Source organism: Sus scrofa, chromosome 10 (assembly GCF_000003025.6).
Source record: "Sus scrofa isolate TJ Tabasco breed Duroc chromosome 10, Sscrofa11.1, whole genome shotgun sequence".
In the NCBI taxonomy this organism is placed as follows: domain Eukaryota; kingdom Metazoa; phylum Chordata; class Mammalia; order Artiodactyla; family Suidae; genus Sus; species Sus scrofa.
In genome coordinates, this window is record NC_010452.4 from 15,041,011 (window position 1) to 15,288,844 (window position 247,834).

General features: G+C 41.0%; 4 protein-coding genes across 10 annotated transcripts in view; 2 read left to right on the forward strand and 2 right to left on the reverse strand.

Annotated features, from left to right (window-relative positions):
• AHCTF1 (AT-hook containing transcription factor 1) lies at window positions 1,158-80,875 on the forward strand. Of its 3 annotated transcripts, none has more exons than XM_021064442.1 (37): window positions 1,158-1,559; window positions 2,841-2,861; window positions 10,096-10,223; window positions 12,024-12,277; window positions 15,756-15,936; window positions 20,259-20,466; window positions 22,238-22,354; window positions 24,095-24,179; window positions 25,499-25,652; window positions 27,977-28,109; window positions 28,201-28,382; window positions 28,715-28,776; window positions 29,594-29,722; window positions 35,098-35,188; window positions 36,353-36,442; window positions 38,649-38,789; window positions 39,447-39,551; window positions 40,433-40,526; window positions 42,375-42,498; window positions 42,656-42,712; window positions 43,602-43,748; window positions 44,274-44,461; window positions 52,177-52,321; window positions 52,400-52,531; window positions 53,223-53,373; window positions 54,058-54,208; window positions 54,536-54,643; window positions 58,173-58,365; window positions 61,570-61,773; window positions 62,437-62,851; window positions 64,599-64,710; window positions 66,989-67,074; window positions 70,071-70,279; window positions 71,782-73,603; window positions 76,269-76,402; window positions 77,876-77,958; window positions 79,146-80,875. In XM_021064442.1, exons 3-37 carry the CDS (start codon window positions 10,103-10,105, stop codon window positions 79,333-79,335), a joined length of 6,798 nt encoding a protein of 2,265 aa, XP_020920101.1. In that variant the 5' UTR covers window positions 1,158-1,559; window positions 2,841-2,861; window positions 10,096-10,102; the 3' UTR covers window positions 79,336-80,875. The 3 variants fall into 3 exon arrangements, with proteins under 3 accessions (XP_020920101.1, XP_020920102.1, XP_020920100.1); XM_021064441.1 differs by lacking the exon at window positions 1,158-1,559 and adding an exon at window positions 1,739-2,071; XM_021064443.1 differs by lacking the exon at window positions 2,841-2,861 and having other exon boundaries at window positions 1,171-1,559.
• LOC100739202 (kinesin-like protein KIF28P) lies at window positions 90,183-162,473 on the forward strand. The gene is given in 24 exon segments (XM_005667953.2): window positions 90,183-90,311; window positions 91,062-91,256; window positions 96,806-97,009; window positions 98,753-98,788; window positions 102,482-102,706; window positions 104,899-105,053; window positions 105,957-106,068; window positions 108,223-108,290; window positions 110,118-110,227; window positions 111,131-111,237; window positions 113,215-113,305; window positions 115,066-115,120; window positions 116,875-116,998; window positions 118,395-118,539; window positions 124,996-125,114; window positions 125,690-125,797; window positions 134,020-134,294; window positions 135,746-135,880; window positions 136,613-136,779; window positions 137,013-137,119; window positions 137,517-137,607; window positions 137,610-137,663; window positions 137,915-138,099; window positions 162,041-162,473. Coding segments are annotated over 24 exon segments (3,150 nt in total). The 3' UTR covers window positions 162,194-162,473.
• On the reverse strand, window positions 164,634-223,406 carry SCCPDH (saccharopine dehydrogenase (putative)). The gene is given in 12 exon segments (NM_001244389.1): window positions 164,634-165,254; window positions 166,299-166,380; window positions 169,016-169,127; window positions 195,716-195,772; window positions 195,872-195,991; window positions 197,070-197,187; window positions 198,173-198,303; window positions 213,746-213,795; window positions 217,402-217,531; window positions 218,447-218,527; window positions 221,378-221,490; window positions 223,136-223,406. Coding segments are annotated over 12 exon segments (1,290 nt in total). The 5' UTR covers window positions 223,326-223,406; the 3' UTR covers window positions 164,634-165,148.
• LOC102166270 (putative surface protein SACOL0050) overlaps window positions 239,497-247,834 on the reverse strand; it is a 36,979-nt gene continuing 28,641 nt past the window's right edge. For all 5 annotated transcript variants that reach the window (XM_021064450.1, XM_021064451.1, XM_021064449.1 and 2 more), the window contains one exon: window positions 239,497-240,208. Coding sequence is in view for 1 of the 5 variants with exons in the window: in XM_021064448.1 (XP_020920107.1) it covers window positions 240,189-240,208 (20 nt within the window). In the remaining 4 variants the exon portion in view is untranslated. The remainder of the gene's footprint in view (window positions 240,209-247,834) is intronic.

Sequence of the window (247,834 nt, forward strand, 5' to 3'; positions counted from 1 at the left end):
GATGGAAAGAAAGATTAAAATTTGAGAGATCATTTCAGAAAGTCATTTAATACGGATAAGTATGATGAGACAGATTTTAAAATTTTACAACTGGCAGGGCCCTTAAAGTTAACATATGTCTAATAAATCTGTTGAACCTCTAATCCAGTCATCCTTACTCTACAGATCTGACAACTGAAGTCCAGAGAGGTTATTTGATTTTCCTTAAGTCACACAGCTCATTAGCAGCACACCTGAGTTGAGAACTCACTGTCTTCAGACTACTAAGTACAGCACCCATGAACTGAGAATAAATTGGGAACAAAGAAAGGAAGTGTAGAATGGGAGGGAGGCAAGGACTTGAATTAGCACATCTGACTGCGGAGTAGTTTCTGTTTGAAGAAGTTTATTTGAAAAGTGTTGGGTGCTGGGACTAACTTCAAAGATACTAATAACAAATAAAAGAAATTCCACAATGAAACCCCAGGGTAACCAAACATGCAAGACTGATTTGGGGTAAAATTTTAGATAAAATTTGGGGTAAAAGATTAGACTAGGCATCGAGAACACCTTTGGCCACAAAAGCACGCTCGGATATTCAAAAATATCTACAGGAGGGGAAAAGAAGTGTTTCCCGATAAGCCAGGTGCCCACTTTCGCAGGGAAAGCCCGAGCGGGAGAACGAAAAACGCCAAATGCAAAGATTATCACTTGGCCGCCAGCAAACAGCGCCAGATGATAACACCACGACTCTCCCGCCACAGAAGACACCCTAGCAATAGGGAGCCCGCCGCTGCTCCAGATAAAGACTACCACTCCGGATAAAGACTACCACTCTCGACTCCGCGCGGCTCCCCGGGTTAGGTGGCCAGAGAAGTTTACGCGCAAGGCATTATGGGATTTGTAGTCTTTTCTTCCCCTCTCGGCTTTGGGAGGCGGAGAGATCCCATTTTATGTAAATGACTTGCCCTTCCCGACCGGCTTCCCTTTCCTCCTCTTCCCTCCCCCAACCTCATTTCATGGAGTTTGAAAATTCCCGCAGAGCTGGCGCCCAAGGTCGAACACTCGCGAGAATTCGGGCTCCGCGCCGCGATCTCCCTTCCTTTTCCCACCTCTCTCCGCCCTCCCCCGCCCCTCTCCGCTCCACCCCTCCCTTCCCCTCCCGTCCCCTCCCCTCCCCTCCCCTCCCCTCCCGGGCGTGTGGAACTCGGTCTGCCTGCCGGGGCTAATGCGCAAAGCCGGGCCGGCGCAGCCGGAGCGGAGGAGGTAGAGTCGCGTGGGTGAAGACCCGGAACCGCAGCGCAGGCAGCTGCTGCGTTTTTGTCGCTGAGCAGTCGGCCGCCCCAGCAGCCCGCGAAGGCGCTCGCGGGGGGTGTGGATCTGAGGTGGCCGGGGAGGTCGCAGGCGGAGGCCCGCGAGCCGAGAGGCAACTTCCGTGGGGCGGAGGTGCGTGCGCCCTGCCGGCGGCGGCCGTGTCTCCCGGGAGATGCTGTGACGGACCCGCGCGGGAGGAGCTCGCGCCTCGCCTCGCGCCCCCTGGACTCGGCAGCAGCGGCGGCTCGGTCACCCGCCGTTCTTAGGTAGGGGGAAGGGAAGGCGGGGGTTGGGCCGGCGCGCGGAGGGCGGGTCGGCGCGGCCTGGGCCGCGAGCAGCGGCCGGGCTTCTCCCGCCGCGCCTGTCCGCGGGCCCTCCCCTCCCCGCGCCGGGCCTAGGCCGGGCTTGTGGCCGCCCAGCGAGCCACAGGGGCTGGGCTGCGGAGCTGCCTGGCTCGTGGAGCGGGCTCGAGGGGGCGAATGCGGTCGTTGGCGGGTGCGGCGCGCTCCAGAGCTCCGAGCGTTGGTTATATAACCTCCTTCTCGGCGGAGCGGCGGCACATGGCGACGGAGAGGCGCCTCGGGGTCTACACCCCGCTCCTAGCGCGCCTACAGCCTTGTCCTCATGTTTCCCAGGCGGTCCTGGACTGCGACCCCTTTTCCCTCCTGCCCTCCGGGGCGGTTGAGACCTTGGCCGGCCTTCCCCTGGCGGAACCGGCTGGTACTCTCAGTCTGTCTTACGTTGGTGTCTGCTCCACATGCTCCCGGGCCTGGCTCGGGTGAGTCTGGGGCGGGGAAGAAGTTATGACTCGTGATTTGAAAAGTGCAGTGAATCGGTCAGATACAGGAGATTTAAATCATTGTACATCTTGGAGTGGGTATTCGTTTGCCGTGCTTGTCCCCACCTGGAAACTTGAGGGCGATTATTTTTTAGTTACCCCTGACTGTTTGGGGGCCGTGGGGAGGTTAATTTGTTCTCAAAGCCAACGTGGTTCAAACTAGCCGTTATTATCTTTTTTCTAAGAGGCAGTTTGAGAAAATATTTGATAAGAACCTGAGTCCTTTAGGATAAATTGTGGGTCTCTTGGAAACTCTCAGCTTCAGTTTATTCTTAGAATATTCTAAAGTGCCAGTAGATGTTAAGAATTTTCTGTTAGGAGCTTTCATCGACTATATGTGTGAGGAGAGAAGAAATTAGGGTAGGTTTACTTATTTTGGAGGATTTGACTAGGGATGACAAGCCCGGTCAAGTTAATGTTTGAGGGATACTCTTAAGTGTGTTAAGTGCTAAGGGAAGGCTACGCTCTCCCTGCACCGTAATTTTTGATCCTAATTTTTCAATAACCTACTACCACAGCAGGCAGTAATTCGCAAGATGGCAATAATTATTTAAAAAACATTTTTAAAAGATTGTTAATACAGCAGTTTTGAGATAGACATATTTTGATATAAGAGGGAACAAAACGTTCTCATCTAACCATGGACATTTTTAGGAAATTTTTTCTTTTGTTCTTCAGAATGAAGTCTGGTTTTTTTTTTTCCCCCTAGGTTGCATCACTGGTCTCTACAGTAAGTCTCTTCTACTGTCCAGCCTCAACTATTCACAGATTTATGCTTCAGCCATTCCAGAATCATCTCCATTCCTGGGCCCTGCCTTTTGTGTGTGCGTGTGTGTGTGTGTGTGTGTGTGTGTGTGTGTGTGTGTGTGTGTGTGCTTTTTAGGGCTGCACCTGCGGCATGTGGAAGTTCCCAGCCTAGGGGTCAAATTGGAGCTGTAGCAGCCTGTGTACACCACAGCCACAACAGCACTGGATCTGAGCCTCATCTATGACCTACACCACAGCTCAAGGCAATTCTGGATCCTTAAACCCACTGAGTGAGGCCAGGGGTCGAACCCGCATGCTCATGGATCCTAGTCGGGTTTGTTACCCCTGAGCCACTAAGAGAACTCCCTGGGCCCCTTTTCTTGAAGATGTAGTCTGATGGGTTTTTTGTTTTTTTTTTTTCTCCTTCATGTCTTTCAGCCAGGAGTACCATCTCTGCCTTTATCAAGTTTCCAGCTTTCAAATACTCCTTAGCTTAAAATGCCACCTCTTCTGTACACTCTTTGATTTCTCTTTATCCCAGTTCTTTCCTGGGATCTCACAGAATATATACCTTTATTGTAGCATTTATTTGTATCAGATATTTTCATAGTTGATTATGTATCTCCTGGAATGTAAACTCTTTGAAGTCAAGAAGTAGGTTATCTTTCTGCACTTGAATTCTTTACCCAACACAGTGTTTTAAAAGAAGTTGGTGATTAATAACTGATTCAGTTGTTTGAAAGAAGAACTGGTAAATGGCTGGAAGTTTCTGGGCCCATTGATAGTTTACATTTATATCATAATTCTTAGTCTTTTTAAGAACCATAAAAAAGTAAAAGTACATACAAAATGTAGAAATGTTTGCTGAATATATGTTGCAGTATATTTGAGTTTTCTTTTCTTTTTTTTTTTTTTTGCCTTTTAGGGCTGCACCTATGGCACATGGAAGTTTCCAGGCTAGGGGCTGAATTGAAGCTACAGCCACCGGCCTACACCACAGCAATGCCAGATCCAAGCCGCGTCTGAAGCCTACACCACAGCTCATGGCGGTGCGGGATCCCTGACACATTGGTGAGGCCAGGGTTCAAACCCGCATCCTCATGGATACTAGTTGGATTCGTTTCAGCTTCTCTACAATGGAAAGTCCTGGGATTCTATTAATTGAGTGATGGGTGGGGCTTTGGCACATGGAAATAGCATAAATAAAAGAATGAATATTCTAGGTAATAATAAACTTATGAAGGAAGGGGTTTGGGGAGACAAACCTGTAAAGATAGTCTGGGACAGCCACATTGTGCAGGGCCTTGATTACGTGTGGCTGAGGACGTCAGCTTTTATATGCAGTAGGGGAGTCATTGAAGGTTTTTGAGAAGGGAGTGACAATCCTTCCTGCTTTATCAAGAACAGTATTTTTATTGACAGCTGGCACAGTGTTCCTGCTCTGCCTATCTAGACAGAGCAGGAGTTGAAACTTTGTAAATTACTTATTAGAGGTTGCCAATTCTGGCTGGTCATAAAGACTGGGACCTAATTTTGTACAGTACTAAACATAGCTGCTTAGTGTTTGTGAATATTTATATGTCTTTGAACATATATATGTTGAAACTTTGTAAATTACATATTAGAGGTTGCCAATTCTGGCAGGTCATAAAGGCTGGGACTCTACTTAATTTTGTGCAGTACTAAACATAGCTGCTTAGTGTTTGATTGTGAACATATGTATGTTTTTAATGTAAGGTTTTCTTTATATAGTATAATTTTTAGAAGTTTTCTTCAGTGCACTTAGAAATTTAAAATTCACACTGTAGATTAGGAATTTGAAAGGTCTTGAAGCCAGAAGCCAATTTTTGCCCTGTAGGTTCAAAAGCTAACTTCTAAATTTGGAAAACTTTTATTTCATTCACTGCATGTTTTTTTGAACACCTTTGTGTTCACAGTGATAAGCTGAGTTGGAGCGATCGGTAGTCTCCTTTTCTATAAGCTTTGGTATGACAGGGAGGAAGACAGAATATGGAAGTGTAACATTACATGTACTAGTAAGTGGTAGAACCTGGACTTAAGGCCATTTCTGTCTAATTCAAAGTTTGCACCTTTTATAAATACTCTGGATGGAACCTGAGATTATTGTTCAAAATGATATTTTTCAAGACATTAATGGAGTTCCTGTTGCGGCTCAGTGGTTAACGAACCCGACTAGCATCCATGAGGGCTCGGATTCCATCCCTGGCCTCAATCAGTGGGTTAAGGATCTGGCGTTGACGTGAGCCGTGGAGTATGTCACAGATGTGGCTCAGATCATGCTGTAGCTCCGATTCGACCCCTAGCCTGGGAACCTCCATATGCCGCCAGTGTAGCCCTAAAAGACAAAAAGACCAAAAAAAAAAAAAAAAAAGACCTTAAGGGCTTTGAGGAGTTCTTTTTCTCTTGAAGTAGACATCAGTATGCTATGGAAGTTTTAGAACACTGCTATAATTCTAGTGGAACTGAAGGGGTAAACTCCAGTGGCTGTGTAGAAGCCAGCTCTAAATTGTAGGACCAAAATGTGAATTTTACAATTGTTATCCTAATCCTAAGAAACAATTTAATAGAAGGTGGAGATAGTGACACAAAGACCAACCCCTGGGAGGGGGCTAATCTATTGAAGATGGAGAGGGAGCTATGGATTTAACCTTTTTTTTTTTTTTTTTCCTTTTTTAGGGCTGCTCTTGTGGCTTACGGAAGTTCCTAGGCCAGGGGTCAAATCGGAGCTACAGCTCCCAGCCTATACCACAGCCAGAGCAACTTGGGGTCCGAGCCGTGTCTGTGACCTACACCACAGCTCACAGCAACATAGGATCCCCAATTCATTGAGTGAGGCCAGGGATCAAACCCACATCTTCACAGATACTAGTCAGAGTAGTTTCTGCTGGGCCAAAGGGAAACTCCAAAATTTTGTTTTTGTAGAAGTAGCATTTTAGCATGTAGCACTTAATATTGGTTGAATTAAGAGACAGACTTAGCATTGATCCACTGATTTATTGAATATAGGATCACTAAAGAAGTTGAACAGCTTCAGGAATTCAGTGTTCCATGGTCCTTACCTTTCTAAGTTTCTAAGGCTAGCACTAATTTGGCATTATTAAAATATTAACCTTTTGTGGAAATATTTGGGTTCCCATTTCTGTTATCATATTGAGTTTTTTCCATCCAGGAGGGATAGCTGAATTGTCTCAGGTCATTATTAAAAGTTTTGAAATTTTCACAATGATTTTTGAAATGTTATCTTTGTCATAAGCGACATTGTTTAGTTTCTGGTCTCTTGCTTCATTGGTTTCTCTATGTTGATGCAGTATATATATTTTTTGATATTGAAGTAGTTTTTGATTTCATTGACTTTTTTAATGTGGTTATTTTGCTTTCTATTTCAGTAAGTTTTCAGCTCTTTTATTCTGCTCACGCTGGGTTTTTTTTTTTTTTTTTTTTTTTTTGTCTTTTTGCCATTTCTTGGGCTGCTCCCACGGCATATGGAGGTTTCCAAGGCTAGGGGTCGAATCTGAGCTGTAGCTGCTGGCCTCCACCGGAGCCACAGCAACGCGGGATCCAAGCTGTGTCTGTGACCTACACCACAGCTTGTGGCAACGCCGGATCCTTAACTCACTGAGCAAGGCCAGGGATCAAACCCAAAACCTCATGGTTCCTAGTCGGATTCCTTAACCACTGAGCCACGATGGGAACGCCTCATGCTGGGTTTAATTTGCTCTTTTTTCTGATTTCTTAAGGTGAAAGGTTTATTTATTTATTTATTTTTTATCTTTCTAGGGCCACACCCACATCTTATGGAAGTTCCTGGGCTAGGGGTCAAATCCAAGCTGTAGCTGGAGAGGGTGTGGAGAAACCTATGCTGTGGTTGGGAATGTAAATTGGTACAACCACTGTGGAAGATAGTATGGAGGTTCCTCCCAAAACTAAATACAAAAAAAAGTACCTTATGATCCAGCAATCCCACTCTTGGGCATGTATCTGGACAAAACTATAATTCAGAAAGATGTATTTTGGGATTTTCCTAGAGTTTTCCAGGGATTATCTATTGACCCTTTTAATGTACTTCTTTCCAAACTGGAAGCTATTAGGATGCTCTGGATTTTTTTGAACTCACCTTTTCTCTATATTGTTTCATGACATACACACACCATATACGTTTATTCATTTTCCAGCTATTAGGGGAAGAATGTGTAGTAGTATGCGTGTAGGTGAGGTATATAACTTTACCAGTGTGTAACTTCTTTATTGGAAGTGAGTAGCAAATTGTACCATTAACATTTAATAGTCCATACTTCTCTGATTTGAAATAATAAAATATGCTTTTTATCATCTACTAAATTTTTGCAGTTCTGTGTCTAGATTCGGTCTATTTTTCCATTACTAGCCTATCATAATTATTGCAGTTTTTTCTTTTCTTTTCTTTTCTTTTTTTTGCTGCAACATTGGCTTATGGAAGTTCCCAGCCCAGAGATCAAACCTGTACCACAGCAGTGACAACACCAGATCCTTTAACTGCTAGGCCACCAAGGAACTTTGCAATTTTAATTATTATAATGTAATAGTATATTTTTTTACTATCTGATAAAACAAATTCTTTATTATTGTTTGGTTATTTTTAATATTTTGCTATTAAGGAAACTACTAATACATGCATTCTTGTATATGCCTCTTCCTATATATATTTTCAATATGGATTTGTAACAAAGTCTAAAATAAGTGAAATGTATCATTCTGTCAGCAAGAGGAGTATAGATACTTTATTTACACTCCATACTTTAACCATTATTATTATTATTATATTGTCTGTATTTTAGATTTTTCCCTTTATTTACCAGTACTTTGAGATACCATTTTTTTGCATCTCAGATGTTGTGTCTGATCATTATTTTACTAGAAGCCACTATAAACCTTTAGAATTCCCTTTAAGGGAAGGGTCTGTTTGTGCAAAACTCAGTTGTCAAAAATGTTTTTCATTCTTGTTTTAGGGGGTAATTTCAGTGATATATGTTGAGAACTATTTTGCTAAGAATTTTAAAGATATTCCAGACTTGTGACTTCCACTGTTGTTGAAAATTCTTTTCTTTCTATTTATTTGATCTAGGATTCACTGGTCTTCCTGATTTAGTTTGTCTCTACAAATCTGGGAAATATCTTTTAGAATATTGCCTCTTCCTTGCTGTTAGTGTTGTCTTTTGTGGAGTTCTGAATAAACATGTTGGATCTTCCTGTATTGTCTATAACTTGGCTACTTATCTCTCTCTCTGCTACATTTTGGAGAAGTTTTGAGGCTAGCTCTCTACTGCTTTCCTTATCTTCTGAGTTTGTTTTTGTTGACTATGAGGTACAAAAGAATTATTTGTAAGTTGTGAAGGATCATGATGCACAGAATACCTGTGTACTCGCTACCTTGTTTTAGAAAAAGAGCATTACTGTTACGTGGAGTTCTTCGTATATTCCTCTTTGTTCCAGTCCCTTTCCTTCCTTTTTCAGAGTTGTCTGCTATTGGGCAGTTTCCTTTGTTTTATTCATAATTTTGCCACATGTGCTTGTATTCTTGGCAATATTTTGTTTAGTCTGCAGTCATTTTAACTCTATATAAATGTAATTCTGAGTGTATGCTCTCTTTTGTTTAATATTATACTCTGTCTATATCATTGCCTTATAGCTGCTATGTTCTCATTGCTCCATTATGGAGATTCCCAGGCTAGGGGTCTAATTGGAGCTACAGTTGCCAGCCTATCCCACAGCCAAAGCCACGCCAGATCCAAGCTGCATCTGCAACCTACACCACACACAGCTCAAGGCAACGCCGGATCCTTAACCTACTAAGTGAGGCCAGGGATTGAACCTGCATCCTCGTGGTCCTAGTTGGGTTCGTTCACCGCTGAGCCACAAAAGGAACTCCTCCCATGGAGTTCTGAATTTTACTTATCACATTTTTAATTCTAGGAGTTCTGCTTTTTCGAATCAACTTGACTGATTTTCATTATTTTTAAAGTTTATTCTTCATTAGCAAGCTAAATCTTTGATTTCTTTAAACATATTAAACATAGCTATTTTCTGTTCTCTGATCATTTCAGAGTCTGAATCAAGTCTTTAGTAGACTGATTTCTGCTGGCTCTTGATCATGATATCCTTGTTAATTCTTTGTTATTTTGATTAAGAGCTTGTTTTCTTTGAGAACTCTGAGATTACAGAGAATATTTGTTGGTTTCTGTGAGAATACTTTATAATATTCCTCACTGAGTGTTTTCTGATACCAGCTTGAATTCTGGCCACTAATTTGTGAGAAGGGAAGATTTTCTTTTTCCTGTGGAGAAAGTTTTAGCATGGTCAAGATGGACAGCTTTATTGCTCTTTGTCTAGCACAGAGAGTGTATCCAGCTCTCACCTTTCTACTGATGGTGTAGCCCTATGGAGTTGGATGGAGTGGGGGAGGCTCTTAGCTTGCACTGACTCTGTTAACTCAAAGCTTTCTCTTTAGCCTCTGTGGACCTCTGGGTACTCAAGACAAGATCAGTCATCAGGACTGTATTTAGTAGCTAACCTTCAAGGCCCAAGCCCCCTTACATGTCTTCCAGAGTTCCTACTGTTTCCACTTTTGCCTTTGTCAACTCTGTAATCATTCAGAAAGATAGTTTTAAACCTTCAGCCATCATTTTTTGTTGTTTGCAATGGGAGAGTCATTCAGGAAATCTAGCCTTCTATATATTGGAAATGAAAGATAATTTTAGTTTTTTTTTTTCTGTCCCATTGATGGCATGTGTCAAGCTTAGTTCCTGAGGTTACTGTTGGTTTGGATATTTTTCATGGACTTTCTCTACTTTTACTGTAGTGGTATTTTTTTCTAAAATCATATCAACTTCTTTTGTGTATGAAGTGTTCCTCATTGAGATTAATTGCATTGAGCCAGTCTTCAAAAAATCTAGAGACTCATGTATGTTTTTCTGCCATCTGGCTTAATAAATCTTTACTCTCTTAGGGCTGTTTGTGTAATACCTTCTTAGGAGAGAATACCCTCAGACCCAGAAGCACATAATATGTATTTAATAATCAGATGTTTTAGCTGATTTACTTCTGTATGGTAGTTTTTTTTGTTTTGTTTGTTTTTTATTAACCCTTCTTCTGGCTAGAGATAGTCAAGAGTCTTATAGTACAAATATATCATAATAATCTTACTATAAAAATATTTGCAGTGAAAGTATGCGAGACCTAACAGCGCAAGTGACTAGTGATCTTCTGCAGTTCCCAGAAGTGACTATTCAAGCCCTTGGAGAAGACGAAATCACATTAGAATCTGTGCTTCGTGGAAAGTTTGCTGCAGGTAAAATAATGTTGAAAATTTACTAGTTTGATTGATTTTTAAGGTTGATAATAGAATAAAACTGTTTCTTTGATGTGGAAGGAAAAAAAGTAGAACCTGGTTAGAGTGGTCTTATATAAAATATATAAAGTCTACAACTACATATTGCATACTCTAGAGCACATTTTTAGTGAATCTCTTGGGGTATTATAGTTCATTTTTTTCTTGTTAAAATACCATACATTTTGTATCTTTTAGTATCGAGTATTTGTGTTTGGAAAGTAGAAATAATACACTACTGATTTTTCTTTATAATTAATAAGTTTTATGAGTTTAGGTTAGAACCTGAACAGTCATATTATGAGTAGAAAAATCTGATTATAGTGCTCTAGATGATGCAGTATGTTCAGAAAGTCTTATTAGTCCCATTAAACTGAACAAGATCTTAATATGTGATTTAGATTATATAATACCACAGAAAACTATACTAAAGAAGCCATGAAATTATGGATTTCAGTCTGTCTTTTCTGAAAGAAATGCAGAAAACATTTCTGAGAATGAATTTCACAGCCATCCTTCCTAGCAGGACAACAGCAAAACATCTAGATCAGTAATATAATCAGCACAGTAATTACAATACTACTCTCTTGAATATCAAAAGTAGAGACAGGACTACCATTATATGCTAGGCCATTGAACAATTTTTTATCAAGTTAAGTACTAGACTTTTCTAATCAGGCATTATTCTGTGTAATGGAGAATCACATAGGTTAAGTAACTTGGTCCCAGTTATAAAGAAAGTGCAGAAATGAGCTTTGAATCCATGCATTCTGGATCCCCACTGTGCTGTACTATTTCCGTAAACTCTGTAGCATCTTTCACCTGTAATCTGGTGTATACAGCCATCTATTTGGATGCACGACAGACACCACAAGTTTAGTAGTAAAAGTTAACACCATTCATCTAGCTGTTCAAGGGAAAATTTAGGGTCTACATCCTGATTCTTCTGTATTACTCACCTCCCCATGTCGTATCAGCAAGCAAGTCCTTTTAGTTCTGCCTCTGAGATAAATCTTCAGTCAATTCAGTTTTCTCTGTTCATGGCCAACCAGGCATAGGGTATCATCTCCCTGCTTTCTGTTCCCACCTATTGTCCATGCTCTGCTTAGCAGCTGGACAAATGTTTAAAAACATAAGTCAGATCGTCAGTATCCTGCTTAAAACCCTCCGGTTGCTTTACACTGCATGCAGAATAAAATTCAGACATGATTAGTAAGGGGCCAAGAAAGACTTCTGCTGTTTCCTGTTACTATGTTAGTTATGTATTCTCTTCTCAGATTTTGATCTTCAGAGGCAGAATCATGTGTTACATTTTTAGACTCCCCATAGCATCTAGTTCAACTCTTTAGGTATGGTGTAGTGAAAATAAGAGTTTGGGAGTTTAAACAGACTTGGGATCCATTCTGGTCTGGTATTTGTAGCTTTGTGGGTTTGGGGCAAGTTATTCATATAGTTGTATGAAAGTTTAGTTGCCTTAGCTCTGTGTTGAGGTATAACAAGTAGTAAATGAGATAATTCATTTAAACATATAGCATGGTGCCTTTACTGAATGGTTACTTTTTATTATTGCAGTAGTAGTTGTTTAATTAATTTGAGGACCACTGTGTTCTGTAAATGCTTAGATTTCAGTTTGGAGATAATATGTAAAGTTTTATATAATGAGCAATGTATTACATATGTAAAACTGCTGTTTAGTTTTGTTGTGTCCATACATACAGTATTAAAATGAGCGACACTTTTTATTTTTTATTTTCCTTCTAGGGAGAAATGGACTTGCTTGCTTGGCATGTGGTCCACAACTTGAGGTAGTAAATTCTCTAACAGGAGAGCGGTTGTCTGCATATAGATTCAGTGGCGTGAATGAACAACCTCCTATAGTCCTAGCTGTGAAAGAATTCTCATGGCAGAAGAGAACTGGATTGTTAATTGGATTGGAAGAATTCGAAGGGAGTGTTCTCTGTCTTTATGACCTTGGTTTATCAAGAGTGGTTAAAGCAGTTGTGCTTCCTGGAAGGGTAGGTACTACCTAAGATATGTGGACTGGAGTTCCCATCATGGCTTAGCAGTTAATGAACCCAACTAGCATCCATGAGGATGTTGGTTCGATCCCTGGCCTCACTCAGTGGGTTAAGGATCTGGTGTTGCCGTGAGCTGTGATGTAGGTCCCAGATACATCTTGGATCCTGTGTTGCTGTGGCTGTGGCGTAGGCCGGCAGCCGCACCTCCAATTCAACCCCTAGCCTGGAAACCTCCATATGCCGTGGGTGTGGCCTTAAAGAGACAAAAAGACCAAAAAAAAAAAAAAAAAAAAAAAAGATATGTGGACATTTTCTACTTTAAAAATTGAACCCCAAAGTTCCCGTTGTGGCTCAGTGGTTAACGAGTCCAACTAGGAACCATGAGGTTGCGGGTTTGATCCCTGGCCTTGCTCATTGGGTTAAGGATCTGACATTGCTGTGAGCTGTGGTTTAGGTCGCAGACAAGGCTCAGATCTGGTGTTGCTGTGGCTGTGATGTAGGTGGGCTGCTGCAGCTCCGATTCGACCCCTAGCCTGGGAACTTCCATATGCCACAGATGTGCCCATAAAAAGCTAAAATAAAACAATAACTTTCTTATTCTTGGTTAGAAAATTACCAAGTAAAGATAATGATGGCATGTAGTGTTCTAATCTTTCATATGAAATATCATCTGAGTCTAGTTTTTACCTCCAGTTTTGTTTTATCAGGATACTGAAAGTTTATAAAAATGTATATTCATTATTGTGGCATTTTTTTTTTTTCCCTCTTATCTCTGTTTTTTTCTTTGAATTTGAGACTATAGCCTTAGAGCAGTATGGAAAATACGTCTTCATTACCATTTAAGATTTGAATAATGTGTTTAAATAGTGGATTCACTTATATTTACCATTTATTAATTCTAATATATGTGTGCTTTCCATATGCCAGACATTCAGTAGTAATTACAGAAGTAGTTTGAATTTGGGTTGTTTCTCCAGCAGATTTATTACAGCTCTTTTTATGTGGTGAGAAAATGTATACACTTAGAGATACAAACAGACAAAAGGGAAGAGTAGAATTCTTTCTTTACATGGTGTGAAAAAAGTATGTACTTAGATATAAAATATGTATATGTTTATATGTGTATATATGTATATGTGTAATGTATATATAGTCGTAGAATAGAATTTTTAAAGTTAAAAGGGAGTTTGATAACAAATAATAATGTTTTTATAGTGAGGAAACCAACCCAGTGGGCTAATGTGGGGTCTGAAGTAGTTTATAGCCTGGTATGTTACACATATTTGGCAATGGTGATGATTTTAAAGATGGAATTGGTTTGGCAATTCATTAAGTGCTCACTCTAAATCAAGCTGTGTGCTAGACTTTGGGGATAAGTAGATAAATTGAATTTGATCCCTGCTGTCTAAAAAGCTTATAGTCTAGTGGGAGAAGACAGATAGTAAGATTATGACCTAAACATAATAAGTGCTTTGATAAATTTTAGCACTTGGAAGGTGGAGAACACCTGGATAATTACCTACTTAAAAAGATTGGACATTTCATTGCAGGTAGAAAGTCACGGTATATGGAACACTTGGGAAACTATGTTTATTTAGAATGCCTGGGGGAGAGGGAATGGTGGAGGAGGGAGCCAGAAATGGTGAGGATAGAGATTATGAATGGCTTTATTTGCAGTTAGGGGCCTCTTCTTAAAGTCTGTGGTGAAATCATTTTAAGTTTAAAGCAGAACTCTAGAGTAAAAGCACTTTAGTTTAGGGTACTTCAGATAAATAAGGATGATGAACTTAACTGAGGAAATGACATTAGAAATGGAGAAGGTGGGACAGATTCAAAGTGTATTCCAGTGGTAGTGTGGACAGGACTTGAACGTTTGGATGAGAGTAACTGAGAAGGGACAAGAGTTAGATAAATTACTGGTTACTTAATTTAGGCGGATGGTTGATATCACATGAAATACAGAAAAGTTTGGGAGAGGAGTGAAGGATACCTTCAGAAAGAGTTCAGTCAACTAGCTCTCTTTTGACTAAGGCACGGTATCTCCTCCTAAATTTGTTTGCTTTTAACTACCTTATTTTAAAATTAATAAAGGTAGTGTTATCGATTACTTCATGTAGTATTTTTGTGAGGAATGTAAGCAGATTCCTTACACTTCACTGAGGGAATTAAAGAGAACATACTTTAGTATTTATAGACATTATTACTGTAATTTAGAAAAAGACAGTCCATGTAATTACAGCTTTCAGAATTAGAAACACTAAGGAATGTTTTGTGTACTAATGAAATACAGAGGAAGCTAGGGTTTTGTATGTAATAATAAATTATAGCCTGAAACAGACATTAACCTTACATTACCACATAAAGCCATTGATAACAAATTTCCTCTTTTCTTTTTTTTCTTTTTCTGCCACACCCAGGGCATATGGTAGTTCCCAGTGATTGAATCTGAGCTGAGGCTTTGACCTACACCACTGCTGCAGCAACACTGGATCCAGGGATCGAACCGGAGCCTCCACAGAGACAGGCTGGATTAATGACCCACTGTGCCACAGTGGGAACTCCTTCCTCTTTTCTTTCTAGGATATTCATCAGTATTTCAGTAGCAGTAACCAAATACTTTAATTATCATATATCATACCTAATTAATTTTTGTGAATTAATAAGAAGCAGAGGGAAAGCTAAGTGTAAACTAAAATATGGACTGTTAGGTGTAGACATTAAAAATTGACTCATGAGATGAAAGGGGCACATTTCTCCATAATGTAACTGCAGTATGATTTTCTTTAAGTAATTTCAGTCCTTGTTAAATGTCAGCGATCCAGTTACTGTCATTTAATAGTAAGTCTGTTATAAATAATGTTGGCCTTTTAAATAAGGTTCGACCTCTTCAAGCTTTATGTCATGAAAAGGACTTTTTAAAATTTTTTTTAAAGAGTAAGTATTAAGTTTTCTAGAATGATTCATTTTTAGTCTTCCTTAGAGAAGAGGCTGTATACTTAGAGTAGCTGGTTAAGAGTTTTATTTATTTATTTGTTTTGTTTTTTGGGGGGGTTAAGAGTTTTAAAGTGAGAAAAATCTAGGTTTGAGTTTTACATTTACTGTGTAACTCGAATACCTTAGCTAAACTTTCTAAGCCTCAGGGTGTTTCATCTTTAAACAAGTATAATTATGTGTAGTCCAATATCAAAGGGATATCAGAACATTAAAATGAGTCAATTAGCATAATTCCTGGAATATAGTGAGCTCTCAATAAACATCAATTGTTATTCCACCTACATGGTGTAATTCTTATATCTGATGATTTCATTATGTTATTCAGATTCACAAGTGTCAGATGCCGATTTGTGATTCTATACTGGAAAATGTTAACAAGGTCTATCTAATTACTAACCTGCCTTAACCTCACAATTTTTGGTTTTATTTTTAATTGTATTTTCTCATTTTGTATAAGAAACTCATATATTCTGCTGTCTAGGTAACAGCTATTGAACCTATAATTAATCATGGAGGAGCCAGTGCAAGCACTCAGCATTTACACCCAAGTCTGCGATGGCTTTTTGGTGTGGCAGCTGTGGTAACTGATGTTGGACAGATCCTTCTTATTGACCTGTGTTTGGATGACTTGTCCGGCAGTCAGAATGAAGTAGAGGCATCAGGTAATTAGTTGTTCTGTGCTTGAAACCAAAAATTGAACCTGTGAGTATTCTGATGCAATGAATTGATAGTGGGTTTTTTAGTCAAAAATTTATATAGAAACTTCATGTATCTTTAAAAAAAAACTGCTCCTATTTTGGTTTTTGGGACTGTGGATATTTTTTGCTTGAGTTATTCTGTCATATTGATGAAATGTTTATCATCATTGAATGAGATAGGGATGTGTTTCCTAACATACACTTGAATAATATGTTATTAAGTAATTGTCAGAAAAGGGCTAAATATTATAAAAATCTTGATTTTTATCAGACAGTATGAAATCAGCTAACTATGTAGGATCTAACGTGTTTTTGGCATATTTGTTTATGTTCCTGGGTAAGCTCAAGATAGAAATAAAGTAATTTAATAGGAAATAACAGTAATTTGAAAGTCATGTCTCAAAAAATCATATCCTAAAATAGAACTGAACTACTTCAAAAAATGGATATAATTCTCCCCCTTTAATACTTATGCTTATATTTATAAATCCACTCTTTTATACAGTGCCTTTAGTTTTTTGTTTTTATAATTTGAGACTCTTACTTGATTGGCTTATGTATGGAGGAGAGCTAACCTGAAAACTTTAAAAATGTGTATATTATTTATAAAGTTTCAGGAAAGGACTATTATAATCAAGGACCTTCTTGATTTTTAAAGGAATCCTGTAATATTAGTTCAGACCTGTTCATTTATGGATCAGCTAAGAAATAGATACAAATAATATTTTGTTCTAATTTATAATGAGTATATTAATAAAAACAGTATGTAAGGAAACTAAAACTGCAAGTGGTAAAAATTATATTTAACCAGAAATTGATTAAAGAACCATATTTTCTGAACAGATTTTTTGCCTGCAAAATATGACCTGAAAAAATTCGATTTGGCAAAAATAATGGCCACATGTGCACTTAAGGAAAAAAGAAACATATGCTGCAGGGTGGCCAGAAAAGAAAAAAAACTTGTATTCATAATTAAAACTCTTCAGATCAAGATAGTATAGTTGAAACAGCTTTTTAGAAGTCAACAGTCACTAATTAAATTCAGCACAAGGATGATTTTATAATGAGATTTTCTGAATTGTGATCACATATCAGAACCATTTCTTAATTATGAGAATTAAGGAGGAAGCCATTGAATTTTATTGCAAACAAAAAAGTTGAGATTTTGAGTTTAATGCAAAGTTGGTTTTTTTGTTTATAGAAGTAGTTTATGATTACAACTATTTAGACTTCACTGAGACAAACATAACATAGAAAATGAAGTTTGTAATATTTATCATACTATAAATATATATTGCAACTTTTCCAGACTTAGCAGTGTTTCTTATATATCTTTTCATGTCAGTACATATAGAATCTACTTTATTCTCTTGCATAAGTTACAGTATTCTATGGTATGAACTACTTTTTTTGGCAGAATTTAATTACTTGCTATTTTCTGGGGGAAAAAATCAGAAGTGTAGTGGATTAGGAGGGTATTCATTCAGATACAGTGTGGTACGATTTCCCCCCTTCATAACTGCATTGAGGGAATCTGCCCTTGTACAAGTTATATTGGTAAATCGGCCTGAAAATTTTTTTTTTTTTTTTTTTTGGTTTTTTAGGGCCGTATCTGTGGCATATGGAGGTTCCCAGGCTTAGGGCTCTAATCGGAGCTACAGCTGCTGGCCTACACCACAGCCGTAGCAGCATCAGATCTGAGCCACGTTTGCGACCTACACCATAGCTCATGGCAACACCGAATCCTTAACCCACTGAGCGAGGCCAGGGATGGAACCCACAACTTCATGATTCCTAGTCAGTTCATTTCTGCTGCACCACGACGAGAACTCCCCTGAATTTTTTTTTAATTTAAACATTTTAGACGCCTTCAAGTAGATAAAATAGGAATTCCCACAAACTTGTTAGCTAAGTTCAAGTTAGTTTTCAAAATTTACCATATGTACATCTGTTTTATTTTTTCTTTTCCCACTTCCCTTTTGTATTCTGTATTAATTTAAAGCAAATAATAGTTATTTCACTACAAAATATGATGCCATTTGTGTTCCTTTTTTTTTTTCCACACCCATGGCATGTGGAAGTTCCCGGGACCAGGAATCAAGCTTGCGCCACAACTGGGGCAACCTGTTGTGGCAGAAGGGAACTTCCACATTTACCACTCTTAACATCATTAATAATTCTTTGCTGTAATTTTTTTTTTTTTTTTTTTAATTGGCCAAGCCCACGGCATGCAGAAGTTCCTGGGCCAGGGATTGAACCTGTGTCATAGCAGTGACAATGCCAGGTCCTTAACTAGGGAACTCTTAGTATAGTCTTAATTATTAGTCCATAATCAAATTGCTCTGATTGTCTCTTTTTGCATTTGGATTGTTTGAATCATGATCCAAGCAATGTCCACACATTGTATTTGAATGTAGAGCAGTCCTTCCTCTATTTTCTCCTATTTATTTATTTTTATTTTAATTTTTTTGTCTTCTCGTCTTTTCTAGGGCCGCACCCATAGCATATGGAGGGTCCCAGGCTAGGGGTCCAATTAGAGCTGTAGCTGCTGGCCTATACCACAGCCACAGCAAGGAGGGATCTGAGCCGAGTCTGCGACCTACACCACAGCTCATGGCAACACCGGATCCTTAACCGGCTGAGTGAGGCCAGGGATCAAACCTGCAACCTCATGTTTCCTTGTTGGATTCGTTAACCACTGCACCACGACGGGAACTCCTCATTTATTTATTTTTAGTGCCACTGACTTGCTGAAGAAGTTAGTTATGTGGTAGAATGCCCCATTTTGGAATTATCTATGTGTCCTCAGGTGGTGTCATTTACATTTTATATTCTCTGCAGATGTAAATTAGCTCTGCTTCGATTCAGATTTAACATTTGGCAGGTGTACTTCAAAAGTGCTAGGTATTTCATAATGTGTCATATTAGGAGGCATGTAGTATCTTGTTTCATATTTAGTAATCCGTGGGTTCAGGTGACAACAACATGATCATTCCTTTTGAAAGTTTCCCATCAACCTTTGTACCTGGTTTTCAGCTGAGGGTGATTTTTGTCCTCTAGATTTTTGGTCATATCTGGAGACATTTTTGGCTGTTACTATCAGAAGGAGACAGTGCTACTGGCGAGTAGTAGATAGAGACCAGGGATGCTGTTAACATCATGTAATGCACAGAATAGTCCCCACAGCAAACAATCATCTGACGAAAATGTCAATAGAGCCAAGGTTGAAAAATCATACTTTAAATTGCTTCATCCCTTGAGATTGTTTCCTAGATGTCTTTATTTCATTGGGGGCTACAAAAATGATGATTTTAAAATTCTGTTAAATCTACAGAAGTGATTTCTCATTAACTAGGGATGTTTATTTACCCTGAAATACAATTTGTAGGCAGGGTAAATACTAAGTATCTCTTGAAGAACTCTCTTCAGAGTAAGAAGTTGGTACTCAGCTACTTTAAATAGTTCAGTGAGGTCTCTTGTAGGCAAGGAGGGCAGGAACTCATGGGGTTTTATATACTAAATATGTTTCATTTATTTTCATTATTGTTTTTGTGCTCAGAATGTTCTATTTTGCTAATGAAGACACCTTCATGTAGTCTGACATATTGCCTTTAGATTTTGATAGTTTCCTAGATTTCTGGAACAGGTTATGCCAGGCTCATATATTTTCTGCCCCTGACTTTTGGCACCAGCCATTCTTTAACGGGAATATTTAGGTTGCTAGTTCTAAATTTGAGTAAAGAAACTATCAACTTTATTTATGATTGTTAAGGAAATTGTTTAATCCTTTTTAAAAAAGTATTTTAGGGAGTTCCCGTCATGGCTCAGCAGTTAACAAACCTGACTAGTATTCATGAAGATGCAGGTTCGATCCCTGGCCTTGCTCAGTGGGTTAAAGATCCAGCATTGCTGTGAGCTGTATTGTAGGTCGCAGATGCGCTTGGATCTGGTGTTGTTATGGCTGTGGTGTAGGCTGGCAGTTGTGGCTCTGATTGACACCTAGCCTGGGAACCTCCATATGCTGCGTGGGCAGCCCTAAAAACAAAAAGGAGTATTTTAGATAATATTTGATGTGTACTGTTAAGATTTTTTTTTAATTACACAATTAAATATATTTTAAAAATTCTAGCCTTTAAAATACGGCTGGCTATTTTTTGCTATGCTTTGTCATCACTAATCTTATTTTAATTGACCCCAGTAGTTTTCAGTTGCTGCTTCAGTAACGGGTGACACAGACTTGCTTTTGTTGTTCATTGTTTGTTAATCTTGTCTTATTTATTTTTTAGACCTTGAAGTTATAACTGGTATCCCAGCTGAAGTACCACACATCAGAGAAAATGTGATGCGAGAAGGCCGCCATCTGTGTTTTCAGTTAGTAAGCCCATCAGGAATAGCCGTTTCAACTCTTAGTTACATAAACAGGACAAATCAGCTTGCTGTAGGTTTTTCTGATGGCTATCTAGCCCTTTGGAATATGAAAAGCATGAAAAGAGAGTAAGTACAACTTCTTTTTATTTGATTATTGTTGCTTTTTGAATATAAGTTGTACTCAATTACCAATGTTCAAAAATAAATATAAAGAGGAATAAGTAGGGTAGATTAATGATTGAATGCATAATTTTTTTTTTTTTTTTTTTTTTTTTTTTTTGTCTTTTTGTCTTTTTGCCATTTCTTGGGCCGCTCCCGCGGCATATGGAGGTTCCCAGGCTAGGGGTCTAATCGGAGCTGCAGCTGCCAGCCTCCGCCAGAGCCACAGCGACGCAGGATCCGAGCCGCATCTGCAACCTACACCACAGCTCACGGCAACGCCGGAACCTTGACCCACTGAGCAAGGGCAGGGATCGAACCCGCAACCTCATGGTTCCTAGTTGGATTCATTAACCACTGCGCCACGATGGGAACTCCCGAATGCATAATTTTCCATTGTGTTAAATTATAACTTGGTGTGATAAAGGAAAGACTTAGGTTGAGTCAGTGTATTTAAAAGGTATTTCAGTCACTCTGGTGTTCAGTTTGCTAATGCATTATGACACTATAAAGAAAACTATGTATTTGCATAGTATGAATTCTTTCAGAATTAGTTTTGTACATAAGCATATGTTTTAAGCAGTTTAACAGTAGTTAGTTCTTAGTTGATAGAAAAACAAAAGGCTTTTAGAATTTATAGAACGCTGTGTTTAAAAGTTTTTATGCTGTCAGAAACTTCCCCCAAATATAATTATATTGATACTCTTTATTCATCTTTATTGTTAAAATTGCTGAGGAATTAACTCTTTATTAAGGAAAGTAGCTAATAGGCATTACAGGTTTTAAATCTAATCTTTATTAAGAGCTAAGTAGGTACCTACTTGCCTCTTAAGTTGTTAATTTCTTTTTTCCTAGTAATAGTGGAATGTTTTCTTGAGTAATTTGTTTTACAAATGAGTCAACAAAATAGTCATATTTCCAAAGTTTCTGCTCAATTCATCTCACCAATAAATTTATACGTATCTACTTGGCTGTGATTGGCAATAAATGTTTGCCAGGTTTGAAATGAAGGGGAAAGACAGAGATGGAAAATAACAAGATTCTCATCTATACCAGGCCCATATTTTGCTGTTGGGTTCTTTGATAAATATTAGAGCCTTACTAGCCCTTTAAGTAAACATTACCTGTCTTGCACTTCCTCAGATTTTTATGCAAGGTGCCAGTGGTGAAGCGGCAATGCTGTTGCCTAGTAGCTCCCTTTGGGAAGTCCACGTCTACTCTCTTTGCTGATATCCTCTTATCAGCTTTTGTCTTTGGATAGCTCCCAAAGGGCTGGCTTCTGCAGTGTTTCCTTTACCATTATCATCTCTTCACTAATTATGCTTTTTCAAAGGATTTATGAGAACTCTCTGGATTCTAGCTTATTCAGTCTTAGTAATGGTGAAATTAACCCTAAGTCCAAGCAGCTGAAATGGAGTGTCATGGCAGTGTTTCATCTCTTTCTGGAGTTAGCTGTTACTGGGAAGCAGTACCTAGTGCATGCATTTATGACTGGTAGGACTAGTTCACACACACACACATGCATGTGCATTAGTCATTTTAACCCTTCCCAGCTTTACCTGGGGGTGGGTGCCATGCCCATTGTCTTGATGTTTTGTACCCTGAGTATTTTTGAAGATAAGATGATTGTATGATTGTAGTTGCTCTAACCCAAATTCTTACATGAGGCCCCTTCTTCCTTTTTCATGAAATTATAACTCGAAAGTATAAAGTGTACTGATTTTTGTGCCTGTTATAGATACTACACACAATTAGAAGGTGGAAGAGTTCCTGTATATGCTGTTACTTTTCAAGAACCTGAGAATGATCCTCGTAATTGCTGTTACTTGTGGGCTGTTCAGTCTACACAAGATAGGTAAGTGTGATGTATGTGGGGAGTAATACATGTCAAAAATGAAGTAGCAGTTAATTTCTTTTCCAAAGCTTTCTACTATTATTGTCTCTCTTTAGTGAAAGCAGCATAATTCAGTGAATTAGTGATAGTTTAAATGACTTTATAAGGTAAATGGTTGTTTACGTGTTTGGGTAATTTTGAGATATGAGAAATTGTGCTTTCTTGACTAGTTTGGATGTTTTTTGTCTTTTTGCTTTTTCTAGGGCCACTTCCTGTGGCATATGGAGGTTCCCAGGCTAGGGGTCTAATTGGCGCTGTGGCCGCCAGCCTACGCCAGAGCCACAGCAACTCAGGATCCGAGCCACGTCTGTGACCTACACCACAGCTGTTACTGGGGAGCAGTACCTAGCGAGGCCAGGGATCGAACCCGCAACCTCATGGTTCCTAGTTTGATTCATTAACCAATGTGCCATTATGGGAACTCCCTGGATGTTATTTCAAAGAGTAAGCCAATTCACATGAGTAGGCAACTTCTTAATCCCTAGGCAATTTTTATGGCCTTCTGTGTTCTCTTAAAGGGAACATTTTTTTCTCTTTTTATAATCTCATTCCTTTTTTCTCTTTGTTGTGTATTCTCTCATTTTTATGTATCCCTGCTGTGTTTTCTAGTCCTTCTGCTTCCTAGGGTTAATATGGTTAAATTTTCTGTGTCTTTCATAAGCTTTAAATTTGTCCCAACTATAGCTTGTGAGATTGTGAGAAATCTTTCCTTTCAATTTAATTCCTAACTGGTTAAGCTTGTTCATTTCAAGTGCTAAAACAGCGTAAGTATTTATTAATTTTCTCTTATTTTTCATTGGTGTTTAGTTCTTTCTCTGATGATCAATGAAACAGTTAATCTGTGGTATAAATGCTGAGATCTTGGTAACTTGTTACTCCCAGTACTTTGTTTTCTCAAGTCCATTCTTTCTTAGAGTCTGGATACCTGAATTGTGGACACTTTGGGTTTTTGTGTTAGATATTCTCACTTAAAGGTTTTGTCTTACACTTTAGTAAGTCAGTGAAGGAAGAATTGATCTGTCACTTTGAAATTTGTCAATCTTGGAGGAAAACTGAATGGAAAGATAGAGACAGCTATTGGGATATTCCTCGTTAGGTCAAATCCACATTTCTGTCCATCTGAGTGTAATGTGGGCCAGCAGCAAATTGAGTAATGTGCCTTGTGAAGGCTCCAGGTAGTGATTGAGAGGGGACATTTGTCTGAACAAGTTTTTATCCCATTTATTTTTTTCCAATACTGCCTAACTAAAGCACACCTATTGAAGACAGGAAGAAGGAAAATTGGGTAAATAATTATAGTCTTCAGTCATATTACGGTGTCATCTAAATAGCCAAGCAAGGTGTTCCCTGGTGGCACAATGGGTTAAGGATTTGGCAGTGTCACTGCTGTAGCTCAGGTCATTGCTGTGGTTCTTCCCTGTGAACTTCTGCATGCTGCAGGTGCAGCCAAAAAATAAAATAAAACATGCAAAGAAGATCAGCTTCAGTTAATTAGAATCAATAGAAGATTGACAGTCATTATTTCTAAGGAATGTATTTTTTGTGAAAATAACCAAGTAAAACTAAATTCTTCACAGAGACCTGTTTTGTCACTTGCACTCAATATTGTATGCAAACTAAATTTATTTGGACACTAAGAGGTATTTAATGTATTAATATGATATTTAGTATTTCTCCTCAGCTAATTTCTGTTTCTTTCAGTGAAGGGGATGTTTTGAGTTTGCATCTACTTCAGCTGGCCTTTGGTGACCGGAAATGTTTAGCATCAGGACAAATCTTATATGAGGTAAATGGTATTGGTAATATGGCTTCATAGTACTGTTTTCATTGTTTGCCTGTTTCAAGTCTTTAAGATACTGAGATGTTGAACTGTTACTTTTCTATTCTAGTTAATACGGTATTCATAATATAATGTAAAAAAGATTAGGCTTCAGGAAACCTGTATTTTACCATGGTAGCAATCTTTAAATATCCAGGTTATCCTTTTCCTCTAAAATGAGGATATTGGATAAGACTCAAGCTTGCCGCCTAATTGGTAACTCCACTTTGTTGCTCCAACATAAAAAGCAGTAAGCCATGGGGTGACTTAATACCTAGTCTTGGCACTTAAAAATCACAGTTGTAAAAGAGGGTAAATGTATCTAGTGTTTTAGATGACTCTTTTTTCTGGTTGAATTCTTGAGGAAATAGTGAGGTGTTGCTAATAGCCATATTTGGTCAGCCGTCACTTCCCTTTCTCTAGAACAGGCTTGCTTAACCTGGTATTTATTTGAGTGTATGTGGTTGGGTTTTAGGGAACCCATGAAGCCCCTGAATTATGTGTGGCATTTTTATGATTACAGTCCCTGTTGTCCCCCCCAATCCTCCAGTTCCACATCCGTGGATTCAACCAATTGCAAATCAGAAATGGGTGGGGGTTCCAGAAGGTTCCAAAAAGCCAAACTTGAATTTGCCGTGCCACAGCAACTACTTAAATAGCATTTATGTTGTATTAGGTATTCTAAGTAATCTAGAAATAAAGTTTGTGGGAGGGTGTATGTAGGTTATATTCATATATGCTATTTTATATGAGAAACTTGAGTATACCCAGATTTTGGTATCCTGAATGGGGTCCTGGAACCAGTCCCGTGGGGATAACAAGGGACAACTGTATGCATTTTGGGGGGAAATTTTCATAGCCTTTGGCAGATACTTACAGGAATTGATGAGCGGGGAAAAAAAAGTAAGTACTGCTGTTTTAGAGCAAGAATTTCAGTGAGAACACAGAAATAGGTTTGCTGGCTTAGAGTATATATATATGTATAATTTTATTGCTTAGTCCAGTTTACACCCCAATCAGTAGTGCATGAAGTCTCCTGTGTTGGATGATAGCTTTCGAAGATTTGTTGGTGATTATTTTTCAGAGACCAAATTTAGCATTTTTATTTGTGTTTTATGCTACATAAAATTTTAGAGCCCTTTTCAATGACTTGTTCTCTTTCAGTCTTTAACTTTTTTGTTTTCTTTGTATGGTATGAAAACTGGGGGGGAGGGGCATATAATATTAGAATGGCTTTTTCTTAGAATCCTAATAAAATATAGATTCGTGTACATTTTATGTTTCAGGGGTTAGAGTACTGTGAAGAAAGATACACACTGGACCTCACAGGTGGTGGCATGTTTCCTGTGAGGGGGCAGACTGGTAATACCAAACTTTTAGGATGCCAGAGTATAGAGAAATTTCGATCTCATGGTGACAGGGAGGAAGGCATGAATGAAGGTTAGTTGCAAGTACTCATTACAAATCATGTGACTGCTTGATTTAAAATATACAACAGGTATTGGTTTCTAGAGTTCCTACTCCTGGCATTTAAGAAGTTAGAGTAGGAGTTCCCGTCGTGGCGCAGTGGTTAACGAATCCAACTAGGAACCATGAGGTTGCGGGTTCGATCCCTGCCCTTGCTCAGTGGGTCAAGGTTCCGGTGTTGCCGTGAGCTGTGGTGTAGGTTGCAGACGCAGCTCGGATCCTGCGTCGCTGTGGCTCTGGTGTAGGCCGGTGGCTACAGCTCCGATTGGACCCCTAGCGTGGGGGCCTCCATATGCCGTGGGAGCGGCCCAAGAAATAGCAAAAAGACAAAAAAAAAAAAAAAAAAGAAGAAGTTAGAGTAGTAATTGTTAGTAGAAATTTTTCAGGTCTGTATGAGATACAAGCTATTTCTTGTTCTCCAGATTGCTCTGTGTAGAACTCAATAATTGAATAGATTATGAAAATGAGGGACCCTTGTGTTTTAATTCAGCTGTCAAAACAGACTCACCAAAAAAGGTCTTTAGTTTTGACTAGTGTATTCAAATAGTCTCTGAATAGTCTATGAATTATGTTTACTTCTGTTTGGGCGGGTGAGGGAGAAAAAGATAGCTTTTTTGTTGTTGTTGTCTTTTTAGGGCCAAGCTCATGTCATATGGAGGTTCCCAAGATAGGGGTCCAGTGGAGCTGTAGCTGCCAGCCTACGCCAACCTACGCCAGAGCCACAGCAGCGGCGGATCCAACCCACCGAGCAATGCAGGGGATCAGACCTGAGTCCTCATGGATACTGGTTGGGCTCGTTAACCACTGAGCCATGATGGGAATTCCAATCATAGTTTTTATTGAGTTGCAGGCAAGGGGGTCACAGCAAGCTAATGCCTTAAAGACTGTGCTCCTGCCTCTTTTTTTTGAGACATATGGGCAAACATGCTTTGGTTGCCTTGAAATTTTCTCTCTCCTTTAGTGTCATTCCTTCTCCCTGGTAAACACCTGGCGTAGTGAAAATTGCATAGATTTTAGAATCCAACCAACATGGATTCAAATCCCAGCTCTGTCCCTGGTTGTGACCTTTCACTAATTATTTAACGTTTGTGACTAAGTCTCTGGATTCTTTTTTTTTTTTTAATTGAAATATAGTTGATTTACAGTGTTGTGTTTTACAGCAAAGTGGTTGAATTATACATATACGTATATATTCTTTTTCCTGTTCTTTTCCATTATGGTTGATTATAGGATGTTGAATATAGTTTCCTATGCTGTACAGTAGGACCTTGTTGTTTATCCTTTCTGTGTATACTCATTTGCATCTGCTAATCCCAAACTCCCAAGCCATCCCTCCCCCGCCCACCTCCCCTTCAGCCATCACTATGTCTGTTCTCTGTGTCTGTGAGTCTGTTTCTGTAGATAAGTTTATTTGTGTGTGACTGAGCCTCTCTTTATCTGTGAGTAGTATAATACAGTTACACCCTCTGCAGAGGGTGTTGTGAGGATTAAATGTGATAATACAATAGGTTTATTCAGTTCTGGGAATGCTCACAGGGTCCTGGTTTTGTTTGTTCTTACTGGGATTCATTCTCACAGTTAGCTCATTCATCCCAGACATGTCCTATCTCCTAGTCCCACATCTGTATTTGTGATCCAGTTTTCACATCCAACTAAATGTCAAAATAGAACTTCCTGAACTCTGTCTCTTCTTATTCCCCACTCAGCAGCTTCTTTTTCATATTTTCCATTAGTTGTGCCTCAGATTTTTACTTTCCTCTTTCCTTCTACTCATCTCTTGACTTTGTTCTTATCTTTCCATTCCAGCCACCATGCATGTACTTGTCTCCGCCCCCCCCCGCCCTTTGCCGTATAAGACTAGGATTCTAGTCTTTCTTAACTACAATTCTTCTAAGAATTAAGCCCTAATGCCTTAAAGTATCCATTTTAGGTATTGATAGTCTTTGGTACTGATGATTCATTCTTGGGAGAATTTGAATTCTTAGGTACATTCAAATTATTTTCTACTTTCTACCTGTAATACCTCAAAGTTGCCAAAGATTTAACGGAAAGCAAGCCAGAGATATAACTTTTCTGATGAGTACTTTTAATAAGGTCTTCTTGAAATGGAAAAGCAGTCAAGATACAAGTGAATGAATCTCTTCTTAGAGAACAAATGATAGAAATGTGTTTTGAAAAATCAAATCCAATATGAATTAAACCTCTTAGTTTATGAGAAAATCTTGGTCTAATTTTATTTGGGGGATTTAGTTTGAGATAATTCTAGTTTTTTAAAAAAATATCTTCTTTTCTTTTAGCTCTGTCTCCTGACACCAGTGTTTCAGTCTTTACCTGGCAGGTGAATATATATGGACAGGGAAAGCCATCTATTTATTTGGGACTTTTTGACATAAATCGTTGGTATCATGCACAAATGCCAGATTCGTTAAGGTATGATTCCCTGTCTTGCTCTCTTATTATTTTTAAGAATTTTTATGTGTAACAATTCATTGATTCAGTAATCTGTAAAATTTTCATTTAGATCTGGAGAATATCTACATAATTGCTCTTATTTTGCATTGTGGTCACTGGATTCTGTTGTAAGTAAGACTTCTCCACATTACGTCTTGGATGTATTAGTACACGAGAGAAGTTTAAGTCGAGGAGTTCCTCCTTCATATCCACCTCCTGAGCAGTTTTTTAACCCAAGTACTTATAATTTTGGTATGTATTTCCTTATTACTACTTTTTGAGAAAAATTACATGCAAGAGTATGTATGTGTGTGTATTTATGCTGTGTGTATAGTTATTGTTCATTTCTCATTGTTAATATATGGTTAAGAAGTTAATTTGATATGTGCACAAGAAATTTAATGTTCGTATATGTTTTATAGAAAGATTATTACTATTCTGAATTTACTGGAAAAGATATTAACTATTTCTTCTTAAGTGCACTTGTGATAAGGTTTGGTATCATGTTAGGGATAGAAATGCATGGACAAATTTTTGCCATCTCAAATATAATATGTAAGCGGATTTTTTTAAATCTTTTTTAGATGCCACTTGTTTGTTAAACTCAGGAGTTGTTCATATAACTTGTACTGGCTTTCAGAAGGAGGTAGGTAACAACCAACAAATTAGACAGTTTCTTCTTGAATGGAAGTCAGGTCATGGATTAAACTTTACTTTGTGCTAATTATATAAACTCTTATTTCATCTTAAATGGTAGCTTCAGCTAGGCTTATGAGATTAGCAGCTAGTAGAACCAGTCACTGAGGTATTGGGATGGTCTTAGCAGCTTTATGTGGATTTTAGCTCTTGAACCCCAAGTAAAAGAGTGCAGTAGGTCAGTGCCATCACATCCCCTATTAATCTGCCCTCTTAATTCTCTTCATTCTCAGAAAGCCTGTGAGGAAATGAAATAATGCAAAGAAAGTACCTAGCACAGTGCCTAGCATAGAGTGGGTTATGTCTCAATATGTTGAAAATACTTTTCCAGGAAAACACGAAGTGGCAGATCCTTTAAGTGATAACCAGCTAGATGTGAATGAATGCCGTATTTATACTTCGTATCTCTTTCCCATTAGACCAAGAGGAATAAACTGCAAGATTTTTCTTTTGTGGGTGGTATGTTTAAGCTCTGTAACCAAGTCTTTGAGCTTTATAGAAGGTAACAGGGTTACCTTGCAGATAAACTACTTACTCTTATCAGTAATGTTATTTGTAACTAGCAAGCATTGGTTACCTCAAGAACCTCTAAGTTTTTTTCCTTGCAAGAACAAAAATGTAGTCTTTTACAGTTCTCATTCGGTGTCTATTCAAAATGTTATTCAAAATGTTAAATATAAAGTAGGGTGATGAGTTTACTAATTATTCTTAAATTTGATTATTTGAATTGAGCATTTATTGATATCTTATTATTCAATCTGTTATAGACTTTGACTTTTTTGAAGAAATCAGGACCATCTCTCAATGAAGTCATTCCGGATGGTTATAATCGATGTCTTGTGGCTGGCCTTCTCTCACCAAGACTTATTGATATTCAGCCTTCCAGTTTAAGTCAGGTGGAGAACTTTTGATAATTTCTTTTGGATCATATGTTATTAGCTTTTTATTACAATAAAAAATATGTTAGATAATTTCTGCAAAAGTAGGTTGAGTAGTATAATGCCAACTCTTCATTTTTGTCAGTAGCTATAGTCTTGGGGTTTGTCTAAAAATCATACCTCTAGGACCCTATAGGCCTAACTTGACACCAGGTCTATAGGATATTGAGCACATCATGGCTGCATCACACATGCCATGAGTAGAAATTGCGACAGTCCAGGGGCCATTTTGCAGTCCCCAGAGAGAACAGCATAGGTACAAGAGATAAGACCCCATGAGGAGAAATCTTGACTTAGGTTGACTCTTGTCGTCTGCAGCAATTAATTGTGGTCCTTGTATCAGCTTCGCTGGGAAATGCAAATTCTTGGTTCCTACCCTAGAGCTATTGAATCAGAAGCTCCAGGAGTAGAGCCTAGCAATTGTGTTTTAATAACCTCTTGATGTGATTTCTGATGCAGTATTTTGAGAATCATTACATTATAGAAACGAGTGTCTTGTGAAAGCCTATTGGTGAAGATTCCAGGTTCCTGCAAAACATAATAGTTATGCAAGTCAGACTGAGTTGTGAAGGCAAAAATCTTAATTTCCCAATGGGTAGTTATAAATTCACTCACAGTTTTCCTCGTCCCAATATATTTTATTAGTTAGGAGACAAATGCGTTGACTAGTGACAATTTATATATAATTCACATTTATTTTAACTTGGTTTTTGCTAATAAAATCTGCTAAAAGAAAGTAAACCAATCCCAGGTCATTTTCCTGTGGAGAAAGAAAATGTTAACTCTTTCTCCTCAAGTAGAGTTTTATTTTATTTTTATTATTATTATTTTTTTTGGCCTTTTCTAGGGCTGTACCTGAGTGAGGCATATGGAGGTTCCCAGGCTAGGGGTCTAATCTGAGCTGTAGCTGCCGGCTTGCACCACAGCCACAGCAATGTGGGATCCTAGCCTTGTCTGCGACCTACGCCACAGCTCACAACAATGCCGGATCCTTAACCCACTGAGCGAGGCCAGGGATTGAACCCGAAATCTCATGTTCCTAGTCGGATTCGTTAACTGCTGAGCCATGACAGGAACTCCACAAGTAGTGTTTTAATTACAGGTGTGTAGCATAATGAATAATTACAGGTATACAGCATAATGAATTGTTGGAAAAATAGCCTTTAGATATCAAATGAAATGTAAATAGTGCTACTAACAACACCTGCCGTTGGAATTTAATTTCATGGAATTAAGAGAAATTCATTATTACTATTGTCAGGAGATTTTTTTTTTTCTGTCCCCTCCCCTTTATATTACTGTTCCAAGTAAATAGTCACTCTGTGGTAATGCACATTCATCCCTCAGTATCCTTGGAAGATCAGTTCTAGGATCCCAAAATCTAAGGATGCTCAAGTATCTTACATAAAATGGCAGAGTATTTGCATATAACTCATGCACGTCTGCCATAGACTTTAAATCATCTCTAGGCTTAAAAGTACATAACACAACAGCTGGCACACAACAAACTCAAGGGTTTTTTTGGTTTGTTTTTTGTTTTCTGTTTTTGAGGCCCACACCCGTGGCATATGGAAGTTCCCGGGCTAGGGGCCAAGTCAGAGCTGCACTTGCTGGCCTACACCACAGCCACAGCAACACAGGATCCGAGCCACGTCTGTAACCTACACCACAGCTCGTGGCAATAGCAGATCCTTTACCCACTAAGCGATTCCAGGAATCGAAGCTGCATCCTCTTGGATCCTAGTTGGGTTCGTTAACTGCTGAGCCATGAAGGGAGCTCCTCCCCAGATGTTTTTTTGTTTGCAGCGTGGATGCTGCTATGGAGGGCTTACAGTGGTTATCTACATTAACATTTTTTAGGCCCACCAATGATATGGGGATAGGAGATAAGTGGCTGTGGTGCGATATTCCATTTTTTATCCACAATTAACAGGAGTTTTTTTTTTTTTTTTTTTTTTTTTTTTTTTTTAAGAGAAGCCTATTTGGAGGTGAGCAACTTTACAAGAAAGTCTCATTCTTCCATCAGCTGGATCATGTCCAAGATATTTTACCTGAATTTCTTGACCCAACTTCTAATCCTAAAGCAGTGGAGTGTTTAATTTTTTTGTTGATTAGGTTGTGTGTTATGAAGTGGTGCTGCGGTCACGTTGGGGTATAGTTTAACCGTTACTCCAGTGTCTCTGCTCCACATTCCGATTCTTGCTCTTGATTATCTTTGCAGATTTCAGTAATGGAGTCTCTTGCTTTGCACATAGCATTGGGTGTTGGTGCAAATATAGACCATATTTCTTCATCTACCTAATAGTTACTTCTGTTTCCGCCTGAAGATTTTTGTAAATGATTGCTGCTTGGTCTAGCAGGTTTTGCTTTTTGTTGGTGGTGGTGGTGGTCTTTTTGCCATTTTTTGGGCTGCTCCCTCGGCATATGGAGGTTCCCAGGCTAGGGGTCAAATCGGAGCTGTAGCCGCCGGCCTACGCCACAGCAATGCGGAATCAGAGCCGCGTCTGCAACCTACACCACAGCTCACAGCAATGCCGGATCCTTAACCCACGAGCAAGGCCAGGGATTGAACCCGCAACCTCATGGTTCCTAGTTGGATTCGTTAACCACTGAGCCATGATGGGAACTCCGGGTGGTTTTTTTTTTTTTTTTTTTTTTGATAATGGAATCTGAACAGTTTTTATAGCAGGTCCACTTTCTTTTCTAGACACTTGAGGTTTTGAAATAGTTTTATTAATAATCTTTTGTTTATTGTGAGTAGTATGGTCTTTTTTTAGCCTATCTACTTGGTGAATTTATTAAGAGAATTGTTGATACATGGTGTAGAAGAAATCTGTTCTTTCTGTTTAATGGCCCTTGAATAATAAAGTTTGATTAACTAGAACAATCTAACTTTGGACGGTGCATTTGCATTTAAGCTAGTAAGCTTCTATTCCTCTCCGCTTTAGGAGAACAGCAAAGTTGAAAAACACCAGATTCAAAATGGCTTTATGCAGCTCTGACTTAGGTTTATTAAAAGACTTTCGGTAAATTTTGACCTGGTGGCTCTGCTTATAGGGCCTTTTGGTCGTTAGGGAAGGAAACTGACTACCCCTCCCTACCACAGCCTCCAAATTAGTGAGGTTCGTCATCCTTAAGGAACTGGGCACTCTTAAGTGCTCTATTTAATTTTTCTGCTTTAGGGAATTAATACTGATTCCCCCCCATTATACATTTTTAAACTTACAGTAGTAATATCTAAGTTTTAAAAAGAAAAATGAAGTGAGGAAAATTACCCATAATGCAACCATGTTAATGAAACAGCATTTATTTTCTGTGATTGTTTTAAATCTGGTAATCCAACCTATGGTTTTTTCTTTACCACTTATATAGACAGTTACTTGAATAATTTGAATTCAGAAAATTGACTATATGGAAGCATGCAAATACTGACATTTTGTTGACCCTTTTTTTATGTATCTTTTAAAAAACTGTATTCCCAGAACAGACCAAATGAAGCTGTCTTTGTTAGTAATGCATATATTAGAGGTAAAACACAAAAAAGCGAGAAAGTGATTCCTCTAAAAGGCTGGAGAGTGATTATCACTCTCCACTGAAAAGGATGGGAGAGGTGGGTAGGATTTGCTTAGACAGTTAGGATGAGACTGAGGCTTCTGAGAAAGAGTCCAGACTGGGGTCGTCATCAGTGGTTTCATCACTGTCCACTTGGTAGTTATTTGTTAGTTGTATGTATGGTATTTGACTTTTTGGATCTCTTTCTCTCTCCATACACATGAAAAGGATGGTATCATATATGCAAAATTCATATATTGTTAGGACTTGTTGTATTAATTACTTTTTTTTTTTTTTTTTTTTTGCCTTTTAGGGCCGCACCCATGGCATATGGAGTTCCCAGGCTAGGGGTCTAATTGAAGCTGTAGCCACTGGCCTACACCACAGCCACAGCAACGCAGTATCCTTAATCCACTGAGCAAGGCCAGGGATTGAACACGCAATCTCAGATTTGTTTCCACAGCGCCACAATGGGAATTCCTATTAATTACATATTTTTAAGTTTCATCAAGTTGTTACTTTTATAGAAATTCTTTGTAAAATATGTAGATATTTACCCTGTCATAAATCATACAGATATCTTCCTCGCTATTTCCTCTTCATTGCTTTATTCTTTTACCTCATTCAATTTAATAATTTTATTGTCAAATGCATTTTAAAGTTCTGGTTTAAATTTTTTTTTCCCTAACACCTAAATGTTTAACATTTAAGGCTATAATTCATCTTTATGTATCAATTCAGGTAAAGGTTCAGTTTTCTTTATCCCAGATGATTCATCCAGCTCTGCTACACCGTTTGTGAAATAGGACTCATAATAACCTTTTCTCAAGCTAACTGAAATACCACCTTTATCTGATAAGTTTGTTTCTACTGGGTTCCATTTCCATGTTTTTGTCTTTTTTTTTTTTTCTTTTTAGGGCCCCACCCGAGGCATGTTGAGGTTCCCAGGCTGAGGGGCCGAATCAAAGCTGTAGCTGCCAACCTACACCACAGCCACAGCAACGCCAGACCTGAGCCGCAGCTGCAACCTACACCACAACTCACAGCAACACCGGATCCTTAATCCACTGAGCAAGGCCAGGGATTGAACCTGCGTCCTCATGGATACTAGTCAGATTAGTTTCTGCTGCGCCATGACAGGAGCTCTGATTTTTTTTGTGCATTTTCATCACCTCTCCTCAAACCCCATAATCACTAGTGGTCAGTTCCTTTCTCCCTCTGTCTTCTAGCCTTTGGAAACCACTAATCTGCTTTCTGTTTTTATGGATTTACTTGTTCTAGAAACTTCATATAAATGGAATCGAATGATACGTAGCCTTTTGTGACTAAATTCCTTGACTTAGCACAGTGTTTTCAAGGTTCATCCATATCATAGATCAGTACTTCATCCTGTTTAATGGCTGAGTAATATTACATTGTACAATCTACCACATTTTATTTATCCATGCTTCAGTTGAAGGGCATTTAGGTTGTTTTCACTTTGGCTATTATGATGCTTCATATACAGTTTTTATGTGGACATGTGCTTGTTTTCATTTCTCTTTTGGGGAACTACCAGACTATTTTTCAAAGTGCCTATCCCATTTTACGTTCCCACCAGCAGTGTATGAGGATTTTCTACATTATCACCAGTGCTTGTTGTTTTTTTGTTTATACTCATCCTAATGAGATGTAATAATTTTAAATACTGTAAAATATTATATTCTGAACTAGAACTTGCTACCTCTGTCTCTAATCACATATCCTTTCTTTTTTCTTTTATTGTTTAATTCATGGTTTAGGAAGAACAGTTAGAAGCTATATTGTCGGCAGCAATCCAGACAAGTTCTCTGGGACTTTTGACTGGATGTATCAGAAGGTGGATAACAGAAGGTAAGATTGTGCTTTTTAACAATTTAGAAATACTTAACTTGATTTTGTGATAATTGTAGGTTTACATGCAATTAAGATAGGTACCGTTCACACACACACACCCACACACACACCCACACCCCCATATGGTAAGATCTGGCAAATCTCTAGTACTTTATGACATCCACGATGGCTCATGTTGCTTTTTTATAGCCATGCCTACTACTTCCTCACCCCTATTCCTATTGCCTGCAACTACCCATTTATTCTGTTTCTATAATTTGTCATTTCAAAAATGTTCATAAATAGAATCCTACAGTATGTAACCATTTATTTTATTTATTAACTTTTGGCTGTGCCTGTGGCATGTAGAAGTTCCCGGGCCAGCAATCTGACCTAAGCCACCGAAATGACGATGCTGGATCCTTAACCTGCTGCCTACAAGGAAACTCCCAGTGTAGTCTTTAAGAATTGGCTCTTTTTACTCAGAAAAATTCTCTGGAGGATTCATTCAAGTTGTGTGCATTTTTCTTTACAAGCACACACTTGATACACGTGCACATTGTTTTTGTTCTGAGCATTTGAGAATAAGTTGAAGGCATCATGCTTCTTTACTCATAAATATTTCAGTGTATTTAAGAATTAGGATATTTACTTAAAAACTACTTTGCATTTATAAAAAAAGAAAACTGATATAATACATGCTATTATCTGGTTTGTAGACATTATTGAAATCTCACTAATTGTCTTAATAATGTCCTTTGTAACATTTTTAGGGAGGGGGGATTTAGAATCCAATCCATAATATATTTTTATTTCGTTTTCATATCTTTTTATTCTCAGTCTTGTATAATTCTTAAGGCTTTGTCTTTTAAGAAATTGAGATTTTTAAAAAATATAAGTCTATTACTTTGTAGACTGCCCATCAGTTTGTGTTTGTTGAACTTTCCTCATGATGAAATTCCGGTTTCACGTTTTTCAGAGCAGCGTTACTTGAATTGTTGTGCTCCCTGACTTGATACCCTGAGGATACATGATGCCAGTTTGTCTCCATTAATGTTGATGTTAATGTTGCTCGGTTGGTTAGAGTGGTTTCTTTCAAGTTTCTCCACTGAGAAGTTCCTAAAGTTTTGTTTATCATTAGTAATCATTCTTTATTTTTTTCCTTTCATATTTGCAAATAAGAACAACCAAATTCTGCTGCTAATTTGCGCTTTGTTCTTGAATGGACATGGAATAAAGTAGTTTTCACAAAAGGGGAATTTGACAGACTATGTAAGTATTACATTAAAAAATTAATTTTTATGTTTAAAGTACATCATCTTTTTTTTTGGCTGCCCTGCAACATAGGGAGTTCCTGGGCTAGGGGTCAGATCTGAGCTTCAGTTGCAACCTGTGCCTCAGCTGTGACAGCACTGGATCCTTTAACCCACAGTGCCAGGCTGGGGACTGAACATGTGTACTGTTGTCACTGCAGAGATGCTTCCCACCCCATTGCATCACGTCAGGAATTCCCGTAATAATGATTTTTAATCATTTTGAACTTAATAAACTCTTTTAAGGACATCCCAAAAGACCGCTATTTCTTTTTACATTAGAGTGACAAAATGATTTTTTTGACCAAGATTTTGCAACAGATTATTTAAATTGGCAGCACGTTAGATATGTCTGAAATAGCAAGTTTCGTATTTATACCTTACTTGACTTTTGGTCTTAGGAGTTTGATTTATAAAATATACTGATGATAAGAGTAAAGAGAAAATGACAGTTAATCTCTGAGTTTTATTCATTTTCTATTTAAAATATTTGCTAGTATAAAGAAGCTGAATAGCAGGGCAAAAACTCATCACCTCTGCCTTCTACTAACACATGTCATTGGTTATTCCAACTCTTGTTTATTGGTCTGTTTTACATTTTGAGTTTTTTGTTATCCTGTGAATATTAAAAATCCATTATGCTCAATTAGTGCAGAAATAACGTTAAAAAAGTAATGTATGATTGCCCTGTACCTGAAAGTAAAATTTAAGTTTATTTAGAAGTGTGTGTGTATACATATATATATATATATATGTTTTTGTTATTAGTGTTATTGTGTTATGATGAAGGAATAGATGGATGTTTTAAAAATGTTATTCTTAGTAAAGGATTTTTAAAGCAACAGGATTTGATAGGAAGACAGTTCTATAGTATTTTTAGGTAGGACGTGCTTACACAAAACGGTACACATGAAGTAAGTAACTTACAATATTTCAGTAATCACAGTGCATTTGAAGTCTGGAACACGTGATAATTCATAATCAGGGTAAAAAAAATTTTTTTGAGAAAATGTTTTCAGCGCTGATTATGTAAGATAAGGTATATAAAAAATAATTAACTCGGTTTATAAATTGTATACCTTTGTTATGCTTTGAGCATATGTTTCAGGGTTGAACTTGGTAGCTCAGATACACTTATTGCTTTGAGCTTCATTGATGGTTAGTGGAGTTGTTTTTTTTTGTTTTGTTTTGTTTTTTTGTCTTTGTTGTTGTTGTTGTTGTTGTTGCCATTTCTTGGGCTGTTCCCGCGGCATATGGAGGTTCCCAGGCTAGGGGGTGAATCGGAGCTGTAGCCACCGGCCTACGCCAGAGCCACAGCAACGCAGGATCCGAGCCGCGTCTGCAACCTACACCACAGCTCACGGCAACGCCGGATCGTTAACCCACTGAGCAAGGGCAGGGATCAAACCTGCAACCTTCTGGTTCCTAGTCAGATTCGTTAACCACTGCGCCACGACGGGAACTCCGGGGTTGTTTTTTTAAACTAAGAATAATTAAAATACAAAGCATAGTACTAGTATTTGAAATGTATTGGAAGTAAAGCAAATGATTTGAGGAAGTACTTAGAATTAAGATATTTGTTTTCTGACCCAGTGACACATTATGTAATTAAATCTTACCTAAAATTTTATCTAAAAAGATGTACCCAATAGCAGCTAAAAGAAATTCCTCCAAAAATGCTTTTGCAAACTCAACCTTGAGTTTGAAATGAAAGGACAGCTGAGTCTGCAATGCATTATAGCAAGCATGTAATTATATTGTAATACATTACTATCTGAGTCTTAGTTTCAGTGTCCCATTTTTGAAGACTGGAGGTGAGAGAAAGATAATCACAGAGTGACATAGTACATAAAAAAATCTGATATAAAAGATTTATTTCAAGGAGAAGCATTTAGTGAATATAACTGATTTCTAGTGAATCTGAAGTTGAATCTGTCACTTTCCTCTGTACTCACATATTGCTTACTTCATTCTACACATTTAAAATTTGTACCTGTTCCTTCTGGATTCCTTGAGGGTATTTATCATTTGAAGCTTGTCTTTGTAAACCTCATAATGTATAGACTAATTCTGTGGTTAGTAGGATTTGAGATATTTTGCATTTGTGATTTTAATTAATGTAGGTTTACTGTGTCAAAACTAATCTTATATTTTATCCTTGAAAGGTGCACCATTATTTGATGGTTCTTGTCGTTTCATCGATCCACAGACTATACAGTCTATCCAGCAGTGCAGTTTACTTCTTAGCAACCTTAATACAGTCTTAAGCTGTTTTGCAACGGAGGCCCAAGAGATCACTGAGAGAGGTGTGCTCCTTATCTTGTATAAATGGATGTTTTCTTGAATTTTACTTCCTTGGAGAAAAATAAATTTCCTGTATATTAGATGGATCATTGGGCAAAAAGGCCATCATTTCTCAAATGGCGGAAATTTTTTTTTTTTTTTTTAATGAGAAGCTACAGAATGTTAATTAGATGTGCCGTGAGCGCACAATTAAGTGTACTTGGGAATTTGGGAGTTAAATGTAAGAATTGTTAAGGTAGTATTACTCATTGTAGAACTTCAAATTTTAAAGTTATATGTAAGATTTTATTCATAGAGTTATGATTTTTCTCATCTGTTTTGCCATGTAAATAAAATAGCCTATTTCATTTAAACGCCTGGTTTGAAGAACCTGTATTAATGATACAGTGCTAGTTTGTTTTAATGTATAAATTTGACTACCAAAATTAACTAAGTGGAAGTGTAGTTAATATGGAAGCATATTTACCTAAAATGTCTGTTTTAATCGGTGCGTTATGTTAGCATTTTGAAGGTTATTTGTTCAAGTTAGGTTTGTTTAAAAATAACATATATTTAAAATCACCAAGTAATTACTTTTTTTGAAAACTAATGAGTACCTGGATTTTTCATTTGTGGTTGATAAATTGAAAGCTAAACAACTGATTTTTAACTCTCTACAGGTGTCATGGACTTAAGCAATAAGTATACGGTCAGCCAGCTCATCTGTCAGTATGCACAAGTGGTTCTTTGGTTCTCTCATTCTGGGCTTTTACCAGAGGGCTTAGGTAAAATATTTAACTTAATCCATAAATATTAATTGGGACATCTTTAAATCTTTGTAATTTTGTGGTTGTGTTCTAGTGTTGTAGTTTTCCTTTCTTCTGCTACCTCATTTGTGTTTGTTTTCTTCTATTCTTACCTTCTTTTCTTATGTACCTTCAGTGCCTCACCCCATGCCTGATACGCAGATCTTCCATACATGTTTGTTGGGTTAGAAGGAAAGAATATTTAACAAAACCTGGCTTCTGAAAATGGGTTCAGTGATATCACCAGGTGTTATTTAGATCTATAGAACTGTGAGCTTTATAATCTCACTTGCTGATCTTTTTCTCTTAAAGGTTCTTTTCTTATGGTTATGAACCAATATTATTTGCCATCAGTTATATACCCCCTTTAATGATTCATGCTAATGCCAAGAATTAGAGAATCTGACTTTTACTTCATTTGTTTAGAACATACTTTTGAAGCTTCCAACTTCTTGCATTTCCAGGAAACATGTTAGATTTATTTAGATGTGCTCATGCCACTGCATAATTACCGTTGAGCTTATTCTTTCATAGTTAGATTTTTTCATTTTAGATTTTTACTTGAACAAAGAGTGAGCTTGTTTTTAAATTATCGTTTGCGTCTAGGAGAATAAAATCATTTTCTGGAATAGCTTTTCTGGGGTGAAAACCAGCATCCTCTTGACTTTCATGAGAGACTCTTATGTGTGCATCTGTTAATAAAAGGACGTGTAGTGCTCTTTTATTACTTTCATTTAGGAAGACCGCAAATCATACAGCATTATAAAATTATAGTAAAATATCTTTTTGTAACCTTAAGTATTTTGGGGCTATTTTGGAAATATTACTAGCTTTTTTTCCAACTCTTAAAAAACATTTAGATGATGCTGTGCAGTTATCAAGGTTATGCTACAACTACCCTGTAATTCAGAACTACTACACCAGTCGTCGACAGAAGTGTGAGCGTTTATCAAGGTATAGTACATCCAGAACCCTTAAAAGAATCTTAGAAATTACTTGTGTAAGAAGTCAAAGCTTTCTCAATTTAAACAGAATTCATGACGTTATAAAACAAATAAATGGCCAGAATTCTCAGTAAGGTATATGAATTTGTCACCAGCATTGCTGTATTTTAGTCGTAGTGTTTGCCTTGACATAATTATTTTAGAACTTATAGAATTAGAATTATTTTAGAACTTTAGAATTATTTTAGAACTTATTTAGAACTTATAAGTATAGCTCTTCCCGTTATTTCCTAAGCATAACTATTTACTATGATTGATTCATTAGAGGAGATTCTATAATAAAAGCGTGTATTTTTCCCAGAAATTTTTATTCAGGAAAAATTTTGAAGCAACTGTTTATTGAAAAAGCATAGGAGTTCCTGTTGCGGCGCAGCAGAAACAAATCCGACTAGGAACCATGAGGTTGCATGTTTGATCCCTGGCCTTGCTCAGTGGGTTAAGGATCCATCGTTGCCATGAGCTGTGGTGTAGACCGAAGACACGGCTCAGATCCCACGTTACTGTGGCTGTGGTGTAGGCCGGCGGCTATAGCTCTGATTAGACCCCTAGCCTGGGAACCTCCATGTGCCTTGGGTGCAGCCCTAGAAAGACAAAAAAAAAAAAAAAAAAAGAAGAAGAAGAAGAAAAAGCATAAAATATATCATGTTATTTTACATTCTTTCCACCAACAGTTGCGTTTTAGCACTTCAACCATTTTTTATTTCTTTTTTTTAATTCATAACCTCCTTCCCCTTTTAAAATACATCTTTAGTTTGTTCCTTTGACATAAAGACATAGAAACAATAGAAGTGAAGGTAGTGTTTAGAGCCTTGGCTATACTTCTGGAATTATAAGTAGCCTTCTTCCTCAAGTTGGAATTACAGAATTGTAGAACAGCACATAACCTTTAGAGCAATGATTTACAAACCTTGAATCACTTGGGAATCTGTACAAGGCTGTGCCAGCTATAATTTTGATACATGACAAGTTTATGCTTTAAAATAACTAGAATAGTGAGCATGAACTTGGGAGATTTATTAGGCATATTAAAAACTTCTTGGAGTTGTGGAGCAGCGGAAACAAATCCGACTAGTAACCATGGGGTTACAGGTTCGATCCCTGGCCTTGCTCAGTGTGCTAAGGCTCTGGTGTTGGCTGTGAGCTCTAGTGTAGGTCACAGACACAGCAAGGATCCTGCCAGCTGCAGCTCTGATTTGATCCCTAGCTGAGGAACTTCCATATGCCGCTGGCCAAGCCCTGGAAAGCAAAAAAACCCCAGACTTCTCAATCTCTTATTTCCTAAGTATATGCCCTTGAGCAGGTTGGCTAAGCTTTCTAATCCTGTCACATAAATTATAAATTCAATATAAAGTGAACTAAAATATTGTATGCAAGGCACTTCTTACCAGTGCTTTACTCATAAGAAAGTTTCAGTAAATAGTAACTGCTCCTGCTATTATTAATATTAGATGAGGAAACAGACAAGGTCAGCGTCTGCTCATTACCTAATAGTCTCTCAATAGTATATACTATAAAGGAATTACCGAGATTAAAAGACTAGTCAAATGATGCAACTGAAAATATAACTCTTTGACTTTAATTTTCAATATTATTTTCTCTATACTGCCATGCTGGTTAGTAATTTGCTCAAGATGGTAAAAAGTGAACAGCCCTCAGGCATTTTGCTGGCTAGAGCACATTCTTTCCCGAAACCCGACCTTCACTGACTTGCTGATGACCATTGAATAAACTTGAGGCTTCTTCAGGGTTTATTTGATTAACACTAATCCTAAATATCCTTAATGTTGCCCTTTTGCAGAGGCAAGTGGAATCCTGATTGCTTGATGATCGATGGAATGGTTTCCCAATTAGGAGATCGAGTAGAGAAGCTGTGGAAACGGGATGAAGGAGGCACAGGAAAATATCCTCCTACTAGTTTACATGTAGGTTTGCAATAACATGAAATCTCCTAGTCTCCAAAGTTGGGAGGGGAGGGGGAGGCATGCTTAACTGTATTTTTTTACACTTAGCACAGGCTTGGGAAAAACAAGGAGCATAAATGAATGGATACATAACATGTGCTGAATTTTTTTTTAATAGGCATTACTTGACATATACCTGTTGGAAGATGTTACTGAAGCAAGCAAGCATTCTATTGTATCCTTTAAAATTTTATCGAATAATTCAAGTAGTAGGAACCTTGCACATCTAATTCAATCTGAATTTCACATTTGATTTTTTTTTTTTTTTTTTTTTTTTTTTTTTTTTTTTTTTTTGAGCCACAGCGTATGGAAGTTCCCAGGCTAGGGGTTGAAGCGCAGCTGTAGCTGCCAGCCAACACCACAGCCACAGCAACTCGGGATCCGAGCCGTGTCTGTGACCTATACCACAGCTCACGGCAACGCCCAATCCTTAACCCGCTGAGCAAGGCCAAGGATGGAACTCATGTCCTCTTGGATACTGAGTCACAACGAGAACTCCATCGCATTTGAGTTTGTTTTAAAGGAAGTATCCTTAACCCAGGACCTGTTGGTTGGGTTCAGATGATCTATGGTTATCAACCTGAAACTATGCAAAACTTTGTTTTATGTTTATTTTTCTAGGAATAGGGTTCATGGCCCTAGCATTGTGTTTGAGACTTGTGGTCCTTTAAATAAGATTCTGTATTAATGTCAGTTTCTTAGTCAAAATGTTTAGTTTTACTCATAATTCATAAGATAAGTGATATGTTTGCTTAAGCTGCCAGATTTTGGGAGATAACGAATTTTGTCTAAAGCTTTGTTTCTTAAATTTACTAAGCTACTAACCTCATGAAGAAAGTGCTTTAAGTCCATCTCCTTTGTGACGGTACTTATTGTTGAGAATGTATGACATTGGTTATGGGATTGGCTGTGCTCACATTTTTAAAAAACAATACTTCTGTAGCTGGATATTCGTAATGTCTTTTTGAGAACTAAAAGTCTCTCAAGCCTTTTTTCTGGTGTCTTCTGTTGCAAATATATATGTAGGTGTTTTTGTTTATTGTCCTTAACCCTCTTTTTAAAAGACTATTTATTTGCTACTTGATATTATGTATTCTTTTCCGAACAAAACGGATACTTCCATTGAATCATTTCCAACTGCCTTTGCCATTTCTTGGGGCCAGGTTAAACTTATTCAAGGGTTTTGGCTGATAGATCATAATGACTATGAGGTAAGTCTGTAGTTCACTTAGAATGTAAGCTTTTGTAAACTATTAGAATTTTAGACAAAATACATAACTGGATTTATATTTGACATTGGCACAATCTACTTACAGAAGTAATTTAAGGATTCACTTTAATTAGTACCTTCACCAAGCACCATTAGGTAGTAAGAATATGCCAAGATAAAATAGTCAAGAACCCCAGGTTCCTTACCATCTGAAGAACAAAACAAGTAAACAATTCCTAGTATTACACATATGTTCAAGATGTGTTTGGTGTGCTGGGTGAACCAGAAAAGCAGGATTTGGCATTGATAAAATCGGTGATGGAAATATTTTTTTATAATAGCTTATATTAAGTGTGGTCCTGAAAGTATGAGCTTTTGATAAGCTTTTTATTTAAAATAAAATGTGCCATAGGTAATATTTAAACTGGTTTTATCTTAATTTATGTAGGTTTAGTATATTGCCTCTTTTTGGTCTAAATGCAAGGCATTATATTTGTATTTACCAATTTTCATGTCATTTTTGCAGAGTGGTTTGGATCTTCTTTTTCATCCAGCTACTGCAAAACCTGTGTCATGGCAACATTCAAAAATTATTCAAGCCTTCATGAGTCAGGGTGAACCCAGACAAGCCCTCAGATATATTCAAACAATGAGGCCAACAGTGTCCACAGATAGTGATGTTACCCTTCACCTCACCGTTTTGCTTTTTAATAGGTAAGTACCTATTTTGAAAGTACAGTCAAACTCTTGGTCATATGTTACTAAAATGGAATTGATGAAATAAATAGTGGAAATATATATTTTTTGATTTGGTTGCATTGCACAGTATTCTTATGTTCTTCATCTTTCATCGTTAAAAATGTAAAGCACCTTTTATCTAGACTAAAATGAATAAAAGAAGTACCCCTAGTAAAAGGAGAAGCCATGCTGAGGTTTATATCTGTTGCCACTTGATAATATTGACATGCCAGTCTCCTCTGTGGACAGTTGAGGCTTGAATATGCTGAAAAGCAGCCAGAAATAATGGAGGAAGAATGAAGTTACAGTGAATTGATAGATTATATTCTTTGAGAGTGTATTCCAATGATGGTACTCTGATATTTTTGTTAGTCTTGGTTGTTTGAGTATTATAATTCATTGATTTTTGTTGTTGGATCATTAAAAAGAAAATCTTGAAGCGTCGGAAGTTTTAGGTTTCGTATCTAAATGAATACTTTAACCAGATTTAAGAAAGTAGTATCTTTATATTGCCTCTTTCTTCCCTTTACAGTATTTTAATGTTCTCTGATTAGTATGATATATTTGCCATTTATGTTATTATAGTAATACACAGCTATCATAATTATATTTGTCAGGAATATAGTAACTGTGACAAAGTAAATGACATGATTGGAAATACAGTGGTCTGGCTGTTGGGTTTTCTTAATGCCTAGTAAGTTGGGAAAATTGCCTGGGGCTGAAATTTCTTACCAGGTTGTAACTGTATTTTACTCAACTTGTATTAATTTTTTCAGTCTTATTGGTTGAGTCAGCACTTCACTGTCAGCACTCTGAAAGAGGTTTTCTTCATTCTCTTTGGTTAAACAGAATGTATTACTGACAGGAGAGGGTTGATTCTTTACATTTCAGACAGATCTGGAGTTTAATAATAGACTGGTTAGGTATAAAATGGCCTCAAAAGTAATGAATTAAAGAAGTAGTTGTGGAAATAATTTGGGTTAGCAAAAGTGTTTGGTTAAGCTGAATAAATAAAGAGTGTATAAGAATGAAAAGAAATTTAATGAAGCTAAAGGAGATAATTTTTTTTTTTTTAAAGAAAGGGCTACACCCACAGCATATAGAAATTCCCTGGCTGGGGGTTGAATCTGAGCTGCAGCTGCTGGCCTACACCACAGCCACAGCAATACCAGATCCTTAACCCACTGAGCCAGGCCAGGGATCGAACCTGCATCCTCATGGATACCAGTTGGGCTTGTTTCCACTGAGCCACAGCGGGAACTCCCTAAATGTTTAATAAATGGGTTGAGTTTTAGTACTGGTAGGCAAGTACCATGTAAATTTTTTTCAGTTGCAGGTAAGCTTCTCATTCTTTAGTGACTTAAGAGGTGGTAATTGAACAGTAATGCTTTTTCATGAGAAAAGCAAATGTTGGAACCTTGGGGAAAAAAGTTTGAAAGATTAGGTGTTTTTCCTTTTTGATTTCACTGTCCTTTGATTCATCTATAGTATGTTTCATTTGCCAGATTCTTATTTCCTCTCCCTTAGCCATAGCAAAACATTATGTAATGTTTATAATACAATCTTTATATAATTTTGAAACCTTATTTCTCAGGTATATTAAAGCCTCAAGTATCTAGTACCTAGAAAACTGGCATCATTAAATGTCCTTTACAGTAAGTGCAAAAATAAAAACAAAGGACCACTCAAAATGCTATTTGTGAGGTAGATTCAATAAATGTTTAAAATAATTACTGGTTCTGTAAATGAAGAATGACTTGAATATTGTTAGAGGCAGAAGTCACTGTTAAGACAATTAAAGGTAATGGAGGTTTTTGGTTTTAAATCGAGGTATAATTGATGTAAGATACTCTGTTGGTTTCAGGTATACAGTGTAATGGTTTGAATTTCTATGTGTTATGAAATGATCATCATAGTAAGTCTAGTTAACAGGTCACCATCCATGGTTAGAGAATTTTTTTGTCTTGTGATGAGAGCTTTAAAGATATTTCCTAGTTACTTTCACATATGCAGTACAGTATTATTAACCATGACTTACTTTATAATTGGAAGTTTGTATCTTTAGACCCTTCACCTGTTTCATGTCCTCCCCGCCCTCATCCTCTGGTAGCCACAAATCTGATGTTTTGTTGAGTTTTTGTTTTTGTTAGATTCCACATTAAGATATTTGCCTTGCCTTTGCCAGAGTTACTTAGCATAATGCCTTCAAGGTCTGTCTGTGTTGTTGCAAATGGCAAGATTTCATCCTTTTTTTTGTTTGTTTGTTTGTTTTTCTTGAATGTAGGAAAACAAGATAGGAAGAGGCTGCTTAAAGTTTTGGAACTGATAGTTTTGCAGAAAGGCAACCATGTTTCATTGCTCAGGAGGTCATGCAGCTACATATTCTGTACTCTACTTTTATCAGGAAGAAGTACATGACAAGGAAGCTGATTTTTAGAGACTTATTCAAGAAAGCAGAGTTCTGGGATATATTTTGTGTTTTAGTACTTAATCACCTAATTTCCCCAGAAACCTACATCTCTAATCCAACAGAATGATTAACCACAGAGTCCTTGAAACAGGGAAAAAGGCTAATAAACTTGGGAAGTTTGAACTAAAAGTCGTGAGATGTCAGGCTACACAGAGATCTTTCTAACAACAGTAGGCCATGATTGCATAGCAATAGTTAAAATAGCTGAAAAAGTTATTTCAACCATCAAAATACTAATCTTCTCTCTAGACTCACTCCATGCTAGATAAATGAGGTGTTGCTTGATTTTCTATTATTTGAATTTGTATTGAAGATGACATTGTTTAGCAGTTAATCTACACCTTAAAAAAAATGATAGTGAATGGCTACTGATGATAGCAGAGATGTTAAGAGCATAGTCTTTGGACTCAATAGATTTGAATTTATACCTAAACTCTACTACATTCTAAAATATGGTTAAAAGCAGTTAAGTGATCCTCTCTGAGGCTAGGTTTCCTCATTGGTAAAATGGGATTAATAATGACCACCTTGCAGGATTATGGGGGTTAAATCACATAAGCACTACTATAATTGCAAGTGGTAAGTCATTAGTAAATGGTGGTAGATTGAATTTTTTAAGTTAACCATCATTGCCATCATTTGTTTAACCTTTCAGCCTGACTCCTGACTCTAGCTTTACTACCTTTTCTTTGGTAGGATCATCTTTCTCTTTCTCTAAAACCTTTATGCTGGTAGCTTTTCAATTGTATGAGCTCTGTTTATGGACAGTTATGGCTTGGCAGATAAGTTCCTTGCAAAGTAATCTTGATGCACAGTACATGATAGACTTGAAGTTAACAGCTTTAGATTTTCAGCTGGTGACATTGAGTATTCAGTCTTAATAACAAAAAGTCCAGTAGAGCTGGAAAACGCTTTTGTATAGGTGTCATCATTGTCTTCATTCTTTTTTTCCCACTTTCTATGGGTTTATTCTGCTGTGCTTTTTTTTTTTTTTAACTCAGGCCGAATGATTTCTTTTTTTCTTTTTTTTGGCTTTTTAGGGCTGCACCCTTGGCATATGGAGGTCTCCAGACTAGGGCTGAATTGGAGCTGCAGGTGCCGGCTATGCCACAGCCACAGCAACACAAGGTCCAAGCCACGTCTTCGACCTGCACCACAGCTCACAGCAATGCCGGATCTTTAACCCACTGAGCAAGGCCAGGGATCCGAACCTATGTCCTCATGGATGCTAGTCAGATTGGATTCCGCTGAGCCATGATGGGAACTCCCGAATGATTTCTTATTTTCAACTTTTAATCTTCACTAATATAAAATATAAATCTGAATGTTCTGTATTTTGGCAGCATACCCCAATTTTAATTATCTAATAAGTATTTTTAAATTTTCACTGTAATTTTTTTTCTCTTCCTATTATTTAGAAGTTTTTAATTTACAAATGGGGATTTAAAAGTTATCTTGTTCTTTTTAAACTTAATTGCATTGTGACTGCATGGTGTGGTGCCTTTCCTTTAAAATTCATTAAGACTTGTATTCACGGTTAAGTAGTCAGTGTGTTCCTCATTTATTAGGTGAGATTCAAGTGTATTTGTCTAAAAATCAATTCATTTATTGTGTGGTTTTAATCTTTCTGTGTTCTTAATGTCTCTGTGTGTGTGTGGTCTGCTTAATAAGTTAAGAAAGGCATGCAAGTTGCCTACTCTAATGAAGGCTGAGTCCATTTTTCATAATACTGCTGTTGGTATTTCAAATACATAAGTACATACGAGTTTAGAACTTTTTTTTTTTTTTTTTTTTTGGTCTTTTTGTCTTTTCTAGGGCCGCACCCAAGGCATATGGAGGTTCCCAGGCTAGGAGTCTAATCGGAGCGGTAGCCACCAGCCTTCGCTAGAGCCACAGCAATGCCAGATCCAAGCTGCAACTGCAGCCTCCATCACAGCCCATGGCAATGCCAGATTCCCAGCCCACTGAGTGAGGCCAGGGATGGAACCTGCAACCTCATGGTTCCTAGTCAGATTTGTTAACCACTGAGCCACAACAGGAACTCCTAAAACTTATTTTTTAATGACTTTAACCTTTTGTTATTATACAGTAGCCACCATGAGTTAATGTAGCAGCACCAACATTCTGTTACTTAGGGTATATCTTTCCCCTAATATTTTAACTTTTACACTAATCACTAGAAATCAGTAGTTGCTTGTTTCACCTAGAATATCTTTTTCAGTGTGATCTCTATGCTGCATTTATATATTTAAATATATTCAATCTAACATTTTTAGAGCTGTCACAGGAATGTTTTTCAGGCTATCTTCTTTGCCGTATTGCCAAGAATCCCCGTACATTCCTTATTGAAATTTACTGTCAACTTTTAGTTTAGCTTTTCATCAGTTGAATTGATTTTCTTACTACTTTTCCTAGCACCATGCCTTTCTCCCATGAAAAGCAGGAGAATAATGAGAATTTGGAGACTGACTTATTTTAAAATTTATGTAAGGTTTAGCCAAAAATGGAGCATCAATTTTTTGAAGTTGGAGGTAACTGTGTCTCCTGCTATGGGAGAAACTGGAAAAACACATTATCATTTGTCTTTTGCTTTCAGGTTTGCTCACTGCTATTAGATTAGCATTTGATAAGCCTTAAGTTAATCTTACTCCTGCTAGTATATCTGCTCAACTGGGACTGGCTATTAAACTTTAAAGTGGAAAACTTCAGCATATATCCATGGGAAGAGGGATAAGAATGTGGCTCTTTCTGTTTTTGAATAGTAAGATATTTACATGCTTCTTTCCAAAGTACGAAAGGATGCACAGTGAATTCCCAGCCAGTACCCAGTCAACATTAGTAATTTCTAGTGTGTCCTTCCCAAAATGTTCACATATACCTAAGCAAATGCATATGTAATATATATAATATAAATGTGCCCATCTCCCCCTGCCGATACAGCAGCATTGTATACACCGTTCTGCAATACACTGCTTTTGTTTTGTTTTTCTGGCTGCACCCTTGGCATGTGGAAGTCACCTGGCCAGGGATCAAACCCAACACCACAGTTTCGGCCTCTGCCACAGCTGCAACAACACCGGATCCTTAACCCACTGTGCCACAAGGGAACTTCTTCTGCAGTATACTTTTTAAACTAATGTAGTTGACAGTTCATGTCACTAATAAGTATATAAGAGCTTATTTTAATCAGTGCATGGGGGTTTGTTGTGTGGCTGTACCAGTATTTATTTAACTGGCTTCCCTTAGTGAGCATTTAGGTACTTTTAATCTTTTGCCATTTTAATCACTGCTGTGTATTGAGTAACCAAACAGTTTACACAAGTGCAGATTTATTTTATAAGGTGAAATCCTGGAAGTGGAGTTACTGGGTGAAAGGATATTTGCAATTATAATTTTGGTAATGGTATGTTGATTTCCTTAAGTGTCATGCCAGCTTTTTTTTGAAAAGAAAAAAAAAATTTTTTTTTTTTGTCTTTTTGTTGTTGTTGTTGTTGCTATTTCTTGGGCCGCTCCCACGGCATATGGAGGTTCCCAGGCTAGGGGTTGAATCGGAGCTGTAGCCACCAGCCTACGCCAGAGCCACAGCAACGCGGGATCCGAGCCGCGTCTGCAGCCTATACCACAGCTCACGGCAACGCCGGATCGTTAACCCACTGAGCAAGGGCAGGGACCGAACCCGCAACCTCATGGTTCCTAGTCGGATTTGTTAACCACTGCGCCACGACGGGAACTCTTTTTTTTTTTTTTTTTTTTTAATGTTGTAGAGCTTTTTTAAGATGGCTATTAAAATCAAAATTACTATTCACTTAAAATTAGGAATGATGATTTTCTAAGAAAATTATTCCTATATATATTTGCCATTTTTTATTCTACCCTTCTACCTTGAAAATGATCAGCCCTTACAAAAATTTTACCTCTCAGATTAATCATTGTCAATCTTAGTGTATAGTTTCCAAGACATTTTGTTATCTAATTAAATGAATACCTATTTATAGGCTTTGTTTATTGGTTAATTTTTAGAAATAGTAATTATTATTCATACTGTTTTAAACTTATTTTTCACTTAACAGTATATCATGAGAAGCTTTATTTAATGACCTTATTTATGGTCCACAGAAGCACATTTCAGCCACCCGACATGGTATCTAAAACTGTCTAATTTGACCCAAGTTCTCAGGTCAGATCTTGCTGTAGGTCAGCCGAATTGTCTTGTTACTAAGCTCTAAGCCCTTTCCCTTCTATACACAGTATGCTATTTTTATCTATAGGCCTTTGCTCATTTTCTTTTCCATTCCTTTCATACTGAGTGTCACTTCCCTTAAGAACCTCTCTTTTCTCTGTCATACCATGCAAATCTTTCATTTCTGTCCAGACCATATTGGTTTTGTCTTATTGAACTCTTGGGTACAGACATTCCCTGACTTAGCATCAAAAGTCGTAAGTCTTAATAATTGGTGGTTTGACTTAATTTTTGAACTTTAAAATGGTGCAAAGCATATATGAAGTAGAAACTGTGCTTTGAATTTTGATCCTTTCCTGAGCTGATAATCGCAGTATGATTGTCTCTAATGATGCTGGGCAGTGTCAGGGAGCTGCAGCTCTCAGTCAGCCTCATGATCTTGAGGGTAACCAACCCATATGCTTGAGACCGTTCTCTCCCCATACAGAGATTCTGTTTTTTACTTTCAGTGTGGATTCAGTAAATAAATGTGATAGTCAACACTTTATTATAAAGTGTTTTTTATACAGGTCTTTAAAAACAAGTCTTTAACAATGCCTTGTCTTCTTGTCAACAGTTTCTTAAAATACTTTAAAATTACATGTACAAGGTATCTTTGAGATTCTTCAGGTGATTTGTTTTCTATATATGTATGTATATATATGTGTTATGTGTGTGTATATAAATACACATATATTTCTTTTTTATTTTTTTGTCACACCTGTGGTATATGGAAATTCCAGGGCTAGGGGTGAATTGGAGCCTCCGCTGCAGGCCTATGCCACAGCAATGGCAATACTGGATCCAATCCACAACTGTGACATACGCTGCAGCTTGCGGCAATGCCAGATCCTTAACCTGCTGGGCAAAGCCAGGGATCAAACCCACATCAGGGACACTATGTTGGGTTCCTGCTGAGCCACAATGGGAACTCCTGTTATGAATATTTGAATATTTTAAATAGCTTTTCTAAAACTAAACTTTGATAAATATTGATTTCAGGTGCATGGTCGAGGCCTGGGATTTAGTGCGACAACATTCTAGTAGGTTGAATATAGAGGAGCTGCTTAAGCACACATATGAAGTCTGTCAGGAGATGGGCTTAATGGAAGATTTACTTAAGCTACCATTTACAGACACTGAGCAGGTAATGACTTATGAATATAAACATACCAAAAAACTCAGGATAAGTTAGTAGCTTACAAATTTATTTTGTTCTTTCTAGGAGTGTTTGGTGAAATTTTTACAGTCCAGCGCCAGCATTCAGAATCATGAATTCCTTTTAGTTCACCATTTGCAACGTGCCAATTATATTCCTGCCCTGAAGCTTAACCAAACTCTGAAAATTAATCTTATGGTACAGTTAAACTTGTTTCATTATGGGGGACAAGAGAAAAGGGAAAACAGGTGCCTTTGTTATATGGGAGCTTATAGTTTGGTAGCCACTGGGCTTTGTATAATTTTGAGCATAGAGAGTCTCTTACCTTCTGTAGCAGAATTGGGAAACAGGGTATTATTACTTAACCTAATTCTTTTATAGCATAATAAGCCATTATAAATATTAAAAATATATGCCATTTCCGTTTAGATATCTATCTGCCCACAGTCTTGCTAGACTAAGTGCTACTACGCTCAGGGAAACGAGGACTTGGTAGAGGACAGGAAATAATAGAGTGAAATGCTAGCATGGACTTGAGTTGGACTAACTCTTAATTTGCTCTCTGTGCTTGGAACACAGCCTCTGAACCTTTGTTTCCTGAATGATAAAATGACATTTTGTGAGGATGCTCAGAGGTGTGTGAAGAAACATGTTGCTTAGTAAATAACATTGCTCTCATTAGTTGTGAATAATCAAAGCTGGGAATTTATTCATGGATAAAGATTTGTAAAGCAGTCTAGGTGTGTGTATGAGGTCTTTGGTGCAGAAGAATATATAGGGAGGAGGAAGATATTCTTGGATGTTCATAAATTATATTTTAAATGATAAATATAGAAACATAGCACCTAACATTTTTGAAGATTAATTTTTTATTACTTACGTTCAACAGAATGATCGTGATCCTCGTTTGCGGGAAAGATCAGTGGCTCGAAATTCTATATTAGACCAGTATGGGAAAATTCTTCCCAGAGTTCAGCGAAAATTGGCCATTGAGCGAGCTAAGCCTTACCGTTTGTCGGCATCATCAGTTCTTCGAGAAGGTAAGAATTCATTGAAAAATGTCATAAAGTATTGGGCTTGAAAAGATACCTTCTGAAACCACTGTTATTTTCTTTTTGTTTTTATTTTTTATTTTTTTTTATCTTTTCCTTTTACAGCTGCACCTTCAGTGTATGGAAGTTCCTGGGCCAGGGGTCCAGTCATAGCTGGTGCTGAGGCCTATGTCACGAAGTCTGTGACATGTGCCACAGCTTACAGCAATGCTGGATCCTTAACCTATTGGGCAAGGCCAGGGATTGAACTTAATTCCTCATAGAGGCAACTTTGGGTTCTTAATCCACTGAGCCGCAGTGGGAACTCCCATTGTTTTCTGTTTAGCTCAGTTTTGCTTTGATTCATCACAATGGTGCTTTTTTTTGCTGGCCACTCTACCCTAAGAAATATAAAGCTTTCTTTAGAACTTTGTAGACTTTATTTAGTACAAAATGACAGAACTCTTTATTTCATTTGAAGACTCCTCTCTTACTTGTAGAAAACATGTAGAATAATCATTTTACCATCTCCTAAAAGCCCACATTGTTAAATTTCAGCATAGATGTTGCTGAACCAAATATGTTTTAACTACTCTTATGTTGTGTTTCATTTTCTCATATCCTTCATATGAATCTGCTATTAAAATCCTGGTGTTAGAGATGAAATTAAATCTTACATTTTTCATTTCGCAGTTTCTAGACCAAAACCATTATCAGCAGTTCCAAAGCAAGCAGTAACAGGGACTGTGTTTACAAGATCTACTTTCATCAATAATGTGTTATCTAAAATTGGAGAAGTTTGGGCAAGCAGTGAACCTAAAAATAGCCTCTCAGTCTACAATAGGTAATGTTTTTCTTACACCTTCTATAGTCATGCTGTTTGTTAATCTTTCCTGGATATCAGCACTCCATATTCATAACAATCCAACCTTAGAGTTGACTAGTATATATACAAAGGAAAACTCTCTGTTGGCTATTTTTCTTGCAAGAAGAATGTTTTTTGTCTTTAAATTTAAAACCAAGTGGCTTCATTATTATTTACGAATAAACAGAAATATACAAAGTAAAAAAATGAAAACTTTCCTCTCCCATCTAATCTCACCTTCTTAGAACATTTGTAATTTAATCCTCATGATACATAATCAAAATTAAATTTTTATTTTCTTTGTAGTCCTAAAATAGAGGCACCATCTCCTGTAGTATATTCTCTCCCGGATCTAGAACTGCCTGAGGCTTTTGTTGGAACACCAATTTCAAAAGCATCACAAAAAATTTCTAGGTAAGAATTTATTAAATTACTTTTAAAAGACAATGTTAGACAATAATTATAATATTGTAATACACAATATTTGTCCTCATTGAGTGGCTTCACTTAGTATGATATTATTGCATACCCTCTCCAGCACTTATTTTCTGTAGACTCATTGATGATGGCCATTCTGACTGGTGTGAGGTGAAACACTGAATTAATGTGATAGATAATAACTGCATTTTAATTTTTCACTCTCTTTAACATTTTTTAAAATATTGCTTAAAATTCTTGAGTGAGTGGGGGTTTTTTTGTTTGTTTTGTTTTGTTTTGTCTTTTTGTCTTTTCTGGGGCTGTACCTGCGGCATGTGGAGGTTCCTAGGGTAGGGGTCTAATCGGAACTGTAGCCGCCGGCCTATGCCAGAGCCACAGCAACGCAGGATCTGAGCCGTGTCTGAGACCTACACCACAGCTCACAGCAACGCCAGATCCTTAACCCACTGTGGGAGGCCAGGGATGAAACCCTCAACCTCATGGTTCCTAATCAGATTCGTTAACCACTGAGCCACAACAGGAACTACATAAAATTTTTGAGTGAGTTTTTACTGTTTGCTTTTTAAAAGATAACTCAGGAAGTTCCCACTATGGTGTAGTGAGTTAAGAATCCTACTGCTAGGGTCACTGCAGAGGTGCAGGTTCAATCCTTGGCCCAGCGCAATGGGTTAAAAGAATCCAGTGTTGCTGCATCTGTACATAGATCGCAGCTGTGGCTTGGATTTGATCCCTGGCCTGGGGTCTTCCATATGCTGTGGGTGCAGCCATCAAATTAAAAAATAATAATAACTTGGGCAATATTATGGTGATTTTAAGAAATTTTACATCAGCTGGTATTCAGTTTAGAATTTTTGCTTAATGATTTCTTTAATCCCCTTGTTAATTGATCCATGAATGAAGGTGGTTTTTATACATCCCAGCTAGTCTTGGTTGGCTCCTTAAAGCTTTCTCCTGTATAACAGAGCTTACTAAAATGTCTTTTAAGTGGCTTCAAATGTAATAATACTTTTATATCTTAATCTGTGGTATCAGAAAAGTATATAGTTAAATTGAAATTTTGTATCCAAGATGAAATTATAGTTGTAAATATTTATTTAAGAACATTGTATACTTGAAACCTGTTCATAATCATCAATAGCAGAGGACAAACTATTGTCTTTCTCTCTTTTTTTTTTTTTTTGTCTTTTTGCCATTTCTTAGGCCACTCCTGCGACATTTGGAGGTTCCCAGGCTAGGGGTCAAATTGGAGTTGTAGCTGCCCTCCACAGCCACAGCAACGCGGGATCCGAGCCGCATCTGCAACCTACACCACAGCTGACAGCAGTGCCGGATCCCTAACCCACTGAGCAGGGCCAGGGATTGAACCTTCAACCTCATGGTTCCTAGTCAGATTAATTAACCACTGTGCCATGACGGGAACTCCACTATTGTCTCTTAATGTCATGATTCCTTGTCTTAATAGTATGACCGTAATTGTTGCAAATTTTTTATTGTTTGCATTCCCACGTTATTTTGTGGGAATAAAGTTATCTGGATTTGTGATACTAAGAATAATATACTCAGACTAAGTTAATAAAAAATGATTGGAGCCAGAGCTGTTTTTAGTGTACATAATGGACATATTTTCAAGTCTTGAAAGAATTTTACATTTTTTGGATTAGATTATATTAGATTGAGGTTCTTTATGCTCAGGAGATGGTGGAAGATTGCTTCAAGTACAAGTCATTATTACTGACATTCTGTTTTCATACCAGTAGTTTTGATATTTTTCCTATAAGTCACCTTTTCTCAGTCTATTTGTACTTGAATACTGAGGTTTAAGAAGGGAGTGGTAATAAAAGTTTTGAGACTGTTGACTAATGGCCTAAACACCTAAAGAAGTATAATGAAAATTCTTTCAAGCTGTATTAACACAAATGGAATAGAGTTGATTGAGGTTTATTTACTTTGTCTACATTTTCTCCAGAAAATGTCATAATCAAAAATTTTTTCTTGATACCTTTTTCACATATAACTTGAGTTGCTTTTACTCAGTAGGTATCATTTGTTGTACAGACCTTTCTTTTGAGGAGCAGTCATTCATAAATAGGTGCCTTAATCATAAATGCTGGCACAGTGCAAGGCATTTAACAAAACATCTATTTGGAATAGCTCAGTGTAAAAGTGAGCAAGCAGGAGTTCCCTTATGACGCAGTGGGTTAAGGATCTGGCCTTGTCACTGCAGCAGTTCAGATTGCTGCTGTGGTGCAGATCCAGTCCCCAGCCTAGGGATTTCTACATGCTGCAGGCGCAGCCAAAAAATAAAAGAATTAAGTAAAGAGTGAGCAAACAGTTTACAAATACAAATTTGAATCCAATGAGGTAAAGAAGGAAGGAAGAAACAGAACAAACAATAGAGAAAGAAATGTCTAGCAATTGAATATTCCTGGTTTGGTAGAAGTCTCAAAGCTACAGTTAGTACAGAATAACAAATGCGAAGACCCTCTATTTACAGGAAAAAAAAATGCTTCCTTATAAATATTTCCCAACAGATAATGGCTGAATCTTAAAGCACTTATGATTTCTGTTGGTCTGCCATCTCTGACTGCAAAAATCTTGTCTGAACTTAAGGGATAGAATGACCAAAAAGACATAACAAGTATAAAACTCTATTTCTGGTCACTAAACATGTACTTTTCTGATTATTCTCACTGAGTCAACATAGACATCTTGGGAAAATAAAAAGGTAGTGTTTTTATTGCTACTAAATGTAGCCGTAAAATAGACCATTAGGAAATTGGGAAAGAAGGAGTGACTTTATGTACATGGTCCACAAGAAGTTGTAACCTAGAGTTCCTGTTGTGACTCAGTGGGTTGAGAACCCAGTTAGTATCCATGAGGATGTGGGTTCAATCCCTGGCCTTGGTCAGTGGGTTAAGGATCTGGCATTGCTGTGGCTGTGGCCATGGCTGGCACCTTCAGCTCTGATTAGACCCGTAGCCTGGGAACTCCATATGCTGCAAGTGCAGCCCTAAAAAGAAAAAAAAGAGAAGTTGTAGCCTGAACATTTCACTTTCAAGTTTGTTATTTATCTGTAGATTAAGTTTTTAAGCTCTTTGGACTTTGCATGCTGAAATACAAGTCATCAATAAGATCATTATTATCATTTGATATGAACTGAATCTCTAGGACATTATAGAAAACCATTTAGTTGAATCCTAGCATTGTGTTTTGCCAGTAGCCTCATTAATTTGAGAAAATTAACAGGTTTTGTTTTTTTTGTTTTTGTGGGGGTTTTTTTGGCGGGGGTGAGTCTACTCTTCATTGTGATCAGCAAAACCATAGAGGTGAATAAACCAGTATTCATTATGTACATCACTTGTAGGTGAAAGAACTTTATGTATTGATGAAAGTGAATTGTAGCAAATGGATTGCATAATAAATGGAATATTAATTCTTTGGTTTCTTCAGTATGACTTAGATATGTTACCAGGATTTTTTATTTCTATGTATACTGTGATTACAGACTGCTGGATTTGGTTGTTCAACCTGTTCCCCAGCCTTCTCAGTGTTTGGGGTTTATTCAGCACATCCCCCCAAGATCTCCTTTGTACCTGGTATCCAGTTCATTGTCTCTCAGTTCACAATTGAAAGAATCGCGTCAGAATGCTTCTAGGGCTTCAGAATTACATTTACTTGAAACTCCTCTTGTAGTTAAGGTGAGTATTACGTATCTAGCATTCATGGTAAAGCTAAGAAGTTCTTTTCAAGTAGCAGAGAGAAATAAGCTATTTATAATTGATGTCTCTAGGTATTGGGGGCTTTAAGCCTTTATTTTCCTTTTTTCTTTTCTGTGGATATCTTTCTAAAATGCTTACCATATTTTTATATTTTCATAAACAAACTTTACATAAACAGTCGTCATGCTCAAGGTTAGCAATGACATTGTTGTGAAAGTAAAGCAAGGTTTTGTGTTATTCTAACATTGTACATTCTTGGGTTTGCTTTTTTGAAACAAACTTCCATTTCTGATTCATTTTGCTGTTATTTCCTTATCTAGTGCCCTTTTTTTTTTTTTTTTTTTTTTTTTTTTTTTTTAAAGAGTCACACCTGAGCCATATGGAGGTTCCCAGGCTAGGGTTTGAATCAGAGCTACAGCTGCCTGCCTACACCACAGCAATGTCAGATCCAAGCCGTGTCTGCCACCTACACCACAGCTCACGGCCACGCCAGATCCTTAAACTGCTGAGTGAGGCCACGGGTCGAACCTGTGTCCTCATGAATGTTAGATTTGTTTCTACTGGGCCACTATGGGAACTCTTTTTTCTTTTCTTCCTTTTTTCTTTTTCTGTCTTTTTGCCTTTTCTAAGAGCTGCTCCCATAGCATATGGAGGTTCCCAGGCTAGGGGTCTAATTGAAGTTGTATCCACTGGCCTATGCCACAGCCACGGCAATGCTGGATCCTTAACCCACTGAGCAAGGCCAGGGATCGAACCTGCAATCTCATGGTTCCTAGTCGGATTCATTAACCACTGAGCCACGATGGGAACTCCCCTTTTTCTTTTTTTAAATGACTCTACTGGCATATAGAAGTTCCTAGGCCAGAGGATTGAATCCAAGCTGCACCTGTGATCTGTGCCCCAGCCATGGCAGCACCGGATCCTCTAACCTCACTGCTTTGGGTCAGGGATCAAACTCAATGCCTCCACAGCGACCTGAGCCACTGCAGTTAGAGAGAGAGAGAGAGAGAGAGAGAGAGAGAGTGTGTGTGTGTGTCTTTGTGTGTCTTTTTAGGGCCGTACCTGCGGTATATGGAAGTTCCCTGGCTAGGTGTTGAATTGGAGCTGCAGCTCCACAGCACACAGCACACCACAGCCATAGCAACACAGGATCCAAGCCATGTCTGCAACCTACATGCCATAGCTCAGGGCAATGCCAGATCCTTAACCCACTGAGCGAGGCCAGGGATTGAACCTGCGTCCTCATGGATACTAGTTGAGTTTTTACCACTGAACCATAACAGGAACTCCTCAGTGTATCTACCTTTAAATTGCCTTTTCTTTCCCCTCTCTCATAAATTATTAGCTGAGAAACCATAAAACTGAACTTCTGATGACTGATAACAGTTGGCTTTTACCTTCCCATTGTCAAAGTGTTTTTACACATGTTATCACCAAGCTCCTTGTCCAGTATTCTGGATTAAGTCCCAGAAACTTTTTTTTTTTCCCGTGTTTCTGGATATCCAGCATTTAAAGGGAAGCCAGGGGAAGTTCCCATGTGGCTCAGCAGGTTAAGAACTCAACATAGTGTCTGTATTCCAATTAGACCCCTAGCCTGAAAACCTCCTTTTGCCACAGATGTGGCCCTAAAAAGCAAAAGAAAAAAAGCGAAGCCAGGGAATTCTTATTTTTCAAATTGTATAAAAGATACTTCAATAAATGCTAGTCCCCAAATAGTTATTAAAAGATGTTGAAAAGAAGGTTGCTAAGATTAAGTTCCTGATGTTTCTGTTGAAAAACACATTTTATGTTTTTTACAGCTAGGTTGTTTTTTTTTTTTTTTTCTTTTTTGGGCCTCACCCTTGGCATATGGAAGTTGTCAGGCTAGGGGTCCAATCAGAGCTACAGCTGCCGGCCTATGCCACAGCCACAGCAATGTGGGATCTGAGCCGTGTCTGGGACCCACCCACACCACAGCTCACAGCAACGGCAACGCCAGATCCTTAACACACTGAGCAAGGCCAGGGATCGAATCCATGTCCTCTTAAATCCTAGTCGGTTTGTTAACCACTAAGCCACAACGGGAACTCCCTACAGCTAGGTTTAAATGAGATTAAATAAGGGAATAAAATATAAAATATAATCTCAGAGTTCCCGTTATGGTGCAATGGAAATGAATCCAACTAGGAACCATGAGGTTGTGGGTTCGATCCCTGGCCTCGTTCAGTGGGTTAAGGATCCAGCGTTGCTGTGAGCTGTGGTGTAGGTCACAGACGAGGCTTGGATCTGGCATGGCTGTGGCTGTGGCCAGCAGCTGTAGTTCCAGTTAGACCCCTAGCCTGGGAACCTCCTTGTGTCATGGGAGCGGCCCTACAAAAAAATAAAATATAATATAATGTAATCTTGTAACAGATCTACTGGAATTTAGTGATCTGATGGAATCCAATAATCTGTTTAATAGTCCTTTAGAAAATCTGTTTCCTAGTCCCTTAGAAGAAAGGCTAAGTAAAGGAATTATTTCCAACTAGTTTCTTGCTAAATATTTCTATTCATTATATTAAACCATCAGAATTCTTATAATTCAGTTACTGTTGGATCCATGTGATGAAATTATATTTTTTCTAAAACATTCTTAAAGTCAGTCTTACTAATTTAGATTAGCTTGCTATAATTAAACTAGTTTCTGTTCATCATACAGTATCATCTCTTTCACCTAACCAAAGTTTTCTAAGCAATAGTTTAATAATTTATCTTAGCACTTTACTTATTTTATTTTGTCTTGTTTTATTTATTTTGTTATTTATTTATAGAGCTACTGGGTGTCAAATCAGAGCATGTGTACTAAGCTCTGAATACGATTCTGTGTTTTCTTTCCAGTAATCTGTATTAAAACTTTTTATTTTAATTAAAAAATTTTTTTGCCACACCCAGTGTAAGGAAGTTCCCAGGTCAGGGATTGAATTTGAGCCACACCTGCATCAACACCAGATCCTTATCCCACTGCGATGGGCAGGGGATTGAACCCAAGCCACTGCAGAGACAACACTGGGTCCTTAACCTGCTACACCACATCAGGAGCTCCTGTTGATCTTTTTATTGGAAATAAGAATATAGCCACCATTGTGACTCACTTGGCTCTTTCTGTCCTTATGTAAGTTCCTTTTACAAACACTGATGGTGAATTGAATTTGCTCTTTGCCCTAGAAAGCTAAGACTTTGGCCATGTCAGTTACTTCCTCTGGATTTGCCGAATTCACTCCTCAATCCATCCTAAGGTCTGGTCTGCGAACAACACCGTTAGCATCTCCTTCTCTATCACCTGGAAGGTCTCTTACTCCTCCTTTACGACTCAAAGAAACTAGAATTTCATTCATGGAAGAAGGCTTGACCACAGAATGGGCTGCTGGAGTAAGTTTGATAATATTGGGCCAAAAAAACAGACTTACTAATTAATAAACTTCTGTAAATAAACAGTTTGACAAATCAATTTAAATAATGTCACTCTTGATTTTTGTATAAAGTCTTGCAGATAGTCATAAAATCAGAAAATGTTAGTTCAGAAAGGCACTTTTAGGGCATTGTTTACCCGCAATTTACAGGTGAAGAAAATAGGGGTAGAAGCACCAAGTAAAATTGTCTATAACCAAATAGCTATTTAGTGTCAGAAATGGGACTAGAATTAAGATCCATGTTTTTTTGTAAATTTATTTTTTCAATCTATATCATATTGCTTCTTTTATTAAGTTCCTAATTGGTTGTCCTTTTAGGGGGATACATCTTCAGAGCTCCACTGTGGGTTAATAGGAACTGGTTGGTGCTGATTGGGCATCTTGCCTATTCTGTGTTTTTAGTCTTTTGGAACTACTGATCCATTACCAATTAGAGAATCATTAATAGTCATTGACTTTCAATCATGAATCTGGAAGGAATGGATTTAGAATAAGTGAATCTTGACTAAGAAAAATCTTTGGAGAAAAACGGAACATGGGAAGGGTGGGTGTGATTGGGGCAGATAGCTTAGACTTGACTTTTACTAGTACACTTTTTTACCTCAAACCTTTTACTTAACAGGCCGCAGATGACAGCAAAACAAAAGTGTTCATTACTGAACCTTTCCATAAATGTGGAGTTCCAGCAGAAACTGGATGGCAGAAGAACAAAGATAAAACAACATCTTTTTCCATGAGTAGTCCTGAAAAAGACCATCAAGAAGTGGATGTGCAGTCACAGGATACAACTTCACAGGGTTTGGAGAAACTGGATATTAGTGTAGAACATAGCAATGCTTCAACCAGATCAGACCAGACTACCTTGGAGTATCAGGATGCTCCATTACCAGAAGACTTGGAGGATATTTTCATGGCCTCTATGCCACCGAGCTCTTCTACTGAATTAATTACTAATTTAACTGGACAAAGTGAGAAGGACAGTGATAAAGATGTGTTTGAATCAGAAGTAACTCCTCCAGACCTGGAGAAACAAATGGGTAAGAACTCATTTCTGGATGTTCAGAATGGCCATTGATAGCCTTCAGCAAAATTCATAGCAGAAGTTTTTCTACCATAAGAAAAGCATAACATATCACAGTACAGTAGGTTCTAGTCATAATATACATATATTGTTCTTTCCACTTAGAAATATGGCTTACTTAGATTGTTCCATTCATTTTAAGTAAATAGGAGATTTGAAGAGAGGAAAACTTTGGTGTGTTCTGTTTTCATTTGGAAATGAAATTTGGAGGAAGGACAGTAATGGTTAAGGAAGAAATGTCAGGTGTCGGTCTGACTTAAGGTAGTCTGACTTAAGGTCTTCCTGTAGCTATGAGAAATAATAATATTGACTTTACAGACTCGATTAATTCATCCATCCAGTAGCCTCAACTTTATAGAAGGCTGCTCAGAAAACAGGAAGTTCATTCTACTCTCCATTCCCATCCCCAAAAGAATCATTGGTACAGCAGAAATTATCACAACATTGTAAATCACCTGTAACTTCAGTAAAACTTAAATAGATGAGGCAAAACAAAACAAAAAACCAACCACTGGAAAGTGAAAATAAATGTCCAAAGGCCCACAAATTCATTGTCTTTATATTCATCTTCTGTCAAAAAATTCTTGAATCCCTAATGTGTATACAGTAGATGGGCTCCTCCTTTGTCTGTGCTTGGTGTTAAGGATTGACAACAAGTAAAGTACACGTGGCATCTGCCCACATGTAACTTAGAGCTTAGTGGACTATATAAAGTAAACGTGTACAGTGCAGTTTGATAAATGCTGCACTGGGGGACATGGAAGGGACCAGTGGGACACCAGGAAGGAGAAAGATTTGGCTTAGAATTGGTGGATCAGAAAACTTAGCCTATTTCTATGTTTCTTAACCTTGCACAGATTTAACAAGCTTATTTAAAGGTAATTCCTAACTTTAAATCTGTAAAACCAAATACTTAAAATAGCTGTGTCACAGTGATTTCTTTGGGCAAGTATTTTTCTGCCTAAGCTGAACTAATGTTTCTTAAAGTACGAATCCAGGGAAATTTGGGGTATGACATCTTATTTAATTTACATATGCATTATTTAATAAACATGCATTATTAATTGCTTTAAGAATTTTGGACTATCTTCATGAATAGCATATGTTTAAAAGTTTATATTACTCTTTTGCTGTGCTGTATTCCACTAAAATATTTGAATGGTAAGCGTTAGATGAGGATGTTCATGGCAGTGTCTTCATTGATCAGTACTAAAATGATTAGGCAGTCTCAAATAGAATTTTTTATTGTTCTTATGATAGATTATATAGCATAAACTCTAGAGTGTAACAAGTTAGATTTGAAGCTTATTAGTTCAGCAGTTTCTGGATTTGTGATCTGAGATAAGCAGTGTAACCGTGTATGCCTTTGTTTTCTCATCTGTAAAACAGGGGTAATAGTACCACCACTTTGAATGCTGAGGATTAAGAGAGTTGTAAAATGTAAAACCCCTTGCCACAGTGCCTGTTAAGCAAAAATTAAGAGTGGTAGATTAAAAAGGGTGTTTGACGGGGCCTCTTGGCCTAGCTTAAGAGAATTAGAAGAAGGAACTGTTGGAGTCTAATGCCAAGGGAGTAAACCTCAGAGTACAAAAAAGTAGACCCAACAGCTTATTAAAAAGCTAGGACAAGACCGTAAGTAATCGTAAACATTTAGCATAAATAATTTAAAATGTTCTTAACTGTATGATTTATGTGCACTTTAGAAGATGCAGAAACAAGGGATCTCTTAGTTGCAGAGGGCGCACTTTCGGAATTAAATCACTTAAGCCCCAGTCAAGGAGTTGAAGCTTCTTGTGTATCATCAATTCATGAAGGGTAAGTTTATAGAGAAAATTTCTAATATTAATAAAGGTTAATGAAACTGTGAAGTGGTAGTAAGTATTCTATGCAAAGATTAGCTCTTAATTAGATCTTTGACATTTCCATTTTGAAATGTTTTCTGTTATGAAAGAAATTCATTTGTACAACTGTGTGTTCAGTAGTTATCATGGTATCTTAGAATAGTAGCAGACATTTCCTGAATATTTAGAGACATGATGAATTGAGGGAAAACTCTCTAATATCTTTTGATGATTTTATTTTTGTTGAAAACTAAAAGTTTAACTCTCAGCCATGCATTTCTCTAAGATCTCCCACTTTCAGTGGTTCGGGGTGATAAATGGGGGATGATTCAGAGGGAGTATTGTTCCCTGCCCTTTGGTTGATATCAGACTTTAACAGATTTTGTTTTTCAGTGGCTGCTTGAACTTTTTTTTTTTTTTTTTTACGGCCACACCTGCAGCATATGGAAGTTCCCAGGCTAGAGGTTGAATTGGAGCTGTAGCTGCTAGCCTATGCCACAGCCACAGCAACAACAGATCCAAGCCACATCTGCACCTTATGCCTCAGCTTGTGGTAACACTGGATCCTTAACCTACTGAGCGAGGCCAGGAATCAAACCCACATCCTCATGGACACTATGTCAGGTTCTTAATTCACTGAGCCACGACAGGAACTCCTGCTTGAACCAGTATGCTCCTAATTAATCAGTTTCGTTTAGCACTTACACATTTAGGCAGTGTACTGGCTGATGTAGGGCACTGCTGATTGAAATGTGGTCTAAGAGGGTTGATGCCAGTTCCCAAATAACTTATAGTCTGCAACAAGATAGCAGCTTATATTAGGATATAAATCGGTATACTGCTGCCTTTATTGAAAGTCAGCTAGCTAGTCAGTAATTGATTGACCTTCTGACATAAATTCCTTATCTCATTGCAAGACTAGACATATCAGCACTTTGAGAAACATTGCTGCAGAGGATACAAAAAAAAGTTGCAGCTTCAGTTATCAAGGAGTAGTAAGGGTAATTTACTAATATTAACCCACATAAAACATAATTTAAGACCTTGTAAATGGTTCATTCTAAGTCCTGAGAATGACTTCACAAACCCACCCACAAAAGTCAGCATATAATAGTCACCCTCTTACACATTGAACTCAACCATGCGCTTTATTTCTGAGAAAGAGAATTCCTGATTAACTGCAGTCTTTGTCAGGCCTTCATGGGAAAAGTGAGAGAAAACATTTTGAAAGGATTATCAGGATTGTTTCATTGTTTAATTCTAAGGTTTTTAAAATTTTTATGAAAACTAGTATTTATCGCAGTGGATCTGATGGATACTTACAATAGTGACAGAGCAAAGAACAGTCACTTTGTGGTCATCAGTGGCAACCTAGGCAAATATTCACCATCTTGGCAAGCTTGTTCCTTTTTAAATGTAAACTTACTTAGTTATTGATTTTTAGTTATCCTTCTTTATAGTTAACATTTTGATTGAGATGTCTTAAAAATATATCTATACATAAATGTGTATATTCCAAATACCTACTTATTCTTCAGTTTACTTTATAATTTATTTATCCCATTTAAAAAAAATCAGCATGCTTTGGAGTTCCCTGGTGACCTAGCGGTTAAGGTCAGCATTGTCACTGCTTTGACCCAGGCTCAGTCCCTGGCCTGGGAAGTTCTGCATGCCACGGGTTTGGCAAAAAAAAAAAAAAAAAAATCAGCATGTTTTAGTTGGGTTTAGGGAAAGGCCAGCTCAGAATAAGAAGGGACCACTGTCAGCATATTTCCAGAACTTTTTCAAGCAGGTTAATACAGGTCTCACTGGTCTCCCATTCTGAGTCATTTATCATACTCTTTGCAGTTAGTATTAAAATATTGAATCTGATTCTACTGAGTATGTAGGGAAAGCATCCATAATATTAGATAGATTTATTCGAAGAATGTGGCCACCGCTAATTAAAAATTGGCATAAATGTATATACTGAGTAGCATTTTAAATCATTTTATTTGTAGCTTTAACAGGCCATGCTATTTTTTTCAACCAAATAAAATGTTAGAAAGTGGGAAAAACAAATACAGCATTACTTGTTTCTAAATTCACTTGTAATTTATAGGTATTACTCAAAATGAACTTGCATGGTATTAATTTCTCTGCACTTTGGTTTTCATCAACAAAATGGAAGGTAGGAGTTGGGGTAGGATTAAAGCAAGTTAAAGCAGATGGGATCTTCTTACACACTAAAGTATGTATTTCTTTTTCTAAAGGAGTATCCTCACCCCAGAGTCCATGGTACCAGTCTTAGACAAAGGCCTAGTGTCAATTGAAACCTGTACCTCTACGATTAGAACAGGTAACAATAAATGTATTATTTTGACTTTAGAATTATTTCATTTTAGTGTTTTTGACAGGGAGTGGTCTATTCTTAGGTCAAAAGAGTCTATTGTCCAGAGTTTCTTATCTCATTTATTCCTCTCCAGTCACTTCCCAGGCTAAAAATAGAATTCAGAGGACATGTGTCAGCTGTCAAAACAGTGGGTTGCCTCTAAGCAGTGTATGGTTCTAATAGTGGAAGCCTTAGAATGGTTTTTATAGGCATAGTTAAAGAAGAGCAAAGTAGATAACCAGGCCCCTGCTTTTTGATCTTCTGGGATATGGATATCTATACAGGGCAACTTCCATATTTATTCTGGGTTTGTGGTAACTTATGGCCAAGATTGGCTTGTTAGGAGTTCCCGCTGTGGTGCAACAGGATGAATGGCATCTCTGCAGCACCAGGATGCAGTTCGATCCCCAACCCAGTACAGTGGGTTAAAGGATCTGGCGTTGCCACAGCTGCAGCTTAGGTTACAACTGTGATCTGATCCTCCATATGCTGTGGGTGGCCAAGAAAAAAAAAAAAAAATGTTGGCTTATTATTATTAGAAAATAATCACAAATGACTGAATTTGCTCCAGAGAAATTAACAGATACATGGAATTTTTTTAAAATCCAATGAATTTTTTTTTTTCTCTTTTCTCCTTCTCCCTCTCCTTTCTTCTTCTTCCTCCTTCTTGTGCATCCTCTCAGACACGGGCGACACAGAGAAGAGGAAGATAGGTCTTCCTCATTGAACTCAGTTCAGTTTAGGGAAAGCAGACACCTTGAATGTATATGCCTAGAATTTGTCTAGGCATTTCACTTGAGGACAAAACAATGCTGTTATGGCGTCGACGCTGTCTGACTCTAGAGCTCCTGCTCTTAACCATTACACCCTTCTGCCTGTCACATGAATAGGGCTTAGGACAAGCTTGAGTAGAACTGCCCCAAGCCCCCGCCTCCCCCACCCCAGCTCTCATTAAGAATGTAATTATGTTTATTGTAGAATAATCAGGAAATCATAATCTAACATATAAACTAAAAACCCCTATAACCTGGTTACCCATTTTAAGAATCAATTATTAAGAAAGTGTCTTTTCCTTGAGTTTTTTTCCCCTGTGTATATTTTTCCCCATATGTTGAAAGAGGAGATAAGTATGGTGGGTAGAGAGTGCCAGGGATTTAACCAGACCACTTGGGTTTATAACCCAGTTCTGTACTTACTTATGTGTAAGACTGTGAGCTCTACCTCTTGTTGTCTATAAAATATAATTGCTTTAAATGTTAACAAAAGCTCAATAAATGTTAGCTATTTATTGTCAAAAAACAACTTTCCACTTAATGTATTTGAACACATTTTCCCATGTTATTAATACAGATTAATCCTTTGCTTTTTAATGGCTATAATAGCATTTCTTTTTTTCTTTTTCTTTAATTTTTGTTGTTGTTGTTGTTGTTGCTATTTCTTGGGCCGCTCCCGTGGCATATGGAGGTTCCCAGGCTAGGGGTTGAATCGGAGCTGTAGCCACCAGCCTACGCCAGAGCCACAGCAAGGCGGGATCCGAGCCGCGTCTGCAACCTACACCACAGCTCACGGCAACGCCGGATCCTTAACCCACTGAGCAAGGGCAGGGACCGAACCCGCAACCTCATGGTTCCTAGTCGGATTCGTTAACCACTGCGCCACGACAGGAACTCCCTTTTTCTTTAATTTTTAGGGCTACACTGTTGGCATGTGGAAGTTCCCAGGCTAGGGATCAAATTGGAGGTGTAGCTGCTGGCCTACACCACAGCTTGTGGAAAGGCTGGATCCTTAACCCACTGAACAAGGGAACAAACCGCATCCTCGTAGATACTGGTTGGGTTCATTGCCACTGACCCACAATGGGAACGCCTATAATAGTATTTCATAGTATGGATATTCTATGGTATCTCTGTAATTACTAATTGGTGAACACTTTGGGCTGATCACCTATTTTGTTTATTTTACTATTTCATTTCTACAATGGATATTACTGTGTATATACATCTTTGTACATTCTATGTCATTATTTCTTTTGAGTAGCTTCCTAAACATGGACCTGCTGGATCAAGGAGTGTGGAGATTTTTAACATTTTGTTTTCTCCAATATGAGTTGTTTTCTCCTTTCATACATTAATGATTGGAAAATAAATGCATATTTTCCCATTCCTCTTTGCCAAATTGACAGGTAGAAAAACTTTCATTTGTTTTATAAGCAGTCTTTGTATATTAGGGATATTTGCCTCATTGTTAAAAGTATGAAAATATTTTTTCTTAGTTGGTCTTTTTATAAAACCTTTAAGTAGGTTTTTGTTAAACACTAAATGGTTTTTAATTGAATTGCTCAGATCCAGCACCCCCCACCCCCAGTGATTGGGGTTTTGTGTCATTTACAAACTCTCAATCCAAATAGGGCCTCTGAGTGCTAATGATACAAAACTTTGGCAAAGAGGAAGATGAAAGATAAGGAGGAATTATTTTTATGATTCCCCCACCCCCTAATTTATTTAAGTGGTATTTTGGGGTTCTTGAGATTCTTTCTGCCAAATGGGAGATATCTAGTCCTTTTCACAGCCAGGTCAAAGCCCAGGTTGCTTGTCCCTCATGTAATTCTATAATATCTCAACAAGGATAGCTGGTTATCTAATCATCACCCTTAAGCATAATTTTCATGTTAATGAGGAACAAACAACTGAGCTTTAATCTTGTGTTTTATCTTTGTGGAAAGCAAACATGTATTATTGTTTAACCTGAGTAATTGATTGGATACTGATGAGTCAGGAATAATATATCAATCATAGGCTTTTCCTCTTTAAGGTGTTAGAAACTTTTTGGCATTATGGCAATTTTTCAAGGAAATGCAAAGTGCAGTGCAGCCCTCCCCCTCTGTATGCTTCCCAAATTGTGCACGTTATCTTTTTTTGTTTTTAGTTTAAAATATGGAAGATTAACTCTCATTTTTCTTTCAGCTGTGGCCGATGTCCTTGGTGATAATGGAAGCTCTGGGCTTCTTATCTCTGAAAGCCCTGCAATCTCTGAACATAGGCTTGACCAGGAAGTAGCATTGAACGTAAAAGAAGATCATGAAATAGAAGTTGATGTACTAAAAGCACGTGTTGACTTACCAGAAGAAAAGCCTCCAATTTCTGATGATCCTCCTGATACTCAAGAAATTCATGTAAAAAAATTAATTTTTTTATTTCTTTGTTTTTTAGTTTTGGTTTAGTTAGGTTTCAAACCGTAGTTCAAATCTAATGTATTTGTTTATTTGACTGCTATCTGAAAACCTCTTTATAAAATCTCTGCTTAAAAAGTATAAATATATTGTAGAGTTATATAGAGCACATCTTTTAAGTATGAAATTATTTTTCATGAAAAGAAAATGGTTGTTAAGTCACAATTTAAAGAATTTAATTTTTGCTTAGTATCCAGTTCAAATGAAAAGTTACTTTAGCTTTGAGAAAATAGATATTGGCTACTCTAGAGGCAGGTATTACATCAAAACTATCTAGAGCATGTGTGAAAATAATTGAGTTAAATAGGATTTTTTTCCCCCATTCACACTTGTGGGAAAATGATATTCTGCTGGCTGCGGCTTCCTATACATTCCAGAAGGACTTTTTTGTATTTAATATGATTCATGGCTCCTAAAAATTCCACCAAATTGCTTTTATTATCCAGTCAACGTTTATTTGATAAATGAATTCGAGATAAAGAAAAATCACCTCTTCTAATTATTTATAGAAATATGATTATATAATATTTGGGAAGTTGAACTCATAAAAATGTCATAGTTATCCATATTAAATTTCAAAAGTATTCTCACTGTGAAGTAGATGGATAAAGTCCTGATTATTTCATCTGGGAAGCTAATAAGATTTGTGGGCACAGTATACGTGGGAATCCTCATTTCTGGGTGTTTCCAGTCTTTCATTTCACTGAATGTTTGGGGAGTGGGAAAATGTCATTGTCTAGGTGGGTGGTGATGTTCTACCTTCTTGGTCAGGAGATCTCTCTGTTACTTTCTGCCTCCTCCTTTTTCTCCCCTTCCCTTACCAAAAGGTAAATGCAAGGACCATTCCTTCTTCCACCAAACCCTTGCAAGAGAGGTACTGAACTTGAAAGCCTTAGGAATTTCATGGTTTATGCAGCCCCAGCAAAGGGAAGAGGATTGAGTCTAGCCCAAGGGAGCTTATGTAGGTGAATTCTTCTTCAACCTTATGGGGATCATGCTGTTTAGAAAAAGTGTGGTTAGTTAGGTAATTTGGGGATTATTCATTAATAAACACAGTTTGGGGGTTGTTTCTTTTTCTCCGGTTAATTTTTTCTTTGGGTGGGGGGTAAGAATAGAATAAGTCCTTAAATTCTCACAACTGTTAGCATCATAATAATAATTCTTAAGGTTTTGTTAAAGACTGTCTTTTTAGCCAGGGAAATGTAGAATTTCTACTTTAATTCCGTTCAAAATCTCAATCTTTTTCTATCTACTTATTTTGACTGAATGAGAAAGTCTAATCGCTTAAATAGATATTTTATAAAGTAAACCCATAAATATATGCCATATCAAATGTAGTTTTTGTTTAACAGTTCATACACCATGAGTAAGATGGTCATTAAAAAATTATGCTTTAGCTTAAAATAAATATATACATTAATAGTGTCATCTTTAATTCATTTTAGGTGGTTGAACATGAAAAGGTTGAAGTTCAAGATTCAGGACAAGAGGCTAGGAATCTCTCATTTAATGAGTTGTATCCCTCAGGAACTCTTAAGCTTCAATACAATTTTGATACCATTGAGAAACAATTTTGTGACTTGCCTGATAGTAAAGACTCTGCTGAGTGCGACATTGCTGAAGTAGATAGGGAACTTTTTGTGGCACAGAGCAACTTTACCTTGATTTTGGAAGGTGAAGAAGGAGAAATAGAGACAGGTGATTCTGCAGCATCGAATGTGTTAGCTAAAGCAGCTAATGCAGCAACTGAGGAAAAACATACCTGCAGTAGGGAAAATGATAGTCACAGACATGTTGCAAATTTGCCATCTGTCCTAACTAGTGATCAAGAGTCCCAGAAGGTAGAGACGTTACCATATGTGCCTGAACCAATTAAAGTAGCAATTGCAGAAAATTTATTGGATGTAATTAAAGACACAAGAAGTAAAGAAATTACTTCAGATACAATGGAACAGTCCATTCATGACAATATACCTTTAATAAGCCAAAAGGTAATGTGTTCCACCAAGTTAGCCAAAACTCCATTTAAGACTGTTCAGGAAACAAGTGCAGTGACTATAAATGTCAGCCAGATTAATGACATGATTTCCTCCAGAACTCGCAAGAAAAGACGTGTCCAAGACATGAGTGTCAAATCAGCACATCAAGAAGAGTCAGCAGATGTTGCTACTCCTGAGATGCTGGGGCTTTCCATTATGAAGAAAACTAGAAAAACAAAAGAAATTTCAGGAGCTTTTGAAAGTGCCTCTTCTGATGACAAAGGAATATCTCAGAACCAGCAAACACCTCAAAATTCTGTTACTCCTAGGAGGGGAAGGAGGAAGAAAGAAATTAATCAAGACACATCAGAAGATATTAATTCTGTGGAACAAGAGTTAGAAGCTACTCCAGGTAGGGAATTAAGAAGAGTAAAATCATCTCAGTTGTTGGAATCAGTGACTGAAGAAAGTTCTTTTAGAAAAGATGTTAAGCTTTCATCTGTTACAAAAAGGACTCCGAAGAGAATCAAAAAATCTGTAGAAAATCAGGAAAGTGTTGAAGTTATCAATGATTTGAAAGTTAGTAAAATAGCAAGTCCTAGCAGAAGCACCAGAAAATTGAGGAGTGCTTGTTTGGAAACTTCTGAAAGTACAGCTGGGGAGTCCACTGAACAGCAGCTGCCTCTTCAGCGTAACAGAAGGGTTAGAAAGAGAGAAGGTAGTGCATCGGATGTTGTAGAAGATTCCAAATTTGATTCATCGCAGCGGAAGCCTCCAGCAGAATTTGATACCCCTGCTACACCTAGAAAACGTGGTAGACCAAGAAAAACCAATCCATCTGAAGATGTAGAATCTAAGGCTGTTAAGGGAGCAAGAAGTCCTGAGACGAGAGAAGGTCTCAACATCCAAAGGAGATCCACAAGAAATACCCCAGCGAAAAGTGGAAATACTGAGGTTGGAAAACTAGCTTTAGAAACATCAGTTTTTGTGCCAAGTGAAGAACTTGCTACACCAGTGAGCTCTAAGAAAAAGCCTACAAAAAGGACTGAAAACCAAAGCCAGAAACGTCCATTACGCTCAATATCAGAAAAATGCATAGACGAGGAAATGACACACAAAGAAGTAGATGACCAAGAGGAAAAATTGCTTGCCACAGTTGCTTTGACTAAATCTTCCCGTGGCACAAGGACTAGATCTAGCAAGGCCGTCTTGTTGCCAGACCTTTCTGAACCAAAAAATGAGTCTTTATTTTCTCCTCCTGTGTCAAAGATTCCAAGGAAAGAGAAAGGTACTTTTATTTCAATTCAAAGCACAATTTTCATCTCATTCAGAGTCTTCAGCTTAACATTCTGTCATTTCAAACATGATTAGGTTGTGTTTAAGTCACTAATGGACTTTTTCTCCTAACAATGACTTGTAGTTATAGGGAATCCCCCCTCCCCCCAAAAAACCCTTCCATTTTGGATCTTTTAATAGTAAAATTAAAAGATTTTATATTTCACAGTTTATTTTTAGATTCAGGAATTTTCTGTTTCAGCATGACTTTTTAAATCCTATCATTCACTTGACATTGGTTTAATTTTTACAATAGTATCATGTCCCTTTATTCTACCCCAAGACTGTAGTTTCTATACTCTTACAATATCTTATGTTCCTTGTTGCCTATTTAACTTGTGTTTTATTTAAAAAGCTCCTTCAGGGTAGGGGTAGGGGGCATAGAGAAGAGTGGATACAAAATTACATAATTAGAAAGCTGGAGCCCATCCTCTGTTTAATTGAAACATGGCAAAAAATACAGATATCTTAGAACCACTAGTTAAAAAGAATATAGAGCTTGACACTTCACTGGGTTTTCTCTAATTCCATTACTCAGCAGCCAGTATTTGAGAAGAGTTTGCTGTATGCCCGAGGCTATACTGGGGGATGCCTTCTCAGTTCATTTGATTCTCACTATAACTTGGTATAGCTTAGGTAGCTATTACCTCCCTCTTTCTACAGTGAGGAAATTGAAGTTCAGTAAAACTGAGCACCTGCATCACTCAGGTAATAAGTAACTGGTGGTGTCTTGGAGCTGACTCCTGCTGGCCAGGGAGAGCCAGTTGTTAAATATTCAGGAATTTTCTGAGGAAGTATTGTCTGGCTAATGGAAGTGTATGGAAGGAGTGGTATGGCTGAACATTTTTGCATGTGATAATGTTTTTGTATTTCTTTCTTTGTTCCTTTGGTTCAGGGGAAAACTATAGGGGAAGAATATGAGCTAGTCTTTGAAAAGCCAAAGAAGCTGTTGCTCCAGGTAGCCTGGAAAGAGAAAAGCAGAACATATCATTTTCATAGAAAGGATTTGCTTGTGTGTTTAACTCCAAAGGATGGAAGTTACCACCAGTGCCATTTATGCTACTTATCAGCTGGGGGCAGAGATGATTTTTATTTCTGATCTCACCTCTCTTTTTTGTTAAGAATCACATGCTTTAAAAGCAGAATTGGGCATCTTAATAGAACTCTTGATTGTCCCAGTAGGTGAAATGACATTGAGAATTTTATTTTAAAGATTTGTAAATTATACTTTTGAAGTAGTAACATCATAACTTGCAAACATCTATAAAGCGCTTTCTATATAGTACCAATATTCTAATCCTTTATAATCTTCACAGTAACTTTATAGGTATTAATCCCATTTTATAGAAACTGAGGTACAGAGAAGTTTAGGTAATTTACCTTTGGTCCCCAGCTTATAAATCCGGAAGCTGGGATTTAATTTCATGGTTCAACTGCACCATGCCACTTCCATTAATACATTGCTAATGGCCATTAATAGAGACCCTTTAATAAAAACAGGAAAATATTTGAGATTGAGTCTGGGATAAATGTTTTTAATTACATATTTTCAACTATTTCTTTTTTCTTTTCTTTTTTGTCTTTTTAGGGCCACACCTGAGGCATATGGAGGTTCCCAGGCTAGGGGTCCAATCAGAACTGTAGCTGCTGGCCTACACCACAGCAATGTCAGATCCTCAACCCACTGAGTGAGACCAGGGATTGAACCTGCAGCCCCATGGTTCTTAGTCGAATTTGTTTCCACTGTGCCACAACGGGAACTCCTCATGTAATTCTTGATTAAACCATTTATATTTGTCTATAGAATATCTTCCTATCAAACTGTTTCTTGATTATTACTTCCTCTGCTTACTTTTTTTTCTTTTATGATGTGCATTTTTCTATTGTTCTTCTTGCTTGGAAGAATTAGCTCAGAATGATCTAGGAGGAAAGGGGGTTTGAGTCTCTTTGTAAATAAAGTTGCTTTTTAAACTAAAAACCTTGCCTTTGAAAAAGTAGGAATTATGAAGCAGAGTAGCTCAGATTACACAGGCAAGTGTACTTGAAAGATACTTGTGGGTTCAGTTCCATACCATTAATTACTAAAGCGAGTATCTGAATAAAGTCAGTCACACACCCAACTTGGTTTCCTAGTACATAGAAAAGTTATGTTTATACCGTAGTCTTTTAAGTGTACATTAGTATTATATCTTAAAAAATGTGCACACCTTAATTATAAAATACTTTATTGCTAAAAAATGCTAACCATCATCTGAGCTTTAAGCAAGTAATGTTTTTGCAGTAGTGACATCAAAGATTACTGATCCCCATGACAAATTTAATAATGAAAAAGTTTAAAATATTGCAAGAATTACCAAGATGTGGCATGGAGACATGAAGTGAGCAAACGCTGTTGGAAGAATGGTGTTAATAGACTTGCCGAAAACCTTTGGTTTGCCACATACCATATTTCAAACCTTCACATATGCTGTACCTTTTTTATTGTGCGTCATTTTTCTTGCCCTTCATTCCACTTCACAGATACGGCTTTTTTTGTTTTGTTTTGTTTTGTTTTGATTGAATTTTTATATGAATTTGAATTAAATTTATACAGTTTTTTTCTTTTTATCTTTTTTTAGCTAAAAAAATAGAGGCTCCTGCACAGCTGAAAGAATTAGTTTCAGATTTATCTTCTCAATTTGTCTTCTCACCTCCTGCTTTAAGGACCAGGCAAAAAAACTTAACTAATACATCGAAACTTATAGACAAACTGGTAAGAAACGCATGATTTTATTTGTATGTGTATTTATACATGCTTTTTATTTCTTAAAGCAATGCTTCCTGGATAAACTTCTTTTAAAAAGAGCAGATGTTTATACTCTTGAGTCCTACTTTTGCAGACCCTACCTTTAAGATGGATTGGTATGTTACTCATGGTATATTATTAGCAGCCTATTACCTATTAGAGAAAGGTTTTTAAATTTTAGTGTTTCATCAGAATTATCTGGATGTATTTATTTAAAATACAGATTGCTGACCTAGAGTGTCACTTAGAGACCACACTTTGAGAGATGGTGTTTTGGAGTTGACTGTATTACCTAGTTGCATGTAACTCTAAAATAAAATAATTTAGGGATTGAGTGTGAGCATAAGACCCTTATACTTACCAATCTTTTGTTTTATTTTGCTTTTTTTTTTTTAGGGCCGCACCCGCGGCATATGGAGGTTCCTAGGCCAGGGGCCTAATCGGAGCTACAGCTGCCAGCCTACACCACAGCCACAGCAACGCCAGATCCTGCACCCACTGAGCAAGGCCAGGGATCGAACCCGAAACCTCATGGTTCCTAGTCAGATTCATTTCCACTGCACCGTGACAGGAGCTCCAATACTTATTAATTTTAATTCACGATCATTTCCTTTTTCTTTCTTTTTATGGTTGCACCCACAGCATGTGGAAGTTCCCCGGCCAGGTATCAAATCCGAGCCACAACTGTGACCTATGCCATAGCTACAGCAATGCTGGATCTTTAACCCACTGTGCCATGTTGGGAACTCCCCATAGGCATTTCTTAAACTGGCCATGAGCCATTTACTATGCAAGGACAAAGACTGACAGAGAAATAGGCAGAATCCTTGTCTCTCAGGAGCTCAGTTTAATTGAAGAGGCAAAAGTGCACATGGTTATTTCAGTGTGATAAGAATCATTATACCCAGATCTATATACCCTTATAGACAGAAGGCAAAGGAGACAGGCATTTCTGGAAGAGAAAACAGCAGATGCAAAGGCACAGAAGCCTGGTAGTGCATGAGGAAGTTCACAAACTAGCAAATAGCTATGTGTGTATTTTTAAGTAGTTTTGATGGAAAAATGAATTCTAGGGAGGAAAAAATAGTCATTGGTAGTTTAATTCTCATGCAGCACCAAGAGCCTGGATTTAGACAGAGGCAGTGAAACAAAAGGGCAGTGGTCCATGGAAACATTCCAGAATCAAACTGATAAGGCTTGGAGATCAGTTGAATGTGTGGGGAAGAGGGATAACCAGCCATCCTCGATGACCAGGGTTTCTACCAGAAAATATAGGGAGTCTCTTTGATATTTGTTGAGTTTGAATTCACTCTGCACTGTTTAGTTCATTTAACACTGTTCATTTAGCACTGAATTCCATGACTCAGGATAGAACTTTTTCAATTTAGATTTTAAGTATTTAATTACTTATGGTTGATCTTTTAAATTTTTAACCTGTAGGAAGATGATGCTCCATCAGTAGAAACTGTGGAAAAGCAACAAGTGAAAAGAGCCCGGACCACAAAAACAAGACAAGCAAGCAAGTAAGGCTTTTTCTATGCTGTGATTTTTTTCTGTCTAGTTTTTTAAAATTAGATTTGAGAAGAGTCTTCAAAGAGAAATTAACCTCATCAGAAAAGGGTAATTCTTAGGGGCGTTCCCTGGCTCCATGTAATTGTTAGATTTCACTGCCGAAGGTGGCTTTCACTGTGTAGCATGAACACCCATTCATTTGAAGGGTAGTGGGATGGGGGTGGTTGAGTACCCAATGAATTTTGTTTTTGCAATGGGTTAGGGGTGGGAGTGGCAAAAATTTTGCCTTTTCCTTAGTAAAGATAGATGATACCTATCAGTAAAAGTAGTTAAAAACTGAAAAATCCTGTGATTGTTTCACTAATATCAATTAAAACTTCATCCATGGGGGAGTTCCCGTTGTGGCTCAGCAGAAAGGAATCTGACTAGCATCCATGAGGACACAGGTTCGATCCCTGGCCTCGCTCAGTGGGTTAAGGATCAGGCGTTGCCATGAGCTGTGGTGTAAGTCGCGGATTCGGCTCAGATCTTTGTTGTGGCTGTGGTGTGGGCCGGCAGCTACAGCTCAGATTCAACCCCTAACCTGGGAACCTCCGTATGCCACAGGTGCAGCCCTTAAAAAATTCATCAGTGGGGATATTAGTCCATTTCAGATTTATTTGTGCTTGAAGTTTCATAAAAGTGAATTTCATAAAAGTACAAAGTAATCCATTTTATCTTACTTTAAGTATTTAATGAGAGATTTTGACTATAATTAATAACACTTTACATATAAGTTGGTTTGTGTGTATGTTGGAAACTACTTCATATATGAAAATATATACCCAGTTGCTAATTGCTGGCGTTTGAGAATTGCCATTTCTCTTACACCTTATTATGGGCCTGCTGGGCTCTCATTCCATGGACTGACAACTCCTTGTAACCGACCAGTATTTATTAATACATATGAAAGGTTTAAACAAAAATTCAGCAGTAATTGTTTTGAGTATCCCGATTATCAAGAAAAATTTCTATCATGTGAAACCGTAACTCTTTCTAATTAGCTTATATGACTAAAGTTTTATTTCACTTCTCCTTTATAAAATAAAAGCACCAGGAAGGGGCAATACCTAACATTTCTTTCCTATATTGGGAAGTCAATTACATTTTATATTATTATAACATATTTGTTCTTATGTGAATTATCTTTTTATCTCAGAAACACAGAAAAGGAAAGTTGGTCACCTCCCCCAGTGGAAGTTAAGCTGATCTCGCCCCTGGCCAGCCCAGTCGATGGAGTAAAGAGCAGACCAAGAAGGGCCGCAGAAGTGACAGGAAAAACTCTTGGAAGGAGCAGGAAGAAAGTGTCTTCCTTCCCAAAGCAAGTTCTGCGCAGAAAAATGCTGTAATTTTTTTCAAGTTTTTAATGTACACCTATTTGTAAAGTCATCAGAATTGTGTGGATTATTAAAAGTTGTCTAATTTGGAAGAAAGTAATTTATATAAATTATTGTAAATTTTTGTAAACAGAGGTCTTCACTAGGTAAAGTAACTCCATATGGAGTACGACTCTTTTAGTCCAGGCATTTTTTTCTATTTTATATTAAGACTTCATACATTTATATAATATGTAAATATGGCTTATTACTGGAATGTTAAATAAAGCGTATACTTCAGTAGTCTGTGTCTGTTAGATTTTTGAGAGGGGATTTCTGTTTTAATAATGATTTTATATGCTAGTAGGTATTGATTCCATTTTCTTTATAGTTAAAAGTATTAGACCAATTTTAAAATGAGGCCAATTGAACTGTTGTTGTTTTTTTTTAAGTTGCTATTTTATTATTTATGCACTTTGCTTCTGTGATTAAGATTTCTAATGATAAGTTTTGGGGGTACTGTTAGTATGTTGAAATTGAATTATGGGCATGTAATTTTGCCACTTTTTTGTAGTTTAACAGATTTTATGTATTCTACCTCAAATTAGTAATTTTCTAAGTAATGCATTGGTTAAATATGTTGGCATTTCTTATTCAGCAAGCTTAAAGGCTATTATCTTTGAAGTCTCTTAATTATTCAGAGACTAATTATCCAGGTTAGACTGACCGGTTCACTGCTGACTAGCAACTTCTTAGAAGGGTTTGAGTAGTCTATTGAGTGCACCTTATAAGGGTTTGTTTCATGGCTATTCAGTGCACTTTGTATGTGCCTAATATTGATAGAATGAGAAGTGTGAACAAATTTTTATAATAGTCTTACTGTCAAGGAGCTTGCTAATGAATCACAGAAATCCCTTAAAATATTCAGGTTTTAAAACTGACAGATTCTTATAGGACCTCAGGCAGAGTATTGAAGATGGGGAAAGAGTGAGTAGATGTGGAAAAAGCTAAAGAAAACCACTCTGTTCTCTGCAATGTGACTGTGTGCAGTTAAGTGGTGGTACTTGGTGTAGGCTATAAAACTCATCAATAAGTAAGGGTTGTAAAATAATTTATGACAGGTAACTGAGAGCATGTAGTGAATGGACCATTAATAATTGATCACCTAGAAACAAACTGCTTTTGTTGGCAAAGCTTTTTTAATGTCCTGGTGTGAGGCATAAGCAGTATAGTCTCTACATTTTTTTACCAAATAATAATACAAATAATGGGAAAATGATGAAAATGCCTATGCCAAGTATTGACAGAGTGAAGGTGGCAGTACGAGTGCGGCCTTTTAGTCAGGTTAGTGATCAATGTTACATTGCCTTGTTGAAAATCTGACTATGACTTTCATTTTATTAATTTTTTAATATTAGTTATCAAACTTGTATTTAAGCTGCTTGTCATTTACCGAATATTAAATTTATTTAAATGAACTTGTTAAATGAGTAATTTAAAGATCTAAACATAATACAGTAAACAATTTCATTTCTTTGTGCACGTAGCACAATAAAAAAATTGACAAGAAAAATGTATTGTCAAGTTAATAATTTCTTAATACAGTTTGGTGAATATAGACATGTGCTATGTATTTTTAATAATGTACTTTTTCTCCTTCAGAAACAATAGATCATAAGCAAATTGCCAATTCTGATCTATGTATTTAAAATGCATTTATGTATAAATGTATTTATATAACTTTTTACAAAGATACCAGTCATTGAATTGTTGCTACAGCATTTTAGGATAAAATATGGATTGTACTCATTCTAGGACCTTTAGCAGTTGCCTTTGATTATCAATGGAGTGTATTGAATTTTAAGCTAATTGTGAACAACTGACCCATTCAGCAGACTTTGATTTGTCTGCTGTAGAACAAAGGCTGAACTAGAGACTGAAGATACAAAGAAAATCTTTGTTCTCCAGCAGCTTACAGTCTTACGTTAAATGATTTGTAGCAGTGCATACTGTGGTAAGGTAAATCATCTTTGGCTCCCAGAGCAAGATCAGGTAAGAGTTCATTCTGCCTGTACAGAACTTGAAGGCTTCTGGAGCTAGAAGCATTTGGGGTGACTGCAAAGGACAGATGGGATTTGGATAAGTGCATGCTGGAACAACACGCAAAAGCTTATTTAATGGTAATTAATCTTGAATTGGATACAAGGTAATGATGACCTCATATGAGGTCCTCTTTCTACCTTTGCTGCTTTCTCTCGTACATTTATATAAATTATTGCTTTGCACATTTTCAGTTGGCATCAGTTCTGTCTAGTCCCTAAACATTCGTCTGTATTGCAGAAAATAATTAGCAAATAGGGATGTGTAGAATTAGATAACTTTATGTGTATAACTAGATAACTTTAGCAGCTTTTTTTTTTTTTTTTTTTTTTTTTGCTTTTTAGGGCTGCATGCGTGGCACATGGAGGGTCCCAGGCTAGGGGTCGAATCAGAGCTGCAGCTGCCAGCCTACACCACAGCCTCAGTGATCCCGAATCTAAGCCGAGTCTACGACATATACCGCAGCTTGTGGCAACAATGGATACGCCACCCACTGAGCAAGGCCAGGGATCGAACCTGCATCCTCATGGATACTAGTCAGGTTTGTTACTGCTGAGCCACAACAGGACTCACAAGTGTAACAACTTTGTAAGGCTTCTAAAGTCGCATGGTTTCTTAGGAATCGATCGCCAAAAAACCAATTAACTTGTAATCAATAAGTAAAATGTTTGGGGCAAAAAAAAAAAGAAATAAAACCTAACCCATCATCACATTGAAAGCTATTCCAGGGGTATTCCCCCACCCCACTGGCCTTTAATATCATTAAACTAACTGTTAACTACTATTTTAAGTAGTTAACAAGGATATAGATGTGGGCACTAAAATAGTTAACATAATTACACAGCCTTTAGGTCCCCTTAAAAGAGATTGCCTCTGATTCAAATCCACCATAAAAGTTGATTATCTTAGACTAGAATAGTAGCAAGGAGGAAAAAGAATGAATAAAAGAGGTGGTTTGAGTATAAATAGTTATGGATCACACCTAGACAACTACTTAGTGATCTAGACCTAACTTCATATCCAGTCTTTACTGTGGGATCAGAGAACCAACTTTATGCAACCTCCTTAGTTTTAAGACAAACTGTCAGGAGCCGAACTTGGGTTCAAAACCTGACTTTTATCACTTAACTGTTACGCAGCCTTGAGCAAGGTTTTACAAGCTCTCTGAGGCTTGGTTTCCTTATGTGCCAGATGGAGCTGTTGGTACCTCACAGTTAGTGTTGTAGACACTAGCCCAGATGTGTAATCACTGAGCGCTGTGCTTGGCAGGTATTTTAATACTAGCTGCTACAGTTACTTTTTAAGTAGTTTCACCGAGATTATAATTTACATACTACACATTTAACTCATTTGGAGTGTATAAATCAATGACATTTAGTATATTCACAGATAAAATGCAACCATAACCACAGTCAGATTTAGAACATTTTTATCACCTCAAAAAAGGATCTCTGTACCCTTTAGCTGTCATCATTATTCCTCCAGTTGTAAACAGCCATAAAACTAGTCTGTTTATGTGTATCCCCTGTTCTGTACAACTCATATAAATGGAATTATATAGTTTTTTGTGACTGATTTCTTTTACTCAGCATAAGGTTTTCAAGGCTTATCCATGTTGTAACATATATAAGAAATCCATTTCTTTTATTTAATTATGTATTGTCTTTTTTGGGGTGCATGTGCTACGGCATATGGAAGTTTCCAGGCTAAGGGGTGAAACAGAGCTGTAGCTGCCATCTTACACCACGGCTCACAGCAATGCCAGATCCTTAACCCCCTGAGAAAGGGCAGGGATCGAACCTGTGTCCTCATGGATACAAGTCAGGTTCATTACCACTGAGCCACAACAGGAACTCCCAAAAATTCTTTTCTCTGTGGCTGGATCATAATCCATTGTATGGATATACCACATTTTATTCATCCATTAGTACATGTTTGGGTTGTTTCCACCTGTTAGCTATTATGAATCATGCTGTTATAAACATTTGTTTATAAGTTTTTGTGTGGACACATGATATTGTTTCTTGTGATTATATATCCATGCATGGAATTGCTGAGTCATACAGTAACTATGTTACTGAATTGCCAGACTTTTCCAAAGCAGCTGTACCGTTTTGTGTTCCTACTAGCAGTGTATGAAAGTTCCAGTTTCTCCAATCCAGGCTAACACTGGTTATCTGACTTCCTTATAGCCATTCTTGTTAATGTGAAGTGGTATCTTGTGGTCTTTAATTGCATTTTCCTGATGATTGATGAAGGTGTGCATCTTTTGATGTGCTGTTGCCAATTAGTATATCTTGTCTATTCAGATCCTTTGCTGATTTTAAAATTGGATTCTTTTTTATATTGGGCTGTTTTTTATATATCCTAGATACATGACTAGCAAAATTTCTCCCATTCTATGGGTTGTCTTTTCATCCTTTGAAGCACAGAAGTATTTAATGAAGTCACTTTTTTAAAAATTGTGCTTTTGGTGTCATCTAAGAATTCTTTGTCAATCCATTGTCATGAAGATTTACTCATATGTTTTATTTTTTCTTTTTTGCTTTTTAGGGCCTCACCTGTCACATATGGAGGTTCCCAGCCTAGGGCTTGAATTGGAGCTATAGCTGCCGGCCTATATCACAGACACAGCAACACCAGATCTGAGCCATGTCTGACCTAAACCATAGCTCAGGGCAACGCTGGATCCAGGGGTCAAAAGCACATCCTCATAGGTACTAGCCAGATTTGTTTCCACTGTACCACAACATGAACTCATATGTTTTCTTTTATAGTTTTAGCTCTTACATTTAGGTCTTTGGTCCATTTTGAGTTAATTTTGATACATGATGTGAGGTAAGAATCCAAGTTCATTCTTTTTCGTGTGTCTGTCAAGTTTTCCCAGCACCATTCCTTGTAAAGGCTGTTCTTACCTGTTTTGGTAGCCTTGTTGAAAAATCAGTTGATCATAAGATGTTTGGGTTTATTTTTGGACTCTCCGTCTCATTACATTAATCTGTATGTCTCTCCCTGTGCCAGTACCACACTGTTTTGATCACTGTTGGTTGTACTAAGTTGTGCAATTGGTGTGAATCCCACTTTATTTATTTATGTCTTTTTAGGTCCACACTCGCGGCATATGGAGCTTCCCAGGATAGGGGTTGAATTGGAGCTACAGCTGCCGGCCTACACTACAGCCACAGCAACGGAGGATCTAAGCCGTGTCTGTGACCTACATTGCAGCTCACAGCAACGCCAGATCCTTAACCCACTGAGCGAGGCTGGGGATTGAACCCGAGTCCTCATGGATACTCGTCAGGTTTGTTAACTTCTGAGCCACAATGTGAACTCTCCACTTTTTTCTTCTTTTTAAAGATTGTTTTGTTTTATTCTGGAAGACTGGCAGTTCCATATGAATTTTACAATCAGCTTGTCAATTTCCACAAAGAAGTCAGGTGGGATTCTGACAGACATTGCATTGAATGTACATTAATTTGGGGGTTATTATTCTAAAAATAACAAATCTTTTGATCTGTGAAGTGGGATGTTTTTATAATTTTTAGACCTTTACTTTCTTCCAACATTTTATAGTAATCAAGAGTGTATGTTTTGTACTTCTTTTGTTAACCTCATTCTTAAATATTTTAGTCTTATTTGGTAATGCTAGAAATGATTAGTCTATATTGACTTTTACATCCTACAACCTTACAGAACTCATTTATTCTAATAGCATTTTAGTGGCTTCCTCGGCATTTTCTAAGATCATGTCATCTGCAAATAGTCCTTTCCTATCTTGTTGCCTTTTATTTCTTTTTCTTGCCTAATTGCCCTGGTGAAAACTCCAATACAATGTTGAATGAAAATATCAAGAGTAGAAATACTTCTTCCTGATCTTAGGGAGTAACTTTCAGCCTTGACAATTAAGTATGGTTTTAGTCATGGGTTTTTCATAAATGCCCCTTGTGAGATTGAAGAGGTTCCAGTCTACTTTTTTTTTTTTTTTTTTTGCTTTTCAGGACTGCACCCGAGGCATATGGAGGTTCCTAGGCTAGGAGTCCAAGCAGAACTACAGCTGCTGGCCTACACCACAGCCACAGCCATGCAGGATCCGAGCCATATCTGCAACCTACACCACAGCTCATGACAATGCCATATCCTTAACCCACTGAACGAGGCCAGGAATCAAACCTGCAACCTCATGGTTCCTAGTTGGATTGGTTTCAACTGTGCCACAATGGGAACTCCCAGTTCCAGTCTACTTCTGATTCATTGAGTGTTTTTAATCATGAAAGGTGTTGGGTTTTGTTAAATTCATTTTTTTGCATCTTGTGATGATGTGATTTTTGTGTTTTATTCTGTTGATACATTGTACGATAATCATTAAATTAAGCCCAAGGTTTGTTTTACTTGGGTATAGTAAGGTGGCAGATTCAGTGGCAATTGCTTTATAAATTCCCAAGAGAAAGGAGCATTCCACACAGGCACATGGTCAGAAGGCAGGAGAACAGGATGCATGACCCACAACCTTACTGTGGTTTCCATAGGAACGAATGGGCAAGGCCTTTGGGCAAGTTTGAACAGTCTTCATTTTGGATTGTTCTAGTACTTTCAATGGGCTCTGGACTTCATAGTTGGTCAGGTGCAGTCCCTTTGTCAGATACCTGGCCCCAGGGTGATGTAGGACCGGGGAAATAATGGGTTGGTATGTGAGTTAGATGAAGGAGGTGTTTGGGATATGGACTTGTGGAAGGTAAGTTCTTTTCTATCTCTAGGAATTCATTAGCCCTGGGAGGGACGTTCCAGGCCCCAGGCTGTAAAAGCATCATAGAATATTAACAATTAAAAACATGATCAATAGAATCATTTTTAGGAGTTTCCTCCGTGGCTCTGCAGTTAACAAACCCTTATAGGATCCATGAGGTTACAGGTTCAATCCCTGGCCTCCTTCAGTGGCTTAAGGATCCAGCGTTGCCATGAGCAGTGGCGTAGGTCACAGATGTGACTCGGATCCCACGTGGCTGTGGCGTAGGCTGGTGGCTATAGCTCCAATTTGATCCCTAGCCTGGGAACCTCCATATGCCATGGGGCAGCCCTAAAATAGCTCCCCCTCCAAAAAAAAGAATCATTTTTAGATGTTAAACGATCTTATGTCTCTAGGATAAATCTCAGTTTGGTTATGGTATATAATTCTTTTTATGTGGTCCTGGGTTCACATTGCTAATAATTTGTTGAGGATTCCTGCATCTATATTTATAAGAGGCATTGATCTGTAGTTTTACTTTCTTGTGATGTCTTGTCTGGATTTGATATCAGGCTAATACTGGCTTCATAAAAATAAGTTGGGGCGTGTTCCCTCTTCAGAGAGAAGGTTTATGAAGAATTGGTTTTATCCTGTAAATGTTTGATAAAGTTAAGCAGGCAAGCCATTTCTTTTTTCTTTTTTTTCTTTTTTTTTTGTCTTTTTGCCTTTTCTAGGGCCACTCCCACGGCATGTGGAGGTTCCCAGGCTAGGGGTCAAATCGGAGCTGTAGCTGCTGGCCTACACCAGAGCCACAGCAACGCGGGACCTGAGCCGCGTCTGCAACCTACACCACAGCTCACGGCAATGCTGGATCCTTAACCCACTGAGCAAGGCCAGGGATCAAACCCGAAACCTCATGGTTCCTAGTGGGATTCGTTAACCACTGCGCCACGACGGAAACTCCAAGCCATTTCTTCATGAGTATTGTTTTTGCTACAATCTCTTCACTTGTTATAGATCTGTTCAGATTGTCTATTTCTCCCCCAGTCTGTTTCAGTAGTTTGTGTCTAAGAACTTGTCCATTTCATTTAAATTGTCTAATATGATCAATTGTTTATATTATTCCTCTATAATCCTCCCTTTAGTTCTGTGAATAAGTTTATAATGGTTATGTTACAGTTTTTTTGTGAACACCAGCATGTGGTCACTCTCATGTGGTTTCTGTTGCCTGCTTTCTTTCTAGTGTGCGGGTTTTAGTTTCCTATTTTTTTTGCATGCCTCAGTTTTTCATTGGAAACTGACATTTTGGATAATATGTTGTAGCAAATCTGGGTATTGGTCCTCCCACCCCTCTATAGCTTTTTGTTGTTATTTGCTTATTTGTTTAGTGATTGGCTGGATTATTTTAGTGACATCTCTCTCCTAGCAGGTTCTAGGTACTTTGGCCGTAACATTTGCCACAGACTTTCACCACATAACTAATTGGCCATAGGGCAATTTTGCAATAAAAATAAAATAATGAAAAATAAAAGAGGAGTTCCTGTCTTGGCACAGCAGAAACAAATCTGACTAGGAATCACGATGTTGCAGGTTCGATCTCTGGCCTCACTCAGTGGGTTAAGGATCCAGCGTTGCCGTGAGCTGTGGTGTAGGTTGCAGACACGGCTCAGATCTGGCATTGCTGTGGCTGTGGTGTAGGCCAGCGGCTACAGCTCCGATTGGACCCCTAGTCTGGGAACCTCCATATGCCGCAGGTGCGGCCCTAAAAGGCCAAAAGGCAAACAAAAACCTGAGGACCACTTAGCTTTTCTTACCAAAAAAAAAAAAAAAAAAAAAAAAGAGGAATAGTGAAAGATTTCATTTCAAAATACAAAATGTTTGAATGCACTTAAAGTATATGTAGATTCATAGCAATACTGCAGGAATAACTGATTTTATTTTGTGGATTTTACCTAAGCATGTATCTTCAAAGTCCTTCCTTTATAGTTATTATGCAATTCTTTCTGGCTTGTTGATTCGTCTTCTCATATGGCATCACACTTTTTCTTTTTGCTAAAATTTCTTTCTTCATTAAGAGAGATATCAGGGGAGATCCCGTTGTGGCTTAGCGGGTTAAGAACCCGACTAGTATCCAGGAGGACGTGGGTTTGATCACTGGCCTTGCTCAGTGGGTTAAGGATCTGGCATTGACACAAGCTGCAGCATCGTTTGCAGATCAGCTTGGATCTGGCATGGCTGTGGCCGTAGTGTAGGCCGGCAACTACAGCTCCAATTCAACCCCTGGCCCAGGAACTTCCATGTGCAAACTGTCAACCAGTTTTTCATGGTAAAATTGCCTTATGGTCAGTCATGTTTGCAGTGAAAACGCCTGCAGCAAAGACCTCTATGGAAAAGAAGCCTAATGGCAAAAATACCAAACATGTCTCCCCACCCCTACTTTTGTTGTTGCTGCACAAGAAGACACAGCTTTGGGCATGCCCTGGTCACCCTGGCATAGTAAGGGGTTTCGTAGGGCTTCTCTTCTCTGTGGACCATACCAGCCTGTTAAACCCCACTGACTGCTGACTGATTGCTCTGTTTTTTTCAGCAATGACCTGGGGCATAAATTGCAACAAACGCTGATTCTTTTAAAAGGATTCGTTTCTGAGATTAGTGTTTGAAATTTTTTTCTGAGTCCAGGTGGACTCCCCTGCACACTCGATGGTGTGTAACTTAACCTGTGTCTTGACTCTCCCAATTGCCTTTCATCACAGCCTCCTCTGTTCTTGAGAGTGCCGTTAGGATTGAACTTCTCTAAAGGGGCAAATGACGTCAGTTCCTTTGGGAAGAGATTAGAGGCTCTCTGCTCAGGCAAGATCTCTAAACCGGGGCTCTGGATTTGAGGGTGAGGGTAACAGCAAGCTACTCTGTGTGACACCCCCACTCTAGAAGCCCAGCACTTGGGGAATGTGGACCAGCAACCTGTGATCCTCACAGCTTGTCACTCCCGGCAGGAGCCAGGGCAAGGGGGATCAGCACCCCAGTATTCTCAACATGCTGCGAGCAAAGTAGGGCCTCTGTTCCAGTGGAGACTGAGTAGAAGAAAGAACTCCCACCTCTCATCCACACTTGCCCCAGAATTAGCTTAGATGAGATACAGGTAGATGAGGGCTGGTGAGAAATGCTGATTTTCTCCTCCGAGGAAGAAATCCCTCCTACTGGGAACTGGGGAGAAAGAGAGCCCTGTGTTCTTAGCTGCAGCAATCTGGGGTAGTCTCTACTTTGCTGAGCTTGCAGGGGAGAGGGGGGCGCGGAACGGTCTGGCTTAAACACCACAGACTCTCATCATCATCATCATTATTGTTATTATTATTATTTGATTTTTAGGGCCACACTTGAAGCATATGGAAGTTCCCAGACTAGGGGTCCAATCAGAGTTGCAGCTGCCAGCCTACACTAGAGCCACAGCAATGCGAGATCCTTAACCCACTGAGCGAGGCCAAGGATCAAACCCAGATCCTTGTGGTTACTAGTCGGGTTTGTGACTGCTGAACCACAATGGGAACTCCAACTCTCATATCTTATCAAATATATATATATATATATTTTTTTTTTTTTCCTGGTATTTTTAGGGCCACACTCATGGCATATGGAAGTTTCCAGGCTGGGGTCAAATCGGAGCTGCAGCTGCCGGCCTACAGTACAGCCACAGCAAGGCCAGATCTGAGCTGAATTTGCGACCTCAACCATAGGGTCGTGATTGAGATAAACCTTGTGGAGGAAAGGGAGCAAGGCCGTGTGAGAGGACCCAACCCCGGTAAGAGGGGGGGAAGGCGTCCCTGAGGAGGTGGAATTGTGTACTAGTGTAAAGAGAGCCAAGCCGAGCATCGCACACCCAAGGATCCTAACGATCCTAAGGCAGGAGGGGCTGTGGGACAAGAACAGGGGCCCTGAGACTGGAGCAGAGAAACCAAAGGCTGGCAGTGCTGAAGCTGCAGGGCCAGAGGGGCGTGGAGGGGCCCGAGGGGCTGACTGCTTTTGGAGGGAACCTGGTCTTCATCCTAAAATACAAGAGGCGATGAAGAGTATCCCGCTGGTGGGAGAGGTGTGGTTGGAAAGATTTCTCTTGCTGCGATGTAGAGAAAGGGCAGGAAGAGGGCACCTGGGCAAGCTGGCCAGGGGCTTCTGTGAGTCCGAGAAACCAGGGGTAGAGCAGGCAGCGTGCAGGGCTGGCAGTGGCGAGGGCTGTGAAGATTTGGGAGTTTTTTGGGTTTTTTTAATGGCCGCACCCGCCACATATGGAGGTTCCCAGACTAGGGCTTGAATAAGAGCTGCAGCTGCCAGGCTACACCACAGCCACAGCAACGCTGGATCGGAGCTGAATCTGCAGCCTACATCACAGCTCAGGCCAATGCTGGATCCTTAACCTGCTGAGCAAGGCTAGGGATCAAACCTTTATCCTTATGGATACTAGTCCAGTTTGTTACTGCTGAGCCACAACGGGAACTCTTCTCAAATTTTGATAGATTTTCTGGAATAAATCTTTCTTCATTGACTGTTTGCTCTTAGAACTATTTCCAGAGGCTTTAAATATCTGTTTTTTCATTTTCATTTTTTTTGCATTAATAATTTTCATCAGTTTTGCTGGAGACTGGTCTAGTGGAGCTTCTTACATTGTCAGGTTGGAAATGGATCTCTGGTGCCATAGTTGTTGCTCTTAGCACAGCTGAGTGTCAGATATGCTATTCTCAGAGACTAAATAAGACTAGAGACAAGCCTTCCAAAAATTCAAGGTAGTGGAAGAGCACATGTCTGCTAAGAATAACATAATTAGAAAACAAAATGAATAAATGGTAAGTTATTGGCTTGATTCTTACTAGATGTAAAGATGTGCAAAACAATTGGATAACAAAGAAAAACTGTAATGCTTGACTCTGAATCTGTAATTTGACTCTAGAGAGAGAAGAATTCGGGAAGCAAATGTGTGATTTCCATGCATTCCAGGACCACCACCATTATACAAGACCCTAAGAATCCCGAACATACAAAGACATTTATTTTTGACCTGGCGTATTGGTCTCACAATGGATTTCAAAAGGATAAAGATGGTGTGTTTATTTCTGTTGATCCTAGCAGTAAATTTGCTGGCCAGGTAAGTTGCTTTAAAACCACTTTGATGGACGTGGGATTTTGTTGCTGTTTTTTTAAATGAAGTGTTAATGGTATAGCAGTATAGTATTTTTTTTTTTTTTTTTTGTCTTTTTGCTATTTCTTGGGCCGCTCCCGCAGCATATGGAGGTTCCCAGGCTAGGGGTCGAATCAGAGCTGTAGCCACCAGCCTACGCCAGAGCCACAGCAACGCAGGATCCGAGCTGCGTCTGCAACCTACACCACAGCTCAAGGCAACGCCGGAACCTTGACCCACTGAGCAAGGGCAGGGATCGAACCCGCAACCTCATGGTTCCTAGTCGGATTCGTTAACCACTGCGCCACGACGGGAACTCCAGTATAGTATTTTTTAATGCAAGCATGCTACAACATATGCTCCCATATGAGAGTCTGGTTTGAAATGTTTTCCTTTTCATGCCAATGCCAAACATGAGGTCCGAAAGTTCACGTATTGCCTAAATAATTTTTTTTTTTGGCTTTTTTTTGGGCCACACCCTTGGCATATGGAAGTTCCCAGGCAAGGGGTTGAATCGGAGCTGCAGCTGCTGGCCTAGGCCACAACCACAGCAACACGGGATCCGAGCCGTGTCTGTGACCTCCACCACAGCTCATGGCATCGTCGGATCCTTAACCTTCTTAGCGAGCCCAGGGATCGAACCTGGATTCTCATGGAGACTAGTTGGATGTGTTCCTGCTGAGCCATGGCAGAAACTCCCCTAAATAATTTTTTAAATGTTCAAATCAGTTACTTCCCAATGTATCAACATAATTTGAAAAAGGAATGTCAGTCAAGTCAATTATACTTTCCTCTCTAAGAAGCAAAACGTGTGAGACACTCAGCATTTGGGAAGTTTATGTTTATTGAATATTGATCACGTGCCATGCACTCACTGTTCTGCCTTGAAGTTGCTCACAATTCAGTGTAGAGAGACAGGCAAAAAAGTACATTCAAATGTTACAGGTTCTGTGATAAGAGGGTGTATAGTGTACAATGGGGTACGAAAGAGAAGCAGTCATTTTCATCTGGACCAAGCTCATTAAGCTTCTTGTATCTTTGGGTTTATGATTTCCATCAAATTCGAAAAAAATTTCAACCATAATTTCCTCAAGTATTTTGTCTCCTCTTATTCCTTCTGTGACTCCAATTGCATGTATGCCTCAGATTGTCCCAAAGGTCACAGAGGCTCTGCTTACTTTCTCCCAACCTTTCTCTCTGTCCTTCTCATCTGCCTACTCATCTTTAAAATCTCAGCCCCAGGATTATAGCTTTTATTAAACCACCACTAAACTTTCTGTCACGTAATTCTGACTTCACAAACTCACTGATAAGATCTCATGGGAATGCACTTTGAGAACCACTGCCCTGGAGCAATCAATAAAAAAATCAATCAGGGAGTTCCCGTTGTGGCGCAGTGGTTAACGAATCTGACTAGGAACCATGAGGTTGCGGGTTCGGTCCCTGCCCTTGCTCAGTGGGTTGGCGATCCGGCGTTGCCATGAGCTGTGGTGTAGGTTGCAGACGCATCTCGGATCCTGCGTTGCTGTGGCTCTGGCGTAGGCCGGTGGCTACAGCTCCGATTCGACCCCTAGCCTGGGAACCTCCATATGCCGAGGGAGCGGCCCAAGAAATAGCAACAACAACAACAACAACAACAAAAATCAATCAGGAGCTCCTGTCAGAGGCTCAGCAGGTTACGAACCTGACTAGTATCCAGGAGGATGCAGGTCCAATCCCTGACCCAACTCAGTGGGTTAAGGATCCAGCATTGTGTGAGCTGTGGTGTAGGTTACAGATGTGGCTTGGATCTCACCTTGCTGTGGCTGTGGTATAGGCCGGCAGCTGTAGCTCTGATTTGACCCCTAGCCTGGGAACCTCCATATGCTGCAGGTATGGCCCCCCACGAAAAGAAATTCAGTCAAGAAGAGCATAACTAATGAGTCAATTTTGGGGAAATGGAATTATGAAACAAACTCAAAGCATAGCAGGAAAGAGAAAACTAAAGAGATGAGTAGAATACAAATGACAATAAGGTAGATTTAATGCCAATCAATTGATTATTATATCAGATGTAAATAAAGATGCCAATTAAATGACACACATGATCAGATTTGATAGAAAAGGCTGGATCCAACTGTATCTATCTACATAAGCTCAATTTAAATATAAATAGACACCCACATAAACACCAAGAGAAAGAAACTCTAGAGGCTATCTTTATTTTTTTTTTAATATTTTATTATGGATTTTATTCTATTACATCTTTTGTTTTGTTTTGTTTGTTTTTTGTCTTTTTGCTATTTCTTGGGCCGCTCCCGCGGCACATGGAGGTTCCCAGGCTAGGGGTCGAATTGGAGCTGTAGCTGCCGGCCCACGCCAGAGCCACAGCAACACGGGATCCGAGCCGCGTCCGCAACCCACACCACAGCTCACAACGCCGGATCGTCAACCCACCGAGCAAGGGCAGGGACCGAATCCGCAACCTCATGGTTCCCAGTCAGACCCGTTAACCACTGCGCCACCACGGGAACGCCAAGAGGTTATCTTTATATCTCACAAAGTAGACTTCAGAACAAGGAATATTTCATAATGATAAAGTAATCAATTCCTTAAGAAGATATACCATCCTAAGTGGGTATGTACCTAATGAGAGAACGTCAAAGTACTTAAAGCAGAAACTGCTAGAAATTAAAGGACAAACAGACAAATCTACAATTGTGATTGATGACTTAATCACTCCCCTCTGAGTAACAGAACAAATAACCAAAAATCAACATTATAGACCAGAACTATATTATCAATCTAATTGATAATATATCACAATTATATCATAGAACAATTCTGCTAACCTCTTCCCCCACATTCAACTACAGCACTACACACTTTTTTTCTTTTATTTTTTTCGTCTTTTGTCTTTTTAAGGCTGCATGTGTGGCATAGGGAAGTTCCCAGGCTAGGGGTTGAATTGGAGCTGTAGTGGCTGGTCTACACCACAGCCACAGCAATGCAGGATCCAAGCTGAGTCTGCAATCTACGACGCCACAGCTCGAAGCAATGCCGGATCCTTAACCCACCAAGTGAGGCCAGGGATCAAACCTGCATCCTCAGATTTGTTTCCATGGAGCCACGATGGGAACTCCAACACCCTTTTTTTCAAATGAACATGAACTTCCTTTTTTTTTTTAGGGCCACAACCATGGCATATGGAAGTTTCCAGGCTGTGGCCGCTGCCCACCTACAACCATAGCCACAGCAACACAGAATCTGAGCCGCATCTGCGACCTACATCGCAGCTCACGGCAACACTGGATTTTTAACGCACTGAGCGATGCCAGGGATCGTACCCACATTCTCATGGATACTAGTCAAGTTCATATTCTGCTGAGGCACAATGGGAACTTCCCTGAACTGTACATTTAAAAATGATTAACATGGTGAAGTAGAACTTCTCTAAAATAGACAGTTAACATCACATTTGATGGTGAAACACTGAACACGTTGCCCCTAAGACTGGAAACAAAGGCGAGAGGTCCAGTCTTATCATTTTTTTTTTTTTTGGTCTTTTTTGCCATTTCTTGGGCTGCTCCCTCGGCATATGGAGGTTCCCAGGCGAGGGGTCCAATCGGAGCTGTAGCCACCAGCCTACGCCTCAGCCACAGCAACGCAGGATCTGAGCAGCATCTGCAGTCTACACCACAGCTCGCGGCAACGCCGGATCCTTAACCCACTGAGCGAGGCCAAGGATGGAACCTGCAATCTCATGGTTCCTAGTCGGATTCTTTTCCCCTTGGCCACGACGGGAACTCCCTCCCCAAATTTACGTCTGCCTGAAGCCTCAGAATGTAACCTTGTTTGGAAATAAGATATTTGCTTATGTGAAAAGATAAGGCCACCCTGAATTAAAGTAGGAACCAAGTCCAATTCTTTTTAGAAGAGGGAAATTTTGACACAGATACACACAGAGAATGCTGGGTGATAATGGAGGCAGAGATTGGCATTTTGCAGCAAAAAGCCAGGGAATGCCACAACCTGCTGGGAGCAACCAGAAGCCAGGAAGAGACAAGGAGCATTCTTACCTAGAGTCTTCAGAAAGAGTGTAACCTCACCAATATCTTGTTTTTGGACTTGTAGCCTCCAGAATTATAAGAGAGTAAATTTCTGTCATTGTAAGTCACCAGTTTGTGGTAATTTGTTATGGAAGCCCTAGCAAATTAATGTAGGTGACAGGGTTCTTCAGAATTTGTTTTTCAACAAGCGGTGCTGGAGCTGTTGGATATCCATATGGGAAAAGAGGCACTGCGATCCTTTCCTCACACCACATACAGAATCAACTCAAATTAGAGCACCGACCTACCTGTGAGAGTTAAGATGAAGAAACCTCTAAAAGAAAAGAGAGAAAAATTGTCATGCTCTCCATTTGGCAAAGATGTCTTAGGAAATATTTGAAAGGAAATATTTGATAAGTGAGATTCATTTAAAAAAAAAATTGGCTCTTTGAGAGACACCAGTAAGAACATGAAAAGGCAAGCCACAGTGAAAGGAAAACCTATATCTGATAGAGTATCCAACATATCTAATGAATTCTTACAACTTAAGAAAAAAGTTCAATTTTTAAATTTTATCTAATTTATTTATTTATTTATTTTTGTCTTTTGTCTTTTGTCTTTTTAGGGCTGCACCTGTGGCATATGGACGTTCCCAAGCTAGGGGTCAAATCGGAGCTACAGCTGCCAGCCTACACCATAGTCACAGCAACACCAGAGCTGAGCCAAGTCTGTGACCTACACCACAGGTCATAGCAACACTGGATCCTTAACCCACTGAATGAGGCCAGGGATTGAATATGCAACCTCGTGGGTCCCAGTGGGATTCCTTTCCACTGTGCCATGATGGGAACTTCTTAACTAATTTATTTGTTTTTAGGGCCCCACCTTTGGCCTATGGAAGTTCCCAGGCTAAGGGTTGAACCTGCAACTCATGGATACTAGCTGGGTTTGTTACTTCTGAGCCACAATGGGAACTTTTTTTTTTTTTTTTGACGGTGCACCTGTGTGTTGGTTTCAGATCCACTAGGACTTTTTGTTTATTTGTTTTTAGGAGTTCAGCAGTAGAAGACTAAAATTAGTGTAGAGATTTTGTGATGTTATTTTTTGGATTAAAGAATACAGAGAAAGTAGAAAACACTTTGGTCTGTGTTTGAAATTTATGGTGCCTTGAAATTTTTGTCTAATTGTTGGGTCTCAAAGAAAGACCTAGCCTACATTTTGTCAAGACTGTAAAACACACAAATCCATTAGTGATAGATACAAGCTGACTGAAGATCCGTTGTGATCCTTGGTGATCAGTGATTTCCAAATGGACTAATCTCTTCTTGGTTTCCAGCTTTATTCCACTGGTTCTAAAACAGCATCTGAGTTATACTTCAAGTAAGTCATATGGTACTAATTAAGGTGGAATTCATCAAAGCAGAATATTAGATTTTAAGAGCACTGTGGAAAGTCTGCTGAACGTGATGCCTGTGGTCTTCTTTTCAGAGGGATGTTTTCCACGATCTTGGCAGGGGAATTCTGGACAGTGCCTGGCACGGCTATAATGCCACTCTCCTGGCCTATGGGCAAACTGGTTCTGGAAAAAGCTATTCCATGATTGGGTTTGGTGCAAACAAAGGTATCATTCCGAATGTGTGTGAAGAGCTGTTTCGTGCAATTGAGAGCCAGGACAAAAATCGAGAATACCAGGTATGTATTATTCTAGAATCCCTTCTTTAAGATTTTTTTTCTCATTTTGGAAATTCCCTGCCCTCAGTGGAAGTTATCAGCATCTCTATTAGGATAATGTTCATTCTTCATACCAAAATCTTCACCTGATTACCAAATCAAATAGCAGCTAAATAAAATGTTGAAATCTGGTCCTATGGAGACAAACCCAAGGAAATAGTTTTAAAATGCACTTGGAGTATCATGGGAGCAGGCATCTTAAATGCTGAAAATAACAAGGGATCACTGGTGAGACTTATAACAAAACCTTAGCAAAATCCAGTCTGAAATTTCCTTTGCTCCCCTCTTCCACCAAAGTTCTGGATGTGTTCTCATCTTAATCTATTTATTTTTATTTCTAAGTAAATCATGTTATTTTGTTCCTTAATTATTCTAGGATATTTTCATACTTGCCTTAGCAGAGAAGGTCTAAGAAGGTGAAAGTCCTGTGCTCTGAAAACTATAAACACTGATGAAAGACATTGATGAAGACACAAACAAATGAATGCGTATCCTGTGTTCAAGGATTGGAAGAATTGATACTGTTAAAATGTCCATACTACCTAAATCAATCTACTGATTCAATACAATCCCTATCAAAATTCCAATGGCATAAGTCACAGAAGTAGCATAATTCTAAAATTTGTGTAGAACCACAAAAGATCCCAAATAGCCAAAACCATCTTGAAAAAGAAGAATGAAGCGGGAAGCATCACATTCCCAGGTTTCAAACTATACAGCAAAGCTACAGTGATCAAACAGTATGATATTGGTACAAAAATAGATCAATAGAATAGCCCTGAGAGTCCAGAAATAAACCCATGCATATATGGATGACTGTGTAAGATTCTTTCTACCAGTTTCTGATCAGTTTTCAGTGAGAGATGTGCTACATGGTAGATGTATTTTTGATGTGTCAATGGAGGAAGGTGAGCTTTGCAACCTCTTATGCTGCCACCTTGATCTCCCCTCCCATTTGATCATTTTAATTTTTTTTTTCTTTTTACAGCTGCACCTGCAGCATATGGAAGTTTCCAGGCCAGGGGTCAAATGGGATCTATAGATGCTGACCTACACCATAGCCATGGCAACATAGGATCTGAGTTGCATTTGCGATCAATGCCATAGCTCTTTGCAACAGCCAGATCTGTAACCCCCTGAGGGAGGCCAGGAAATGAACCCACATTCTCACGGAGACAATGTTGGGTTCTTAATCCACTGAGCCACAACTAGAACTCATTTGTTCATTTTAAAATGTAAGTCTCTCAAGTGCCCACTGTGGCTCAGCTTAGCAAGTCCGACTAGCATCCATGCAGATGCAGGTTCAATCCATGCAGATGCAGGTTCAATCCCTTAATCCTCAATGGATTAAGGATCCAGCATTGCCATGAGCTGTGGTGTAGGTCACAGATGTGGCTCAGATTCTGTGTTGCTGTGGCTGTGGTGTAGGTGGGCAGCTGCAGCTCCAATTCGACCCCTGGACTGGGAACTTCCATATGGTGCAGGTGTGGCCTTAAAAACAAAAACAAAAACAAAAACAAAAACCTTCCTGCATGTCCTTAAAATTAGTTGAGAATCTCCTATTGCATGTGAAAGAGAGCTTTACTATGTTTAATATTAGCTTTTTCCTACGTTGTACATTTACGTTGTTTCCACATTACTTCTCCCCCCTCCAAGATGACTATTTGGAGAGAATCTTAATTTGTTTTATGCTCTTTTCTATAGGTCACATTCAGCATGCTGGAAATTTACAATGAACAGGTAACTGTAATTGTATTTCTGACACACAAATCTGAGTGAGTCTCTGCAGCTTAATAACCATCAGGGGCTTCCCCTCATCTGTCCTACAAATAAAGTCAAAACTCTTTAGTCTGACCCTGACTATCCAGCCCTAACCCACCTCCTTTTAGGTAGGTCTCACTTGATTTTAGCTCCACGCACTCTAAGCTTTAGCCACATAGAACTATTCTTCCTTCCAGAATATGTCATTTTTTCCTACCTCTATCCTTCCTCTGCCTGGAATACCCTTCCTGCTTTCTCTGGCTGTAAGGAGAACACTAAACTCCAAAATCCAGCTCAAATGTCAGCTCCTCTGTATATCTTAAGGCAGTTGGTTTCAGTCAGCCTGGCTTCAGCATAGGCGCTGGCAAACTTTATCTTCAAAGTCAGGATTTTATTTTATTTTATTTATTTTATTATTATTATTATTATTTTGTCTTTTTGCCTTTTCTAGGGCCGCTCCCGCGGCATGTGGAGGTTCCCAGGCTAGGGGTCCAATCGGAGCTATAGCCGCTGGCCTATGCCAGAGCCACAGCAACGTGGGATCCAAGCCACATCTGCAACCTACACCACAGCTCACGGCAACGCTGGATCCTTAACTCACTGAGTGAGGCCAGGGATCGAACCTGCAACTCATGGTTCCTAGTCGGATTCGTTAACCACTGCGCCATGGCAGGAACTCCTATTTTATTTTATTTTATTTTATTTTATTTTTGTCTTTTCAGGGCTGCACCCTCGGCGTATGGAGGTTCCCTGGCTAGGGGTCTAATCGGAGCTGGTGCTACCAGTCTATGCCAGGGCCACAGCAATGCCAGATCCAAGCCACGTCTGTGACCTACACCACAGCTCATGGCAATGCTGGATCCTTAACCCACTGAGTGAGGCCAGGGATCAAACCCACAACCTCGTGGTTCCTAGTCAGATTTGTTTCCTCTGCACCATGACAGGAACTCCAAAGTAAAAATTTTAAAATAAGACACTACACATTGAGAAGCACTGAATTTAATTTAATTTTATTTATTTTAGTTGAGTTTTTAAAATTAAAGTATAGTTGGTTTACAATGATATCTATATCTATATCTATAATCTCCCCTTTCTCATATTTTCTTCCATCATGGTCTATCCCAAGAGACTGGATATAGTTCCTGTGCTGTGCAGTAGGACCTCATTGCTTATCCATTCTAAATTGTCTCCATTTACTAACCCGAAACTCCCTGTCCTCCTTACTCTCTCCTCATCCCCTTTAACAACCACAGGTCTGTCCTCTATGTCTGAGTCTGTTTCTGTTCTGTAAATAGGTTCATTTGTGCCACATTTTAGATGCCACATATAAGTAATACCGTAGGGTGTTTGTCTTTGTTTTATGACTTACTTCACTTAGTGTGAGACTCTCCAGTTGCATCCACGTGACTGCAAATGGCATTATTGTGCTCTTTTTTATGGCTGAGTAGCATTCTGTGTAACTATGTACCACATCTTCCCAACCCATTCATCTGTCGATGGACATTTAGGTTGCTTCCACGTCTTGGCTATTGAGATGCACTGATTTTAAAAATCTAGCATTGTGCCTAGCAACTATTAGATGCTCAGCAAGTGCTTTTTCATTCTACCCGTTCCTTTTGGAATTAGACTGTAAAATTTTACTTACAGATTTATACCTCCAGAACAGATCATTCATTGCACCTTTCCATGGGCAATATTTAGTATAATATCTGGTTTAGAATGGATGCCCCTAAGTTTTGCTGAAAGGATAAATTGACAACGGTCTTTATCACTGTAGGTTTCTCATGGGTAGTTTCATATCCTAAGATTTCTTGTATAACCCCAAGCACCATCCAAAGCCTCACGCTGAATCATTCCTAAAAAAATATTATTGAAGTGTTTTTATGTCAGTGTATTTCTCTTTATAAGAGAAAATATCTGTTTTGTTTCTTGTGTGCTTCCATGAGCCGTTTATTACTGCTGAAGGCGGATAGCGAATTCAAATGGGTTATTAGGTTACAGTCACTGAGGAAGGTGCTCTTTCCTTCAAGTCGATGGGCTTGGAAGACAGTGCGACTCCTTTATTTCCCTCCGAGACCTTCAGGAGGACGACTTTACCTCCTTTATTACCCTGGTCCCGTGGAAAGAATGGGGCATAGAATCAACTGTGGGCGCCTTACTGACAGCTTGTAATAGAGGATAATCTCTCTGGAATTCTGTTTTGTCATCTCGAAAATAAAGGACATTGGACATCCTTTTTAGGATGTTTTTGCGTCCCCATGTTTCACCTTCTATGAGTCTTTAGTATTTTTCCATTAGGTACTTCAGCTGTCAAAGTGAAGTGTATTAGGTACTTTTTTTTTTTTTTTTTTGGCTTTTTGGCTTTTTAGGGCCACACTCTTGGCCTATGGAAGTTCTCAGGCTAGGGGTCAGGCCTACGCCAGAGCCACAGCAACACGGGATCCGAGCAGTGTCTGCAGTCTACACCACAACTCACAGCAATGCCGGATCCTTAACCCACTGAGTGAGGCCAGGGATCGAACCTGCATCCTCAGGGGTACTAGTCAGATTCGTTACCACTGAGCCACAGCGGGAACTCCTAAAATGTTTTTTCATGCTACAAAAGCAGTTCCCCTGATACCCTCTATGCAGTGCTTCAAACAGTACTTGTCAGTTTAGCTCCAGGTATACCGTTCTCTCCACAAGCCTTCGCTGAATGCCTGGTATGTGTCGGGGACTATGTCAGGGTTCACTAGGAGAGAAACATGGCCCCCCCTCAGGGAGGTGGTAGTCTGGCTGAAGGGCTCTAGGTACTTGAAAATTATAAAACTGAATTTCTTTTTTTTTTCTTTCTTTCTTTTTTTTTTTTTTTTTTTTTTTTTTTTTTTTTTTTTTTTTTTTTTGCTTTTTAGGGCCACACCTGTGGCACATGGAGGTTCCCAGGCTAGGGGTTCAATCAGAGCTACAGCTGCTGGCCTACACCACAGCCACAGCAACACGGGATCCGAGCCTACACCATAGCTCATGGATACTTTGTATCCTTAACCCACTGAGCGAGGCCAGGGATCGAACCCACAACCTCATGGTTCCTAGTCGGATTTGTTTCCGCTGTGCCACAATGGGAACTCCTAAAACTGAATTTCTAAAAATAAAACTATACTTCTGATTTCACTAACTACAAAAGTTTCCATACTTTCTCGATTGCCATTTCTCTGTTCCTTACTTAGCTAAATTACGATGTGGTCTCATACCTACAGAACTTTAATACCTACCTACGTTCCTTCCTTTTTCCTTTCTTTCTTTCATTCTTTCTTTTTCTTTCTCTCTCTCCCTCTCTCTCCTTCCTTCCTTCCTTCCCCCCTTCTTTCTTTCTTTCTCTCTCTTTCTTTCTCTCTTTCTTTCCTGCACCCATGGCATATGGAAATTCCTGGACCAGGGATCAAAGCCAAGCCATTGCTGTAGCAACACTGGATCCTTACCCCACTGTGCCAGGCCAGGGATCGAACCTGGGCTGCTGTAGAGACAATGCTGGATCCTTAACCCACTGAGCCACAAGGGAACACCAACATTTATTCTTTCATCCAATACATATTTACTGAGCATCTAATATATTCTAGAAGGAGCTATAACAGTGAAGTAAGCTAAAATCCTTGCCTTACTGAAGTTTATATTATTTGTTGATTTTTTCCACAGGTAAGAGATTTGCTGTCCAGAACCAAGAAACCTGGAGGGTTAAAAGTTAGGGAAGACCAACAGCTGGGCTTTTACGTGGATGGCCTGAGGTCAGTCCCTTGTGACAACTATGCACAGATTGAAAGACTGATGGAACAAGGGACAAAAATAAGGACCACAGCTTCGACCACCATGAATGCCAGCAGCAGCCGGTCCCACATGGTCATCACCATTCAGTTCAAGCAGGTGAGATTCAAGCGGATGCCATTGTCCCAACCTCCCCGCCTGGTGGTCCCCAGCATGTGGGGAAGGTTCCCACCAGCGTTTGGATTGGTGAGTATTACAGAGCCTTCTTAGATATGACCCATGGATTAAGGTGGCCACGTCTGAGTAGACTGTAGGGTCAAAAGCAGGAGAAAATGAGGCGATGTCTTTTCTTGCCTCCTCTGACATCCATGTCCCATCCTAGCTAAGAGAGCCTGTTCCTGATGGAGGCAGGTAGGCAGGTCTGCTAGCTCCCAGAGATGCTCCTGGGACCAAAAGGGGGAATGAATGAGGTCCCCACACAGAGCAGATTGTGGAGGTATGAGAGTGACTGTGGTTTGTCATGGAGAAGTCTCTTTTATTTATTTATTTATTTTTGCTTTTTTTTTTTTACGGCCATACTCACAGCCTATGGAGGTTCCCAGGATAGGGATCCAACTGGAGCTGCAGCTGCTGGCCTATGCCAGAGCCACAGCAATGCCAGATCCCAGCTGCATCTTCGACCTACACCACAGCTCATGACAACGCTGGATCCTTAAGTCACTGAGCGAGGTCAGGGATCGAACCCAAGTCCTCATAGTCGGGTTCGTTAACCTCTAAGCCACAACGGGAACTCCATGGAGAATTCTCTTAAGCCCTCTGTGTATCAACATAATGATGACCAGCCTTCAGATCCATGAGCCGAGGGAACCACTGGATAGTGTAGGGTCTTTCTGATATTTGAAAGTACCAAGATAATGTCCTTGAAACCAGGTAATCCAGGTAACTCGCCACTAACTCGAATCTTTGGTAAACTCGAGCACACTTTTCGCCTGCATTCTCCTTGGTGAACATTAGTGAGCGATCTTGACAATTATGGCCAATATGACTCGGAAAATGGTTATTCACAAAGCCTGGGTAAACATTGTAGTTAGCTACCATTTTACTCCCTGCATCCCCTAAGCCACTGGTAATAGATAAAATAGTAATAAGTGAATCTTGTCCTGCTCTAACCAGGAACAGTGGAAAAATACTAGACCTCATATGAAACCATTTACCAGCTCTGAAATTTTGGGAAATCACTTACCTTTCCTGAGTCTTAGTTTCCCGTTCTGTAAGATGAGAGGAATGGTTATCCTCATAAGAATGTTGGGAAGCTTAGGGAGTTCCCGTCGTGGCACAGCGGAAACGAACCTGACCAGTATCCATGAGGATGCGGGTTCCCTCCCTGGCCTTGCTCAGGGGGTTGGGGATCCCAAAAGAATGTTGAGAAGCTTAAATAAGATACTGCATTTTAAAAAACTTTGTAAACTTTTAGGTATTATTCACTTCACATTACAATGTTAGCAAATTCATAAACTTTATATATGGTTTGCCCCTCTTTTTTTTTTTTGCTTTTTGGGGCTGCACTTGTGGCTTTTGGAAGTTGCCCAGGTAAGGGGTTAAATTAGAGCTGCAGCTGCTGGCCTACACCACAGCTCACAGCAATGCCAGATCCTTAACCCACTGAGTGAGGCCAGGGATCGAACCCGGATCCTTGTGGATACTAGTTGGGCTCTTTCCCCTGAGCCACAACAGGAACTCCGTGCCCTGCTATTTTTTTAACTTGATATTTTAGAGGCAAGAGATAAAATTAACTGGAAAATAAAATGAGCATACACTGTTTACTGGGGTCCGTAACACTATTACACCTATTAGGTGTATGCCAGGCATGGGTAGAATCATTACATGTATTACCTTTCACCCTCTTAATGGCCCAGTAATATGCTGTCATCCCTATTTACCAACTGAGAAAGTTGAAATTCTTTTTGCTCTCAGTTATGTGACTTCGAGGGAATCTGCAGCATTCTAAAATACATGTTCTCTCCACTACCTGACTGCATCATTCTGAGCAGTTACTAATTTTGCAGATTTTACAGCATATTTAAAGTGCTTGCTGATCATAGAAATACTAGAGCAATAATTTAGTATCTAATGCATCATTGGCAATAGCTTTGCAGAATTGGGAAGCGGCAACTGAGCCATTTGGGTCTAGTCATGTTATTGTCATTGTAGAGAGGATGGCATTTTAACTCATAAATTTTATTGTTATCTTTTTAAAGTGTGAAATACAATTAGGAAAAACATTTTAGAATGTAAAATAGATTGACTTCTTATGTAGCTCTAATAGCCCGACCTGTGGTGCTTTCCTATAGGTCTTCCTAGACAGAGCCCTCACCAAACAATCCAGTATTAATTTGGTGGATTTAGCTGGAAGTGAAAGGCAGAAATCTTCAGGATCTGAAGGAGACAGACTAAGGGAAGGATCACGCGTTAACTTAAGTTTAACCAATTTAGGAAACGTTATCAGGTAAATAATCAGTGGATAAATTATTTATTTGTGTCATAAAAATGACCTCAAACATCAAAATTTAGATTAATCATAACCTTTGGTTCATGACTCACTGTCATCATTGGTTCTCATTCCTGGCCCTTCTATAGATTTTATTTTAAAACTAATTCATTCCTTACTTTCTTTCTTTTTTTGCTTTTTAGGGCCACAGCCGAGGCATATTGAAGTTCCCAGGTTAGGGGTTCCATCGGAGCTACAGCCCCAACCTACATCACAGCCACAGCAACGCCGGATCCTTACGCCACTGAGCGAGGCTGGGGATTGAACCCGTGTCCTCATGGATACTAATCAGGTTCATTAACCTCTGAGACACGACAGGAACTCCCTGTTTGTCGTGTTTTCATTTTCAATTATGGTATCTATCTATTTCTGGATGATAATTCTGGGTTTGTGTCTAAATCCAGTAGATGAATTTTTATTGTTTTATTTTTATTTTGAGGCTTTGTAGGGCCGCAGCCTAACAGGGAAAGGCAAGAAAAGAACTTACACCCATTCCCCACAACCATCTTCACGCTGCTCGCCTCTCCCCCTCTCCCTCAGGTGGCAGCCCTTCTCCTCACACAAATTTCCAAGGCTCTGGGCTTTCTCGCAGGATTTAATGTGTTAGGGACTCAGACCTGGCTTCTCTCTGTTGGGGTTTCCCCATGACCTTGGAGGGGACCAGCCGCCTGCGCTGCTCTCTTGCTTCGGCGCCTTTATACAGAGGCGGTCTCAGCTCTAGGATGTGCCTCTGACTCATGTCTTTGGTACATGGGGTTGGCGAGGGGATTGGAGGGGTGTTGCTGACTTAGCCACAGGGAGGCAGTTTTGTTCTTGATATATTAAAAACGCTCCATGCTTTCCTGTTTCCTTTGGATTCAGTGCTCTGGCCGATGCTGCCTTGGGGAAGAAAGTCTTGCACATCCCCTACCGAGCCTCTGTCCTGACCAAACTGCTCCAGTCAGCTCTGGGTGGCAACAGCAGAACCACTTTGGTAAAATGACTTTCTTACCACATTTTAGACTGTTTAGACTGACAGAGCTGTCATTATTGCTGTTGTTAGTGTTTTTGTTTGTTTCTTTGGTTTAGGGCCGCACCCACGCCATATGGAAGTTCCCAGGCTAGGGGTCGAATTGGAGCTGCAGCTGCTGGTCTATACCACAGCCACAGCAAGGCCAGATCCAAGCTGCGTCTGTGACCTACAGAATCTCAATGCACCAATCAGGGCCTGAGATCGAATCCACGTCCGGGTCCGTTACTGCTGAGCCACAATGGGAATGCCTGGTGTTATTATTATTAAAGTTATTTTTCGTGGGCTACTGACACAGCGCTTGGCATCTATGTAGCATGTTCTTAGCTATTTTACCTCATGGCTCCTGGAGCCCTTTCTATGATAATGTTCAAATAAGGTTTCTATGTTGCTGATTTTGACTTTTTTTTTTTTTTTTTTTTTTGCTTTTTAGGGCCACACCCACAGCATATGGAGGTTTCCAGGCTAGGAGTCAAATTGGTTCCTAGTTGGATTCGTTTCTGCTGTGCCACAATGGGAACTCCGAATTTTTTTAATTTATTCTTTTCTGTAGTTTCCAGGCTCTCTACAAAGGACATGTCTTATTTTCACGATCAGGAAAAACCTCATACAGTTAGAAAAAATAAGCCTTGCGATGTCACATTATTCTAAATCAACCCTCCTTCCATGACAAGACTGTAGCTTAGTGTGACTGTTTTAGACACTAGGTGGGTATGTGAGCTGGAGAGTAGCTGAATCATGTCATCTCAGCAAAGACTCCAGAGTAGCTGAATCATGTCATCTCAGCAAAGACTCCAGACTCATTGAAAGTTGTCCAAGTGGGGACAGCGTGCCGTGTGTTAGCTCAGGGCGCTCTGCTCTCCAGCTTTGGGTGTGGGAAGAAACAGAATCAGGCAAACTCTGCCTCCAGCCTCCCATCTGCGGGCCTGGGGAGGAGAGAAATGCTTACTGCTGGACCTGTCTTTTATCATTGATTCTTGCCTAGCGATTTTAAAATTCTTTCATTTTAAAGTTTTTATGGGAGTTCCCGTTGTGGCTCAGCAGTTAACAAACCCGACGAGTACCCATGAAGACACAGGTTCAATCCTTGGCCTTGCTCAATGGGTTAAGGATCTGGCATTGCTATGGCTGTGGTGTAGGCCAGCAGCTGTAGCTCCAATTCGACCCCTGGCCTGGGAACCTCCATATGCTGCAGGTGCAGCCCTAAAAAGCAAAAACAAACAAAATATCCCCTTGAAAATATGGCTGTGATGACTAAAAGAGATGATATAGTGAACAAGCTGATGGTGAAATGAAAGCTACAGCGCTAGATAAAGGATTACTCATCCTGCCCTTAGGCGCCAAACCTTGGCCTCCAGGTCCACAGATTAGGCACTGGCCCATCGGCAGTCATATTTCATCCTGTTCACACTCGCAGGGAAGTGACCCTGCCCGGCTCTGGTTCATCCAAAGGCTTATTTTCTCATTTGAATTCTAGAACAATTAAGCCAAAGTCAATCACTGGACTGGAAAGCATGTGAGTGACTGATGAGGTGTGTCATGCATTAGATGTCATACATCATGAGTGATAAGGTGTCTATTGGTCTTTGCGGTGCCAGCATTCAGCTCTTATTTAAATCCGAGAGGAAGTTTGCTGGGGACTCAGTGCTGCAGGCAGTGTGGTACAGAGATCAACTCAGGACTGGTTCGGGTACCAGCTCTGGCACTTGTCATCTGAGTGACCTTAGCATGTTATTCTTCTCTGCAGATTTCTTTTCTTTGCTTTTTTTTTTTTTTTTTTTTTTTTTGCTTTTTGGCCACCCTGTGGCATAAAGTTCCCAGGCCAGGAATCAGATCCAAGCCACAGTTGCAACCTAAGCCACAGCTGCAGCAACATTGGATCCTTAACCCACCGAGCCGGTCTAGGGATTGAACTTGTGCCCTGGAGCTCCCAAAACACCACCATCCTGTTGTGCCACAGCGGGAACTCATCAGCTGCAGCCTTCTGTCTGAGCTGTAAAGTTTAAATGATATCACAAACGACAAGATAATCCATGAATGTTAGCTCTGTAATAGCAACCACGAGAGCTCTAAACACTTACATAAACAACAAAATCTGAAACGGATATTTTTTCACAGATAGCAGCCATAAGTCCTGCTGACATCTGCTATGAGGAAACTTTATCAACATTGAGATATGCTGAAAGGTATGTTTATGACTAATTTTTAATTTCTTTTTAGGGCTGTACCCACAGCATATGGAAGTTCCCAGGCTAGGGGTCAAATCAGAGCTGCAGTTGCCAGCCTACACCACAGCCACAGCAACACCAGATCCTTGACCCACTGAGTGAGGCCAGGGATCGAACCCCACATCCTTAGTAGGGTTCATTACCACTGAGCCACACAGGAACTCCATGTTTATAAATACTTATTATCCCTAGTGGTTCCAAGTTGTAAATCTGGCAAATTCTTGCAGCACCCTTGTCCATGTTGGGTTGGTGTTTTGGAAAGGGGTCCAGGAGAAGGCAGAACAGAATTCCTTGTGCGAGAACATAAAACAGCTAAGAGGAGGGAGAGAGGCTCAGGGCCCTCCTGAGCCTGTCGTTTTGTTGCTCCAGCCCTGGATGGGGGAGAAGCCGGGCTCAAATCCACAGGAGAAAGCCCTGATCTCAATCCTGAGGTGCTTGGTACCTGTCCCCTTGCATTTTCCTGCCTGATAGCACAGCCATTCCCAGCTTCTCCTTTTGTCACATGGAACACGGGTAGAGAAGAGTGGCAGGCAGGGCGTTTGTGTGCTAATGATAAAGCTGAGGAGGTAAGAGGCACCCCTGAAGCTGTCACCAGCCCCCGCTCTGCAGCTCGCCCTGTGCTGGTTCTTGTTTCTCCAGGCCCCGCACAACAGGTTCTGCTCTTGGGAGGAGGCCTGCAGGGCTCAGCATCTCCTTCCAGGGAGGGGCTGTCACCACAGGTTCCTTCCCTTCTAACTGGCCTGGGAAACAAGGCCACCTCCTTGCCCCGGAGGTGCCAGGCCGTTGCCTAGCCGAGTTCCTGCTTTTCAAGGCAGGAGGGAGCCTGCTTCTCCTGACCCTTCTAGGAAGCTGAGGGTCTGGGGAGAGGGAACCTCTGACCAGGGGTGGAAACCAGGTGCCACCATGTGGTTTCCTCTATCCCAGGCATGTGGCAGAGAGTCTCCACCAGCTGATGAGAATCCCTTCTGCTCCATGCTGGAGCCAGGCACTCTCAGTCTGCGTTCCAGGCAGCTGGAGCTGGTGCGTGAACTGAACTTCATTTCTATTCTAACACGTCGCTGGCCATAGAATCTGACGCCATGCAAGGTGGGACCTGGACCTCCCTGCCCTGGTTGGCTCACACGCTGCGTTGGGGTGATGACCACCATCGGTCCTGGCACAGCTCTGCCCAGCATGAGGCTGAAGCTCAAAAACCATAGGTGTTGGAGTTCCTCTTGTGGCTCAGTCTTAATGAATCCAGCTAGTATCCATGAGGATGCGAGTTCGATCTCTGGCCTCGTTCAGTGGGTTAAGGATCCGGCGTTGCCATGAACTGTGGTGTAGCTTGCAGACATGGCTTGGATCTGGTGTCGCTCCATGCAGCAGTAGACAGGAGTGAGTTAGGCACCCTCCAAGCGCACCCCAGGCCGGGTGCACACGGCAGAGCAGTCACTGGCAGCCTCCAGGGTTTGTGTGCTTACCACAACATCAGTGACCGAACAGATTTCTCATCACCAACCGAGTCAGCCCAACTGAGGGACTGTGTTCAGGGCCTGGGACATAGGGACAGGGCTCCAGGCCTCCAAGGAGCTGCTCATGTTGATTTGAACTGCTGGGTGTGACTAAGTGCCTTCTAGTCTTAATGGTTTACTGGAACCTGACATGGTGGAATCTTGACTCACTTGAGGGCGAAAAGTTCCCACTTGGACAATTTGAGACCGGAGCCCAGCGTCCATCCAGTGCTTTGGTGGTGCTGCTCCAGCTGCACAAGATCCAAGGCCTGAGTGTGTGTCCACCTTTGCCCAGGGCTAAGAAGATCCGGAACAAGGCCGTGGTCAACACCTCAACCCTGGTGAAAGAGTCAAGGGCAGAGAACAGCAAACTGCTGCTCGGATGTGGAAACTCCAGAATAGCAGGTAAACTGGCTCAGGAGTCAGTGCAGGTGCCAGCCAGCAGCCAGGAGGCAGGGGACAGGAGGAGGGGCCGAGGGGGAGGTTGGGGCATCCCTGGGACTTTGTCTAGGATGATTTTGGCCTGAATGTAGATTCATATGCATTTGTTAAGAAATCATGGCCCTATCCTTTTTATTTTTTATTTTATTTTGTTTATTTTTTACATGTACATAATCCATTCTTTTTCAGGTTCTTGTCCTGCATAAGGCCATGCCCTTCATTTTTATTTTTTATTTTATTTACTTGTTGTTGTCTTTTTGGAGCTGCATCCATGGCATATGGAAGTTCCCAGGCTAGGGGTGGAATTGGGGCTGTAGCTGCCAGTCTATACCACAGCCATAGCAACACCAGATCCAAGCCACATCCACAACCTACACCACAGCTCATGGCAACCCTGGATCCTTAACCCACTGAGTGAGGCAGGGATTGCACCTGCATCCTCATGGACACTATGTTGGGTTCTTAACCAGCTGAGCCACAGGGGAACTCCAAGAGTCCCATATTTTGACTGAGAACGGAATTGAGACTTACTCTGTGCTTCACCTTTGACATTGCAGGATTTAATTTAATTAAATTAATTTATTTATTTATCTTTTAGGCCTGCACCAGTAGCATATGGAGATCCAGGCTAGGGGTCCAATTGGAACTGTAGCCACTGGCCTATGCCAGAGCCACAACATGGGATCTGAGCCGTGTCTGCGACCTACACCATAGCTCAGGGCAATTCCAGATCCTTAACCCAATGAGCGAGGCCAGAGATCGAGCCCAGGTCCTCATGGATGCTAGTCAGGTTCGTTAACCACTGAGCCACGATGGGCGCTCCTTTAATTTGATCTTAAGTTGCTTAAAATAGCTCCTTTCTTCCAGAGCTGCCAGCCTGTTTGCTGGTGGAGCCCACTGCTCAGCTGTCCTGGGCACACCAGCTGGAGCAGGCTCGGCAGGAGTGGCAGCAGCACTACGCGGCCATTGCCCAGGTGAGGTCCCAGCCCACCCCCACCCCCACCTGCTGAGGCCAACAGCCTGGGGGAGGGGCTTGCACCTTATCCAGAGATGCACTGATGCCTGAGCTGCTGCCAGGTGGAGAATCGGGGTGAGGCATAATCCGTGTACTATGTGAATGTGACATGCGATATGGGACATCTGAGTGAAATTAGTGGCAGAGTTGGGGAGAGAATGAGGGGACATGGAAGGGAAGTAGGCAGAGAGTCTTTGGTACATCTTGATGAATGAGGCTGAGGGTAGAATTCAAGGCTTGTTCATAAGTAGGGTTTGGGTAGAATTTGAGGAATACCATCATCTTCTTGGGACCACATGTTGTGAGCCTGAACCATGTGTCTATCCTGACATTCACTGCCAATTTCAGATCATAAATGGGCCGTGATGCGAACCTTGTACCTGGGCCAGGGGGATGCCTTCTCTACCTCCTGTCTACACCGCTCCGTCCACGGCCTTACTCCCCAAAGCCATGAGGCTCTGGCCAGACTCCAGTCATGGGTGGGCCAGCCCTGGAGGAGTTTAAGAGTGGCAGGAGGGATCCAGTCTAGATTACCAAAGGCTCATGAAACCAGAACCAATGTAAGCCTCAGGTGGTGGGACCTGGCAGCGGCAGGTCAGGTTAAGTTAGGATCCAAGGATTTTAGAGGTGTAGACATAATATGGCAGCACACAGCAAGCAGAAGCAACAAGAAATTACCATCCTGAGCAAGGGGTACCTGGGTTGGTGACTCGGCTTCGAGGGTCAAGTAGGATCCAGAGTGAAGAAATAGGACTCTTGTGTATGGACAGTGACAGGTGACAACCAGAAGGACTTTCATTCTCTTTACTCTTTATCAGAGCTTCAAGATTTTTTATTTATTTATTTATTTATTGCTTTTTATGGCCACACCCATAGCATATGGAAGTTCCCAGGCTAGGGATCCAATCAGACCTACAGCTACTCACCACAGCCAAGGCCACAGCCACAGCCACAGCAATGTGGGATCTGAGCAGTGTCTGCGACCTATACCTCAGCTCAGGGGCAACTCGGGATACTTAACCCGCTGAAGAAGGCAACTTGGGATACTTAACCCGCTGAAGGAGGCCAGGGATGGAACCTGCATCCTCATGGGTACTAGTCGTGTTTGTGCCACAGGAGCAACTCTAGAACTTGAAGGTTTAAAAGCTTGCACCTGCATAGTTTATTCCAGTTCTGTTTGTCTATCCTCTATAGCCGCAATATCAATCCATACCTGTATTAAAGAATGTCATGCACTAGCGTCCATGAGGACGCAGGTTCCATCCCTGGCCTTGCTCTGTGAGTTAAGGATCCGATGTTGCGGTGAGCTGTGGTGTAGGTCCCAGACGCAGCTTGGATCCCGCCTTGCTGTGGCTGTGGTGTAGGCCGGCACCTGGAGCTCCAGTTCGACCCCTCGCCTGGGAACCTCTGTATGTCGCGGGTGCAGCCCTAAAAAGACCCAAAAAAAAAAAAAAAAAAAAAAAAAAAGACTGTCATGCATTTCGGACCCAAGAGAGGGCGCTGCACAGGCCACACTTTGCCATCAACTTCTGATGGGCAAGGAGGTGGCCAGAGGTCTGGGGGAATGAGATGTCTCACTCAGTTGGCGGCCCAGTATGGGACATCGTGACAGCTGGGGACCCCGGGAGCCTGAGGAAACAGCAGAGGCGGAAAGCAAAGTGGAGGGGACCTTGCGGGAGCAGCCGGGAAGGGCGGACAGGTCGGAAGCCCGCTGTGCTTTGCAACAGTCCTGAGGGGGTGAATGCTGGCGGGCCCGCACCCCCTTCATCAGCCAAGGGTCCGGTCACACTTTCCTCCTCTGCGTCACTTTACCCAGCGAGGCGACGGGATGCCCAGACAGCCGGCTGAGGAGCGGCGGCTCGGGCGCTGAGAGAGCACCACTGCGCGTGCGCCGTGCTGCCCTCGGGTGAGGAAACCCTCTCGGTTTCTCCCACAGGAGCGGCGCTTGGTGAGGACCGTCCCTCACCTTCTCAACGTCAATGAAGACCCGCAGCTCACGGGGGTTCTCAAGCATTTCATCCAGGCTGGTACTTGCTCTTCCCCGGCCCCCCCCCCCACCCCGGGGCATGGTTCTTTTTCTCTTCAGTTTTTTTTTTTTTTTTTTTTTTATGGTAAAATACACATAACAGAAAATTCACCATGTTAATCATTTTTAAGTGCACAGTTCAGGGAGTTCCCGTTGTGGCTCACTGGGTTACAAACCCGACTAGGATCCATGAGGATGCAAGCTGGATCCCTGGCCTCGCTCAGTGGGTTGAGGATCCCGCGTGGCCGTGAGCTGCGGTGTAGGTCACAGACCCGGCTTGGATCCCGCTATGCTGTGGCTGTGGTGTAGCTCCGATGCGACCCCTAGCCTGGGAGCTTCCGGATGCCGCAGGGCGGCCCTAAAAAGGCAAAAAAAAAAAAAAGTGTATTCAGTTCAGTGGATTAAGTGCCTTCACACTTGTGCAACCATCGCCCCATCCATCCCAGACCTGTTTTTATTTTCTCAAGTTGCAACTCTGTCCGGATTGTGTGATAACGCCCCACTGGCCCGTCCCCCAGCCCCTTCGGCCACCCTCTACTTCTGTCCACCCAATACTTCTGTGAATTTGGCTCTTCCGGGTACTCCGAATAAGTGGAACCCTACAGGATTTGTTCTTTTGTGTGTAGCTTACTTCACTCAGCATAATGTCCTCCAGGCTCATCCCTGTTGAAGACTGTATCAGCTTTCTTCCCTTTCTTTTTTGAAATTTTTTGTCATTTTAGGACCACACCCGCAGCATATGGAGGTTCCCAGGTTAGGGATCGCATTGGAGCTGCAGCTGCTGGTCTACACCACAGCCACAGCAACACCAGATCCGAACCGCATCTGTGACCTACACCACAGTGCATGGCAACACCAGATCCTTAATCCATTGAACGAGGCCAGAGATCAAACTTATATCTTCATGGATACTAGTCAGGTTCTGTTCCACTGTGCCACAGCGGGAACTCTCGAGCTTTTCCTCCCTCTCTAAGGCTGAAGAATATTCCATTGTATATGTCTACCACATTCTGTTTATCCACTCATCCACTGGAAAATGGCACCCAACATCTGGCTTTCCCAAACTAGCCCTGTGCACACTCAAAACTAGCTCTGGGCACACTCAAAACAGGAGCGCCTCAAGAAGGACGCAGTGGGAGCAGCTTCTAGGAGACGGGGGAGGGGGGTGCTACTCCCAGTGCTGTCCTGGGGATCAGTCACTGGACAGAACCAGAGCGTCATAGACCAGGATCTTCCCTGTGGCCAGGCCCAGCACATCTCCTAAGGCCCCGCCTCAACACATTCTTCCTCCCATGAAGAAGGTAGAACTTTTTTCTTTTTTTGCTTTTTAGAGCTGCACCCGCAGCATGTGGAGGTTCCCAGGCTAGGGGTCGAATGAGAGCTGCAGCTGCCGGCCTATGCCAGAGCCACAACAACGTGGGATCCGAGCCACGTCTGTGGCCTACACCACAGCTCACGGCAACACCAGATCCTTAACCCACTGAGCGAGGCCAGGGATCAAACCTGCATCCTCATGGATACTAGTGGGTCTCGTTACTGCTGAGCCACAACAGGAACTTCCATAACTTTTTAAAAAGTTAGGAATATCACAGAAAAAGCAGACAGTAAGATAGTGATCCCTATGGCAAGGCAAAGTCCAAGTATCACCAGGACAGAAAACCGCAGTGGGAAAAATGGCACTTATCCCAACACCGGGCATGTTGGCTTATTAAGGTCAAATCCTGAAAAAATTGTAACATAAGTTTTCCTAATTCTCTTCAGGTTCCTGTGATGCTGGTCAGGCTGCTTCAAATGCCATCATTCTTCAAGGTTTGGGGTAAGTTTACAGGACCCTGCACCTTGTCCAGCATTAGAGATTCCAGAGGAGACTCAAAGGTCACCCAGGTATCAGCAGGCCAGGCCTCAAAGCCCTCAGGACAACAGGGAACAGGAAGTCACCAGACCTCCCTCGCCACCCACTCTAGCCTGTGTGGAAGGTCACCTCAGGAAGGGCTTTCTCCCCTCACTGAAACCCTCCTGCTGTGCTCCCTCTGTCTCCTTGGCTCTCATCTTGAGAGGCAGTAATTCTGCACAAACGGACATGAGTCAATTGAGCAGGAAATGAAGAGAGTTCAGGAAAGGCCACTACAGTGGCCCAAGGCTTTTGTGGTTCCACCACCAAGAGCAAGAGCATCCTTGGTTTGCTGTGCTCAGAGCCCCTACCAACCGGAATCATGCAAAGCCCAGACTTTGAGCGGGTCCCCACCCCAGGGGCCCCTCAGGAGCCCCTGTGGAACCCCAAGGTGGGGTCATAAATTCAGAGCCAGGTTCCACCTCTGTGGCCCCTCTCCTGGGGAGCCCACTGCTCTAGGGTCCCCCGCCACCTTCCAGGAACACTGTTTCCTGACTGCCCAGATTTCCAGCCAATAGGCTCGGTCAGCGACTGTAGAGGCAGGCCTTCCTGACCAGTTCCTCCCACATACCTCAGCCCTCCTTAGCCCACCTGGGCTCCTCGTGTGTGTGTGTGTGTGTGTGTGTGTGTGTGTGTGTGTGTGTGTGTGTGTGTGTGGCGGGGGGGGGGGGGGACTGCTGACACTAACTCCCTCTGACCACCGCCCCCAGGCGCCTTCTCCTGATTTGTCCTGGGGATGGATCATTTCCCTGGTAGACCACCCTAGTCCAACACGCAGGTCTAGAAATGGCTCAACTCCAGATGAGCTGAGGTTAAAACCTTCCCCGTAGGCTCCCTGGGCCCCAAGCAAACAAGGCTATGAATAGACACGTATCTCAACTTCCCGAACATTCCACCACAGCCAAGGAGTCCGGGAACATTCTCAAACAGTTAGGAAACTGGTTATTCAGGGCACACAGATGATATCTACTGGGCAGCCAATGTGACACCTCCGATACCCACCCCAAATCTTGTAACATCTCAAGTCTGGATATGTGTGGATAAAGACCCATAAACATTTCCATTGTGTCTCGGTGGTAATGAACCTGAGTAGTATCCATGAGGACGCAGGTTCGATCCCTGGCCTTGCTCAGTGGGTTAAGGATCCAGCGTTGCCATGGGCTGCAGTGTAGGTTGCAGATGTGGCTCAGATCTAGTGTTGCTGTGGCTGTGGTGTAGGCTGGCAGTGGCATCTCTGATTCAGCCCCTAGCCTGGAAACTTTCATATGCTGCAGGTGTGGTCCTAAAAAGATAAAACAAACAGAAAAAAATGCAGGCTCATTATTAAGTCACCTTCGCAGGTCGCTCCTGAAACAACACCCCTCTTTTCATTTCCCCTCCACTCAATCCCACCAGCCTGTGGGGTCTCTGAGGGCTCTCACTTGACCCTATGTCTCCTGGCTCCTTGCAGCCAGGGGTACTCGGTGGTGTTGGTTCTGCCAATAAACGTTTGCTTTGTTGTCTCCACACTTGAGTGTGGGGTCCCTTCCGCACCCACTGACCACAGCACACTGGAGCCCCGCGGGCCTTCCGAGGCAGCTGTAGGCTGTACCCAGTTGTGCAAATAAGAAAGCATGACAGAAACTGTTCACGAAAATCATAATTTATTTGGTCACTTAGACATGTTCTTGTTTTTTTAGAATTTCAGATAAACACGCTTCCTTCACGAATTCGGATGGCAAAGTGATGGTGACCCCACACGGCAAATGCAAGGTCATCGTTAACGGGGTCCCCATCACAACCAAGACAAAGCTGCGGCATCTGGTAAACTCTCCCGTGGAGCCAGAGGCTTCCCTAAGCCTGACCGACCCAGAGGGACCCAGAATGAGGGTGGCACGGCTGGGTGCTATGCCCCATTGTCCCCCTGCTATGGGACACTGTAATGACAAGGTCACAGCTGTGGAGTCGAGAGACCAGATACTAACTCGCTGTGCTTTCTGGAGAAGTCATTTCACCTTCCTGGACCTTAACGATAAAGCAGAGAGGGGGAAACTAGGTGAACGCTGAGATCCTTCCAGCTATAACCATGTATGGCATTGCAGGGTTTTTGTTTGGTTTTGTTTTGGTTTTTAGAGCTGCACCTCCTTCATATGGACGTTCCTAGGCTAGAAGTTGAATCAGAGCTGCAGCTGCTGGCCTACACCACAGCCACAGCAGTGCAGGATCCAAGCCATGTCTGCGACCTACACCTCAGTTCATGGCAACACTGGATCCTTAACCCACTGATTGAGGCCAGGGATTGAACCTGCATCCTCATGGATACTAGTTGGGTTCATTTCCACTGCGCCAGGACAGGAGCTCCTGACATTGTAGATTTTTAAAACCTGTCATTGAGAGGGACTGCCAGCATCTTGCCAACACCAGGCTCTCCCTGTCTCCTCCCACCCCCCTGGCCTGAGCCTCAGCACCACACCGGCTCCAGACCCCTCCCCATGCCTTTCGGATCAGCTCGTTGAATCAGACTGCTCCCATCTTGGAAATCCTTGAGTGTCTCCCTTTTAGGACATGTGAGCAAGCCGGCCCATCTCTGCCTCCCTGGACTCATGCTCTGCCGGGGCTTCCCCTGGTCACACAACCCTTGGAACACTCAACCGTCCCAGGCTCTGGTCCTCAGCAGCCTTCTCTGCCTCACGGCAGCTTAGCACACTTGAAGGGTCGCCTAGTTAGTGCACGTGGGCAGAGGTCTTCTCTGAGCCCCAGTGTAAACCTGGGCGTACACTCTGCGGAAGCCCCGCCCCTTCCTTCCCAGCATCCTTTGCAGGATGCTGTGACTGCATGTTAGGGTATCAAGTCCTGGGCGGGAATGGGGGTCTCCCTGGTCCCCACTGACTCCCGGTGCCTGTGGGATAAAGGAAGACATCAAGGAGAGCCCGTACAAAGAAGCAAGAGGCTTGTAAATCAACTATAATTTTAAAAATTTTAAATAAATTATTTACAAGCCTCTTGCTTCTTTGTGTGGGCTCTCCTTGACGCCTCTTGCTTCTTCTTTTTTTTTTTTAATAATTTAGAAGCAAGAGGGGTCCTTTCCCCCTCCCTCCCTCTTGTGTGTGGGTCTCCCCCTTGCGTACAGGAGTCACAGGTCTGCTGATTGAACCCAGAGGAGCAGGCTGACCTCGACCCCTGCCCCCTCCTAACTCTGAGTCGTGGGTTTCCTCTCTAGGACCGAATTATTTTGGGATCCAACAGCGCCTACCTCTACATCGGCTTTCCTTCTGAGCGAGGCAGTGAGGACTTGAGCAGATTCGATTATGACTTTTTCCAGTTGGAGAGAGCAGCCGCGGAGGGCGTGAGCGTGGACAAGCTTGGTGAGTGGCCCCAGGCCGACCTCTGGCATTTTCCGTGGGCAGGTGTGAAAGCAACCACTTGCCCTGTGGGTAGCTGTCCTTAAGAAAATCATCTTTCATTGTGTCAAAGTATAATGTTGAGAAAGTTAAAATACGATTTCCCTGCACATGTAGAATGAGCACATGTTAAAGATGTATTTAATTTATAAAACCCTTCCCCTGTGAATCAGGGTCAAGACGGTTCCCAGGAGGAGAGAGGAGGGCGCTGAAATGGGATTGCTGGCTTGGGCAGCACTAAGCAATGCCTTCAGGGCCATTAATCTCCTGGACAAAAATTCATTTCACTGCACCGGCTTGCTATAAATTTGCATTGGTCAGCTTAGAGTGGTCCCAATCCTTGGTCAGGAATGAGTGTACACACACCTGCGCAGTTCCCCGAGGGGACCAGAGGCTCCTGACACAGGATCTGCCAGGACATTAAAGGGCAGTCATCCTTCCACCTTATTTCCAGGTTTTGGATGACTTTTCTTGACAGCTCTTTGCCCCTGAAACCTTTTCTTTTGTGGTCACTGTGTGGCTCTCTCATGGGCACAGTTAGCTGGCCGTGCTCAGCCAGCCTGTCCTCTCAGCTCAGACGCCATCTGTCTCCGTTTCCTGGAGCTCCTTGCCGTGGCTGGAAGCATTTTGTGGGTAATTCTTAACCCTGACATTTCTTGAAAGGGACAGAAAAGTTTCTACAGGAGTGTGTGGAACTCTCAAACACACTCCACTCAAATTTCCTGTTTTAATATTTGATATTTGCTTTATTATGTATGTGTTTATATATATATACATTTATATTTATAATTTTTTCTGAACCTTTTTCTTTTTGGGGCTGCACCTATAGCATATGGCAGTTCCCAGGCTAGAAGTCGAATCTGAGCTGCAGCTACTGGCCTACACCACAGCCACAGCAACACCGGATCCAATCCTCATCTGTAACCTGCACCACAGCTTGCAGCAATTTGGGATCCTTAATCCCTGAGCAAGGCCAGGGATCGAATCTGCATTGTCACCAATACTATAAGAGGTCTTTAACCTGATGAGCCACAGTGGAAACTCCCCTGAACCATTTGAATGTAAGATGCAAACATGATGCTTCTTTATCCTTTTTTTTTTTTAGAATTTTTAAGTTTCTGAAGTTCTTTTTTTTAAATGTTTTTATTACTGTTGATTTACAATTTTATCATCCTTTGATCATTGGATGATTGGCATGATTTCTGTCAATTTCTGCTGTACAGCAAAGTAACCCAGTTATACATATATGTACACACCCTTTTTTCACATTTCCCTCCATCATGTTCCATCCCAAGTGATCAGATATAGTTCCTTGAGCTATAGAGCAGAATCTCATCACTTATCCACTCCAAATGCTATTGTTTACATCTCCTAACCCCGAACTCGTAGCCCCTCCACTCCCTCTCCCATCCTTAAATATATCCCTGTATACTTCCTAAGGCAAAGGACATTCTTTCACATAACTAGAGTACAATGATCAAAATCAGAGAATTAATACTGATATGATACTATTACTTCATCTATGAGTTTTGCTCATATTTAACTGTTTCAGTAATTTCCATTATAAAAAAATTGGGGTCCAGGGTCTACTTCAGGACCACACTTAGTTGTCACATCTCTTTGATCTCCTTAAATCTGGAACAGTTCATCAGGTTTGTTTTTGTCTTTCACGACCTTGAAATTTTTGAAGAGTAAAGATTAATTTTATACAGTGTTCTTGCGTTTGGGTTTTTATGATGTTTCCTCATGACAGGGTTGAGGTGGTAGGTTTTGGGCAGGACTGCCAGCAAAGTGATACTGTGTCCTCTGAGCCTCATGTGGCAAGGCAGCGTGGTGTCAGAGTGTCCCTTTTTGGTGATATTAATTGTGATCCCTTGGTTAAGGTGGTGTCTGCCAGTTTTCCCCACTGTAAAATTACTAATCTTATTATTTTTCTTTTTTTTTAGGGCCACAACTGCAGCATATGGAAGTTCCCAGACTAGGGGTCAAATCAGAGTTGCAGCTGCCAGCTTACACCACAGCTCATGGCAACCCTGGATCCTTAACCCACTGAGCAAGGCCAGGGATGGAATCTGCATCCTCATGGATACTAGTCAGGTTTGTTCCTGCTGAGCCACACTGGAAACTCCCTATGTTTTAAATTAATAACTATTTTATGGGGAGAGACTTTGAAATGTGGAAATCCTATACCCCATCCCGCTTTCATCCACTAATTTTATCACCCTTTGATCATTGGATTATTAGTATGATTTTTGTCAATTGGTAAATTTCTAGCTCCACCATTTCTTCTACATTTATTTGAAAAAATGTTACTGTAAGAAATAAGCTTGCTTTCATATTTATTCATTGATTTATGTCAATGTGAGCCTGGTTTTACTCAATAAGTTATAATCTGTTGCTTTTATAATTTATTTTGATAAGCAAATTCTCCTAGATTTGGCTGATGGGAGTTCCTTTCTTTTTTTCTTTTCCTCTTTTTTTAAAAACCATACCCGCAGCATATGGAAGTTCCCAGGCTAGGGGTCCAATTGGAGCTGCAGCTGCCAGTCTGTACCACAGACCTGAGCCACATCTGTGACCTACACTTCAGCTTGTGGCAATACAACACCAGATCCGTAACCCATGGAGTGAGGCAAGGGATTGAATCCGTATCCTCATGGATACTAGTTGGGTTCTTAACTCACTGAGCCACATCGGGAACCCTGGGAGCTTCTTTCAAACTATATTTTGTGTCTTCCCAACATTGCTTATCATTCTTTAAGCACTAGCTTACTTTCTGGCATCAAAACATTTTCAGGTTCATCTTATGGGCTCTCAGTCGCAGCTCTGGTGTCAATCATTTCTCCAAGGGTCCTGAATCCTTTTGTTGGAGAATGACTTTTATAAATCAAGATCTCGTGCTGAGTGTGCAAACTGCTATATGGATACATGGCCTCCACTCACAGATTATAGCTTCATCTGTATTTATAAAACTGTAAATTCATATTAATACCGCCAATCCCAGTGTTTATTTCATCTTTCCCTTGGTGAGGAAATTTAGAATCTATATGTCCATTTTTCTCCATCTGCCCTGTGGATTCCACACCTCACTTCTTCTCTAGCATTCGTCTCTGAAGAGTCTGCCCACCCCGCCCCACCCCGTCGTGCATCCCTAAATGCTCTCCGTAGGCCATTCCATTACATGCTCTTCTATCTTCCACCATAAAAACAAACAAACAGGGAGTTCCTGTTGTGGCTCAGCGGTAATGAACCTGATATTATCCGTGAAGATACAGACTCAATCTCTGGCCTTGCTTAGTGGGGTAAGGATCCACAGTTGCTATGAGCTGTGGTGCAGGCCAGCAACTGGAGCTCTGATTCCACCCCTAGCCTAGGAATTTCCACATGCTGCAAAAAAGCAAAACAAACAAACAAAGCCCTACCTGGACCCACATCTCCCTCTGGCTTCTGCCATATTGCTTTTTGTTCCCTTTTATGGAAAATGGGTCAGTTGTTTCCACTTTCTCATCCCCAGTCTGTCTTCGGTCCCCACCATGCCTTGGCCTCTGCCCTCCGTGTCCCAAGTCTAGCAGGCACGTGCCTTCTCGCATCTTACTGAGGTCTCGGTGGCATCATACCCAGTGGAGTCCTCTCTCCTTTTTGAAATGTCTTACTCTTGGCACGTGTTGTCCTGGTTTTCTTCTAGGCCACTTCTTCCACATCTCCTTTCCTGGCTCCTCCTCCTCTAACCCATTTGAGATTTCAAGTGCCCCAGAGCTGGGGCCTTGGGACTCTTGGACCTTGGGCTTCTCTGAGCTTCGGACTCTTCTCTAGACAGCGGCTTTCCCCTCTGTGCTCTCATCGCTCTCCGTGGCTCTGAGCGCCACCCATGCTATCAGCCCTCAGCTCCCCTGCTCCTCGCCCTCCTCTGGGTATCTCTTGATACCTTGATCTAGATGCTGCTTCTTTTTTTTTTTTTTTTTTGTCTTTTTGTCTTTTGGCCTTTTCTTGAGCCACTCCCAAGGCATATGGAGGTTCCCAGGCTAGGAGTCAAATCTGAGCTGTAGCCACCAGCCTACACCAGAGCCACAGCAACTCGGGATCCGAGCTGCGTCTGCAACCTACACCACAGCTCAGGGCAACACCGGATCCTTAACCCACTGAGGGACGCCAGGGGTCAGACCTGAGTCCTCGTGGTTACTAGTCGGGTTTGTTCCTGCTGAGCCATGATGGGACCTCCTGCAGCTACTTTGTTATCTCTGCTTGCATGACTCTCAGGCATGTCAACACGGAAGTGTCCAGAACAGAGCCTTGACTCCTCTCTCACCCCAAGCCTCTTCTCAGAGTCAGGACTTACCATTTGGGCAAACTGCTCAAGCCAAAAATCTAGCCTCCCTCGCTTCTTCACTTCTTCGCCCAGTTTGCCTTTTCTCCATCCTCCTGGGGCCACCATTTCAGGGAAAGCCATCATCTTCTCTTCCCTGAACAGTGTAGCCCCACTGAACTCATCAGATCATGGTATTCTCGGGCTAAAAAAATATTCATAAGATCTTCTTAAGATCCCGAGTTCCCATTGTGGCTCAGAAGAGACAAATCTGTATCCATGAGGATGCAGGTTTGATCCCTGGCCTTGCTCAGTGGGTTAAGGATCCAGCATTGCTGTGAGCTGTGGTGTAGGTTGCAGACGTGGCTCGGATCTGGTGTTGCTGTGACTGTGGTGTAGGCCGGCAGCTGGAGTTCCAATTTGACCCCTAGCCTGGGAACTTCCACATGCCACAAGTGTGGCTCTAAAAAGCAAAAACAAAAACAAAAAACCAGCAAAACTTCTCAAAATCCATAGAATAAAATGCACACTCTTTAGCATGGTCTTGAAGGCCCTGTATCACAGGCTTCCTCTTCAACCTCATCTCACACCACTTTTTCTTTACCCTACTTTGAACCTTGCTGGTCTCTGTGTTGCTCCTCAAACACACTGAGCCCTTTCTGCCTCAGGACCTTTGCACTTGCTGCTTGTTTTCCTTTGCGTCTTCTTTCTCATCTTTCCTCTCTCAGCTCAGACATCACTTGCTCAGGTAGATCTTCCCTTTGCTTGGCTTCATTTGTTTACTCTTTCTTACTTAACTGTATTTCTTTCATAGCATTTGTCACATTTTGAAATTATTTTATCCTTAGTTCATTTGATTATTATTCCTTTGTCCACATGAGAATATAAGCTCTAACTGGGATTTTTTCCCCTCTTCTTTGTCCATTCATTTATACTCACTCCACAAGTATTTACTGAGCTCTGACTAGGTGCCAGATATGGCTCTAAGCCCTGGGGACCCAGCAGTGAGCAAAGGAGTGCCCTGGATTTCTGGGTCAAAGCTTCCCCTCATCCTCTCCGCCCACCTGCCACCCCCAACAACAACCTGGGCTTCCTGGTCAGAAGGAGCTCTGGTGTCTGCCTCATTCATGTCTCCCCTCGGCTCAGATGGAGCCTCCTGACCACCTTCCCTCCCCTCTCTCCCCTCCCCAGGCATCTGCTCACACCCCTCATTGGAGGCCCAGCTACCAGGGCCCTGGGCGGCACCAGGGTCTCTGCTTCCCAAGGAAGGAGAGTCTCAGGTCACCTGTGCCTTTGCTCCCCTCCAGTGCACACTCTGCCTGAACTTGCCACGGAAACTCATGCCTGGAGGAGTTCCCATTGTGGCTCAGTGGCTTAGGAACCTGACTGGTACCCATGAGGATGCAAGTTGGATCCTTGGCCTCGCTCAGTGGGTTAAGGATCCGGTGTTGCTGTGGCTGTGGTGTAGGCTGCCAGCTGCAGCTCCAATTCGACCTCTAGCCTGGGAACCTCCATATGTTACACCTGCACCCCTAAAAAGCAAAAAACAAAAAAACACACCCAAAAACTCCTGCGTCGAGAGCCGTGGGTGCACCTACATATGTGCGAATGGTTCCTCCCTTTTTCCTTTACCAAAGATCTTCCTGCAGAATTTCAACAAAACAAATGGATTTGAAATTCACCTCCTTGTTCATTTTCTGCAAGTTCCTGACCAAAGCTGAGCGAACAGGACCTGTGCCACCAAAAAAGCCTGGGTACCCAGCTCTTCATTCACTTACTCACAGGGCCGCCAGCACACTTGCGTCTTGGCCCAGGGCTGGCAGCACAATGAGGCTGAACAAGCCCCAGAGAGCCTGGGTTGAAGGCGCTCGGCGCCAGTGAGGACTATCGGGGTGGGGGTGGGTGGGAATTCCGGGGCGCAGGCTTCAGGGCGGGGAGCCCCTGAATTGTTGAGAGATCCTGACACACACGAGGCACCGCCAAGCGGGATTCGGTCAAATATTCGAGGAACTGAATGAACCACGGGAAGAGGGACCAGCGACCCCGTGCGTTTATTCGCGGCTGAGAAGCATCCCAGCAGCAGTGGGTGACGTCCCTTCCTCTCCGCTCGTCCCCAGGAGCGCTGCACGGTGGGGACGTGAAGGCGGACCCCAGCGTCCTGGCCGTGTTCCAGGACTATGTCAAACTGATGCCACTCGTTGCAGAAGCCAATCAGATGAGCGAAGAGCTGGGGAAGGTAAGGCTAGGAAACTCCAGAAACGGCCTCGGATACCAGGTTCCACACACCCTCCCTCCGACTGCCCTTCGAGAACCGGCGTCATGGTGGAGACACCAGACGCGCGGGCCTAGGGCAGGAGGTGCTTTGCGCCAGAGCCCGCAGTACGCGAGCGACAGCCCCGCGGCCTCCCTGGTCCCGGCCTCCCGGTCCGGCCTCGAGCCATGCCTTCCACCTCTGGCCCCGCTGGCTCCGGGGCCACCAGGACCCCAGACCACTGCTTGCTCTCCATGGCCACCCGGCCCAGGCTGTCCTCCAAGGTGGCCTCTCTGGGTGCAGGCACCTCGATGGCTTCTCTGCCACAGAGAAGGCCTGGGTTGGGGGATGGCTCCCTGGTGACACGGGACCCGCCTCATAGGAACTGTGTGGGTACTGTTGAGAAATTCTGGTGCTTTGTCGTTTCTCTAGGAGGCAGTTAAGGAGAGGAGGGACCCTCTTTCAGGAAGCCTGCGTGTGGAGAGCAGGAAAAATACATTGCAGAGGCGGGGTAGGCTGATAAAGGCAGAATGATTTAGTGGAGGTGGTTTTCTTACCAGGGACTTAAAATGGAGCTCAAAGTGAAGAATTTAGCATCATCAGACTCCAGGGGCTATGACCTTCAAAAAGAGGTCACGGTGAAGGTGACTAACCGTCAGACTCACCAGGTGAGGCTGCCCCTGGGGTGGGCGACAGTCTTCATAGGGGTTTCTGGGGAGTTTCCTGGGGACCCTGGTTTGCTTTACCTGCTGCAGCCTGTGCAGACCCGGCAAAGGGGCCAGGTTCTCCCAGGTTTGAGCAGGATTCTGGGGACAGACCCTGGGGACCTTCCTCTGTGCCTCCCCTCCCCCCACAGATCCAAGGCCTGGGATCTCTCCCACCTATAGGCAGTTAATGCTTTCTTCTTTTTTCTTTTATTTCTTTTGTTGTTGTTTTTAGGGCTGCACCCAAGGTATATGGAGGTTCCTAGGCTAAGGGTCCAATGGAGCTTCAGTTGCCGGCCTATACCACAGCCACAGCAGCGTGGGATCTGAGCCGCATTAATAATCTACACTACAGCTCATGGCAACGCTGGATCCTTAACACACTGAGTGAGGCCAGGGATCAAACCCATGTCCCTCATGGATACTAGTCGGGTTTGTTACTGCTCAGCCACAACGGGAACTCCCACCATCTGTTTATTTTTATTTATTTATGTATTTATTTATTTTTGTCTTTTTTTTTTTTTTTTTGCCATTTCTTGGGCTGCTGCCACGGCATATGGAGATTCCCAGGCTAGGGGTCAAATCAGAGCTGTAGCCGCCGGCCTACACCAGAGACACAGCAACGCGGGATCCGAGCAACCTACATCACAGCTCATGGCAACACCGGATCCTTAACCCACTGACCAAGGCCAGGGACTAAACCCGCAACTTCATGGTTCCTAGTTGGATTCATTAACCACTGGGCCACGACAGGAACCCCCGTCTGTTTATTTTTATCATGACTCCAAGACTTCGGTACAGAAGGGAGCCTGAAAGTGTGTCCAGCTGCTACTGGTGTCTGTGAAGACCGCTGTTCTGAACCAGTTTCTGTGAGACTCTGGGGGAGGCCGTTTCATGGGCTCCACTGGTGGGCCCAGCCCCATGTTTGACTTTGCTCCCCATCAGGAAGGTCCTTCTTAGGCACCGAGGACCCGTTTCCCCTCCGTCTGCCTGTCAAAAGAGAGCAGTGTCCCCATGCCTTTGGAGCAGCCCTCCAGCCAGCTGCTCATGGCTTAGAGTATCTTCAGAGGATGTGCCCCCAGCTCTCAGGCTGGGGTGGGCTGCTCTCTCCCAGTGCTGGTGCTCATGTGCCTCCTTCACCGTCAGGCCTCTTGGCAAACATGCCCCTAGAGGAGGGGCTGGCTGTGGCTGGGACTTTTTGGCCATTGGATGATCTGCTCTTACTGAGCAACTAACTGATGCTTCTTTGGGTTTAACTTTCCTGCTTGTTGCCCTAATGTTGCCAGAATTTTTTAGGTCAAGACCCATCTTTTAAAACTTTTTAAAATTGTGAAATAGGGCAGAGAAAAAGTTACGAATGTATGCGTTCATGTGGTAAACGCTTGGGTCCCTAGGACCCGGTTCAATGGGCTCTATGTCTGCCAGGTGCTGGGGACACTGAGACCACCACTTGAGTTTCACTGGCCCCGGGCTGTGGGCATCCAGGGAGCAACCCCGAGCAAGGCCATTCCTGAGCCACAAACTCCCAAGATGTGTTCCTGTTTTTTTCCTTCTTTCCCTCTGACCAGCACCACGGTGGCTTCCTCTTAATCCCCTAAGGTTGGAGGAAAGGGAGACACGTGTGTCAGTCCACCCGGGAGCTCTCTGGGGGGGGGTTCTCTTTTACAAGGACACTAATGCCATCATGTGGCCTCCATCCTTATGACCTAATCACCCCCAAAGGCCACACCTCCTAATACCCCCACACTGGGGGTATGGAAGCAATCTATGAATTTGGGAGGCACACAAACCTTCAAACCATAGCAGCACGTTGGCTGCTGGTTCCCCGTGTTGCTCACATTCCCTGTGTTGCTCTCAGGGTCTCCATGTGACGTGGGAGGGTCTCCTGTAAGACCTCACATCCTGGAAAGTCAGCCTTGCTGTCTACGCCAGGTCCCATGAGGCCTGGTTTAACTCTTTTGCTCCTTGCCCTAAAGTTGCCAGAATTTTCTAGGTCAACACCCATCTTTTAAAACTTTTTAAAATTGTGAAATAGGACAAACAGAGAAAAGGTTATGAATGTGTGTGTTCTCGTGGTAAATGCCTGGGTCCATACAACCAGGTACCACGGGTTCCATGTCTTCCAGGTGCTGGGGACAGAGCTGAACGTTCAGTGTGCACGTGATTTTGTTTTTGTTTATTCTGTCACTTACCACCTGGGCAAAGAAGCTCTGGTGAGCCAGTATCCCACATGCCTCTCTGGGGCCAGGTGCTTCCTTGAATTTGTTCAGCAGTTTACTGTCTTGTCAGGTCTTGCTTGAAGGAGATTTTTAGTTTTCTAAAACATTTTTTCCATTTGATTCATTTTTTCTTTTTAGGCCATGTCAACATTGTGCAGAAGTTCCTAGACCAGAGATCAAACCTGTGCCACAGGAGCTATAGCAGTGACAACACCGGATCCTTAACCTGCTGTGGCACCAAAGAACTCCCATTATTAATTTTTTTTTTTTTACTGTTTATTATTACAGCTTAAAGATGGTTTCAAAAATATTTTATTCAGCCTTTTTATTGTTAGCAGAAGGATCACTGGAATGACAGCCTGCCGTTACCAGAAATAGAATGCAAGGCAGTGTTTTCACATTTTATTCCCTGTGCTGTAAGGGAGAGCTGAGCGCCTGGGTGCCTCCTGAGATCGCTCTTTTGCGTCAACCTGGCATCCTTGTCGCAGGCGGATAACCAATGAGAAAGCTTCTGCATAAATGTTTGGTTTTCTCTTTTAAGGGATTATGCACTAGTTAATTTCATTTTTTTTCCTGGTTTTCCTTTTTTTCTCATGCAGAGATAAATCTTACTAATCTGTCATCTTCAAGTACCAGTAACATTTTTTTTTTTTTTTTTTGTCTTTGCTATTTCTTGGGCCGCTCCCACGACATATGGAGGTTCCCAGGCTAGGGGTCGAATCTGAGCTGTAGCCGCCAGCCTACACCAGAGCCACAGCAACTCAGGATCCGAGCTGCATCTGCAACCTACACCACAGCTCACGGCAACGCTGGATCATTAACCCACTGAGCAAGGCCAGGGATCGAACCTGCAACCTCATGGTTCCTAGTCGGATTCGTTAACCACTGCGCCACGACGGGAACTCCTAGTAACATTTCTTCAAATGAAGCACCACCTTCCTCAAAAGCCCTGTGAAAAGCTAGTAGTGGTAGAGCATTAGTAACTTCTGATGGTTTGTTGGATTGTTTATGTATGTGTTTTTGTTGTTGTTGGTGTTTTTGCTTTTTAGGGCTGTACCCGCAGCATATGGGATTTGCCAGGATAGGGGTCTAATCAGAGCTACAGCTGCCAGCCCACATCACAGCCACAGCAATGCCAGATCTGAACTGGTCTGTGACTTATACCACAGCTCACAGCAACGCTGGATCCCCAACCCACTGAGTGAGGCCAGGGATCAAACCCGCATCCTCATGGATACTAGTCAGATTCCTTTCTGTTGCTCTGTGATGGGAACTCCTCATTGGTTTATTTTTGATTCTGTTCCTTTTGCTTAGGAAACAGAGCCAAAAAAATAATGCTAAGATTTATGTCAAAGAATGATCTACCTATGTTTTCCTCTAGGAGATTTATGGTTTTAGGACTTACATTTAGGTCTTTAATTCATTTTGAGTTTATTTTTGTATATGGTATAAGAAAATGTTATAATTTCATTTTTATGTGTAGCTATCCAGTTTTTCCAGCACTACTTATTGAAGAAACTGTCTTTTTTTCTATTGTATATTCCTGCCTCCATAGATTAATTGAAGATCGATGAGAGGGTTTGCTTCTGGCTTCTCTGTTATGGTCTATTGATCTATATGTCTGTTTTTGTGCCAGTACCCTGCTGTTTTGATTACTGTAGCTTTGTGGTATGGTCTGAAGTCAGGAAGCATACCTTCATCTTTATTCTTTCTTCTCAAGATAGCTTGGCAATTTAGGGCCTTTTGTGGTTTCATATAAATTTTAGAATGGTTTATTCTAGTTCTGAAAAATGTCTTGGGTATTTTGATAGAGCTGGGCTTGCACTAAATCTGTAGATTGCTTTGGGATAATATTAATTAACAGTATTAATTTTTCTGATCCATGAACACAAGATATTTTTCTATTTCTTTAAATCATCTTCAGTTTCCTTCATTAATATTTTGTAATTTTCAGAGTGTAGATTTTTCACCTCCTTGGTTAAATTTATTCCTAGGTATTTTATTCTCTCTTATACAATTGTAAATGGGATTGTTTTCTTGAATTCTTTCTGATAGTTCAGTATCAGGGTATAGGAAAGCAACAGATTTCTGTATCCTGCAACATTACTGAATTCATTTTATATATATATAATAGTTTTTTTTGGTATAGACTTTATGGTTTTCTATGTATCAAATTATATAATCTGCAAATTGTGACAGTTTTACATCTTCCCTTCCAGTTTGGATGACTTTTATTGCTTTTTCTTGTCTGATAGCTGTGGCAAGGGCTTGTAATACTGTGATAATTAGAGGTGGTAACAGAGGCATCCTTTTCTTATTCCTGATTTTAGAGGAAAGGCTTTCAGCTTTTCACCATTACGTAGGATGTTAGCTGTGGATTTTTCATAAATGGCATTTTATTGTGTTATGTTCCTTCTATACCACTTTGATGAGAATTTTTATCATGAATGCAAACTGGTTTAGTGGTGCTGAATTCTTTAAGCTCTTGACCATCTATAAAACTCTTTATCTCTCCTTTAAATCTGAATTATAGCATTGCTGGGTAGATTATTCTTGGTCTCAGAGCTTTTTTCCTTTCATTATTTGAAATATATCATGCCACTCCCTTCTGGCCAGCAAAGGTTCTGCTAAAAAGTTAGTTAATAGCCTAATGGGAGTTATCTAGTATGTAACTTGTTGCTTTTGTCTTTCTGCTTTTGAGAATCTCTATCTTTAATTTTTGCCATTTTAATTACAATGTACCTTGGTGTAGATATTTGAGATCATCTTGTTTGGGACTCTCTGGGCTTCCTGGACTTGAATGTCTGTTTCCATTCCAAGGTTAGGGAAGTTTTCAGCTATGATGTCTTTAAATAAATTCTCTGCCCTTTTCTCTCCTCTTCTCCTCCTTCTGGGCCCCTATATAATGCAAATGTTAGTATTGTTGATGTTGTCCCAGACGTCTCTTAAACTGCCTTTTTTTTTTTTTTTTTTTTTTTTTTTTTTTTTAGGGCCATACCTACAGCATATGGAGGTTCCCAGGCTAGGGCTCTAATTGGAGCTATAGCTGTTGGCCTATGCCACAGCAACGTGGGATCCAAGCTGCATCTGTGACCTACACTACAGCTCACAGTAATGCCAGATTCTTAACCCACTGAGCGAGGCCAGGGATTGAACACACAACCTCATGGTTCCTAGTCAGTTCATTTCCATGGCTTCATGACAAGAACTCCAAACTGTCCTCATTTTTAAACATTTTTTCTTTTATATTTTCAGCTTGAGTGATTTCCACTATTCTCTCTTCCAGTTTGCTGATCTGTTCCTCTGTATCATTGAATCTACTGTTGGTTCCTTCTATTTTTTTTTTTTGTTTTTATTTTTTTAAATTTCAGTTACTGCACTCTTTAGCTGGTTCTTTTTTATATTTTCTCTTTGTTAAACTTTTCATTGTGTTCCTCCATTATCCTCCTGAGCTCTTTGAACATCTTTATGATCATTACCTTGAATTTGAACTCTTTAATAGGTTGGTTGCTTATCTCCATTTCATTTTGTTTTTTTTTTTTATGTGGTTCCTTCATTTGGGACATATTTATTTGTTGTTCATCTTGACTAAATTGCTGTTTTATTTCTGTGTATTTGGTAGGTTGGTTACATTTCTCAATCTTGGAGAAGGAGCTTTCTGTAGGAGATATCCTATGTGTCTCAGCAGCACACTCCCCTGTGATTACCAGAGCTATATGCTATAGGGGTGCTTCCTATGTGGGCTGTGTGGAATGGGCTGACTACTGTGGGTGGTTTGGTAGGCATAGTTGGCCCCTGGTCTAGTTGGTTGCCAGACATGTGTGGTTGGGGCCAGGTTATGAGGCAGTTAACTGTGGAGCCCCAGAGATAGTCCTGGCTCACCAGTGGGTGGACTTGGGTCCTGGGGTGGCTCTTTGCAAAGCTAGGGGTCTCAGATCTACTGTTGCCTGCTGGTGGGTTGGGCAAGTTCCTGATATAGCTGACTGTGGGGCCCAGGGTGTCCCAACTCTGGTGTCAGTCCACTTATGAGTGGGGCTAGATCCTGAGGCAGCTCTTGAGATGCCTAAATTTCTCAGAGCTGCTTTGCTGGTGGATGGGATTTGGGGTCATGGAGCAAGGGAGGGGGTGTCCTAGGGCTACTGCTGGCCTACTAGTGAAGCTAGGTCCTGGTCTCTGGCTGCAGAGTCCTGTAGGTCCCAGAGATGGTGTTGGCCTCCTGGTGCTGGTGGGTGAGGCTGTGTCCTAGGGTCTCTGGTTGGAAGGTCCTAGGGGGTCCTTAAGCTGGTTTTGGCCTACTGATGGGCAGGGTGGGGGCCTGGAGGTACCTAGAGTTGGTATCAACCTCCTAGAGGTGGGGCTGGGTCCTGGACCCTCTGGTGCACAGGACTGTGTCCTTTGGCAGCCAGAGGCTCAGGGTGGGGGATTCTTGGGCAGCAGCCTGCTGGTGGTTGGGGATGTTCCCCTTCTACTACCTGCTTGACCTGAGGTGACCTAGGACTAGGGCCAATGGGCTAGCGGCAGGGCCAGGTCCCAGTGCTAATAAACCAGAGGGAGGATTCCCTCTGGTTCTTGTCAGCACCAGAGTCTTCTTGATAGAATACCCCCCCCCCACGGCTGCCACAAGCATCTATGTCCCCAGGGTGAGTTGCAGTCGCCTCCTGCCTGAGAGGATTTCCATGATCATAGGTGGGTCTGATCCAGGCTCCTTTCAAATTAGTGTTTCTGCCCTGGGTCTTGAAATGTGTGGGATTGTGTGTGCACCCTTTAGGAGTGAAGTCTTCATTTCCCACAGCCCTCTGGCTCTCCTGAAAGTAAGCCCCACTGGCTTTCAAAGCTAAACATTCCAGGAGTTTGTCTTCCCACTGTAGGATGCCTGATGTGGGGCTTAGACCCCTCACTCCTTGGTTAGAACTGAAATTATCTTCTTTTGGGTAGCCCACTGAGGGTATGGGTCTTGATTATACAGTATCTCTGCCACTCCTAGCCATCTCTTTCTGTGCATCTTTAGGTTTTTCTCATCAATAGTTTCTCAATAAGAAGTTCTAATTTGGGGTGCTCATGCGAGAAGGTGAGCTCAGGGATTTCCTACTCCTCCATGTTGGCCACTCCTCTAATAATGACTTCTGGTCTGACATTCATTATTGTTAATAAATTATCTGACTGGAATTCCTCATATTCTGGCTTATGCTTTTGTTCACTCTCAGTAATCAGTAGCAATACAGAGGCCTTGGCCCTCACCTACTGAAGCAACAGACAGTGCCAGGTTCTTGTCCTGAATTTTCTGCTCACTGGGTATGACCACAAAAATTTATTATAGTTCAGAGGGCTGAAAGTCCAGCACAGATCTTGCTGGGCTAAAAGCAAGGTGTCAGGAAACCAGTTTTGCTTTCTGGAAACTTGAGGGGAGAATATGTTTTCTTGCCTTTTTAAGGTTCTAGAGCCACTACCATTCCTTGGCTCATGGCCATCTTCAAAGTCATCTACATAGCATCTCTCTGACCCTACTTCCATCACCATCTCTCTTACTCTGATCCTCTTTTCTGCCTCCTCTTCCACATTTAAGGTCTATGTGATTACACTGGATAATGCAAGCTAATCTCCTTGTTTTGAGGTCACATATTCACAAGTTCCAGAGACTAAGACATGGATATCTTTGAAGATAATTCTTATGTGAACCACAAGCCCAAACCTTTATTTCTCCTGGGAGGATCTGTTTTCTAACTCCTTCATTTCCTCTAAGTCATTTTCTGGGATCTAGCAACTGAAGCAATGCTGAAGAAAACAGGTCAGGAATGAACAGAGTTCTCTTGTAGGACCTCACCAAAGCTAAGTTTGATGACAGTGTCATTGGTCTTGGGTACCCAAAACCCAGCCTATCAGAGAGAGCATGATGGGAATAATCACAGAAATGAACTGTTAGAGCAGCAGATGGAATCAAATACTGATGATGTATCATTGTATTTCCAGGTGTGGATTTGGTCAAAAGCCAAGTTTATCAATAGGAAATTCCTAATGGAGGAACTTTACCAGCGTTTCCTAGATGGTGAAGACAGCCACGTTGTTCAGGAAGATGACCCTTTCTGGGATCCTGTTGAGGTCATCCACTTGGGCTCGGCTCACATCTGGCTCCAGTCACTTGCCTACTGCATGAAGTTCGAGGACCAAGTGGAGTTTCTGAACTGTGATGGGCTAGAAGAGGCAGTGTTACATATCCACATGGTCCCCTGCTCCCCGACAGGACAGTGGGTATCTCCTTCCCAACCTTGTCTAGTTCTGGGTCTGTCAAACTAAGAGCAAGCCTGAGTTCTCCTGGGGGGGGGATGGTCAACTTGGTATCCAGAAGAGGTCATTCATGAGACAAATGAATGAGCCCATTCATTCATGATTCAACCCTATCAAATCTGATTTTTGCTGTGGCAGCTAAGTAGGCTGACATGGGATATTTAAAATCCCATGTCCAAGAGCCTTCAAGCAGCTCAGTAACATGGGGTTGGAGACAAACGCATGAAGAGGACATCCTGCCAAAAGGCAAGTGTAGGACACATGGACACAAACCAAAATACCTGGGTTGGTAGAGAAGCCAAGGGGCCATAGGCCTTTCCACTCACAGCCCTCCTCTGGCACCTGGGAAGCCTGGCACCCACCACATGCACCTGCTCTTTCCCATGCCAGAGGTCTATCCCTGCTGAGGGGGCCCAGAAGCAGGAAGCAGAAAGCTGATTTTCCAGCTCACCCTGTCTCCTTGTATAGGTTCTGGTCATTTTTTTGTGCCCTTTATCCAGGCAGGGACCGTGGTTTCCTCATTTGGCCTCCTTCTGAACTGCATCTCATCTCTGCTCTAACCCCACTCCTTTGCCTATACCACCCATCCCTCAGGGTGTCTCGCCTGTTTTCTTGGGGAACAGGGAAGTTAGGCAGTTTTTACAAAAGCTCAAGTCTCTTAGCAATTCTAAGCAAATAGGCTGGTAGGAGGTCTGGCCTGGGGGCTGTGTCCTCATGGGTACCCAATGCAGTCTTTTTGCCTTTCCAAAGAGGAAATAGGCTCAAGAAGAAGAGACTGAGAGACCAAGATGACCACTGACTCACTGTCTTTACCAGGACTCTAGGCAGCTTCCTGGTCATTTTGCTCCCTCGGGCTTCTGGGCTGCCTGATGGTTCTATTTCCCGCCATGAATTAACAAAGTGGCATTCTAGTTTACGGATTTCAATCTTTGTGAGCTTGGTTGATGTGAGAGAATTCCCCTGTTGGAAAGTTATCCAAGTTGGTTTCTGAGCTTGTGCGCCTGGGGTTGACTCTGGTTATGAAGAGTTCACCAAGGAAGATGATGCCTGAAGAGGCTGCATCTGGGCACCAGCTGGCTTTCTCTGGTGGCAGCTTCTCTGTCCCACTGGGACCCTATCTAAATCTCCAATGCCTGTTTGGAACTCACATCTGGGTGCATTTATTGCAAGAGGCAATATTCCTGTCTCCTCCTTGAGAAGGTCTATATCTTACCGTGAAGTACCAGAGCACAGAGTAGGCTTTTATTGTATATCTCTTTAATGAATTATGCAGCTGGTAATATCACCCATCCTTCCTTCAGAGAAGTTGGTCATCTCTTAAGGAGTCTATATGATTCCCACTGACATTACAGTCCCAACTTGCCTGGACCCAGGCTAACCTGTAGTCAATGTTTACCTCTTCTCTTTGTAGAGCATGTGGTGAGGAAGATGTGGTTATTGACCCTTTGGAGCTGCTGGGCAAGAGGATGGATTTCCAGATCCACATTGTGCAGTGCCTTGGCACCAAGTGGCTAAAGGAAGATGCAGAGCGGGGTATTCAGATGGGGTAACAGCTAGCCCCACAGAGTTGCTGTGCATGAACTGCCCACCTTGTGGGCCCTGGTGGGAGGGAGTCTTTCCTTAAGTTTTACAAATGAGTTGATCATGACATTGTCTTAAGTGTATCTGCTTGTTCAACCCCCAGATGACTGTTTCCTCCATTTGTTTAACAGAGTTAAGCCACATGTCTCTAGAGGGTACTGGACTGTAGGCAACTGTAGGCAACTGATCCTCCCAAGTAACTGAAGTGAAAACCATTTTAATTATCAGAAAGAATATCCAGTAAAATTGTGTTATCTCAGTAGGATGATTTTTTCTAAGTTGGAAACAAAAGGACTGTATTAAAATATGGCAGAGGCACCAGATATGCTTAAATGAATTAGGCTAAAAGGATATTAAAAGATAGAGCAATTGAAAAAAGGAGACTTTGAAGGACAAAACTAAACCACTATCTCATGTGGAAAAGTAACAATTTTAGATTATCTAAGTAAAAAGTATTTATCAAAATCCTTTTCTTTTTTCTTAGACGTAATATTTTCCATGTACTGATGATACGCATATTGAATAGCTGAGATGTTGGAGGTGGCTATCACAAGAATCAATTAGAGGTCATCTTTTATCAGCTAAACAAAGCAGGCTATAATTTTTTGGCCCCTCTGCACTTGATGGTGTGTGTGTGTGTGTTTAAACAAATGTATCCCTTCTGGTTTTAAATGATGTTTTCGATTTTTTCCCTCAGGTACAGAATTTATGATCTCACGAACACTTTATATACCAAGCCTGTATGGAAAATTGTGAATCCCCAAATTGAAGAGACTGTTCAATTTACAGCCTTAAATGCATCTCAGGAGTTTCTGAATTATTTACAGACAAATGCTCTCATTGTTGATTTATGGGGTCTTCAAGGTACCATGTTTACTTCCTCTTCTGCATGGTGTACTCCTCAATCAGGCATTGTGTCAGTGTATCTAGGGCTGCGGAGGTGGTCAGGGTATTGGCAGCAATGGCCAAGAGCTATCTTTCCCATGGCCTTGGGTTTTAGCCCACAGGTGATTATATGGTTTAAAACTCCTCACACAACACTAGGGCTGGACATTGAGACTTTTTTTTTTCCTAATGGTGTCTCTCCCACACTGCAGAAGGCTGTGCTGAATTGAGCTGCTCTCAGCCAGACATCATTGTCACAGGTGAAGGCCACATCATGGTGGACTCCAAGAAAATTTCTACTGTGACAGATACAGGCCAGGTGTGTATATTTATGTGACATTAAAAGAGATGTCAGAGATGACTAAAAAAATCTCAGATGACAGTTGCATGGGTATCATCAAATGTTCTTTCCCATCAAAAAACGTTTTTTCTTACGGTTTCCAAAGAGATAAGTTGGGGGGTAGGGGATGGGCTGGGGGTTTGGGATGGAAATGCTATAAAATTGGGTTGTGATGATCAGTGTACAACTATCAATGTAATAAAATTCATTGAGAAACATTTTTCTTGATTTACTCCTGTGTACCCTGAGGATCTTAAATCCTGGTCACCACACCTCCCACCACACCTACCTAGTTTTCACGTGGTAGGAACAACTGCCAGGCTCAAAGGACATACAAATAATCCAGCAACAGGCTAAACTGACCTGTTTTTTATAGACTACATCAAACCAGACATCAGAACTTCATCTAAAGCTGGTCAAGTTAGAAGAGGAGAGAGAACTGCTCAGAAACATCAACAGAGTCCTCAGAAGGAAAATGCGTTTCTTAAAGAATCTATTGAGAAAACTGGTTCTAGTCAACAAGGTGAGAGGCCGCTCAAGTCTTGGTGTTTAGCTATTCTCTAAACTCCTACAGAAGTGAATGTTTAAGTGAGTTAATCTATAACTTTAGGTAAAAAAAAAAATTTTTTTTCCTTTTTTCTTTGTAAAATTTCTTAAAATGGGTCCAAATTGGTGACAAATAAATGCTGATGTAGTAAAATGCATTAAGATAATTACATATATAAATACTTGGATAAATAGATGAATAAGTGTTATTTTATCTTTCAATCTCAGCACATAAGGCTTCCAATACCCTGAAGATAAATGGGATGACAGAACAATTACCAGCAGCCCGAAATCAGATGTGCACCCAGGAAGCCAGCTATGACAGAGAGTTTGCTAAAGCGCTTAAGGTGTTCTACCAAAGCATGAATGTGGCAAGAGGGCAGTTTCTCAAATTAAGACATTATAAACCTCCTGTAAGTAACCAGAATCCTGGATCGAAAGGAATTTCTTTCCACTAAATGTAGATATTTGATAGAACTGCATTTCACGAACTTGGGGAGGAGCATATGTTTAAGTAGAAGAGCAGGTCAAGGCCTGGAACAGTGTGAGTCTACACATCTCAGGCCTCCATCCGTTGCTCCCATTTTTCACTTTAGTATTCCTCTGGCTGGTTCAGGCAGCCATGCCATTGCAGGATTGATATTCATTAACTTTGAGGTTTTTTTTTGTTTGTTAACTTTTAAAAAATTATAGCTGATTTACAATGTTCTCAATTTCTGATGCACAGCAAAGTGACCCAGTTATACAAATATATACATTCTTTTTCTCATATTATCTTCTATCATGTTCCATCACAAGTGATTAGATATAGTTCTCTGTGCTATACAGCAGGAACTCATTGCTTATCTACTCCAAATGCAATACTTTGCACCTATTAACCCCAAACTCCCAGTCCATCCCATTTGCTCCCCGTAGGCAACCCAATTCCATTCTCTATGTCCATTAATTTCTACTCTGTAGATAGCTTCATTTATGCAATATTTTAGAATCTATATAAGTGATATCATATGGTGTTTATCTTTCTCTTTCCAACTTTGCTTGGTATGAGAATCTCTAGTTCCGTCCATGTTGCTGCAAATATCATTATTTTATTTTTTATGACTGAGTAGTATTCCATTGTGTACTTGTATCACTTCTTCTCAATCCATTCATCTGTCAATGGACACTGAGGTTGTTTCCATGTCTTGGCTATTGTGAACAGTGCTGCAATGAACATAAGGGAGCATGTATATTTTTCAATGAAAGTTTTGTCCAGATATATGTCCAGGAGTGGGATTGCTGGATTATACGGTAGTTCTAGATTTAATTTTCTGAGGTACCTCTATACTGTTCCCCATAGTGGTTGTACCAATTAACATTCCCACCAACAGTGTAGGAGGGTTCCCTTTTCTTCACACCCTCTCAGAACTGACTTATTAGTGACAGTCATTCTGACTGGTGTGAGATGGTACCTCATTGTAGTTCTGATTTGCATTTCTCTAATAATTAGTGATGTTGAGCACTTCTTTATATGCCTGTTGTCCATCTGTACGTCTTTGGTGAAATACCTATTTAGGTGTTCTGCCCATTTTTCATTGGGGTTTATTTTTTTGTTGTTGTTGTTGAGTTGTGTGTATTGTTTGTATATTTTGGAGATTAAGCCCTTGTTGATTAATAGTTTGCAGCTATTTTCTCCCATTCTGTAGGTTGTCTTTTTATTTTAATGGCTTCCTTTGCTGTGCAAAAGCTTGTAATATGATTAGGTGCCATTGGTTTGTTTTTATTTCTATTGCTTTGGGAGGCTGACCTAAGAGAACAGTTGTATAGTAGATATCAGAAAATGTTTTGCCTATGTTCTCTTCCAGGGGTTTTATGGTGTCTTGTCTTATGTTTAAGTCTTTAAGCTAATTTGAGTTTATTTTTGTGCATGGTGTGAGGGTGTGTTCTAGTTTCATTGCTTTACATGTAGCTATCCAGTTTTCCCAGCACCACCTGCTAAAGAGACTATCTTTTCCCCATTTTATATTCTTGCCTCCTTTTGTCAAAGATTAATTGACCATAGATGTCTGGGTTTCTTTCTTTCTTCTTTATTGTTCCATTGGTCTGTCTGTATGTTTTTGTACCAGTACCACACTGTCTTAATTACTATAGCTTTGTAACACTGTCTGAACTCTGGGAGAGTGCCGCCTGCTTGGTTTTTACCCCTCAGGATTGCTTTGGCAATTTGGGGTCTTTTATGGTTCCATATATAGTTTTGGATTGTTTGTTATAGTTCTGTGAAAAATGTCATGGGTGATTTGATAGGGATTGCATTGAATCTGTAGATTGCTTTGGGTAGGGTGGCCATTTTAATGATATTAATTCTTCCATCTAGGAGCATGGAATAGCTTTCCATTTCTTTGAATCCTCTTTTATTTCTTTGAGGAATGTTTTATAGTTCTCAGCATATAAGTCTTTCACCATAATCAGCTTTACTCCTAGGTATTTACTTTTTGGGGTGTGATTTTAAAAGGTATTGTATTTTTATATTCCTTTTCTAATATTTCATAGTTAGTATACAGAAATGCAACTGATTTCTGAGTGTTAATCTTGTATCCTGCTACTTTGCTGAATTCATTGATCACTGTGAGTAGTTTTTGTATGGAGTCCTTTACCTCTTCTCTTCCAATAAATACCTTTTATTTCTCCTGTTTATTGGACTACTTGTGGTTAAGACTTCCAATACTATGTTGAATAAAAATGGTAAGAGTGGGCATCTTGTCTTATTCCAGATTTTAGTGGGAAGGCTTTCAACTTTTCTCCATTGAGTATTATATTGGCTGTGGGTTTGTCATAAATGGCTTTGATTATTTATGTTAAGGAATGTTCCTTCTATACCCACTTTGGTAAGAGTTTTTATCATGAATGGATGCTGGATTTTGTCAAATGCTTTTTCTGCATCTATTGAGATGATCATGTGGTTTTTGACTTTTCTTTTGTTAAAATGATGTATGACCCTGATTGATTTGCGTATGTTGAATCATCCTTGTGAACTTGGGGTGGATTCCACTTGGTCATGGTGTATGATCTTTTTTATATGTTGTTGGATTTGGTTGGCTACATTTTGTTGAAAATTTTTACATCTATATTCATCAAAGATTTTGGCGTATAATTTTCTTTCTTGGTAGTATCTTTGGTTTTGGTATTAGGGTGGTGGCTTTCTAGAATGTGTTTGGGAGTATTCCTTCTTCAACCTTTTGAAAAAGTTTAAGAAGGGTATAAGTTCTTCTTTATATGTTTGACAGAATTTGCCTGTGAAGCCATCTGGTCCAGGATTTTTGTTTGTAGGGAGTGTTTTTATTACATATTCAACTTCATTTCTAGTGATCGGCCTATTCCGTTAATCTATCTCTTCTTGACGCAGTTTTGGTGGGCTATATGTCACTAGAAAGTTGTCCACTTCTTCTAAGTTGTCAATTGTTATAATTGTTCATACTAATCTCTTTTGGTTTTTGTATTGCTGCAGTATCCATTGAGATTTTTTTTCTTAACTCAGTGAATTTTATTACATTCATAGTTGTACAGTGATCATCATGACCCAGTTTCACAGCACTTCCATTCCAAACCTCCAGCCCATTTCTCCCATCCCCAACCTGTCTCCTTCGGTAACTGTAAGTTTTTCAAAGTCTGTGAGTCAGTATCTGTTCTACAAAGATGTTCATTGTATTTATTTTTTAGATTCCACATATAGGTATAGCATATGACACTGGTGTCTAACTTCACTTAGCATGATAATTTCTATGTCCATTCATGTTGTTGCAAATGATATTTCAATCCTTTTTAATGGCTAACATTCTGCTGTGTATATGTACTACATCTTCTTTATCCACTCCTCTGTTGATAGACATTTAGGTTGTTTCCATGTCTTGCCTATTATGTATAGTGCTGCAGAGAACACTGGAGTACATGTATCTTTTCAATTCATGGTTTTCTTTGGATGGATGCCCAGGAGCGGGACTGTTGGATCAAACGGTAATTTTATTTTTAGTTTTCTGAGGAATCTCCATACTGTTTTCCACAGTGGTTGCACCAATTTACATTCCCACCAACAGTGTAACAGGGTTCCCTTTTCTCCATACCCTCTCCAGCATTTATTGTTTGTAGACATTTTGTTGATGGCCATTCTGGCTGGTGTAAACTGGTACCTCATAGTACTTTTGATTTGCATTTCTCTAATCATGAGTGATGCTAAACGTCTTTTCATGTGCTTTTTGGCCATCTGTATGTCTTCTTTGGAGAACTGTTTTGGTTTTCTGCCCCCTTTTTGATGGGGCTTTTTGGTTTTTTTTGTTATTGAACTGCAGGAGGTATTATATATTCTGGAGATTAACCCCTTGTAAATCTCTTCATTTGCAAGTATTTTCTCCCAATCTGTGGGTTGTCTTTTCATTTTGTTTAGGGCTTCCTTTGCTGTGCAAAACCTTTTAAGTTTAATTAAGTCCCATTTGTTTATTTTTGTTTTTGTTGTCATTACTCTAGGAGGAGGATCTGAGATGTTGCTGTGCTTTATGTCAGAGAGTGATTGGCCTGTGTTTTCCGCTGAGTGTTATAGTATCCAGTCTTATATTTAGGTCTTTAATCCATTTAGAGTTTATTTTTGTGTATGGAGTTAGGAAGTGTTCTAATTTCATTCTTTTACATGTAGTTGTCCAGCTTTCCTAGCACCACTTATTGAACAAGCTGTCTCTTCTCCATTGTATATTCTTGCCTCCTTTGTCATAGATCAGTTGACCATAGGTGTGTGGGTTTAATTCTGGGCTTTCTATCCTATTCCACTGACTTACATTTCTATTTTTGTGCCAGTACGATACTATTTTGATGACTGTAGTTTTGTAGCCCACAGTCTGAAGACAGGTTTTTTTTTTTTTTGTCTTTTTTGACATTTCTTGGACTGCTCCCATGTCATACGGAGGTTCCCAGGCTAGGGGTCGAATCAGAGCTGTAGCCACCTGCCTATGCCAGAGCCACAGCAACACGGGATCTGAGCCGTGTCTGCAACCTACACCACAGCTCACAGCAATGCTGGATCCTTTACCCACTGAGCAAAGCCAAGGATCAAACCCACAGCCTCATGGTTCCTAGTCGGATTTGTTAACCACTGAGCCACAATGGGAACTCCCCAGGTCAGTCTCTTGAAGACAACATATATATGGGTCTTGTTTTTGTATCCATCCAGCCAGTCTATGTCTTTTGGTTGGGGCATTTAGTCCGTTTACATTTAAGGTAATTATTGATATATATGTTCTTATTGCCATTTTATTATTAACTGTTTTGGATTTGTTTTTGTTGAACTTTTTTCCCCATTCTTCTCTTGTTCTCATTTCTTGTGATTTGATGACTATTTTTAGTGCTGTATTTGGATTCCTTTTTCTCATTTGTGTATCTGTTGTAGATGTTTGGGTTGCAGTGACCCTGAAGTTTTGATATAGGAGTCTATATATATACCAGATTGTTTTAAGCTGTTGGTCACTTAATTGCAAGTGAATCTCCACTGTCCTGCATTTGTACCCTCTTCTGATTTCTGATTTTGGTAGCATATTTGTGTGTGGATGATTTCTTACCTTTACTATATGTATGCCTTTACTGGTGAGCCTTGTCATTTGTAATATTTTTGTTTCTAGTTGTGGCCTTTATTTTTCCACCTAGAGAAGTTTCTTTAGTATTTTTTGTAAAGTTGGTTTAGTGGTGCTGAATTCTCTTAGCTTTTGCTTGTCTGTAAAGCTTCTGATTTCTCCTTCAAATCTGAATGAGAGCCTTGCTGGGTAGAGTAATCTTGGAGGTTTTTTCCTTTCATCGCATTAAGTATATCATGCCACTCCCTTCTTGCCTGCAGAATTTCTGCTGAAAAAATCTGCTGATAACTTTATCGGGGTTCCTTTGTATATTATTTCTTTTCCCTAGAAAATATTCAGTATTTTCTGTTTGTCTTTAATTTTGGTCAGTTTGATTAATATGCATTTTGGGGTGTTCCTCCTTTTGTTTATTTTACATGGTACTCGTTGTGCTTCCTGGATTTGAGTGATTCCCTTCCCATGTTAGGGAGGTTTTTGGCTATTACCTCTTCAAATATTTTCTCTGCCCTTCTCTCTCTCTCCTTCTGGCACCTCTATAATACAGATGTTAGTGCTTTTAAATTTATCCCAGACTTCTCTTAGACTCTTCATTTCTTTTCAATTTTTTTTTCTCTTTTCTATTTTGCATAAGTGATTTCTACTAGTCTGTCCTCCACCTCGCTTATTTATTCTTCTGCCTCCTGTATTCTGCTGTTGGTTGCTTCTAGTGAGTATTTTATTTCAGTTATTGTATTTTGCATTTCTGCTTGCTTAATCCTTAAATCTTCTATTTTCGTTGCATCTAGCTTATTTCCAAGATCTTGAATAATCTTTACTATCATCAAAGTCTTTTTCATGGACATTGGTATACTCCAGATCACTTAGCTGTTTTTCTGTTTTATTTTTCTTGTTCCCTTATCTGAGTCATAATTCTCTGCCTTTTCATTTTGTACAGATTTTTGGTGTGGTCTCCTTTTTGCAGACAGTAGAATTGTAGCCTCTCTTGCTTCTGATGTTTGCCCCCCTTGTGGCTGAAGTTGGTATGGGGGCTTGCTAAGGCTTCCTCATAGGGGGGACTGGTGCCTGAAGGTGGAGTTGATTCTTATCCCTTGGGTGGGTGGGGCTTTGTCTTTGGGTGAGATTAGAAGTAGCTCTGTGCCTGGGGGGCTTTAGGCAGCCTGTTTACTGATGGGTGGGGCTGTGTTCCCACCTGGATTATTGTTGGGCCTGCGGTTTCTCAGCCCTGATGTGTGGGGCCAGATTCTTCCAAAATGGCCACCTCTATAGAAGCACATGCTAATTATTCCTGAGAACTTTGCCTCCAATGTCCTTTCCCCAGAAGGAGCCACAGTCATACCATTTTCCCAAGAGATCCTCCAAGAACTGCAGTCAGGTCTGACACAGACTCCTATGGAGTCTCTGCTTTGCCCTAGGACTCAGTGCACATGAAAGCCTGTGTCCACCTTTCAAGAACAGAGTCTCGTTTCCCCCAGTCCTGTGGAGCTCCTGTGCACAAGCCCCACTGGCCCTCAACACCAAATGCTCCAGGGGCTCCTCCTCCCTATGCAAGATCCCCAGGCCTGAGAACCTGACGTGGGGCTCAGAACTCTCACTCCTATAGGTGCGTCTCTGTGATACAGTTAGTTTCCAGTCTGTGGGCCACACACCTAGCAGCTATGGGGTTGTTTATATTGCATAATTGACCCTTCTACCATCTTGATGTGGCCTCCCCTTTGTCTCCTGGAGGAGGATATCTTTTTTGATGGTTTGTCTATTTGGTTGAAGGTTGTTCAGCAATTGGTTCTGATTTTGTTGGTTTTATGAGAGAAGATAACCTCCAGTCCATCTACTCTACCATCTTAATCCCATCCTCTCTCCTTTTTTATTTCTTGTTTATTGGGTTCGTTCCCTCTTCTTGGTGAGTCTGGCCAGAGGTTCGTCAATTTTCTTTAACCTTTCAAACTACCAGCTCTTGGGTTTAATGATTTTTTTCTATTGTTTTTTGAATCTATTTTATTGATTTCCTCTGTCACCTTTATGATTTCCTTCCTTCTGCTGACTTTAGATTTTGTCTGTTCTTCTTTTAGGTGGTGGGTTGTCAATTTTAGATTTTTCTTCTTTTTTGAGGAAATTGCTATGAACTTCCTTCTAAGAACTGCCTTTGCAGTATCCCATAGATTTTGAATATTTGTTTTCATTATCACTTGTCTTGAGGTATTTTTAAAGTTCCTTGATTTTTTTTCATTAACTCATTGGCTTTTTTAGTAGCATGTTGTTTAGTCTCCAAGTAGTCAGTTTTTCTCATTTCTTTTCCTGTAGTTGATTTCTAGTTCATACCATTGTGGTCAGAGAAGATGCTTGAAATAATGTCTACACTCTTATATTTGTTGAGGTTAGTTTGTATGTGTTCAATCCTTGAGAATGTTCCATATGCACTTGAAAAGAATGTATATTGTTTTTTTTTTTTTTGATGTAATGTCCTGAAAATATCAGTTATCACTGTTGCCTTATTGGTTTTCTGTCTAGAGGATCTGTCTGTTTATGTGAATGGGGTGTTAAAACCTCCTACTATTATTGTATTCCCATCAACTTCTCCTTTTATGTCTGTTAGTATTTGTTGTATGATCTGGGTGCTCCTATATTAGGGGCATATATATTGATGAGTATATTATCATCTTCGTGATGGATAATTTACTACATAGTGCCATTGTCTTTCTTTATAGCCTGTTTTTAAAAATTACTCAATGGATTTTATTACATTTATAGTTGTACAATGATCATCATAACCCTATTTTATAGCATTTCCATCCTAAACCCCCAGCCCATCCACCACCCCCCAACCTGTCTCATTTGGAAACTGTAAGTTTTGCAAAGTCTGTTGAATCAGGATCTGTTCTGCAAAGAAGTTCATTGTGTCCTTTTTTTGGATTCCACAGATAAGTGTATATTTCACATGTAAGATTCCAGCATTTGATGTTGGTATCTCACCATCTGACTGACTTCACTTAACATGATAATTTCTAGGTCCATCCATGTTGCTGCAAATGCCATTATTTCTTTCCTTTTAATGACTAATATTCCATTGTGTATATGTGTAACACATCTTCCTTATCCACTCCTCTGCTGATGGACATTTAGGTTGTTTCCATGTCTTGGCTATTGTATAGAGTGCTGCAATGAACACTGGAGTACATGTGTCGAGTCATGGTTTTCTCTGGATAGATGACCAGGAGTGGGTCTTTATGGGCTGTTTTAAAGTCTATTTTGTCTGATATGAGCACTGCTTTCCTGCCTTTCCATTAGCATGAAATATCTTTTTCCATCCCCTTTCAATTTATATGTGTCCTTTGCCCTAAGGTGAGTCTCTTATAGGCATCCTATTGTAGGCTCTTGTTTTTTTTTGGCCAGTCTGCTACTCTATGTCTTTTGATTGGAGCATTCAGTCCATTGAGATTTAAAGTAATTATTGACAAATATATATTTATTGCCATTTCACACCTTGTTTTCCAGTTGATTCTATGTTTTGCCTTTGTTCTCTTTCTGGTTGGATGATTTCCTTTTATTTTATGCTTGTGTCCTCTTCTGTTTAGGTTTTGTGAATGTATTGTTTGGTTTTGACTTGGGATTGCCCTCTTTTTCAAGTATGTTAGCCCCTTCCTATATCTGCTTGCTTTAGCCTGATAGTCATGTAGCCTCAAACACATTCCAAAAAAAAAAAAAAAAAAAAATCTAGATTTTCTTACTTTCCTTATCTTTTTTTTTACATCATGTTTATCCTTTTGCTGTTCCTTGTATTTACCATTGCTTTTACAACAGCTGGATTTTTTTTTTCCCCTTTTAGATTTACTGACTTATTTAAGTGATTACTCTCCAATTGTGATTTCTGCCATCCTATATCTTTTTACTTCTTTCCTATTTAGGAGACCTTTCAGTATTTTTTTTTTTAGAATGGGTTTAGTATTGCTGTACTCTTTTAGCTTTTGTTTGTTGGAAAAATATTTTTTCCTTCTATTTTAAATGATATTCTTGCTGGGTAGAGTATTCCAGGCTGTAAATTTTTCCCTTTCAGAACTTTGAATATATCCTGCCACTCCTTCTGGCCTGAAGTGTTTCTGTAAGGAAATCAGCTAATAGCATTATGGGGGTTCCCTTATAATTAACTCTGTTTTTCTCTTGCTGCCTTTAGAATCCTCTCCTTACCTTTAACTTTTGCCATTTTTATTATAACATGTCTTAGGTGAGTTTGTTTGGGTTCAGCTTGTTTGGAGCCTTCTGTACTTCCTGTATCTTGATGTCTCTTTCCTTTAGATTTGGAAAGTTTTCAGCCATGATTTCTTCAAATATATTTTCAATCCTATTATTCTTTTCCTACTTGTATCCCTACTATCCATAGATTGACCCACTTTATATTTTCTTATATTGCTTTCATGTTTTTTCATTTGGTTTTCTGTGTGCTCTCCTGATTGGGTGATTTCCATTATTCTATCTTCCAAGTCACTAATTTGTTCCTCTTCATTATTCATTATGCTCTCAGTGTCTTTAACTCAGCTTGAGTCTCTGCAAATGAATTTTCTAATTTTTCTTGGCTCCTCTTTATATTTTCTAATTCCCTTATAATCTGCATCATTTCATATCTGTTCTTAAGTCCTTCATAAAGCACTCTTAATTCCTTCAGCATTTTCACTATCTCCTTTTTGAACTTGGTGTTAGATTGCAAGGTCTGTTTCACTGTTTGCTCCTTCAGGGGAATTCTCCTGTTCTTTTAACTGGGAATGGTTTCTGAGTTTCTTCATTGTGGTTATATTTCTCTTATTCTCCAGAGTTCGCGTCTCACACCCAGCCCCCACCCAAGCATCTCAGTCTGTGGTGTCTGGTGGGTGGGTACTGATGGTTTTTTCAGCACTCTCTCTGCTTTGCCTCAGTCTGGCTTCTGTGCTTTTCTCCAAGGCTTTGGGGTTCCCTCTGTGTCTTGGCTGATCTCCCTGTCAGTTAGATGGCTTGCCAGGGTGGGGATTCCTTTCCTCTTTCATAGCTCCTTCTCAAGAGTGCTACTCCCATCCTGATTCCTTTTTCTCTTTTTCTTCCATTTGTTCTACCTAGTTATGTGGAGGGTTTCTTATTCTTTTTGGAAGTTTAAGGTTTTCTGCCAGTGTTCAGTAGATGTTCCATTCAAACAGTTCTACATACAAATGGTTTTTGTGTTTTTTTGTTGATGTGTTTGTGGCAGAAGGTGAGCACCATGTCTTACTCCACCACCATCTTGATCCTGCTCTCCTTCACTTTGTGATATACAAAATACCCCAGAAATCCAAGTTTGTTTTATTGGTATAAAACCAAATAAATATAATTCATAACATTAAAGATATTATAGGAGAGGGGATTATGAAATAAGATGGTGAAGAAGACCTTGAGTTCACCTCCTCTCATGAAAACACCAAAAGCCACAGTGAGATGGTATAAGGGGTGTTTTCACAATAAAATCACATCCTACATCTACTAAGTGGGTCACCCACACACTGGAAAATAATTATATTGTAGAGGTTCTCCCACAGGAATAAGCATTCTCAACCCCACATCAGGCTCCTCAGCCTGGGGGTCTGGCATCAGGACCAGAAACTCCCAGGGCATTTGGCTTTAAAGACCAGTGGGTCTTGAGTGTAGGAGCTCCATAGGACTGGAAGAAAGGGAGACTCCATTCCTAGAGGGTGCACACAGGGTTTCAGGTGCACTGGGATACAGAGCAAAGCAGTGACTCTATAGGAGCCTGGGCCAGAACTACTTGCAGGTGTTGGAGTCTCTCCTGGGATGCAGGGGTCGGCTGTGGCTCACTGTGGGGACAAAGACACTGGTGTCAGAGGCCCCAGGGAACATTTTCCAGTGTGGTCTCTCCTGGAGATTGTCATCTCGGCACTGAGGCCTGGCCACACCCAACCACCTGCAGGTCCAGGGCTGGGAATCCTCAGCCAAACAAAAGGGTGAAAACACTGCCACACCAATCAGCAGATGGGCTGCCTAAAGATTTCCTGAGCCCAGAACTGCTTCTAAATATACCCCTTGACTCAGCCCTGTGGATCAGAGGAACAAGACCCAGGTCCACTTACCAGTGGGAAGATACCAGTCTGTCCCATTAGGAAGACTACACAAGCCCCTGGACCAACCTCATCCACCAGGGACGCAGACAAAAGAAGCAAGAGGAACTACAATCCTGCAGCCTGCAGAACGAAGACCACAAACAGAAAATTAGACAAAATGAGACAACGGAGAAATAATGCTTCAAGCCAAGGAACAAGATAAAATACCAGAAGAATAACTAAATGAAGATAGGTAATATATCTGCAATAGAATTCACAGTATAGATAGTAAAGATGATCCAAGATCTAGGAAAAAGAATGGAGGCACAGACAGAAAATACAAGAAATGTTTAACAAAGTGCTAAAAGACTTAGAGAACAGAGATGAACAATAGAATAACTGAAATAAGAAATACACTAGAAGGAATAAATAGAATAAATGAGGCAGAAGAACAAATAAGGGAGCTGAAAGACATATTGGTGGAAATCACTGCTACAGAACAGAATAAAGAAGAAAGAATGAAAAGAAATGAAGACAGTCTAAGAGACCTCTGGGACAACATTAAATGCACCAATGATTGTATTAAAGGAGTCCCGGAAGAAGAGGGAGAGAGAAAGGGCCAGAGAAAATATTTGAGGAGTTCCTGTCGTGGCTCAGGGGTTAATGAATCCGACTAGGAACCATGAGGTTGTGGGTTCGAACCTTGGCCTTGCTCAGTGGGTTAAGGATCCAGTGTTGCCATGAGCTGTAGTGTAGGTCATGGACGTGGCTTGGATCCCACGTTGCTGTGGCTCTGGCATAGGCCAGCAGCTACAGCTCTGATTCGACCCCTAACCTGGGAACCTCTATATGCTGCTGGAGCAGCCCAAGAAAAGGCAAAAAGACAAAAAAAAAAAAAAAAAAAAAAAAACTTAAGAGGTGATAATAGCTGAAAACGTCCCTAACATGGGAAGGTAAACACTCACTCAAGTCCAAGAGTCTCAGAGCATCCCATACAAGATAAACTCAGGGAGGAACAAGCTGAGACATATAATAGTCAAGTTGAAAAAATTAAAAACAAAACTTCAAAAGCTTCAAGAGAAAAGCAATAAATAACATACAAGGGAATCCTCATAAGATTATCAGCTGATTTTTTCAGCAGAAACTCTGCAGGCCAGAAGGGAGTGCAATGATGATATATTTAAAGCAATGAAAGGGGAAAAAATTTTAACCAAAAACACTCTACCCAGCAAGGCTCTCATTCAGACTCAATGGAGAAATCAAAAGCTTTACAGACAATCAAAAGCTGAGAGAATTCAGCAGTGCCAAATCAGCTTTACAACAAATGCTAAGGGAACTTCTCTAGGCAGAAAAAAAGAAGGCCATAACTAGAAACAAGAAAATTATGAATGGGAAAGCTCACTGGTAAAGGCAAACATGCAGTGAAGGTAGAAAACTGTCCATACACAAATATGATATCAAAACCAGTAATCATGAGAAAAGCAGAGTACAAATGCAGGACACTGGAAATGCATTTGAAATTAAAAGACCAGCAACTAAAATCAATCATATATATATATATGGACTGCTGTATCAAACCTCATGGGAACTGCAAACCAAAGATTCTAAGATACACACAGAAAAAGAAAAAGCAATCCAAACACAACATGATAGTCATCAAATCATAAAAGAGAACAAAAGATGAAGGGAAGAAAAAAGTCCTACAACAACAAATCCAAAACAATTAACAAAACCACAATAAAAACATACATATCAGAGTCCCTGGTAGCTCAGTGGGTTAAGGATCTGGTGTTGTTACTGCTGTTGCTTGGATTGCTGCTGTGGCACAGGGTTGATTCCTGGCCAGGGAACTTCTGCATGCTACCATGTGACAGCCAAAAAACAAAAACAAATTAAAACATACATACTGATAATTATCTTGAATGTAAATAGATTAAATGCTCTAACCAAAAGACACAGACTGGTAGAATAGATATAAAAACAAGACCAATATATATGCTATCTACAAAAGACCCATTTCAGAGCTAAGAATAAGACTGAAAGTGGGGGGGACAGAAAAAGGTACTTCATGCAAATGGAAATAAAAAAAAATCTTGAGTAGCAACTCGTATCAGACAAAATAGAATTTGAAGATTGTTACGAGAGGCAAAGAATCATAGTGATCAAGGGATCAATCCAAGAAGATATGACAAGTGTAAATATATATGCATTCAACCAAGGAGCACCTCAAAATGTAAGGCAATTTCTAAGAGCCAAAAAAGGAGAAATCGACAGTAACCCAGTAATAATGGGGGATTTTAAACATCCTGCTTATATCAGTGGACAGGTCATTCAGACAGAAAATCAATAAGAAAACACAGCCCTTAAATGATACATTAGACCAGACAGACATAATTGATATTTATAGAACAAACATTCTATCCAAAAGCAGCAGAATACATATTATTCTCAAGTGCATATGGAACATTCTCCAGGAAAGATCACATGCTGGGCCACAAATCTAGCTTCAGTAAATTTAAATAAATTGAAATTATATCAAGAATCTTTTCTGACCACAATGCTATGAGATTAGAAATCAACTACAAGAAAAACACAACCCCATCAAAAAATGGGCAGAAGATCTAAACAGACAATTCTCCAAAGAAGACATACAGATGGCCAAAAAACACATAAAAAGATGTTCAACATCACTAATTATCAGAGACATGCAAATCACAACTATTTATGGATGGAATTAGAGCTTTCATACTGACTGAAGTTTACCACAAAGAGAAAGACAAATACCACATGATAGATATCACTCACATCTGGAAGCTAATATATGGCACAAATGAACCTATCTACAGAAAAGAAACAAACTCATGGACATGGAGAACAGAATTGTGGTTGCCAAGGGGGAGGGAGTGGGAAGTTGAGGTTAGTAGATGTAAACTATAGCAGTTGGAGTGGATAAGCAATGAGATTGTGCTATATATAGCACAGGGAACTATATCTAATCACTTTTGATGGAACATAATGGAGGATAATGTGAGAAAAAGAATGTACATATATGTATGATTGGGTCACTTTGCTGTACAGCAGAAATTGACAGAACGCTGTAAATCAACTATAGTAAAATAATAAATATTAGCTATAAAAAAGCAAAATTAATACACAGAAATCTACCACATTTCTATATACTAACAATGAAAGAGCAGAAAGAAAAATTAGTGAAACAATCCCACTTGCCACTGCATCAAAAAGAATAGAATACCTAGGAATAAACCTACCTAAAGAGACAAAAGATCTGTACTCTGAAACTGTAAGACACCAATGAAAGAAAACAAAGATGACATAAACAGATGTAAAGATATATACCATGGTCTTGGATTGGAAGAATCAATACTGTGAAAAATGACTATACTACCAAAGGCAATCTACAGATTCAATGCAATCCCTATCAAACTACCAAGGACATTAGTCACAGAATTAGAACAAAATATTTTCAAGTTTGTTTGGAAGCACAAAAGACCCAGAATAACCAAAGCCATCTGAGAAAGAAAACTGGAGCTGGAGGAATCAGGCTCCCTGTCTTCAGACTATACTACAAAGCTACATTCAACAAAACAGTATTGTAATGGCACAAAAACAGAAATATAGATCAGTGGAACAGGAAGGAAAGCCAAGAATTAAACCCGCACACCTATGGTCAACTAATCTATGACAAAGGAGGCAAGAATATACAATGGAGAAAAGACAGTCCTTTCAATAAGTGGTGCTAGGAAAGCTGGACAGCTACATTAATAGAATGAAATTAGATCACACCCTAACACTATACACAAAAATAAACTCAAAATGGATTTAAGACTCAAATATAAGACCCTTAGAGGAAAACACAGGCCGAACACTCTCTGACAAAAACCACAGCAATATCTTCTCAGACTCATCTCCTAGAATAATTACAGTAAAATCAGATAAACAAATGGGACCTAATTACACTTAAAAGTTTTTGCACAGCAAAGGAAACTCTAAACAAAAAGGCAATCCACACAGAACGGGAAAAAATATTTTCAAATGAAGCAACTGACAAGTCATTTGGACTGAATCTCCAAAATATATAAACACCTCCTGCAGCTCAATACCGAAAAAACAAACAACCCCATCAAAAAATGGGCAGATCTAAACAGACAATTCTCCAAAGAAGACATACAGATGGCCACCCAAAAAACCATGAAAAGATGTTTAACATCACTAATCATTAGAGAAATGCAAATCAAAACTACTATGAGGTACCACCTTACACCAGCCAGAATGGCCATCATCAAAAAGTCTACAAACAGTAAGTGCTGGAGAGGGTATGGAGAAAAGGAATCCGTTTTAAACTGTTGATGGTAATGTAATTTGGTGCAACCACTATGGAAACAGTATGGAGATTCCTCAAAAAACTGAAAATAGAATTACCATTTGGTCTAGGAATCCCATTCCTGGGCACCTATCCAAAAAACCATGACTCAAAAAGATACATGTACCCCAGTGTTCACTGCAGCACTATTTACAATAGCCAAGACATGGAAGCAACCTAAATGTCCATTGACAGAGGAGTGGATAAAGAAGATGTGGTGCATATGCACAATGGAATATTCCATAAAAAGGACTGAAATAACGGTGTTTGTGGCAACATGGATGGACCTGGAAATTATACCAAGTGAAGTTATACAGTGAGACACAAACATCATATGCTATCACTTATATGTGGAATCTAAAAAAAAAAGATACAGTGAACTAATCTGCAGTACAGAAACTGACTCACAGAGTTTGAAGAGGCTATGGTTACCAAAGGAGACAGGTTAGGTGGGAAGGGATGGGCTGGGCCTCTGGGATAGCAATGTAAAATTGGGTTGTGATGATGGCTGTACAACTATATAATAAAATTCGCTGAGTTAAAAAAAATAAAAGGAACACTCACAAACCATTCTTTGAGGACATTATTGCCCTGCTATCAGAACCAGACAAAGATACAAAAAAAAAAAAAAAAAAATTACTCAGGCCAATATCACTGATGAACATAGACAGAAAACTCTCAGCAAAATACTGGCAAATAGAATCCAACAATACATTAAAAGCACTGTACACCATGATCAAGTGGGATTTATCCCAGGGATGCAAGGATTTTTCAATATCTGCAAATAAATCAGTGTGATACACCACATTAAAAATGAACAATAAAAACCAGATGATCATCTCAATAGACGGAGAAAAAGCTTCTGACAAAATCACTAAACATTTATGATAAAAAAAAAAAAAAAAACTCTCCAGAAAGCGGGCATAGAGTGAACCTACCTCAACATAATAAAGGCCATCTATGACAAACCCACAGCTAACATTATACTCAATGGTGAAAAGACGAAAGCATATCCTGTAAGATCAGGAAGAAACAAGGATGTCCCCCATTGCCACTGTTATTCAACATAGTTTTGGATGTCCTAGCCATGGCAATCAAGGAAAAAGAAATCCAAATTGGAAAAGAAGTAAAACTATCACTCTTTGCAGATGACATGATATTATACATAGAAAATCCTAAAGATGCTACATGAAAATTGGTAGAGCTCATCAATGAATTTGGTAAAGTTGCAGGCTACAAAATTAATGCACAGAAATCTCTTGCATTTCTATACACTAGCAAAAGATCAGAAAGAAAAATTAAGGAAACAATCCCACTTACCACATCTAGGAAAAACCTAGGAATAAACCTACTAAGGAGCCAAAAACATGTACTATGAAAACTCTAAGATATGAATGAAAGAAACAGAAGATGACACAGATGGAAAGATATATCATGCTCCTGGACTGGAAGAATCAGTATTGCCAAAATGACTATACTACCCAAGGCAATCTACAAATTCAATGCAATCCCTATCAAATAACCAATGGCATTTTTCATACAACTGGAACAAAAAATTTAAACTTTGGTATGGAAACACAAAAGACCCTGGATAGCCAAAGCAATCATGAGAAAGAATAATGGAGCTAGAGGAATCAGGCTCCCTGACTTCAGACTTACTACAAAGCTAAGCTACAGTTATCAAAACAGAAATATAGCTAAAGGAAAAGGATAGAAAGCTGAGAAATAAACCCATGCGCCTTTGGTCAATTAATCTGTGGCAAAAGAGGCAAGAACCTACAATGGAGAAAATAAAGTCTCTTCAATAAGTGGGAGAAATAGATAGCTCTAAGTAAAAAATAGATTTTAAAAGGCATGTGATAAAATTCAGCATACTACTACAGCAAAAATTCTTAGCAAACTAGGAATAAAATTCCTTAATGTGATAAAGGTAATCCTAAATGAATACAGATTAAGCACAATCTTTTTTTTTTTTTTTTTTGTCTTTTTGCTATTTCTTTGGGCCACACCGCAGCATATGGAGGTTCCCAGGCTAGGGGTCGAATTGGAGCTGTAGTCACTGGCCTACGTCAGAGCCACAGCAACGCGGGATCTGAGCCGCGTCTGCAACCTACACCATAACTCACGGCAATGCCGGATCGTTAACCCACTGAGCAAGGGCAACCCGCAACCTCATGGTTCCTAGTCGGATTCGTTAACCACTGCGCCACGACGGGAACTCCCAGATTAAACACAATCTTAATGGTAAATCTCTCATGCCAGCTATCTTCACTTTTTATTTTGTTTGCCATGCTCATGCCATGTGGAAGTTCCTGGGCCAGGGATCAAACCTGCTCCTCAGCAGCAGCCTGAGCAGTGACAATGCCAGATCCTTAACCTGCTGAGCCACCAGGGAACTCCCAAAAATCAGTATTTAAAAATTAGTTGAAAGAATGTATATGTATCACTGAGTCACTTTGCTTTACGGCAGAAATTGGCCCAACACTGTAGATCGACTATACTTTAGTAAAAATATTAAAAATAAAAATTAAATTTGAAAGCTTTTGCATAGCAAAAGAAACCATTAAAAAAATGAAAAGACAACCCACAGAATGGGAGAAAGCTTTTGCAAATGACTCAACTGACAAAGGTTTAATCTCTAAAATATACAAACAACTCATACAACTCAACAACAACAAAAAAACAACCTGACTGAAAAATGGGCAGAAGACCTAAATAGACATTTCACACCAAAGAAGACATACAGATGTTCAGCAGGTATATGAAAAAAATGCTCAACATCACTAATTATTAGAGAAATGCAAATCAAAACTACTGTGAGGTACCACCTTAATACCAGTCAGAATGGCCATCATCAAAAGTCTACAAACAGCAAGTGCTGGAGAGGGTGTGGAGAAAAGGGAACTCTATTACACCATTGGTGGGAATGTAAACTGGTACAACCACTATGGGGAAACAGTATGGAAATACTTCGGAAAACTAAATACAGAACTACCACATGATACAGCAGTCCCACTCTTGGGCACGTATCCAGACAAAACTTTCATTGAAAATGATACGTGCACCCATATGTTCACTGCAGCACTAGTCACAATAGCCAAGACACGGAAACAACCTAAATGCCCATCGATGGATGAATGCATTAGGAAGATGTGGTATGTATACACAATGGAATACTACTCAGCAATAAAAAAGGACAAAATAATGCCATTCACAGCAACATGGATGGAAACAGACTCTCATACCGAATGAAGTCAGTCAGAAAGAGAAAGACCATATGATATCATTATAAGTAGAGTCTAAAATATGGCTCAAATGATCCAAAGATGCTCTATATCTTTAGTCATAATGGATATTAAAATAAAATCAGAGGACAGTAGCAACATTGGTTTATTAGAATTTGGGCAACTGGACACCCATTGAAGGCTGATGACTCACTATAATGAAGGGCTGCCTTCTTACTGACCAGTTCTGAAGAGAAAACAAAATGCAAGTCTGGCTTCCAGCACATCTGGGTCTGGCTGACACATGCGACTTCATTGGTATGGACCTCTTTTTCTTGCTCCTAAGCAAGTCAGAAAAACCTTCTAGAAGAGATGACTCTTGAGCTTAATGCTGAAAGATTATCTGCCAGGAAGTCAGAGCAAGAAGAGCATCAGAAGTGCAAGGACTAGCATCTAGCTAGAGACATACAACAGTAGTATTTCAGAGCTGGGACCAGGAAGCCCAAGAAATAAGATAAGCAGGGGATGGGACAGGTGGGACCTTGTGGGCTGCCTCAGAAACCCTGGACTTTATCCTCTATCATAATGGAGTCATAGGTTCTACCCTTTGGTCCAGGTCTGGACCAAATCTCACCATGCAAACTGTATTATCCATTTATTCTTCACTGACTCAAATATACATCAACGAACAAAAATAAAATAAAATATGGCACAACTGACAAAACAGAAAAGATCATGGACATGTAGGACAGACTCACGTTTGCTGGGGGGGAGCAGGAGGGTGTGGGATGGATTGGGAGTCTGGGGTTAGTGAATGAAAACTCTTGCATTTGGAGCGGACGGGCAATCAGCTCCTGCTGTATAGGACCGAGAACTATGTATCTAATCACTTGTGATGGAACATGACGGAGGATAATATGAGAAAAAGAATGTATGTGTGTGTGTGTGTGTGTGTGTGTGTGTGTGTGTGTGTATGATTGGGTCACTTTGCTATATAGCAGAAATTGACAGAACTTTGTAAATCAATCATAATAAAAATTTTTTTAAATGTCAATTAGATATGTGTGACACATATATACACTGGGAAATCACCACACTCAAGAAAAGTCATCACGTCTAAAAATAAATAAATTGTATTTGAATATAAAAGAAACAAGACAAAAAAATTAAATGGAAGATAGCATTTATAACTGCATCAGATGTAAGAACTACTACTATAAGTAGCCCTATAGCTAACATAAAAGAATAACATAAATTCTATGGAGAATATTTTAAAACTTGAGAGATGTTAAAAATGATCTAAATAAATGGAGAAACATGCCATGGCTCCATGGTTTGGAAGATTTGCTTCTGTAACTCTATCAAATCTCCTGAGAGTCAATATAATGCCAATAAAATGTAATGGCATCTGACAAGACAATCCTATAATTAAGATGGAATTCCAAAAGCAAAAGATTAGCTAAGCCAATCAAGACCCCAAAACAAGGTAGGAAGACGTGCAGTACCTGATATCAAGACTTATTTTAATAGTATTGTACCAGATGATAAGATATTGGCCCAAATGTAAATAAGATATCCAAAGGAAAGAAGAGAAGCCCCAGAAATACGTTCACTCAGAGCTCGAGATGATATATGACTGAGGTGAAACCAAAGATGAATGTGGCAAGGATGGATTTTTCAACAAATAGTGCTGGAGAATTACAAGTACATATGAAGATAAATGAAACTGGAGCCTTATCTAAAACTATACCCAGAAATCAAGTTTAGGTGAGAATTAAGGACCTCGATGTGAAAGGTAAACCCCTAATGCTTACAGAAGACACTTTGGGAGATGTCTTTATGATCTTACAGTAGAAAAGGATTTAAACACAACACAAAAAATACCTAGATTTAAAGAAAAAGATCACTAGATTCACCTACATTAAAATAAGTTTGGTTCATAAACCAAAATAAATCAAAAGTAATAGGAAAAGTCATTTGTAATACATTTAACATATAATGAGCTAATATCCAAAATAAAGTACTACAAACCAAAAAGAAAAACAGAAGTAGATTTTGACCCAATAGAAAAAAAATGGTCGGAAGACTTGAACAGAAACTTCACAAAAGAGGAAATCAAAAAGGCCAATAAATACGTGAAAAAGTGCTTAACCTCATTAAATAATCTAAGGAACACTAATTGAAACCACAGTGATATACTAGATTATCAGACTGGCAAGTAACTATACTAGCAACAATTCCAGTCTGAAAATATCAAGTTTTGGTAAATATACGAAGCAAGAGAAACTTTCATGCCATGCTGGAAGGAGTAGACTGGTACAACCACTTAAATACTGTTTGCCATTTCTCTAATAAAAGTCAAAGATGCATCTTCCCTAATAATATACACTTGCAATTCAACTCCTCCAGAGTAAACTGGTTCTGCAGAGACCTGAGCCCTGAGGATGAGGTTCTCAAAGTGGGGTTCCCCCACTGGCTTCTCAGCTTCACCTGAGATCTTGTCAGAATGCAATTTCCAGGGTCAGAACCTCTGGGCTTGAGGCCCAGTTATACACGCTTTAACAAGCCCTCCAGAGGATTCGGCCTTAAACTCAAGTTTGAGAACCACCTCATCCAGGCTATGTATGTACTGACTTAATTGCTCTCCTATTTGGAATGGTACTAGTTATACACCATTCTTGACAGAACTGGGAAAATAGTCTTCCAAGTCATTTTCTGTTTTGTGGTTCAGATGATGGATTGGCTGAAAAACTCTGCAGAAACCCATGCATATGTACGCACTGGCTGTTTTGGGTTTTTTGTTTTTTTTTTTTTTTTTGGTCTTTTTTTGTCTTATAGGGCTACACCCACAGCATATGGAAGTTCCCAGGCTAGGGGTCCAATTGGAGATGCAACTGCCAGCCTACACCACAGCACCAGCAACACCAGATCTGAGCCGTGTCTTCAACCTACACCACAGCTCACAGTAATGCCGGATCCTCAACCCACTGAGCAAGGCCAGGGATCGAATCCTCATCCTCACGGATGCTAGTCCGGTTCACTAACTGCTGAGCCATGACGGGAATTCTGCATTGGCTGTTTTTTTAATACTATCTTCCATAATAGCCCAAACTAGAAACATCCTAACATATATCCACAGAAGACAAGCAAATTATGGCACAAACAGCCAAAAGACAGGCAAAATATACTGTCAGGACTGCATTCTAGGTGGCACAAAAATGATGATCACACACTTCCCTGCTTCTTGGCCAGGAGGAGGCAGTTTTTTCCTGAGCAGGTGTATTCCAACTGTATCTATGCATACATTCTGGGTACTCTTTTGTATATATAGCTCACAATAAAAAAAATAGGGAAAACTAGCAAGATGAAAGACACTAAAAATAAAGTTAAAAATAAGCCACAACCTGAGAGAATCTATTTGTATTATTTATCACCAAGATTAGTATCCAGAATATATAAACAACTACGTACTTTTTTTTTGGTCTTTTTGTCCTTTTAGGGCCGCGCTTAGCAGCATATGGAGGTTCCCAGGCTAAAGGTCCAATCAGAGCTATTGCTGCTGGCCTATGCCAAAGCCACAGCAACACCAGATTCAAGCCGCGTCTGTGACCTACACCACAGCTCACGGCAACACCAGATCCTCAACCCACTGAGTGAGGCCAGGGATCGAACCCACAACCTCATGGCTCCTAGTCCGATCCGCTTCTGCTGCACCACGATGGGAACCCCAACAACCTACATCTTTTAAAATAGACAATGCATTGGAAAACACTTTAGAAAAAAATGACCAAAGCATCTGAGCAGGTGTTTCATTAAGGATCAGGGGAAAGGAAACGAATATGAAACCCTATCAATAGGAGAATTCCCACCCCAGACAATCCTTTGCAAACCTCAGAACTTCTATAGTATTAAAAGAATACATACCAATCTCAACTATTTGGATATCCCCCTAATTTTCCCTGTTGGCAGTAAGAAAAGGGCCATTCAATCGGCCTTCCCCAAACCAAACATGCTCCTAGGTGACTAGGTGACATGCCTCTGGTAGCAGCTTTCGAATGCAGCTTTCTAGCCCAAAGGGAGAACTCCCGGGACACCCCAATCACGTCCACACACAATACTTTCACTGCCTCACATCACTGAACAGAGCAGGACCCTGTGCGGTCCTCCCAGGTACAAAAGCCCTGCTGTGTCCCCCATGTCTTTTTGTAGAAAAAGGCTTTAGTCCTCTAGACCTTTCTCAGTTCCAAAGGGCAGATTCAAGCAGTTACCAGCTACAAAAGGGAGGGAACGCAGAAACAAAGGAAAAGCAAACCCAACATAATCCTTTCCATGATTGTTATCTTAAAATAAGGCCTTGATTTAAGACCCCAAACTGGAGAGGTCATGTCCTGTGGCTTCCATCAGCTGGCCCCAAGCCGACGTGAAATTGATGATGCTGGGAGGGTTAAGAACTAAAACTCCTGGGAGTTCCCCTTGTGGCCCAGCGGGTTAAAGACCTGACCAGTATCCATGAGGATGTGGGTTCGATCCCTGGCCTCACTCAGTGGGTTAAGTATCCAGTGTTGCTGTGGCTGTGGTGTAGGCCGGCTGCTGCAGCTCCGATTTGACCCCAGCCTGGAAACTATCATATGCCATGGGTGTGGCCCTAAAAAAAAAAAACACAACAAAAAAACCAAAACTAAAACTTCTGAACACTCATGAAAGCTCTAAGTGAATAATAAAATGCCTCGACCATTGCTTTTGCTCTCTTCTGAAAAGAAGTGAAAGGATCACAAGGCCATGATTTACCACTTTGCTTTGCAGGAACACAGCGATCAATCACAATCACCGTGACACGTCCAGTCACAAGATGGTACCATGAAGTCTGTGACCAAGGTCATGTAGGAAAGCTGAAATTACAAAGATACCCCCACTCCTTACTTTTTTGCTTTTAAAAACCTTGTGCCCTGGCCAGCCAGCATGATGGAGACAAGGCCAGGTCTCCTCGACTAATAAAATTTTCTCCACTCCAAACTCTGATGTTTTGGTTTGTTTGTCCTCACTGTGCATTTGCCCAGCATAAGAACTTGGGTTTGATACACTCATTTTTTTCTTTCATTTAATTTTAGGAAGACGATCAAATGCTTCGACCATTTGTACACCAACAGTCACACATGTTAAAGGACTTTGGGGACCTGCTTGAATCCAGCTTATGGAAACTGAAAAACGATGTTGCTCTTATAGTGAAAAAGAAGAGAGAATGTTTACTGCATGTGGAATGATGAGGATACACTAACTGAAAACATTTGAGCCTTGAGTTGTGAAGCATTATTTGTGGCAGCTAACGAGGTTCATTAACTGGCTATCAGACTTGAATTATGGACTCAACATAGCCCATTTCCTACTCACTCAACCTATGACACCATTTTAAAGCAAAACCCTTCTGCTTTAGTTTTATTAAAAATCATGTAAAAAGGAATCCCCATCCAGGATGAAGGTGATGTGGGAAATGAGAGAGGTGAATGGTTAGCACTCTGAGCTCTGGGATCTACTGCCTGAGGTTGAATCCATCACTAATCAACTGTGTGGTTTGGGGCAAGCAACTTCCCCTCTCTAAGCCTCTTTCCTCATCTGTTACGTGGGAATGGTAACTACCTACTGCAGATGGTTAATGAATATAAAAGAATATAAAGCACTTAGAATGTGCCTGGCACACAGAAGTAACTGATAAGCATTTGCCATTACTATTTTCAAGATGAACAGTTTGAAATGTCAAATAAAAGTTCTTTTAATAAATTTGCTGCCAGACCTATTCGAGTTATTTCATGCCCCTAATTTTGTACTCTTCCTCTGAACAAATCTCATATTCTACATCAATTTGTTTGGTTATCTGGTTCCATGCAAAAGGCCTGGATAAAGATTTATTATGAGATCTGCCAGGAATTAGTTAACCTCAGAGCGATCTTGACTGCACAAAGAACTGATTGATGAGTCCTAGTGAAGGACTTAGAGGCACTGAGTGTTCTGGGGAAAGGCTTCAAAAGAAAATTTTGTGGCCTCACAGAGACTAACAGCAACAATAGCAGCAATAACAGAGATTCATCGAGTGCTTACTGTGTGCCAGGCACTAAGCTAAGTGCCTCTGGGTCCTTAACTAGGACTCTTCAATCAGTTCTTTGTGCAATCAAGATGGCTATCAAAGGCTACATAAGGAGTCTCCCTGGGAGGCAGAGGCATCTGGGCTGGTGACCTCACCTTACTAACCAAGGCCCAAGGGCCTATGGGAGGGGCTGGGGTTTTGCCTGCAGCCCAGGCCCTGACTGAATGTATGTGCATAAACTAAAAAATAACCTGTAACCCTGGAGCCCAAGTGCGGACCTCCATGGTGGTGATGGCAAGGACAAGGGTCAGCAGAGCATCAGGGAATCCAAGAAAGCATCTGTCGATGAGGCAGAACAGCAATGAGCTCACAGAAAGCAGGGGTGGCTTCTACTTCCTGGACTGAGCCTTAAAGTTCTTGGACAACTTGCAGAAAGTGTATTTCTTGCCTCAAGCGAGTAATATACTTTCTCCAAATGAGCAGGCAGAGGCTTGGAGGGTTAAAAAGAAAATCAGGATGAGACACACTTAAATCTCAAGCTGCACCAAGGGTCACAGAGGCGGTCCTATATCCGTGTCAACACCAGAGCTCAATGCACAGTGTGAAGACACACATGGAGTCTCCCTCAGCAGCCCCCAAATGCACACCTAAACCACAGATTCCTGGGCCCAACCTCCGCGCCTCTGGAATGCAAACTGCTGGGGAACCTATGCTGTTTTTGACTCTGATATGCACGCTAGTCATGAGATCTGTTGCTCCTGTCCATTTTCCTAATTGTAGGGATGATAAAACCTTTTCTAAGGTTGCACAAATGAGGGCGCAGCTGAGACCAGATTCCGACTGCCCTAGGCAGAGGAAGCCAGGTCAGGGGGAACAGTTCCACCACCAAGAATCTCCCTCTTCAAGGTAAAGGGCCTTGAAGCAAGGTAAAGGGCCTTCTGTACAGGAAGCACCAAAGGGCCTCCCAATACACCTAAGATTCTTACCAATGTTATGCCTCTCACGGTAGAGTAGAAATTCCACAAAGACAATGGCTGTCCTCTTCACATAATGAAAGCAACAGAACACTTACATGTGTTTCTTATATGCTTATTAGAAAAGGAAAAGTCCTTTGCCTTATTTTAAGACTTCCGTGGAAAACCTGGTTAAAATATAAAAAATTAATCAGAGAAAAGTTTTGCTCTGGCAATGAAAATCAATAGGAGTTCCCGTCTTGGAGCAGCAGAAACGAATCCGACTAGGAATCATGAGGTTGTGGGTTAGATCCCTGGCCTCGCTCAGTGGGTTGAGGATCTGGTGTTGCCGTGAGCTGTGGTGTAGGTCACAGATGCAGCTTGGATCTGGTGTTGCTATGGCTGTGGTGTAGGTCAGCAGCTGCAGCTCTGATTTGACCCCTAGCCCTGGAACCTCCACATGCCTCGGGTGCAGCCCTAAAAAGACCAAAAAAAAAAAGAAAGAAAAGAAAATCAATAGAAACTTACCAGCTATATCCTTAAAACTCAACACAGGTACAGAACCAGGGAAAATGATGTATGACAAGCCCATTATTAGCAGTACATAGACCACTTAGGAAACACATTTCTACCACTGCTCAAATACACAGGCACGTCCAAACACAAAACCACTGTTTAATTGATAATCCTTTATTATTCAACTTAGGTAAGAGTCCAAAATCAGTCTGCGTAGATGGGTGAAAAACTAAGCTAAAATAGCAAAGGCCTACACTTTGCAGTCAAACTCATGGGAAAGTGAGATCCATTCAGTATCATAGCAAGAAAAATAGTAGTTACTGTCTGATATGACCACCAGCCTGGGTGTTTCATCAAGGGATATGCCAGCAACACACAGCTACTCATCCCACCCTCGGATCTACCAGCTTCCTTATAAAAACTGACCATGAATTCTTCAATGAAAAAGTCAGCCAAATACTAGTTTCCTCTCATAAGCACTAAAATCACAAATCAGCTAAGATTTGAAATTTAGGGTAAGTTAGTATGATTTCCTGCTTTTATGGTACACATATTTTAGATTGACAGTCTTTTCCACATGTAGTCAGATAGGCTTAAAGAATTTCAAATACCAAATTAAAAAGCTGTTAATTCACGCACTTTATGACTTTGGTTAATTATTCAACTGTTTAGACTTCAGAGCTGCTAATGACACTAAATTCAATACCACGTTGGTTGAGTCTTTCGATCAACTTTGTTCTGCAGAAGGCTGCTCCAGGAGTGAAGACTCCACCTCTGTAAGACAACAGCAACATAAAAGAGCGCACAAAACCTAGTTCCAGCCCCTTCCTCTACTAGCGTGGTTTGCTGGAGAACTAGCTATTGAATCAATGCAGAGCTCACAAAAATCTGATTCTTAACTCCATCAGGGACCAGTTTTGATTCCATTCCTAAAATCAGCCAAATGGGCAAGTAGCTATTACTTAAGAGGAAACTAGCACCCAGCAAACCCATTGAAATTGTTCAGTGACCAATGAAACCGTTTCCATGATACTGGTGTGCTGCAGGGGGCACACGGAGGATCATCAACCTGAGGAAGAGCTACTGTTGATAAACTCAGCCCTCAGACTCAGGTGAATTAAATAAACACATGGGCAAAATAAAATCTGATAGTCAATTATTAATGAAGCATAAATAAGACAACTGGGATGAAAAAGAAGTTTCTTTAAATGTAATGGCTAACATTGAGAAAATGTTAAATATTTTCAAAGGGTTTACAAATATTTGCAGAGAACTCAATTAGATTTCACTTTGTATAATTTTTATGTTAATTTCTTATTTTATTTCAGGTCATACCTAAATTTACTTGATTCTAAGCCTGCGGGCCTATGCTCATTTGTACAGTTGGCCTACTTTTAGGGTAAGAGGGAAATGCTCGGGTAAGACAGTCCACCTGATAAACATCTAGCCAGGTTGCTGTGCATCAATCTGTGCTTGGTGTCATGTTTCCCTGTGCCAGCTGATAAGAGGCTCCTGCCAATAACACTTACCTACAGGGACCTTTTTTGAGTAGCTGACTTTGGATCGGAGTTCTTTTTAGGAGGAACTGAAGCCACTTACATGGCTCTCAAATTTCTGTCTCCTCTCCTTTACCTCTGCACGTTCCTAGAGGCCAATAAGGAACTATCCTTCTACAACTGCAAGTTTACCTCTCTCTTTGGATCAAAGGTTTTGGAAATGCTTATGTACAAACCCAATGTCTGAAAACTGAATCAAAATATGTTAAAATAGAACTCAAATGAAAAAGTTGTCTTCAAATTTGAAGAAAATCAGACTTACGCCTTAGGAAGATCAGAGGCATCATTTAGAAGAGTCAGGGCTGCCTGGACCATGGCTATGGGGGTAGCCACATAGCCAGCTTCTGCAGAAAACAGGTGATCAAAGAAAAAGAATTCATAAAATATGCATTCAACAATATCCACAAATCAAATGGTACATTTCATACCAAAGTACAGGTGTACAGAATTCATGTAATAACAAAAATAACAATTAACTTAGTACTTATTAAGTGTAAGTACTTAACTGTCTTAAGTACTTTAAATCTATTAAATTCATTAATTTTCCTAACAATTGTATGAGATTATTTATTATATGAGACTATTTTATATCCTTTTTACAGATGAGGAAACTGAGGCATAGAGAAGTTTAAACAAAAGTTACAAAGTTAGAAGTTCCTGTCATGACGCAGCAGAAATGAATCTGACTGGGAACCATGAGGATGCGGGTTCAATCCCTGGCCTTGCTCAGTGGGTTAAAGATCTGGCGTTGCTGTGAGCTGTGGTGTAGGTTATAGACGCAGCCTGGATCCTGCGTTGCTGTGGCAGTGGTGTAGGCCAGCAGCTATGGTTCTGATTGGATTCCTAGCCTGGGAACCTCCATATGCTGGGGTTGTGGCCCTAAAAAACAAACAAACAAAAAGTTATAAAGTTAGGCAGTGGCTGAGCCAGAACCACATGCCCACAGCAAGCTCAAGCCCACATTTTTACCAATCCTAGGTTTCCTGTTTCTCTATTCATACCCTAAACTGATCTTTATCAATCAAATACACTAAACTTCGCTTTAAAAAAAAAAAGACTCAATTTCTCAAAGAAAGACAAACCCCTCAAAGAATTCTAACTTTAAGAAGTAACTTTAAAAGCAATCTATAAACAAGTAGGACATTATGTTTATATTCATGTCAAATGAGAACACTGCTTGCTTTAAAACCCAGGTAGAGGAGTTCCCGTCGTGGCGCAGTGGTTAACGAATCCGACTAGGAACCATGAGGTTGCGGGTTCGGTCCCTGCCCCTTGCTCAGTGGGTTGCCGTGAGCTGTGGTGTAGGCTGCAGACGCGGCTCGGATCCTGAGTTGCTGTGGCTCTGGCGTAGGCCGGTGGCTACAGCTCCGATTCAACCCCTAGCCTGGGAACCTCCATATGCCGCGGGAGCAGCCCAAGAAATAGCAACAACAACAACAAAAAGACAAAAGACAAAAAAACAAACAAACAAACAAAAAAAAACCCAGGTAGAAATCTGAAAAAGAGGCAAGATGCAAAAATACCTTTGCATCTTGATTAAAACTGCACAAAACTCCCCTATAATTTATGAGGAATGATGGTAATTAAACTTACAATTTTACCATAATTCACAAGGGGGACTGTCTCTGCATAGTTCTCTAAAATTTACAGCCTAAGTTATTGAATGTGACAGGTCTTTTAAACAACCTATGAAAACTTACCCTTCCCAGAAAAATGTACGTGTGCACACACTTTATAAACAATATCAGGATAATGACAGACTTGAATGAAACCCTGGATCACAGGTTTGATTATGTTATAATCATACTGCTTTAAAGTGTCCCTGGAGTATGAGAATAAAACAGGCAAATATCAATCAGCCCCCTGTCTTCTTAATATTAAAAGAACCCCATTCAGAATTACTGAGTCATACTGAAGAAAAAAATCCAGAGAGACACCATAATAAAATTGAAAGATACCAGTATTTTCAATCCTTCTTTTTTGTCTTTTTGCTTTTCTAGGGCCGCAACCTCGGCACATGGAGGTTCCCAGGCTAGGGGTCTAATCAGAGCTATAGCCGCCGGCCTACGCTACAGCCACAGCCACAGCAATGCAGGATCCAAGCCGCGTCTGCAAACTACACCACAGCTCACGGCAACGCTGGATCCTTAACCCACTAAACGAGGCCAGGGATCGAACCTGAAACCTCATGGTTCCTAGTTGGATTTGTTAACCACTGCACCATGACTCGAACTCCAATCCTTTTGACAGAAATATTTATCATTACTAAATAATTTTTTTAGAAGTGCACTTGCCTTTTTATTTTGTTTTATTTATTTTTGTCTTTTTTTCTTTTAAGGCTGTGGCATATGGAAGTTCCCAGGTTAGGGGTGGTCCAATTGGAGCTGTAGCCACTGGCCTATGCCACGGTCACAGAAACATGGGATCCGGGCCGAGTCTGCAACCTATACCACAGCTCGTGGCAACGCCGGATCCTTAACCCTGTCAGCGAGGCCAGGGATTAAACCTGAGTCTTCATGGATGCTAGTCAGGTTCGTTAACTGGTGAGCCACAATGGGAACTCCACTATGTAAATAATTTGTTTTTATTTTAAATAAAGGCAAATTTTTTCTAAAACAAACAAGCTTTAAAAAGAATATATTGGGAGTTCCCATTATGGCTCAGTGGACGAATCTGACTAGTATTTGTGGGAACACAGGTTTGATCCCTGGCCTTGTTCAGTGGGTTAAGGATTCCTCATTGCCATGAGCTGTGGTGTAGGTCGCAGCCATGGCTAGGATCCCGCACTGCTGTGGCTGTGGTGTAGGCCAGCGGCTACAGGTCTGATTCAACCCCTATCCTGGGAACCTCCACATGCCACAGGTACGGCCTTTAAAAAAAACCAAAAAAAAATTTTTTTTTAATATACTGTAATGGCACACCACTTCAAAGCTTAAGACAATGTAAAACTCCCGATCATCCTAAGTCCACGTGAAATACCTGGTCCTTTCACCTGAGTACAAATTCTGATATTTGGCTTGCTCTTATCAGGACTAAGACCTTGGCTGTATCCTTGACCAAAAAATGTCAACGTAAATGATGAGGCATCCATCTGAGGAAAAGAAAGCAAAGGGTTTATTAAATACATATGTCATTTCCTCCTTGAACATAACAGAACCCATTATTATAACATTTTCAATAGATTAAAAAAAATATTCTATCTGCCAGAATATCCTGTCATTCTTTATTTAAGCATGCAGCAAACAATAATTCTTTGAAGAAATACAGTTTTGCTGGTGTGAAGTTAGGAGGACAGAGGGAGTGAGGAATAGAGCTGATATAAAGATGAGTCTTAGTTCATGACTTAAAGAATATCATTAAAACAGGCTATCAGAGGAAAAGCTATATAGGTAGTTTTTATCTTAGAGTAGAATATGGTACTCTGGTTTTAGATATCTGTTTGAGCTGAAAAGACAAAAATACTAAGCAATGGCAAGATGTGCCTAGGCCATAGACATAAAATTGCTCAACTTAGAAGGGTAAAAATTTGATTCAAAACTAAATTGTAAAGATTTATCCAAGCATCTGTCACAATCACTAAATTTGTTTTATGTTATTTTTTTTTTGGCCATGCCCGCAGCATGTGGAAGTTTTGGGACCAGAGATTGGACCTGTGCCATAGCAGCAACCAGTCACAGTAGTGACGATGCCAGATCCTTAACCTGGTCAGCCACCAGGGAACTCCACACTCACTAAATTTAGAAACAAAGTAACAAAGCCATAGTGAACAAATTTTTATTAAGTACCAACCAAAGGTCAGACCCTATGTTAGGTCCTAAGACATAAATATTTATAAAATAAAATATCATTCCTGGAGCTTATAGTTTGATGGGGGTGGGGGAGAGAAACACACATATATAAAGAGATCTAATAACAATATGAGATGTAAGAGAGGACAAGATGGCGGAGGAGTAGGAAGACACGCTCGCCCTCTCCCACAAACACAACAAAAAAAGCACATCTGCAGAATAAATGACTCGCACAGAACAGCAACCAATCGCTGGCAGAGGAACCTAAACTCCAATAACGGCAAGAAATTCGTGACATTATTGGGCAGAACAGGAGAAAAGAGGAGAGTGAGAGAAGGTGAATCCGAGCGGGACGGGGGCTCCAGAAAGGGAACTGCGGAGGAGAAAGGGATCCCGCACCCTGGAAAGTCACCTACCGGGGGAAAGATCAAACGAAACGGAGGAATCTCCAGATGCAGAGAAGAGTGTAGCAGTAAGTTGGAGTACGGAAAAGCCGATCAAGAACCCAACGGACCATCTGAACTATGGGCACAGTCACCAAAAGTTGAGACGCCTGGGTGGGGGCTGGGCTCCGAGACCTCGCCTCCGAAGGTTAATCCCTGAGAAAGGGCCGGGGGGCGCCGCCTGGGTGGGGGCTGGGCACCGAGACCTCGGCTCCAGAGATTAGTCCCCGGGCTAGAGGGGCGGGGCAGAGCGGAAACTGCTTGGGAAGTCTAGAAACCAGTTGACAGGGCAGAGACTGCCTGGGAGACTAGAAAACAAAGCTGTCGCAGAGGAAGGGAGCAATACTCCAGGGGTGGGGAAGGGGAAAGCCACATCAGAGGGAACCTGGGAGAAGAGCCTGGTCTGCGCCCGTGCTGGGGAGGGGAGAGAAGAAGGGGTGGGTCTCCATAGAATACCCCCCACGCCACAGCAAGCTTACAGGCCCGCTAGCTAGCTGAAAACTGTGCTTCCCAGTGCATCCCCTCCCCCCACCCCCGCCACACCCTACGCTCTCAGGGACCTGGGGCTGCCTGCCATCCAGGAGGGCTGGCCTCAACAATTGCCTGAAGCCTACCACCGCAGGGGCTGTCCCTGCACAGGCCTGCTTGCCCTTTGGAGGGGCTACACTTCCACAGAGCAGCACCAAACAGCACCAGCCCCCGAGAAAAGGCCTGCAGCCTAGAAAAGCTAGAACAAGCTTAGCCAGGCTGTGAATAGATCGGCCTAATTCTCTGATGGTTTTTCTGAGTCGGGTTGCCCCGGGGAGGAGCCTCTTCGGTTTCCAACGGCCCTGCTACCCGCCCAAGCCCCCAGGGGATGCTCTAGTGGACCAGCTGCATAGGACTGCCAGCTCCAGGCAGGACCCCCTGCAGCCCAGAAAAGCTGCAACAAGCTCAGCCAGACTGTGAAAAGATCCGCCTACATTCTCAGGCTGTCCTTCTGAGTTGGGCTGCCCTAGGGAAGAGCCTCTTAGGTTCTCAGTGACCCAGATAGCTGCTCCAGACCCCAGGGGGTGATGCACCCCTGAAGAGCAGCTGCCCAACACCGCCAACCCCCAGCAAGAACCCCACAGCCTAAAAACACCAGAGCAAGCTCTGCATGACCAAGTGAAATCTGCTACCATCGTGGTGTGGACCTCCCAGGCCTGTCTGCCCTCAGGAAGTCCTCCTTTGCTTCAAAGAAACACTGTTAGCCCCATCAACACTCCAGAAAAGCCACATTGCCTCAAAAAAGATTGACCAACAACGCCAGCCCTCAGGAAATATTCCACGGCAGTGACAAGGCCAACACTGCCCGGCAGTGACAAGGCAAACACTGCCCGATCACGGAGAGCACAACTCCCTCAGGAGAAAGAAAACAACAAACAAGATGAAGAAGCTGAGAAACCACCCCGAGTCAAACCAACAGGAGAACTCACCTAAAACAGTCAACAATGAAACAGATCTCGGCAGTCTGACAGACCTGGAGTTCAAAAGAGAAATAGTGAAAATACTGAAGGAATTAAGAGAAGATGAACAGTAATGCAGATACCCTCAGAAAGGAACTAGAAAATATAAGGAGGAGCCAAGAAAAACTAGAACATTCATTTGCAGAGATGCAAACTGAACTAGGGGCAGTAAAAACCAGAATGAATAATGCAGAAGAACGAATCAGTGATATGGAAGATAGAATAATGGAAATCACTCAATCTGGTCAACAGACAGAAAACCGAATCAAAAAACTGGAAAGCAATATAAGAGACCTATGGGATAATATAAAGTGGGCCAATCTACGCATAATAGGAATTCCAGAAGGAGTAGAAAAAGATGAGGGAATGGAAAATATATTTGAAGAAATTATTGCTGGAAACTTCCCAAATCTAAAGGATACTGGGTTCAAGATACAAGAAGCACAGAGGGCCCCAAACAAACTGAACCCAAACAGACCCACACCAAGACACATCATAATAAAAATGGCAAAAGTTAGTGATAAAGAGAGGATCCTAAAGGCAGCAAGAGAAAAACAGAATGTTACCTACAAGGGAACCCCCATAAGAATATCAGCTGATTTCTCTACAGAAACACTACAGGCCAGGAGGGAATGGCAAGAGATATTTAAAGTGCTCAAAGGAAAAAATATGCAACCTAGAATACTCTATCCAGCAAGAATATCATTTAAAATAGAAGGGGAAATAAAAATTTTTCCCAACTAACAAAAACTTAAAGAATACAGCAACACAAAACCCAGGTTAAAGGAAATATTGAAAGGGCTTCTCTAAACCAAAAAGAAAGGAAGGAAAGGGAAGAAAAAAGAAAAGAAAAAAAAAAAAAGAAGAAGAAGAAGAGGAAGAACTAGGACTGAGGAAACTGCAATCAGAGAGAAGTCACTCAAATAAGCCAGCATACAGATTTAATCATGAACATGCTTCAAACAAAATAAAATTAAAAAGAAAAAAATAAAAAAGAGTCATCAAAACCATAAAATGTGGGCAAGGGATGTCAGGAGGTAAATAACCTTTTTTGTTTATATGTATGTCTCTCTTCTTAATTTTAATATAGTAATGAAGTGTTTGAACTTACAGGACCATCAGGCTAAAACACACATTTATGGGAAGGGGTTAGCATACTTAAAAAACAGGGCAATCACAAGCCAAAACCAAATATTGCATTTGCAAAAAATGAAAAAAAAAACACTCAAGCAGATAATAACAGGAGACCATCCAACCAAAAAAAAAAAAAAAAAAAAAAAGGAGAACCAAAGAATCAACTGGAACACGAGGTTCAAATGGCAATAAATAATCATCTATCAATTATCACCTTAAATGTCAATGGACTGAATGCCCCAATCAAAAGACACAGGGTGGCTGAGTGGATAAAAAGGCAAAAACTTTCAATATGCTGCCTACAAGAAACTCACCTTAGGACAAAAGATACATATAGATTGAAAGTGAAAGGGTGGGGAAAAATATTTCACGCCAATAGACATGACAGAAAAGCAGGAGTCGCAACGCTCATATCAGACAAAATAGACTTTAAAACAAAAGACATAAAGAAAGACAAAGAAGGACACTATTTAATGATTAAGGGATCCATCCAAGGAGAGGATGTTACTATCGTCAACATATATGCCCCAAATACAGGAGCACCCAGATACATACAACAAATATTAACAGACATAAAGGGAGACATTGATGAGAATACAATCATAGTAGGAGACCTTAATACCCCCCTCACATCAATGGACAGATCCTCTAGACAGAAAACCAATAAAGCAACAGAGATCCTAAAGGAAACAATAGAAAAGTTAGACTTAATTGATATCTTCAGGACACTACATCCAAAAAAAGCAGAATACACATTCTTCTCAAATGCTCATGGAACATTCTCAAGAATCGACCACATATTGGGACACAAAGCGAATCTCAATAAATTTAGGAGCGTAGAAATTATCTCAAGTATCTTCTCTGACCACAATGCCATGAAATTAGAAATCAACCATGGGAAAAGCAAAGAGAAAAAACCTACTCCATGGACACTAAACAACATGCTACTAAAAAACCAATGGGTCAACGAGGAAATCAAGAAGGAAATTAAAAAATACCTTGAAACAAATGATAACGAAGACACAACCTCTCAAGATCTATGGGATGCTGCGAAAGCAGTGCTCAGAGGGAAATTTATAGCAATCCAGGCCTTTCTCAAAAAAGAAGAAAGATCCCAAATTGACAACTTAACCCTCCACCTAAACGAATTAGAAAAAGAAGAACAAAAAAGTCCTAAAGTCAGCAGAAGGAAGGAAATTATAAAGATCAAAGAAGAAATCAATAAAATAGAGACTCAAAAAACAATAGAGAAAATTAATAAAACCAAGAGCTGGTTCTTTGAAAAGGTGAACAAAATTGACAAACCCCTGGCCAGACTCACTAAAAAGAGGAGAGAAAGAACCCAAATAACCAAAATTATAAATGAAAAAGGAGAAATCACAACGGATACAGCAGAAATACAAAAAACCATAAGAGAATACTATGAACAACTGTATGGCAACAAGTTTGACAATCTGGAAGAAATGGACAATTTTCTAGAATCTTACAGCTTGCCAAAACTGAATCAAGCAGAAACAGACCAACTGAACAGACCGATCACTAGAAATGAAATGGAAGAGGTCATAAAATCACTCCCTACAAATAAAAGTTCAGGACCAGATGGCTTCACAGGTGAATTTTACCAAACATATAAAGAGGAATTGGTGCCCATCCTCCTTAAACTCTTTCAAAAGGTTGAAGAAGAAGGAATACTCCCAAAGACATTCTATGAGGCCACCATCACCCTCATTCCAAAACCAGACAGAGATACCACCAAAAAAGAAAACTATCGCCCAATATCATTGATGAATATAGATGCAAAAATTCTCAACAAAATCTTAGCCAACCGAATCCAACAACATATCAAAAAAATTATACACCATGACCAGGTCGGGTTCATCCCAGGTTCACAAGGATGGTTCAACATACGCAAATCAATCAGCATCATACACCACATTAACAAAAAAGAGGTCAAAAATCATATGATCATCTCAATAGATGCAGAAAAAGCATTTGACAAAGTTCAACATCCATTCATGATCAAGTGGGTATAGAGGGAACATTCCTGAATATAATCAAAGCCATTTATGATAAACCCACAGCAAATATAATCCTCAATGGGGAAAAGCTGAAAGCCTTCTCACTCAAATCTGGAACAAGACAGGGATGCCCACTCTCACCACTGCTCTTCAACATCGTTTTGGAAGTCTTAGCCACAGCAATTAGACAAACAAAAGAAATAAAAGGCATCCATATAGGAAGAGAAGAGATCAAACTGTCACTGTATGCAGATGATATGATACTATACATAGAAAACCCTAAGGACTCAACCCCAAAACTCCTTGAACTGATTAATAAATTCAGCAAAGTGGCAGGATATAAGATTAACATTCAGAAGTCAGTTGCATTTCTGTATACCAGCAATGAAACACTAGAAAAGGAATACAAAAAAATGATACCTTTTAAAATTGTACCTCACAAAATCAAATACCTCGGAATACACCTGACCAAAGAGGTAAAGGACCTATATGCCGAGAACTATAAAACCTTAATCAAAGAAATCAAAGAAGATGTAAAGAAATGGAAAGATATTCCATGTTCCTGGATTGGAAAAATCAATATTGTGAAAATGGCCATCCTACCCAAAGCAATCTACAGATTCAATGCAATCCCTATCAAATTACCCATGACATTGTTCACAGAACTAGAACAAACAATCCAAACATTTATATGGAACAACAAAAGACCCAGAATCGCCAAAGCAATCCTGAGAAACAAAAACCAAGCAGGAGGCATAACTCTCCCAGACTTCAAGAAATACTACAAAGCCACAGTCATCAAAACAGTGTGGTACTGGTATCAAAACAGACAGACAGACCAATGGAACAGAATAGAGAATCCGGAAATAAACCCTGACACCTATGGTCAATTAATCTTTGACAAGGGAGGCAAGAACATCAAATGGGAAAGGAAAGTCTATTCAGCAAGCATTGCTGGGAAACCTGGACAGCTGCATGCAAAGCAATGAAACTAGAACACACCCTCACACCATGCACAAAAATAAACTCCAAATGGCTGAAAGACTTAAATATACGACAGGACACCATCAAACTCCTAGAAGAAAACATAGGCAAAACACTCTCTGACATCAACATCATGAATATTTTCTGAGGTCAGTCTCCCAAAGCAATAGAAATTAGAGCAAAAATAAACCCATGGGACCTCATCAAACTGAAAAGCTTTTGCACAGCAAAGGAAACCAAAAAGAAAACAAAAAGACAACTTACAGAATGGGAGAAAATAGTTTCAAATGATGCAACTGACAAGGGCTTAATCTCTAGAATATACAAGCAACTTATACAACTCAACAGCAAAAAAACCAATCAACCAATGGAAAAATGGGCAAAAGACCTGAACAGACATTTCTCCAAGGAAGATATACAGATGGCCAACAAACACATGAAAAAATGCTCAACATCGCTGATTATAAGAGAAATGCAAATCAAAACTACCATGAGATACCACCTCACACCAGTCACAATGGCCATCATTAATAAATCCACAAATAACAAGTGCTGGAGGGGCTGTGGAGAAAAGGGAACCCTCCTGCACTGTTGGTGGGAATGTAAACTGGTACAGCCACTATGGAGAACAGTCTGGAGATACCTTAGAAATCTATACATAGAACTTCCATATGACCCTGCAATCCCACTCTTGGGCATCTATCCGGACAAAGCTCTACTTAAAAGAGACACATGCACCCGCATGTTCATTGCAGCCCTATTCACAATAGCCAGGACATGGAAACAAGCCAAATGTCCATCAACAGATGATTGGATTTGGAAGATTTGGTATATATACACAATGGAATACTACTCAGCCATAAAAAAGGATGACATAATGCCATTTGCAGCAACATGGATGGAACTAGAGACTCTCATACTGAGTGAAATGAGCCAGAAAGACAAAGACAAATACCATATGATATCACTTATAACTGGAATCTAATATCCAGCACAAATGAACATCTCCTCAGAAAAGAAGATCATGGACTTGGAGAAGAGACTTGTGGTTGCCTGATGGGAGGGGGAGGGAGTGGGAGGGATCGGGAGCTTGGGCTTATCAGACACAACCTAGAATAGATTTACAAGGAGATCCTGCTGAATAGCATTGAGAACTATGTCTAGATACTCATGTCGCAACAGAAGAAAGGGTGGGGGAAAAAACTGTAACTGCAATATATACATCTAAGGATGACCTGACCCCCTTGCTGTACAGTGGGAAAATAAAAAAAAAAAAAAAAAAAAACAATATGAGATGTAAATTAAAAGTGTAAGACTAGGGAGTTCCCGTCGTGGCGCAGTGGTTAACGAATCCAACTAGGAGCCATGAGGTTGCAGGTTCGATCCCTGCCCTTGCTCAGTGGATTAACGATCTGGCGTTGCCGTGAGCTGTGGTGTAGGTCGCAGACACGGCTCGGATCCCGTGTTGTTGTGGCTCTGGCACAGGCTGGCAGCTACAGCTCTGATTAGACCCCTAGCCTGGGAACCTCCCATATGCCGTGGGAGCGGCCCAAGAAGTGGCAAAAAAAAAAAAAAAAAAAAGACAAAAAAATAAATAAATAAATAAAAGTATTCAATGAAACGTTGATAGTGAGCTTTATAATGCTGGATCAAGGCAGACAACACCTGAACCCACTGATCAATCCTGTCACTAAAAGCAGGACATGATACATGATACACCACTTATGATATGTTGCCTAAAAAAAAAAAAGGTGTAAGACTAGTTTAGAGGAGAGCATTATTAAGTTTACCGAGGGGGAGGCCAGGGCTTTGAATTATGCACACACGCGCACATACACACAGGTGCGTGTGCACACACACAATCTAATAGAGAAGTTAATTACACGGAAAAGTTGGGGGGGTACCAGAAAGGAGAAACCATTATTTAAAGACAAAAGCAGACAAAGATGTCACAAGAAAATCACAGACAACATCCCTGATAAACATAAATGAAAAAATCCTCAATAAAATATTAGCAAACTGAATTCAATAATGTATTAAAAGGATTATAGACCACAATTGAGAGGGATTTATTTTCGGGCTGGAAGGATTTTTCAACATCCACACATTAGTCAAAGTGATATACCACATCATCAAAACACAGAATAAAAATCCTATCATCTCAAATGCAGAGAAAGCATGTCACAATATTCAACGTCCATTTAGGGTAGAAAGTCTCAAAAGAATAGGTATGCAGAAGGAATATTCTTCAACATCATAAAGGCCATCTATGACAAACCCACAGCTAACATCATATTCAATGGTGAATAGCTGACAGCTTCTCTTTGAAGATCAGGAACAAGACAAGGATGCCCATTCTTGTCAATAGTAACATAATGCTGGAAGTTCTATCCAGAGCAATTAGGTAAGCAAAAGAAATAAAATGTATCTAGATTGGAAAGGAAGAAGTAAAGCTGTAAACTAGTTGCAGATGAGATGATTTTTTTTTTTTTTTTTTTTTTTTTGTCTTTTTTGGGCCATACCCACAGCATATGGAGGTCCCCAGGCTAGGGATCGAATTAGAGCCGTAGCTGCTGGCCTACGCCACAGCCATAACAACATGGGATCCAAGTCGTGTCTGTGACCTATACCACAGCTCACGGCAATGCCAGATGCTTAACACACTGAACAAGGCCAGGGATTGAACCTGTGTCTTCATGGATGCTAGTCAGATTTGTTTCCACTGAGCCAGGACAGGAAACCAACATGTTTTGTATAGAAAACTTTAGAAAGACTCCATCAAAAAGTCAGAAATAAATGCATTCAGTAAGGTCATGGAATACAAAATAAATACACAAAAATATGTTGCATTTCCATACACTAATGAACTGTCAGAAAAAATATTACGAAAGCAATCTCATTGGAGTTCCTGTTGTGACACAGTGGAAAGGAATCTGACTAGTAACCATGAAGTTGCGGGTTCCATCTCTGGCCTTGCTCAGATGCAGTCATCCAGCATGCTGTGAGCTGTGGTGTAGGTCACAGATTCGGCTTGGATCCCACATTGCTGTGGCTGGGACATAGGCTGGCAGCTACAGCTCCAATTCAACCCCTAGCCTCCTGGGGACCTCCCTATGCCGCGGGTAAGGCTTAAAAAAAAAAAGAAAAAAAAAAAAAAAAGGAAAGAAAGAAAGAAAGAAAAGAAAAAAAAAGCAATCTCATTTATAACTGCATCAAAAAGAATAAAATACCTAGGAATAAATATATCCACGGAGGTCAAAGAACTATATGCTGAAACCTACAAGACATGAACAAAAGAAATTGAAGAGGTCTCAAACAAATGGAAAGACGGTCCATGCTCATGGACTGGAAGAACATCAGTAAAATGTCCATGCTACCCAAAGCAATCTACACATTCAACACAATCCTTCTCAAAATACCAATCGCATATTTCACAGAACTAAAATAGTAAGTCCTAAAACTTGCATGAAACCAGAAATGACTCCAAATAGCCAAAGAAATATTTGAAAGAAGAACAAAGCTGGAATAAATTACTAATGCTATAGTAATTAAAACAGTACGGTACTAGAGAGTTCCCATTGTGGCGCAGAGGAAATGAATCCTACTGGTATTCGTGAGGATGGGTTTGATCCCTAGCCTTGCTCAGTGGATTAAGGATCTGGCATTGCTGTGAGCTGTGGTATAGGCCGCAGACACGGCTCAGATCCTGCATTGCTTTGGCTGTGGTGTAGGCCGACAGGTGCAGCTCTGATTCAACCCCTAGTCTGGGAATTTCCATATGCTGCACTTGCAGTCCTCAAAAGCAAAATGACAACAACAACAACAAAAACCAAAAGGAAAAAAAAATGGTATGGTATTGGCATAAAAATATAGATCAGTAGAATAGAACAGAACACAGATCTCCAACATAAACACAAACATACATGGTCAACGGATTTATGACAAAGTAGCCAAGATATACAAGGAAAGGACAGTCTCTTCAATAAACTGTTGAAAAAAATCAGACAGCCACATGCAAAACAATGAAATTGGACCACTTCTTACATCATACACAAAAATGAACTCAAAATGGATAAAGGCTTGAATATAAGATCTGAAACTACAGAACTGCTAGAAAAAAACATAGGCAGTAAGCTCCTTGACGTAGTCTTGAAGATGATTTTTCTGAACCTGACATCAGAAACAGAAACAAAGACAAAAATAAACAAGCAAGATTATACCAAAGTAACATGCACACAGCAAAGGCAGCTATGAGCAAACTGAAAAGTTAACCAACTAAATAAGAGAAAATATTATACATCACATATTTGGTTAGTGACTATTTCCCACAATATATAAAGAAGCCATACAACTTACTAGCAAAAACCAAACAATCTAATTAAAAAGGGGGCAGCAGATCCAAAGAAGACATAATTTGGCTACTTGTACATGAAAAGATCCTCTACATCATTAATCATCAGGCAAATGCAAATCAAACCACGCAGCACCTGTCAGAATAGCTGTCATTTTAAAAAAGGCTAAAAATAGACGAATGATGAGGGTGGAATTTGGGAAGACCACAGGCACACCAAAATTATAAGTACATACAGAGTAATCATCAATGAGAACACCCTGAATACTAGCGGAAGATTTTTCAACAAGATATGAAGAAGGAACCACAACATGATGGGCAGCAGGAACAGAGATGCACTATAGTCAAAACCCAAACAACAAAGTAGGCAACCCACAAATGGGAGGATAATCACAATTACAGAGGTCCTCTCCAGGGAGAGAGGGGTCTGAGCCTCACACTGGACTCCCCAGCCTGGGGGTCCTGTACCAGGGGACAAGTCCCCAGAACATCTGGCTTTGAAGGCTAGCAGGGCTTGCATACAGAGAGCGGATGGCCTTAGGAAACAGAACCTACACTCTTAAAGGACTGACACAAAATCTCACAAGCTCCGACACCCAGTGCAGAAGTAGTAACTTAAAAGGAGCCTAAGTCAACCCACTCGATGAACTTGCAGAGCCTCCTGGAGAGGAAGAAGAGAACTGGGACTCCCTCTAGGGAAAATGACACTAAGAGAAGTCACATAGGGGCACTTGCTCTACCATGAGTACACTAGTGCTGGCAAGGATCAGTTTGGAGTCCTCCCTCTACCCTATTAGCACCAGGTACTTTTCTGCCCAGCAGCAGACTAATACTAGCCCTGGGTCTCCCATACTGGGATCCAGGACTACCCACACAGTGGGCTAGCATCAATCCACACCCCCTGTATCCCTGGCACAGCATGCCATGACTTGGCCATGCCCACTAGCAGGCAGGCACCAGCTCAGGACGCCCAGGGCCTTGCAGCCAGCCTCTCCAGGACCTAGTCAGGCCCACAAGAGAGGCAGCAGCCTCAGCATGAGGCAGAGCCTGGCAACCAAATGGGGGCCAGCTCAGCCTACTAGGATGTCCATAGGAGTCAACCCCAGCACTATAGAAGGACCCATGCAGCCCACTTAGGGGCCATCCCAAAAGGATATAGCTCTGGTGACCAGTGAGGAGTGTGCTGCGAGGAGCCACTAAAAGTCTGGAGGCCATTCCCCAGGACTGTAAAATGTAACTGACCTACCTAATACACAGAAAAAAAAGGAGACTTAGGCAAAAGGAGGCAACAGAGGAATGTGTTCCAAAAAAGAATAAGATAAGGGGGATAAGAAATCTACTTTCATAAAGAGTTCAGGATAATGATCATAAAGATGCTCAAAGTTGCCTGAGAAAAGAATGGATGAACACAGTGAAAAAATGCAGGTTAGAACGTGGTCAAACTTAAGAGATCAGTAACTTATAATAATTGCAAATTTATTCAGCTTGCTATACATAAACCTCATGGTAACTCCATACCAAAAATCCCTAATAGAACACACACACAGAAGAAAAAGGAATCAAACATAACAATAAGGATAGTCATCAAATCACACAAGAAAAGAAGAAAAGGGAGAAGTAAACAACTACAAAACCACCAGAGACATTTAGCCCTGGATGGGATAAAGATGTCATAATAGAAGGACTGGAGCTCAACTTCTCTCAGAAAAACAACAAAATTACAACCAAATGCTGAGCAACCTTCAACCAAATGGACTGGAAACTTTCAAAATGATATCCTACTCCAGAAGACAAAGAGGAGGCCACATCAAGAGGTAGGAAGGGCAATTACTTCCTTGTATAAACAACTCCATACCTCCCAGGTGGGAAGCCCACAAACTGGAAAATAACTGTATCACAGAAACTCACTTACAGGAGTGAGAATTCTGAGCCCCACGTCAAATCCCATGACTGGGGAACTGGCACTGGGATAAAGAGCTTCCAAAGCATCTGGCTTTGAAGGCCAGTGGGGCTTGTGTGCAGGAGCTCCAAAGGACTGGGGAAAACGGAGACCCCATTCTTGAAAGGTGCACACAGACTTTCACGTGCACTGGGTCCCAGGGCAAAACAAAGGCTTCAATCTGGGTTGGACCTGACTGCAGTTCTTGGTGGATCTCCTGGGAAAACAGGGGACGAATGTGGCTTGCTGTAGGGGAAGGGCAATGGAGGGAAAGCTCTTGGGAATATTCATCAGCATGTGTTTCTCTAGAGGTGGCCATTTTGGGAAAATCTGGTCCCACCATCAGCACTGAGAAGCCCCAGGCCAAACAAAAATCCAGGTGGGATCACAGCCCCACCCATCAGTAAACAGGCTGCCTAAAGAACCCCCAGGCACACAACCACCTCTAATCTCACCCAGAGACAAAGCCCCGCCCACCAGAGGGATAGGAATCAGCCCAACCTACCAGTTGGCAGGCAACAGCCCATAGCATCAGGAAGCCCAAAGCAAACCCCCATGCCAACCTCAGCCATAAGGGGGGCAGACACCAGAAGGAAGAGAGGCTACAACTCTATTTAATCTGTCAAAAGGTCACCACACCAAAAACCTATAAAAATGAAAAGACAGAGAACTATAACTCAGATGAGGGAGAAAGGAAAATCCCCAGAAAAACAGCTAAGTGATCAGGAGATTCTCAGGCTCCCAGGAAAAAGACTTGTTGATGCTGAAGATGATGCAAGACATTGGAAATAAACTAGAGGCAAAGATGGATAACTTACAAGAAACACTGAGCAAAGAGATACAAGATATAAAACTTAAACAAGAACAGATACAAAATACAATAACTGAAAAAAAAAATTTATTACAAGCAGCCAACAGTAGAATACAGGAGGCAGAAGAACGAATAAGTGAGGTGGCGGACAGATTAGTGGAAATCAGGGATGCAGAACAGAAAAGAGAAAAAAGATTGAAAACAAATGAAGAGAGTCTCAGAGAACTCTGGGACAATATTAAATGCACCAGCATTCGTATTATAGGGGTGCCAGAAGAAGAGAAAGGGACAGAAAAAATATTCCAAGAGATAATAACCGAAAACGTCCCTAACATGGGAAAGGAACCACTCACTCAAATCCAGGAAGCATGTTGAGTACCATATAAAATGAACCCAAGGAGGAATACACCGAGACACATAGTAATCAAACTGACCAAAATTAAAGACAAAGAGAAAATACTGAAAGCAGCTAGGGAAAAGAAACAAATTAACATACAGGGGAACCCCGATAAGGTTACTGGCAGATTTTTCAGCAGAAACTCTGCAGGCCAGAAGGGAGTGGCATGATATACTTAACGTGATGAAAGGCAAAAACCTTCAACCAAGATTACTTTACCCAGCAAGGCTCTCATTGAGATTTGAAGGAGAAATCAAAAGCTTCACAGACAAGCAAAAGCTAAGAGAATTCAGCAACACTAAATCACCTCTACAACAAATACTAAAGGACCTTCTCTAGGCAGAAAAGAAAAGGCCACAACCAGAAATGACAAGGCCCACCAGTAAAGGTGTATATACAGTAAAGATACGAAATCATCCACACACAATTATGCCACTAAAATCGGAAATCATGAGAAGAGGAGGGTACAAATGCAGGACACTGGAGATGCACTTGCAATTAAGAGACCAACAACTTAAAACAATTTGCATATATATAGCCTGTTATATTAAGACTTCAGAATAACTGCAAACCAAAAATCTACAATTGATACAAAAACAAATAAAAATCAACTAAAATACAACATTAAGTCATCAAACCGCAAGAGGAGTAGTTCCCACGGTGGAGCAGTGGAAACGAATCCGACTAGGAACCATGGGGTTGCGGGTTCGATCCCTGGCCTCACTCAGCAGGTTAAGGAGCCAGTGTTGCCATGAGCTGTGGTGTAGGTCGCAGATGCGACTCTGGTGTAGGCCAGCAGCTGTAGCTCCTGTTGGACCCCTGGCCTGGGAACCTGGATATGCTGTGGGTGCGGCCCTAAAAAGACAAAAAGACAAAAAAAACAAAAAACAAACAAACAAAAATCACAAGAGGAGAGAACAAGAGAAGAAGGGAAGAAAAAAGAGCAACAAAAACAAAATCAAAACAATTAATAAAATGGCAATAAGAACATACATATCAATAATTACCTTAAATGTGAATGGACTAAACGCTCCAGCCAAAAGACACAGATTGGCTGAATGGATACAAAAACAAGACCCACATATATGCTGTCTTCAAAAGATGCATTTCACTTCTAGGGACACATACAAATTGAAAGTGAGAGGATGAAAGAAAATATCCCATGCAAATGGAAATCAAAAGAAAGCTGGAGTAGCGATACTCATATCAAACAAAATAAACCTTAAAATGAAGAATATTTTAAGGGATAAGGAAGGTCACTACATAATGACCAACGGATCAATCCAAAAAGAAGATATAACAATTTTAAATATCTATGCACCTAACCTAGGTTCACCACAATATATAAGGCAACCGCTAACAACCTTAAAAGAACAAATTGACAATAACACAGTCATAGTGGGGGACTTTAACACTGTACTGACAGCAATGGACAGATCATCCAGACAGAAAATCAATAAGGAAACACAGGTCCTGAATAAAGCATGAGACCAGATGGACTTAATAGATATTTATAGGACATTCCATCCAAAACCAACAGAATACACATTCTTCTCAGGGGCACACAGAACATTCTCTAAGATGGATCACATCCTGGGCTACAAATCAAGCCTTGGTGACTTTAAGAAAATCGAAATCATATCAAGCATCTTTTCTGACCACAATGCCATACAACTGGAAATCAACAACAAGAAAAAACTGCAAAAAACACAAACATGTGGAGACTCAACAACATGCTACTCAACCAATGGATCACTGAAGAAATCAGAGGAAATTAAAAAATACTTAGAAGCAAATGACAACAAAGATACGACACTCCAAAACCTATGGGATGCAGCAAAAGCAGGTCTAAGAGGAAAGTTTATAGCAATACAAGCCTACCTCAGGAAATACAAAACAACCAGAAAAGTATTAACAAAATGTACACACCTATCAATAATTACATTAAATGTAAATAGATTAAATGCTGTAGTCAAAAGAAATAGAGTGATTGAATGGATACATAAACAAGACCCATATATATACACTGCCTACAAGAGATTTCAGATATAACGACACACAGAAAGTAAGTGAATGGAAAAAGGTATTCTAGACAAAAGGAAAAGAGCTCCTTAAAGGGACCAATCCAAAAGGAAAATATAACAACTGTAAATATATATGTACCCCATAGGAGCACCTAAATACATAAAACAAATCTTAACAAACATACAAGGAGAAATTCACAGTAACACAATTAGAGTAAGGGACTTTAACACCTCACTGATATCAATGAACAGATCACCCAAACAGAAAATCAGGACGGAAGTACTGACCTTAAATAACATACAAGACTAGATGAACTTAAGAGATATATATAAAGCATTTCATCTCAAAGCATCCAAATACACATTCTTTTCAAGTGCACATGGATAGTCTCTACTACCGATCACATACTAGGCCAAATAACAAGCCTTGGTAAATTTAAGAAAACTGAAATCACCTCAAGCATCTTTTCTGACCAGAATACTAGGAGACTCGAAATCAACTCTCAGGAAAAAACTGCAAAAATCAAACAGGTAGAGGATAAACAACATGTTACTAAACAACTAATGGGTCACCGAAGAAAGAGAATATCAAAAAATACCTGGAGGCAAATGAAAACGGAAACACAACCATCCAAAATCTATAGGACGAAAGAAAAGTAATTCTAAGGGGAAGCTTATAGGAATACAAGCACCCTCAGGAAACAAACAAAAATCTCAAATAAGCAACCTATCTTTGGACCTAAAGGAACTAGACAATTAAGAATAATCAAAAACCAAGTCAGTAGAAGAAAAAAATCACAAAGATCAGAGAAAAAAATAGGTGAAACAGATACTCCAACAATAGAAAAGATCAATGGAACTAAGACCTAGTTCCTTGGGTACACAAAATGGGTAAACATTAGGCCAGACTCATCAAGAAAGAAAGAGAGAATAAATAAAATCAAAACTGAAAAAGACAATCCAAGTGACATCACAGAAAGACAAAGTATCATAAAAGATTACTAGAAACAATTTTATGTGAATAAAATGGAGAACATAAAAGAAATGGATGAACTTGTAGAAATGTTTAATCTTCCTAGACAGATTCAGGAAAAATAAAAAATATGAACAGACTGATTACCAGAAGTAAAACCAAATCAATAATTTTAAAACCCCTCAATTCCCAACAAACAAAAGTCAAGCACCAAAGAGTATCTGTCACAGGTGAATTCTACCAAACATTTAAAGAAGAGTTGACAGAGTTCCCATTGGGACTCAATGGCTGGCAAACCCGACGAGCATCCTTGAAGTGGTGGTTGGATCCCTGGCCTCACTTACTGGGGTTAAGGATCCAGAGTCGCCGTGAGCAGTGGTGTGGGTTGCAGATGCAGCTGGGATCCCACATTGCTGTGGCTGTAGCGTAGGCTGCTGGTTGCAGCTCTGATTGGACCCCTAGCCTGGGAACCTCTATATGCCATGGGTGATGCCCTAAAAAGACAAAAAGACAGAAAATAAATAAATAAAATATAAGAGTTTATGCCTATCATTCTTAACTATTCAAAAAACTGCAGAGGAAGAAATGCTTCCAAAGTCATTCTATGACCCTCCATCCCCGATACCAATACCAAAGACACTACAAAAAAAAAAAAAAAAAAAAAAAGGAAAATTACAGGCCAATTTATCATTGACGAACAAAGATGCAAAACGTCCTCAACAAAACATTAGCAAACTGAAATTTTTTTTTTTTTTTTTTTTGTCTTTTTGCTATTTCTTAGGCCACTCCCGTGGCATATGGAGGTTCCCAGGTTAGGGGTCGAATCGGAGCTGTAGCCTCTGGCCTACGCCAGAGCCACAGCAACGCAGGATCCGAGCCGTGTCTGCAACCTACACCACAACTCACGGCAATGCCAGATCATCAACCCACTGAGCAAGAGGAGGGACCGAACCCACAACCTCATGGTTCCTAGTCGGAGTCATTAACCACTGCGCCACGATGGGAACTCCTAGCAAACTGAATTTAACAATACATTAAGAGACGAATAACTGATAACCGTGAATCAATCATCATGATACACATTAACAAACTGAAGTTTAAAAACCGCATGATCTTTGGAGTTTCCACTGTGGCACAGTGGGTTAAGAATCCAAAGGCAGCAGCTTAGACTGCTGTGGAGGGAGGGGTTCTATCCCCGGCCTGGTGCAGTGGTGTTAAAGGATCTAGCCTTGCTACAGCTTTGGCATAGGTCACAGCTGCGGCCTGGATTCAATCCCTGGCCCAGGAACTTCCATATGTCATGCATATTGCCATAAAAAAGTCATATGATCATCTCAACAGATGCAGAAAAACTTTTAAGAAAATTCAACATTCATTCCTGATAGAAACTCTCAACAAAGTGGGTTTGTTGAGAGGAACATACTTCAACACAATAAAGGCCATATGTGTCAAGCTCATAGCTAACACTCAATGGTAAAAAGACATTTCCTCCAAGATCAGGAATAACACAGGAGTGCCCACTCTTGCCACTTCTGTTTAACATAGCATTGGAAGTCCTAGCCACAACAATTAGACAAGAAAAACTAACAGAAGGAAACTAAATTGGAAAGGAAGAAGTAAAACTGCCACTGTCTGTAGAGGTCACAATGCTATATAGAGAAGATCCTAAAGATGCCAAAAAGAAAAAAAAAAAAAAAAAAAAAAAAAACAACCTGTTAAAACTAATAAATGAACTCCATAGAGCTGCAGGATACAACATAAAGTTAATACACAGAAATCTGCTATATTGCTATACACTGACAACAAACTATCAGCAAAAGAAATTAAGAAAACAATCTCACTGACAACTGCAACAAAAGGAATACTACCTAGGAATAAATCTAAACAAGGAGGTAAAATAATTGTACTCAAAAAATCATAAGATATTTATGAAATAAACTGAAGACAATGCATGGAAATATATACCATGCTCTGTGATTGTAAAAATTAATATTGCTTAAAATAACCATACTACCCCAGGCAACCTATAGAATCAATGCAATTCCTATCAAAACACTAACGGTATTTTTCATGGACCTCAAATAGCCAAAGAATCCTGAGAAAGAACAAAGCTGGAGTACCATCTTCCCTAATTTCAAACTGTATTGCAAAGATACAGTAATCAAAACACTATGGTACTGGCACCAAAAAAACTGACACACAGATCAACAGAACAAAAGAGAGATCTCAGAAATAATTTCACACGCACATGTTCAATTACTCTATGACAAAGGAGGCAAGAATATACAATAGGAAAGACACCCTCCTCGATAAATTGTGCTGGAAAAACCGGATACACACATGCAAAAAAAAAAAAAAAAAATCAAACCAGATTGCTGTCTCACATCACATACAAAAATAAACTCAAAAAAGTATTTAAAAACTTCAATGGAATAGCTGCAACCATAAAACTCCCTAGAATAAAACATAAGTAGTATGCTCTTTGACACTGGTCTTAGCAATATTTTAGTGGATATGTCTCCTCAGCTAAGGGAAACAAAAGCAAAAAGAAACAAGTCAGACTACATTAAACCAAAAAGCTTTTGCACAGGGAAGGAAACTATCAACAAACAGAACAGACTGCCTACTGAAGGGAAGAGGACATGTGCAAGAGGACATGTGCAAATCTACCTAATACGGAGTTAAGACCTAAAACACGAAGAACGCATACAACTCAACATCAACAAAACCCCAAAGAAATTAATTAAAATTCGGCAGTGGAGATGAATAGATATTGTTCCAAAAGAGACAGACATGAAAATACACTCAGTTATCAATCATCATTAGAGAAATGTAAAATAAAACCATAATGAGAGAGCACCTCACACCCATCAGAATGACTGTCATCAAAAAGAACAAATAAATGTTGACGATGTGAAGAAAAGGGAACCTTCATCCTGGCACAAAAAACAGACACATCATCAGAGAAATGCACATCAAAACCATAATGAGATATCACTTCACAACCATCGGAACGACCATTATCAAAAAGAACAGATACATGTTGGTGATGTGGACAAAAGGGAACCTCCTGCACTGCTGAAAGGCAGGGAAACTGATACAGCCACTATGGAAGACAGTAAAACAGAACTACCATGTGATCCACCAAGTCCACTCTAATTTGGAAAAATATATGCATCCCCCATGGTCACTGCAGCATGCCTTACAATAGCCAAGGCATGGAAACCACCTAAATGTCCACAGATGGATAAAGAAAATGTGGGGTGTGTACACACACATATTCAGCCACACAAAAAATGATATCCTGCCGTCTGGGACAACGTGGACAGACTGCAAGGGCACTATTCAAAGTGAACTAAGACTGAGGATGACTTTGTTCATATATGAAGGTCATATATACAGTGAACAGATTGGTAGTTGCCAGAGGCCAGGGGTAGGGGTGGAAGAAATGATTGAACTGGATTGTTTTTCCAGTTTAAATAAATGGAATAAAATATTATTTGAAGAAAAAATAAAGATAAGAGTTTTTCAATACATTTACCAACACTAAGGGACTATTATTGAAAAAGAGCAATAAATTCAGCTTTCCATGTATGTCCAAGGCCATATGCTCTCAAGGGCCAATACTAAAGAAGATGAATTTCCAATAAAAAATAGGAGGAAATCAAACTGGTGAAGTTGCACAAAAGAAACCAAGTGTATTTCCTTACTGTAAAGGTATCTGGTAGCTTTTTCAGGCATGACTGATTTTCCTTCCCATTTCCCTCACTTCATCCCACAACATGTAGCCTTATCTAAGCATTAAATTATACAGTGTGAGTTCATGAGATCTGAGCAGAGATTTTTTTTTTTTTTTTTTTTGGCGGCACCAGAGGCATACAAAAGTTCCTGGGCCAGGGATCAAAACCATGTCACAGCAGTGACAACACTGGATCCTCAACCAGTAGGCCCCTGGGGAACTCCATAAGCAGAGATGATCTTAAAAGAATGGGATGGCATCCACGCCTTTCAAGGCTGACTGTCCACTAGACTTCTCAGAATGAGTGTTGGTCAGCCTGGGAAGTAGAGAAAAAAGAGAGGGGTAAGAGCAGAGAAGAAAGGAAAAGAGGAAAGGAAAATGGAGAGAACTTGTTGGTTTTTCCTGTCCAAAGATGGTCTAAGAAAAAGAGGATAACGCTACCAGGCCAACGGAACTGTAGTCCATTTGTTGGGAAGACTGATTTAAAAAAAAAAAAAAAAAAAAAGGAAATTACATGTCTTCTGTAATTTGTTTAAATGGAGAGAATAAGTAAGTAAGACAATGCCTTGTCCTGAAATTATCTTACCTAACAGATATATTTCTGATTAAGGTAATGAACTGTATTTTTATTTGTATGCCTCAGACTCTTGTCTGTGTACACACACACCCTCCAAATCTTCTTCAACAAGTTATCTGTGGATGGGCACTTGGGTTGTTGGTTTCCTTGCCTTGGCTGTTGTAAATAGTACTGCTATGAATACGGAAGGACATTTATCCTTTCAAATTAGAGTTTTCCTCTGTTTTGGATATATGCCCGAGAGTGGGATTGTTGGATCATGAGGCAGCTCTGTTTTTTTGTTTTTTTGTTTTTTTTGTCTTTTTGCTATTTCTTTGGGCCACTCTCGTGGCATATGGAGGTTCCCAGGCTAGGGGTCGAAACGGAGCTGTAGCCACTGGCCTACGCCAGAGCCACAGCAACTCGGGATCCGAGCCGCATCTGCAACCTACACCACAGCTCATGGCAACGCCAGATCATTAACCCACTGAGCAAGGGCAGGGACCGAATGTGCAACCTCATGGTTCCTAGTCGGATTCGTTAACCACTGCGTCACGACAGGAACTCCAAGGCAGCTCTGTTTTTAGTTTTTAAAGGAAGTTCCAAAGTGTTTTCCAAAGGGGCTGCACAAATCTCATCTACTTTCTCACCCACTAACAGTGTAGAAGAGTTCTCTTTGCTATACACCCTCTCCAGCATTTATTATTGGCAGATTGTTTGATGACAGCTCTTCTGACTATGGTCATGCATTACCGTGGTCTTGATTTGCACTTCTCTAATCATTAGCGATGTTGAGCATCTTTTTCATTTTCCTGTTGGCCATGTGTATGATGTCTTTGAAGAAATGTCTATTTAGGTATTCTGCCCATTTTTTGGATTGGGTTGTTTTTCTGCTATTGAATTGAATGAGCTGTCTGTATATTCTGGACATTAGCCCCTTCTTGGTTGCATTGTTTGCAATGTAATTTTCTCTCAGTCTGTGGGTTTTTCTTTCATTTTGTTGATGGTTTCCCTTGCTGTGCAAAAGGTTTTAAGTTGAATTAGGTCCCATTTGTTTATTTTTACTTTTTTTTTTTTTTTTTTTACTTTGGAATACAGATCTAAGAAAATATTGCTATGATTTATATCCAAGAATGCTTTGCCTATGTTCTCTTGTAGGAGTTTTATGGCATCATGTCTCATATATAGGTCTTCAAACCATTTTGAGTGTATTTTTGTATATGACATGAGGTACTAATTTCATTGACACACAATGTTCCCCAACTTTCCCAATGCCACCTGTTAAAGAGACTGTCTTTTCTCCAACATATGTATCTTGCCTCCTTTGTCACAGATTAATTGACCATAGATGTGTAGTTTTATTTCTGGGCTCTCTAGTTTGCTTCACTGACAGGCCTGTTTTTGCATCCATATCACACTGCTTTGATTACCATGGCTTTGTAGTATTGCCTAAAATCTGGGAGAGTTATGCCCTCCAGCTTTGTCTTATTCCTCAGGATTGAGAACAATGGCATTAAATCTACAGATTGTTTTGGATGCTATGACCATTTTTACAATATTAATTTTTCCATCTAAGAGCATGGGATGTCTCTGCAAGTATCATCCTCAACTTATTTTATTAATGTCTTATAGTTTTCAGCATATAGGCCTTTAATTTCCTTGGCTAGTTTTATTTTACACTATTTTTTTGCTTTTTAGGGCGGCACCCCCAGCATATGTAGGGGTCACATTGGAGCTAAGGCTGCCAGCCTATGCCACAGCCACAGCAATGCAGAATCCGAGCCATATCTGTGCCCTACACCACAGCACATGGCAACATCGGATCCTTAACCCACTGAGCGAGGCCAGGGATAGAACCGCAAGCTCCATGTTCCTGGTGAGATTTGTTTCCACTGCACCATGATGGGAACTCCTCCTTGGCTAATTTTATTCCTAGGTATTCCATTCCATTCCATTCCAACTCCATTCCAGTGGCAGCTGCACCTGCAGCATGCAGAAGTTCCTGGGCCAGGAATCAAATGTGCAACACAGCAATGACCCAAGCTATAGCAGTGACAATGCTGGATCCTTAATCTGCTGTGCCACCAGAACTCCTTGGACATAATTTTAAATGGGGTTTATTTTTTTACTTTCTCTTTTCTCATATTTCATTTTTAGGGTAAATGTATGCAACAGGTTTCTGTTTGCTAATGTTTTACCCTGCTACCTTGCTGAATTCTTCTATTAGTTCTAATAGTTTTTGTGTGGAGTCTTTAGGGTTTTCTATATAGAGTATCATGTCTACACTTTTATCTCTTCTCTTCCAATTGGATATGTTTTAGTTCTTTTTTTTTTTTTTTTGGTCTGACTGCAGTGGCTAGGACTATGCTGACTAGAACTGGTGAGAGTGGGTATCCGTGCCTTGTTCCTGAACTTGGCAGGACACTTTTCATTGCTGAGTATTATGTTGGCTATGGGCAGTAAATGGCTTTTATGATGTTGAGATATGTTCCCTTTATGCCCACTCTGGGGAGAGTTTTTCTTATGAGTGGATGATGGATTTCAACAAATGCTTTTCCTGCATCTATGGAGATGATCATGTGTTTTCTGATTCTCTTTTGCTAAGGCGGTGTATCACACTGACTGATTTGCAAATGTTGAACCATCCTTGGGAACAGGGTCAGATTTGTGCACTGATTTCTTATACAGCAGTGGGGAAATGAAATAGACTGATAACACAGGAAGGCTATGAACAATTCAGCTAAGAGATAAGGGCCTGCACCATTGACAGACTGAAAAGACAGCCCCACAGATTGGGAGAAAATATATTAAAATCACATATCTGATAAGGGATTAATATGCAGAATGTATAGAGAACTCATCAAACTCAACAATATAATGCAAAAATGGGCAAGGGACTTGCTCATACATTTCTCTAAAGAAGATATGCAAATGACCACTAGGAACATGAAAAGAAGTTTGACATCACTAATAACTAGGAAACTGTAAATCAAAACCAAAATGAGGTATCACCTCACACTTATCAGGATGGATACCATCAAAAAACAAAACAAAACAAAAAAACAGGAAATAACCAGAGCTAAGGATGTGGAGAAACTGGAACCTTTGTGCACAGTTGGTGGGAATATAAAATGGTACAGCTGGGGTGGAAAACAGCTTGGTGGTTCCTCAAAAAATTAAAAGTAGAATTACCATAGGATCCAGCAATTGCACTTCTGGGATATACCCTAAAGAATTTTTTTTGTCTTTTTAGGGCCGCACCTGCAGCATATGGAGGTTCCCGGGCTAGGGGTCGAATTGGAGCTGTAGCTGCTGGCCTACACCACAGCCACAGCAACGCCAGATCCAAGTTGCATCTGCGACCTACACCACAACTCATGGCAACGCCACATCCTTAACCCATTGAGTGAGGCCAGGGATCAAACCTGTGTCCTCATGGATGCTAGTCAGATTCGTATCCATGGAGCCATGCCCTACCCTAAAGAATTGAAAGTAGGGACTCAAAGAGATATCTGCACACCCAATTTCATTAAGGTATGCAAAACAGACAAAAGGTGGAAATAACCCAAGGGACTATGGACAGTTGAGGGTAAGCAAAATATGGTATATACAACCATCCCTCCATACCCATGATTTCTGTGTCCCATAGACTCATCAACTGTAAATCAAAATTATTCAGAAAAAAAATTCCAGAAAGTCCCAAACAGCAAAACATTTTTTTCAAAGAGCAAATCTTGAATTTGCCTCATGCCACCCACACAGCCTTTATAATTATTTACATATCATTTACATATGTATTATAAAGTAATCTAGAGATGACGGAAAGGACACAGGACAATGTCCACTGGTTAAATGCAAATACTATGCCATTTTATATAAGGGAAACTGAGCATTGCAAATTTGGGTATTTGCGGATGGGAGGGTCCTGGAACCAAGTCCCTGCCTATACTGAAAAAACAACCATGTATAATGGAATATTATTTGGCTGCAAAAAGAAAGGAAATTCTGACACATGCTACAACATGGATGAAGTCTGAGGACATTACGTTATGCAAAATAATCTCATCAAAAGGACAAGTACTGCATGATTCCACTCATGAAGTATTTAGTGTGGTCAAATTCATACAGACAAAGTAGAATGGTCTTTGCCAGAAACTGTGGGGAAAAAAAGGGAAAGGAGAGTTGTTTCTTAATGAGTATAAAGCTTCAGTTTTGCAAGATGAAAGGATTCTGGAAATGGATGGTGGTGATGGTTGTGTAACAATATGAATGTATCTGATACCACTGATGCTTAAAAATGGTGAAAATGATAGACTTCATGTCATGTGAATTTTCCCACATTAGGAGCGGGAGAGAGAGAAAGAGGGAGAGAGAGACAAGAGCCTGAACTAAGACAGTGGTGATGTGTTTGGAGAAAAATCTAGAAGGATGCATACATTCATGACTGGGTAGATGACAGTGGCACCAACTGAGATGGGACACAGAGAAATAAGAGTGTTTGGTGGAAAGAAGTTCAGATTTTTGACACATTAAATTTGAAGTGCCTGAAGCAGTCATATTGTTGAGGATACCGGACAGAAGTAATTCACTTTCCCACGGAGATCCAGGGTGTGTGGAAGTAGAAAGGGAAGGTGTGTGGGGAGGGAGAGAGAGGAGGTAAAAAGGAGAAGATAATTTAGGAGGACAAAAAAATAGAAAAGTAAAAATATGTAAAATCTCTATGAAGAGAATATAATTTCTGGAGCCAGACAGCTGGGCTGTCATCCTAGGCTGGCCATTTACCCATCCTAGGACTTGGGCAAATTTCTTGGACTCTCTGTGACTCATTTTCCTCATCTGTAAAATGGAGATAACACCTACCCCAAGGAGTGTTGGAAAAGATAAAATAATCTAATTTATGGAAAGAATGTAAAAAAAAAGTACCAGTAAGTGCTTCATCAAGTCTTAGCTATTATTTTCATGGCACTGAGGAAAAGTAGAAATAAAATAAAGAAAAATACTACTTTAGAGACCTGGATACAAAGGAAAGGGTTACCTGTTTTTGTGTTGGGCCTTGTTTTGAAAAATAACCAAAGGAAAAGAGCCATGGGAACTAAAGGGAAAAAAAACAAAAACAAAACCTTCAGTGATGTTTTTGAAAATTCATGGAAAATATTTCTAAACAGTCTAATTTCATAAAAATATTACTTACCTTTACGAGAAGTTGCCTTCCAATGCCAAACCTCACAAAGAATAAAAAAAACAGTCCAGCAAACATCAGCTTAATAATAGAGGTGATGCCTCCCACAGTTACATAAGCAGCATACTGAACCTAGATGAAGAACAGAAAGCCAGGATGTCACTCCCTCCGTTCTTAGACCAAGTCACCATAAAGAACGTGAGCTACTTCTAACTTACTCTCTAGTCATAAATACCAAACAAAAGCAGTTTCCACTTTATGAATGTGTTATGTTCTAAAAGTTGTTTGGAAACCAGACACTGACAGTTTAAAAAAGAAATTGTAATTAGTTCCCCCTACTTGAACACATAAATCCTCATAATCTCTGTAGGAAAAGTCCGTAATAATACACTTCAGATTAACAATAAGACATTAGAAAGTGAAGACTGCACTTACAACCTTTAATGACAAAATATTCTTTTAAAAAAAAAGAACCGGAGGTCGCTTCCTCTTCAAGTCTCAGCAGTGGGAGTAATTACTGCCTTAATCAAACAGAGTAGGATGGTACTCCAGAGGTATCAAGGAGAGAAGAGGGAAGAACCCAGACATCTCCATAAGCAAGAGAGAGAGAGGATTCTAGCAGCCGAAACTCTTAATAGGACGACCGGGTGTACACAACACCACGATTTCCTGCACTGAACTTGCTCAGTTTATTACATTAAAAAGGTATTCAGCAGAATTTCCTTTGCGGCTCAGCGGGTTACAAACTTGATGAGTATCCATGAGGAGGCAGGTTCGATCCCTGGCCTTGTTCAGTGGGTTGAGGACTGGCCTTGCCGTGAGCTGTGGTGTGGGTCACAGATGAGGCTTGGATCTGGTGTTGCATTGCTGTGGCTGTGGTGTAGGCCGGCAGCTGCAGCTCTGATTTGACCCCTAGCCTGGGAACCTCCATGTACCACAGGTGCAGCCGTAAAAAGACCAAGAAAAAAAAGGTATTCAGCAGGCCAGATTTGAATTAGGGGAGGAGGCTATTACCAACCCCATAAAATACAAAATGCTCTATATACTGCTAATTCTTTGTGCTTCCAGGAAATGAAACATGTAGGATTTAGCTCCTTTTTTTTTTTTTTTTTTTTTTGCTTTATAAACATAAAAATCCTCAATAAACTGATAGGGGAACTGAAACAAACACAGATTATTCTTTATTTAAAAATAAGCCATGTACACTTACAGGTGACTGCTCTAAATTTTCATGCAAGTAACGCTGAGTCCGCTTCACAACAGACACATCTGCTCCCAGGAAAGGAATGGAATAACTGTTGAGTTCTCTGCAGTAAGAAACTGGCCACCTGCAAGACAGACCCATGCGGCAACTTCTCCGTTTATAGTGACCACAACTTGAATTGGTTTACTTCTGAATAAAAATCTTAACCTTTCTTGAAGCAGTCAATAACAACAATGAAGATGGTAGACCTGTTCTTAATTAAAACTACTTCAGTATTTTTCCTTTGTCCTCTACAACGACATCCAAACATGTGACAAGGTGTAAAAATGAAGCAGGCTTCACACCATGGGCTCTTAACATGTAGAGTTTAACCACGTTTTATACCCCATCAATTTCCCTAGACAATGCTCAAAGGAAAACGCATTTCAACAGCCAGACTCTGAGTTTAGAGTTCTCACATACAAATACTATTAAAAGATTGCCTGATTGATGTCCATAAGATCATCATCTTTTTACTGAATAAAATTTAATTGATGTTTAATTGTGATATTGACAATGAAGGGTCATAAAACCACTTTTTCCTCAGAATCCCTGTTTATTATTACATATGAAGTACTTAATCTTGGGGTAACATATCAATTGTACTTTATTGAAATGTGAACACATAAAAGAGTATCTGAAACAGAGGAAGTGCTTCATCAAGTCTTAGCTATCCTGAGCTCACGATAAAAAAATCTCCAGGAGTTCCCGTTGTGGCGCAGTGGTTAACGAATCTGACTAGGAACCATGAAGTTGCGGGTTTGATCCCTGGCCTTGCTCAGTGGGTTAAGGATCCGGCATGCCGTGAGCTGTCGTGTAGGTGGCAGACGCGGCTCGGACCCCGTGTTGCTGTGGCTGTGGTGTAGGCTGGCAGCTACAGCTCTGATTCAACCCCAAGCCTGGGATCCTCCATATGCCATGGATACAGCCCTAGAAAAGGCAAAAAGACAAAAAGACAAAAAAAAAAAAAAAAAAAAACCTCCAGGTTTTTCTTAGCAGCATATGCTATTAACAGCCAGATCAACAACATGCTTCGATAAACTGAAGAATAGATTTTTGAGATAATATACCTTCTTTTCAGTTTTGGACCAACAACTGGGACAGGCTTCAGATGTGACTCATTTCGTAGTTTCTTCAACTGACTCTTATCTGCAAAACCATAAACTGCTGACTTCCAGGTTCCATCATGAATGCACAACCCCTGATGAAATAATTCAAGAGTTAAAGTAACATGTCTTAAGGGATAATTATTAAATGTAAAACCAAGTAACTTATAACTGATACAAAGAACACTTTGCCTCTATTTGAGCAGACACAGTCCCTCTTTAATAGCCTTGAGATGTAGTCTCACAACTGGCTAAGCAACAGTAACACTCATTAGTTTGACCATATTCACTATTGATACTCGGTTTACAGTCTACATATTTACAACATATGCCCTTTCTTCTTTCCTCCTACCTTTATGTTCTTTTTAATAAGCCAGTGAGTTTCACTTCATCCCCTTCACTCAACTAATTAGCACTGATTGCTTTAAGCAGAATAAAAGAAACAATAAAACCACCAGAAGATTCAGCTTTTCGTATCAGAGCTTTGATGACACTTCTGAAAGCAGAGACATCAACCGAATTTCCATGTTGGTGCGGATTAAGTTCTTCTGCTTTGTTAAAACTAAAAGTCTGAAGAGTTGATTTTATGAAACTATCCTAAATCTGCACCTATCTAATAGGATCTTTTACAAAGATTTCCAAAATACAGGAGAAAAGTTTTTAAAAAACCTACCAATACCTTTTTAGACAAATAAACCATCAAAAAAGCAAAACTTACACTACATTCTAAAAAAAAACTCTATTCCATTGAAAAATAGAAAAGTGCACAAGACATAAACGCATAATTTAATGAAATTATGAAGCAAACATCTATGGAAGCCCAAAGGCCCTCCTTCTGTCTTGTCTTTGTGATAATTAAGAAAAAGTTTTGCTTTTTTTGTTAGTATTTTACCACCTAAGTATTCGTTCCTAAACAGTGCAGTGACTTTTCCTTTTCTAAATTTTACAGAAATGGAATCATACAGTGGATATGCCTTCAGTTTGGTTTCTTTTGTTCAAAATTGTGATGTTAGGATTCATCATGTGTTAGAAGCACCTCCTACTCTGCAGCTGACTTTTTTTTTTTTTTTTGACCTTTCCTTTTTTGTTTTTTGGGTTTTTTTGTCTTTTGATGGCTCCCCCTACAGCATATGGAGGTTCCCAAGCTAGGGGTCCAATCAGAGCTGTAGCTGCCAGCCTATACCACAGCCATAGCAACATCAGATCTGCACCATAGCTCATGGCACACCAGATCCTTAACCCACTAAGGCCAGGGATCGAACCCACATACTCACGGATATTAGCTGGGTCCATTGACCACAGAGCCACGACGGGAACTCTGATCTTTCCATATTCTTAATGTCTTTGGATAAACAGACATTCTCAATCTTAAACTTAAATGTATACAAATATATTACTTTTTCTTTATATTTAATGCCTACTGTGTTTTGTTTTGTTTTTATAAGCAATCATTCCCTGTACAGCATGGTGAATATAGTTAATACTACATAGCATATAAGAAACTGGCTGAGATGATTTTAAAAGTTCTCATCACAAGAAGAAAAGTTACAGCTAAGTATAGTGATGGATGCTAACTAATGGTGATTATTTTGTAATATATGCAAATACAGAATCCTTATCCTTATACCTGAATAGTATAATGTTATATGTCAACTATATCTCAATAAAAATAAATTAATAAAATAAAATGTATTTCAGGAGAAAAAAGAAGGCATTCCTAACCTTGAGGCCATGAAATATGTCATTTTCCAAAAGCTTACTGTTTTGCCTCATGCGTTTATAATACACCTAAACTTAATTTTTGCATATAGTGCAAAGTATGAATCCAATTTAACTAATTCTCCAGACCCATCATCTCCTGAATAGACCTTTTAACAGAAATCAGGAGTTCCCATCGTGGCGCAGTGGTTAACGAATCGACTAGGAACCATGAGGTTGCGGGTTCGGTCCCTGCCCTTGCTCAGTGGGTTAAGGATCCGGCGTTGCCGTGAGCTCGGTGTAGGTTGCAGATGCGGCTCGGATCCTGCGTTGCTGTGGTTCTGGTGCAGGCCAGTGGCTACAGCTCCGATTAGACCCCTAGCCTGGGAACCTCCATATGCCGCGGAAGCGGCCCAAGAAATAGCAACAACAACAACAAACCAAAAGACAAAAGACAAAAAAAAAAAAAAAAAAAGAAATCAAATGCTCATATCACACAAACTATTCTGAGCTCTTTATCCCATTCCACTGGACTGTCACTATTCCCCTGAGAACGTAACACACTGACTTGATAATAAGTCTTCATATTTGAGAGTATCTTCCTACTTTCTCCTTCAGAAAGTCTTGGCTATTCCTGGAGTTCCCGTCATGACTCAGAGGTAATGAATCCGACTAGGAACCATGAGGTTGTGGGTTCAATCCCTAGCCTTGCTCAGTGGGTTAAGGATTCAGCATTGCTGTGAGCTATGGTGTAAGTCTCAGATCTGATGTTGCTGTGGCTGTGGTGTAGGCCGGCAGGCAGCTGTAGCTCCGCTTTGACCCCTAGCCTAGGAACCTCCCTCCATATGCTGTAGGTATGGGCCTAAAAAAAAAAAAAAAAAGAAAAAAAAAAAGTCTTGGTTATTCTTGGCTCTCTGCATTTCCATATATATTTTATTTTTGTTTTTGCTTTTGAGGGCCGCACCCACAGCATATGGAGGTTCCCAGGCTAGGGGTCTAACCGGAGCTACAGCTGCCTGCCGGCCTACACCACAGCCACAGCAACGCCAGATCCAAGCCATGTCTGCGACGTACACCACAGCTCATGACAATGCCAGATCCCACTGATGAAGCCAGGGATTGAACCTAAAACCTCATGGTTCCTAGTCAGATTCACTTCCACTGTGCCATGACAGGAACTCCATCCATATATATTCTAGAATTAGTTAGTCAAGTTGCACACTAAAACAAAACAAACATGAAATAAAAAACCTGTTTGAAGTTTTGATTGGGACTATACAGGATCATAAATTAAGGAAAATCGACATTTTTAACAAATTGAGTCTCCAATCCATGAATACGGTGGATTCGTCCATTAATTTGTCTTAAGGTCTCTCAATAACATTTTATAGTTTTCTTCATGGAAATTTTTAAAAAATAGCTGAATGATGGTATCTAATATACAGCACAAATGAACCTTTCCACAGAAAAGAAAATCAGGGACTTGGAGAATAGACTTGCGGTTTGCCTGGGAGGGGGGGAAGAGGGAGGGAGTAGGATGGATTGGGAACTTGGGGTTAAGGGATGCAAACTATTGCTTTTGGAATGGATTAACAATGAGATCCTGCTGTGTCACACTGAGAACTATGTCTAGATACTTAAAACACAGCATGACAATGGAAGAAAAATGTATACAGGTATGTGTAACTGGGTCCCCATGCTGTACAGTGGGAAAAAAAAAATTGTGTTGGGGAAATAACAATAAAAAAAATATCTGAATGACTGATTTTTATTATCTTTCATTTCTAATTTCCATCCTTACCTTCTTTTTCTTTTACAGCCAAACCTGCGGCTGTCAGGGACTGAATCTGAGCCACATCTGCAACCTATGCCACAGTTGCCAGCAATGTCAGATCCTTTACCCACGGCACCAGGCCAGATATTGAACCAGTAAACACCATGAGACAGGATAGGTTCACTAACTCACTGCGCCATAGCAGGCACTCCAAAATTCTTGTGCATTATTATATCACTTTTTTTTTTTTTTTTTTGCTAAATGATATCATTTATTTTGTCTAAAGGTTTTATTAATATTTTCTCATTTAATTTTATGCAACAGGCACTAATAACCCAATTTTATGGAGAAAAAAAAGTCTTAGAAGTTAAAGAACTTGCTTGAAGTCACGGAGTGAGGAAGTAGCAGAGTCCAAATTTATACTCAGGGTGTCACCTCAAGATCAGGGCCCCTGACCATGGCTGTGTGATCTGCTTGCTCTGTGGGACTTAGCCAGAACCTTCAGCCAGAGATACCTGCAGAAAATCACCTGTCCCCTTCCACATGTACTGTCTACTTGCTTGTCCCATGATCTCTGAGAAGGAGGTTTTGGTTTTTTGTTCTTTTTTTTTATTAAAGCATAGTTGACTCACAAGGCTATAATAATTTCTGCAATACAAAAAAGTGATTCCGTTATACCTGTACACATATCTTTTTTTTTTTTTTCAGAATCTTTTACCACACAGATTATTTGGTAGATTCCACTGTGCTATACAACGGGTCCCCATTGGCCTATCATTCCATACACTACACTGTGCATATGCCAATCCCCAACCCCCGTTCATCCTTTCCCCCTACCTGTTCCCTTTGGTAGCCACAAGTTTGTTTTCAAAGACTGTGAATCTATTTCTATTCTACAAATAAGTTCACTTGAATCCTTTTTTTAAGATTCCATATGTAAGTCACATCGTATTACATTTGTCTTTCACTAACTTCACACAGAATGATAATCTCTAGGTCCATCCATGTTGTTACAACTTGCATTATTTATTTTTTTACGGCTGAGTAAACTTCCATTGTATAGATGTACACATTTTCTTATCCATTTCTCTGTCAATGGACATTTAGGTTGCTTCCATGTCTTGGCTACTGTATATAGTGCTGCAATAAACAGTGGGGCACATGGATCTTTTGGAATTATGGTTTTCTCCAGATAGAAGCTCAAGAGTGGGACTGCTGGATCATACAGTAGTTCTAGTTTCAGTTTTTTTTTTGTTTTTTGTTTTTTTTTTTTTATCTTTTTGCCTTTTCTAGGGCCGCTCCCGCGGCATATGGAGATTCCCAGGCTAGGGGTTGAATCTGAGCTGTAGCCGCCAGTCTATGCCAGAGCCACAGCAACGCCAGATCTGAGCCGCATCTGCCACCTACACCACAGCTCACGGCAACGCCGGATCCTGAACCCACTGAGTGAGGCCAGGGTTTGAACTTGCAACCTCATGGTTCCTAGTCGGATTCGTTAACCACTGAGCCACAACAGGAACTCCTAGTTTTAGTTTTTTGAGGAAACTCCATACTCTTTTCTGTAAGAGTTGTACCAATTTACATTCCCATCCACCCCTTTTCTCTGCCCACTCTCCAGCATTTACTGTTTATAGAATTTTTGATGATTGCCATTCTGGCTGGTGAAAGGTGGTAGGTACTTCATAGTAGCTTTGGATTTCTCTAATAATTAGCAATGTTCAGCATCTTTTCATCTGTTTTTTAGCCATCTGTATGTCTTCTTCGGAGAAATGTCTATTTAGGTCTTCTATTTTTTATTGCATTTTTAAAAAATACTGAGCTGTATGAGTTGACTGTACATTTTCGAGATTAATCCCTTATGAGTCATTACATTTGCAAATATTTCCTCCCATTCTGTGGGTTGTCTTTTCATTTTGTGTACTGTTTCCTTTGCTCTGCAAACACTTTTAAGTTTAATCAGGTCCCATTTGCTTATTTTTAACGTTCATTACTCTAGGAGGTGGATCTGAGAAGATACTGCTATGGTGTATGTCAGAGAGTGTTCAGCCTATGTTTTCTTCTAAGAGTTTTATAGTATCCAGTCTTACATTGAGGTCTTTAATCCATTTTGAGTTTCTTGGTATGGTGTTAGTGTTCTAATTTCATTCTTTTACAGATGGCTGCCCAGTTTTCCCACCACCACTTATTGAAGAGACTTTCTCTATTGTCTGCTTTGTTATAGATTAGTTGACCATATGTACATGGGTTTATTTCTGGACTTTCCATCCTGTTCCACTGATCTGTTTCTGTTTTTGTGCTAGTACCATAATGTTTTGATGACTGTGGCTTTGTAGCATTGTCTGAAGTCAGGAGCCTGATTCTTCCGGCTCCATTATTTTTTCTCAGAATTACTTTGGCTATTCGGAGTCTTTTGTGTTTCCATACAAATTTAAAATATTTTTGTTCTAGTTTGGTGAAAAATGCCACTGGCAATTTGACAGGGATTGCACTGCATCTAAAGATTGCCTTGGGGAGTATAGTCACTTTGACAGTATTCAGTCTTCCAATCCAAGAGCATGGTATGTCTATTTGTTTGTCATCTTTGAATTCTTTCATCAGCATCTTATAGTTTTCAGAATACAGGTCTTTTGTCTCTTTAGGTAGGTTTAATATGATGGGAAAAGGGACTGTTTCCTTAATTTCATTTTCTGATCTTTTATGATTAGTATATAGAAATGCAATTTATTTCTGTGTATTAATTTTGTATCCTGCAACTTTACCAAATTCAATGATAAGCTTTAACAGTTTTCTGGTGGCCTTTTTAGGATTTTCTATGTACAGTATCATTTCATCAGCAAAGAGTGACAGTTTTACTTTTCTTCCAATTTGGATTCCTTTTATTTCTTTTCCTCCAGTTGCCATAGCTAGGATTTCAAAAACTATGTTCAATAACAGTGGCAAGAGTGGATATTCCTGTCGTAGTGGGAATTCTTCAGCTTTTCACAATTGAAAATGATGTTAGCTGTGGGTTTGTCACATATGGCCTTTAATATGTTGACACAGGTTCCCTCTATGCCCACTTTCTGGAGAGTTTTAATCATAAATGGGTGTTGGGTTTTGCCAAAAGCTTTTTCTGCATCTTTTGAAATGATCCCCTATGGATTCTATACTTCAAATTGTTATTGTGGTATATCACACTGATTGATTTGCAGATATTGAAGAATCCTTGCCTCTCTGGAATAAATCCCACTTGATCATGGTGTATGATCCTTTTAATGTATTGTTGGATTTGGTTTGCTAGTATTTTGTTAAGGATGTTTGCATCTATGTTCAGTGATATTGGCCTGTAATTTTCTTTTTTTGTAGTATCTTGGTCTGGTTTTGGCATCAGGGTGATTGTGGCCTCATAAAATGAATTTAGGAGTGTTCTTTCTGCTGAAATTTTTGGGAGCAGTTTCAGAAGAATAGAAGTTAACTCTTCTCTAAATTTTTGATAAAATTTGCCTGTGAAACCATCTCGACTTTTCTTAAAAGTTTTTATTTTTTTATTTTATTTTTTATTTTTTTGGCCTTTTGTAGCACCGCTCCTGTGGCACATGGAGATTCTCAGGCTAGGAGTCTAATCGGAGCTGTAGCCACCAGCCTATGCCACAGCAACAGGGGATCCGAGCCACATCTGCAACCTACACCATAGCTCACGGCAATGCTGTACCCTTGACCCACTGAGCAAGGGCAGGGATCAAACCCGCAACCTCATGGTTCCTAGTCGGATTCGTTAAGCACTAAGCCACAAAAGGAACCCTTTGTTGGAAGTTTTTAAATCATAGTTTCAATTTCAGTACTTGTGAATGGTCTGTACACTTTTTTCTTTTTCTTTATGGTTTAGTCTTGGAACGCTGTACCTAAGAGTCTGTCCGCTTCTTCTAGGTTGTCCGTTTTACTGGCTTATAGTTGCTTATAGCAGTCTCTTATGATTCTTTGTATTTCTGCGATGTCCACTGTAACATCTCCTTTCTTATTTCTTATTTTATTGAGTCCTTTTTTCCCTGATGAGTCTGGAAAAGTGTTTATCCATTCTGTTGATCTTTTCAAAGAACCAGCTTTTAGTTTCACTGATTTTTCTACTGTTTTCTTCTTTTTTTTTTTTTTTTTGTCTTCTGTCTTTTTGTCTTTATTGTTGTTGTTGTTATTGTTGCTATTTCTTGGGCCGCTCCCGCGGCACATGGAGGTTCCCAGGCTAGGGGTTGAATCGGAGCTGTAGCCACTGGCCTACGCCAGAGCCACAGCAACGCGGAATCCGAGCCGCGTCTGCAACCTACACCACAGCTCACGGCAACGCCGGATCGTTAACCCACTGAGCAAGAGCAGGGATCGAACCCGCAACCTCATGGTTCCTAGTCGGATTCGTTAACCACTGCGCCACGACGGGAACTCCTCTTCCTTTCTAATTCATGTATTTCTACTCTGAGTTTTGGATTTTGTTTTGTTTTTTTGTTTTTCGCTTTTTTTTTTTTTTTGCTTTTTAGGGCCACACCCACAGCATATGGAGGTTCCCAGGCTAGGGGTCTAATCGGAGCTGTTGCCACTGGCCTACACCACAGCCACAGCAAACACAGGATCAAGCCACATCTACAACCTACACCATAGCTCATGGCAACACTGGATCCTTAACTCACTGAACGAGGCCAGGGATCGAACCTGAAACCTCATGGTTCCTAGTTGGATTCACTTCCATTGCGCCACGACAGCAACTCCTTTATACTCTGATATTAATGATTTCTTTCCTTCTACTCAATTTGGATTTTGATTTTCTTCTTTTCCTACTTGCTTTAAGTGTAAGGTTAGGTTGTTTGAGAATTTTCTTTTTTCTTCAGGTAGGCTTGTATTGCTATAAACTTCCCTCTAAGTGCTGCTTCTGGTAAATTCCATAGTTCTTGGATTTTTGTGTTTTCATTTTCATCTGTCTATACATATTGTTTGATTTCCTCTTTGATTTATTCAGTCATCCACTGGTTGTTCAGTTGCATATTGTTTAGCCTCTAGGAGTTTGTGTTTTTTGCAATTATTTTCTTGTTGTTGATTTCTAGTATTATAGTGCCAAATAGTGTTGGGATTTATATTCATTGACTAATTTAATCCTCATATTGACCACACGGACATACTATTATCACTTCCTATTATAGATCATCTCCTGCTGCTCTTTCAAAAGAAGGCTCTTTTCTAGCTCTACCTATTTTCTCACTATCTCCCTGCAGTGGACATCAAGTTTGTTGTCAGTCCTGCACTAATTCCCTGGAAGCCTACTCCATTTTCTGCTTATAAAACTCTCTTTCCTACTTGGAATTTGTTAGAAGGGCTTGGCCCTATGATCTCCTCTCCAGAGGCATAGGCTCATGACCCAGGCCTGGGCAATCTGATCACTCCATTACTCCAGTCACAATGACTGGCTCAAGAATGACCAAATGACCAAATACTGGACTAATCTTCTTCTCGTTCTTTTTTCTTTCTTTCTTTTTTTTTTTTTTTCTTTTTAGGGCCACACCTGTGGCATAAGGAAGCTCCCAGGCAAGCAGTCAAATCAGAGCTGCAGCTGTCAGCCAACACTACAGCAACGCCAGATCTGAGCCGTGTCTGTGAGGAACACCATGGTTCATGGCAATGCCGGATCCTTAACCTGATGAGTGAGGCCAGGGATCAAACCTGCATCCTTATGAATACTAGTTGGGTTGTTACCACTGAGCCACAATGGGAACTTCCTTGACAAATCTTCTATATCATTTCATATACAAACTCTGGTCATTGTTCCTGAGAAATCAAGGAGTTTCTGTTGTGGTGCAGTGGGTTAAGAATCTGAATGTAGAAGCTTAGATGCAGCAGAGGCATAGCTTCAATCCCCAGCTATGCACAGTAGGTTAAAGGATCTGGTGTTGCTGCAGCTTTGGCAACAATAGAAGCTGCAGCTCAGATTCAATCCCTGGCACAGGAACTTCCATATGCTACCAGTGAGCAATAAAAACAAAACAAAACAGGAGTTCCCGTCGTGGCGCAGTGGTTAACGAATCCGACTAGGAACCATGAGGTTGCGGGTTAGATCCCTGCCCTTGCTCAGTGGGTTAAGGACCCGGCGTTGCCGTGAGCCGTGGTGTAGGTTGCAGACGCAGCTTGGATCCTGCGTTGCTGTGCCTCTGGCACAGGCTGGTGGCTACAGCTCCGATTAGACCCCTAGCCTGGGAACCTCCATATGCCGTGGGAGCAGCCCAAGAAATGCCAAAAAAAAAAAAAAAAAAAAAAAAGCAGCAAGAGAAAAACAAAGAGTTAATTATAAGGGAAGCACCATAATGCTATCAGCTCATTCCTCTATAGAAACAATACAGGGCAGAAGAGAGTGCCAAGACATACTCGAAGTTCTAAAAGGGAAACATTTGCAGCCTAGAATACTCTACCCAGGAAGAATATCATTTAAAATCATTTAAAATACAAGGAGAAATACAGTTTTTCTCCGACGAACAAAAGCTAAGAGTACAGCAATACGAAACCCATTCTCCAAGAAATACTGAAAGGGCTTCTCTAAATAAAAAAAGAAGAAATAAGATGGAAGAAATCACAATTGGAGAGAAATCACTTAAATAAGCCAGTATACAGATCTAAAAGGGAGGAAAAAAAAAAAACCTACTATAAAAGTGATGATAAACACAAGGAATAGCAAAAGGACAAACATGAAGATGTTTAAAAGGGACTTCAAAATCATACAATGTGGGGAAGGAAAAAGAAAATCTAGACTCTTTTTTTTTTTTTTTTTTTAGAATGTGTTGGAGCCTATATGACTATCAGGCAAGCAGATATAGGAAGGGGTTAACATAACTGAACAACAGGGCAACCACAAGTCAAAACCAAACAATACAGTCACAAAAACTAAAAAGAAGAGGACACAAGCAGACAATAAAAGGAAATCATCCAATCCAAAAAAGAAAGGAACAAAGAAAAACAGAGAATCAACTGGTAAACAAGGTTTAAAATGGCGATAAATACATACTCATTGACAATTACCGTAAATGTCAATGGCCTGAATGCTCCAATCAAAAGACATAGCGTGGCAGACTGAATAAAAACACAAGAGCCTGTATGACATGCTACCTACAAGAGACTCACCTTATGGCAAAGGACACATCTGGTTTGAAAGTGAGTGGTTGGAAAAAGCTATTTCAAGCAAATGGAAAAAACAGGAAAGCGGGAGTTGCAATACTCCTATCAGACAAGAGAGACTTTAAAACGTAGGCCCATAAAGAAAAAGAAGGACACCATTTAGTGATAACAGAATCCATTCAATAAGAGGATATTACACTTGTCAATATATGCCCCTGATATAGGAGCACCCAGATACATACTACAAATACTAACAGACATAGAAGGAGAAAATGATGGGAATACAGTAACAGTAGAAGACTTCCAATACCCCATTCACATCGATGGACAGATCCTCTAGACAGAAGATCAATACGGCAACAGAAATCCTATGATGCAACAGAAAAGTTAGACTTAATTGACATCTTCAGAACATTACATCCAAAAAAATCACAATATACATTCTTTTCAAGTGCACACAGAACATTTTCAAGGAGTGACCACATACTAGGGCACAAAACTAACCTCAACAAATGTAAGAGTATAGACATTATTGCAAGTATCTCCTCTGATCACAATGGCATGAAACTAGACATCAACCACAGGTAAAGAAATGAGAAAAAAATGACTACATGGAGATGAAACAACATGCTACGAAAAACCCAGTGGGTCAATGGGGAAATCAAAATGCAAGTTAAAAGACCTCAGGACAAATGATAATGAAAACACAACCCATCAAAATCTACAGGATGCCACAAAAGCAGTTCTTAGAAGGAAGTTCATAGCAATACAAGCCTTCCTCAAAAAAGAAGAAAGATCTCAAATTGAAAACTTAACACACCACCTAAATGAATTAGAAAAAGAACAACAAACAAAACCTAAAGTCAGCAGAAGCAAGGAAATCATAAAGATCAGAGAGAAAATCAACACGAGAGAGTTAAAACACAATAGAAAAAATCAGTAAAACCACACCTGGTTCTCTGAAAGGGTAAACCGAACTGACAAACATCTGGGCAGGCTCACCAAGAAGAGAAAGCAAGAACTCAAACAAAATAAGAAAAGAAAAAGGAGAAATCTCAAAGGATACTACAGAAATCCAAAACCATAAGAGAATACTATCAATTGGACACCAACAAATTGGACACCCTCGAAGAAATGGAAAACTTTCTAGAGACTTACAGCCCGCCAACACTCAATCAAAAAGAAACAGATCAGGAGTTCCCGTCGTGGCGCAGTGGTTAACGAATCCGACTAGGAACCATGAGGTTGCGGGTTCGGTCCCTGCCCTTGCTCAGTGGGTTAACGATCCGGCGTTGCCGTGAGCTGTGGTGTAGGTCGCAGACGCGGCTCGGATTCCGCGTTGCTGTGGCTCTGGCGTAGGCCGGTGGCTACAGCTCCGATTCAACCCCTAGCCTGGGAACCTCCATATGCCGAGGGAGCGGCCCAAGAAATAGCAACAACAACAACAACAAAAGACAAAAGACAAAAAAAAAAAAAAAAAAAAAAACAGATCAACTGAACAGACCCCATCACTAGAAATGAAATGGAGTATGTCATAAAAACACTCCCTACCAAAGAAAGTCCACGACCAGATGGCTTCACGGACAAATTCTACCAAACACACACAGAACCTATACCCATCCTCCTTAAACTTTTCCAAAAGGCTGAAGAAGGAACACTCCCAAAGACATTCCAGAAAGCCACCATCACCCTAACACCCAAACCAGACAAAGTTACTACCAAGAAAATTACAGGCCAGTATCCTTGATGAATATAGATGCAAACATTTTCATCAAAATTTTAGCCAACTGAATGCAACAGCATATACAAAAGATCGCACACCATGACCAGGTAGGAGTCATCCCAGGTTCACAAGGATGGTTCAACACACACAAATCAATGTCATACACCACATTAACAAAAGAAAAGTCAAAAAACCATAGGATCATCTCAATAGATGCCGAAAAAGCATTTGACAAAGTCCAACACCCATTCCTGATAAAAATTCTTACCAAGCCTTAACATAATCAAAGCCATTTATGACAAACCCACAGCCAACATAATATTCAATGGGAAAAGCTGAAAGCCTTCCCACTCAAATCTGGACTAAGACAAGGATGCCCACTCTCACCACTTTTGTTCAACATAGTATTGGAAGTCCTAGCCACAGCAATTAGACAAACAAAAGAAGTGAAACATATCCAGATTTGAAGAGAAGAGCTAAACCTGTCACTCTACATAGATGACATGATACTATATATGGAAAACCCTAAGGAGTCCACACAAAAACCAGTCAAACTGCTCAACAAATTCAGCAAAGCAGCAGAATACAAGATTAACATTCAGAAATCACTTGCATTTCTGGATACTACCAATGAAATATTAGAAAAGGAATATAAAAATACAACATCATTTGAAATCACACACACCCCAAAAATTAATAAATCTAGGAATAAATCTGACTAAGGAGGTGAAACTATCAAACATTCCTCAAAGAAATAAAAGGAGGATTCAAAGAAATAGAAAAATATTCCATGCTTCTAAATTAGAAGAAGTAATATCATTAAAATGGCCATACTACCCAAAGCAATCTACAGATTCAATGCAATGCCTCTCAAAATACCCATGACATTTTTCACAGAACTACAACAAACAATCCAAAAGTTTATATGGAACTATAAAGACCTAGAATTGCCAATGCAATCTGGAGGAACAAAAACCAAGCTGGAGGCATAACTCTCCCAGACTTCAGACCTTACAAAGCTCCAGTCATCAAGACAGTGTAGTAATGGTCCCAAAACAGACATACAGACCAGTAGAACAATAGAGAACCCAGAAATGAACCCAGACACCTATGGTCAATTAATCTTCAACAAAGGAGGCAAGAATATTAAAGGGGAAACAGATAGTCTCTTTACCAAGTGGTTCTGGCAAAACCAGAGAGCTGCATGTACATCAGTGAAACTAGAACACACCCTCACACCATGAACAAAAGTCAACTCCAAATGATTTAAAGACTTAAACATAACACAAGACACCATCAAACTCCTAGAAAAGAACATAGCCAAAACATTCTGTGACATCAACCAACAAATGTTTTCTCAGGTCAGCCTCCTCAGGCAACAGAAATAAAACCAAAAAGAAACCAGCTGGACCTAATCAAACTGAAAAGCTTTTTGCACAGCAAAGGAAACCATAACAGAAACAAAAAGACAATCTACAGAATGGGCGAAAATAGTTGCAAACCACGCAGCCGACAAGGGCTTAATCTCCAAAATATACAAACTATTCATATAACTCAACAACAAAAAAAAACCCAAACAACCCAACTGAAAAATGGGCAGAAGACCTGAAGAGACACTTCTCCAAAGAAGACGTCTGGATGGCCAACAGGCACAAGAAAAAATGCTCGACATTTTAGAGAAATGCAGATCAAAACTACAATGAGGGGGAAAAAAAAAAAGCTACAATGAGGTACCACTTCACACCAGTCAGAATGGCTATCATTAATAAGTCTACAAATAACAAATGCTGGAGAGGGTGTAGAGAAAAGGGAAACCTCCTACCCTGCTGATGGGAATGTAAATTTGTACAACCACTATGGAAAACAGTATGGAAGAAAACTAAATCTAGAACTAACATATGATCCAGAAGTCCCATTCCTGGGCAGATATCAAGACAAAACTTTCATTGAAAAAGATACATGCGGAGTTCCCAACATGGCTCAGTGGTTAATGAATCCGACTGGGAACCATGAGGTTGCAGGTTTGATCCATGGCCTCGCTCAGTGGGTTAAGGATCTGGTATTGCCGGGAGCTGTGGTGTAGGTCTCAGACATGGCTTGGATCCTGAGTTGCTGTGGCTGTGGTGCAGGCCGGCAGCTACAGCTCCGATTAGACCCCAAGCCTGGGAACCTCCATATGTCACAGGTGTGGCCCTAGAAAAAGACACACGCACACACATTAAAAAAAAACATACACACATCCCTGTGTCCACTGCAGCACCATTCACAATAGCCAAGACATGGAAACAACCTAAAAGTTCATCGACAGATGAACGGATTGGAATGTGGTACTTACACACAATGGAATCCTACTCAGCCATAAAAAAGAACAAAAGAATGTCATTTGCAGCAACATCGATAGAACCAGAGACTCTCACACTAAGTGAAGTAAGTCAGAAAAAGAAAGACAAATACCATATGATATCACTTATATCTGGAATCTAACATACGGCACAAATGAACCTATCTACAGAAAAGGAACAAACTCATTGACTTGGAGAACAGACTTGTGGTTGCCGAGGAGGAGGGAATGGGATGGACTGGGCATTTGGGGTTAGCAGATGCAAACTGTCGCATTTGGAGTGACCAAGCAATGAGATCCTGCAATATAGCACAGGGAACTGTATCTAATTACTTGTGATGGCACATGATGGAGGAGAATGTAAGAAAAGGAATGTGTATATTATATATGACTGGGTCACTTTGCTGTACAGCAGAAATTGAAAGGACATTCTAAATCAACTATAATTTAAAATTTTTAAAAAGAAAAAAACAAAAAGAAAAAATTAAAGTGGCTTTCACACATTAAAAATTACAACTATATGTACAATTTAATCGAAACTTTTTTTTTTGTCTTTTTTCTTTTTAGGGCCACACCCACAGCATATGGGGGTTCCCAGGCGAGGGGTCCAATCGGACCTGTAGCCGCCAGCCTACACCACAGCCACAGCAACGCCAGATCCGAGCCACGTCGGCGACCTACATCACAGCTCACGGCAATGCCAGATCCTTAACCCACTGAGCGAGGCCAGGGATTGAACCTGCAACCTCATGCTTCCTAGTCAGATTCATTTCCTCTGCGCCACGACGGGAACGCCTTAAACTTTTTTTACCAAGCATCTGTTATTTCCAAAATGTTTTAAATATTAACGTAGAAAACATGTGGCAAACAAAAACTAACCTCAGGTCCTGAATGTAGAGTCAGAAAACTTTCCACAGCAGTCAGTGTACCTGAAAGAGGAGGAAAACAGTAAAAGTAAAATCAAATAAAAATCTATTAACCTGGAAAAACAATAATAAGCTATTTCTGTTCATTTAACATTTTTGTTAAACCTACAGCTGATAGAATCAGAAAAATCTCTGTATAACATTATTATTAGGTTATTGTAAACAGACTTAGGAAGCAGCTAAAGCCAGAAAAAGACTACCTGCCACTGACAAAATCTTTTCTAGGAGTCAAACTCACAAGGCTAACAATCTCTTCCAATAGTGCAAGAATTTCAGTTCATTTACTCTAGAAGGCCATCAGTTCTCAAAACTGCATCTATGGCAATTATTCTATTTTCCAATCTGAGAGTTTTCAAGAAGACTCACTGGTAGTGATTTACAATGGATGTACAGATGTACCAAAACGAGCCTTTGTGCTGGCAAACAAAATACTTAGAGCTGTTTAAATGAAATAAATTATAATGAGTAAAACATAAAAACAGAAAACCAAGGCCAGAAAAATGGGGAGAGATCAGTGATATTAACCATGAGGACTAGTATATATGTACAGTAGTTAAGTATTTAATCTTTGAGCTTACTGAGAGCAGAAGACAAAAGAAAAACATAATGGGCTAGCTAATTCTCAAAATCTGATAAAATAAAATATATCAATTTCTTAGAAGACATTATTCCTAGTTTTTTTGTTTGTTTGTTTGTTTGGGGTTTTTTTGCTTTTTAGGGCTACACTTGCCGCATATGGAGATTCCCAGGCTGGGGGTCGAATTGGAGCTACAGCTACTGGCCTACACCACAGTCACAGCAATGACAGATCCAAGCCGCATCTGCGACCTACACCCCAGCTCACAGCAATGCTGGATCCTTAATCCACTCAGCGATGCCAGGGATTGAACCCATAACCTCATGGTTCCTAGTCGGATTCGTTTCCACTGTGCCACACGGGGAACTCCAACCGCGTTTTAATTCCAACAGAAAATTAAAACAGGGGGGCCTTAGAAAGGTGACCCTGGGAGCAAGGTAACTAATGATCATGTCATTAACAATGACGTTAAAGCAGAAAAGAACTGAAGCCACATAAACATCCCTTGTCCAGCACTGACAAAATTCAAGACTACATCATTAGAGTCTAACTTATTGGAGATGATTCTGAGGGTTGGGAAGAGAATGTGGCCTTGACATATGGCTCTGTGATCTGACCCTACATACAGAAAGAACATACCCCACCTAAAGCAGTGTGTATAAAATGTGAACCACCTGCATCAAATACGAGATGAAGTATTTGTTAAAATGCTGCCTCTTACATTTTAGTATGTTAAAAAAAAAAAAAAAAAAAAGCTTTAAAACAAATCTTAGGAGTTCCCACTGTGGCTCAGTGGAAACAAATTTGACTAGGATCCATGAGGATGCAGGTTCGATCCCTGGCCTCACCCAGTGGGTTAAGGATCCGGCATTGCCTTGAGCTGTGGTGTAGGTCGCAGATGCGGCTCAGATCTGACCTTGCTGTGGCTGTGGTGGAGGCCAGTGGCTACAGCTCTGATTTGACCCCTATCCTGGGAACCTCCATATGCTGCAGGGGTGGCCCTGAAATGCAAAAAAAAAAAAAAAAAATTTAATAAATAAAATCTTAAATATTTCTCCCTTAATAAAAAAGGATCTATTCAAAATAAAAACTATTAAATATTTAAGAATAACTTCAATAAAAAACATGTTAGGGCCATCATGAAAAAAATTCTAAACTTTGTAAGTAGAGATTTTTAATAGATTAATAAATGGAAAATACCAGATCCATGGATGAGAGGCTAAATAAATATTTTAAGATATTCAATTCACAGCCTTCTTCTCATTGGAAATGGTTCTAGCGTTTCATCATTATGTGTGACGTTGGCTATTGCTTTTTGACATTCATTGTGTTAACACAGTATGCTATTTCATTTTAATCTAAATCAGTAATGCATGTTTTCATTCATTTATTGATGCATTAGATTTGGCTATTGCTTTTTGACATTCATTGTGTTAACACAGTATGCTATTCCTCAGTTTCTAAAAATCTAAAATCAGTAAATGCCATGAATTTTCAATTCATTTATTGAAATGGGCATTAAGATTTTTGCCTTTGAGGTTCTAAAGTGATGATTACGTAACTTCCTAATAAACCTTGGTGTTCATATATTATTCTTCAAAAGGTCATTGGGTATTTATTAAAACTCTACTTAGCATTCTCTTTTGCTACTAGCTTCACAAGCAAGGCTGATATATAGTTTTCTATTTTGCCTGTGGGTGTGACTGAGTGTGTGTAGGGAGTGTGAGTGAGCGTGGGGTGGGGGGTACACATGTGTTACCCTTCCTGAACTTTGGCTTCAGAGTTACCTTTTTAATATAAACTGGAACACTTTCCATCTTTTTAAACTCTATGATGGTTTATACAGAACTGTACTTGTTTCAGGTCATTTTCTTTTTTTGTTGTTCTTTTGTTTTTTTTGGGGGGGGGGTTGTTTGTTTTTTAGCTGCATTTGCAACACTCCTGGGCCAGGGACTGAACCCGAACCAAGCAGTGAGCCGAGCTGCTGCAGTGACAATGCAGATCCTTCACCAAAGCACCATAGAAGAAATCCCAGGTCATTTTCTAAATGGACACTATTTGTTTTTTCTTTTTTGGCCATCCCACGGCACATGGAGTTCCTGGGCCAGGGATCAGGTCTGAGACACAGCTGCGACCTATGCAGCAGCTGCAGCAACACTGGATCCTTTAACCCACTGTTCAGGCCAGGAACTAAACCTGCATCCTGGTGCTACAGAGACACCACCACTCCTGCTGCCCCACAGTAGGAACTCTTGGACAATTTTTATACATGCATGAGATTAATAACTTCTATTGTTGGAGTTCCCGTCGTGGCACAGTGGTTAACAACTCCAACTAGAAACCATGAGGTTGCGGGTTCGATCCCTGCCCTTGCTCAGTGGGTAACGATCCGGCGTTGCTGTGAGCTGTGGTGTAGGTCGAAGACTCGGCTCAGATCCCATGTTGCTGTGGCTCTGGCGTAGGCCGGTGGCTACAGCTCCAGTTAGACCCCTAGCCTGGGAACCTCCATATGCCGCGGGAGTGGCCCAAGAAATGGCAAAAAGACAAAAAATAAATAAATAAATAACCTATTGTTTTACTATATTAGTGATTTTTTTCATTCTTAGTGTCTCCATTTTACAGATGAAATAAAAAAGATGTAAAAAACTTTGTTCAATACTTTCTAGCTCTGTGGCTTAAAAAGATTAACACCTTCTAATTAAGTATCTATATAAATTATACTTTAAGATGTATTAATTCCTAAACAAAGCAAGTTTGAATTTATAATGCCTGCCAAAATTTTTTCAGAAATTTTATAGCTATGACTGCAACCAAATTCAAACAATGGATAATCCTGACTTTAGAACACTTATAATACTAACCATGCTTCCAAAACAATAGTGTGAATAGCATTTCCTAACAAGGACAGTTATATTAAAAACAAAGCTTGTTACCCACTTAGAGTTTTGAGTCTTTTCCCAAGCAGAGTTTATCACAATTACAGACATGAAGCCTATTTTAAACTGCATGAATGCTTACTGATCAATAATTACCATTCATTTTATTTGTGGTAAATATTACTCCCATATCTGCTGGAATGGAGTCAAAGCCACTGCTTCCAATGATATAAACCCCTTTTTCTGCAGCTTTCTCGTGATACTTCCAATATATTAGTTCTAGAAACTAAAGAGTCAAGACAAAAGATCTGAATCAGAGTTACACAGAAACATCCAGACCAATATTATGATTTGCCTTTACGAACAATGCAATTAAACTTTGAAAACGCTAACCAAAATGACTCTGCGGCAAAACATTAACTGTCAGAATATTTGACAGTTATTCAGCAAACAGACCTACCACGTTCCAGGTGGTGAAGGAGATATGCTGATCTGACTTAATTCATTTTTTAGAATGACTTTTACATGGAAAACAATACTTACTCTGAAAAATATAAATCATGCAACCAAAGTTACCCCACATCCCAGGATGCAGATGCACATCATTAGAGACCTGCTCTATGCACACAAAATCAAGAGGGAGGAAAGGAAGGGGTCCTCTTTGCTTCATGTTTTATTCCTCTTCTCGTATCAGTCTTGGTGATTTACATGTTCCTACACTTTCCAATATACACCACCAACTGATAAGCTCTAAACATACATTCTGATGGCACACTGATGAGGGGAGTCAGGAGAGATTCTAGGGACATATACGGTTACACTTATAAAGCAGGCAGTGTAGCTCAGGGCTTATGAACACTGCACTTCCTGCAGGCAGGCAAACCTCAATTCAAGTCCTAGTTTTTCTATTTACGAGTTGCATGACTCTGAGCAAGTTTGATTTTCATGAATTCTGTTTACAGCACACAGTGGCTATAAAACCCAACACATTCTATATACAAAGGACTTGAGATAAATGTAGTTGGAGGAAAGGAAACTGAAGCTAAAATCATACCACCATGCTTTCAATGAAATTCCATCTCTAAATGCTAGGGAGTAGTCATCAGCTGCTAAAATATATCTGCAAAATTACACTAAATATTTTTCACTGGAACAGAAAGATGCACTGTTAATTCTGTTCTTTCTGTTTCATTTTACATACCTGAGGTTCTCCACAGATGTCAATACAGCTAGCTCCATTTTCAATACATGCTCTTACGACAGGTTCTCCATAAAATCGGTACTGGGGGAATAATAAAAACAAACCAACAGTTTCCTCTTACTTAGCAAGTGAAAGAATATCAACTGAATTTTGGAAGCACAGTCTTGGTTATTCAGCTATCAAATATTAAGAAAGCAGCCTAAACTGAAAATGAGAAAAGAACTGCAATACACTGACCCTCACAGTATAAATACAGACATGACAGAACGACAGAGGAATGTGTGCTTACCTCCAACTGAAAACACACCGAAGTTTTAGAGAAGAGATGATGGGAGTTGAATTTGGAAGAACAGTAGGATTTGCCAGGGAAAAGAAAATCCAAATAAAGGAAAAACTGTATGTAAAAGTGCAAAAAAGAGAGGGGTGGGCTGGTCCGGATACCCAAACCAGAGAGCAGCCCAGAGGGGAGTGGTAAGGAAGGGGTCTGGAAAGAAACACGTGGGCCAGATCCGGAACAACCCTGTGTATCACGTTCTCAAGACTGAATGATCTTTTCGGCAGGACTAGGCCCTCCTGGAGGATTTTCAATGGGATAGAGGTCAAAGATTACAGCAGACACATCACTCGATCCGTGGTATTGGAAACCCAAACTCCCGGCAGGTAAGAAATGAAGGAAGGCAAAGGCTGGACTAAGGATGAGACGTACTTCAAAGACAGAAATCACTGGACTTCCTGAGTAGCTGCTCATGGAGACCGACAACTAATAGCACTACCCGCCAAAATAAAGAAAAACTGGACAAGGGAAGGCTTGGAGGGGATATGTTTAATATTGGCCGGAGTAGATATTTTGAGTCTGTACTATTTGGGGGGGGGGAACTGCAGCTGCCAGCCTACACCACAGCCATGCCAGATGTGAGTCACATCCACAACTTACACCGTGGCTTGCGGCAACCCCAGATCCTTAACCCACTGAGCAAGGCCAAGGATGGATGGAACACACATTCTTAGGGATACTAGTCGGGTTCTTAACCCGCTGAGCCACAATGGGAACTCCAGTATGTATCATAATCGATTTTGAATCTCCCAAATTATTTCTTGCTCAAACTCAAGTTATTAAAAATAAAAAGTTATTATGTAATAATATATGAGAGTCAGTTCCATTTCAAAGGAAGCAGGAGGCATTTTTCCATTTGTGAGGGCAGGCTAAGGAGCAGCACAAACTCCTCTGCTTCTCTCACTCCTCAAAGCATAAGATGGAGAAAGGAGATCATCCGTTTCTTCTAGCCTTCAAAAGAAACAGCTAAAAGGGAGTGCCCGTTGTGGTACAGCAGAAGCAAATCCGACTAGCATCCATGAAGACACAGGTTCAAACACTGGCATTACTCAGTAGGTTAAGGATCCGGCGTTGCTGTGGCTGTGGTGCAGGCCAGCAGCTGCAACTCCGATTCGACCCTAGTCTGGGAACTTCCACATGCGGGGGCAGCCCGAAACAAAAAGCAAAAAAAGAAACCAACAAGTACAGGGACACTGCAAAGAAAAGAAAGGGCACTGCAAGGACCCTTTCCAGGAGGTCAAACAGCCTCCTCTCCACCTGACTCCATAGCCTCCTCCTCCTCCTCAAGAAGAGCAGATGTGTTTCAGTTCTGGGCCCTCCTCCACCAACCACGTCAAACTGCTGAAGCAATGCAGTGCCAAGGAACAAACAAGGGCTTTCAAGGCAGTAAGACCCAAGTCCACATCCTAATTCCCTCATCTACCAGCTATGTGAATCGGTTTACAAATGACTTACATGAACGACTCTACTGATACGACACACAGGTTAAACACATAAAATGGAAATACAGTTGCGATTAAAATGAATACAAGTCAAAGCTCTATTTTGTGTACTCAATGGATCAGATCCGGTGATTTTGACACATCACCGTCTGAAACGCATTTAGAGATTTTGGCCTTTCTCTTGGTTATTCTACCTCCAAATATCTCAGGCTGGTCAGGAGTCCACTGGGTTCGAATCACCTGGGCCGCTCGTTCAACATGCCGGTTACTCAGTCCCACCCCAACCCCCTCCAGTCAAACCTTGCTGGGGGAGACTCCAGACACCTGCGTGTTCCAGGAGCCTCACGGGGGATTCTGACGTGGACAACTGCCCCCACAGCCGCCGCCGCCCACCCTTCTCCCTGGAAATTCTTACCTACTCCCTCCATTTCAACTCCAACAGGTCTCCCGAGGACTTTCAACCTCTATCTCCAGATCTGCTGACCGGTGAGGCTGCCTTACCTGTGGCTCCCGGTATAAACTCAGGACTTCACACAGACCTTCCCGGGCCACCCGTCTAAGAAGAGACTGATGTGCCCATCTCCTTATCTGCTCTCCCTGTTCTAGAGTTCAGAGCACTGGTCATTTACCGACTGTCATAACCTTACTGGTCTCCCTCAACAGACAGCAAGCTCCACGGCGATTTTGTTTTATTCCCACGATGTCTCCAGACTACAGCCGTATACGTGTAACAACCAATGAACACTGAATCAAGGAATGACTCCTTTTTGGATCTCTTTCTTTGTACATGTACTTAACATATAGCCTGGAACAGTAATCCCAAATGTAATGTAAAGATACATAAAAAGTATATTTGGGGCACAGGGTCAAACTGTTTTACTTAAGGGGCATGCAGTACAAGAAACAAAGTTTGGCCGTTACAGCTGTCACCATTAAATTCAACCAGCACACCCCTGGAGTCTCTCTCTCTCTCAGAAGACTTTGCTTATATCCATGTGCTCCTTATGAGAAGGAAACACGTCCCATACGGAGTTAAGGCCCTGAATCAGGTCTTCTGCCCCCTGCCCTTATGCTTCTCTGGAACAGGAACTACCACATTCTGCTAGACATGAATAGATTCCTTGTTCTGATACAAAAGAAGTGGTGATTACTTACTGGTCCAACACAATTGAGAACAACTGCTGCCTGTTTAGCCATCTCATCAAGTGAGGCTGGATTAGTGATATCACAAATTATTATTCCAACTTCAGACGGCAGTGTCGGTCTTCCTAAAATCAGAAATAAACTGTGTTAAGCAAATCCGGATATAGTAGTGATCTCCCAAATCTTCTTTTCCTAGTAACCAGTGATGGCAAACTTACTGCATGTACTGAAAGCTGACTCTCCCTCTAAAACAAAAGACAAAACTGTTCTTAGCAGAAAAAAGGAAACTACCATGAGGAAAACAGTTAATACTAAGAGTTATTAAAAAAAACCATCACTAACCTTTAAAAGGACATCTAACATCAGGAATGTGAAAACGCTGCAAAGTGAAGATTTTACAACTGTTCAGATACTTTGTCGATGACTGCGCGGACTTCCAATCCACAAAGAATTATAAAAGTAGATTCTCATCAACTATTCAACAATTACATCTGACAAGAAGAGTATGAGGGAGAGGATAGTTGTTAACAACCTCCACACGGCAAACAGGGACTCAGGTGAAAAGCCGTCTACACACGAACACACAGGTTCCTGATTAAGCAGATAATGGGAATAAACTGAATCCATACCCTAAGGAAGGCAGGCTTCAGAGCTCAAGGTGTACTTCCTGCCAAAACTTGACCTGAGCACCACAAACAGATAACTAGACAACACACTTGTTCAACAGGAAAAAGAAATGCAAGAGTCTATTTTAAGAGTGAAAGTCCTTCTCTTGGAAAAGTAAAGAAAGACCAAAAAGCTCTTTGGTCAAGATTCTGTATTTCCTAGCAGGGGCAGCAGGAAGAGGTGTAGGAGAGTCTAGGCTACACGGTAGCGTCTTCACAGCCAAAGTGGTGACAATTCCCACCATAAACAGGACCCTGGATGCAATTCCAAGGAAGTGAGATGCAGGTTAAAGAGAAACACAAAGGATGACCAGAACTCCACCAGGGGCTATTTGTCTGTACCAGGAGACAACGGGTGGAAAATTAACAGCCAAGTTTCAAGACCACTGACTCCTAAACCAGAGATCTCCTCGCTCCCTCCCCCCCCAAACCCGGCCCGATCACGAGGGTAGGGACTCTGTGTCTCTCTCTTCCCAGCACTTAGAATAGGACCAACCATAAACAAAGACCACTCAATTAAAAACATGGAATGAATGACACAAGAATAAGTAAAGTGCTAAGCCAAAAACACCTAAAAATGGTTCTGGATGAAGAGTGGGACTGATGAAGAATTCTTATAAGCAAAAAACCAATGCCACAGCAATGTTATCAGTGAAACTCTTAAGCTTTCTCTTCCATCTCCAAAACACAAGGCAAAGGGAGAGCACAAATTCATCCCGGGGAGACCAGTGCTCTCTCTGCTTGTGTATCCACGGAAACACCAAGAGACCACCAGGTGCCCCGGGCTCTAACAGGGGAAGGGGCAGAGAAGGAGACATTCAAGCTCTTTCCCCTCCGAGGATCCTCCTGCCAAAGGAGAAATTCAAGGGGCTAATTCTTTCTCCATTTTTTTAGTTTAGGGAATGCAACAAAGCTTGGACAAAACCTGAAGCTTTGCTCTCCTCCTCCTGGCCTCGAGCAGGGCTTGGGAAGCACCACCGCTAAAGAAATGCTCATTTCAGGCGACTAGAACCCTCAGCCCTGAGAAGGGGGCTCCGGGGAGAGAGTGGCCCTGGCGGCAGGGGGAGCCCCGTGTCCGAACCCCCGACCAGCGCGCCCCCTTTACCCAGCTTCATGGCCGCCCGCTCCAGCACTCGCTGCAGCTTCTCCCGGCAACGGCCCGCCACAGCCCAGGGCAGGCTGGTGCGCCGCTCTGGGGACACCTGCTCCCGAGCCACCTCCTCGGTCACGAACTGGCCGGTGAAGCCAGAGGCGCCAAACACCACCAAGTGGAAAGGCCTCTGCTGAGTCGCCATGACGCGCCGCAGAAACGCTACGCCTCAGGCGACTACCGCAGAGCGAGAGGCAGTAACCGCCTCCTCCGTGACTCACTCAAGGGCCGGCGCCCCGGCGCTGCGCGGCCAAAGCCCCGCCCACGCCCCGCCCACGCCCCGCCGCCCCTGGAGCTCGCGCAGCTGCACTGGCCACGCCCCTCACTCTCGCGAGGCTGCTGAGCCGCCTCTTAGAGGCTCTTCCCCGCGATGCTGCCTGCGTTTTTGACACTTGTGGGCCGCCCTGCGTCAGGGGCTAGCGGGAGCTGAGTGCGGCCTGCCCCGGTCTGTCGCTTGTCAGGCTTAGCTCTGACGGCTGCAGGCGTCACATCCTCTCGCTCTTCCCAAGGCTGGTGCAAGAGGGGGGCGCTGCGCAGAGTTGGGAAATCAATTCTGATTGCTGAGCACGCCCCCCGCTGGAGAACCTTTTTTTTTTTTGTCTTTTCTAGGGCTGCACCTGCGGCATATGGAGGTTCCCACGCTAGGGGTCTAATCGGAGTTGTAGCCATCGGCCTACACCACAGCCACAGCAACGAGGGATCTGAGCCACATCTGCGGCCTACACCCCAGCTCATGGAAACGCCGGATCCTTAACGCACTGAGTGAGGCCAGGGATCGACCCTGCAACCTCATGGTTCCTAGTCGGGTTAGTTAACCACTGTGCCACGATGGGAACTCCTGGAGAACCCTTTTTAAAATTTTAGGAGCACATTGTTCAAGGGCTGCCTTCGGAGTCCTGGAGAGGTGGACAGTGGGGGAGGGTGGTCTCCATTGATCGCCTCTGCCCTCCCTGGACCCCACTCTGTCCGGCCCTCTGCCTCAGGCACCTCCTCCACCACTTGGCCTAAAGATCAAGGTTAATGTCATCAGTAAGACATGTTGAAAGTCCACATCTTTGATATGTGATAAGAACAATACTTCGATACTTCAGACTTCCCTTGTGGCTCACAAGAAGGACACTTCATCTCTGTCATCTTCCTCCTCCAAACCCATTAGGTCATTCTAATGATGTGGAATATTCTAGGAAATACCTGCTGAGTACTCCTCCAGCTGTCAAGGTCATGAAAAACAAATGCTGTAGGAGACACAAAAGGAGCCTAAAAGGACACGATGAGTAAATGTAATGTGGTATCCTGGATGGGACGCACATTAATAAATAAATACTGAAATCCAAATAAAGTGTGTTTAAGTCGTCACAAGGTACCAGTATTGGTTTCTGAGTTCTGACAAAGGTACCAAAGTAGAGGAGGATGGTAACGGTAGAGAAGAGTAGGTGAGGGGTATAGCGAATGCTCTGTACCTCTTTAACTTTTCTGTAAATCTAAAATGATTCTAAAATTTTAAACGTAATTTTAAAAGCACTTGCATGCCTTTGTATCAGAAGCATGTAAGTATGTCATCTCATCTCATGCTCTTCATCAGGCATTTCCATATAAATCCTGAAAGAGATTGGGGGAATCTCATGATTTCCTAAATGGGGGATAAATGGTTTAATTGCAGTACATGTGGCAAGTGAGGAGAGGAACTAAATCTACGGCAGAAGAGACAAGAGAAACTCATTCTAGTTTACACGCTGTTGGTGATGCCCAACACTCTGCCAGGGAGCCCTGTGTGTGCAGCAACTGGTACAGTTCACTGAAAAGGACTCTTCCAAGGGAACTTGGCTTGGACCTCAATAAGTATGGCCTAGATAGAAATAGATGGAGAGAGGGGCATGCACCTGTTTATTCACTCAGTAAATATTCAGTGGGTGTATCATGTGGACCAAGTCCAGAAACTAATCTCAGAGAAGCAGCCATGAGTGCTGGCTTGGAGCGGGATCTTCATTTTCTGCTCAGGAATTGAACCTGGGCAGCCTCGATGAAAACCAGGAATCCTAGCCACCAAGACCAGCTGGAGGCTGAAAGCAGAATTGCCCCGATTCTTGCCCCCTGTTGAAAGCGAGAATCTTTCAAGGAGGCAAAGACTGTAAAAAATAGGTGTAAAGTTTATTGTTAGAATCACATGACAGCATGTGGGAGAGCACACAGAGAAGGAACTGATTCAAGTTGGAAGCAAAGAAGGAATGCACACCCTACAGAGGAGTGAGGGTGGGGGCATCGCCCTGAGGGAGGAGCGCCCCAGAGAGGGGATTTAAATCACTTCTCTAGCACTGGTCTTGCAGGTCATTGTTTACCTTTAGCCAATTATCTCATTTTATTTCTCACACCTGACTGGACACAGGACCATCCCCGATAGGCGTGCACATCTTTTGGCAAAGACTGATTCCAGAGCAAAGCATGCGGGGCAGGTACCAGGACTTATGGCTTGGCGCCCCCCTCCCTTTTTGACCCCTAGGAGTCTTACCGTGCATGTGTAATTAGGGAAGTCTCCTTGAGCCCAAGAGTGATGGATCATTGTCTCTCTCTACTCCAGCCGAGCTCAGCTCCTGCAATTACCTTTTTCCTTGACGGGTCAAAGAGAAACAAGGCCCAATTTACTTGGCCTAACAAGTTCCAGCTGTTCTCAGCCCAGAGGTCCATCGACCTCCTACCTCTCTATGTGTTCATGAATTTATGGACACCTGGTACGTGCAAGGCACTGGGAATAAAATACTGAAGAGACTGCCATAAAGAAACCAAAGGCCCTGCCTTCATTAAATTTACATTCTAGTGCAATAGACCATCAATAAAAAATAATCATACATTGGAGTTCCTGTGCTGGCTCAGTGCGTTAAGAACCCAGATGGTATTCATGAGGATTCAAGTTTGATCCCTGGCATTGCTCTGTGGGTTAAGGATCTGGCATTGCCATGAGCTGTGGTGTAGGTCGCAGACGTGGCTTGATCTGGCGTTGCTGTGGCTGTGGCTTAAGCTGGCAGCTACAGCTCTAATTCCACCCCTAGCCTAGGAACTTCCATATGCTGTAGGTGTGGCCCTAAAAATACAAAAAAAAAAAAGACAACAAATATACACATATGCACATTTGCAAAAGTATTTGTCCAAGAATGTTTATTGCAGCATTGTTTGTCATAAAAACTGAAACAAGGAGTTCCCGTCATGGCGCAGTGGTTAACAAATCCGACTAGGAACCATGAGGTTGCGGGTTCGGTTCCCTGCCCTTGCTCAGTAGGTTAAGGATCCGGCATTGCTGTGAGCTGTGGTGCAGGTGGCAGAGGTGGCTTGGATCTGGTGTTGCTGTGGCTCTGGCAAAGGTTGGCAGCTACAGCTCCGATTGGACCCCTAGCCTGGGAACCTCCATATGCCACTGGAGCAGCCCTAGAAAAGACAAAAAAAAAAAAAGAAAGAAACTGAAACAACTGAAATGGCCTTCATTAGAGAATGTGCTGAATAAATGATGCTATCCCGTCCACTCAATAGAAATGCTGCAGTTGGCAAGAATGAGATAGGTCCATGTATAGTGGCATTGAAAAGTGTTTAAGATATGTTGTAAGTGAAAAGAATAATTTTCCTAACAATCTGAGAGCATAAATCCTATGTTAAAGATAAAAATATGTATGTGTTGGAGTTCCCGTCATGGCTTAGGGGTTAACGAATCTGACTAGGAACCATGAGGTTGTGGGTTCGATCCCTGGCCTTGCTCAGAGGGGTTAAGGATCTGGTGTTACCATGAGCTGTGGTGTAGGTCAAAGACGCAGCTCAGATCCTTCATTGCTGTGGCTCTGGTGCAGGCCAGTACCCACAGTTCCCATTAGACCCCTAGCCTGGGAACCTCCATATGCTGTGGGAGCGGCCCTAGAAAAGGCAAAAAGACAAAAAAAAAAAAAATATATATATATATATATACATATATATATATATATGTATTGTTGACTGAGAAAAATGCACAACTTGAGAGGTAAGTTTGATTGGGGGTAAATGAGGACTGCAGGCTGGGAGATACCCTCAGAGAGCTCTGAGGAATGTTCTAAAGAGGGAGGAGGGAGGTCCGGACAGATGTGATTTTAGCAAAGGGAGAGACACACAACCAAGCATGCATTTTGGCAGAAGGTTGCTGCTTTAGCAACAAGGAGCAAATGTCTTGCTTCATCTCTTCTCCGCATACGAGAGGATGTAAGAAAATGGGCTCATAAAATCTTCTCCCCAAAATATCTTTTTCAAAAAAATGTTTTTGTCTTTTTAGGGCTGTACCCATGGCACGTGGAGTTTCCCATGCTAGGGGTTGAATCAGAACAGAGCTGTAGCTTCTGGCTTACACCAGAGCCACAGCAACACAGGATCCAAGCCTTAGCTGCGACCTACACCACAGCTCACAGCAACACTGGGTCCTTAACCCACTGAGCGAGGTCAGGGATCAAACCTGCATCCTCATGGATACTAATAAGATTTGTTTCTGCTGAGCTACAACAGGAATTCCTCCCCAAAATATCTAACGGTCTGAAGGCCTATTCTGTCAGTTTGTCCCAGTGCACAGAGTGCCTCATTCGTGATCTCTCTAAAATCTGTTCAGGCTTTGTCACAGGTCAGCAACTGTAGTGGTTGGTGACTTCATTCTTGTAGAACCAGATGGTGAGGGACAATTTTTTGTGTGCAGTATGCATACCAAATGCTGGGAAGACAAGGTGACAAATGTTAAGTTCTAAAAAGAGCTATAAAATGATGAAAAACATAACTTACACATATCAAGTCATCAATAAGTAGTAGCTATGATGAATAGTAAGAGTGATAATCACTAGGAAGTGGATTTGTATGAGTTACAGAAGAGGAAAGGGACTTGTACTTTTTAATTTCTTATACTGTATAAACTTTTATTTTTTTAACAAGTATCTATCACTTTTATAATAAAAATTTTTATTTATTTATTTATTTATTTTTTGTCTTTTTGCTATTTCTTTGGGCCACTCCCGTGGCATATGGAGGTTCCCAGGCTAGGGGTCTAATCGGAGCTGTAGCCACCGGCCTATGCCAGAGCCACAGCAACGCGGGATCCGAGCCGCGTCTGCAACCTACACCACAGCTCACGGCAACGCCGGATCGTTAACCCACTGAGCAAGGGCAGGGACCGAACCCGCAACCTCATAGTTCCTAGTCAGATTTGTTAACCACTGCGCCACGACGGGAACTCCAATCAAAATTTTTAAAAAGGATCAGGGCCTGGCTTTGCAGAAGGGGCCAAGGAACAACTATGGGACTCACCCCTCATCATCTGCAGTTCCGCCACTGAGGCCATGACTCAGCCCATTTTGGGGGTCCATTGGAACACAACAATATGAATGAATCTCACAAACACTAATCTGAGCAAAGAAAGTCAAACAAAGGAAGCATATCTCTGTATGAGTCCACTTATTTGAATTCAAAAAGAGGTGAAAGCAATCTAGGGTGACAGGATTGTCTTGGAAGGATTTGCTCTTGTGTTGAGCAAACCCAGAAGGTCAGGCTCTTCTTGAGATAATCCTCCATCTGAAGGATTTCCAAGGAGTTCCTTCTCTCCAGGGACCATTCAGCCCCCAAAGTCACACCAAGAGGAGAAGATGCCTCTTCCTGCAATAGAAGACACATTGACCTAGGCACAAGGCTGTTGGCCACCATCTTCACATGGTCCAGAGACCCAGCCCTTTGGGGCTCGGGGTGAAGGGTAGGAAGGCAGGGACTTGAGAAGAGAAAAGCCTGCCTGGAATATCAGCTGTGAGTGTTTGCTACATAACAAAGGTTTTCTCCTCATCCAAGCTCTATCCAGGCTCCTCTGAGCCCTCTTCACAAATAGGCCTCAACCTTGGCCTATGAAGACTTGAAGAAACACTAGTAATAGTTGATAATAGCTGGAGGATGTGGCCCTAGGAGGACACTAAACCCCTATAAAGTGTCAGCCTGAGAAAACTCAAGGCTGCCAAAATAAGAATAACCTCTGCTGGGTTCAGTTCATGCTCGACTCTTTTCTCTGTTACAATATGTTAATGATTAAAATCTGTGCTTACACTTTAACTAGTATGTGGCTTTGTTCATATTTGACAAAGGAAACTGAGGGAGTTTGAAAAGTCCTTTTGAAGCTGCAAGAAAGAAGAAAACCAGACTTTCCCCATGAGGGTTGAGCTGCAGCACTCTGGGGCCAAGCAGGCTGAAAGCAGACATGGACATGAACCACCTGAGGAAATGGCACAGCAGTTATGGCTCAATGTGAAGGGAACAAAGATGGGGAGTCATTTAGATTTTTTAATTGCCAGAATTACTTGCTGATCTCTCATGGATAATGCCCTAACCCTAAACATAAGCGGAAAGCAAGGGAGTTCCCATCGTGGCGCAGTGGAAATAAATCCAACTGGGAACCATGAGGTCACAGGTTCGATCCTTTGCCTTGCTCAGTGGGTTAAGGATCTGGCATTGCCATGAGCTGCAGTGTAGGTCCCAGATGCGGCTCGGATCCTTCATTGTTGTGGGTGTCGGGTAGTCTGGCAGCTGTAGCTCCAATTTGACCCCTAGCCTGGGAACCTCCATATGCCAAGAGTGTGGCCCTAAAAATAAATAAATAAATAAATACATACATACATACATACATACATACATAAGCAGAAAGCAAAGAAAGCAACTAATACAAGTCAGAAATTTCTTCCTGTGCTTACACCTTTAGAACACATTATGGTCTCAGTATATCAAAATTACAGTGTGGTACAGCAAGGGGCATCCCCTGATAACAGCCTCTGCCCATCTTGTTGGAATGACTCAGTGAAATGGAGTTTGTTTGGGTTGATCTTACAGGAAAGTAACAGAAACTCGGTTCCTTTCTATCTCTTTTCTTTTCTTTTCTTTTTTGTCTTTGTAGGTTCCAGGCTAGGGGTCAAATCGGAGCTTCAGCTCCAGGCCTATGCCACAGCTACAGCAATCTCAAATGCAAGCTGTATCCATGACCTGTGCTGCAACTTGCAGCAATGCCAGATGCTTAACTCACTAAGTGAAGCCAGGAATCGAACCCACCTCCTCACAGACCCTATGTCAGGTTCTTAACCCACTGAGCCACAATGGGAACTCCATTATTTAAAAAAATATTTTTTTAAATTTTGGTGGCACCTGTGGCAAGTGGAAGTTCCCACAGCAGGATCAAACCTGTGCCACAGCACTTTTTTTTTTTTTTGCCAATTAAAACAGCTATTTCTCTTTTTCTTCCCATCCCTCTTATGTATAAGTTCCTCCTCTTTTCTACTATTAAACTAAAAATCTGTTTGCTGATGATAAGTTCTTTGTACAAATCCTCAGAAATATGAGCTTTATGATTTTGAGTAAATGAAGTAGCCAGTGGTAAAATGAGCCACTCCTACTGCCTCATGGGATCCAGTTGTTAAAGTTTCAGAAATTTTATGAGCCAGTTGAAGTCATATTGGTAATTTGACCTTGGCCTTTCATACCATGGAAATTGGGTAACACTAGAAATCAGGACTTTTACCCTAGAGAGGTGAGTGTAAATCCCCCCACGCCCCCACATAGCATACCACTAAAGGCATTATTGAAGAATAAAAAGGAGAAATAAAGAATTCTGTAGAAAATAGAAGTTTGGAAAAAGCTCTTGGAGTTCCCATTGTGGCTCAGTGGTTAGCGAACCCAGCTAGCATCCATGAGGACACAAGTTCAATCCCTGGCCTTGCTCAGTGGGTTAAGGATCTGGCACTTCCATGGGCTGTCGTGTAGGTTGCAGGCATGGCTCAGATCCCGCATTGCTTTGGCTGTGGTGTAGGCTGGCAGCTACAGCTCTGATTAGACCCCTAGCCCAGGAACCTCCATATGCCAAAGGTGCATCCCTGAAAAATAGGGAAAAAAAGGAAAAGAAAAGGATAATGAAGGACAATATTTAATTATTAAAGGATCCATTCAAGAAGAGGATATTACTATCGTCAACATATATGCCCCAAATATAGGAGCACCCAGATACATACAACAAATATTAACAGACATAAAGGGAGAAATTGATGAGAATACAATCATAGTAGGAGACTTTAACACCCCACTCACATCAATGGACAGATCCTCTAGATAGAAAACCAATAAAGCAACAGAGGTCCTAAAGGAAACAATAGAAAAGTTAGACTTAATTGACATCTTCAGGACACTCCATCCAAAAAAATCAGAATACACATTCTTCTCAAGTGTACATGGAACATTCTCAAGAAATTGATCACATATTGGGACACAAAGCCAACCTCAATAAACTTAGGAGCATAGAAGTTATTTCAAGTATCTTCTCTGGAGTTCCCATCGTGGCGCAGTGGTTAATGAATCTGACTAGGAACCATGAGGTTGCAGGTTCGATCCCTGCCCTTGCTCAGTGGGTTAACAATCCGGCGTTACCATGAGCTGTGGTGTAGGTCACAGATGCAGCTTGGATCCAGCGTTGCTGTGGCTCTGGCGTAGGCTGGCAGCTATAGCTCCGATTAGACCCCTAGCCTGGGAAACTCCATATGCCACAGGAGCGGCCCAAGAAATGGCAAAAAGACAAAAAAAAAAAAAAAAAAAAAAAAAAAAGTATCTTCTCTGACCACAATGATATGAAACTAGAAATCAACCACAGGAAAAGAAATTAGAAAAAACCTACTACACGGAGATGAAACAACCTGCTACAATAACCAATGGGTGAATGAGGAAATCAAGAAGAAAATTTAAAAATACCTCAAGACAAACGATAATGAAGGCACAACCTCTCAAAATCTATGGGATGCTGCAAAAGCAGTGCCCAGAGGGAAGTTCGTAGCAATACAGGCCTTCCTCAAAAGAGAAGAAAGATCTCAAATTGACAACTTAACTCACCACCTAAATGAATTAGAAAAAGAAGAGCAAAAAAGACCGAAAGTCAGCAGAAGGAAGGAAATCATAAAGATCAAAGAGGAAATCAATAAAATAGAGATTCAAAAAACAATAGAGAAAATTAATAAAACCAAGAGCTGGTTCTTCGAAAAGGTAAACAAAATTGACAAACCTCTGGCTAGACTCACTAAGAGGAGAGCAAGAACCCAAATAAACAAAAATAGAAATGAAAAAGGAGAAATCACAATGGATACTGCAGAAATACAAAAAAACCATAAGAAAATATTATGAACAACTATACGCCAACAAATTTGACAATCTGGAGGAAATGGACAACTTTCTAGAATCTTACAGCCTGCCAAAACTGAATCAAGAAGAAATAGACCAACTGAACAGACCGACTACTAGAAATGAAATTGAATACGTCATAAAAATACTCCCTACTGGAGTTCCCATTGTGGCACAGCGGAGACGAATCTGACTAAGAACCATGAAGTTGCAGGTTCGATCCCTGGCCTTGCTCAGTGGGTTAAGGATATGGCATTGCTGTGGCTGTGGTGTAGGCCAGCAGCTTCAGCTCCAATTAGACCCCTAGACTAGGAACCTCCATATGCCGCAGGTGCAGCCCTAGAAAGACAAAACAAAACAAACAAAACCAAAAACAAACAAACAAAAACACTCCCTACAAATAAAAGCCCAGGACCAGATGGCTTCCCAGGTGAATTCTAGCAAACATACAAAGAGGATCTGGTGCCCATCCTCCTTAAACTTTTTAAAAAGGTCAAGGAAGAAGGAAGACTCCCAAAGACATTCTATGATGCTACCATCACCCTAATTCCAAAACCAGACAAAGATACCATCAAAAAATAAAACTATAGGCCAGTATCTTTGATGAATATAGATGTAAAAATTTTCAACAAAATTTTAGCCAACCGAATCCAACAACATATCAAAAGGATTGTACACCATGACCAGGTGGGATTCATCATAGGTTCACAAGGATGGTTCAACATACGTAAATCAATCAGCATCATACACCACATTAACAAAAAAAAAGTCGAAAACCATATGATCATCTTGATAGATGCAGAAAAAGCATTTGACAAAGTCTAACATCCACTCACGATAAAAACTCTCACCAAAGTGGGTATAGAGGGAACATTCCTTAACATGAACGAAGCCATTTATGACAAACCCACAGCAAATATAATACTCAGTGGAGAAAAATTGAAAGCCTTCTCATTCAAATCTAGAACAAGACAGGGATGCCCACTCTCACCAGTGCTATTCAACACAGTTTTGGAAGTCCTAGCCACAGCAATTAGACAAACAAAAGAAATAAAAGACATCCAAATAGGAAGAGAAGAGATAAAACTGTCACTATATGCAGATGACATGATACTATACATAGAAAACCCTAAGGACTCAACACAAAAACTACCTGAACTGATCAACAAATTCAGCAAAGTAGCAGGATATAAGATGAACATTCAGAGATCAGTTGCATTTTTGTATACTACTAATGAAATATTAGAAAAGGAATACAAAAATACAATACCTTTTAAAATTGCACCCCAAAACATCAAATACCTGGGAATGCACCTGACCAAGGAGGTAAAGGACTTATATGCTGAGAACTATAAAATATTAATGAAGGAAATTAAAGAAGACATAAAGAAATGGAAAGATATTCCATGTTCCTGGATTGGAAAAATTAATATTGTAAAAATGGCCATACTACCCAAAGCAATCTACAGATTCAGTGTAATACCTATCAATTTACCCATGACATTTTTCACAGGACTAGAACAAACAATCCAAAAATTTATATGGAACCACAAAAGACCCAGAATTGCCAAAGCAATCCTGAGAAACAAAAACCAAGCATCAGGCATAACTCTTCCAGACCTCAAGCAATATTACAAAGCCACAGTCATCAAAACAGTGTGACACTGGTACCAAAACAGACAGACAGACCAATGGGACAGAATAGAGAATCTGGAAATAAACCCTGACACCTGTGGTCAATTAATCTTTGACAAAAGAGGCAAGAGCATAAAATGGTAGAAAGAAAGTCTATTCAGCAAGCATTGCTGGAAAACCTGGACAGCTGCATGCAAAGCAACGAAACTAGAACACATCCCCACATCATGCACAAAAATAAACTCAAAATGGCTGAAAGACTTAAATATAAAACAAGATACCATCAAATTCCTGGAAGAGAACATAGGAAAAACATTCTCTGACATCAACCTCATGAATATTTTCTCAGGTCATTCTCCCAAGACAACAAAAATAAGAGCAAAAATAAACCAATGGGTCCTAATCAAATGTACAAGCTTTTGAACAGCAAAGGAAAGCAAAAAGAAAACAAAAAGACAATTTACAGAATGGGAGAAAATAGTTTCAAATGATGCAACGGACAAGGGCTTAATCTCTAGAATATACAAGCAATTTATACAACTCAACAGCAAAAAATCCAACAATCCAAGTGAAAGATGCTCAAAGGACCTTAATAGACATTTCTCCAAAGAAGATATACAGATGGCCAACAAACACATAGAAAAATGCTCAACATCCCTGATTATTAGAGAAATGCAAATCAAAACTACCATGAGATACCACCTCACACGAGTCAGAATGGCCATCACTAGAAAGTCCACAAATAACAAGTGCTGGAGGGGGTGTGGAGAAAAGGGAACCCTCCTGCACTGTTGGTGGGAATGTAAGCTGGTACAGCCACTATGGAGAACAGTATGGAGGTACCTTAGAAATCTATATGTGGAACTTCCATATGACCCAGCAGTCCCACTCTTGAGCATATATCCAGACAAAACATTCCTTAAAAAAGACACATGCACCTGCATGTTCATTGCAGCACTATTCACAATAGCCAAGACATGTAAACAACCCAAATGTCCATCGACAGATGATTGGATTAGGAAGACGTGGTGTATATACACAATGGAATACTACTCAGCCATAAAAAGAATAACATAATGCCATCTGCAGCAACATGGATGGAACTAGAGACTCTCATACTGAGTGAAATCAGTCAGAAAGAGAAAGACAAATACCATATGATATCACTTATAACTGGAATCTAATATCCAGCACAAATGAACGTTTCCACAGAAAAGAAAATCATAAACTTGGAGAATAGACTTGTGGCTGCCCGGATGGAGAAGGAGGGAGTGGGAGGGATTGGGAGCTTGGGGTTAATGGATGCTATCTATTGCTCTTGGAATGGATTTACAATGAGATCCTGCTGTGTAGCACTGAGAACTATGTCTAGATACTTACATCGCAACAGAACAATGGGAGGAAAAAATATGTATACATGCATGTGTAACTTGGCCCCCATGCTGTACAGCAGAAAAAAATTAAAAAAGAAAAGAAAAGGAAAAAGCTATTTATAAAATTACAATCAGTTTAACAGAGGAATCTAATTTTCCTAAACCTGTCAGTGAATCACGTTTTCATAGGAAAATTATTTAACTTCTGTTTTCTAGGTTTCCTTTTGAATAAAAAGATAATAAGGCCTGATGACAAGGCCCTATTTAATAAAAAAAACTAACAAAGCATACACTTATCTGAGCAATGATGATATTCATCAGAGAAATGAATGTACTTAATCGTGAAACTGGTGTAATTTGGTGAGGCACTGCCATCCTCAAAGATTGACCCGAAGAATCATGAATAGTCTTTCCAAATTGATGTATTTCAAAATGAGAAAAATAGAGGTTGTAAAGTCCGCATCCTGTGAAGCAACACATGATATCTTAATCTTCTGATACGCACAAAATCGTAATACACCTTCTGAAACATTTTGTTCATCTCATACTGCCAACTGGCAAAAGCCAAACAGCTCTTCACCCTTCAACACTGGAAATGATAGGGATAGAGTCAGAGAATTACACAGGCAGCTGTAGAAATCCCAGAAGTGGACCATAGATAGAGAGGGAAACCGAGGGCACTTTGGGAGACCTCGGGAAGTTAATAATCACTCGACAAAGCCATCAGAAGGTCATGGAACAAAGCAGCCTTGCTTAATTCTAAAACCATAAATAACAGCACGAAATGTGCCTCAGGTCATTAAGGGAATGATAAAATGAGGCCTGCGTTCAAGTTCAGCAAAATAATGATCCTTAGGACCAAGGACAGGAAGTAAGGGAAAGATGATGTCCCACAGCCAGAGACCCTTATTTTATGGAAACCTGAGATGATGCAACATATTCTAGCATCTGTCACCACCCTTCTGCTGATTTGAATCAGGGCCGTGACAGTCCTAGTTTGACCTCATAGGCTCAAATACTCTCTTACCTGATATGAAGGAGGAGCTAGTGATGTCAGCCTGAGGTCTACACAAAGAATGAGGAGACAGCAGTCTTTTCCCCCTCCCCACGGATTATAAAACTGTAGCCCCCCTCATCCTTGGGGTGGATCCTCCTTGCCTGCCTGCCTGCTTATATCTCTCACAAGTGTCCTATCTTACTAAATCTATTTCTTGCCTATCCCTTTGTCTCTTGCTGAATTCCTTCTGTGCTGAATCACAAAGAACCTGAGCCTCAGTAAGTCCAGACACCAGGTGACTGATTGATTCTGATTGAAAAACGGTGGGTCCAAGTCCCAATCAGGGTTTAGTTAGGCTGGGTTTGAGTTAGAGGTGTTTTGGTTTCAAAACTATGGAGTCTTTGGAGAGATCAGGTACCAGCACAGAAACCTCATTGAGCTCTTATCTTCAGCAAATGTGACATTCCTGCTGAGGCTCATGGGAGACCAGTACACCATCTATAAAGAGGACTGTATCAATATTTTGCACTGCTATCTGTCATTTTTAGTGCATACGCTGCTTTTAAAAACATATTCCAGGGAAGTTCCTGTCGCGGCTCAGCAGAAACAAATTTGACTAGTATCTATGAGGGTGCAGGTTCAATCCCCGGCCTCGTTCAGTGGGTTAAAGATCCCGCATTGCCATGAGCTGTGGTGTTGGTCGAAGATGTGTCTTGGATCTGGCACTGTGGTGGCTGTAGCGTAGGCCAGTGGCTATGGCTCTGATTCAACCCCTGGCCTGGGAACCTCCATATGCCACAGGCACTGCATTAAAAAGTAAAAAAAAAAAAAAAAAAAAAAAAAAAGGCAGGGTCACTGATTTCAGGGAGTGGGGTGGTATCGAGTGGGGAGAGAGTCCTGGAAAACTTTGAGATAGGCTTATCCCCGACTGCAATGCCTTTCAGTGCACCGAGAGGGAGAGGCTTAAGGAAGTCACACTGGCAAGTGCCCCAGGCCAGTGGGGACGGCGGGGGGGGGGGGGGGGGGGGGGCCTGTATTAGGAAACAGTAGGAAAAATGGAGCATTGGTTTCAGAGCACATGGCCACCAGATGGTGCCAGACACCAGCAGAGACCCTCTGCAGCTCCCTGGCTGCGCCTTCAGGCTCAGAGATGGGGTTGGAGACAGGTCCGTGAACCTCATGGGGGTGCCCAGGGGCTTGCACCTGGGTACATGGAGCCTCTGATCCTCTGGCCCACTATGCCTCAACTCAGAGAGGGGACATAGTTCCACTTTCACACCTGAGGTTCGATTCCTGTCTGGTTGGGCGGCCCAGTGGCTAGAGAATTGGGTAGGCTGTCTGGGGCTCTGAGTGCCCTTCGATGGTTTGGAGGCAGCATTCTTGGCCCAGATGTACCTGGCTTGAATCCTGGCTGTGCAGCTTTCTCGAATCAGCCTGGCGTGGAGTTTGGCTTCTGGTCGTGAGCGTAGTGTGTCCGTGTGGTGGTACTTTGGGGGCAGGCTGTGCTCATTCCTGTGCTCTTTCTCTCCAGAGAGCTCCACACTCGCCTTCTTCCTTCTCCATCTGAGCCTCTTCCTCCTCTGTGGCACCCTCGTTAGAAGGAAGCTACCTGAATCCAGGTCATTTGGATACAAGCTGGGTGGTCCTTGATTTCAGTCTGGGTCCCAGGTCTGAAGGGTGCTGATGACTCAAAGCCTGCTCACTTGACTTAAAAAGCGGGGTTGCTGATTTCAGGGTGTAGGGTGATGTCAGGTGGGGTGAGAGCCCTGGCCGACTTTGCAACTGGCATTCATTTCGGGGCACTGAGAGGAGCAGGTACCTCACGCTGGCAGGTGCCCAGGCCAGTGCAGACCAAGGTTCTGCTGTGGGAGGCAGAGCGAACTCCGTACATCCGGTCTCTGTTGATCTAGGAGCCTGGGGGTCTATCACTGTACTTTGCACCTTATTGGAGTTTCCTTTCGCTTCGGCCAACAGCTCTTCTTTTAGCTCTCGGCCATGCTTCTTGCCTTGCCCCGACTGCATTAGAGCAGTCCACCCTAGGAGTATCCTGCTGATAGTGGTCTGGTTCCCTGCCTTCAGAACATGAAAGGCAGGTGTCTTGGTTCCCTTTTGGGGGCTCTTCAGGCAGCGTGGCTTGGGAGCACATCTTTTTGGATGGAATGCATCCCTATCAGATGCTGGATGAGTGTCTGTGGAAATCTGGGTGAGAACCTGACCTGATTGGCCTGGCAGGGACCCCAGGAGCTGCGGGCCCCTCGACCTCCCCCCCTGCCCCGCCAACTTCAGAATGGCTTCCCCAGGGGAGATGCTTCACCAGGATGAAAAACACCTTGAGACAGCTCAGGGTTGTGGCAGCTTTGGTCACTAGGGGTGACTAGAGCCCGCTGTTAAGGCCACTATGTCAACTGTCTCTCTTCTGTCTTTCTCTCACTCTTCTTTCCCCTTTCTCCCCATTTTAAGCCCAGCCCTGTCTCTCTCTCTCCCTCTCTCTCTTCCTTTCGGTCTCTGTCTCTTCTGTTCTTGATGCTGGTGGACTGGAGGAAAAAGCCTCCTCTTTTTGTGGTCACCCAGTAGAAGCACTGGAGCATGGGGGTAGGTGGGGTTGGGGCCAGGATGTGCGTTACAACCTGGGGAAGTGCGCAAGTCTGTTCCCAGGGGTGAACCCAGCTCGGCCGTCCCACATCCCATCTGAATGACCAGGACTCAACTTCCCACAAGGAGAATCTTTAGACACGGAATGCCAGGAGGTCCAGGAGAGCCCGAGGGGGTTGGGAAGCCAAGGCAAAGACAGCTGGACTTTCTCTCTTTCTCTCCGTTGTTTCAGGAGCAACCCTGATCATGCAGAACCTGGAGTCCTGCAAGGCAGGACAATGGAAAGGTGTGACAACGCACTGTGGAGAAGGGAAAAGTGTTAACCTTGGGATTCACTCTCAGATTTTGGAATAGAGAAAATACTCTTGCCACCCAATTCTGCAGCACCACATCTTCCTTCTGTGGACAAAGAAATGTTTCTCTTGGCCTTTGCCGAGAAATCTGCACGTTCATGCCTTCTCTCATGTTTCCTATCTCTGCCTTCCATACTTGGGTATGCCATTCTTTATCCTCCCAAGGGATCCATTAACACAAAACACACTTGCTTTGCAATCAAAGTGTACTTTATTAAAATTGCTTTTACAGTTTTATCTGTGCCCCATTCGGTGTCACTCTATATGGTTTAAAAATACCGTCTCGAGGCACGGGATGTAAAGAAACATGTTAGAGACACGAGGAGAGAGGGTGAGTTAGGGATGTTCCAGCAGCCAGGGTCTGGGCATGCAAGGCCCGGCCATCCACGTCATCCTGAAAGAGGGAGTGTGACAGAGGTCCCATGGTCAAAGGTACAAACCGACGTGAGGCCACAGAATCCTTGGAAAGTAACTGGCCTGAGGGCAGATGGTCAGGACTAAATCCACAGTCCCCTTCTTCAGCCAGGACTGATGCGGGTGACAGGACAGGGGGTGATCCTGGTGGTGGACACCAGGGTGACTGCCTGACGCCAGTACATTAAGTTCTACCTCTGCTTAAGGGGCTCTCCTATACATGTGTTTATCTTATCAAAAACTAGTTTAAAAGCAAATAGATAGATAACGATTACTTAATACACAAATCTTACATTCTACCAAATCTTAAATGCCAAGTAGTAAACATGTATCAGAACTTAATACTAAATCTAGACAATAAAGAACCAAACTTATACTAAAGTTGGCTCGTAATAGATGAAGAGTGAGGTCGATCTTGTTTCCTGGTCAAGATGGAAACGTTTGGACTCTTCCAGTCCCAGGCTGAGGCTTTAAGGTGTCCCAGTGGAGTCTGCAACACAAACACAGGGATGCCATCAATGAGGAGGTGCCGAGACAGATGGAAGGAGGGCTCCCCGGGTGGATGCGCGGGTCCATCAGGCTCCGTGGGGCCTGGACCTCCCCAGAGCTCAGATCCCCGGGGCACTGCGTCTGTGCTGCGCTTAGCCAAGAGGGTTTTCTGTTAGCAAAGAGGGAATATCATTGTCCTCCAGGAGCGAGTTCCCTGTGCATTGGGCTGGGCAGTCTTCAAGGGACTGATCCCTGCATAGTGAAACGGATGCAGTGGAAAGGGGAGGGTCTGGGGCTCCGGGAGACAAGGACCTAGTCCCTCCCAGTGGGGCCCTGGGAGGAGCAGGACGTCTGATAACCCAAGGGAAGGGGTAACCAGCCCTGCAACCCACACTCTATACCATTAACCATGAGCCCTGCGTGGCGGAAACGGACAGAGGCCTGAAGACCTCCTTTTACCTGAGAATCCTTCTACCTCCCAGCCATTCTGCTTGCGCTTTCATGGGGGCGGGGGAAGAACTGGAGAAATCAGTCTTCCTGTATTCAGACTATACTACAAAGCTACAGTCATTAAACTCTATGACCCTGGCACAAAATGGCAATACCGATCAGTCAGAAAGCCCAGAAATAAACCCAAGCACCAAGGGTCAACTGCTCTATGACAAAGGAGGCAAGACCACACCAGTGGAGGAAGACAGGCTCTTCCATCAGTGGTGCTGGGAAAATCGACAGGTACCTGTCAAAAATGCAGAGAGAACATTCACTGACACCATACACAGAAATAAACTCGAAATGGCTGGACGACCTACATAAGGCCAGATACTAGAAAACCCTAGAGCAAACAGCAGAATGCTTTGGACATAATTGCAGCAAGATCTTGTTTGATATGCCTCCTGGAATAATGACAATAAAAACACAACTAAATCAGTAGGAACTAATTAAACTCAAAAGCTTTTGCACAGCAAAGGAGACCCTTTTTAAAAAAAGAAAACCCTACAGGATGGGAGAAAATATTTGTACATGATGCACCCACCAATGGCTTACTTCAAAAGAGAGAACAACACATACAACTCAACAACCCCACAAAGCCAAACAACTCAATCCAAAAAGCCAGAAGACCTAAAGAGACATGTCTCCAGATGAGGCATATGGATGGCCAATGGGCACATATGAGAGATGCTCAACCTCGCTCGGTATGAGGGACTGCACATCAAAACTGCAGTGAGGGACCACCTCACACCTGTCAGAACGGCCGTCATTAAGGAGTCGACAAATAACAAATGCTGGAGGGGGTGTGGGAAAGGCGAACCCTCCTACACTGATGTGGCAGTGGAAATCGGTGCGACCACTCTGGAAAACAGTATGGGGGTTCCTCAGAAAACTCATACAGTACTACCCTATATGATCCAGCGATCCCACTCCTGGGCAGCTCTCCAACAAACTTTCACTCACAAAGACACATGCTCCTCTATGTTCATGGCACGATTCCCAAGAGCCAAGGCATGGAAGCAACCTAAATGTCCACCAACAGATGGATGGATGAAGATGATGGGGTACACACATACAATGTCATACCACTCAGCTGTGTACAAGAAACAATGCCACTGGCAGCAACAAGGGATGCCACTAAAATTATCACGGTACGTGACGTATGTCAGAAAAAGCAATGACAAATACCACATGACATCACTTACATGCAGAAGCTAAGAGAGGGCACAAAGGAACGTATCTCCAGAACAGAAACAGACTCACAGATCTGGAGGACAGACGTGTGGTTACCAAGGGGAGGGGAGAGGAAGTGGGATGGACTGAGAGTTTGGGGTTGGTCGATGCAAATGCTTACATTTAGGATGGATAAGCAATGAGGCCCTATGCTATAGCACAGGGAACTGTATTCAGTCTCTGGGAGAGAACACAATGGAACATAAGAAGAGAAAAAAAATGTATAAATAGGTGTGACTGGGTCCCTTGCTGTACAGCAGAAATGGGTACAAAGAATAACTCACTTCTTCAAAAAATACTTCATGTATATAGTATACGGAGTCATACTCAGCCATAAGAAAGAATGAAACCATGCAATTTGCAGCAACATGGACAGACCTAGAGATTATCATACTACGTGAAGTAAGTTAGACAAAGATGAAAGTTCTAACACTTCTATGCTGAATCTGAAACATGACTACAATCCAGCTTTTTTACAAAACTGAAACAACGCACAGACACGGAAGCAAACTTCCATTAGCAAAGGGGAAAGGAAGGAAGGGAAGGATCAATTGGGAGTGTGAGATTAATAGAGAAGCAACAAGGATTCACTGTGTAGCACATGGAACTCTATGCGATCTTCTCATAACCTGTAAGGAAAGAAAATTTGAAGCTGTACACCTGAAACTAACACAAACAGTAAATAATCTACAGAAAAGAAATTCAATAAATATTTTTCAGTATTAAGAGTTTAACAAAATAATGAATATGTGGTAGTCAAATATAAATTTATCTTTTTATTATATTGCTACATGAAGAGTATACAGAAGAAAATGGGTTCTTTTTTTTTTTTTTTCAGCCACATCTGCAGCATGTGGAAGTTCAAGGGCTAGGGGTCAGATACAAGTCCTGCAGGCCTAAACAGACGCACAAGGTAGGATTCGAATCGCCTTTGCAATGTATGCCACAGCTTGCAGCAATGCCAGATCCTTAGACTGAGTGAGGCCAGGGATTGAACCTGCATCTTCATGGACACCATGTCCTGTTTTAACCACTGAGACACAGCAGGAACTCGAGAAGACAATGCTTTTGAAAGTGTAGTAAAACAAGTTACATTCATGGTATTAGATGACAAGTGAAAAGTCACTAAAGGAATATAACGAACTTGAATCCTAGCCTTTCACTTTTCCCAAGAGAACAAGACTTGAATTGCCTCAGGGGTTGCTGCGTTTGAACTTGTCATCTATGTCAAAGAATTTACAGAAGTTCCAACCTCAAGTACAGAATGGTGTCATGGGTGGCCCAGGCCCACCTGGGCCTACAGAGGCTGAGGGAAGACCCAGACCCTGGCAAGTTCCCATCAGGTTCGGGATCCTACCATGTCTTCTCTGTGATGCCAGGAGCACTAAGCATCCAAATGATGCAGGGCTGGGCCAGGTGAGCCGCCCTGCTGCATGAGCACTGAGGGTAGATGCCGTTTCTCATTGTTTTCTGGAGCCCCTGACATGTGGAGGCCGTAGAGAGGTGACACAAACTCAGAGGGAAAGGACCCTGTTCACTTCTCTCAGGCTGAGATTGGTTCAGTACAGACCCGATGTGAATGCTCCCACCTGCCTCCGTTTGCCCTCAGCTCGGGGCCTGGGAGGGAGGAGACCGGGGCCGGACTAGGAAGGGTCATAGGGTCAGCATGACTGGGATTTGGGGATCAGGGGGTGATGCGTCTGATGGGAGGAGGGGGATCTAACGGAGCTGTGACCCCCTGGTCCTGCTGCCAGAGGGCTCTGTCTCGATCTGGTCAATCCCAGGAGACGGGATCACAGAGCCAGGAAAGAAAGGGTTGAAGCAAGGCCAGCAGCTCTTCACACAGTCCCCCAAATTCCTGCTGGCAGGGGTGGTCTCTTAGGGCGCTGGACATACCTCACCAGAGGGAGGACAGTCATGACAGCAGCCTGGGGTCAGTGTGCAGGTGGACAGGACTCAAGGATACTGGATCTTATGCAGCAACCCAGAACTTCTCTTTATTTTATTTATTCTATTTTTTGCTTTTTCTTTTTCTAGGGCACTCTGTAGATATGGAGGTTCCCAGGCTAGGACCAATGGAGCAGTAGCTGCCAGCTCGACCAGAGCCACAAGAATAAGGGATCCAAGCCGATCTGGAACAAACACCACAACTCACAAAACCATGGAATTTAAGACACTGAGTGAGCCAAGGATCGAACCCGCAATCTCATGGTTCCTAGTTGGATCCTTAACCACTGAGCCACGGAACTCAAGTATGCCTCCTTTAACTCATCCAACTCTGCGAACTCCCTTCCTCAGGACACACCGTGAGGACACAGACAGGACAGGGAGGCCAGAAATCCCAAACATGCAGAGCAGAGAGCTGCCTTCTCACCCACCACCTGACACTCACTCGACCAACTTGGTCTCCAGGGTCAAGGTGCCACCACTTCAGGTGCCACCACTTCAGGTCCCTCAAGGCAATAAAGGAAACCAAGTCAACAGCTCTTGTGCACTGGGCCCTCACGGTGCAATCACAAAGCAAACTTGCACAACGGGCAGAGACCAAAGCAGGAAGGAGCAGCTTTGGGAGGGAAAATCGATTCTCCCTCTCAAAGGAAGGAGAGAGGAATACAAACACAGCACAACAAAGACCAGGGACCCAAGTCTTCTTCGTGGTATCCATTTCACAGGGGAAAACACCACAGCAGAGTGCCACTCATTAGGCCACCCACCCACCCACCCGCCAAGTCCTATCCCCCACTTCCTCCCTCTCCCGGCAGCAGGCGGAACCCAGGTGCTCCCAGGAACCCTCTCCCACTGGATCCCAGCTGCGTGCTCTTCCCTACCTGCAGCCTCCTCATCCTGGCGGCTGCTCAGGCTCTCCACCACTGAGTCTGTAGAAACACACCATCAGGGGAATCAAGGAGTTAGAAAGAGTGGCCCTCCCGTTTCTCCGGCTTCCCTGAGGTGACTACGGGTACAGAGCATCACCCTGGTTTTTCCTCCAGGTGCCCAGACCTTCCCTCTGCTCCATGGACTGAGACCCTTCCACACAAGGTGAGCACAGATGCCAACATTCAGGCATCTCATATCTGCTCCCTCTCCTTATTAAAGTAGGCGGTGAACATCTTTACATCAATTTCTTTCTGTTTTTAAGTTTCAGACTCACCTGCCCCACACTCCAAGCAGCAGGCGTCACCCAAGTGTCCCGGGATCCCTCTCCCATTGGCTCCTACCTGAGAGCTGTTCTTACCTGTATCACTTTCATCATGGTTGCTGTCACTCAGACTCTCCATGAAACATACTGCAGAGACACAGACATAAGGAATCAAGGTGTTAGAGCCTGTCCCCCACACGTATCCCTACTTAGGGTTGTTTGCGGCCACACAGCACCACCCTGGCTTGTCCTCCGTGTGCTCAGAACTTCCCTCTGCTCTACGGCCTCAGAAGCTTCCATAAAACATTGGCCACAGTGGCAAACCTTCAGAGATCGTGGGCTGCTGAGGGATGGAGCCTTACACATCTCCCTTCTACGAGTCCATCTGGAGGCCTCAGCTCCAGGGTGACACACCTGAAATTCCAGCTGCATGGACACACTTGTGTGGTGGCCCCTGGGAGTGAACCATAGGCTGCTTTATTCTGTTCACTGCAAGAGGCAGACCTAACTACTGACTGAACTCAATTAAGCAGAAATGGCTCCTTCTGGCCAGTGGCTGGCACACTGTGGACAGCAGCTCTACAGAAGCACTGAGGAGAAAGGGACCACTGCCCGTGAGGTTCACCTCCAAAACATATATAAAGAAAACTCATACACCTCCACAACAACAACAGCAAAGAAACCACCCAGGAGTTCCCGTCAGGGCACAGCGGAAACGAATCCGACTAGGAACCACGAGCTTGCGGGGTTGATCCCTGGCCTCGCTGAGGGGGTTAAGGATCCAGCGTTGCCGAGAGCTCTGGTGTCGGTCGCAGATACGGGTGGAGAAAAGGCTCCCCGCCCCAGCATGCCGATGCGAACGTACACTGGTACAACCACTATGGAAGACACCATGGAGGGTCCTGCGAAAACTGAACACAGCAGGGCATGCGACCTAGCAAGCCGAGCACCCTGGGAAATATCAGGACAAATGTATCCAGGAAAAAGACATATGCCCCTCTATGTTTATGGCGGCACTGTCACAACAGCCAAGACAGGGAAGCCACCTCATGTCCACAGACAGATGAATGGCTCATGACGATGTGGTCCACATAGATGATGGAATTCACGACTCAGCCAGAAAATCGAAGAAGAAACCAATGCCACTCAAAACAATAGGGATGGATCGGGAGATTCTCGTGCAAAGTGAAGTACGTGACAAAGAGAAAGACGGATACCACCTGATCTCACTAGAGGTGGAATCTAAAGCACGGCACAAAGGAACCTGTCCACAGAACCCACGGATACAGAGAACAGACTTGTGGTTGTGAAGGGCACGGACTGGGAGTTTGGGGAGTGATGCCAACTACGGCATTGAGAATGGAGAGACAACAAGGTCCTCCTGTTGCAGCACACGGAGAACGAGATCCAATCTCCTGAAATCGACCTGATCTCAGACGGCAATAATATCAAAAAGGAACATATCGTTAATGACACACACGACTGGGGAATGTGCTCCACAGCAGAAGTGAAACAACACGGACCTCCATTAAAAAAGAACAAACAGAAAGGACAGTGTCTAACAATCCACTGAATGGAAAGACAACCTACAGAAGAGGATATTTGTAAATCTTATATTTGAAACAGGGCTCATATTGAATATATGGGAAACAACTACAATCAATTGAATCAAAAGGCAAATACCTCAGTTGTAGATGAGTGGAAGCCTGGGAGAGACCCACCGTCCAAGAAGACCACAGAGAGCGCACACAGAGGGAATGTTTCCCAAAGTCGCCTGCACAATGGAAAGGCAAAGCAAAGGCACAAGAGGTATCACCTCCCACCTGGTAGGACGCGGAGTGTTTTCAAGCGTGAACAGGTGTTTGGGAAGATGTGACTACCTGGGACTTCTGTACCCTGTAGAGGGAAGGTCAGCTGGCCCAGCCAGGACGGGACACACGATGGCAGGTCCTCAGGAAGCTGCCCATAGGCCTATCACGGGACCCTGCAATCCCACCGCTGCGTGGACCATCTAAAGGAAGAACCATCGGTGTCGGGTAAAGAGACCTGCCACCCAGGATCACGGCAGCGCCATACACAAGAGCCCAACAGAAACAGAGCCTCAGTGTCCACGGGCGCACACACTGAGAAAGACGACGGGGTGGATACAGACAACAGAAAGGCGTTCCGTTTCCACAGAAGGTGGAAACCCTACCCATTGCAGCAATGCACAGAAACTGGAGGACATTACTGATCGATTCATTTCGGGGTTGAGGGCTGCCCCGCGGCATATGGAAATTCCCAGGCGAGGCGGCAAATCAGAGCTGTAGCCACCGGCTGACACCCAGCCGCAGCAAAGCTGGAACCAGCTGCGCGCACGCCTGGACCTCTGCCACAGCTCACCGCAACGCTGGATTCTTCCCCACTGAGCAAGGCCAAGGGTCGAACCCGCTGTCCTCAGAGTACCAGTCGGGTTCATGACCACTGAGCCTCGACAGGAACTCGCTGGAGGACATCATTTCAAGCGAAGCAAGACAGACACAGAAGGGACAAAGACTCTCTGTGATGCATGCGCATCAAGTGTCTGACAGACCACTCCTGAGCAGAGGCTGGAAGGGTGGCTGCCCAGAGTGGGCAGGAGGTGCGGTGGAGCACAGCGTTCACAACACTCCTCCGGACACTCACAAACCTGAAGAGGCTCGAGTCCCTGGCACATGTTTGAAACAACGGTATGAAAGTCCACACAAGGCAGAGAGGGAAGCAAAAAGGAAAAGATCCCTCTCTCCC

Excerpts from the sequence above, each read along its gene's own strand:
- AHCTF1 (XM_021064441.1), top strand. The coding sequence starts at position 1,773 with ATGCGGTCGTTGGCGGGTGCGGCGCGCTCCAGAGCTCCGAGCGTTGGT. Across the intron at positions 52,532-53,222 it reads CTCTGAAAATTAATCTTATG|AATGATCGTGATCCTCGTTT; the intron begins GTACAGTTAAAC and ends TACGTTCAACAG. Across the intron at positions 76,403-77,875 it reads CGAAACTTATAGACAAACTG|GAAGATGATGCTCCATCAGT; the intron begins GTAAGAAACGCA and ends TTTAACCTGTAG.